General features: G+C 37.1%; 3 protein-coding genes, 1 long non-coding RNA gene and 1 pseudogene across 5 annotated transcripts; 1 reads left to right on the top strand and 4 right to left on the bottom strand.

The window, feature by feature from the left end:
- Nucleotides 1-47,601: 47,601 nt before the first annotated feature.
- Nucleotides 47,602-71,505, bottom strand: LOC122115060. Its single transcript, XR_006148687.1, has 3 exons — nucleotides 71,428-71,505; nucleotides 48,500-48,533; nucleotides 47,602-47,669 (listed from the first exon to the last, which is right to left on the bottom strand). It is a non-coding gene; the product is annotated as an uncharacterized LOC122115060 (long non-coding RNA).
- A 26,624-nt stretch (nucleotides 71,506-98,129) lies between these two features.
- Itga4 (integrin subunit alpha 4) lies at nucleotides 98,130-178,598 on the top strand. Of its 2 annotated transcripts, none has more exons than XM_042688225.1 (29): nucleotides 98,130-98,792; nucleotides 99,146-99,267; nucleotides 115,634-115,740; nucleotides 115,875-116,004; nucleotides 119,464-119,531; nucleotides 120,778-120,907; nucleotides 122,106-122,191; nucleotides 122,547-122,609; nucleotides 122,736-122,873; nucleotides 126,628-126,739; nucleotides 127,761-127,855; nucleotides 129,567-129,657; nucleotides 130,276-130,321; nucleotides 130,708-130,862; nucleotides 133,755-133,909; nucleotides 140,511-140,660; nucleotides 142,358-142,434; nucleotides 151,405-151,555; nucleotides 152,951-153,046; nucleotides 153,682-153,761; nucleotides 154,126-154,212; nucleotides 157,024-157,114; nucleotides 159,973-160,080; nucleotides 161,196-161,321; nucleotides 161,929-162,048; nucleotides 164,767-164,865; nucleotides 165,275-165,394; nucleotides 166,161-166,298; nucleotides 177,737-178,598. In XM_042688225.1, the coding sequence occupies exons 1-28, from the start codon at nucleotides 98,596-98,598 to the stop codon at nucleotides 166,257-166,259; spliced, it is 3,099 nt and encodes a 1,032-aa protein (XP_042544159.1). In that variant the 5' UTR covers nucleotides 98,130-98,595; the 3' UTR covers nucleotides 166,260-166,298; nucleotides 177,737-178,598. The 2 variants fall into 2 exon arrangements, with proteins under 2 accessions (XP_042544159.1, XP_042544160.1); XM_042688226.1 differs by lacking the exon at nucleotides 177,737-178,598 and adding an exon at nucleotides 174,060-174,096.
- Nucleotides 169,283-255,967, bottom strand: Cerkl (ceramide kinase like). The gene is given in 14 exon segments (XM_042688227.1): nucleotides 169,283-169,388; nucleotides 170,203-170,363; nucleotides 173,534-173,630; nucleotides 176,799-176,907; nucleotides 177,004-177,023; nucleotides 177,552-177,611; nucleotides 177,688-177,865; nucleotides 178,626-178,700; nucleotides 185,578-185,720; nucleotides 192,102-192,165; nucleotides 201,215-201,346; nucleotides 219,722-219,964; nucleotides 255,753-255,903; nucleotides 255,905-255,967. Coding segments are annotated over 14 exon segments (1,578 nt in total). The 3' UTR covers nucleotides 169,283-169,306.
- LOC122115064 lies at nucleotides 191,009-191,922 on the bottom strand (annotated as a pseudogene).
- A 16,853-nt stretch (nucleotides 255,968-272,820) lies between the features above and the next one.
- Nucleotides 272,821-276,845, bottom strand: Neurod1 (neuronal differentiation 1). The gene is made up of 2 exons (XM_042688382.1): nucleotides 276,761-276,845; nucleotides 272,821-275,209 (listed from the first exon to the last, which is right to left on the bottom strand). Exon 2 carries the CDS (start codon nucleotides 275,196-275,198, stop codon nucleotides 274,128-274,130), a length of 1,071 nt encoding a protein of 356 aa, XP_042544316.1. The 5' UTR covers nucleotides 275,199-275,209; nucleotides 276,761-276,845; the 3' UTR covers nucleotides 272,821-274,127.
- Nucleotides 276,846-288,358: the final 11,513 nt, after the last annotated feature.

The following is a 288,358-nucleotide window of genomic DNA, read 5'->3' as shown; positions in this document are numbered from 1 at the left end:
AATCATCCTAGACATATACTAATTAGCCATGGTTTCCCTCATTAGACAATTCTTAGGCTCTGTAGATTCCAAGAACCATGGAGTAAATGAGTGAAGGTCCAAAGCTGAATTTAGCTCCTACCAGCAGGTAAGAAGTATATTTATGTTGGAAGGCAATATGTTTCTGGAGGTCTCAAAAACGTTTCCATGTAGGCCAAAGTCTATTATTGTTCAACTAGCAGAAACTATTGATTCTTTTTGTGGAACTAGGATCATTGGGTCATGCAAAGCAGGCCTAAATATATTTTATTAGCATAAACTAACTTTCTAAAGAATTGTAATTATGGTATTTATATAATGATTATATAATGTACTTTGATCAATTAACTTCATATGTATTATTCTCTCTTAACCTCTTCTCACTTCCCCCTCCTTTTTTTGATAATTTCTTAGCAAGGTTTATAATGCTATTTTCATTCATAAAAGTATGATATGTGATTTTATAATATTCACCCTCTATTACATTCTTCTTTCTCTCCCCTCTCTATGGGTTTTTTAATGATGAGAATGCCAAGACTATGCATATAAATGAAAGCATGTCTTACTTGTCTTACTGAACATGATGAGCCCCATTTCCATCCATTTTCCTGAAAAGTCATAATTTCATTTTTCTTTATTCGTCCATTGTCTATTTATACTGCATTTTCTTCATCCATTAATTCAATGTTGGGTACCTAAGGTTGATCTATAGCTGGTTATTGTGAACACTGCTCATTTCAACAGCAGTGTTCAGCTGTCTATTGTATCCTGACATTCAGTTTTGAAGCAATATATTCAATCTGAATATACCAAAGCAAATCTGTATTTATACATATATATGTATACATACAAAGTTTATATGTACCTTTATGTGTGTGCATGTGTGTGTGCGTGTGTGTGTGTGTGTGTGTGTGTGTGTATGTGTATTTCTTGGGCTGACACTTGTTATATAGTTTGTTGGTAAAAAGATGGAATATCATTTTTAGTAGATTCCCCAAGTTAATCACTTTGCAGCACTTACCAGTTTTATCTAATCCCTCTACATTTTGTTACTCAGATGCCTGTCTTCATAAGGACAACCACCCACTACCACTGCTCCTTACTGACTTTTATTCTTAGGACAAATCAGCTGTTTCTCACAGTCAAGTTTATACTACTTATTTCTAATTTCATGATTGCAAAATTTAAATGTTAAAGAAATGAAATGTAATTGTTAAAAATAAACCATTGTTTTATGAAAACAAAATGCTAAAAGCTTGTTAGCAACCAAGATATCCTTTAGTGAGTAAACAGTGCTGCACATTGACAATGAAATACTGAGCACAAAAAAGAAATGAGCTATCATACCATGAAAAAAAACCAGAAAGAACCCAGCAAGATTATTGCTATATTTGAAAGGCCAGTCTGAAAATACTACATATCCACCATCAATGAGTGAGAAACATGAGTCAATCTATATGACATTACAGAAAAGACTTAACTGTGGAGACAATAAAAGACCAGGAATAGTGGGGAGAGAGGATAGCTTGGTGTATAAGATTTATAGGACCCAGATAGTGCTTGAAGTAATACCACAACAAGGGATCCATACTACTTTTCTCCTTAAACCTTTGTCTAATTCACAAAATGTACAGCATCATGAGGGAAGCTGATACAAAGATAGAGCATGGTGAGTCAAAGTAGCTTTAACGTAACTTGTTTTAGTCTGGTGGGGGTTGGCAATAGTGCAGAAAGCTATGCATGTGTTGTAGTGGAAGTGAGGGGACCATGCATTTTTCAATTTGCTATGAATCTGAAATTAATCCAAAAAAGAAACAAACTCAGTGTTTAAAAAAATCTGTTTTGTTTTCTATGAATAAAGTTCCTTCTGGAAATGGGACATTTACTATGCTCATTTATTTGGGAACAATTTATATGACAAAATCTACCTAAGAGCTGATGTACAAATAAACAATGGGAAGTAGCTGCTGCTGTTACCATTTCTGATAGCTCAAGGATCATCTTTATATAACTCTGTGAGTGCTTGCTTGATGTACTCAAAAAATCTTGTCAGTCTAAGGGTCTCTGTTCCTAACCACAACTATTTAAATAATCTATTCATCAGAGATTCTAGATGACCCACCACATGTGTTACAAAGATGTGTGCGTACATCTAATTTTTCTCAGTATTCCCCACTAGTAAACAAGTAGACATTCAGAGGACACCTGCAATGCTATATGTAAGGTTCCCAGGCACATTGTGTTTAGCATTACAAATTGGCTGTCTAACAGAATTAGGAAGGGAAAATACATATCAGATCCATGATGCATGGTGAATAATTGACCAGCCACACAGGTGCATAAGATTTCAGATGAAGTTTTTGTTTACTTTGTGGTTAGTATTTACTATTAAAACATTTGGGAAAAAACTACAGGAAGTTCTTGTCCTATTTCTAACTTTTTAAATATTATATATGGCATAGTATATCATGCAGAGAATAGTTTTCTAAACTCTTTGTAATTTTTGTGATATTATTGGTATCACATTTTCTTGAGAAATAGAACTTTACCATTTATTCTGATAGTCATTTTTATGCTTTAGGCAACACCGGCTTTATTATCTTTGTGGAGGAGCAGGATGCTGCTACAGTATAGTACTCTGGTCATCCTCCATTAAAGCATTCTGCACTTCTACTTATAACGTTTGTAATGATATAAGAAGTATCTCAATAGTGCTTAATTTCATAGTTATCACTACCTCTCATTTAAAAACTATGTATAGTCATGGCTCATGCAAATCCCACATCAAATTATGTCTCAACCACAGAGTAGAAAAATAGCACTTTTTGAATTAATGAATGGATGGATAAAAGCAGCTAGGGGTTTTCTATATTCCTTCATTCCTTGTTATTTTGCCTTCCTAAAGCAGTTGAGGATATGAGGGTCCCATAGAAATAACAGACAGGAGTAGATAGCAAACTCTTCTCCTTTATCCTCAGCCTCTACTAAATCCCACCCACTTTGTCTCTGCATGTCAGAGGTACTTCCTCTGTGGAGTTGTGAAGATGGGAACAGAACTGCTCAGAGACTAGCAAAGGTTTTCCCACACTGCCAAACAGAAAAGTCATTGCATTCACACATGGCCAAGGTCACCCTCACACCACTATTCATGTATCACACACTCAGACTCTGTTGCAAAAAAATACATTTTGGACAACTATCCTATTTTGAGAACATCGTTTGCCTTTTGAAGTTGACCTTCCAAAGGAGAGTTGAGACTTCTCACAATTCTTTTTAGTGCCACTGTCAGAGCAGACAAGTGATGACAGGCATGCAATTCCATATGACTTTTATTTTTTGTGGCAGTTTTATTCTGATTATATTCTTGTAGACTTCCCACGCACAATACATCTATAAAAAAACAAGCCATTAGGAACACAGATTATATTAAGAGGTCCTGAGGTGGGTGTGAAGCAGCAAATATATAGACTTTGGCACAGTAGGTGAAAGTAGACACAGATGAAAATTAACAACTGTTTAAGGAGATGCACATTAAAAATCTTAATCATCATCGTCATAAACAACACTAGAGATGACAGTGATCCAATCCAGTGAGGGACTGTAGCTTAAGACTCTCAGAAATTTGTTAAATGATTCTGTCTTTTGCTGTGAATTTGGGGGAGGCCATGGAAACTATTCATTATAGGTCCCATGGTTTCCCTTATTTGCAATAACTAATACAGGTGTAGGACAAGCCGAAAAGGCCAAAAGCTATGTACATATGACCATATAAGATGATGTTAAGCCAAATGAACCCCAAGACAGAGACAAAAATATCTTTTTTCTTTCTTGCTATTGTTTCTAACATATTTATAACGTACCATGATTTTTTTGTTCCTTTTTATGTTCCTCCCCCACAGCATAACCCCTATTTTAACTGTATTTGATGTTAGTGTCCTGCATCTTGTATATACACTTCTCTAATTCGGGGAGGGGAAGGAAAAAAACAAAATGCTTAAACAAGGATACAGGTTGACCCATTGCAACAATGAGAAGTACAAAATACTATGTTGAAAACAAATTTTACAACTTCAGCGGGGGTGAGGGGGAGTAGTTGTGGAGGTGGGAGGGAAGGGATGGTAGGGGGAAAACAAAGGAGGAGTCAACAATGCTTGATAAGAAATGTACTCATTACCTTGCTCATATAACCATAACCCCTCTGTACAGTATTTTTACAATAAAAAGTGTACAAAAAAGTATCTAAAGATTCAAACCTAGACAAGAAAATTCCTGCTAAGATGCAAGCACAATGTGGAATAATAAAGAAAATTCTGTGACAGTAGTAGGATTTGTTGATTTAAATATTGTAAAATATAACTTAGAGGAGATAATTAGAAGAATGAGAAAATAGATATGGCTAATTATAATTTTTAAAGTCAGTCAACAGCTATGTAGGTTCTAACCCGATAGCAACCCGTAGAAGACTTTCAGCTTCCCAGTCTCGTCCATTTTCTACCAGGCCCTGTTCCTCAATGCTCTTAAATCAACTTCTCATTTGCACATATTCATATCTTTTAAAGCTAGTTGAAGGACAACTGTTCCAGGCAGCTTTTTCTGACAAACAGCTGTAAGTATTGTCACCCTTGGCTAAACTGTCATAAAGTGTTATCAGTACTCTGTTAGCTTTATACATTGTATTTTAGAGATTAAAGCATGTCTTCCAACTTTCTTGCTAGTCCATAAAATTTCTATTGGGCTTCACATTCTTCAGATATTATTATTTTATCCAGCACACAGCAAATGGAAAATGCATAATTTTAAGAGCAGATTTTTGTCCAAACAGTCTCATCTTTCTTATTCCTTCCCAATTTCCTTTCTTTTTTCTTTTTTTTTTCTTCTGAATTTGACTCTGAGGCCCCCCCTCTAGACTTAACTCTTCAGTGAATCTTTCCATCAAGTTCAAAGTTGTCTCTTGTCTGACACATACTATTCTATTTAGCATCTGAAAGGTGTGGATCACTGTGTCAGGCATTCAATGTTACTGATTAAGGTAGGTTGTCATTCTGCCACACCTCCTCTATCAAAGACTATAAACTCTTTGAGAGCAGCAATTGTATTTTCTATATATCACTGCTTGTAGACATCGCATATTTCAGAGTGATTGTCAGAACCAGAAGACTGTTCCTACTTATTGCTTTTACTTTGCTCCTGAGTTACCATAAGCCTCTGGCACAGAGTTGATACCTAATATGTATTTGTTGAGTATAGTTCAACAGATGCTCTAATAATCTCCCATAAAAGGCTGAGTCATTTGCCAGAGACTTTCCACAAATGAATTTCTTGAGTATAAAAAGTAGAAATCAAGTGCACTCCTGGCACACCTACACCGTAACTGGCAAATTAACTTAACTATTGATATAGGCACATGCTCTATGATACTCATTTCATTTCATTTTAGGAATAATTCCTCTAGCACCCGTAGAAAAACCAGAATGACCTTGACTTGGAAATGCTCAGTCATTAATTACAGAGATTAGTTGTGCCATTTCTCTTGAGCCATGTGTTTCTCTGGTTATTTTGATTAAGTATGTACAATGTGCCACCTCCTTGAGAAATTTTATATAATAATTTTTAAAACATATTTTGAATTAAGGCACATAATTATGATTCTATTCATTATCGTTAATAAAAATGTGCTCATCATCCTAATCATGAAGGTACTTGTTAAGCAAGAATGTTTTGTGTTCATGTAGCTAAATGTATTAGGACTGAGTTACATAAAAGCTAATAGCACACTGATCTGTATGTCTCCTTTTGCTATTGGAGCTTCATTTGGCAAGATCCTTCCTATGTTCCTCTGTTCTTCGCTAGTATCTGCTGTCTGTCCTTGAATGCAAAGATTACTATGAATTGTTGAAGATACAATGAAGACAAAATTAGAAATACTCCTGCTTTAGTGGAAATTGCCTTAACATATTTTTAGACATAAAATTTCTGAGTTTTACGATTAAATTCTGATTGCTCCAAGTGTAGCAAAGAAGGATGGGGTGCTAGGTGCTTAAAAGAATATATCCTGGTTTGTGGAAAAGGAAGTTGCAGTCTGAAAAAAATCTAAGAAAACAGAATTAACTTTGAATTTGTGAAGAAATATTAGAAATAAGGAAGGAACGAGGAAGAACATAAGAAGAAGGGAAGATTCCAGGTGGAAGAACACAAGTCCTGATAGTCCCCCAGCAAACATAGGTGATCCTTAACATATGATGCCTAAATTTTGTGATTTTATTTTACTGTATCATGATGAAAATAATATACATTTCTCAGAATTTTAATTTTGTCTTTACCTAAGCTACCAATAGGTTGTATCATCTTTCTCCTGATAATGGATGTGGGCAGTGAGCCAAAGCTCCCAGTGGACCACAATATCACAGTCACAAGAGTACAACTATATCCTGAAATGTGGCTCTATACTGTCTTGATGAACTGTGATGATCAGTAAGTTAGATGTATTAAATGCATTTTCAGCTTACAATGGTTTTATTGGGAAATAACCCTATTGAAAGTAGTAAATGGCCTTAGTGGATATTTCTCTTCACCTTTTCCTTATATACACATCAATTAGGGAGAATGACATCTCATGTCTATCAAATTAGTAGTCTGGTTTACAGATATTTGACTCGTTAAATAAGTATCATACTATATATATAGTAATATAAAAATGTATACTGTATTAATTTTTATTAAAGCTTGGATAGTCTTCCTTGAATTCAAATGAAAATGCTGAACCCTAGTCATAGGATGAAATCAAAAGTCTCTTTCTATCATTGGATGGAGACAAAGGCAGATATGAAGTATTTAAACAAATCTTGTGAACTGTTATCCCTATGTTTTAGCATTTTCAAATAAAAATTCTAAAAAGCAGTGCCTTATGCTTTTTGATCAAGCTAACTGTAAAACTAGTCATTTGACTGGTTAGTGAGTCAAATATTTATTATCTTTTATCTTCAAAACATGCATTTTCAATCATTTTAATATTGGTGATATTAAATCAACTTTTAAATCGATATATCTTAGAAAAGTTTTGTTATATAAATTATTTTAAATATAATCTTTAAAAGTCAGATTCAAGGATATTAAAATGCAGAAACACAGAGGGGAAGCAGACGACACTATAATTAATGAAACAAATCATTTTATTTGAAAATAATAAAGTGATTGCAATTGAAGAATGTTATTTATTATGTTTCAATAGTTGATTTTGAATAAATAAAGCATGATATTTTCCTATCATAATTTGGTCCCTACTTAGAAGACTGAAATTGTATTTAAATTTAATCTGACATATATATTTATACATATATTCATAATACATAAACAGACGTACATATATGCATGCATGCTTGTTATTATAATTAATGCTAGTGAAATAAATCAGCCAATAGGGATGAAAAGTTGCAATGACTGTTATATTGCTCTCTTTTTGCACATAAAACTGTTACCCTAATATTTATTAATATTTATCTAGGTCATCACTCTCTGATTAGCAGAATTTTTTTTCTTGTACCCATATTGCAAATTGTTACCTCTTTCAACTCAGTGTTCATGATAATACTCTGTAAAAAAAGGTTGCATTATTTTTCATTACTGCTTTCAGTAGAATTTACTTTAAACTTCATTTCTTATAGCTAAAGGAGAGAAAGTATGACCCTTTGTAGGAGCAGAAAAGAAATGAGTAAGCTTAGGTCTTTGTTCTAAACCAAGAATTATCATACTTAGCCAATTCCATGATTCTTTTTTTGGGTATATAAATATGAATGATAAAATTTTATGAAATATCACATGAGTATATCATTTTTCCAGTGAAAAGCATTTCAGGATTTCTCATTGCCTACAACAGAGTTTTATTAATCATCAAAACTACCTGGAGAGTTCTTGAAGTCATGATTACTGAGTACTGCCCCATTTTCTGATTCAGTAGATCTGAGACTAATGGCCTGTAGAATAACTAGTAAAGTTCTTACTATGCTCTCTGAGATGTATTCCAATCTGAAAGTAGATGATCATTTGCCTTTGTGATTTCACAAAGAAAGCAAAGCATGTGGAGAGATCACATTCCATCACTGGAAAAATGAGCATAGAACAGAAATTTAAATTTTGTTTTGGGATCTTTTTTTATTTCACACAGAGAACAGAACTGTGTGACAATGGATTTGTATCACTTTTTGTGAAGTTCCAAATATTAAAGGCATAGTTCATTTCATGTACAGATTCCAATTTCATCTATATGTAGGTATGTCACTCTATTATTTTGAATTCTTGGCAAAGTTAAAAAGGATTTTAGGAAGAATATACAAATATAGTAGTGTTTTAAGCTCCTTAGTGTGGTTCATTTATATAGCTAACAGAGAACAATGATGAAAAGATAATGATTACAAATCTGAGATTCATAGTCTGAAAGTAGGATTGTGGTGAGAGGTCATTCTGGACAGAAAAGTTTATATGACCCCCTTCTCAACTCATTCCTGTGTGAAGTGGCAGGCAGCTGTTATCTCAAGCTTTGTGGAAGGCTGAGGTTAAGAAGATCAAATACCAAACCAGCCTAGGGGAAAGAAGTCCGTGAAACTTTCTCTCCAGGGAGCATGCCTGTAAATTCGGTAATGACAGGAAGCCTAAAGTAGGCAGGTCACATTGATACTCAACACACCCAGAGTGAAGTAAGGCTCAAGAAGTAGTGCATCTAGGGGCTGGGAAAGTAGCTCAGTGGTAGAGCGCTTGTCTTGCATGCCCGAGGCCCTGGGTTCGATTCTTCAGCACCACATAAGCAAAAAAAAAAAAAAAAAAAAAAAAGCCGAAAGCGGTGCTGTGGCTCAAGTGGTACAGCACTAACCTGGAGCTGAAGAGCTGAGGGACAGCGCCCAAGCCCAGAGTTCAGGCCCCACGACCAACCCCCCCCCCCCCAACAAAAAAAAAAAAAAAGAAGTAGTGCATCTGCCTGGCAAGCAAGACCTTGGCTGAAAAAAAAAAAAAAAACATTTCCACCACAAACAAAATCAAAGAAAAACACCGAGAATTGCTTATGAATATAGTCAAGACTCTTAGCTTTTTGAGTCCAAGTTCTTTCTCTTTGAAATGAGTTCAATAACAGTTATTAAGTAGAGATACTACAATTGTGATAAAGCTGTCCTTTTATTTCAAAATCACAAGCATACTTTTTTTTCTCATGGATGCAGTCAAAAACTAATAGCTTATATATCTCCATATCCACGTGATGTTTTTGAAAAGAGGAAGAGTACCTGCATTTAATGACACAGAAGTGAAAAAGATGGCCAGTCTGGAAAAAACAAGTCAGTGATGTAATCTATAAGGAATAACCATGAAACTGTCATCACTTGAGAGTCTCTGAAGATAAGGCAAATAGAACCATTTAAGAATATAACCATAGAAATACTACTCTGAGTTTGCATTTAGAAATTCTCATACAATACTGATACGACGTTTATCCATGAAAGAGTTTGCACAGAACAATCTTCCACCTTATATATTATCTTCCTGTGAGTATTCTTTCATATGACATCAGATACCCAGATGAGTTAGATGGCTTCATGTCTTAAACACAGAAAATATCAATGATGCTGGAATGCCGTGAACATACCCATTCTTCTCCAAGCTATTCCAGAGACATTTCTTTCCACATATGACAATCATTGAATATCCTACTTCAAATGATAATCACCAACTTGATTTATCTGTGTCCGTTACAGACTGTTTTCTTCGAGGAACTGTGTAATTTATCTGACTAGGTTCTGTGTTTGGCACAGCCCCTGACTCAGAATATGAACTGCAACTGAATTGAATATTCTCTCACTTTTTACGATTCATGAAGTACCAGATTTTAGGGAAATGTTCAAGTCAGTAGTAACAAGCAAACATTTTCATCAAAAGGTAAAAAGTTTTTTGAGGCCACCAATGAAGGAAAAGGTATAGAGTACCTTGGGTTATTGGTTTCAAAAGAGAAATGATTTGGCATGTTTTCCTCTAATCTCTTACCATTTTAGTTAGGAACCAAGTTGAAGTCAAACCACTTTAAAGAATCACAAAATATGAATCACCAGTCACTACGTAATTCACGGTGACAAGGTTTTCACAGAATACATATAGAATACACAATGTATACATCTAATGGAATAGATGCTCTTTCTGACTGGTTTAGTATGGTGACAATATTGACAAAGTGAGACGCAATAGTTACATGTCTAAAATGTCACGGAAGTAGAAGTGACTTTAAAAAAAATATTTGTCATGTGGCATTCATAGCAAGAAGCCCTACAAGTTCTTTCAATTCCAAGAATTAGACCTATCTTCAGAAAGAACCCTGAGATTGCCTGACATGGCTCTAACCACAGAGCTTTAGATCTATGTCACTGAAATTCAGTGCAGAATGTGGACCCCAAGAAATACCACAAGTTCAGTTTCTCCTTTATTTTGACTCTGGAGGAAAACAGGCCCTTTATTCATGTGGGGCTTCAATGAGGAACCAAATTGCAAAGAGAGTTTAGGTTTCTTGGTATATTGTCCTCAATGTGAACCCCCTCTTGTTCACATGAGGGTGATACACAGACCTTCCTGCTCTTCAAACTAAAGAGCTGTCTCTTTAAAATGAATTATTTTAAATCCTGCCACAGTATACCTGTTTGAGTGCCGTTCTCCTTCAGATACATTCCAAAAACAAGCTCAGATGGATTGATATTTTATTTTTAATTTAAAAAACTGGGAAAGTGTGATATGCCATGTTACAGTAGACTCACATTTACAATGTACTCCAATTTGAACTCTAAAAATGATACATTTCAAATTAAAATACAAATCTTAATCTATGAATCTTTTAGTCATATAACATTCAGAAAGTAGGAGAGATATTCACACAAATAAAATGAAATTCTGAGTTATTGTCAAAAATATTGAATGACTATTATTCTTTCTAGATATTTGTATAACCTGATATCTACTTGAAAAAAAATAAAGGTACAATTTTAATTTGTTTCTTCATATACTATTTCTAAGAGTATTTCTGAAGAAAACTATTTATCCCCAGTGATATTATAAACATGGCTCTAGAAGAAACGGAAACTTTCTTATCTTGAAGACTGAAATATATATTTACTTTCAGGTTTGGAGTAGAATGACTTAATAATAAAAGTATTATCAGATAAAGAACAATGGAGAATTAGATTTCAGATAAATAGATCAATAATCTTGGAAGAATAATATTTAGATATTTTGGCTTCAAGGATAGGTTGTGTTTGCAAAATACCATTGAAAATAGTTCTCTTGGGTAAATTCTTTCAATAAAGAGTAGGTAGTTTTTACATTGAATGGGTTCTAGTCTTCATATGGACAACAAATTAGTATTGAAAAGGCGCCAGAGTAAACGATAAGATCTTCTTTGATAGATCCTGAAAAGGCAAGTTTAGTTTCCTAAACCTAGTCCAGATCATAATCTACATAAACTGATATTGGCATTCCTTAAAAAGACAGGGTTTGGGCCGGGCACCTGTAATCCTAGCTACTCAGGAGGCTGAGATCTGAGGATCACTGTTCAAAGCCAACCCTGGCAGAAAAGTCCGTGAGACTTTTACCTCCAATTAACCACCAGAAAACCAGAAGTGGCACTGTGGCTCAGGTGGTAGAGCACTAGCCTTGAACTGAAGAGCTGAGGGACAGAGCCCAGGCCTATAGTTCAAGCCCTATGACAACAACAACAAAGGCATGGTTTTGAATATTAGGTCAATTTTAAAACTGGAAGTTTATATCCATTGATTAACCTGTCCCCATATCTTCTATTGCTGAGCCTTGGGAAGCCTTGCTTGTGTTCTACTATTGTGAGATTACCTTTGATACATTCTACATGTAAGTGAGACCCTATGGTATTTATCTTTCTGTGTATCACTTTTTCACTTAAGGGTATGTCATCTAGGTTCAATCATGTTGTTCCCTAACACACACACACACACACACACACACACACACACACACACACACACACACACACATGCACACACAAATGATAACTATGAGTGATGATTTATGGTTTAATTTGATTGTAGTTGCCGTACAATCTGTATGTGTAATATGTGCCAAACTACCTTGAATATACAGTTTTTATTTGTCAGTTAAATATTTTAAAATATAGAAGGAAACAGAAACCTCCTTAAAGGAAAAGCCATGATATTAATAAAGAAAATTTACATTCACCTTCATTTCATAAAATAACTACCTTACCCATGTTTCTGGAATTTGTATAATAAAATACCAAAATGAATAAACTTAAATTGAAAGCAGCCATTGAGATTATGTCAGGATTAGTAACCTTTCAGAGTTCCACAAAGGCTTTACATTGAATCAACAAAGATTGTGAGTTCACTCACCCTTGTTCTTTCTTCTTCATGTGCTTGTTTTCGCCCAAAGAATTCAAGGTCAGAAACTGCTTTGCGGAACATAGTTCTTAAGCAAATATAAACTATAAGTTAAAATCTTGGACTCAGAACTCTCCTTTTTCAATTCAGCTGAATCTTCTTAATTAAGTAATAGTTATAAATACAATAGGTTCTTATATCTGTATCAATTCACTTGGGCTTTTAGTCTGTAGTCATAACAGCACTAAAAATTTTATTCGTGAGATAATTTGACTATGTTTAGTGTTATATATTGTTATGTGCTTGTGAGCACATGAAGTAAAAATAGAGAGCATTCGAAACATTTAAACTAAAGAATGCGTCAACACAACATCAAAGCTTAGATTATGCGAACTACAATTTATTTGATTTTAAATGGGAAATACATTCTAATTCTTTGAGTCATATCTATGTCAGACTGAAATAGGAAATAGCCAAAAGTCAAATCCTTTCATCTGCATGAAACCCTTGATCTCTGAGACACATACACCAAGGATACAATGGAAAAAATACTGCCTGTTCAAAAAGAACTGCTATGCTTATCAGTTTAGAGAAAGAGTGCCACCAAATAGGTAGGTTATGGGGATTTAGAAAGACAGTTACATGAAGGATAAGAAGCAGAAGGAATAGCTGGCTCACACCTGTAATCCTAGCTACTCAGAAGGCTGAGACCTGAGGATCATAGTTCAAAGCCAGCCCGGGCAGGAAAGTCCATGAGACTCTTATCTCCAACAAACCACTAGAAAACTGGAAGTTGCGCTTTGGCTCAAGTGGTAGAGCACTCGCTTTGAGCTAAAGAGCGCAGGGACAGCGCCCAGACCCAGAGTTCAAGCCCCACAACTGACCAAAAAAAAAAAAAAGAAGCAGAAGAAAAATGAACTATCATTTTATTTAAGTATTACTCGATTGACATCAATTTGCATAGCTGCAATCATATTAAACAAAGGCCTTCCCCCACAAGTTTACATTCGATTGTCAAGAATTGACTAAATGGACTATCAGCCACAGACAGACAATTGGGTTGGTTTGGAGGCTAAAGAGGGGAAATGAATAGAGTGGGTATGGTTGTTAAACAACCAAATAAATAAAAATACTATCACAACAGAAAACTTTACCTAAAGGGATGTGTATTTTGCTACTCTGTTCCCACACTACAAGACAGGATTATTATTATTATTATTATTATTATTATTATATTTAATGACTTACAAAGGTTGATGAGCAACCTTAATTATTGAAACTTCTTTACCAAGCCCATTGTTCTCAAAGTCATTTTGGCTGAATTTTTTTCATGGATCATAGTGTTTTCTTGCTGGTTTCAGCTGATGAGGATCCCAGGACTGGGGGCACTGGATTGCTTTACATGACAACTCCCATAGAGTGAAGGGAAAAGTGTGAGAGTCTCAATGCTTTTTTTGTACTAAGAGAGAAATTTTACTAAGGTAGTCGGAAGAACACAGGGAAGATCCAAGCTGTGTGTGTTTAATCATTTTAACTGTCAGTAATCAAAGCCCTGATAAAATTAACTGTAAGAATACTATTTATACAGCAGTTACATGATTGGAGTTTTGAAAAACTGCAATATATCATGAACAAACCCATACTGAGTTCATAGTTAATGCATTAATCATCAACTGTATAAAATAAGCTGTATAATAAAATTAAATTAGATCTCGAATTTACCAAAACATTAACATGCTAACAACTATCAACTCTGTGAAGTCACAGAGTTGAAATGAGATGAATAAAACACTAGAATCATTATACCAAACAATGTAATTGAAGTTAAAATGCTACTTTCTGTGGTTCTTTTTAGAGAAAATAACAAGTTGTTTACTTTAATGCAGTGACATTTTATTTTGTGATTAATTTTAAAATAACATTGTAAAAACTACAAACTCATTTTAATTTGACAAGCATTTGGTAATTAATTTTCAAACAATGCTATGGGAACCCAGAAAGCACTCTTCTTTGACATGTATTTTATAATTTATTTTAAAACAATGCTGCCCAAATCTGCAAAGGCATAATTCATTTGGGAGTTCATTAATTATGCAAATGCATTGCAATTAACAAATCTGTTCTGAGAATGGTATTTGCATAATAATGAACTTCATGTTTGTGACATTATTTAATAAGATACCTTTGTGCATTTTTAAACAAAATACTCCTGTGAATACTACAAGATGAGTTGAGGTTGAAAATGAACATGTAGTCAATGAGATTCAAAACTGTGCACAGAAAAATGTTGTTAAAATAAACAGAATTATATATAATTTAAATAATAAATATGGATATTCGTTTTTAGACACAAGGGGTTAGATTAATCTCAGCTTCCCTAAGTAGCACAAGACTTTAATTTACATTTATAAACACCAGTATACAAATTAGTCTAAAACAAGATGAAATGAGCATAGTCATAAACTTGTACTTAATATTTCAAGTGAATGTAGGTCATACACTGTGCATATGAATCCTGAAATATAATATTTTATTAGAAAGGAAATAAAATACTTAGTCAAAATATTCTTTCTCAAGGTTGAAAGATGAGTGCAAGCTATTCAATTTCTTAAACATCAACACTAAACCAAGTTAGATTGATACAAAAATGCTAAGGTATATTTCTAAAGTGCTGGAACATCTAAAAAGAAACACAGCCGTATAAAGAACAGAATTCAATAAGTTATAAAACAATGAGAAACATATAGAATCACTGGAGTCCAAGAGAGCTAGGGATTCTAGCTAGTGTCAAAGAGAGGGGAAACCTGCTTGAAGGATGGGAAGAAGTTTACCAGTAGGCAGGAAGGTGAGTTTAGGGAAATAGGAAATCACACAAAGTCATGAAATAGTGAAAGATGAGAATGTGTATCATTGATACGCTGATAAGAAGTCATTGTGAGATGAGCCAGAGGATATGGGTTGGGAAATCAATGCTTTGGGAGAAAAGCTTCCAAGAGTGTTAGAAAAGCTAGTCTGAAGTTTTAGAAAGGAAATGACCACAGTGGTATAATAGATGGTTAGGACGGGACCAAATAACAGCAAGTTTCTCCACAGTTTATCAGTTGCACAAAGTGTCCTAATGAATGGTGACATATTTCTCCAGTGCAGGATGAGATTAGGTGAGTTGAGGAGGCCAATATTTGCCATCTAAATCTGTGTGACTCTTATGAGTATGAGGTCATATAACTCCATTACATCATCTCTTTGTGCTTCATATTTGTGCTTTTAGCTCTGGTCTTATCTTAGTTTGAAAATAAAGAGCCCCTTGAAAATATGCCATGATTTACAGGATCTGCTACTAGAGAGTTCTTCCACATACAATCTTGTGCAGTCTCTACTAAAGCCTTCAAAACTGTACCTCATAGCTTGGACATGATGGTAAATATTAACCAAGAATAATACCATAAAGACAGTAGCCCAGCAAACCAGTAGACCCTTGAGAAATCTCTCCCAGAATCACATGGTTAATAAGTGGTAGAAAGAAATATAAGAACATGTTCATGATACTAAGACTTAACAGCCATTCAACAATCCAAAGTCAGCTCTTGCTTTGGATTTTCTTTTGTTTTACTTATTATTGCATGAAGGTAACAATTTTCTTCAGCATCGATTTTACTTAATATTTCCATTTTCCTCCTTAGCACCCTCTGTTCTTCTTTGGGAAACTTTCAGTTCCCAATTGTGTGTAGTTCTGTTGAAGGCTATTCGAATAAAATGTGGACCTTTTCCTTATTTATTCTTTCTGCTAGTTTCCATCAGGCCTTGTTCCAAATTTAGGCAAATAAACTTTGTCTCCCTTGACTTTGAATATTGGACAGAGTGCTGCAAAGACAGAAGAGATTATAAAGATTCATTTTCTTTTGTGACAGCTAGAAAAGGAACTTTCTTGCTTCAAAAACTATGGAACCAACCCAGATGCCCCTTAGTAGATGAATGGATCAAGAAAATGTGGTATATATACACAATGGAATTCTATGCCTCCATCAGAAAGAATGACATTGCCCCATTTGTTAGGAAATGGAAAGGCTTGGAAAAAATTATATTAAGTGAAGTAAGCCAGGCCCAAAGAAACATAGATCCCATGGTTTCCCTTATTTGCAATATCTAGTATATGTCTGAGTCAAGCAGAAAAGTTCAGATAAGGTGATGTTAGGGAAATGAACCCTAAGATATGTATTCAATTTTTTTTTCTTTTATGCAATTATTTCTAACACATTTATAAGATTATTTCTTTGTTGCTTTGTATGTCCCTCCCCCACGGTATAACCCCTGCTTTCACTATATTTGATGTTGTTATAATTTGTGGAGGGGAAGGGGAAAAACAAATCGTTTAAATAAGGATACAGGTGGACCCATTGCAACAATGAGATGTACAAGTCGTTATGTTGAAAACGAACTTTACAACTTTGGTGGGGGGGGGGAAGCGGGGAGGATTGGGTGGGGGGTTGGGGGGAGGATGGGAAGGGATGGGAAGGGGAAACAAAGGAGGAGGCTACAACTGGTTCACTAGTTACTACTTAAATCTTATGGACTCCCTTATAATCTTCCTATAAAACTCCCTTTTGCTTTATTACAAGGGAACATAGAGGATATGTTAAAAATCACTAAATATTCTTGGCTAGCTTCCAAAGTCCAAGTTTCCTGTCAGGAGGAAATAACAAGAACTTCTAAAATGATATGAGAAAATCTAAGAAATTCTATTTTAATAAATGAAATATAAGGAAATATTCCAAGGCTGGATGCCAATGGCTCACACTTGTAATCCTGGCTACTAGGGAGCTGAGATTGGGAAGATAAAGGTTCAAAGCCAGCTCTAAGCAAAAAAGTCCACAAGACTCCATCTCTATGGAGGGAGGCTAGATATGATGGAGGACATCTGTAATTCCATCATGACAGGGAAGCTTAAAGGAAGTGGATCCAGGTTTAGCAGTACACCCAGTCAGGAAGCTATACCCTTTCTCAAAAACAGTGAAAAACCTGGCTGTAGGCGTATCTCACTAGGTAAAACACCATCCTAGCATGAGAGAGATCCTGACTTCAAACTTCAGTTAAAAATGGAGAGAGAGGGGGGAGGAGGGAGGGAGGGAGGGAGGGAGGGAGGCAGGCAGGCAGGCAGGCAGGCAGGCAGGCAGGCAATGATTTCTTTCTCCTATAACTGGAAGCAGAAGAAAGTCCTTTCAAAACTGGAAGAGACACTGAGCTTCTCATTCTTTGCTCTTGCTCATCATACCAAATTAGCCCTATACACACCTTCAAAAGGAGTAGCACAAAAGCTTACATATTTTGTCATTTGAAAGTAGGATTGGCCCACCACCGAGTGGTCCCACTATGAGTGGCTTATTGCAAATTATTACGTGTGATAATTACCAGAAAGAACAAATGAATTTAAGGGTTATATAACCTTAACCAATGAAAATGTGACAAACCTGCCTTGCATAGCTCCTCTGTGTAACTCTATGTAACCTATCCTATAAAAATCCATCCTACCCCAAACTCAAGGCCGTCCTCCTATTTTCCTGGTGATAGGAAACAGACCCTGCACAGCTGTAATAAAGTTCCTAGTTCCTTTAAAAAAAAAAAAGAAAGTAGGATTGAGTAACTTAGACAGAGAATAAGGAATCCTAATGTTGAAAATAGACACACCCATATTAGATCCAAGACCTTGAACATCATGGTCACCATATCCTCCGAGGGCAACTTGCTGGTTTAATAATAGCTTCCAGCTGTCTCTAATGTGCACCAGATTTTAAAGTGCAGAAAGAAACCAAAAATAATGTTTGAAATTGCAGCTGTGTAATTGCATTGGCTATGATGGTTGCAATTATATTTGTTCGTATTTGATCCTGCAGGAACTGTGACTCTCTATATATAATAGCTTATGGAATGAAAACTTTCACCAAACACCTGGATATTCTGAAGTATTTAGATACTAGTCAGTATTGTGAAATACCATACAAGTCATTGCTGAGAGAAGGAAGTTTATGTTTTTGAGCAAAAAAAAAAGCTATTCCCAAACAATAAATTTGATTAAATTGTATGTGTAGGAGGTAGCATGAAATACCAATGCAATACAATACAATGTTTCTCTAATGCTATCACTCAAGCTGTATTCCAGGCCTTGATGATCTTCATTCTGTACATATGTCTCCCAAATTCTCAAAAATTATCTGCCATCTTAGAAAAAGTTGGCTAAGAGACAATATCCAGTTACTTACATCAACAATTTCTTTCTTTTTTGGTCGGTCATGGGGCTTGAACTCTGGGCTTGGACGCTGTCCCGGGGCTCTTCAGCTCAAGACAAGCCCTCTACCGCTTGAACCACAGCACCACTTCTGGTTTTCTAGTGGTTTTTTATTGGAGATAAGAGTCTCACGGACTTTCCTGCCCAGGCTGGCTTTGAACCGTGATCCTCAGATCTCAGCCTCCTGAGTAGCTAGGATTACAGGCTTGAGCCACCGTCACCCAGCTTACATCAACAATTTTTATCTCTAACTGAACATATATACAACTGGGGAATGTTTTAAAAATACCAAAGTGCCATCTCCCCATCAGGATATAATTTGGTCATTAGTACTTTTATAAAAGTCTTTCAGGAGAGTCTAATGTGGAATTAGGGAACACAAACACAGACCGGGTTACAAAGATGTCAAAACACTGCTGAGAGCATAGAGTCCTCTATCTCATTTGACGTTTTTAGTTCTAGCTATCTTAACAAGTTAAGCATCTGCCTGTAATGATTCTACCATCTTTCTTCCCTTTCCCTTTGATCTCTCCTTGGCTGCACTGATCTTCAAAATGTGTTAATTATACAGAAATCTGTGTTTGTTATGATATTTACCAGCTCCACTGCAAGTATGTATATGTGCTTATGAACATATATATACACACACACATACACATCATATATTTTAAGTGATTTTGCACCTTAGTCAAAATAAATTAACACTTTCAGCTATTGAATCAAAAACAAACATATTAACAGAGAAGAGCTAGCAGAAAATGAGGAAGAGAGCAATTTAATAATTATAATGTATAAGGATATGAGACTAGGAACATTATTTTTATGTAAAATCACTGATTACTTGGATGAAACAATTCTCAAATATCCCAAGGTGGCCAATCACATCTCCAAATCTTAACATTGATTCTACCTTTTCCTCATATCATTGTGGTAGAGGACAGCTGACCCTGCAGGCAGCTCAAGTCTCAGCTGGTCTACTTTCCTGATAGCAAAGAGCTCTCAGCCTTTGCTTCTTCATATAACATCCTCACAACACAACAGCAGTTGACTTAACGAACTGCCAGGATAATGTTTGCTCATCAGCTGATTTCCATGTGCCAGGTTTTGTATAAGTAAACCAAATACACTGCTTGCCTACCAGAAGCTTAACTTTGAGAGAATATATTTTTTAACTTTAAGACTTTTTTGTAGAGTTGCAATCATGTGAAAACTGGAAATTATGGAAATATCCCCCAAAAAATCACAGAATGGGAGAGGTGAAGCAGGGTTTCCAAGAAGTTGTGCTATCTATCCTAAGGCAGGGAGTTATATGGAGTTATACTAGTTCTGTAAAGAGAAGGGTAGAAAGCTACCAGGAAGAGGAATTAGCATGAATTAGGCTCAAAAGTGAGAGAATGCTTGGTCAGTTGGAAAAACTAGAAATTCCACAGGACAGCTGTAGTAGCTACATATTTGCCGCTCTAAGACAGATTACTCTATTTGCTGTCAGCATATTCAAAGTCCCTCTTTTGTGATGCCTGAGTGGCGATATTTCCCCCTTCTGATATTTGCTTGGGCCATATGTCCTGCTCTGCCTAAAGAAAAGTAAGCAGAATTGGAAGTGTGTCAGTGACTACTATGATTTACTTCCTACTGCTATGAGAGCAGCCATGTGCCAGAAGAAGGATTTCTCTATCTGCCTTGGGCTTCAGTAAATATGATAGGACCCAAACCCTCTGCTGACCATAATGAACAGAAAATAAGAATACAAATATACAACATTTAATATTATATACCACTGAAAATTAGAACTTCTTTTCATATAATATTCTGACATACTTAGGATTCATCCAATAGTACATTATTACATATAGGTAAATATCTGTATTCATATACATAAATATATTTATATACATATGCATATATACACACATGCATATGGATACATGTGTATATACATAAATATACATATATACACAAACACACATGTATGTATATATTTTTGCTTCTATTTTTATTTTATTTATTTTTTTGCTGGTATCAGGGTTTGAATTCAGGGCTTTCATTCATTCTGTTTTCTTTGCTCATGGCTGGCTCTTTGGTCTACCACTTCAGCCGTGATTCATACCAAACTTTTTGCTGGTTAATGAGAGATAGAGTCTTGTAGACTTTTCTACTCTGGCTGGCTTCGTGTGCATTTTGATTACAGACTAAACTAACAGCAGTAAAAATTACGGAGGAGCAGCTCTCAGCCTTCATGGGATTATTAATTATTGAATATTAATCAGAATAGTAAGAGTATGCCCTCTGAAAAGATTTTATAGACTTCCAGGGTCACTCTTTGTCAACCTTCAGTCTTATCACCTCACACAAGCAGACTCTAAGTTAAAGTCTAAGAGACAATGCTACTTGGTTGGTGCCCCGTGGAAGCTGTGACACCAAGTTTGTTGCGAGGTATTGCCTATTTGGCCTGCATTCTTTTCTCACCTTGGACTCAATGAGCAGCCATCTTTCTACATGGCCAATAGTTAGGGCTCTGTGATTCAATCTGTTCAGACAGGACTAGGATTCACTACATACACATTCTAGTCTTCAAAGGTTCTATAAAAGATATTCATGGAAAAAGATGAACAGAAACTATTCTAATGGGATACAATTCTTAGGAGATGAATAGATCCTTTGCTCAGAAGTAGTTAGACCTAATGATTCAGTTCATAATCTTTGACTGTAGTTTCATTCCCAGTTCTCCCACTTCAAAGTAGCCTCCTGTTTGTTTTTATATTCATGGAACAGAGCTAATAAAAGTACATCTCTCTCTCTTTCTATAGATAATAAGGAATATAATTAAATAAAGAAAACCCTATTAAAGAACATTGTTCCTTGAATTAGTTTTCATTAAAAAGGCAATTTTGGGCTGGGAATGTGGCTTGGTGGTAGAGTGCTTGCCTAGCATGCATGAAACCCTGGGTTCAATTCCTTAGCACCACATAAACAGTGAAAGCGGGAAGTGACACTATGGCTCAAGTGGTAGAATGCTAGCCTTGAGCAAAGAAGCCCTGGGAAAGTGCCCAGGCCCTGAGTTCAAGCCCCAGGACTAGCAAAAAAAAAAAAAAAAAAAAAGGCAATTTGATCATTTTTGTTATTGTGCTATTCAAGCTGACCACGTTCCACCACTTGTACAAAGAAACGCATTAAAAGGCATATAGCTCTTCCCAATATTAGCAAAACTAATGCTTCCTACCACTTTGGATCACATGCCTGTAATAGAAAACCCAACATAGTAGATACTTTCTCAGAAATCTGGAAGTAGACATTCAGTGGGATTCCATATGCTCCTTTCCCTTTTCTGGCTCTCATTCCTTCTTTAAGTTTACTTCAGAATTCCAGATGGCAACAAGAGCTCCATTCATCACATGTGCTGTCCAAACACCAGGAATAAAAACTAACAAAAAAGTTAAATACCTCTGCTAAATCAGCTGACTTTAAGTAGACTATGCAGAGGTCAATTTCACTTTGCCATACCTAATTCGGAAAGACAGACAAATGTTGGCTTTAGATTGTTTGCATCTTTACCCCAAATAGAAATCTGTTCCTGAAGACGAAGAAGATGAATACTAAAGGGTTTCAGTTATCTCTGGCCCATCTTCAAACCTGGTGGGAATTATTAATCCTGGTTCCAAATCCCGGCCTCTCCTTAGTCTATCATGACAGCCATTTTACTGGGTTAATTAATCCAGACATAAAAAGGTTGTAGAGGAATGCTCATAAAATAAAGCATGAAGATTGCATGCTTTCTAAATCAATGACCCCTTTGTACCCCTTAGCCATTCTATAATGAGGATTTTTTTTCTTTTGCTGGGAGCATTTGGCTTTTTGACCCTTGACAAGTTATAAAGTAGCTCATTCATCTGTACAAAAAATGTGGTGTCCATTCTCATAGACTATATTCTATATATTTATTTTAAATATAATATTTTTCAAAAGAATGTGTTATTAATATAATTATAATGCCTATTAAAATTACAAATAAGATTGAACATAAACTGATATGTTTTAAGTACTTTCCTTGGCATTTTCCTCAATATTTATGAGTGCTTAAAATTGAGTTCAGTTCTTCTCAGCTAACTGGACTAATGTGAAATGTTTCATTTTTTGATTAAAAAATATAATCTGAAAACAGAGAATCCATCTCAATTGTTCTGAAAGGATGTGTAGAATTGGGAATAAATTATACATTTATATCCCTTCAATTGAGAATGACTTTTAATTTTTTATTATTTTTACTTGAATTATGTAAAACCTGAACAATATAGTTTAAGGAAGATTTGATTGGTTTTGTTTAAATTTGTTGTTTCTGTGTGTGTGTGTGTGTGTGTGTGTGTGTGTGTGTGTGTGTATGCCATTCCTGGGACTTGAAATCAAGGCCTGGGCACTGTCCCTGAGTTTTTCTTTTTTTTTTTGCTCAAGGCTACATCCATCATAGCTGCACTTCTGTTATTTTTTTTCTGGTAGTTTATTGGAGATAAATTTCCTGACAGGCTGGCTTCAAACTATGAGCTTCAAATCTCAGCTTTCTGTGATCTAGAATTATAGGCATGAGTCACTGGTGCCTAGCTAAATTTGTTATTCCTAATGATCTCTAATGAGAAATTTTAAGTATTATGAGTAAACCCAGGAGATACGTTGTAAAGCATGTATATATGATGAATAATACATTGTTATTTCTTTGTTATAGTAATGTTGTAAAGTACCATATTAATTTTATATCTACCCAATTAGATAAAAATTAAAAAATAACCACCTATGCAGCTATTTCCTCAATAAACATGGAAAAAAAAATTATGAGTATTTGCACCTCAATGATGGCTAAACATAAAACATTACCCCTATAACTGGAACTATACCTAACTCTCCCCCTTCTAAAAACTCCATAGAGCCAATAAAATTCAATTGAAACTGAAACAGTGGATCTTGATATTTTAAATAAATCTAACTCAGGGCCATTCAGAAGTTGGCTATGCTAAAAGGAAATCTTTTCTAATGAGGAAAACCACATCCTTCATGTAACAAAGGCTGTTTTTCAAAAGCCAGAACACTAACACTGTTAAATAGACCATCTAGGACAGCTGTTCAAGTTCAACAGTGAAGTAATTAGACATTCCACACTGCTGCCATTTGATATGAGGTGCCCAGACAAGGTCTCCAAGGCAGGGAAATAAAGGTCGGTAATAGAAGACACAAGGGCTGGAGTGGGGGAGGGTGGGAAGAAAAAAAATAGTATGAGTGGAATGACTAATACTAAATGCAATTAAGATTCTGCACTTGCGTTGCCCAAGATTTATATTCACGAAAATCCCAAATCTAAATAAAGTAAGGCATAGAAAGTTGGAAGGCCTTTGGAGATGGCAACATGTGTGGGGCTGCCAAATGGGTCATTGTTTCTAAAAGTGATGTGTCCCAAGATGACAGCAAACTTTTTTTCTCTCTCTCAGACAACTGGCAGTCATTTGTGGGTGCAGTGTGCCTACACCATCACTTCCTTCCTTCTTGTTTGGTCTTGACAAGGCTGGAAAGTGATATATGTGCTGAAGATGGGGATATTTTTGTGTCTTATGAATATCATTTTCTTCTGATGCAAGTCATAATATTTAGGAAAGGAAAAAGAAATTCAACAGACTGAGCATTTCATTCAGCAATCAGTTTAGAATTGCCAGAAGACATAAGAGCCCTTTTTAAGTTCACATGACTAATAAGTTATAACTATTTTCCCTTATCATTATTCCTTAAAAGGAAATCTTTCCCATTTCACTTGCCTTTGATGAGAATCAGTTAGATTTTGTTTTGTTCTGTTTAGTTTTTGGATATCAGAGATAGCTAACAGTTTGGTATAGAGCTGCTCATGATACCCCAAAGACTGACCTCTGGGAAACGTGATGTGTTGCTGACCCCTCAGTCCTTTGACTGCTGATCTTCCATGTCAGCTACCTTACAGCACCCCTGTAAAGCCATACGTCATCCCCTAGTTTATCTATTTTACCCTCACAGGCAATCAATCACCAATTCATGACAGTTCTGGCTTCAGGGATGTCTTTAAGTCAAGGGCTTCTTTTCCTTTCTCATTATCTTTGGATGAGGTTATTGAAATACCTGCCTTACTGGCTTCCCTATCAAGCTCTACCTTGCTGGGGAACTACTCCTTCACAAATGGCGAACCTCAACAATAGCTGCTTGAAGTCTTTCATGTGTTCCTAGTTTCCTGCAGAATGAAGTCAACCTCCACTGGTATGGCTCCAAAGGACTCATATGGTATCTGCACCCATTCTTCCACTCCTCTTCTGGCCCCTGGTTCTAGCCACTAATCACTCCACTGAATTTTATATCAGTGGAATATGGGGAAAAAAGCCTACACAGGGGCAATTATTTTTAAGTGTAATATGAAGCAAAACTAAAAATAGAGCTGTGCCCTGCTAACAACATTCATTCATCCATCCACACCTCTATTCATCCACAAATAGTTTTTTTGAATGTCCACTTAGTGTCAGGCACTATGCTACATATAAAAGCCCTAATAGTTGTGGGGAAAAGTAGGTATATGTGGAAATTCAGATAACCTTACTGGCAATATTTTTTGGGGAAAGTGTGTGTGTGCATGCATGTGTGTTATACATATTACAAGAATGATATTCATAATGCTTTAACCACCAGTGTTATCCAGGTTCTTACTAAGCTGGATAAATCATTTATTTGACTTTGAAGCCCTTATCCCTAGTACTAAGATGGAAAAGGCAGGAAAAGAGACAATATAGTAATTTGGCAGTAAGACTGTGGTTTAGTGTACAATTTTAAAGAGTGATTTTAAGTCTCTCTATCATTCTCTCTTCCCAATTCCATAAAAGAAAAACACCAGAAATGAATTTGAGACTGAAATATCTTATTTTGTATTGCTTGGATAGCCACATACCATTGGTACTCATTTTCAAATGACCACCAATTTCCATACCCCAAAATGTGTCATTCCTTCAAACAGTGCCTTTTGTGGAAAGAGAGTAGTGGTCAATCAAAGGAGATATAAACCCAACCCTTCCAGACAGGGCTGATAATGATCAGTCAGTTGCATGCTATTTCACAGCTGATACCTCATCCAACCAGCATCTATCCCCACCCCACAAAAAAAAGAAAAAAAAGATATTAATTGCAAAAGTTTCACAGATGTCTGCAGCAGTTGACCAGAGCTCCTGGGTTATTGCTTGTCAGACTATTAATGGGTTTGGCTAACCATGACAGTCATTACTTTTCCCCCTCCTGTGAGCTACTTTCTGTGTAATTTATGCATAGGTTTTGCCAAGATTTGACAACTTTCAGGATATTAACATAAAATTAGACTGCAAAGCTGAACAATGGGTGGCTTTAAATTAGCCATGGTGAAAACCAATCAAACAGAATTGGCTTTTCCTTTGCATTGCTTCTTCTAAGTTTGCTATTGTTGTTTTACTTTTCTGCATGGAAGTGCATGTCCATAATTCTACACACAGATTAGAGGGAGGAGAGAGGATATGATGACCTTGGAGAGGGGCTCTTCCACCCAGGCAAGCTCCCTCTACCCTGGTAAATGACCATAGATCGGGTAAAGAAACCTATGCACCAACTATTTTTGAAATTAACCAAAACACACCCACATTTTGGACCCCATCTGAGAGAAGTTTTCCTCTGCCATCTCTTAGTTCCACAGCTTGCTCAGTGAATGCCATTACAGAATGCGATGTGTGTGTTAATAAGCCAGGACATCTGGTAACCAGCTTTTTTCTGATTCATTAACTGACTATGCTTCTGTGGCCAGCGGGGAAGAGAGGAGAAATTGGAAGGTTTTGCTTGTAGCAAATGGGTGCTTGATGTATGTCTCATTTCTTTGGTCTCCCTTCCACTTTTAAACTTTACCCCAAGCAAGTGACCTTTGGAAAGCAGTGTCTTCTTGCACAGAAAACTAACAGTACTTAGATAATTTGGTATAATTTGAGAATGCAGGAAAAAAACAAAAGGGATCTTAGAAGGCTCATTGCCTAACTCCCACTTTAAAGCAGAAAAAAAGGAAGCTAAAGTCTGACTTCAGATCACACAGGTAAAGCTGGGACCACATTCCAGATTTCTTCACCTTCATTCTTGTCTCTACACAGCAGTTGGTTTCAACTAACTTTTTATGTTCCCCTCCTTTTGTTTTCATTTTTCTTTTTCTTATGGTTTTCCTTTAGGTCAGCAAGCTGTGGTTGCTTGATTTTCTCTTCTATCTTTTCTTCAATTGCGTTTAGAACATTTTAGCAGACTATGGTGCTGAGCAAATCCACTGCCTTCCCTAAGCCATTAAAAGCCCATTGGAACATTTATTAACAAGGAGTACTTAGAGGAAGTTAATTTAAACTTCTGAAGAATAGACAATTTCATTCCAGGTTGTGAAAAACCTTAGGGAATACAATTAACTTACTAGAGTATAATGAGAAATTTCAAATGGAATATAGGACAAAGTTATGAAATGTCTCACTGATCAAGAATTACTTTATTTTTTGGTGCAGGTACTGGGGCTTGAACTCAAGGCTTCAGTGCTGGGCGTTGCCCCTTAGCTCTTTAAGGTTTCTGCTCTACTACTTGAGCCACATATCCTCTTTTGGCTTTTTGCTGGTCTGAGTCTCAGGATCTATGAGTCTCAAGAACTATCCTGGCCTGAGTAGCATCCTCAGATCTCAGCCTCCCGGGTAGCTAGGCTTACAGGTATGCTCCATGGGCTCCCAGCAAGAAGTTCAAATTTTTTGAAAAGCAAAAAATATATATAATTATCCCATGACAAGGTGAAAACAAAACTCTCCTGAAGTAAATCAAGTTCAACTGCACCAGAGAGTGATTGAGTAAAAGAAGTCTGACTTGATGGTACATATTGAGGGATGAAATGGACAATGAAGTTTCCATATGTTGTTTTTATGCAGTAATTAGAAACTGTCACACACCGTTTCATTTTTTCATTTCCTTGGGCTTATTTACGTGTTGGAACTTCCTTTGGAGCAGAATGGAAAACATCGCACTGGCATCAGGTTGAAAGGAGAAGCTGTGGCTTAGGGGCTGCTCCAGCTCCCCCCCCCCCTCCCTCCGCTACCCCCCCCCCCCCCAAGGCAGGAAGGACGCCAGAGGCAGGGCCTGTCAAGGCGCAGTGTGCATCCAAGCGCGAGTGCTGCAGCTGCCCTGGCCTTGGTTCACGTGGCGCTGCATCCTGCCCGGGTGCAAATGCTGACCGTGTCCTCCAATTGGTCATTATGGAGCACTTTGGCTGCTGAAGCTAGTCTCCCTTTAAAACACGCTCATTCCATCCCAATTATCTTTCCTTTACCATTTGTGAACCAGACTTGAATTTAGAGCCTTATTATCCCCATGACCAGGCATAAAAAGTGGTTCCCAGTCCCCTGGGCCTTAGCAAACCTTTTATGTCTGAACCTAATATAAAATGTTCTGTCTTTTCCTAGAAACCTTCACTGCTATTTAAAAGGCAGAAGAAGAAGAAAAACAACGAGAAAGAGAAGCCAATTGCTATGGTACAGGGATTGTCTGTAGGTGAAAACTTTTTGTGCTGATGTTTTGGCCTTTAACTTTGGTCCTTTCTCTCTTGTTCAGTTTTTGTTGTTGTTATTTTGTTTTGTTTTCTCTCAAAGATCTACCACCTAATCTACACCTTCCCTAAGGGTGTTTGAACAGGTTAATTGGAAATAGGTGTCTCACAGACCTTTCTACCCTAGCTGGCTTTAAACCATGATCCTCAGTTCTCAGCCTCCTGAGTAACCAGGATTATAGGCATGAGCCTCCAGTGCCCAGCTAAGGTGAATAGTTTTAAATTCAATGTTCTAAAACCCGAGTTTTACTACCAAATTTTTTACTTCTTATTAATACTAGTTAACTGACAAATCCCAGTAAGCAGGAGGTAGAAAGAAACTCTACCCGAAATATCTACCTGGACAGATGTTCAATTGAGGACTTAAATGACCTAGAGCAAATGTAAGAACTGAATTCCAAGGCATGAATTAATTTGAATTACACCACAGTAAAAATTTCCCAGTAATTATTTCTGATTGAAAGAAATTCCTTGAGAAGTTTAAAATGACATCCTTATGGAATTGTTGAACTAACTTAAACATACAAATAAGCAAATGGGTAATCTATAAAATAAAATAATCACATGTTCAGAGGCAAGTATTATTAATCTTTTGTTATTTGCCCTTTGCCTTTTTATATTAATATGGGCATAAGATTTTATTTTAAATCATTTCACAAAATGACAATGAATCTGTCATCATTTTCTAGAACAAAACGCATCCAAAACAGGTTTTCATGACAAATTTTTCTACTCTATCATTTCAAATGTCCAGTATTCCAGAATATGGATATTCTAGATATTTTTTAGAAATGTTTTTCATTAGATAACTTGATTGCTATTTTTTTCTTATTAGAAAGAGGCTTATAGACATCATTAATTATCTACCTTGCATACAACAATATATTTTCAGAAGGGAAAATGCTTATAAAAGGTTATGCCCATTTTTCGTCTTTTGATAAATATTGCCAATTGTCTTCCAGAACAGTTGTATTAATTTAGAATCCCACCCATAGTGCGTGAGGCCTTGGGTTCCTCCATCCCTTGCCAACATTCAGTATTTTGGTTCTTTCTAATCTTTACTAATCTGAGGAGTAAAAATGGTGTCTCTTTGTTAATGAATTTATTCTCAAAACCATCTTGTCTGGCACCTACTTTCTCCTTTACATGATTGCATATGGAAGTAACTACCCCTAAAATTCATACCACTTGTATTTTATAGTTCTGTCATTATTTGACAATAGATAAAACTAATCTGTTTGACAATAGATAAAACTAATCTGTTTAAGACATAAGCCATTTGATCTGCTGAGGAAATACCGTTGTATATAAATGAAGTGTAAAACAATGAGATGATAAAAGCCTATTTTGACTGGAGCTGGGAGAGTAGGAGAGACAGCTCCATTGGTCAGCAAGTGGAAGGCACGCATTGGCAAGAACACCACTGCTGGAGGTAACTGTGTTGGTATCTGTAACATGTTGATGTGTGAAGTGAAAAAATGAATCCTATTCCTCAGGAGAGTCCTGCATATGTCAAATATATTGTCTCATTAAGCCAATCCATTTATCAAGCCACTGAATGCCAATTAAATTGCACAGGATGGTGCAGGTATATAGTGGGCTGTTGGTGCCAAACTTTATTACAGCTGAGCTTTTCTGGCGCAGTGTGTTCAACCCAGCAAAATGGCAGGCATATCAAAGCCAAATTAAATGTTCTTGAAATAATGCCTTTAAAGAGGATGAAATGCCACAGCCTGGCAGAAAAGAATGTAAAACGTAATGTCAGTTCTTAGTGTACTTTTAGTTCCAATGAAGATGTCAACACTCCGATCCAGCCAGTGCCAAATGTCTTCACAGCGTGCAAATTAGATCAGTGTAATTTCATCAGGAGAATGATCAGACTCTGCTGTAGTTATGGCTGAATTCACTGCTTCTGCCCAGGGCTGGGCTGAGAACCTGGGGCCCAGCTGAGCTCATGCTGCCTTCCTCAGAATGAGAAAAAACTAGATTTAAAGTATTGCACTCCTGATGCTACTGCCAAAAGCGAGCTCACCTCTCAGAGACATGGCTAAATGAGCATCTAACACACATTACAGTAAATTTGTTGGAATTTTAAAAGATCTGTTAATGAAAATTAAACCCCGAATAAGTGAAATACTAAGCCAGTTTACAAATGGCATTATAAACACAATATACACAAATAAATGTTGGTATGAAGTATTTAAATCAAATTGCAAGTATATTATGTAACATATATTAGGAAGTACAATATGTTAAATATGCGTATAATATTATACTCTAAAAAAGCTAATAAAGAGAAATAAATTGCAAATACAATATAAATTATACTGAAAATCTCTAAGTATAAAACAGAAACCCAACAAGAATTCTGTGACCAACTTTCAGCATTAAATGGAGGAGAAAAGGGATGGGCAGTAAAACTCTTGGGAAAAAAACTGTACATGATCTAACTTAGAGTTAGTATTTAGGGTGAATGAATAAGCCAAATTCAGAGTGAGAGAAGTCACTGTCATCATGAATTTGCTGCTAGTTTTTAAATAATTTCTTAATGTAATACTATTAAAAATTACCTTAAGCTGGTATCTGAGTTTCAATACAGACTTTCTAAGATAAATCATTTTTTAAAGCAGGACAATAGTATCAGAATTCCTCTTTGAGTTTTTTTTTAACGAAGTCTCAATATAAACAAAGCATAATCTTTAAGAGTTAGATGACATTTCTAAGAAAAGCTAGAGAATTTTTACTGTGTACTGTTTCAAAAACTTGCAGATGATTTCAACCTTTTCAGAACATTTAGATTCTGCTGATACTATGATAAAGTGCTTTGCTTTAATTCCCATATGCACAGCATTTATAATTTTTATTACAGGATCCTTAGAAAATATATTTAAAATGCTATGAAAGATAGAGAAAAATTAGAATTCTCCTAGATCCATCATCCAGATAACACATGTTAATGCATTTAATTTTTCTAGTCTTGAGGGGCTAGTTGACTTTTATTTTTTTGAAATTTTGATACTATTGTTTATACAATTTTGTCTGTGTACTTAAATAGTATTGCCCTTTCTACATCATTATATGATCTTGACTATATTTTAATGCTCCGTAATATTGTGTGTATCATCCCCTATTATTGGTGTACTCTATCAATATTTGACTACTAAATTACCTTCACAATAAACATTCATTATTATCAGCCTTGGTTGATAATGAGTTAATTTCTTTTGATAGATTCCTAAGAAGCAGCATATGGTGATAACAGTATGAATTTTCAAGGTAATAGTTACTAGTGAACTGTTTTTCATATTTATAGTAGCATAAATCTGCAACTTATAGCCCTAGGAAAAGCGCTATGTTGATAAATTCAGATCCCTAAGACATTTTATATTTATATTCCAACAATCCTAATATGAATTTCATATTTCAAGTCTTAATTTTATAGAAAATGGGTTAAGAATGATTCAGAGCACTCTGAATCAGTGAAATCCAAGAACAGTCTGACAGTTCCTTTCCTGCTGTGGTTAGTAACTACTAAAGGGCATGCTGTGTACTGCCTGATACCTGGAAATAACTCAGTTAATACTCTGCTAGGATGTGCTTAAAGTCAATGGAAAATTATTATCTCAAGCCTCACAACTACTTTGACATTAACTATATATTTAACCGATATAGGTAGCTAGTAATTCACTAAAAACTAGTGCTACTTCGAAGTTTTTTACTCCCATCCCTTCAGAATCATTTAGACCCTCTTCTGTGAACCTTTCTTGTATTTCCTATGTTAGCAATCAGCACAAGACCCAAGGCTATCTTCTGGGTTTGCCAAGACCCCAGATGCCAGACCTTGGAACATTCTAGTTGCAACATCTGGCCTTTTGGTGAGCTCCACAAGCAGTTGTGCACTGAGCTCAGAACTGCCTCTGGGGATGTCAAAGGTCTACTCAAAGGTGGGCTGCCATCTTGCTACTCATTTTGAATGCAAAAAGATGAAATTAGATCTATTGTGTGGAAAATAAAATTTTCCTACATAAATTAATTTCTCTTTAAAATATTACCTCTTTAACTGGTAGAGTTAAACCACAACACTCGAGATAATTTTATAAATATATATTTTAAACCTATCAAGAGCAGGATAAATATTGTAACCAAATTGATAAATGATACCAATTTGCTTTGAAAACTGGCTTAAAGTAATGGTAATAATCATGGGAGAAGGATTAATACTTCCCAGACCCTTCCTTATAAATAGCCATTCTTATTTATTTCGTCAAGAATATTCCAAAAGCCTGCACATTCTCTGAACCAATATTATACTTGATTTTATGAGTTACTAGTCTGTTAAATAGCTGTTTTATGTCTTTTCCAATAACAGATTAAAATTATATTCAAATAATGCCAGTGATTTCTTTGAAGTTGTTATCAATTTAGCATAAAATTGTATCCCAAATGTTTTCTTTTTTGAGCATGCAAGATTAATCAGACATACAATTCAATGAACATATTGCCTCTAACAATTTTCTATTTTTCAAGGAAAAAGGAAAAATCCATTATGAATATCTTGCATGTTGTATAGAAAATAAGATCTAATATTGAGTAAAAGCACATGGAGTTCTAAGTGGATTTTTTTTATTAAACTGTTTATCATGACATTATTGTGCAGCTCTTTTTCATTGGTTATTATGTATAAAAATTTTACAATTTCATAAAAGTATGTTTTTGTTAACCAAATTATAAACTTATTTTATTTATATTGGTTGTTTGGCTTTTGTATTATTTTTAAAGAAAATATTAATCTTATAATCTTCCACTGAATAACACACATACATTCAAATTGTATATCTATTACAATTTCCACAATGAAATCAGAGGAATTTCCTATGAGGTAACAACTAAATGTTTACTTATCTTTTTTAATAATTGGAAAACCACTCTACTACAAGAACCATTTAGTGAAATATGATTAGTTTGTACTATCTCAAGGAGTAAGATCTAAAACCAAGAAACAAGAGCTGGTTACTCACATCTCTATTCCCATAGGATTATAGTCAAGCAAGAGGGAGAGTTGACAGGATCTTCTTGGTCTGAGGCCAGCCCCAAAAAGTGGGCAAGACCCTATATGAAAAATATAACCAAAGCAAAAAAGAATGAGGGCATGGATCAAGTAGTAAAGTGCCTGCCTAGCAAATGAAGTGCTCTGAGTGCAAACCTGAGTACCACGGGGTGGGAGTGGGGTGGGGAAACACAAACAAACAAGAAAAAAGCCACATAACTTTGTGGGCCAGTCAGTTGAGTCCCAAGTAAATCTGATACAGCAGAAATAACAGGGGTTAAGTGCTAAAATTGTTGCAAAGAGTGGGTTGAAAACAATTAGGTTTGGGCATTTCTCCTTTTTTTTTTTTTTGTTGGTTGTGGGACTTGAACTCTAGGCCTAAGCATTGTCCTTCAGCTCTTCAGCTCAAGGCTAGTGCTCTACCACTTGAGCCACAGTGCTACTTCAGGTTTTCTGAGTGGTTTATTGGAGATAAGAGTCTCATGGATTTACCTGCCTGGGCTGGCTTTGAACTGTAATCCTCAGATCTCAGCCTTCTGAGTAGCTAGGGTTAGAGGTGTGAGCCACCAGCACCCAGCTGGGCATTTCTCCTTTATTAATAAAAAAGGAGAAAATTTCTTTTTTTAATTCAGTACTTTGGAATCAATGAGATTTTGTCAAAAGAAAAAAAAACATGGGTAATCATACTTTTTCTTGAATACTACCAGCCTGTATGAAACTTCCATTTAATCATTGCATGAATCAGACAATACAAGGGGCTGTTCTGATTTGGACTCGGCATGAGGATCAGATCCAACAAGTAAACAAAATCACTGAACCATCTTTAATTTTGCTCCATCTATAACTGTTGTAATGGCCACTCTGGTCTCTACATAGACTAAATGAACTGAGAACAGCATTTTTGTCTCTATAGGAAAAACAAAAACATGTATTTGTGTTAGAAATAAGAAACTCACGTGGAAGCAGAATAATCTATCTCTGCTTAGGCTCTGTCAGAGATGATCCCAGAGGCCAGTATTTCCTGGATACCCTAATTGAGTGTGTTGATAACACCAGTGCAGCAATCACATGCTTAATAAATAAGTTACAGCCCAGGAATGGACAGAGGATGCAGCAGGGTAGTAGAACCATAGTCAGGAGGCTGTCCTGCACCTCAAGAAACAGAGAACAAAATGTTGCATATGTAAGATTAGGCAATATAGTCCAGCCTTAGAATGCAATCAGTAGTACTGGAAGTAAGAAGCCAGTATAGCTTTGTGAATGGAGAAGTGAGACTCATGCAACCACAAATTGGTTAGAAGGTCTTGTCTTCCTTGTATTTTTCCTTCCCTTGTCATTCTTTCACCTCATCTATTTCTTTGTTTGTTTTTAAGTTTTCATCAAATGATATTAACAGAAATGGTGGAATAGGAGTCCCTGAATATTCTCTCCTCCAGAAAAGCAATGAGAAAACCAACAAAAATGAACAAAACTTTGGATATTAATAAAGGCTTCTCAGCAATCTATTAAGAGTTATTTAAAAAATATATATAGCTAAATCATGGCAGGGACAGTGAGATTTGTGGCATTTTAACTTTCTAAATTCCCATCCCTGCTCTTCAGCTCAACAGTAGCCTTGAGAAATAGCAGCCATTGGAGGGGTAGTTAATCAGCTTTATTTTATGTGACAAGATACCTGAGAAAATCAATATACATGAGAAAACATTTCTTTTAACTGATAGGACTAGAGGTTTCCAACCATGGCCAAATGGCCTACTGCTGTAGAACGGCGGTGAATCTAAATATCATAGTAGAGAACATGTGATAGAACAAAGCTATTCATCTCATGGTGTTCAGAAAGAACAAGAGGAAGAAGGGAAGGGAGGGAGGAGGAAGGGTCTCAATATCCCAAGAGGCCAGGCTCCTATTGACCGTATTTCTTTCCACTGGCCCCTTTTCTTAAAGGTTGTACTGCTTCCTAATAACGCCACATGCTGACAACCAAATCTTTAGTGCATTACCTTTAAGGCATATCAGATTCAAGCCATAACAATGTGACTGAATACAGTTGGAACTCCTTCGGAAGCCTTTTCCCAGAAAAATGTCTCTATTTTACCTGGCAGATGGATTTTGAGATGGTTCTCATAGGCTTTCGTAGTCTATAATCTTCCTCACAACTCTCTAGTAAGAAAAATATTTTCTCTTGCTTTTCACAGAAAGCAAAGAAATGGTAAATATTTTATCTGCCTTAATCATAGTTAACAGTTGGGGCAAATAATCGATTTTTTTTTTAAGCTGAGAGATTTAGATGAAATGTCTATAAAGGCTTTGACAATGCAACATATTCCTGATGATCTCAAAAGCTCTGCTCACACATTCTCAGCAAAGACTCCAAAAGTTACTAAGCTTTCAAAAGGTCAGCCTCAAGCTGACCTTACATACAGATCTCAAGGCTCTGTATGTAAGCATTGGTCCTCAGCTCCACCCAGACCTGCTGGCCCCACCCTCTCTCTCCACCCAGACCCACCTGAACTCCCGCACCACGTGCTCTCTCCCAGGCAAATTCGGCTCAACTAATAAACCTAATAATCCTTCTACTGTGCCTGTCTGCCTCCTCGTGGTCCCCTGGGATGGATGTGACGGATCCTTTCACTGCAAGCAGTGAAGGCTGAGTTACAGCTCTGTTTCCTGGCTGCGTGATGGAGGTCTTTTCCAGCATGCACAGAATGTCCCTTGGCATAGATTAGGAGACTCATGGATTCAAGTCCTTAAAAGAAATCTCTGTCCAATTATCAACTCACCAGGAGCCTAACTGAGCAGGTATTTTTAGTGAACACACATTGAAAAGAATACAGATTTACAGAACTGTAAGACATGACAGCAGAACCTAGGGAGGGAGGAGACTTTGAATTTCAGAGTTCTTACATTACATGTGTAAAATGTGACTTTTTAATATAAGTATGAGACATTTAAAGAAATGAGAAACTTAGCTCATACACATGAAAAGTACAGATAATGCCCCATAGAAAGCCTATGTATTTGAAATAACTACACAAAGACTCTCAAACAACTACTTTAAAAGTTTTCTCCATAAAGTCATAAAATGTCTAATCTGGTTTAAACATTAAACATTGTAAATTTATCTCAAAAAATCATATTAGTTAAGACTAATCTTTACCCATTCTTCCCCCCAATTAGAAGAAGATACATCCAAACACACTGTCAAGGCCAGTTATTACCTGCTAACAAGACCACACAAAGGCAACATGAAGAAAACAGCTACAAACTAATATTTTTTTTGAATATTAAAAAGAATCCAAAAGACTTTCAAACCAAATCTAGAAACATGGAACATCTATTTTACATCATGACCAAATAGGATTTATTATAGACTGTAGGATGTTTAACATCTGAAAATCAGCTAACATAACACACGATATCAATAGACACAGAGAAAATCCTAGTTTAAACCCAACATCCTTCTTGACAACACTCACTTAACACATCAAGAAAAGAAAATTTCCACCAGCCAATAAAGCCTATTTATTTTATGAAGTCACACTTATATCATACTTAATGGTGAGAAACAACAACAACAACAAAACGTTTCATCCTAAGATCTGAAACAAGATAAGCAAGATAAGGATATTTATTCATTCTTCTATTCAAAGTTGTACTTGAGGCTCATAATGAGAGCAATCAGGTAAGAATAAGAAATAAAAGCCATCTAAGTTGGAAAAAGAAAAGGAAAAAACATCTTTGTTGACATTATCTTGTACATATAAAAAACATAAACACTCCACTAAAAAAACATTCAGACTAATGAATAAGTTCAGAGGCAAGTTTGTACAATATAAGATCAATGGTTATTTCCCTTCCCTTCCCCAAATTAGAAAAATGTATATACAAGATGCAGGGCACCGAAATCAAATACAGTGAAAACGAGATATACATGACACTGTGTTGAAAATGAACTTTACAACTTTGGGGAGGGGGGAGAGGGAGGAGTTGGGAAAGTGAAGAGGGAAGGATTGTAGGGGGAAAACAATGGAGGTAACTAACAATGCTCAATAGGAAATGTACTCATTACCTTACTCAGGTAACTGTAACCCCTCTGTACAGTATTTTTACAGTAAAAATATATACAAAAAGATCAATGTTGATTATCAATTGTCTACAATAACAACAAACAATTTGAAATTGAAGTGCAAAAAATTATTTATAGTAATGTCAAAAGTTAAATGTTTGGTGATAAATTTAAACAAAACAAGCACAAGATGTGCACAGGGAACTACCAAAGGTCATTAAATGAAATTGAAGAAACCTCTTAAAGAAGATTCCCACATGCATGGATTAGAAGACTTACATTGTTAAAATGCTAATACTCCACAAATTGATGTACAGCTTTAGTACAAGCCTTGTGTAAGTCCTCTCTGCTATTTTTATTTTTTTTCAAGAATTGACAAGCAGATGCTAAAACTCAGATAAAAATCCAAGGCAACACTCTTCAAAAAGATCTTACATGTCCCAATTTCAAATTTTATTATGCAACAACAATCTTATGACATGGGACTGTTATACTAATAAACACACATTTCAAGAAAACAAAATGGTTTGCCTAGGATCCAAGCATACCTTTGTGTTCAAAGAAGTATTCAATAGTGTAATTCAGAAGACTTTCCAACAATCTTCTGGGACAGCTGGATATTCAGGGTGAAAGATAAAATGTTGGGACTTTTCCTTATATTATTAAAAACCAAACTTAAATCAAATGTGTAAATATAAATGCTAAAATTGTAAGACTTAGATTCAATGTGTGTATTTTCATATTCATAGATTAGGAAAAAATTCCTATACATTATAGCAGATTAGTAAGCAAAAAATAAGCTGGATTTTTAACAACACTGTATTTTGTGCTTCAAAGGAAACTCTCAGGAAAAATAAATTTCTTTATAGAATATTAATTGATAGTCCCAAAGTCTGGGATACATTAAAAAGTCTCTAATAGGTTTAGACTAATGAAATACTCCAGACTTATAGATGATATGTTCGTGGTCTTGTACACTTATGGATGACTGAATGAGACAATTTGAAATGACAAATTTTGGCACACATTAAGTCTATCTTAAATAAGGTATTATCTCACCAGCTCATTTCCTACCTTTTTGGTAATACTCGCAGTTATTACTAGGAAAGGTTGTTTACATTTTCAGAGAAGGGATGTTTTCATTTTCCTTTTCACCCACATAAAGCCCTTAAGTATCCCACACCTTGTCCTACCCTCTTCACCAACCTAGAGTCAGGTTATCAATACCATAAATAAACTGGAAGAGAATGTATTTTAATATCAAGAAAATTAAAATATGTTGTGTATAAATAGGACTAGGGATCTTCTAAGTGGCTAGTGATGCCATTTCTGTGTGTCGAGTCTCCATGTACTCTCCCTAACCTTCCAGGAAGATGCCATATTCTCCAAATGAACCATGAGACTTCTGCAATTCTAGGCTAATTTCCCGAAGTGCATGTAGCAAGCTTGCTTGTGTACTCCACTAGAAAGTGATTCTAGCATTTAACCTGTCATTGTTTTCTGCATAGACTAAGATTGTTTGCACAATTCGGAAACTCTATATTTACTTTTACCTCTAACTAGAACAGTATGTCTCCCCACAATTTACATAAGATCAGTTTTGTAGGTTTCTATAACACACACACAAAATCACATACACGCACACACAAATTGATGGTTCATGGATTGTTCTACTTAACCAATGAATTATCTATTTCCCTTGACAAACATGATTACAGACTTTGCCAGATGTACAATATCATCTTTCTATACATAAATTTGTGTTAAAACACTTAGAAAAGCATTCATATCTAAAGAAAAATGAGTTCAACTCAATATATTATTGTTTGGCTTATGGTCTTTTGTAGAATAACTACAGAATTATTCTTGAGCCTGTATTTAAGTTTAAATTCTCTGTCAGATGAATTATCTAGATGTTCAACTTTACATTGTATATCATATTTCTCTAAAACATAATATCCTACCTCCCCAAGTTTTTGAATATTAAAGTTTGCTCATTTAAATTTTTCACTAAGTATAAAAATATGAATTAAACAAATAGAATTTGAAATTCCTTGTGTAGATGCTACTTTTATAAAAATAAAAAGGAGTCAATGAACATTTCTAAGTTATTTTGTCTCCTTTAGATATTTTATTGAGAGATTGATCTTTGGTTTCTGCTTTAATTCACATAACAAGCAAAGGATTATATCTATGTATATAACATTTTTCAATATGGTTAATTACTACAATTGAAGCTTCTTGTGGTCCCCTAATGAATTCTTGGCCTATGGTGGAGAAATGACTCTCTCAAAGGACCATCATTTATTACACCTGAGCCTTCCTGGTCCCAACTGTACCACATGCTGCTTAATAATTTGCAATGATTTAGGAAGATTGCCACAACCACTCAATTACTTAAACAAGGGTTCTGTATGTAATCTATATAGAAGGGAACACATCCTCAGCCCACATTTAGAACTGTCTTGTTAATTAAATGGAGTTTAGAAACAACTGTGCTCTGAGCAACTTGTACACAGTAGACAGTACTGGGAGACAGAAAGTAGTCACCCATTTTCCCTAGCCCATCAGGCAGCTGTATCATTTACCATACATTGGAATGCAGCAGCTGTGAGAAGGACACATCACTTAGGAAATTAGATTTCCCATTCTGGTTCTCTTGCCTTTTAGTTTCTAATCTTTGGGCATTGCCTAGTTTTATGTTCTTCTTCCTAGGAAACTGCTATTGCTAATTTCTTAGGCATACTCCAATCAGTGGTAGACATTTATACAACCTACAGTAAAGGTAGAAAAAATATTTTGTGAAATGTTGCCAGAATAGTTATTCAAAAATGTCAATGACTAATTTCCATGCAGCCACCTGAAGCAATATAATGAAAAATCAGTCAAATAACCTAAAAGAGGAAAGCTCATTTAAAATTATAATTGTCAAAAAAATTTAATTGCTTCTGTGCTAGTGATACAGAAGTGGGAGGCAATGTGCTTTAACTAACCACACTTATAGCCAAATTCAACCTATCTGTGGGGAAAAGAGACACATGGCCATATGTCTAGGTAATAACATTTGAAGGACACTAGTAATGTGAGTTTTGAAGGGAGATTTTACTGAATTCACAACTATAGCTTGGACTAGTCTTATAACACTATGGAATGAAAAATGTTCTTTATGAATAATATTTAGACTATTGAAAGCAAGCAGAATATGTAGAACAATATAAAATACTTTATATAAGTATATATGGTTGACAAAATGTGAATAATTAGAACATGTAGATTTATATAAATACTAACTTATGGATTTTTACTGCATCTCTTCAGTAATAATCTACTTGTGAAATTCAATGTTTTAAATATTACCAATGACTTCTATTTAATTAAGTGAGCACTACACAGATTATGAGATCTAGAACAATGTAACCGTATTATGTTTTATTTTAAATACCTAATTTAGTACAACAGAAAATTTGCATGTCCAGTGTGAAGTTCACACATTTTGGAATTGACAAATTTAAATTTGCTCTCAAATTATTTCTTACTGATATGGCATAAAGTAGTCAGTGTTTCTAAGATGACTTTTGCCATGTGTGAGTATGTGTATAGCAATATGATCCAGGGCCTTTTCAATGTGTAACAAAGTGAATCACTTACTTGGTTAAGGTATCTATGCTAATTCATTTAAATGAATTAGTATTCCAATGTCTCTGCATTCCACACCAACTAGGAAGTCATTTGCCATTTGACCAGGAATAGGAAAAAAGAAGGAGAAAAGGGAGGACAAGAACGCCATTGTGCAGCTTTTCAAAATATGAAAAGCGTGTGTCCTCACTTTAAAAGCAAAAACACTACTTAAATAAAATAATGCTGGTACTTTGGGTTACTTCTTTATAATCTACAAAACAGAAAAGCTTCTTTTACTTGAGCATGACTGATATTCACTATTATAGATGGATGCATATTTTTCTAGGCTCTTCTGTGCCTAAAAAGAGAACATATTTCTCCCAAAGAATGGGACTCTGCTTGTAAAAAAATTTACCATCTGAATTTATTACCCAGTTAAATGAATTTAAGAACTTTCTGCCAACTAAAAGTGTATTTCATATGTTAATGTTTAAATAGTATCAAATTATACGGAGATATCATAGTATAATCAGTATCCAATTTTTATTACCTTCTTTATGAGAGTGAAATATTGAAAATTGTAATTGTGTTCCCTCTTCATACATACTGTGCATCTGTATGGTTGTTTCCTCAAGATAAATTAGACAAGACACTTCTTTGTATTGGGGCTTTTGATATGTGGTACCAAAAGCCATTGTTTTACTTACCTAAAAAAAAACTCCAAAGTTAGTGACTTGAAATAAGAGTAAATAACCATCTCTTGACATCTATAGTTTCTGTTGGTGAGAAATCTATACACAGAGTGATTACTGCTTTGCTCCATGCTATCTGAATCTCATCTAGATGATTAGAAGTCATGGTGCTGGGATCACCTTGGGATCTCAGGATGCTGTCAGTAGCCATCAGCTAGAGACTGCCTTCTGTGGGAGTTGATGGCAATGTCCAGCCCAGGCACCAGTGGCTCCCATTCATATTTCTAGCTTTTTAAGAGGTTGAAAATGGGAGTGCGTCATCCTAAATTACTACTATAGGAAGCTGAGATTGGGAGGATGAATCATAACATGAAGCCAGCTGGGTTAGAATAGTCTTTGAGACTAAATTTCAAAGGACAGGAGCATGGTGGTGCACACCTAGGATCCTAGGGATGAGGAGAAGTAAGGCAGATCATGACTGAAGGGTTCAGTCAGGCAAGAACCAAGACTTTAACCTAAAAATAAAGAGTGAAAAACCATCTTGGCAAGTATGCGGTACTGAATTCAAACACCAGTGCCAGTGTAAATAAATAAATGAATAACATAATAAACAAATATCATAAAATCTGTACCTTCTATCTAATGGGAAATGCTACTGTTACATATTTAACTGCACTTAATCTTGAAACCTTTTCTGAACTTTTTCTCAGTGAATAAGCTTGCCAATGAGCCAAGTGTCTTCTCTAACATTTCTATGTCTCTTGCAGAAGAGAGTATTTTTCTTGGAAATGTGTGGTGCATTTTCAAATAGTTCCATTGTTATATAATTATGGCTTGAAAAACTAGAAGATCAAAATAGTCTTGAAGAAGACAGTAAGCAAGACTAAATAAGAGACTTTCCTTCCTTCCTTCCTTCCTTCCTTCCTTCCTTCCTTCCTCCTTCCTTCCTTCCTTCCTTCCTTCCTTCCTTCCTTCCTTCCTTCCTTCCTTCTTTCCTTCTTTCTTTCCTTCCTTTCTTCCTCTCTCCCTTCCCTCCCTCCCTCTCCCCTTCTCTTTCTCCCTAACCCCTTTCTCTTTCCTTCTTTCTCTATTCTTTGTTTCCTTATTCATTCTGTGCTGGTCCTAGGTAGGGCTTGAACTAGGGCCTGGGAGCTCTCACTGACCATTTATGCTATAAACTAATGCTTTACCACTTGAGCCAGAGCTCCACTTTTCAGTGGCAAATTGGAGATAAGATTCTCACAGTTTCCTGGATTCAATCTGCTATCCTCAGATCTCAGCATCCTGAGTAGATAGGATGAAACCTGAGTAGATAGGATGAAAGGCAGGAGCCACCAGTTTGAAATTTACTGCCACAAATTTGACTTTTATAATTAGAAATTTTAAGTATTTTTTCAAAGCATATATATGTATGCATATATATATAAACAGTGAGAGAGAAAAAGAGAATCATAATGATGTCTTTAAATAATGTAACAACAAGCTCAGTGCCAATGATTCATGATTGTAATCTTAGCAACTAAGGAGGCTGAGATCTGAAGATAGCAGTTTGAAGCCTGCCCCTGAAAAGTCTGTAAGACTTTTATCTCCTCTTGATCATCAGAAAGCCAGAAGTAGATCTGTGGCTCAAGTGGTGGAGATCTAGTCTTGAGCAAAAATGCTAAAGGACCTCACATAAGCCCTGAGTTCAAGTCCAAAGATGAGTGCATACACACACACACACACACACACACACACACACACACACACACACACACACAGATAAGAAAAGAGAAAAAATGTAGCAACAAGGCTTGTGGAGTAATTCAAGTGGCAAAATATCTTCCAAATAAGCAAGCTGAGCAAGCTTGAGGCCTTTACTTTAATACCTAGCCCTGCAATAAAAGCTAAAAAAATTCAAATCAGTTGCTTAAAAGTGTAGCATCAGCACAAATAATGTATTCTGAAAGTTTAGCATTGGTTTTCTCCACATATTGTCACTTGGGATTTTAATTCCTTTTATTTTTGTGTTGCATTTATAATTTTATATGATGAATGTCAATGATCTTTAGAATTAAAAAAATAAGTATTTTGCTATATGAATTATGTATTGGATCACAGAGACTTATAGTTGTCTTCTGTATTCTAAATATCTTGCCTTTGTCTGCGAGTGACTTTCGTTTACATTGATTACAAGAAGCTTTAAAAGTGATACTCCTAAACTTCTTGCAATGCTTTCCACACTAAAACTTTAGTGAAATTAAAAACATTAACTCAATAGTACACTTGTGCTGATACCAGTGTCATAATTAATGACTTAGAACCTCAGCTCATCATGTAGCAATCATTAAAAAAAATTATGTTGATACTTCATTTCATGAATTAAATACTTTGAACAGTTCTTTAAATTCATAACATCAAAACATTATGGAAATAATTTTTCAATGAGTCACACTTAGAAAATTTTATGCTTACATAAAGGGAGTACAAATATTGAACCTTTATCATTCTGCCTTTTATTTTTTTAAAGCAAATGAAGCACATTTATCTGAAAGGGAAAAGAAAGCATCAAAGGAAAGTAGGAAGACTCTATGCATAGAGGGGCCCCAAAGAGGAACCCAAGGGAGTCCTCCTGGAGTGTGTTTTTTGTAGTACAGGAGTCCTCCATATTTCCTCCCTTGGGCATGGCACTGATTACTTGATGGTTTGTTCATGCACTGCTCTGACTTTTTTCATTGGTTGAGTGGATGTCAGAGCATTTTGGGAAGAAGCATTTGAGCAGGATCCTGAAACTAGAAGTGCCACCATGATGGGCCATGTGTTATATCTTCCACAAGTATGTCTACATCTTTCATCCCAGTTCTTTTTTCCTTCCTTCATGCCTCTCTCTCAGATGGAAAGCCTACCTGCCATTAGGTAATGAAGGCAGTGGTTGCTCTGAGTTAGCTCCTGCTGAGATAGTACAAATTCAAAATGACAATCTAGGATCCTCCAGGAATGGCCTTGTAGGTGGGCAGGACATGGTCTCTGCACTGTTTCAGTAGAACACAGTATCTTCATAGGATGATTTATATGAAGCTCCTTTTTGAATGGCCTTTTATAGCATGATGGACATCAATCTAGAAGAAACAAACGAAAACAAGTTGAGAATGCAGGGGTCAAACACCAGCAGAATTATTATACCAGACAAGGACACCAGAATCAATTCTGTTAAACTTACAAATTTGTATTCCCTCATGTTAAGGCCTGGAGAGACTTTTCAATCAATATTAAACAATGTAGTTGCAAAATACTACTTGAATACAGAGACCTAAATTAATGACTAAAACTGAAAAGATTGCATTCTTTTCTTTAAATTGCCAAGTACAACTGGAGTTTAACATATGAATATTTATGTCTTAAAATTTTATTTGTATTCTTTTACTATTTTTTCTGAGAAATAGCCTCTCTTTAAGGAACAAAAATCAGCTTTATATACATAGACCCTGTATTTATGGATCTCAAATTAATAACGAGCTTATACAACATCAGATGGCAAGGTCATTAAGAATAAAGACCTTATTATTATTATTATTTTTACTTTATGTCTGACCACAAAAAGAGATGTAAAGTTCAATTATAGCCAGAAGAATTCTCCAGCCCTAATTTACTGGCTAAGTTTGTTTTTCCAGCCATACCACATGCCACACAGCTGTGAACTACTTAGAGGTTTACTGGACACTTCGGTTTAGGAAGATTTTCTTTCTTTCATTTTGATTTTCTGCCTCAAATCACTTTAGGAACAATTTAATGTAACTCTATTAGGTATTTTCTGAGCCATTACTACTTCTTAATAGTTCTGATGTCTTTGAGGCAGGCATCCTTCAAAATTGTTTTTCCTGAGACTTTGGTTTGATTCACTTAAGATAATAAGCATTTAAATAAATACAAATGATGTGAATTATTATTTTGTCCAACAAAGGCCTAGCTGAATATTGGGGCTAAAGCAAGGATTGAGGCACACAGGTGGCTGTTTTCATGGGGAGTACATTCTAGTGGGAGACACCTAAAAATAATAAATAACCAAATAATTGAGAGGACATTCATGAAGGAAATGATGTCCAAGTAAGAATACCTTACTTTAAGAGTCATTTTCAGGTCTTTTTTCCCAAGGTTGCTAGAGGAGCACAACTCACATTGAGATGTAGAAAATGTTTATCTTTTAAAAGTGAAAAGAAAGGATAGAGGAAAAAAAAGAAAAGACAAAGCAGGACAAAGGAACAGGCCTGACATAATAAAGCAGCCAATCAGAAATTATCAGAGCAAAAAGTGTCTAGAACAATTGTGCTCACCCAGTGGGTATTGTATTCTAAGCTGACACCACTAGTAGGAAAGGCTGTGGGCATGAGAATGGGAGGTGAACTCAGCCATTCACAGCAACTATGCCCTTATAGATGGAATGATTGGCACTGAGGACTTGGGAGATGCTCCTAAGTCATGTAGAGAGACTTAGGCTGGAATTAAAGGTTAGTTCCTCATTTATTTCATGTATAGACCTGCTTTCAGCTAGGTTACTTGTGATGTGGGCACACACATGATTCCTAAGAATCAAGTGATTATGTGATTATCATTCACTAAATTTACAAGGTCACAAATGCATGTCCCCAACTCAAATTGGCCTAGCCTGCTTCATTTTGTAAAAGACTTCATTCTGTTTGGCAGGAAAGCAGTTTAATTTTGTTTTCCATGAACTGTTCTTCAGAACTCAATCAGAACCCTACCTGTATCACTGTTTTTGACAACATATTGCTAGAAAGGATTGTACAAGCTGACAGTCACCTTAACATAAACACCCAGACTGAACAGCAAGACATATTCAAGGGTTCAGAGCACCCTGGAAATTTCTAGAAAGACTGTTTCATGGAGCCTCTTTTAATGGGGTTGTATAGAAACACACACTTGGTTCTTATTTCCCAGGAACTAAAACATCCCCAAAATTTAAAAAAGTAATGAAGTTTCTGCCCAAACTAGAGACAAAGAAAATTGAGAGCTAGGATGATTAGCTCCTTAGTTATTTGGAAGCTATTCTAGAGAAGATTAAAAGCTACTGTGGTGTGGTCTGTACTTAAGTCCTAGAGTATATAATTTTAGCGATCATCTGGGAGCAGCTAGGGAAGGAATAATTATGGAATACTGACAGAGCAGAGGCCAAATTCTCAAAGTACATGTGTAAAATCTAATAAGAAACTTCCGCTGATGAAGAAAAGAGCTTGGAAATAAAAATAAAAAGGAGAGTAAGAGCATGTAAGTCAATATAGAAATTTAACTGAACTCTTCTCTCCCTTTTATTTTGCTTTCCCCACTAGATCTTTCCTTCCTAACCAAGAGACCATCAGCAATGAACCCTTCCCAACAAGGTTTCTGAGTGAAGTCAAGAAACTGTGCAGAAGTTATCAAGAAACATTTTCGTTGCTGTTGTTGGTTGTGGGGCTTGAACTCAGGGCCTGGGCGCTGTCAGTGAGCCTCTTTGTGCTCAAGGCTAGCACTCTACCATTTGAGCCTCAGTGCCACTTTCAGTTTGTGAGTAGTTTATTGGAGCCGAGAGTCTCACAGCATTTTTCTTCCTGGGCTGGCTTCAAACCACAGTCCTCAGATCACAGTCTCCTGAGTAGCTAGGATTATAGGTGTGAGCCACCAGAGCCTGGCTTCAAAAAACTCTTTGAAACTAATTGCTTCTGCTGACAGGGGTTGAAAGTTAATTAAGAAAATAGTTACAGAGCATGATTTTGCACACCTATAATCTCAGCTACTTGAGAGGCAGAGGAAAGAGGATTATGAGCCTAAGGACAACCTAAGGAAAAGAGGCAAGACACTATCTCAAAAACCACAATGCAAAAAGTGTACCTTTTGGGGTTATAAATCCAGGGGTAGACATTTTGTCTAGCATGCAGAAGGCCACTGGTTCAACTCCCAGTACTGCAGGAAGGAAGGAAGGAACAGAAAGAGGCAGGGAAGGGGAGAGGGAAAGGAGAGGGAAGTTCGTTTAGCAAAAATAGGCAAACTAAGAAACACTCAAAGGAAGCAACAGATCAGAAACTACAGAAAGGGAGAAAATATTTCAGACTACACATCTGACAAGGGCTTAATATTTCAGAACACATGAAATAAATAATTCAATAAGAAGGAGGTGATCATGGTTTTCACATAGACAAAAGAATTTAATAAGTGGACATTTCTTTTAACAAGACATACAAATGGCCAAATAGATATATAGAAAATGTTTAGCATCACTAATCATCAAGGGACTACAAATCATTACTACAATGATTGGCTCTTTCCAAAAAGACAAAAATTATGTGCTAGTGAGGATGTAAAAAAAAAAAAGGAAATTGTATCACTCTTGGTGAAAACTTAAATTAGTACAATCATTTTGGAAAATAGTATGGAACTCCTTAAAAATTAAAAGTAGAAATAGCACAAGATTAATTAAACCCTCTCCTGGGCATGTGCTAACGTATGCAATCAGTTAGATATCAGCACTCTCATCTCTGTTTCAACACTATTCTTAAGATCCAAGACATGGAAACACCCTAAATGCTCAACAACACATACATTGATAAAGAAAATACAGTAAATCTAAACAATGAAATATTATTCTACCATAAAAAAGAATGAAATGCTCTCATTTGATATAACATGTACATACCTTATGGCTATTATGTTAACTGAAATGAGCCAGACACAGAAACACACTGACTCTTAGATTTCACTCACTCATATGTTAAAAATAAAAATGATGAACTTACAGAAGTTTACAGCCAAACAGAGGTTTCCAGAGGCCTAAAAAGAGGGGAGGTAGAGAAAGAATGATTAAAGAATAAGCAGAAACGGTCAGATAAGTTGATGTTAGGCGAAATGAACCCCAAGATAAGGACTCAAATGTTTTTTTTTCTTTCTTGTGATTGTTTCTAACATATTTATAAGATGATTTCTTTGTTGCTTTGTATGTCCCTCCCCCACGGTATAACCCCTGTTTTACTGTATTTGATGTTGGTATAATTTGTGGAGGGGAAGGGAAAAAACAAATTGTTTAAATAGGGATATACGTGGATCCATTGCAACAATGAGATGTACAAGACATTATGTCGAAAAATGATCTTTACAATCTTGGCCATGGGAGTGATGGGGTGGGAAGGGGGGGGCAGATGGGAAGGGAGGAGAAGGAGAAATAAAGGAGGAGGCAACAATGCTTGATAAGAAATGTACTCATTACCTTGCTCATGTAATTGTATCCCCTCTGTATGGTATTTTCACAATAAATAAAAAGAATATGAAGTTACAGCTTTAGGAAAGGAGTAAGGTATAATGTTATATTGAACAGAAGAGTGTCTAAAGATAATGATAAGGTTTATATATTTCAATATAGAAGGAAGATTTTCAAATATTCTCACCATAGAGGAGTGGACACACAAGGTAATGGAGAAACTAACTTACCTGAATTTATTAACATATATATGCATTAAAACATTATATTATACCCCATAAATGTGTCCAGTTCAAAAGAGTCCAAAAAACCTCATCAGATATTTAAAGTAAGAAGAAAATATTTGCATTGTACTGAGGATGTTAAAAGAGAGATATGAAGCCAGGTGATGGCTTATACCCATAATCCTAAATACTCAGGAAGCTGAGATCTGAGGATCTCAGTTCAAAGCCAGCCTGTGCAGGATAGTCCATGAGTCTCTTGGCTCAATTAACCACAGAATTACTAGAAGTAGAGCTGGGGCTCAAGTGGTAGAGCACTAGCCTTGAACAAAAAGAGCTAGGGACAGTACCTAAGCCCTGAGTTCAAGCACTAGTACTAGTTACAAAGAGAAAGAAAGAAGGGGGCAAAGATATTAAGAGATAACAGTAGTAATTATCGTACAATTACTCTGAATTTACTATAGACCCTAAAACAGCTACCATCTCTCAAGTATGTCTTCACAATAAATGGTACATAAATGTATAACTGAGAGGTGGTAGCTATCTTTAGATCTTCTTAAAAGTTAGAACGAGAGAAAGAAAAAGTAATTTAACACTTGGAGCTCAGAACTTCATATTACATGTGTAGGAACAACCTTTCCTGGAGTATACTAGGTTTCTGGTTTCTCTTGGCCATTGTTTCCTTCCTTGCATGTTGATATTCTTTCATTGTCGGAAGGCCTAAACACTGCCGGACAAGAGGTTCTGGCTGCAGCCTCAGCAAAAGACATAAGCAAATGAACCACTTTCTGATAGCTGTCCCTTCATCCTTCTGTAAATCAAGTTTCAAAAACGAAGAGGAGAAAAATGAAAACCCTTTATGGGAAAAGGTAAGTAGGACTCTCTACCACAGCTTCCTACTTGTGCTATTATTACTAATGTAGTATTTGTTATTTATCATTGTGAAACAAGATTCCTCCACTTTACCAACATAAAGTATCAATAAGAAGTTTCTGTGCTCAGCAATTTGGGAATATTTAGCTGAGTGGTTCTGGCTCAGGCTGTCTTATAGGGATGAAGTCATAGCATCAGCACATTGATGTGGCTATAGGCAAGAGGACTCAATTCCTTGCTAGCTGTCAATAGGAGGTTCCATTTCTTGCTATATATAGGCCTCCCTAGTGACTTAGAAGCTAACTTCTTCGAGAATCAGGGATTAAAGGTAGCCCTACCTCAAGGGTCAGACTTATTTGTACTCTATCTTACAGGTTAGAGTTACATGTCAGCACAAGAGGGACTTTGTAGAAGCCAGGAAACTGCGTGTGGAGCACACTGGTGCTAGCTTACTCAGCACACAGAAAGAGAAATGGCTTTGGCTTTTCTTTCCCAAGTACCCCTTCAGCCATTACTTAATGAATTTCTTAATATGGACTTAAACATTCCTAAGCAATACTATCCATGACATTATATATTTTATGTGATCTTTATGTTTTGAGTATATTAATTTCCAAGGAGAAATTGAGCTATTAAAGCAAAACACAGGTTTTCTTCTCATAGCAACTTAGAGTATCAGCAGGGGTTGGTACCAGTAAGGCACCTCTCATTACAAGCCAGAGCTGGTCATGCTTGAAGGAGATAGGAAGCATTTGTTTTATGTGACACTTACAGTAAATTCCCTGGAAGTTGAAGGTAATAGTGTAGGGTCAGGAGGGGATACAAGCCTACAATAAAGCCCATTTGCTGTGGTGGTTCTGTCACTTGACAGCCATCATGGGTAATTACTTCAAACTGAAGCCATTTAAAGAATTGAACCATAAGGGGAAAGCAGATTGTTCTCAGGATATAAAACTAAACTCACCTGATTTTGTATTGTTGTACTGCTGTCCACTTTCATTACCTAAGGCCATAAAGCAATTTTAACCATTTCCTGGAATGTCCCCAGCAAGAATTGCTTTTGCTTTGCCATTCTGGTGAACTGGATGTAACCATAGTTCCGCGTTAGAATGTTTGCAACTGGGCCATCCAGGAATGCTTTCTGGTGTCTGAACTCATGCAAACATCCCATTGGGTAACCTTGGTATTACTTTAACTATGGTTGGGGAAATCATGTTATAATCATTGCATTTTATTAGCATCCAGCCCTTTTCCCTCATAAAATTCAATGTTCTGTAACCTATTGCCTGTTCTGTCCTATGTACTGGCTTTATCTCTTCTTTGGGTGGTACATCCATAAGCTCTCATTTTGCTTTCCTAAGATTGCTGTTTACTGCTGTCCTTCATGGCCAAAGGTGACAATATTGTCCGTAGAGGAGAATGGTTGGAGGTTAAGAATTGCCATATCAATACACAGTCTCATCCTTGCTCCAGCCTGCAGCCTGTGGCAGTTTGTAGGATCAGAAGCTGTGGTTTTACCGTAAGTCTGTCAACAATATAGTGTCAGTTCATTGGACAAGAGAACTGTGTCATTTAATTCTTACTCTAAATTCATACCTGAATTAAATTATTGTAACTATTGCACAGTTAAGTTCATTTTCCTCACTATTATGTATTCAAGGTGTTGATATAGGAGCTATAGTGCATGCAAAGCACACACTTACCACATAACTATGCCATAACTTTCCCAAAGCATTTTCTCTCCCCCTTTAATTAGGTTCCTTTTATTGGGAGCTTTAACTTCTAAGGGGAAAAGCTTTACAGTTTAACTCTACATAAATCCAACTTCTGTGTCATGAACACTATAAGAAGAAAGTGTAGCCTCTTCATCATTGTAATTATATCAGATTATAATCAAATAATCTTGGATTACTCTGGAGACAGATAACATCTGATCTGCTCTACTACAGTGGCTTAGACATATCTGAAGGATTTTATTCAGCAATTCTATTTCTCTTCTTTAACAACAAATGTACAAATACAGAGCATTTTCACAATTAAAACCTCATTAAAGCCAGGCACAATAGTACAAGCCTGTAATACAAACACTTCAGAGGTGGAAATAGGAAGATTTTGAGTCCAAAGCCATTCTGGGCTCCATAGTGAGAACTTGTCTTAAAACAAATAAAACAGCAACAAATATTGTACCTCATTAACTATAACAAAAAGATATATTTTGAAAGCCCATGAAAAACTACTCTCAAGTCTCCATGAAAATGAGTTCATGAAGAGACAGAGCTGGATTAGGAGCTCTTTCAATTTCCCCAACACTATGTGTTTTCTGTCATCTTTGTTTCTATCTTTGCCTCTCCACTGTACAGTTTCCTCTGAGTGAAAGCTTATACAACAGGACAATTGTGCTGTCATCTAACAAATGTCTCTGTGTCTCCAGTCAAAGTAAGAAGAAAAATTAAAATGTTATTCAGCTTTTGGCATACAGATTCTGAGGAAGATGATATTAATGGTAATTCCTTTAGTAATCTAGAAATCGATTATGTAAAGAAAGAGAGTTTAAAATATTCTGGAAAAGAGACAGAAAAGTTAAGAGCTGGACCATCTTGATAGGCAGATACTTAATTAGTCACTGGGAAGGACACAGATATTGAATGAAGACTAACTTTTATTTTTTGTCTTTTCAAAAATTGTCTTTAAAAGTATGAAGAAAAGAATAGAAAACAAAAGAGAAGGAAATTGTGAGGGGAAAAAAAACTGCTTTTCCTATCAAAGTGTGTTGCTTAAAATTCCCACTTTGGCTAGAACTTCTGGTTTGGTTTTTGTTAAGGAAAAGAGGAACTGCTTTAGGATAGGAAAGGATTTTTAGAATGTCTTAAACTGCTTTCTTCTTAAGATGGAATTACAACACACCCAGACTGTTCAAGAAATAGCCCAGGATGTGGGTATATCTTGAGATCACTTGTGTATTATTGTTGATCTTATTTCAAAATCACCTTATGTAAATATTTTACCGTGTATAAGTTAGCCAATCACAAGCAACTTGTGAACCAGAGCTCAACCAATCAGAGCAGAGGGGAGGGCCTGCCGCCTAAAGGATAAATATTGGAGCAGACTGCCTGCTGTGTTTGCTTGCTTGCCAGTCTTTCCCTTCTGCACAGAAGTAAATTCCATCTTGCTGGAAAAAAAATGCTTTTAGGTAGTTGTAGAAAGGAGTTTCAACTCAACATGTCAACTTATGAGTACAATGCATCTTGATTAACTCTCCTATCATCCTCCCCACCCCCATCTCTCCCAATTCCATCCATCCTCTCAAATTTTCTAGTTCCGTTTTTATACCTGTACGTTGAGTATTATAACTGTATTAGGTCATCATTCCTCTCACTATTCGTTTGTGCTCTTCCCCTTGGTTCTCCTACTTTCTTTTATTTTTCATCCTTTCTTCAGTTTCTGCTTGCTGGTACTCATTGTGTTAAACTGTCCAGTTAATGGTTCAAAGGAGGTTCAAAGGTGAATTCATTGGAATCCATCCTTACACATACCATATTTTAGTCCGTTTGATCATGTATATATACATATGGCACTGTATATTCCCATTTATATCTATGTTTTAGATCTATTTTCCACATATGAGAGAGTTCATTAACTTTTGTTGTATATATAATTCTCTTTTTGTCTCCCCATCCTATCTTGGTTAATGTTTGTATAGTCGAGACTACCGTCTGTTGACTGTGTTCATTCCAGGTAAGAACAGGCTGAGAAACCAGGGAGGCTCCACTGGATGAGGCATTCATGCCTGTGAGACAAGAGGCCCACCTTTGCTTCCCAGCTGAGTTTTTTCATAACACAGAACTTATCCATACACAGAACATAACATTTCCTAGTTTTATTTTCAGTAAGTCATATACCAAGTGCCTAGCTAGCATGAGCTGTTTTCTCTGTTCCTCTTGTTTTAGAAAATTCTCTATCTTCACTTATGTCATTCTATCTCTTCATCAAAGCCTCATTCCAAGAATTCTGAAAGCTACTGTAATGAGAAGAACTGCCAAAATTAATCTCCCCTCAACTCTGCATGTACTTGGTTTGGCATTCAAGTAGCTCTCTTACATTGTGCCTTGCACTAAATTTAGTAATAGTATACCAGCATCACCTACCTATCACTTGTCATTGATATTTTATTCCCCTCTCAACTCCACAAAGAAGCTAAGCTGTGGGAGACACAACTCAGTAAACATCGGTTGAATTAAATTAAGATATCAGCAAGTGAGTTTACTACATAATGTATACTGTCCAGATATTTCCAGGGCAGTACCATAAAATAATGTTTAAATAAATGCACTTAAATAAATATAATTTGATGATAAAAAAAATATTTGGGGCGGGCTGGGAAGGTGACTCAGTGGTAGAGCGCTTGCCTTGCATGCCTGAGGCCCTGGGTTCGATTCCCAGCACCACATAAGCAAAAAGAAAAAAACCGGAAGTGGCCCTGTGGCTCAAGTGGTAGAGCACTAGCCTTGAGCTGAAGAGCTGAGGGACAGCGCCCAGGCCAGAGTTCAGGCCCCATGACCGGACCCCAAAAAAAATATATATTTGGGGCTTCTTGTCTCTAAAACAATGGCACAGGGTCTGTTTTAAAGAGAAATGGGAACATGAACATGTGACTGCTTTAAGGACTTTACTACACAAATCAAAGTGCATGTTCATTGGTGTAGCTACTGTGTAGAATCCATCCCTGTAACTCGGTGTCATTCTGTACTCTGGGGAAATCATGAGTGTTTAGGTTAATCTGCACCCACCATTCCAATCAGGGCTGTTTCTAGTCTACAGTAACGTACATAGAAACTCAGGGAGTAAGCATTAAAGACTCATATAGTAATTGGACAGAGTAACTATTAAGTTAAATGAAAAAAAATGTAAGTGCTAACTATATGTCTCTATTCCTTTGGCTGGTTAATTTCACTTTGCCATTATCATGGACAAGATCCTCCTCCCTGTGCCCCTTGTGTAGAGCTGGGATCCCAGACTTGGTCTACCATACCCTGTTGACTGACTTCAAGTATGTTTAATTTTTTTTTATAAGAGAGGTGGAAAGTTTTTAAAGGCTGGTGAAACTCTAATAAAGAAAATCTGTCTCCTGCTAACACAATTCCTCTTAATATTCAATGTTTTTATTTTTATTTTTTATTTTTTTGTCGATTGCAGGGGCCTGAACTCTGGGCCTGGGCACTGTCCCTCAGCTCAAGGCTAGCGCTCTACCACTTGAGCCACAGTGCCACTTCTGGGTTTTTCTGCTTGTCTGGTGCTGAGCAATTGAACCCAGGGCCTCATGCATGTGAGGCAAGCACTCTAGCACTGAGCCACCTTCCCAGCCCATTAATATTCAAATATTTTAAGTGATGTGTATTTAAAATTGTTTTTTGTATAAGTGCCTCTGAGTATAAAGAAAGCTTCAGTCACACACACACACACACACACACACACACACTGGAAGTTCTAAAAACATTGTTGACTGCTAAATTCTTTCAATCAGCACAGATTTAAGTTTAAAATGCACATGCTTTGGAAAGGATGAGATGGCTTCTTGACTCTTTCCCCGCCTTTGTCTTGCTGTCTTAGTGTGAAGAGGACCTTCTTCTCAAGTAGGCCAACTGTCCAAGATACTGACCTAAAACTCCATGGTGTGCTCAGCAGGTTCAATTCACTACAAATTTCACTAAAGTTGCTCCAAAACATTCTCTTTCCCTCAGGCTTCTCCAGAGGACATTTCTGGGCTCCTCAGTCCATTTGGGCCATTGCTGTGCAACCTTCCATTTTCTTTTCCTGTCTTTTTCCTCAGTGCTAGATTCCTAGTTTGTGATCCTGGGATTTTCCTTCCACCTACTGCTTTAAATGGGATGTTTGGATGGCCCTGTCTTCCTCTCTGTTCTTGTGACTTTATCTCCTGAACACACAGTGGTGAGAGCATCTTCACCATCACACTTTCCCCTTATTCTCTACAGTTCTCCATTCATAAACTCAGTTATAGACCCAAGTGGATGGAGGAAAATCTAGGAAAATAGAATCTGATTTCCAGACCATAAAATGGAGCACAATATTTGATTATTTCACCAGTGGCCAAGACTTCTCTGGCTTCTTCCTATAATTTTCCCTATCCCTTATTAAATTGTGGTTCCTCCCTTACACAGGGAAACCAAAAAGAAAATGAATATCTCATAGAAGTAAACAGTAGAACTGTGCTTAGAAGGGCCTGGGAAGAGGAGAGGGGTAGGAAATGGGGAAAAGGATAGCTAATGGGTACAGGGGTACAACTGGAAGCAAGAAATGTTTGGTAGTACAGTATGATAAATATGGCTAACAATAGTTGATTATATATTTCAAAAAGCTAATAGAGGGCTGGGAAGGTAGCTCTGTGGTAGGGTGGTTGCCTTGCATGCATGAGGCCCTGGGTTCTAATTCCTCAGCACCAAATAAGCAGAAAAAACCGCAAGTGGACTGTGACTCAAGTGATAGAGCGCTAGCCTTGAGCTGAAGAGCACCCAGGCCCAGAGTTCAGGCCCCAGGACTGACAAAATAAAAGGCTAATAGAAATTTTAATGTTTCCAATACAAAGAAATGATAAATACTGAAAAAGATGATGAGTTATGGCAATTATGCCGTATACACATTATTATACCATGACACATTACACACACTTATTGAAATGTTACCCACAACTATGTACTATAGAAGCATCTGTTCATTAATATAAATTATATAAAATCTTCATGAAATATGTTCATATATAATGTTCAATTTGCCTTAATGCACCTATGTTTATGTCTTTTTCTAGAATATTTAGTAAAACTGAACTATTCGCAGTGCTCAAACCTCCATGAGAGCAGGAAGAGAAAGTAACTGGTGTGCCATGTTGCTTGTGAGGAAGTTCTTGCAAGCAGACACTCATCACCTAGGCTTCGTTACTCCTGACTCTTTGGAAAGCTTCTCTCTCCAAAACGCAAACACTGTTTTCCAATGGGGCTCACTATTGTTTCCCTTCTGGTGTGTTGTCTGTGCTCTGCACCGCATCATGCCTCCCGCCCCTTGGCACTGGGCTTACTTCACGTGGCACTGGCAGCAGATGCTTTCTACGGAAAAGCAGCTGTGAAAGCTGATCAGACAGGAATTTTCACTTGCATCTATTTAAACTTGAGTGAACAAAGATGTGGCAGACATAACTAGATGTGTTTCCTAGCTATTTCTTTCAAATTTACTTTCTTAGCCTTATGCTTGGGGCAGCACGTCTGGTCTATCTATGCCTTGGGTACTAGGAAGAAACCAGAAACCTGTCACATGGAAACATCCTCTCTTGAGTTAACCCTTTGCATCCAGTATACATTTCAACAATATGATCTTCTTCATAACCTCGCTCATTTCTCAGAGGGCCAATACCATAACAAATGTTATCTTTCTGAAGTGGGCAGTCTTTCGGCGTTAATACATCATTCCTCATTTCCTCCTATATTTACATCTGTAACCCACCTATTAGCAATTCTCAAAACAATTAGAATGTTTCTCCTGTTGTGTTGTCTTTGCTTGTTTATACCTCTCATCACTCTAATCTCTGCTTAACAATCTATTTATTTGATATAATCACTCCCTTTGTTTCTCATCCTCAGCGCTTAGAAGAATCTCATGCTCTTTCTCTTCTACTCACCTCACCAATTGTCTACCCTTTCTTACAGCTGTTTCCTGTTATTCTGACTTTCACCAGGCTATCCAAGCCTGTCTTACTTTGCTATTCTCTCCCATTTCTGTCCCTTCTGAGCTTCCAGGGGAACATAATCCTATTTGGTTCATCAGTTTATTGTAACGCCATTATGCCTTATTTCTGATTGAGGCCCATCTCTGAGATGTTGCACAGAGCATGTCTGTCAAAAACTGGAAATCAGGGTCTTTTATTGTTCCATATGATTTTTTGGATTGCTTCTTGTCTTTCATTGAAGAATGATGTTGGGTTATTGATGGGTATTGCATTTTGTCAGAATTGCCATTTTCACAATGTTAATCCTCCCTATCCAGGAGCATGGGAGGCTTTTCCACTTCCTTAGTTCTGCTTTAATTTCCTTTTTTAGGTTTTTAAAGTTTTCATCATAGAGGTCCTTCACTTCTTTAGTTAAGAAATTTAGGTCCCATGCTTTCCCTTATTCACAACTATTAGTATACATATAGGGTAATCTTATCAGATGAACTGAAAAGCTCAAGAGCTATGGACAAATGACCACATAAGATGATGCTAAGTGAAATGAACTCCAAGATATAGACACAAGAGGTCTGTCTGTATTGTTATTGTTTTAAATGTACCAGTGATTTTATTTGTTTTGTTGTTGTTTCCTTTGCTTTTTTTTTCCCCTGTGGCATATTTTTTGTTGTCACTGTACTTGATTTTGGTACCCTGCATATTGTATATACATATGTCTCATCTGGGGAGGGGAAGAGGAATAACAAAACACTGAAACAAGGATACAGGATGACCCATTGCACCAAGGATACACAGAGGGCAGCATATTGAAAACAACTTCTGGTTGGGGGTGGGGGGAGGGGATGAATAGGGAGGTGGGGGAAGGGAAGGGATAGTGGAACAACAACAAGGAAGAAAGGGAAGGGGTTGACAAGTAATATGCTCATTGCTTTACTGGTATAACTGTAACCACTCTGTACAACATCTTAACAATAAAAAAGCAGCTTAAGCAAGCAAACAAACAAACTGAAATCAGGTTACACCCCGCAGGTATATTTGGAGAAGCCTCTTGAACTACAGGATAATTCCACTAGCCATGTTTACAATGAGCTTGCACAGTGTAAGCCCCATGCTTGTGGCCTAGAATACTTGTGCATTTAATTCTCAATAGAGGCAAGGAGTTTGGGAGCAATAGTAATTTCATTCATGGGTAAGAAGCTGAGGCAAAGCGGGTTGGGGTTACACAGGGAGCCTGATTATCACACAAATCACAGTGACAAAGCCAGGTTTGGCCTAAGAAGTTTGGCTTCAGAGCCCATCTTATGTGGACCACCATGGACTATAACTGTGTTTTCTGTGTCGACTGCTTTTAGGCTCTCACACTTCTCCCTGTCTTATAAACTTCTACTGTCTTGCTCTTTGTTTGGCCATAATTTAAATCAAACAAAGAAAGTCCATTCTTTCTGGAGATTATGAAATTTCGTGATTTCCTCTTTATTTACCATACTTTTGTTTCTTTGGGCAAATTGAACACAATTCCTGATGACTTGCCTCCAGAGCCTTGCCTATCCTATGACTCATTTTGCTAAATATAGACAGACATTTATAATTCTCTTTCTGGCATTTCCTGTGTCAAGAGGAACACATCTAGAAAGAGTGTGGCCTCTCTGAGTGTGTATGCAGTCTCCATTTGAACCCATGATACGCAAGATTGTATAAGAAAAGCTTGTATTTCTCTCTTTATATCACTTGATGGCCATGATACACTTTAAGTCATTTTTTAAAGACAGAGAATTATTTGTAAAGCCTTGCATTCCTTTCTTTCTTTTCTTTTTCTTTTAATCAGTCATAGGCTTGAACTCTGGGTGCTGTCCCTGAGCTTTTCAGCTCAAGGGTATCACTCTATCACTTGAGCCACAGCAGCACTTCTAGTTTTCTGGTAGTTTGTTGGAGATAAGAGTCTCACAATAGGAAATGAACTTATGACCTTGTTCATGTAACTGTAACTCCGCTGTAAAGTATCTTTACAATAAAAAATAAATATTAAAAAAAAAAGAGTCTCACGGACTTTTCCTGCCCAGGCTGGCTTTGAACTGCGATCCTCAGATCTCAGCCTTTTGAGTAGCTATGATTATAGTTGTGAACCACCAGCACCCGGCTTCTTGCACTCCTTTCTAGAAACCAAGCATAAAATAAATCTAATGAACACATCTACATGGTGGTGAAGGAAGCAACCCAGGAAATAACCTGAACTTGAATATCTTGAACAACTGAATAACCTGCTCAGTTTTCAAAAAGATGGCATTTAAATTTGGTAATTAGTAGTTGTATTGTGTAAAAATGTCAGTAAGATGAGTTCCAAATTCTCTTCTACCCTAATATAAACTCCCTGACTTCTCCCCATGAAAGAGCAACACACCCCTCTCCAGGTTGTCCTTCGTTTTTATGACTAGCAAGGAGTCACTGCTTGAAGAGTGAGCCTTCATTCTTCTTTGTTACTGTGTTTTTCTAATCCATCAGCCTAAAAATATATTTCTCAGTTCCACAAAGCCCTCTAGACTTATTCACTGGCTTCATTTCTCCTCCTCACCTAAACACTGCCCCTGCCTGCCTGCTTTTGAGAACTTTCCCTGTTCACTTTTCCACTTAGAACCTCTTACTTGTTTTCCTCTTTTATTTTTATTGTTATGAATTAGTGTACATTTGTAATGTAAGAGGATGTCACTGTGACATTTCCTTATACGCACAAGTACACTTGGCACATATTCATTACTTCTATCATATTCTTCTTCCGCATTCCCTTTCTACCTTTGCAAACATTTGGTAGATTTTTCTGTTTTGTCATAGTGTGTTACGTGTGTGTGTGTGTGTGTGTGTGTGTGTGTGTGTGTGTGTGTAATATCCTTGGATCTTCTTTATCCTTCAACCTCCCATCCTTTCTCTAAGCCTGTTGCCCCCGCTCTCCCGCACTTGCCCAGCAGTAGTAGTCTTCTTAGACTAATGTCAGTATCTTCAAATGAGAAAGAGCATGCATATTTGGCTTTTTGAGCTTTGCTTATCATGCTTAGCATTATGATCTCCAGTTTTAGCCATTTTCTGGAAATCTCTTCATTCTTTAAAAGTATGTCATGGTAAATATGAACTGCAGTTTGTTTTAATTCCTTGGTTGTTGACTAGTTCATCTCATTTCAATTTGTCTATTGTGAACATGGCTTCAGTAAACAACTATTTTTCTTGTATATTGGCTTACTCTTCAGATAAATGTCCCATGAGTGTTATAATAGAGTTAAAAGGAAGATGATTTTTAGTTTTTTGAGGCAGTACTAGATTACACTCCTATCAGAAATGTATAAGGGTTCCTTTTGCTATATCCTTACCAGAACTTGTAATTTTAAAAATTTTTCTTAATGATTGCCATTCTGGCTGGGGTGAGATGGAATCTTAATGTAGTTTCCATTTGGATTTCCTATATGGCTAAAGATGTTGCACATCTTCACATAAATATTAGCCATTAGTATTTTTTCTGAAAACTTTCTATTTATTTGTCCATCTATTAATTATTAATTCATTATTTTGCTATTTGGCATTTTTAATTCTTCATATATTTAATTATAATATTTTATCCACTGTGTAGCCAGCAAAAAATTTCTCCCCTTCTGAGATTTTAGATATGCAGAAACTTTCAAGTTTGATAACATCCTTTTTGGCCATTCTTGCTCTTATTTTTTGGGTAATTGTAGTTCTATCAAAATATTGTTGTCTATTGGCCATATCTTCCAATTTTCCCTTTGTTTTCCATCATAATTTCCCTGTTTCAGGTTTTACATTAAGATGTTTAATCTATTTAAAGTTAATTTTTTTACAATATGAGTAGCTAGAGATAAGGGTTTAGTTTCCATTTTCTGCTTTCCTAACATCAGTGTTTGAACAGGCTACTTTTTCTTCATTATATGTCCTCATCTACTTTGCCAAAGATCAGATTGCTGTAGTTATGCATTTTGATTTCTAGGCTTTTTATTCTGTTTCTTTTGTGTGTGTGTGTGTGTGTGTGTGTGTGTGTGTGTGTGTTTACTGTTAGCACCAGGCTGTTTGTATTATTATGGCTGTGTAGTATAATTTGGAGTCCATTATTGAGTTATTTAAAAATATTGCTAATTTGGCTCAAGATTATTTTGCTATTAGGGTTTGTTATGTTTCCATATAAACTTTAGGGGTGATTTACCTTTTCTTTTTTTTTTTTGGCAAAGAATTACATTGGACTTCTGATGAGAATTGCATTGAATCTGTGGTTTGCTTTGGGGTCTACAGTCACTTTCAGTATATTAATTCTGCCAATCCAGGAACATGAAAGTCCATACTGTCTTCTGGTAACTTTTCTAACTTCTTTCTTCAAGGATTTGTAGTTCTCATTATAAAGGCCTTTCACTTCCTAGGTTGTTTATACATAGGCTCTTTTGAGTCTATTGCAAATTAATTTGCTTTCCTCATTTCCTTCCTAGTCTAATAATTATTGTTATAAAGAAAAGCTTACTGGTTTTTGCATGTTTGTTTAATATTCTCCTTTGTTGGCACAATGTTTATCAGATCTATGGTGGAATCCTTAGGATACTTTAAGTGTAGAATTGTATCATCTGTGAAAGGGATATTTTTCTTTCTTCTGTTCCTATTTGGATCCCTTTTGTTTCTTTCTTCTCCCTTTTTGCTCTGGCTAAGAATACAAGTATTGCAGTGAATAGAGATAGAGTATATGCCCTAATCTTTCCCTGACTTTAGAGAAATTTTCACCATTTATATGATATTGGCTATAAGTTTGTCATATATAAACTTTATTTTGTTGAAGCATATTGTTTTTATTTATAGTTTTTAAAGATATTTTATTATAAATGATGCTGATTTTTTCAGACTTTTTCTGCATCATTGAGAGGATTGTGTCATTTTTAGTTCTGTTTATGTTTAATTGATTATTTAAATTATTGTTTAAATTTATTGTTTTACATATGTTAAGCCATTTTTGCATCCATACAATGAAACCAACTTTTTTATGATATAATACTTTTAATGTGTTGTTAAATTCTGTTTTCAAGTATTTTATTTTATGGAGGATTTTTTGTATTTATGTTCATTCAAGATATTGGCCTCATTCACTTTTTTAGTTGTATCCTTTTATGGCTTGGCAATGAGTCATAGAATTAATTTAGTAGCATTGTTTCTCCTATTTCATGCAAAAGTCTGATGAATATTTGTGTTAGTAAAGTTAGAATTTAGCAGTGAAAATACATCATGCTTTAAGCTTTCTTTAATTTTGAGAGTATTATTGCTTCAATATCCTTACTTGTTACAGAGCTTTTAAAGTGGTTTGTATCTTCTGGATTTAATCTTGGTAAGTTAAATTAATTTGGAAAGTTATTTATTCTAGAACAGTGGTCTTCACTGGTGATAGTGGGGAGTTCATGCAGATTCAGTAGCACTGGATGTGGGGGCTTACATATGATAGACTGGGCTGTGTAACAGCTCTCAGGACTGAAACCACTTTGCCCATAGACTTTGCTGTTGTTGTTGTTATTATTGTTGTTGTTATTGTTGTGTGTGTGTGTGTGTTTATCCACTTCATCATTTTCTGTCAGTACAACACTTCAGGCTTGATCCAATAAAATGGATGATTTGTCTAGTTAGTGTAATCTCATTTATTTTGATTACTGTGCTGTTTTTAAACCTTGAGTAGGAAATCATTGCCTAAGTTTAAGTTCACAAAACAGGAAGTGAAAAATAATTTTTTAAAAGACCAGTGTAGACTTTTAAAAGAAATAGACAATCTGGTGCTCCAATTCTTAGTTAACCAAAAACTACAATATCTAAAGCAGTTGGAGGCTCCAAGAGAAGGATTGGAGATTAGAAATTATTTTTCCAGAAGAAATTGATGGTATGCAGTTAGCCCCTTCCTCCAGATACACACACTAGAGAGGAAAGGACAGATGGGGAATGCATCCTCCTCCTCTTTTCTGACCACTAGAGAGACGTTAGTTAGACTCAGTGATCTTGACTTAGTTTTCTTGAAATTATGGGGTACAGACTGCTACCTAGAAATGCATAAAGAGAAGGCAAAATGCTCTGTCTGATAGAGAAGCAGAAAGAATAGGCTGAGTTGAGAATGGTTTAGACTCCTAGAATTTATTAGAAGAAAGGACATATGAGTGTTGCTTAGAGTCCTTTCTTTTCTTTTCAAAGAGGCCCATTGTGGGAAGGGATGACATTAAGGAGAACTGAGCTTACAGATTCCCAGCAGCTGAGAGAGGAAATGGATGTGGTCACTTAGAAAAACACATCATGAGCACAGCGACAGAACTCATGCTTTTATAGTATAATATAGTAGTTACATCACTGCTTTTAGTTTTTCCTTACTTTATTTATTTACTTTTATATTACTGTCATCTATGATTGGAAAATAGCTCAACAGTATTAAGGTTATTTCCATCTTTTCATGATTGGCTAGAGCAGTATTAGGTATATGATTTGTATATTTTTGAATGAATAATTAATACACATTGATTGGTTGACCATGTTGTCACTATATTTTATTGTGGTAGCCTGGTATTGTATATACATTTATTTCAATTAGGGAAGGGAAGGATAACAAGAGAATGGTGAGACAAAGGATGGGGGGAACCAACGCAACAGAGATGTACACAAAACAATACGTTGGGGAGAGGCTTGTGGGGGAGGGAAACTAGGAGAAAAATGAGGGAAGGGATAACAAGTTTGACAAGAAATGTACTTATTACCTGACTTATGCAACTGTAACCCCTCTGTACATCACCTCGACAATAAAAAATAGTAATTAAAAAAAAGAAATTATAAACTTTTTTCCCTTCCTCCAGTACATGGAACCAATGCTCAATACCATAAAAGTGCCCACCTATCTGACATAATCATTAAAGAGTAGAAGACAGCTGGGCACTGATGACTCACACCTATACTCCTAACTACTCAGGAAACTAAGATCTGAGTATTGCAGTTCAAAGCCAGCCTGAGCAAGAGAGACCATTAGACATTTATGTTTAATTAACCTCCAGAAAAATGGAAATGACTTGGTGGTTCAAGTGACATAGTGCTAGCCTTGAGTGCAAAAGCTCAGGGACAGTGACCAGGCCCTGAGTTCAATAAGACCCAAAAGACCCAAAAACCAATAAGACCCAAAGAAACATAGGTGGCATGCTTTCTCTCATTTGTAATACCTAGAATATGTCTAGGATATTCTTAGGAGGGGATCACAATGGTTCATTATCTATGTGTGTGTGCCCATCTAAGATGATGCTTATCAAAATGAACTGCGAGAAATGGAAACAAGAGGGATTTTTTTTTACTATTATTGTACTGTTTGCAGTTATTTCTTTTCTCTTTCTTTCCTTTGGTTTATTTCCTGATGTCATTGATGTTTTTTAATTCTGTACCCTTTGTCTTGCATATAACTTTATCTGATTTGGGGAAGGGAAGGGGAATCACAGAAACAGTGGAACAAAGGATGAAACAATTCACAAGTGATACTCACTATACATTATGTTGAAAATGAAGTTTACAACTTGTGGGAAGGGAAGGATCGAAGTGAAAAGGTGAGAAAAAATGAGGGAGGGGGTTGGGACTGTTCAAAAAGAAATACACTTATTACCTGACTTATGTAACTGTAAACCTTCTGTACATCTCCTTTACAATAACATTTAAATTTTTTTTAAAAAGAGTGGAAAGCAAGGAATAGCATGCTTATGCATAATCCCAGCTACTTGGAAGGCCAAGATCAAAAAGACAGAAGTTAGAAGCTGGTTTCTGGCAAAAATGCATGGTCCTATCCAAAATATAATTTTTAAAAAAGTGTAGCAGGGATGGTGCCTGGGGGGAGTAGGAGGAGGTGGCACTGAGGATATGTCCCAACTTAGTACCTGACAAGCAAGCAAAAGATCCTAAATTCAAATCTTCATTAAACAAACACACCAACAACCAACCACTGTGTTTATAGTCTAACAAGTAACTACTTCACTACTTTCTCTAAATTATTTTTAGGACCTTCTCAGGACAGATAATATTAAACTATTTTCTTAGGATATTCTACTTACCTACGTGGTGTTCCTCCCTGGATGCTGTCACTGAGCTCTTTCTTTGCTCAAGACTAGCATTCTACCACATAAGCCCCACTCTACTTCAGGCATTTTAGTGGTTAATTGGAGACAAGTGTAGCAAGGACTTTCCTTCTCTGGCTGGCTGCACACTTCAGTCCTCAGATCTCAGCCTTCAGAATAGCTAGGATTACAAGCATGAGCTTGAGATCCAGAGGGTCTTAGTTCAAGGCCAGCCAAGGCCAAAAGTCATTGAGATCCATCTCCAAAGTAACCAACAAGAAGCAGGTATGGAGATTTGGCTCAAGTGGTAGAACATCAGCTGAGCAAGCAAGCCAAGAAAGTCCTTAAGTACAAACCTCAGTACTGTCAAAAATCCTATTGAAAATATAAATAAACAAATATAAGCAAATAACTTGAATAGGTATTTTTCCAAAGCAAACATGCCAGTAACTAGCAAGTAAGTGAAAAGATATTCAGCATCATTAGTCAAAGAAATTTGAATGAAAACTAAAATGAGATACCACTATATATTTATTTTGAATGCTCTAATTACAAAAAGTAAATATTGTTAAAGTTGTTAAGAAATTATAATAGTGCATATTGTTAGAAATCATCTAAAGTGATAGAATTACTACAGAAAACACTAGGGAGTTTTCTCAAGCTAACTGTAAAGTAGAAATAGTATAAGACACAGGAGCCTCTACATATGTATTTTAAAAAATTGAAATTAGATGAGATTGTGTGTTTTCCATGAAAGAAATGCAAATCAAAACAACATTGAGATTCTACCTCATCCCAGTTAGAAAGGCTGTAATCAAGAAATCTAATAACAGCAGATGCTGGAGGGGATGTGGCCAAAAGGGAACTCTACTACACAGTTGGTGGGAGTGTAAACTTGTTCAACCACTCTGGAAAGCAGTATGGAGCTTCCTCAAAAGACTACACATAGAACTCCCCTATGACCCAGAAATCCTACTTCTGGGCATTTACCCAAATGAACACAAACAAGGCCATACTAAAGCTACCAGCACAACTATGTTTATTGCAGCATTGTTCACCATAGCTAAGCTATGGAACCAATCCAGTTGCCCCTCAGTAGACGAATGGATCAAGAAAAGGTTTTATATCTATTTATATGTATATATATACATAATGGAATTCTATGCTTCCATCAGAAAGAATGGCACTGCCCCATTTGTAAGGAAATGGAAAGACTTGGAAAAAATCATATTAAGTGAAGTAAGCCACACCCAAAGAAACACAGGTCCTATGGTTTCTCTTATTTGTAATAATTAGTATATGTCTAGGATAATCCTTGCAGGTGAGCAGCAAAGCTCAATAGCTATGCACATATGACCATATAAAATGTTGATAAGCTAAATGAACTCCAAGACATGGATAGGAGAGGTTTTTCTTTGTTATTTTTGTCTTTAATGTACTATGTGATTTTTTTGTTTCTTTTGTATGTTCCCCCCCCCCCCCATGGTATATCCCCTGTTGTCACTGTATTTGATTATGGTACCCTGGTATAGTATATATGTTTGTTTGAATTAGGGAAGGGAAGGGAAACAACAGAATGGTGAGACAAAAGACAAGTGGGGAACCAATGTAGCAGCGATATTCACAATAAAATATGTTGGAAATGATCTGTACAACTTGGGGGGTGGAGGTGAGGGAGGGAAAGTAGGATAAAATGAGGGAAGGGCTAATACATTGACAAGAAATGGACTTATTACCTTACTTATATAACTATAAACCCTATGTACATCACCTTGACAATAAAAAAACTATCACAAATAATAACAAAGATGAACCTAGTCCATGTTATTATATATGCCAAGTGGAAATAGACATGAAAAGACAAATGCTATATTACACCACTTTATATTAGGTGTCTAAAATTGCAAAACTCATAGAAGCAGAGAGTAGAATGTGGCTGTCCTAGGACTGGCAGGACAAGATGAAATATGGTAGTAAGTACGGTTTCAGTTTTGCAAGATGAGTAAGTTCTCACAATGTGCTTAACAATACACTATTGTGTACTCCAAATTGTTTTAACAAAAATGTTATGTGTTCATACTCCTCAGACACATAAACACACACACACACACACACACACACACACACACACAGTCTTTTAGAGCTTCTAATTCACATTTAGGACAATCGTAGACCTACATATACTTTAACATGCTTTGGGGTTGTCTTTTCAGTGGGTAATGTTGGGAAGCATTTGAAAGAGAATGCTGCCATAGATGTGGCCTGGAAATCATCCTGAGGAGCTGTTGTATGAATTGCAACATGAATGAGTAGAAGAGGAGGGGCTTGAGGACGCCATGCAGGGGCAATAATACCAGTAAAGATCTTGAGTAGAACATGGGGTGAACAGGTATCAGAAACAGAAGCAAGCCAGGACGCCTTAGCTTAGATTTAGGCAAAAGTTCAGGGATCAGTATCTTGGCTAAGGACTTTTAACTCAGCAGACAGCCATGATTTTTGGAAAATAATGATGACCTGAAAAAAACATATAAAAAGATTGTGTAACTATCAAAATGAGATTTGAGGATGTGATTCATAATTGTTTGGTCAGATTTATTTATCATGCATTTTCTTAGTCTACATTCCAGATCTTCTGATCTAAGACAAGAAAACAGTACTTCTAGAAAATTATCTAGTGATTCCTTCCAGCTGTGAAGTCTCAAGTATACAACCTTGGATTTAAATCTCTGTGTGGGCTGATTCTGCTGTATTTAATCACTAAATATACTTCATAATTAGACCTAAAGTAGTATCATTGATAAGTATGTTATACGAATGAAAAAAATACTAGATCACTAGTATTTAAAAATCAGTGTGGTTATTTTTATAACCCAGCAAATATTTTATTTTATAATTGTATTTGCATAAGAAATAAGATTATTAAAACTAACCTACTTGATCCAGCTTTACATAATTCAGGTGTTCCTTAATAAATGAATGTTTAAGTTATAGCTTCAACCTATTTTATTACTATATGACAATTATACTCTGGCTCTTCTAATTTTACCTACATATGGCCATTATAGGAAACTTATCATTACAGAAGATTATTGACAAGCATATCATTGTTGTAAGATACAGAAAGAAAACCATCATGTTTAGACAGTTTTAGTTGGTTAATACTAAATCACTCAACAATTTCTGTGATCTGTGATAGTTGAAGAGAGAAATTAGTCAAGACAAAAATTCCATATTTAGAATCTCAGTATTTTCTTCCAATTCTAATATTTAGCTTATGGGCATAGTCACTTAAGGTTTTATATAGTAATTTATATAGTAATATTTATATAGTACATTATATAGTACATTTATATAGTAATATTTATTAGTGATCATAAGTATTCATTTTTGCCTACAATCAAAAGAAATGCTATGAAATGAAATAACAATCTGTACAATGTTGCAGACACTATAAATTACCATGTGTTCATTGAAATATCTTCTGGCTCATGAAAAGACCAACATATAAAAACATTTTTCATAAATAGGAATAATGGATAGTCATCAGTGTAAATTATAACTAAAACTTTTGAAACTTGAAACTTCCTGAGAATAGCAAAGGTGGGTATATAAAAATATTTCCAACATAGATATTCATCACCTCAGCAGGTAATATACTAGTGTATATTAAATGTGATTAGATTAGTTAGATGCCTTATCCATACCAGGCAAAATTCAAATCTTATGCATTTGATCTTCAGTGATTAACTCATAATGAACTTCCTTTTTCTTAAATAAATGGTTGCCACATATAGCTGTTTGAAATGCAGTTTTTTCATTGTGACATTTCAATATATACATATAATGTTCTTTGATTATGCTTACTCCCTTTGCTATTCTTTCTTATGTCCCACCAGCAACAACCGATTTCCTATTTTAAAAATTCCTTGTAATTTTTAAAAATAAATTTCATTATAAGTTTTGTGTGTGTGTTAGTGCTGGTGTTTGAATTCAAGGCCAAAGCTCAGTCATTTAACCTTTTTGCTCAAGGCTGGTGTTCTACTCATAGAATGTCCTGATTGGGCTGACTTTGAACCTACAGGCATGAGCCAAACCACAATAGACTTTCAATAAATGTTTCAACAATAATTAAAAGATTGGATGTGGATCACAACTATAAACTCAGTAACTCAGGAGAACCCAGAGTTGGAGTGAAGCCTTGAGAAAGTTAGCAGAGGCCTATCACAAAAATCAAATAAACTGAACGTTTGCTCTAGTTGATTTAAACCATGAAGTTAATGAGATTAAATACATCTTCATTCATTTGAATGTATTTATTACCTTATTACCAAATGCACAGCTGCTTTATTTCTAGCTCAAAACCCACTCTGCGCTATTTGCACCATCCAAGTTACACACTGGTCACAGGAGATACTGGGTCAAGAGAATGACTCAGTTTAATATGATCTACCACAATTTTCAACAAATGCTGGTGGTGTTACATTTATATACCAAGACCAGGGTAAGTATATAATCATATGTACCTACTTTTAGATAGCCAAACACTCACATATATATAACCTTATATGCATATTAATATCATATGTCTATAAAATTTAAAGATGTAAACTTATATTATCACGTATATAATAAATTGCTGATTGCCACGTGAGTTAGAACTTAATATCATAGGCCTGATACACATGATTGAATTTTAGTATGTGTTTTAAAGAGATCCTGCTAAGGAGCTAAATATATTTAAAAAATAAAGGTTCTGTAAAAATTAGGTCAAAACTCTTTCCACAATCATTTATTCTACTTTCATCAAGGCTTATGTGCTTCTAAGGGAATACAATAATTTGTGCATTTTCTATTTTTCAATGTACTTTTTTATCTTTAAGCCATTCATTTTTCTAGTTAAATATTATGAGTGAATGTCAATTCCTAAAGGAGCCATACAGAGATGGTAGGTGCAATTGTGTTGTACTCAAAATAAACTCACGGTTAAAGCAAATATTTAACAACTGTCAAATACTCGGTTGCACACAGTGAAAACTAATCCTGTAGAGCTGGGTAAGTTAAAATTTCAATCCAAACCTTCCTTCTGTGCTTTATAATTAGAAAACCAAATGAGGAACTTTTCTGGGCATGTTGTCTAGTTTAAGAAACCCACCTGTTTTCTATTTTTGAAAATATATTTTTCTAGTTCACATGTATAAATGAAGGGTTTAGATGACTTAAGATACTGGGATCCAATTGTAACTAAGCAAATCAAAACAGCACAATGAAATCCACCAAAACTGTTAAAAAGAAAAAGGAGAGGAATGTGATTAAGAAGAAATAATACAGAAGGAATAAATTTGATCAAAGTATACTATATGCATGCTGTAAACATCACAATAAAGCTCCTTTGTACAATTAATTTAGGCTAATACAACATTGAAAAGGTATAACCTCTCATATTTAAATATAACTTTGCATTTTCAATATGCCACAATTTGCTAAATAATAAATTTAGGAAGACTTACTTAAAGAAAAATACACTGGAAAGAAATGGGCTCAGGGTATACCAAGGCCTTACCTGGGGAATGACCAACGTCTCTGTGGTCACCCAGCAAGCCTTCAGTCCAACCATACTATATGCTTTCTTCCCTTCTCCCTCTCTGTGACTCTATCTTTAACCTTGTGAATATTCAGACCGAAACTGAAATATTAACCTCTAGCATTCAACTTTCCATCCCACTCCAGAAGCCCTACAGTATCTGTCTTGAGCCTTTTAGGGACATCAAGTTTCACCTTGAATTTCATCTCCTACCCTTACACTAACTGCACACACTGCTCTACACCTTGAGAGATATTTCATGCAAATCTTCAGATTGTTTGCCACTTAAGTGTATGATATTTAAGCTCAACAAGTCACAGAGTCTTAGAAATCCTAAAATTTTTAAAAAGTTTTTTATTGTTAAAATGTTAACCCCATCACTCATTCTCATTACCATCAAGGGTCCTCACTTCCAGCTTCACAAAGAGGAAGAAATCAAAGAAGAATAGCATCATTCTCCCATTCAAATTGCATACTGTCTTCCCATGAGTGGGGAGCAGGGGCTCTTTTGTCTAAGACTAGCTTCTCTCTTTGAGATTCTTTATCTCCTCTCTTCTTTGAGGACCATGTAACAATTGCTAGCTTCCTTTAGTACTGTATCCTCTGTTCCTTTCAGCTATTATCAAACAAACAACATAATGATCTAGTCTTTCCAGTATAAAAAGAAAAAGTACAAGAAACATCTGTAGATGTTTATTTGTAAAGGCTATCCCTTTGCTGTATACTGTAGATTTCTAAAAAAAAATGGGTCTAGTCACTACTTCCTTGTCTTTTCCAATTTATCAGTTGATAGCTATCATCTAGTTTGTACTTTTAGGGGAACATCCAGGTAAAACTAAGAAGGTAAGGTTTAGCTGTAGACAGGTGACTAGCGACATGACTTTAAAGGTCATACCAAGTCACTGGTTCTTCTCTCTCTCTCTATTTCTCTCTCTCTCATTTTTTCTCTCTCTCTCTCTCTGATTGTTTTCTGCCATGAGGTGAAAAATCTCTTAATCTTGTTACCTTGATGCTCTCACCAAGCACATGGAAGGAAACAACCTGAGACTGAACTCTAAAACTTTCAGCCAAAATGAATATCTCCTCCTTTAAAGTAAAATATAGCTAACAAATAAACAAACAAAAAGCAGGATCTGGATACTAATGGTATCATAAAAGGAGAAGTAAAGAAAATGACTACGATTTTGATCCTTAGTAACTAAGGAAAGCAGTCCTCTATCAGAATAGGGAAGTGAGAAGAGGAATTTATTTGAAGGAGAAATTATAAAGAAAAATTGGAGACTACAGTGTAGAAATGTTCCACAACTGAAATGTCTCCATTAATTTTCAAGGGAGAACAACTCTTTGTGGATCCTCAGTCTCCAAACATGTGTTCTAGCATCAAGAGAATTACTCTAAGATCTGAGTTATTCTTGCCAGCTGCTTCCTAAGTTCTAATTCCTAGAAAAAAAAACTATTATTAATAATGGGGAGAAGGTAGAAAAGTCTAAACTATTTCATGTGTGTACATGCATCCCCAATCTGATGAAAGGCATAGTTGAAGAGTAAGCAAAAGTAATGAAAGGTTTGCTTATTTTGCTGTAGTTCCCCACCTAGCTGAAACGTATTCCCAGGGATAGCAGTAGTTCTTGGCACACTGCCTTAGTTGATCCTTGTTAATGAGAGATTATAACACACAGAGAAACATAATTTAAGTGTTGGTGGTCTATATCCATGTACATAATACATGAGACATAGCATTTTGGTAAAGGATCCCTATAATGTCCCTCTGCATGATGAAAAATCAATTATTACCTGGCTAAGAACATCTAATTTATGTAAGAGTCTTTAGGATAGTTTAGAAACAAATAAAAACACATAAATAAGAACATTGATTTCTTACCTCCTCTTTACAGTCATTCACAAATTTTTGTTTTTAGTTATATTTTTATTATCTCAGGTAGTTGTACAAAGGGTTTGCCAATGAACAAATCAGTTTATAAATACATTACATCTTGATTGATATCGCTCTGTTTGTCATTTTCCCCACCTTTCACAACTCAATCCTTTCTCTCCATTTTTTGGAGTTTCCTATGTTATTACCACCACCTTTTTCTCTCCATTTTTCCATTCCCTTTCCCTTCACTCCTCTTACCCTGATTTAAGTGCCAGTTCCCCAGTATTTGTTGAATTGTGAATTCATTTTTCTAAGGAATTATACCATGCAAATTCTCTCCTGAAAATTTCATATTTTGGTCAATATTGTGTATACTTGCATCCAACCCTGTATTTGTTTACTTGCATGCCTATAACTTATATCTCACTTCTACATATGAGAAAAGTCGTGTATCCTTTTGTCTCTCTGTGCCAGACAATTCTATTAATATCATTTTTCCAGCTCCAACTATTTCTTTGCAAATGATGTAATACCATTCTTTCGAATACAATTTCTATACAACAAAAGACATAATTAACAAACTAAAAAGACAGCCTACAGAATGGGAGAAGATTTTTGCCAACTATACATCAGACAGAGGCCTAATATTTAAAATACTCAATGGCCTAATATACAGAATATACAACCGATGGTGATGCAGATGTGGGGGAAAGAAGCCCCAGTGAATTGTTGGTGGGAATATAAACTTGTTCAACCATTCTTGAAAGCATTTTGGAGAGTTTTCAAAAAAGTAAACATACAGCAATACTACTCTTGGTATTTGAAGGGACTCTTTCTCTTGTGAGTACATTATCAGGTTCTTCCAAGATCCTTCATCATTAGATAGTTTTCCTGGTGCTTGTCAACTTTTCCATCTGGTTACCTGCCAGTCTTTTTCAGCCCCACCATACTGAGCAAGTCATCTTCAGACATTCTACCTCCTTAATCCTCCGCCAACCTTCTTCAACAGTACTTAAGACCTTCAACAACACTCAAGGAAACCCTACCAGCTCTCATGTATCATCCCCAGTCTTGTTCAAGTCATGCAGTTGCTTTCAAGAAAAGCACTCTCCACTGTCACCCTGGTTCACTTCAGTTACCAAGAGCACGAGACTCTTGACCACAGCCCATGTCCCAAGATCAGGTGATACACAGCAAACTCAACATGGCTTCCGCAATTGCAGCCTCTCCTACTTGATTTGAGGTAAAAAAGTAAAATCCACATAAAATCACCAATGACTTGTTTCTTCTAGAGAATTTTCCTACAAATGCTTTGCCCTCTCTTGAATTTCTTTATAAGACAAATCCATGCATCTAACAGTAGCAAAAACTCCTGCCTGCATCAGTCCAGCTGAAGGCCTAGCACCCCATTTTGGAGGAAGTACTTGTCACCTCTAGCTTGACCTCAGCTGCAAATCAAACAGGAAGATCCTTATTTAACAACTTGTTACAGCAACATGGAGATATGCTTTAGGCAGCTACCAAACTCATAAAATTAACATTATGCTGTGAGACAAATTGGGATCAGTAATGGCTAGAAAAGGTTAGGGAAGGAAACTGGCCAATGAGATGATAGATAAACACAAGGCTAAATACATGGGACATGAGGGATGTAAGTACCTCTTCTAAGCAGATCCTCAGTTCATAGAGACTTTACTTTCATATCTGTATTGAAGGACAAAGGGGGATTGATACTGTTCGCCTATGAAACGTAAGGGGAATTGAAGGAGAATTAAATATAAGCTATGTGACTGCATTTCAGGATACTCATATGTGTGTTTGGTGTAACAAGTTAGAGAACAAATGAGAAATGTTTACTCCCACTAAAATAAATATTAAATATGTTCCACAAAGTATCCAAATATTGAAAAATAAAAATATTTCACTTTCACTCTTGGTTCCTTTTTGTGGGTAGGAATGTTTCTTTATATACAAGTCAGACATAATCCGAGAAGTGACCTGAGTTCTTAAAACCCCATTCTTTCTAAATCCATAACCTCAGAATAACTTATCACTCTTTGGAAAGTTTTTGGATTATACAGCACAGGCACACGCACAGAATCAATCATTACTGAAGGTCCCATTCTAGTGGGTTGAACTGTGTTTCTCCACAATCTATGTTGAAGTCCTGTCCCCTGCTCTCTGGGAATCTAAGCTTATTTCAAATGAAGGTTTTTTCACATGCGCTCAAGTTAAAACAAGGCCATAGACACACAACAAGGATGCCATCTGATGACAGAAGCAGCAACTGTGAAGTGGCACACCTGCTAGACAAGGACACCAAGGCAGGACAGCTGCTACCAGAAGTAGGGAAGAAGTAGAGACCAATTTTATCCAGGGCCAAAGTAGTGCATGGTCCTGCTTATACCTTGTTTACAGCTTTCTAGCCTCTACTGTGAATGAATACATTTCAGTTATTTTATGACATCCTATTTGAGTATGGCAATAATTTGGACTATTTTGTTAAGGCAGACTAAGAAGCTAATACACACAGAAAAAAAAATCAGTTGCAAATGCAGAAACCAGTAAGGTAAGAGATTGATTTGAGAGTTGCTTGGATTGATGATCTTTTTTTTTTTTTAATGGCTTTTGTTGCTTTATTTATTTTATTTCTATTTTTTTTGGTCCGGTCATGGGGCCTGAACTCTGGGCCTGGGCGTTGTCCCTCAGCTCTTCAGCTCAAGGCTAGTGCCCTACCACTTGAGCCACGGCGCCACTTCCGGCTTTTTTCTGTTTGCTTATGTGGTGCTGAGGAATCGAACCCAGGGCCTCAGGCTTGCTGCTGAGGAATCGAACCCAGGGCCTCAGGCTTTCAAGGCAAGCACTCTACCACTGATCCACCTTCCTAGCCCCGATGATCTTTTCTTGAATGGTGGCATTTCCAGTTTTGGTGCTCAAATGTAGACTAGCATTGAAACAGTTGTCTCAGTTCAGCAACTAATCTGGTCCTTTCAACTTGAATATCAAGCTAAACAAGACTTTAAACTGCTCTTCAGTGGTCATATAAAGAGACAACACAATTTCTCAGACTAAAGATTAATTTTAAAATTTCATTGTTTAAAATAATTTCTTCTGGTATAGGAAAACTCTTGTTCACCCTGATCAAATTTTGATGCAACATAAAAATAATTCAGTGAACTGTGGTGATAACTCACTGGACACTAGTTAGAAAGGAACTATACAATGTGGGGGTCTGGGAGGGAAAAAACTGTGAGAAAATGAGGGAGAAGGTGACACTGTTCAAAAAGAAATGCATACAATACTGACTTATGTTACTGTAACCACTCTGCATATTACCTTTACAATAAACATTTTAAAATTAAAAATAAAATAAAATAACTGTCTCCATTCTTTAAAACTAAATTCAGTATAACCACATTTTATCCAAAAGCTTTGGCAACGCAGCAACTACCAAAATGTGTCAGTATTATTTTGACTAGAAAAATCCTCAAATTAAATAACAATTTCACTTGTCAACATTTGCAATTATATCTTTATGTTAGATTTTAAATTGGAATTATTTGTTTATGAGTTAATTCCCAAATTCAAATATTAAGTCATTACAAAATAGTAGAAATGTTCTTTTTTATTATTATTATCTGTAAGTAGTGATACAATGGTGCTGCTGCTCAACCAAGCAGTTTTTCAGAACAATACATCTTGATCAGTGTCACCCCTTTCAACCTTCTCATATCCTGCCCCTACTCACCCCTTCCCCTCACTTTTGTTAATTTTATAGGATATACACTGGATTCTCAAATTCATTCTCTCCTTCTCCTCTTCATTCGTCTGAGATTACAGTGATGCCACATAAGTGTAAATTTATTTAATCTTATAGTACATTTAAAATGAGGGGTTTTGTGGCGCACAAACTATAACTTGATATAGCCATTTAAGAAAACAAAATTACTCCACTAAGAAGAAGATCATAGAAATGATTCAAGATTTAGCAAATGATCATTGGTGATAGTGCTTATATCATTCTGGCAATGATAGTCCAAGTAAAGGATGCTATGGTATATTGCAATTTTATCTTTCCAGAGATGACTTTGGATAAACCAGGGTCCTGTGGATGAAAGAAACTCCAGAGATAACAGCCCTCCAGTGGATAAGTGATTCTCCTCCTATCTATCTAGAGCTGGAGATTAATCGTTTGAAGGTCTTTAAAGACATTATCTTTACCAGAATTTGTACAGAGGAAACATCTCTAAAAAGATAGCAAATGTCAAATATATCAATCCAAATGATACTCAACTTCAAACAAGTTACAAATGCCACTGAAAAAGAAAAACTACAATAATATATAGCTGTTGAAAATAATTTTTTCTACTTAATATAAAACATAAAGTGACTATTAACCTGAATGTTGCAATTTCTATTATTTTGAGATAGAAAATATGCTGATCCTTTTCAATTGTTAAGGTGTACCAATCTTGTAAATGGCAAATGCCATTCATTTCAAAAACAGAAGAAAGCACCCCAAGGACATAGCAAAGAGGAGGGTTTTGGTATTAAATCCTCTGTAGACTATCTCTTCCTGCCCTCACAGTCACATCTGCCTGTTCTTTGAAAAATGAGACAAGAATATTATGAGGTTTTGTGGGGTCCATGTTTTGCATACCTTCAAAGGTACATTGTTCCATGGGAAGTAAGATAGCCAGAGTTTAGAATTGATCTCATACTATATTTAATTGATTTGCTAGTTATACACTGAGTTTTTATTTCTTTTTTAAAGAATTTTTTTCATTTTCTTTTTCTTTTTATTGTATTTGTATAGTTGATAGGCAGAAGGGTTACAGTTACATGAATCAGATTCAATCAGTGCAATTCTTTTTGAGACATGTCTCCCCTTCCATCTCTCTCTCCTAGTCTTTCCCTCCCTTCATCACCAATAAGATATCCAGTTCATTTTCCACATAGTGTCTAGTGATTATCATTGTTGTATTTGTCCATCCTTTTTCTACTTTTTATGTGCCCTCCTTAACTTCCCAAAAACAAACTAACAAACCAGACAAAAGGAAAACAAAAATAGCAACAATGGCAACTAAAGAATGTCTCTTGTTTTCTTTTCTTGGAGTTCATTTCATAGAATATTATTTTATATGAGCATCTGCACACAGCTATTGGGCCTTTGTCAACCACTCCTATGCATAGGCTTCTTTGGCCTCTGTATGATAATGACTAGGGTCCTATAAAATTTATCATGTTCCAACATTATTTATTTATTTTAATCATTCAGTGTGTTTACTTGTAGATTTATAGGCACATTCCAGTTGCCACAAACAAGGGAAACCATGTAGGCTTTGTTTCCTTGGTTCTGGTTTACTTCACTTAATTTGATTTTTTCCAAGTCTTTCTATTTCCTTAAAAATGATACAATATCATTTTTTCAGATGGATGAGTAGAATTCCATTGTGTGTGTATCTCTATATCTATCTATCCATCTCTCCCTACACATGCACGTGTGTGTGTGTGTGTGTGTATGTGTATACATACATATATATATATATATATGTATATATATATATACATACATACATATATCACATTCCCTTGACCTATTTCCTCAATGAGGGACATCTAGGTTAATTTCATATCTTGGCCATGGTAAACAATCCTGCAATAACCATGGTTGTGCTTGTGGCTTAGTGTGGCCTGTATTGTGGTCCATTGGATAAATGCCCAGGAGTGGGTCATAGGGAAGTTCTATGTTTAATCTTTAAGAAACTTTCATACTGCTTTCCAAAGTGTTTGAACAAGTTTACATTGCCACCAACAGTGTAATAAACAGGATTGTATCAAACTGAAGACCTTCTGCTAAACAAATCACACAGCTAGCAACATAAATACAAAGCCAACAGACTGGGAGAAAAATTTTCACTAGCTATACATCAGACAAGGACTTCATATCTAAAATATACTTAGAACTCAAAAAATTAACCTCCCCCCAAAAAATAAACCCTCAAAACCTCAACTTAGAGGAAGGAAAAAGAATGATCAATAGACACATGCAGAAGTGCTCAAAATCTCTGGCTATAAAAGAAATGGAAATCAAACATTGAAATACACTTCATTCCAGTAGAATGGGCATTATCAGGAAGACTAACAATAACAAGTGCTGGCAGGGATGTGGCCAAAGATGGGCTTTTTACTTTTCAACTAACACTGATATTGCAAGATACTATATTTCATAACAATTTCATACTTTTTAGAATAAAATAAGAATACTTCTAGAATAGACTGCTTATATGAAGCCATTCTTCATTAGTCTTGCTCTTCAAAACACATTCTTAATGCATCTCCAGTCTACTATGGGTGTCAAGAAGTGACTTCTAGGGCTGGGAAGGTGGCTCAGTGGTAGAGCGCTTGCTTTGCATGCTCGAGGCACTGGGTTCGATTCCTCAGCACCACATAAGCAAAAAGAAAAAAGCCAGAAGTGGTGCTGTGGCTCAAGTGGTAGAACGCTAGCCTTGAGCTGAAGAGCTGAGGGACAGCGCCCAGGCCCAGAGTTCAGGCCCCATGACCAGACCCTCCCCTCCCCCCCAAAAAGAAGTGACTTCTACAAACTGCCTCATCTACATCTTTGTCCAGGGGCTTCTGGTTAACATTAAGGAGCAGCAGGTGGAGGGATGAGAGACAATGCTGCAAGGGGTGACATTCATCAAAATGGAACATATTCATAAACTGCTTTGTTGGGTGGCAACCTTTTTGTACAACTACTTGAAAATAATAAAACTATATATTTAAAAAGAAGCAGCAGGTGATTGGAAAGTCACAAGAAAAGAAACTGGAGGTTTTGTTTCATGGTGTACCAGAGGCTGTTAGTGGCTTGGTTCCTCAGCAGGGATGGGTCGTGGGAGGTATCTCTATATTAGCTGCAGTTACAGACTTGCACAGGGACCAAATAACTGCTTTCTTTCTTTTTTTTTTTTTTTATTGTGAAAATACTGTACAGAGGGGTTACGATTACATGGGCAAGATAATGAGTACATTTCTTATCAAGCATTGTAGCCTCCTCCTTTGTTTCCCCTTCCCATCCCTTCCCATCCTCCCCGCCCCGCCCCCCCTCCTCACCCCCCCCCCCCCCCCCCCCCCGCACCAAAGTTGTAAAGTTCGTTTTCGACATAACGACTTGTACATCTCATTGTTGCAATGGGTCCACCTGTATTCCTATTTAAACGATTTGTTTTTCCCCTTCCCCTCCACAAATTATACCGACATCAAATACAGTGAAAGCAGGGGTTATACCATGGGGGAGGAACATACAAAGCAACCAAGAAATAATCTTATAAATGTGTTCGAAACAATCGCATGAAAGAAAATAAAACATTTGAATACATCTCTTAGGATTCATTTCCCTAACATCAACTTATCTGACCTTTTCTGCTTGACTCAGACATATACTAGATATTGCAACTAAGGGAAACCATCCTCAGTTTAGAAGTGATACTACTGCTTCTCCACCTCCTTTTAGCTCCTGCTAACTCTGAGCTTCAAAAGTCTCTTCATTCAATGATCTTCATTCACCCTCTGAGTGCGCCATCCTTTTCCCGACAAAGCCTTTATTGATACACACTTGGGCCAGTCTTTTTCCTAGAAAATTGCTGGATATCAAATTCTGTTTGGGACTGATCATTGGTGTTTTTTAGCTTATATGTTCTTGAGATTTAATCCAATGTCAAAATATGGTAGATCATATTAGCAAGAAGGAAAATTGGCTTTATGACTATTTAGGAGAATATAAGATAATTTTTACAAAATTATTTTGAGCACCTAAGCTTATTGCTCCTGAATATACCACTGCTCACATCTTTCAAATAATAAAAAAAGCATCTAAAAATAGCATTCCAAGTTCAAAGGCAACCTGAAGGAATTGTTTTTCTGGTTATTATTTATTTGTTTAGAAAGAAGAAAAAAATCCTCATTTCTGAGGTCCTCTCTATAAACCCACCCATCGTAATGATCTACCTTGTTTGAGGGCCAATGCACAGACACTCCTTGCTGCCTTGTAAAGAAAGCATAAAGCACTAAAAGCTTATGATCCAAATTTATTAGGAAGAAAGCCTCTAAAACAAGTAGAAGTGTTTACTTTCCCAGCAACCAAGGAGTTGTTGTCTGGAGATTCTACTTTATCAATGAAGTGGTATGTAGTTACCATATCAAAGGCAAGCTGAACTGAGCAGGGCTGACTTTGTTTGTGAGACAATTGCAGGGTTTGCACAGCTCTCAGTGCCTGAAAACATTCTAAACCAAACCATTCATTCACTTAAGCTGATTTCCCATTGCCTTTCCTTTCCCTCTCCACAAAAGGTAACATGAAAAGATAAACTACATCCTAGGCTCAATTTGAATAATCATAATAAATTTTCTATTACAGAAGCTTGAAATATATACTGTACTATTTTGCCCTTTCTATTTTTTGAATATTTTCAAATGGTTTCTCTGTTCATAATAATAATCTGTATTATAATACAGATTATTTTATAATGCTTTATTGCATATGTGAAACCTATAGATCATTTAAACACTATTTTCCAATGATATTATACAGGGAGTATGTAGTTTCATAAGCCTTTCATAATGACAATAATGAGCTCTCAATTCAAGTGGTAAGAGCAGTATCTTAGAATACATAAAATTATAAGCCTCAACTTTTAAAATCTGAGTTTTGAAATTCTGTTTATCCTTCTTTTTTAAAAAATTGGCACTTTTGAGTACTTTCATGTGTCGCACATTCTTTTGAAATGACTGATTTCTGAAAACAAGAATATTTTACAGTTGAAAAGCTAAAGCAATTTTCAAAACCATATAAATTTCCATCTGCTCATTGTTTGATCATGTCTCTGTTCACATTTTTGCTGCATTGTAGAATAAACAATAGTGCAGGTTATTAGTTCAACTACTGAATACAATCATTCACAAGATAAACTAGTGTGCCAGGATTTCTCACTAAAGCCATTAGTCAGAAGTGCCTCTATCCCTTGATTTATGTTTCTTAGTGTGTTGGTGAATGTTTTATGCAATTTAATACGTATAACAATTCAGTATGTGCATCTAGCTACAAATAATTTCATCTGGAATATAAACAAAACTATCGATGTTTTTCTAAAATCTAAATGCAGGATGCAAATTGTCTCATATGTTTGAGTCCTACCAAATAAAATTCCCTTTTCTCATTTAGAATAAAAAATTATACCCTAACCTTGTCTCTCTGCCCATCAAATGTGTGTGTGTATGTGTGTGTATAATCTATGGAAGTATATACAAACAGATTTGAGCATAAAGCTGAAAAAGGTAAATTGAACTGTTAAATTGATGCTTTTCTGTAGCGTACTCTGAGAAATAATGCCATTGGGTTGTCTGTGAATAAGAAAACAAAATTAGAGAGTTATTGGTTTAATCTGCATGTAAAATCCAGTCAATGACTGCAGACAAATTTGTATTACTTTTCATGACATGTTTTTTTAGTAAGTTTTTTTATTGTGAAAATATCATACAGAGGGGTTAAAATTGCATGAGCAAGGTAATGAGTACATTTCTTATGAAGCATTGTTGCCTCTCCATGACCACACTCCCCCCACCCTGCCAAAGTTGTAAAGTTCGTTTTTCAACATAGCATCTTGTACATCTCATTGTTGCAATGGGTCCACCTGTATCCCTATTTAAGCAGTTTGTTTTTTCACTTCCCCTCCCCAAATTATACCAACATCAAATACAGTGAAAGCAGGGGTTATACCGTGGGAGAGGGACATACAAAGCAACAAAAAAATCACCTTATAAGTACATTAGAAACAATAGTAAGAAAGAAAAATCCACTTGTGTCCTGTAATCTGTAGTAATGTTGAGATTGGAGGATTTATTTTATAGAATCAAAGTTGAATCAGTAATTTTGAAAGAGGAGGTCATAATGTTCATAGCTCTGACTCCCTGACTTTGAAAAAATGTCTAATGTGTTATTTCATGCCACTGTAACCTTTTAAAGATTAGGGTAAAGAACTTGATGATATGAAGAAGTAGGCAGAAGGAACTTTTGTTTTTTCGAAAAGCGATGGTTAAAGCAGACTTTCAAGCTTTAAGCAGAAAGATATTTAACATCATAACCAAGTACGTATTCTCTTTCTATCATATGTAGAGACTCACTTCTATGGACCTGTAACCAAAATTTTACAATACTTTTATAATGAGTTTAAAAAGAACTTATGTTTTCCTCATATATCAATCCCAACAAATTATTAGGTTGCCATGTTCTAAATGACAAGGAGTCATTCAGAGATCCAGATTCCTTCTGTCTTCTTTTCCATTATCATCAAGGGTGTTGGTGCTATCTCCACAGAGAATTATTTGAAAACATTTTCTATAAGTAGAATGCACTAAGGCATGCAGACCCAATGTCTTAAGTTACAGGACACCAAGAGGCACACATGACTTCTTGTCACTATCAGAGAAAGACCCAGAAACAAGACAATGTAAGGAACTGGAAGAGAGACTGGATTACAAAACAAAAGTACACTCGAGGAAGAGGTTGGGGTATTCTCATAAAAGTTTACCTCCAGGGTTTGGGGAAACACATTTCATGGACAAGCTTAAAGGAGAGGAGAAGCATTCATGTGCTAAGATGAAAATTCCCAGAATAAGATGTACTTCTCTCTTTGTCCTTGTAAGAGGTTTTACGATATGTTAAGGCATGAGATACACACAGGAGCAGCCAATTCTATAAGACTAATGATATGGAGATTACATTATAATAAAGCAAAGGATAGTTGATGTTTATTGATCAGTCATGTTGGTATCAGTCAGTTTAAGCAAAGTCTCATTCATTGTTCAAGCAGCTATATGACACCCTGCCTGGAATGGAGCTCCACTATGGCCTGGCTCCTTTCCCCTGCAGCTTCCTCTTTCCCTGTTCCATCAAGCCTGCTTCAAAAGGAATGGATATTATGAATCAAATAATCATCTTCAAAACCAGTGCATGTCAGTGATATGCCACAGCAGGCTGCAAACATCTAAAGACTGAAGTGATAATGATTTCAATAATGAAATAAAGTTCAGTAATATGGGAAAATCTACCAAGGTTGATGTTTGATGTTAAGATTTGAATTCTCAAAAATCTTACTCAATAGCTAGAATTAGAATACTTTTTAAAAATCAGTATTCCAGTAAAAGGATAGCTAGAAATCACTTCCTGAATTTCCCCCCTTTATTGTTAATTAAAATTTATAAACTTTAGTTCTATGGAAGCTTCTGCCCTCTTGCGCCTCCTTCATCTTCTCCAAAGGAGGAAAGGAAGATAGGACACAAATAAGGAAAGGGGTAAAAGTTGTCTTCACAAACGGTTCAGTTGCTGGTATTAAAAACACATTTAATTGAATTTAAAAATCTGAAACTACACTAAACATTTTGCCATGACAATATGCAAAGACAGGATTTCGAACTGCAATTCATTGATTCTGGTAGTAAAGGAGCATACCATGAAATTTTATCTAATCAGAAGAATGGATTGATATGTCTTAAAACTAAATATCAAAAAAGAAAGGCTTTCATTACATAGTCTAATTTTAATTTCTTACTAACCACAAGGTGCTGGCAGAGAAAAAGGAGTTATATTCAGATACTCACTTCAGTTTTTTTTTTTAGGGGGGAGTCGAGGGTGGCTGGCATTTCTAACAAAAGGCTTTATACTGTACTGGTTATTATGCACTGAAATTCAACTAATAGTATTATCTTAAAACTGTTCCAAGTGTGGTCCAGAGTTGCATCTCTTAACATCACTGTGGAAAATGTAGAATCTCAAGTCCTCATCTTAGATTTAATGAATCAAAATGTGCTAAGATTTCCAAACAATTACTACACAGTTCAAATTAGAGAAGCAGTTTCTCAGAACATACTCTCCAAGTGCTTTGCTATTATTAAGAATTGTTCAGGCACTACTTGAAGGAAATCAGTGTGTTTTTCTAAGAACTTCCAATTCCTTCAGCTCACACTTTCCTAGAATTTATGATCTAAAACTAAGTGAAAATGACTGCTTAGAGTGGACATATTTTGTATAGATCATACATAGAAATGTTGAATAAGTAATTCATTTCATGCTTTATCTATTTCGGTCACTGTCATTCCTAGCTGCTATCAAAGCTTCGTGGGCTCTACATTCACCAACAACCAAAAACTACAAACAGCCAATTGACCAGAGTCTACTAGAATTCATACACATCACTAGATTACCTGAGGAGCATGAGCTCACTTAAAATTTCAAGACCTGCTGATTTCTCAAGGACTAGCCTTCTCAATGCTCTTCTCTAAACTGTAACAACACCATTTCTTGCTGATTGCTCAGCCCAGCACCACCATATCCTAGGCGTCTCTCATCTTTCCCTATGGAACCTAAGGTTTAGTGCATGACCTAGCCCTTCTGTGACTCACAGACTAATCTGCTTCTTCATCTGTTCCCATACTCTTTACTAGAGTTACACTCTCCACTGAGTTCATGGAGAATCTCTCCATTAAGATTCATATGCTTATTATTTTTTTTCAAGCCTCAGATAAATTCTTTTCTCTAAGAAAAGAATTTTTTATTTTTTATTGTGAAAATACTGTACAGAGAGGTTACAATTACATAGGCAAGATAATGAGTACATTTCTTATCAAGCATTGTAGCCTCCTCCTTTGTTTCCTCTTCTCATCCCTTCCCATCCTCCCCCAACCCCCCACCCAACCCTCCCCCCACCAAAGTTATAAAGTTCATTTTTTCACATAACGACTTGTACATCTCATTGTTGCAATGGATCCACCTGTATCCCTATTTGAACGATTTGTTTTTTCCCTTCCCCTCCACAAATAACCCTTGCTTTCACTGTATTTGAGGCTTATTATCTTTAAAGAATCAGCTACTCCCAAATTCAAAAAGTGTAAAGTGGGACAGCCAGAGTCAGTTACCATCTAAGGATGAGGAGAGAAGGAACAAAGTTAGGACTGAAGCTAGCAGAAGGGAGATTTGAAAATTAGGTTTGACATCTGGTATTAATAGAGAGGAGATACATGACTTTTCCTGCTAGCAGAAGGAGGGTAAGTAAGGAAATGAGGTAACTAGTTATGTTGAAAAAACCAAGCTTCAAGGATAGGACAGTTCCTTTCCCAGGACTTCTTTTTGATCCTGATATTAAGCATGTGATGGCTTCATTGGGCCCTCACTCAGTTCTCCCTTTCAGATTAAACAGTCAGGCTCAACCTTCCCCCTATACTTAAAACCTTGCAAATCATCTGAGCCCTGCAAAAATCACATGTTACAAAATGTCCATTGTGCTATCTATGTCTTGCTGTCACATTTCACAAGTAGACCATTTTCTTCATACTCTTCAACTCCTGGTTTCCTGAGATATTTTTCCTGGTTCTTTTCCCTCTAGTGATTCTTTCTTACTCTAATTGTGGGCTTCTTCCATCTAGCTGATCAGAAACTTTGGTATATTCTAACATATTTTCCAACATACTTTTGTCTATTTTCATTCCATACTACATCATCCAACTCTGTTAGTGATGCTACCAAAATAATCTCTTTAGCACAAATCACTCTCCTGAGATCACTTTCATGTTCAAAAATTCACACTCAACATGAACAACCCTATTATAATTACCGTCTTATTAATATCTGTTCCTCTATATTTTAGCACACAAGGTCTGTGGACTCAATTATTCCTTAGTCCTCACCTTTCAGTTGAATTTTAACCTTTTAATACTCGTTTAACTTGCATACTTGGCATCCTCTTTATTTATACTACACAAGCCATTTAACTGCTTCCCATTTTTCATCTCTATTGTCTATTCAGAAATGTTATTCTATGATATAATGTCAAGTAAAAGCAACTCATCTTAGAAAAGCACACATGCTTTTCATGATCTAAATTCTGCTACCTCTCACATGGCCAATCCTATCACCATGTGATCTACATAACATGCATAGTTTCTTAAAAATAACATGTGATTCTATTTTCTATTACGGCTCCTCAGTATCTACCTGATAAACATCTATTTATATTGAAAGGTTCACGTTAAATTTCTTCCCTTGGGACAAGCAAAGCTTTTCCTGGCCCTCATACTTGGGCACTCTATTCCTTGTCTAGCATTTATTTATCTCCATAATTTTCTTGAGTGTGGGATCCTGCCTTAAGATTGAGTTGGTTGCATCAATGATATGGCTGGGATGAGGCAAATACCACTAAGTATTTACTGAGAAAGAATGCTTATATAGGCAAAAAATAAATTCAATGAAAATAAAACTTATCTGTAATTTACTTGCCAATGCCCCAAATTACTTATCAGGACAAAGCCAGTCTAGAGATGTGTTTTCTATATTAGACAGGAAAGCATTCACAGTCAGGATAAAAGGATGATCTTGGAGTCATTCTCGTTATGATAGGGGAGCTGAAGGAGGTAGATCAGAGTCTTGAGTATACAGTCACTAAGAAGTGGTCTGAGTTCCCAAAAAAAAAAAAAAAACCAGAGGGTGATTTTATCCTTAAAAGACATCTGAGTTACACATACAGAAGGACATAAAAGAACCAGGCTAACCTTCTAACAAATGCTTCTCTCTTCAGTTTAATTCCTATGCAGGAGACTTTTTGATGTTGTTTACACGTCTGACTATCATCTCACTTCAAATAATATCCCCAGCTTGTATGTGCCTCCTGTCTCTTAACTGATCTCTGTCTTGTAAAACATAAGGAATCCCTCTACTTTGGAGTCAAATCCCATTTGGAATTTCTGTCTGTGAAAGATTAACTGATGAGGTTATGAAATCTAGGAGAATTTTTGTTTTGCTTTTTATTTTATGCTACAGATGGTTCTCTTGGCTTAAAAATAGTCTGCTGTGATTGATACTTAGGTTCAGAAAGATAGTTTGTTACTAGGACAGTGGGAGAAGTTTGGTGTACCTCTGTCCATGTACAGCTTTGCGGTTTACCTTAGAAAAATAGGACTCAGACTTGCAAAAATGTCCACTGGCAAATCTACTATCAACACCAACCTGGACCTCAAAACAAGGATTCATTTCAGTCAAACCACTAAAATTTCATTTTATTAAATACATTTTTTTCAATGGAGTCTTGAAAGCAATTTTTGTTTATTCCCTAAGCTATTATTAGTTGAAAATTGAATTAACTTTTATAAAGATTTATGAATGCTTCAATCACTCACAGCTGAAAACCGCGTAGTAATATTTTTCCATATGAATAATATGTGAAGCTTGTAGAAGTGACCATTATAAAAGAGAGATGACATTAAGATTTAACTCATTCTCACCCAGACCTTGCTTTGTCTACCTTAAGGACTGTGGTTCTATGACTAACCATGGCTACTGGCCCTTAAAAATAAAAGGTTAGTTGGGTCTGATGGCTCCTAGCTACTGAAGAGGAAGAAATTAGCAGGATCCTAGTTCAAGGCCAGCCTGGGAAAACAGTTTATGAAACCCCAATTCAAACAATAAAAAGCTAGTCGTGGTGACATGCACTTGTCATCCCAGTTGCTTGGGAAATATAAATAGAAAGGTCTCTGCCCAGGCTAGTTTGGGCATAAGTTTATGACCTTATTTGTAGCATAACTAAAGCAAAAATAACAAAGATATGACTCAAGTAGTAGAGTACCTGCCTAATAAGCACAAAGTCCTGATTTCAAACCCTAGACTACTTAAGTTTAATAAATAAAGTTATCCGATGTCATTGAAGCCTTAAAATATACTCATTATAGGATTAACTTAGAAACATTCTATTAAAATTTAATATCACTTCCCCATAACTATGGTTACAAATTTAGAAAGTATAATTACATCTTAACTCTGAATAACTTGAAAATCCTTTCAAAACTAAGTGCTGAAAAACTTATTTTTGTATTTATACCTAAATATCTGTAGGTCAGATGTCCCAGGAATTATTTATAATAAACTCTGTCATTATTAAAGCTAGAATACCTTGGATATAGGAAACCATTCTACCTAACTTCATTCCTTAGCCCATTTTCCAATATGTTGTTCTTACTCAGTAAAAAGCACTAACAAAGGACAATTGGCTTCTGAAACTGCTCAAGGGAGAAAATGGTGAAGTTTAAATTTTTAAGGCTATCTTGATATATAAGGAGAACAAAGAAAAAGTTGCCAATCTGCAATCAGCTGAGCTAGAAACTAAGCAAGTTGATTTTGTTTATTTTATTTATTTATTTATTTTTAATTTGGGGGTTTGGGGGCTTGAACTCAGGAACTAGATGCTGAGCTTCTTTTGCCAAAGTCTTGTGCTCACCATTTCAGCCATATCACCACTTCTGACTTTTTCTGATTTGTTAATTGGAGATAAGAATCTCATGGACTTTTCTGCCTGGGATGGCTTTGAACCACAATCCTCAAATTTCAGCCTCCTGAATAGCTAGAATTATAGGCATGAGCCAACAGCACCTGGCTATTTTGTCAATATTTAAGGAAAGACTTCTTGGGCTTTTCCTGTTTTTGCCTCGTTCTGTTCCCAGAGACCTGAAGCCTAGCACCCTTGGTGAAAATGGAGCCTTTAGATGGGCCATTCTAGTACTGTTGTGAGACACTGAGGATCTGAAGTGCAGCCACTAGCATTGGCCAACTCCATTTTGGAAGATAAAGAAATATAAAATCCTATTTAACTCAATATATTATTCTAAGTATCAATAAAGTCTGTATACACATCTGTAATCTGAGTTTATATACACTAGAAAGAAGGCTTGGTAAAACAGCATCACCTACTATGTGACCAGTATGAATTCTGAGTGACAGAGTATGGACTATGATCCTCCAATTAGGTTTTTCCTTTGTTGCCAGAATGACAGATTTAGGCCATTATGCCTAACCACTGTACTTCCCCCATAGTCTGGGATACCTTCATGCCACCATGCCTAGTCATTGGTCAAGATGAAATCTCACAAACATTTCTGCCAGAGATAACTTAGGATCCTGAATCCCTGATTATCACCTCCCAAATAGCATGAAGTCCAGGCTTGAGCCACTGAGCGCAGCTTCAAGTTTTTAAAACCTCAGTGAAGTCTTCTCTACCAGAGTTCATATATGCCTCTTGAATCACAACTTAATTTATAATAATGTCATCTCAATTTGGGTGTAGCTTGGTGAAATGTTTTGTTTCAATGGTAGAGATTTGTGTAATGGAAATTTATTTTTTGAATTTGTCTGCCCAAGCAGGCTGAGAACAGGGATCATCTTATTTCAGCCTCCTGAGTAGCTGAGATTACAGGTGGATTTTACCTTTGTAAGTAACATTATCAATGGATTCTTATGACTTGTTCATCTGTTCATCTGCTTTTATGCAACTTCTTGATTCCTCTGTATGAATTAAAAATTGTAATATTTCAAAATGGATATTATTCTACTGACATGCTAGTTAAACCTTCTAATTTCACTAAAAGGAAGATATGAAAACATATGTACAGTTTCATTACAAGGAACATCAGGTCTTCCAAATTCCTGCTTAGTCTGTAAGCTGCAGGCTTGAATACTTTTATGTAGGCAGTGGAAAAACAAATGATTACTAACAATCTATAAGGCCCATCTTTATATTATTATTATATAGAATTAATATAACTAACCTTTTGTTCACTGTTAAGATAGTTACAAAATGAATTGTTCTCACTTGTATCTATAACTCTAACAAGTCCCTTATGAGTATCACATACTTTTAAAATCAACATAATTTTTCCCAGCATCTGTAAACAAAGGGAATTTACTTTCCAATGTCCATATATGCAAACTATGCAACTGTCATAAACAAACACTGATTTTCAGTCTATATGCTGTTCTTCCACTGCTGACATGAAACAAAGCTGATATTATTTTTGTCTTTGTAAAGACAAATATATAAAGAATATATTTTACTAATCCAAATCATAGTTATTTCCAAAATGCTTCTGCCAGATTCTAAATAGCTCACAGAATTATCATGTATTAAATTAATTTTCTTATTTCTCATTATTGTCCTTACAAAGTAGTATACCCTTCTTCTAATATTTATGCTCATCTGTGTTTCAAATAGTATTTTTGTTCTGTCTTGTTCTCTTATACTTATTTTATCTGATCTACAAAGAATAATATTTCTGTTTCTCCAGGTTATTCTGGAAAAAGTCAGGAAAATAGAGGAACATACAGAAACAAAGAAAGAGAAAGAAAGGAAGAAAGGAAGGAAGAAAGAAAGGAAGGAAGAAAGAAAGAAAGAAAGAAAGAAAGAAAGAAAGAAAGAAAGAAAGAAAGAAAGAAAGAAAGAAAGAAAGAAAGAAAGAAAGAAAGAAAGAAAGACAGAAAGAAAGGAGGGAGGAGGGAGGGAAGAAGGAAGCAAGGAAGAAAATGGAAAGAAATGGGGAAAGATGGAAAGATGGATTTAGGATTAAGCCATGTTTATTTCCTGAAAATACCATTATTATATTTTGTGATACATTCACAACATACATTCTTAGAAGCTTAACATTATTTCTTATATCAAATTTCTCTAGTTAGAATGCCAGCTTTTCCAGAATAAGAATATGTCTTCAATTTCTTTTTTGTCTTCAAGTTCTATGTAATTATTGTGTTACACTATTTTACCCACAATTAACTAACTCCATACCCTTTGCATCATATCCTTTTGAATAATGCCTAGGAACTACATTTGCTTCCGATGGGGTCATGTGTACAGGAGACTTGAGGTAAGACACTGTTACATTGTATGTTTACAAGGATTTTGACCGCTGATAATGTCAGAATGATGCTGGAAACTCTGTGTCCTCTGACTTTGAGATCCTGCATCAACCAGTTGTTGAATCATTCCAAAGCACAAATCCAATCTTCTAGGTCAGATTACTTGTGTGATAAAACCTTGTCACATAATAGCTATGAGCTCTGAGACAAGCCTGGCTTTAAACAAGGTCCTTTATACATTGTAACAAGACCAGCAATTGTTTCTGCTGCTGAACTGAAGCATGAAATAGAGATTGATTTTAAGAAGTTATAATGTATCAGTAGCTTTAGGATTTTTAAAAATACCAGTAAAAAATAAAATTTATGGAAATTGCTTCTACCGTAGGAAAAAAAATCACGCAGAAGTTGACAAGAAAAACTTTCCATCTGTTAAATTCCTTTTATTTACTATGTTACAGACATTTGACACTTTTTTTTTTAAAGGACAGGAGTCGTTTCTTGATCTGTTAATTGCCAAACTAAAAGGAACTTTAAGAGAAGCAAAGAAAAATGCATTACAGTTTGGCGTGTACAAAGAGTTACTTTGACAGCAGCCATGGAGGCATTAAGCCCCAGGCAAGAAACCTTGAGTTGTTTTGGAGACGAAGCCATTAGGAATCTGAGGAGGGAAACAATAGATGCATAGTGGTGCTGCAGGAAAAATCATCTACTGCATATTGTTGATGCTGAGGAAATATTTACTGTTCATGACTGGGTTACCTTTTGGAAATTCATAGCTAAAGAAGAGAAAGATCTCAACTCTATTTACCAGTTTATGTATAACATTTCTCAGTAACATGTAACAGTTGTGAATGAGTGAATATAAGCAAATAGAGATGGGAATAGTGTTCTAATAACATCTCCAGGATTAAGGAACTGAAGCCCCTTTTCCTGGAGAACTTTATTATTGTGGGTGGAACTTTCTGTTGTCTTAATTTGAATCTTCAAGAGCTCAACTTAAGACAAGATTCAGATTCAGGCAGTCGATGGTGAAAGAAATGCCTTAGAAGACTGGATAAGAGAAAGGCAGAAAGAGATTGAAAACATTTCCTTTAAGTGTCTCTAATTGTTTTACATAGTAATATTTATGTAAGAAACATCACTTTCCAGATACATCTACATGGATGTTGTAACAATATCTAGACTTAACCCCAGAACTCAGCTAGTTTGGTCCAAATACTCTTTAGACCCAGCCCACTCATTTTTCTGCTTCTTTTCTTTTCTTTTTACAATACCAATATTATCCTAGTCATCTGGTCTGGAAGTGATTTTATTTCTCCATGTCACCTATACTTAACCTGACATCATGGCAGACTTTCCCTTCAATGTATTATATCAGCTCTTCCATTTTCCCTGCTTGATGCTACCTAAATTTAGGTCTCAAGACTGTTTTTTATGGCTACACAATTTGTTAGCAATTCTCTCTCTGCTTTCATATTTGATTACATTATGTCATCACAGAAGACATATCTTTCTTTTAAATTGTGGAACTGTTTCAGATTTTGGTGTACTTTTTTACATAACTTTGGCTCTTCTAACACTTATAGTACATTATTTTGCATGTAGCAATGTACAAATAGAAACGGTAATTGTTTAGATCAACATTTGTTATGTTACTTTTTGAATAAAGATATATTTGTATTATAAAGGGGTTGGATTCTGTTTCCATGTATGCACATGGCATACTTTGAACAAATTTACTCCCTCTACTGTATTCCCATTTCTTAACTTCTGAATGCCTCCTTTTACACACAGGGGTTAGTGTGTTTCATTATGGTGTGCATGTATGTATGTGCACACACACACACAGGTGCACACACACACTCAGACACACACACACACACATACATTCAAGCTTCTTTTACATTCTTGTCGCATTATTGAGGGCATCACCAGCACCACCAGCAGCACACCATCAACATTATCATCTTCATCATCATGATCATCTTAGATATGTAATCCACAAATATGTGAGACCATATACTAGTTAGCTTTTTGAGTTGTTAGGCTTATCATGATGGTTCTCAACATAATGATCTGCTCCATTTGTGACAATTTTAGTGATGTCACATAGAGTGACATGAGCTTCTTCTTCTTGTCTGGCAGCATATTATAGTTGGTACCCAGGACATGGATTTTGCCCTCTTATTCTAGGGAGGAAAAACATTTTTTTAATGAACGTATTTTACAGGTGGATGTACATATGAATAAATATATGATTCCTGTGAAGAATGAAGAGGATTCCCAGAGAGTGAATAAAATTGTGATTTATTTATAAATTGTACAGTGTAGCTCTAGTTATGGAGTGCCTGCTAGCAATGTGGGGGAGGAGGGCTGAGTGTGCCCCTCAGAAATGCCAAAAAATGATCAAATAAAGAGATAAAATAAAATGGGCAGAAAATCCTCTGTTGGGGGGTACCTTAAAACTGAATTGGAATAAAGGAAAATAGAATCATGTGATACACCCAAGGCTATATGTCCAGGCAGAGAACAAAGATGGGCTGGCAAAGATCACTCAGGAGAAGCTTGAGGCACTTAAAGGAAATTTAAAGGGGCAGATACGGCAAAGCAAGGAGATCCAGAGGGAAATGCTAGTGGTAAGGCTCAGAAAGAAGTGAGGGATCCCGTGGTTTGTACTTTGTGTTATCAGAGCAAAAGGCAACTATTTGAAGGATTTGATGTATAAATGATTTAAAAGATTGAAAGTTCACCTTAGCTTTTATGTAGAAAATTGCTGGTGTGGGAAGGGTGAAGGAAGACAATGTATCAGATTATCAAGTATCCCAGGTGATATTAGGGAATATTGGGAAAGGTAAGAGCTGTACAGAACAAAAAAAGAAGATGGACGTTTTGTTATTTAGAAACGTAGTCTTCATATTCTGCCCCAGGAGCAGGAACTGCTGCAAAAAGAAAAACCAGGAAACATGAAGAAGATAGTTTTGAATATATTTTACTGGTCAAATTGACTGGCTTGGTTATTGATATGTTCCATGTTGGAGATAGAAAGCCCAATCTATGACTACTTTTCACTGTTCAGATACAATGAGACACTAAGATATTCGTTTCAGATGTGTTCCATATACCTTGACCCAGGAGAGCCAGGCACAAGTACAGACACAAAATGCACAGACCTGGGGCTGACAGGAAAGGTCAAGCTTGGAGAATTGAACTCTAGAGGTTTAAATATCACTTAACAACTTAAGATATAGGTTAAATCTCCTAAAAATGGAGAAATCAAAAGTGGAAGGGAGAGCCAGAGTTTAACCCTGGGGCTTTTTGGCATTTATCATGACTGAAACTCAGAGTGGGTTATTAGAAAGAGGGAGTGAGACTTTTAAAAAGTGGTGTTAACTGAGTACCTGTAATCTCTAGGATTACAGGCAGAGAGGCAGAGATCTGAGGATCCTGACTAGAAGACTCTTATCTACAATAAACAGCAAAAAGCTGGAAACAGAATATGGCTCAAGTGTTAGGGCACCAGCATTGAGTGGACTAGCCAAGCAAGAGTGAGAGAACTTGAGTTTAAGCATAAAAAAGACCTTGTTGAGAAAACCAAGTCTTTCAAGATGAAAAAACAACTGAAAATTTAAGCATCTCTATTAGATGCCTTTAAGAGGACTGCTTATATAAAAAAAATAGACAATTTTTTCTACTACTTTTGAATCCTTAATGTAGCTTCTGGCAGAGAGTAAGCACAAAATATATATGTATATATATATATCATATGTCATATATTAATTGGATAAATTAAATCCAGGAATGCCTCCTTTTCCACACATTAGATAAAGAGCCGTACCTTCAGGCTTCATAAAAGCAATATTACAACCTCTTATTAGTAGGGGAAATGAGCTATTTCTAAGCCCTAGCGGGGAGGAAACTTCACATGATAGCATGTGAAGTAATGCAGGCTGGCTGTTCCTGGATGGGCAATAAATGAACATCATAAGCACAGAAATAAGATACTACCCTGTCATCAGGCCATGTATAACTGCTCTGTCCAGTCAGCTTCTCCCAGGTTCTCCAGCTGGTCCCAAGCATGCCCTCCCTCCCTCACATCTTCTTACCTTAACTGGGCTTTGAACACAATTGTGTAGAAAGGTTTTTATCACAGAAGTTTCTGGTAGATAATGAAAAAGATAGAGGTAAAGGCTCATTGGTTTTGCTAGTGTATCTAAAAGACTGGGATGATTTTGATATTGCACTAATTTCAAGAATTACTTCAGAGCAACAACAATGTGACCTAAATGCAGAGTGGGTTAAAAATCAGAATGCAGACCTATTCAGGAAAAAACAAAATCAAAAACCGTGCAACTGCAGAAAGAAAGAGATCAGGGCCATTCACCCTGGGCATTGCCAGTATTGATCTATACTTAGTAGATGGCAAGAAAAAGTTCATGTTCCTTTCTTTTGTCTGTTGTCAGAGTTAAAATACTTGGGTTGGTTCTGGTTATAGCTCTCTAAAAACTCATTTCTCAATGTGCCCAGGACCTCGAAATTTGATATCTCATGCTTTACCCCATGACTTGTCCATGTTAGCTTTCTGTCCATACTCCTATTAACAAATTCTGTCCAGTTCTTCCCCCTTTTTCTATCTCTCCCTCCCACCCTCTCCTTTCTTTCTCTCCTCTCTTAAATCTATTTTCCCTCTGTGCCTACTACATCAGTGTGAACCATCAGTCTGTCTGTCTTATTAATGAAGAAGCCTCCAGAACTAAATTTTCCATCTTGTTTTCAGATCTTGATCAAGGCAAACTCTTCAATACTTTCACATCAACAGCAGAGTGGAGTTTAAAGTTCCCGACATGCCTATGAGGCTCAGGATGGGGTCTTGCTGTCTTAGGCAGCCCCATACCACACCTACCTGCGGTGTGGGCAGCTACAAAGCCATGCAGTCTCAGCTCCTCCACCTGGCCCTAATGGTGGCCACCCTCATTCCTCCTCTCCAATCGCCGAGCCTGCCCACTCCACCAACTATTCAAATGTCTTTTTAAGTGTCCCCAGTGCGCCCGAACTTCGTGTACTAGTAAGTGTTTGCCTGTGTACCATTTGGCAGACACTTTTTTCTGAGAGTTATTATCAGTCCTACCCCATTCGGGTGGCATGCCGAGGGCTTGGCTGTGCCTGTCTAGTGAAATATGCTGAGTTAGAGAGCAAGTGCTTTAATTGTGTGGCTACCATTTTCATTCAAAGATGTGCTATTTCAGGATGGGTTTACTTACACACCACACCCTTGGATGAAGTCTTCTCTTCCTTCGTGGCTTTTTTTTTCTTTTTCTTTCTTGTAACCAAAATTAATAGGGGGAACCTTTGCTTTTCCTGTAAATAGCCTAATAAGCATGCTGGGTTAGCTACGTCTGGTTGCTCAAGGAAGAAACCCAGTGTATATAGACTGAAACTCGCCAGTCAGTTCAAGTGTGTTACAGTTATGAGCCTCACTCGCATTTCCAGAAGCCTATGGTGCCTTGGCCCCTATGTTGTATGGCGGGTGGGTGTAGGCCCCGGCAATCGGACGAATGGAAAGGGGATCCACGTCCAGAACACGGCACAGCAACCTGCTAAGTGAGGAAAGCCAGTGTTTCCTTTAGGGCACCCCTCTGCTGGAGTCTGCAGTGTATTAACCACTGTCTTTTAGCCCCAGGCGGCTGCTTTGCCTGCTCACTCCTGCTGAAGGGGAAGTGTTGAGAGGAAGGAAGTGGGCATGAAAGAGTGCAGGCTGTGAGTTTGAAGAGAATAACCATAACGTCTTTGTCACTCAAAATGTTCCCCATGGGCCAAACTTCAGAGTTCTTTATTTTGGTGTGTCGTCGTTCTATGGCCAACTGCATGCTTTCTCCGGCGATTACTTACAAAAAGTCCCATATAGCACTTAACCAGTAAAGAAAGATGGGACAGTCCCCTGCGCTGCGGTCCCATCCAGAAGTTTGGGGCTGACCTGGTGGGGTGGGGGTGGGGGCTGAAGTTGGAGGCAAAGGCTAGGGCAGACTACGTGTCAGGCCCCAACCTGCCTTAAAAGAGGGAGACGTCCCTGGGTCCCTGCAGATCCCTTCTGGCTAAGCCCCGGGAACCCCGAGCCATCTCCCACCCTGTGGGCTGGCAGACCCGGGCCCGGACGAGCGTCCCACGCAGCCGAGGTCCCCCAGCGCCCCCTGCAGCTGCGCGCTAGGGGAGACGCAGACAGACCCCGCGCCTCTGCACCACGCCCAGGACCCCACCCAGCTGCGCCCCGGGATCGCGCGAGCACCCGCACTCCCAGGCCGCAGAAACAGGACGTGGATCCGGAGGGCGTGCGGCGGCATCCCCCGCTGCCCTAGATCACCCGCCTGCGGCTGACCGACTTCCCCTCCCCTTGGTCCCCCCCTCTTCCCGCCCCCCTCCGCCTTCGGTCGCCGGCGCCGGACACGCTGCGCTCCCGTTCTTGAGGCGCTTCTTCGCCTTGGCCAAACGTCGCATCCCGTGCTACTCTGGGGGGCAATGACCGTTCGGTGTTGAATGTTCCCCCCGCCCAGAGTGCATGGCTGCGGAAGCGAGGCGCGGCCCCGGCCCCCGAGGGGCCGCCGTCCGCGAAGCGCTGATGCTGCTGCTGTGCCTGGGGGTCCCAAGCGGGCACCCCTACAACGTGGACACCGAGAGCGCGCTGCTGTACCAGGGTCCGAACGACACGCTGTTCGGCTACTCCGTGGTGCTGCACAGCCACGGGGCGAACCGATGGTGAGTGGGGGTTCGCCGCCTCGCCGAGAAAGGCGTGAGGAAGGTGTCTCCGAGTTCCCTACCCTCCCCCTGCCCGCCCCCCCTCCTTCAAACTTTCCTCCATCTGGAGGAGGCCGGAGGAGCCCGCCGCCACAGCCAGCTCGCTGGAGATCTGCCCAGGAGGGAGCTAACTTCTCCAGGGGTAGCAGCGTAGGCGACGCGTGCGGGTGCTGCCAGCCCTGGGAGCCAGGAGTCCAGGGGCGGAGGGCAGGGGATGCCGCCCCGCTGCAGGCCGCGCACAGCCCCGGGGACCCCGAGTTCAGAAGGCAGCGCGGCTGGCGTCTGAGCGCACGTGCACGTTTCCCCCGCTTCAGGCTGGTGGTGGGGGCGCCCACTGCCAACTGGCTGGCCAACGCTTCAGTGGTCAAACCCGGGGCGATCTACAGATGCCGGATCGGAGAGAACCCAGACCGGACTTGCGAACAGCTCCAGTTAGGTGAGTTGGGGTGTTGGGACTAAGAATTAGTGACCTCCTTCCCGGTGTCCCCAATGCATGCTCTAAGTCAAATCTTGGGGAAAGCTGAGACAGACATGTGTTTTGTTTGTGTCCAATTTAAATCGCTTCGTTTTCCATTTAACTCTACACATCTTCCCTTCTTGATACTCTCCCCCTTCTCCCCCCCCCCCCCCCCAGTGGTTTCTCTCCCTTTAGCTTGTAACAAAAAGGTGTTGGGGAAACTTTCTTAGGATACCTTCCCTCCAACTCTCACCTTTCTTTCATCTGTAAAGTACAATTTAAAATTTCTTGACATCTTCTTTTAAAAATTTATTTTTATTACATTTAAGTAGTTGTACCAAGGAGTTGCCATTTAACAAAACAGTTTATGAGCACAATGCATGTTTATCAATGTCAAAATTTCTTAACATCTTAAGACAGGATGCAGCTAAGCTAAGAATTTTATTTCCATATTGGTCTATCAATTTTGTTTAACAGCAGATGAAGGGGAAGATCATGAGTATAGTAATATTTTATTTACTATAAGGGTAGACTTTCTCTTTTTTTTCTTTCCCTCTCACTGTTTCTCTCTTTTCTTTTGAAAATGGTATGGATTTTACATGCACCGTAAAAGAGCAGGGAAAAAAAATTGTCATCTCAATGGTTAATGTAGTTCATATAAGATTTTAGCAAAATTGTTAATTTTTCTTTCCCAAAACTTCCACGTTAAAAGGATCTGTCTTTCTACAGTCTTTTCTTAATGTCTTTTCTTAGATTTGGGACAAATTGAAAAATGTGCACTACTGGGGGAAGGGAGAAGTTTCATATTTCAAAGCCAAAAGCAAACTTGCTGCACACAGACACATGGGAGAGAAAGAGGAACTAATATTAACTGAGTCCTGTCTTGTTCCAAATACTCTTAGGCACTGTGAAATATATTGGCTCTTTCCCTTCAAAGATACCCTAGGTTATAGTCGTATTGTTTCTATTTTAATATGAGAATTCTGAAAACAGTTGCAAGTATTTTTACTGAAGTTACTAACCTAGTTAATAGTATGTGGGGATCTCCAAGCCAAAATTGGGTCTGTTTGAGTATAACATGTAGGCCATTTCATGCATGCATGCTCACTGCAGATGGAATTAAATTTGGGTTTATTATGTTGTGTTTCAGCTAAGGGATCCCTTGTCAATGGTGAGTACAAGGTCAAAAATGGGTACTTTTCTTACATTTATCTTTGCTGTAAATGGACTTCAGAAGAACATCTATTTCTTCAACTAGAAGTTAGCATCTTCCATTATTGTTTTGTTTTATGTTCATCTGCCTTTTCTCAAACTATGCAGCTACTTTCCTTCATTTGGATGATCTCAAATAGGCATGAACATAATGGCAGTTTCACTTCTAACTTTGATGGTACTCAGGAAAGTCCAGGAGTTTATATCAGGTAGAACAGGCCCAGCATCTAATTAGGAATCTTCCATCCAAAAGACAGATGAGGGAATGTGTAAGTATTTATTCATTTGGAACACTTCACAAAGCATGAGTACCTTTCATGAGACAGTTGAGAATGGACAGATAGAGAATTAGAGTGAAATGAACCTTTATCTGCCTAAGGATCTAGATTAAACCTCAGGAGGAAACACTTTGTTTTCCTTTATCCTGGTCATTGTTTCTGATCCATGACTTTGTAACTACTCGCATTTAGAATTTACATCCTGTCTAGAAGGCACTGAATCTATTTCTGGATGTCTGTGTTTAACTGGAAAGATCATGTAGTAATATTATTTTAAATAATACTGGCTGTCTTTTGAAGGAAACCCTAAATTCACTGGAAATGTGGAATGTAAGAGTTGACTACAGAGGTAATTCCTGAGAGATGTGAACATGGTAGATATGTATCAAACATGAAACAGAAGGTTTATTGGATCATAAATAAAATGAAGAGAAAAGCCACACCTGTATTCCTAGCTACTCAGGAGGCTAAGATCTGAGGAACTTGATTGAAAGCCAGCCCAATCAGGAAAGTCCATGAGATTCTTATAAACCACTAGAAAACTGGAAGTGGTGCTATGGCTCAAGTGGTAGAACACTCACCTTGAGCTTGAGCTGAAGAGCTGAGGGACAGCGCTGAGGCCCAGAGTTCAAGCCCCATGAGAAAAAAAATGAAGAGAATGTTTGCTTGTCATCAATCTGATTGATGAGTAGAAGAATTGATTAGAATGATAAGCTAAAGTGTTTTGTAAAGCAATTATTTAATGAGATGAAAGGCAAAAAGAAATGCACAATTCCTAGTCAGCTGAATGAAGCCATTAACAGCTATACTTACAACTTGAAAAAGAGTTGACTGAACTTATTTCCATGGAATATTCTCATTTCTGTAAAGAAACTCTGTATATTTAGGACCAACTCACAGAAATAACTTCAAGCTGTTATATAAAAAACTAAGGCTAGTGGGGAGCTGGTGGCTTATGCCTGTAATCCTAGCTACTCAGGAGGCTGAGATCTGAGGATCATGGTTCAAAGCCAGCTCAGGCAGAAAAGTCCATGAGACTCTTATTTCCAATAAACCATCAGAAAACCAGAAGTGGTGCTGTGATTTAAGTAGTAGAGCATTAGCCTTGAGCTGAAGAGCTGAGGGACAGCACCCAGGCCCAGAGTTCAAGCCCACAAATGCAAAAAATAAAAAAATAAAAAAAACCCTAAAGCTAAAGTCAAAAAAGAAAGCTGGAATTTATAAAACAAAATCATGATGTTTTTAGGATTATAAGATTGTAGAATATGTGCTATTTTTTGTAGAGAGAGAGAGAAACAGAAAGAGGAAAGGAAGAGGGAGGGAAGAGGAAAGTAAAGAGGGTAGGAGGTAAAAGAACACAATGAATGCATAGAAACTTCTATTTAAAAGACAGTTGTCTTAAATGAGAATGACTATAATGTTTGGCAAAGGCTCAGCTTAATACCTAACATATAATATACTTTATAATATGATTTTATTTCCTTTTATTCCATTTTCTGATTAAATGTCTGCCTGTATACTATACATTATAAAATGTTATCAAAGTAAATAGTCCAATTAATAAACTAAAACAATTAAAGTAACTATATAACAAAAACCTAACAACTAAAATGAAACATGTAAATATTTTTTCTTGACCAACCAAATTGTTATATTGAGTCAGGTAGATCTATGATTATGCTGTAAATAAGATGTTCTCTCTCATTTGGAATAATTTTACTTGGCTATCAACAATACAAAGGTGTGAAGTCTGTTAACACCTTGTCTGTCTTCTATGTAATCAGAATGTCCATACGACTAAAACCCAGGTCTCTGTATAATGTCAGATCCATAGCTGACACTCAAGTAGATGCATTTCCTCAAAAGAGGTTATGAGCTCACAAAGACTACGCTATCTCTGTGGAGAAGTTACTCATCATGCTACATTTACTATAGCCATAAGCAGACTCAATCAGCAATCAGTGTCCATTCATCTACAATACTCAGGGGAAGAGGTGTTGGCAGTTACCTCTTGGCAATGTGAATTGACTGAAGATAATTGCTCAGGGTGGTTTTCTTCCTATGTGTTCAGTCTTCTTCTACTGTTGCTCTCCTAGGAGTGTCTTTCCTCCCATTTCCTGAGTACTTTCCTCCATGAATCAAAGGAAAGTGGTCTCCACTTCAGGATGGGCTGTGTGCTGGCATGCTTCTGGAGATTCTATCCCTGAGGGGGCTGGGGTGATTTCCATGGCTCCACTTTCTTTTCTTCCATCAGCTCTATCTGCTGAGACTTGTTGAAAGCAAACTGATCATAGATGGCTCCTAAATCAGAAGATTCTGGATTATATTAATAATAATTAATCTAGAAAGCATAGTCTCCTGTAGACCACCAGTATTCAAAAAAATGAGAAACTAATACATGGATGATTATTAAATCATACCAAAAAGACCTGGATAACAACTTAGGAAAGTCCATGAGACTTTTGATCTCCGATTAACCACTTCAAAGTTGAATATGGAACTATGGCTCAAGTGGTAGAGCACTAGACTTGAGCACAAATGCTCAGCAACAGCACCCTGGCCCTGAGTTCAAGCCCCCAAACTGGAGCACACACACACACACACACACACACACACACACACACACACACACGCAAAAGCTACTAACCACATGTTATCACTGAGCACATGTAGTGTCCTCAGTGAAACGTGCTATAAGGCATTTACTAGATTTCAAAGAGTGCATAGAAGGGAAATTAAGTTTCATGATATGAATTACAAATTGAAATAAATGAACATTTATTGCACAATTAATATTTAGGATTTATAGGTTAAACAAATATTAATCAGGTTTATGCTATTTGGTTTAGTTTTGTCTTTTAAGGTGACTACTGTATAATTAAATGTCATAAAATACCAATCTAAATGCACTGTGCACATCAATAGATATGTTAAATTGAGTCCCTTTTGTATTTGAAGATAATAGTAGAAGAGCAAAAGTCTTCTGACCTTTCAAAAAAAAAACAACTGCTAAATAAAATTGCGCTATTCTGTTAGCCAACACTGCTTTAGAGAAGTAGAAGTTCCCTAGGTAAAATATTGCCTTTTCCAAATATCTGTAAATATGTGAATAGGACTTCCTTTTCTTTTAAGACTAAGTCATCCAGTCACTAAGTTTTTTTTTTTCTTTTTACATTTTAAACTTTATTTTTAAAGTTCTTATGACTTCAGGAAAAACCTCTGTGTAGTTACTTTCCTTTTTTAAAGAACATCATGTTAGTATAGATTTAATGCAGCTTATGATACATAGTTTGAGTCCATAAATACCTTGAGTAAAAAAATGACTTGTTTTTAAAGAATTAAAAAAAGTACTATCAGACAGGTGCCCATGGTTCATGCCTAATAGCCTAGATGCTCAGGATGTTGAGATCTGAGGATCACAGTTTGAAGCCAACCAGGAAAGTCCATGAGAGTCTTATCACCAGTTAACCAGCAAAAAGCTGGAAAGGGTGCTGTGGCTCCTGGTAGAGGGTCAGCCTTGAGAGCATTGGACTGCACTTCTCTTTTTCTTACAGGAAAGATCAATGGCCGATCACAAGTGAGTTGTCACTATGCTCTGAATTTGCCATTGCAAACTTCCTTTTCTATATTCCATACCCTGTTTGGAAACGTTAATAAGCATTGCATAATTAAGCCAAAGATTACTTCGCCCTCACTTCTGCCTGATTTGCAGGAATTATTTGCAGGAGTAAAAGGCAAACATCTCATCATTGATACTTCTCATGTGTTCCTCTTAATGACTTGTTTGTATTTGCAATGTGCTTTAAAATCTTAGCTTAGGATCACTCTATTTGAAAACTTACCCTGAGTGTAAGTTATTATGGTAGATAAGCAGAAAATTCTGACAGAGAGCTTCATAAATATGCTCTCAGATTAATTTACAGATAGTTCCCAATTTCCCAAACCTCTTTCCCAAAGAGTGAGATTTCTTTTTTTAACTTGTGAGACAAAACTTCCTATATGATTTTATTTTTTGCCATAAGTTTATTAGCTACTAACTCCTGCTGTAATAAGCAAGTAACCTCTCCCATTCTCAACAGTTCTGGGGCCAATTGCACATTTGGGTTATTTATTCACTACATCATTTATTGAAGGCTTGCCCAAGGGCTAAAAAACCTGGGCACACAGGAGATAACCACAATTTGTCCTAAGTGGTTTACAGTCTATTTGCTTGGTTATTATATTAAAGTGTGGTGAGACAATCTAACCAGAAGAATAAGGCAATGCCTACTTGGAGCATTTGGGATCAGTTGGTGGAAAAAGTAAGATTCAGGAGTTACAAAGAGGAAAAGACCAGAGAAAATTGTTTCACTCACTCAAAGTGTGTGTGTGTGTGTGTGTGTGTGTGTGTGTGTGTGTGTGTGTGTGTGTGTGTGTGTGTGTGAAGCCCACAAGATCTTTAAGAGTATGAGACCTTTAAAGAATGGGAAGAAAAATGTGTACAATTGAGTTACAGAGTATGAAATGAACAGTAATTTGTAAAAGTAATTATTTCTGGTACACATTTGAATGTATAAAAATGTATCCTTTGATGTTAACTTGGAGAGTGCTGTAATCAGATTGTGTGTATGACTGATTCTTCCACTTGTAAATTAGTAGTAGATGCTTTGGAATAAAGGCATCAATACCAAAGGTAGTGAGACATTGTAGAAAGACTGTGTTGTAATTTAAGCTATATATGAAAGGTACCTGCTTATACTAAGACAGGGGCACCAAGGAGGGAGAAAAGCAGACCTTCTATAATATTTAGAAGATGAATCCAAAAGTACTTGATAGCTATTGAATGAAAATGATGAAGGAGAAGGTGTTTTCAAATTTGTTAACAAAGGCTGTGACTTGGGTGATTGGATGGATAATGGTGTATTGAAAAAAAGAAGTAGATCATCACATTTTTGGGCAAAAATAATGTGTTTCTTTGGCTTGAAGGTCCTATGAAACAGAGAAGTAAAGGAGTTATATGTCTGGATCTGGGGGCAGAAGAGAAGTCCATACTGACAACTCAAAGATTGGTGGATATTGAAATGATGAGCAGAGCCATAGTGGTGAATTGGCTTAGATTGAATCTTTTCACTTAGGAGAGTAAAGAGATCTGAGGACCAAGATAGACCTGAGTATTGTTGCAATTTGAAAAATAGCTGTAACAAGGAATTTATGAATACAATGTATCGTTACCAATGCCATCCTTTGCAACATTCTCCTCCATGCCTCCACGCCACCTCACTCTTAACTAATTTTGTAGGATGAACATTGACTCTTGACTGCATTTTTCTTCCTCTTTATTTGTCTCCCCTGACCCATGTCTTCCAAGTACCCATTTTTCTGCTGTCTCATTTTGCTGAAATTTGATTTTGCCTTTCTAAAGAATTACTGTATTTGAGATTTCCCTTGAATCTATTTCAGTTAATACACTTGTGAACATTTGCATACCATCCAATGTATTTACTTATAAGTTTATAAACTAATTTTAGCTTCCACATATGAGAGGAAACATGCAGCCTTTGTCTCTTTGGGCCTGATTTACTTCACTTAACATAAATTTTTCCAAGTCTTTTCATTTCTTTACAAATGGTATAATATCAGTCTTTCTAATGGCAAAGTCATAGATATATATGTATATATATACATACATACATACATATATATATATATATATCACATTTTCTTGACCTTTCTTCCTTTGAGGGACAGCTGGGCTGATTCCCTATCTTAGCTAACTTTTAAGTACAGCTAGAAAAGTTAAATTAGAACATAGAAGTGGACATATTAGTGACAAGCCTGGGCTCAGCAATACTCAGTCCTGATGTTCTGCTGTCCTCAGTTTACTTCCACAAAAATTTTTAAGTTACAGTAAATCTTTTTCAAAAAAATTATATTATGTGTTATAATTTACTATGAATGTGTTCAGACACAGTAAGATTGTAAACTTATTTTTAAATCTTTTCTGGGGACTCGAGTATGGAATAAATTTGTTATATTTTAAAAATTATGCCCTGTGTAGAAGATCTGTCTATCTATCATCTATGTATCTGTCTGTCTCTTTATCTAGCCTATTTGTGAAAGCATTTTTGTGAAAGCATTTAGGTCTGCCTTATCCCATTGGTAGTCTTTTTTTCATATGGCTTTTCAAGTGGTCCATAAAGATGGTCACATTGACAGATGCTGGTGGCTCACGCCTAGAATCCAAACTACTTAGGAAGTTAAAATCAGAGGATCAAGGTTTGAAGCCAAATAGGGCAGGAAAGTCCATGAGAGTATCAGCTCAAATCAATCAGCAAAAAGCTAGAGTGGGGTTTGGTTCAAGTGGTAAAGTGCTAGGGCTAGGTGAAAAAAATGAGCTAAAGCTTGAAGCTCCCAGTATAGGCACACTCACATAAAAAGAAAACTGTCTGCCAAGCAATGTCTCAACAATGCCTTATTCTACACTTTGAACTCTCTGCAGCCACTCAATACATGTAACTCCTCATCTCAGTCTGACACTTCATTGGTTAGGATAATGTAATGAATCACCCACTGAATTTTATTCCTTTCATTTTTTTGTGGTACTGGGGTTTGAACTCAAAGACTCACACTTACTAGGCTGGTACTCTATCACTTGAGCCATTTCTGCACCACTTTTAGCCATACTAAATATTAGAATTCATAGTAAATTCATACTTGATTTAAAAAAATAAAGGACATGGCCATTCAGATTAACTTGCTGAAAGCTGCTATTGATATTGCCCAGCACTGTGAGCACTCTCTACCACCTGGGTCCAAATAAACAGAATGTAGGTACTGTGGGCAGCAGAAACACTGAGTTTATTGAGGACCGAGTAGTCTCTAAGCAGTACAGGTATCAGCTTCTCAAATATCTGTGATAGGAAGGGTTTTCATATTATATTTGAATTAATGTTTTCACCTAATTACATATATGTTGCTAATACTCAGAATTAATAGAGATAAAGGAATTGTAAAATTACTTTTAGTCAGTAATTGTTACTTCTTTTTAAAAGTTACCTTACACTAATGACAATAGAGCATAGAATCGAGCCAGATTCATTCATTTTTCAGGATTACTTTAAGGAAATAAAGACGATTGTTTTCCTGAAATGTGGAATTATGTCATGAGTTTTGAAAGATCAGATGAATCTGTACGCTCTGTTAGACGTCATAAGACCTCTTGTAGTAAGAGTCTCAGTTAAGCGTCAGATGGGGAAGTCACAGAGTAGTGACGCAGGCAGGGAAACCGGACATAACTGCACCAAAAAGCCCCAGGCTACTCTGTAACAAATACCTACTCCAGCTATGAGCAAGTTATAGAAAAAGCCCCAGGCTACTCTGTAACAAATACCTACTCCAGCTATGAGCAAGTTATAGAAAAAGTCCCAGGCTACTCTGTAACAAATACCTACTCCAGCTATGAGCAAGTTATAGAAAGAAGATGTTTTTTTGTCGGTTGTGGGGCTTGATCTCTGGGTCTTGATGCTATTCCTAAGCTCTTCTGCTTCAGGCAAATGTTCTACCACTTGAGCCACAGAGCTGCTTTTGGTTTTCTAGTAGTTAATTGGAGATAAGAATCTCATGGACTTTTTTGCTTGGGCTGGCTTTGCATCAGGAGTCTCAGATCTCAGCCTCCTGAGTAGCTAGGATTACAGGCATGAGCCACTGCTGCCCAGCTAGAAAGAATTTTGACTCTGACATTTTCCTTTTGTCTTTGTTTCTTCAGTGGAAACACCCAAATACTGAAAGGAGGAATGAGATGAGTCATGATAGCGATGTGACATTCTTCTTGACTAATACAAGTTTGACCTACAGTTTTGACTAATAGAAACTGACCTACAGTCAGTGGACAGATTGTTACAGTTCACATGCTTTCAAATAAAAATAAAGGACAGAAATTAGGCAATGAGAATGAGTTCAGTTAATTCATGCATCTGAAATATTTGTAGGGCTGTAGTTCATATGTTTTAGAATAGTGAGAAGTAACTTATAAATTGAAGACTTTTCTTCATTCCAGTCTTTTCTATTTACCATCTTCATAAATTTGTCCATGTTATTTAAACTTAAGACTTATTTTTTCTCATCTGTATAAAAAGATTATTAATCTAATCCTCTGGTCCTACTGTAAGAAAAAAATGAGTTAGTGTTTATAATAGGATTCTCCAATGGGAATATGCTTTGTACATTTTATGGGAGAGGATTATGCTGTGACTTATGTGCAGACTAAAAATGTATAGTTTCATCTAAAACTAATAATGACATGATATCAACACCAACTAACATTTGAATGTTTTATCTGCCCAAGTCTCATCCAAGCCCTCAAAGATAGTTGGTTTTCATGGGCACCAATTCTGTTTCCCTCAGACCATCTGTAACTATCTGAAAACTTAAGGAAAGAATACTTTAGAAGTAGGGAAGTCTAGACAAAGCTGGAAAATCCCTCCCTCAGCAAATCCATAATGTGTTGCTGACTTTTGCATGTAAGTCATCATTCTTTGTTGTGGGAATGTTGCTTTCAAAAAACTCATTCAGTCCTTGTGGAGGTGAGTGACCTACATGATTCATCATCCAATCTTTCGTGGCCCAGGGCACACCTTTTGGCAATTGGAGCCATGAAAATAAAAATAACTATGTAAATAAAACAAAGTTTGAGGAGGAGTGAAAACTGCATGTAGCTGGCTTTTTACTGGAATTTTGTTCACTTATTAAAATTGCTATTTCTATTACATATACATTTGTATATATTGGATTTACATCAGTAGTTAGTAAAAAAATCTGAAGTAATAAGAATTCTTTGTTTTTTTTTTTTTTAAATTTTCTTTCCCAAACATAAAAAGAAGGATGGGCTTAATTTTTGGAAGCTAGAAAATTGTTATGTAGCTTTGCTTTCTTAATGTGTGCATATGAGAATGCATTCAACTGTACCAAGAATTAGTCATTCTGTTGCATGAAAGTGTGGGAAATATCACAGGTTAATTTCTGCTGACCCCTTTTATGTTAAATCATGTAAGGTATTTTTTCTCAATTATGGTGCTGATTAAATTTACTGAGACTATAGATTAGCAATGTATGAGCTGAATTGAAAACCAGATTATAAATCATTGCAGCATGACATTTGGGTAAAATGTAATGATAATCTGAATTTATTTATGGATTTCTGTCAAGGAAATTCACAAGAATTAGCTCTTTCATGACAGATCTAATCATCATCATCTCTGACCAAATTAGAAATACTGTTTTTCTACAAGAAGAAAATGTGCTTGATATTTGATATTCTACTTCAATATCTAGCTGAAATCTAGGGGAGGGGGAAGATACTGCTATTACCTGAAATGCTATGTAGTATTTTTCCTAGGATGATACAATACAGGAAAAGCATAAACTTCTGTATTGTTGAGCAGTCTCTTCTAAGTCCAACTGGGAGCCAGTACAACCACATGGGAACTTGTAAGTTTTCTGCTGCATAGGTGTCTTTCCAGGTGTTGGCATTTGCTTACAAACTCCCCTACAGGGCTGGGAAGGTGGCTCAGTGGTAGGGAGCTTGCCTTGCATGCCTGAGACCCTGAGTTCGATTCCTCAGCACCACATAAGCAAAAAGAAAAAAGCCGGAAGTGGTGCTGTGGCTCAAGTGGTAGAGTGCTAGCCTTGAGCTGAAGAGCTGAGGGACAGTGCCCAAGCCCAGAGTTCAGGCCCCACGACCGGACCCAAAACAAACAAACAAACAAACTCCCCTACATGATGCTAAGTCCAGTCAAGGAAGAATGTACTCAGGAGCGTGAAAGGTTAAAGAACTACCAAAGGAAAGAGAGAAATGTACCCAGAAATTATGACCCCGAAGAGCAGTGGGGATTTATAGGATGTTCTTAGATTTGATGGTATTGTGACCAGGGCTGAGCGTTCCATAGTGTTAGGGTTGTTATGGAAGGGACATGCAAGTGGTAAAATCAGAGTTAAGTGAAAAGGATAAACAACTAAATTTGAGTTCATAGCTTTAGACCATTACATTTTTATTTCTTCTGAAAAAGTAATTGTTTCACAAAATATTTTTCATTAGTTGTGTATTTATCAGTACTTTTTATACTTCTTGTTGTTGTTATTTTTGTAGTGTTGGAGTTTGAATTCAGGCCCTTATGCTAACTAGCTACCTCTGAGCCATGCTTCCAGCTCTTTTTAATGCTCTTCTTATCTTTTTGATTCTTTGTTTATTTTCTTACTAGAGTTTGGATTTAGGGTCTTCATCCTTAGCTTACTTGCTCAGCTAAAACAAATGGAGTCTTGTAAACGTTTATGCCTGGGCTGGATTTGAACTGTGATTCTCTTGTCTATCACCTGAGTACCTAGGATTACAAGTATGAAACATGGGGAGGCTTTATGGTAGCTATTTTAAAACAGAGTCTCACTTGTTGCCCTTGAACTCTGATTCTCCTGTTTCCTTTTTAGAACATAGGTTGGGCTATTAGTGGGGAGTATACTGAATGATCAGCAAGATAGAATCCTGGCCAAGATGAATGAGGTCACTATTTACTCAGTGTTGGAAATGGACCAGAACAGTTGCAAACAAACATAACTAATCCTAGGGGGAGGGGGGAAGGGAGGAGGAAGGAAATCTTTCTTCTTACAAAGTATTATTGTCACAATAATTTCCTCTAAATAATCACATCCTGTGTGTCAAAGAGCCCTTGATAGCTGATGCTAGGAGTCATTTCTGCCATTGATGAGCAGGTAACCATATATAAATGAGTCAGAAATAATAATTATAATCAGAAATCATCCACAAATTAGAAAGCACCTGTTATTGGAAAACACTTGGTAACAAACACATCCAGGATGATGTCTACTGGCATTTAGCCCCATCCCCCATGACTCCCCATATCCCCTACATACACTTGCCCTCCATGCTCCCCATATGCTCCACATAGACACCCACCACATGTTCTGTTTGAAGTCTTTTCCACCTGAGGGTCAATTGGCCTCAGAGCTGGAATCCTGGGAAAGCGTTCACAATGCTTATTCTTAAGTATCTATCTCTGTCTCTTTCTGTCTCTTTCTGTCTCTCTCTGTCTTTGTCTCTCTGTCTCTGTCTGTCTCTCTCTCTTTCTCACTTCCAGAAGGCTATTTGTTCTTCTAAAGTGAGGGACTGAGCAGAGTTGATATGATGTCAACTTACACAGCTAAAACTGACTGGCCACTGAGATTAAACACAAAATGGGCTAATATGAGGGTGTCTCAATTTAAAATGAAATGAACTATTCAACCATTTTCATCAAGCATTTCACATGGTATTTTGTGGTTCCAAGCTACTGTCTATTGTTTTAACCTTTCATGTGATTCTTCCTAGATGAGTAAATCTATTTCTAAATGTTAGATATTATCTTAGTGACAGGACCCATAAAACATCATATTTTAACAAAGGTCAAGTGTTATTTGTGACCTCTACCTTATCCTAGCCTTAACTAAAATGGTGAACTAAAGGAAAATGAACCAAGTGTTGACTGTAAGTTTAGAAAGAGCTTAGTATTTTCACTGATAGGTTTATTGTGATAAATAACAAGTGTTTCAACCCCAGGTAGACTGAATCTATCATTGATTATTTTTTAAATTATTTTTTAAGAGGAAGAAAATGTCTATTAAGACTAGTTGGTCTATAGAGTTGTTTAGATCCAAGGTATCTCTGTTGAGTTTTACTATCCAGTAGGGATAGTGGTGTGTTAAAGTCCCCAACAATTAATGTCTTTGGATCTTTGTGAGATTTTAAGGAAAGCAAAGCTTCTTGGATAAAGTTGTGTGCTCCATTATTTAGTGAATAGAGATGACCCAGAAACACAACAAATCAAAGAAAGGTTGGACAAATGGGATTGCATGAAACTACAGAGCTTCTGCATAGCAAAAGGACATAGCTAGCAAGATATATAGAAAGCCCGCTGACTGGGAAATCTTCACTAGCCATAAAACAGACAAGGGCCTCATATCTAAAATGTACTTAGAACTCAAAAAATTAAATCCCCAACAACAAATACTCGAAGAAACAACCACCTGATTAATAAGTGGGCTAAAGACTTAAAGAGAGACTTCTCTGAAGAGGAAACAAGAATGGCCAATAGACACATGAAGAAATGCTCAACTTCTCTAGCCATAAAAGAAATGAAAATCAAAACAACATTGAGACACCACCTTATCCCAGTTAGAATGGCTATAATCAAGAAATCTAGTAACAACAGATGCTGGAGGGGATGTGGCCAATAGGGAACCCTACTGCATTGTTTGTGGGAGTGTAAACTTATTCAACCACTTTGGAAAGTAGTATGGAAGTTCCTCAAAAGACCCACATATAAATCCCCTATGAGCTAGCAATCCCACTTTTGTGCATTTACCCAAACAATCACAAACAAGGCCATACTAAAGCTACCAGCACAAATATGTTTATCATAGCATTAATTACCATAGCTAAGCTATGGAACCAACCCATATATGGATCAAGATGTGCATGTATATATATATATAAATGTATGTATATATCCATCAGAAAGAATGACATCGCCCCATTTGTTAGGAAATGGAAAGACTTGGAAAAAATTATATTAAGTGAAGTAAGCCAGACCCAAAGAAACATAGTTTCCCATGGTTTCCCTTATTTGCAATAACTAATATATATCTAGGATAAATAATCTTATCAGACAAGCAGAAAAGGTCAAAAGCTATGTACATATGACCATATAAGATGATGCTAAGTTAGGGACACAGAGGTTTTATCTTTGTTGCTGTTGTTTTTAATATAGCATGTGATTTTTTGTTTCTTTTGTATATTCTTCCCCATGCTATAATCCCTGTTTACATTATATTTGATTCCAGTGGTCTGCATGTTGTAACTACATTTTTCTAATTTGGGGAAGAGAAGGGAAATAAGGAAATGCTGAAACAAAGATACAGGTTGACCCATTGTAACAATGAGATGTACAAGACACTAAGTTGAAAACCAACTTCACAACTTGGGCAGGGAGAGGAGGGAGGAGTTGAGGAAGTGGAGAGGGAAGGAACGGTAGGGGAAACAAAGGAGGGGTTAACAATGCTCAATAGGAAATGTACTCATTACCTTACTCATGTAAGTGTAACCCCTCTGGACAGTAACTTTACAATGTGGGGGTGGGGTGGGGGGTGGGTATGTGTGGGTGTATAAAAGGAAGAAATCAACAATTTTGGTGAAAGGGCAAATTGAACACTATGAAAAGGAAAATGGAGGGAGTCCTTCGGTAACCATAGTAACTCTTCACTTTAGCTCTTATCCACCCAACACACATGAAACAATTGTCCTTTACATCTGCTTCCCTGTCTTGCTGTCTTCATTTTCTTTTGCCTTCCTATCTTTATTTTCTCATGGAAACCATCTATGTCCCTTGGACGATCACTTGTCAAGGTTTGGGGTACAGCAAGAGCTGACAGTGAAACTTGTGAAATTTGGTGACCAGCATTCAGAGTGTAAGAAATCCAAGTTCCACATCTTTATCTGATCAAATTGATGTTAATATACTTACCTGCCCTTAGAACTGAGGAGAGATAGAACTGTCAAATGCCAACTCAAAAGGAGGAAAATAAAGCCAGAAAAAAGTATCTTTAGATTCTGTATCTTATTTTACCCTGTCACTGGTTTGGAGTCACTTTAATAGGATTCTAGCTATAAAGCAAGGAATGGATACTAACAAAGGAAAAATTCAGCATGAAAATCACTGTATATTGTTCAGTTTAGAAGTCCATGCTGTACCCGAGTATTTCATTTCCGTTTGACTCTTTAGCTACTCACTCATTTGCCAAAGTACCAGCTGAAATTTGTTATTTGCTACTGAAATAATCTGGTGTTCCAAGTCTTCATAACTAAAATAATCTGGTCTTCCAAGTCTTCATAACATGAATCATTCCACTAAATCTAAAGTTTGTTATTTTCAATGCTAGGCATTATTAGTATGCTAATTGTATGTTCCACTTTCTGCATGTTCAGTTGTCACTTTCCAATAAACTGTACTTTAATTGCTGAGAACATGCAAGAAATGTTTTAAAAAATCCTCTGGTTCTGTTACTTACATTGCTAGATAAATGGTTAAAACAAAAGTGCAAAATCTTTTTTCCAAGCAGCAGACTCTGCAGATGTATTTGAACAACCAATTTTAATGAATCTTTGAGTCTGTCTTTCCTTTCTCCTCCCTCCCTCCCTCTCACCTTTCTCTCTCCCTCCTTTTCTTCCTTCCTTCTTCCTTTCCTTCCTTCCTTTTTTCATTCCTTTCTCCTTTCCTTGCTTCCTTCCTCCCTCCTTCTTTTCTGAGCCAGTACTGAGGCTTGAACTCAGAGTTTACACTCCCAGCTTTTTTTCTCAAAGCTGGTGCTCTACTACTTGAGCCACAGCTTCATTTCTGACTTTTTGATAGTTAAATGGAGATAAAAACCTCACAAACTTTCCTGCCTGGATTGGTTTTAGACTGAGATCTCAGCTTCTTTACTAGCTAGGATTATAGGTGTGAGCCACTAGCACCTGGTTCTAAGACTTGTCTTTCTTATTCATGTTGGTTAGCTCCTTGCTGTAATATTGAGGCCACCTCATCATGGTATTTTCATCAGTGGAGGTCATTTCAACTGAGAACAGTCACCTTATATGAGAGATAACAGCTATGGTTGCTCATAGCACACAGAATATTTGTGTTTACCCCAGATTGCCAGTGTAGCGAAGTTCACAGAGAAGTGGCTGAAGAAAAAAAACATCAAGAATAAAAGCCCAGACTTATTTTTCTGCTCTTGTGAAGCAACAGTGCTTTGAAGAAAATTGACAATACACTTATTCTCAAATGTTTTAGGTAGCCCTAATGGAGAACCTTGTGGAAGGACTTGTTTGGAAGAGAGAGACAATCAATGGTTGGGGGTCACCCTATCCAGACAGCCAGGAGAAAATGGATCTGTTGTGGTAAGTGCGAAAATTGATCAGCTGATCAATTGAACTACTGATCAATTCTGTAATTAGATATCCTAGTTGCAACTGCTCCATTATTTGGTTGATTTTTTTTGCTCATTTTTGTTTTTGTTTTTCACTTTATTCAGACTTGTGGACATAGATGGAAAAACATATTTTATATAAAGAATGAAAATAAACTTCCCAGTGGTGTTTGTTATGGAATGCCTTCCAACCTACGAACAGAATTGAGTAAAAGAATGTCTCCATGTTACCAAGGTGAGGCATGACTTTAACATGAACTAGATCAAGTGAATGCTTTTTCATTTTTTTTTTTTTACTAACTTTCAGTTTGGAATATTTATAGAGGAAGAAGGAAATCCTTGAAGTATTTATTTAACTACTCTAATTGCTTCTTTTCTTTCTTTTATCTAATTGTAATGTTATTTTTCTTTATTATTATTATTAAAAATATTTTTATTGTAAAGCTACTATACAGAGGGGTTACAGTTACATGCGTAAGGTAATAAGTACATTTCCTATTGAGCATTGTTACCATGTCCTTTCTTTTTCCCTTACCGTCCCTTCCCCTCCCCACCTCCCCAACTCCTCTTTCCCCCCGAGTTGTAAAGTTTGTTTTTAATATAATGTCTTTTACATCTCATTGCTACAGTTTTCATAAATGTCCTTTGTGCTTTTGAAATAGAAACTCTATAACTTCATTTGGATAGTATGAAAGCAAGTTGGTAATTATTCACTTCTGTATTAAATTTATGTTCAATTCAGTGTCTAGCAAATATAAGAAAATTAAAATCTCAAAATTATATTGAAACATCTAGTTAGAAAGAAAAAGACAAGGTTTCTTGCTTTACCTCTAGCTTCCAGAAAAGTGAAAAAGTTTCAAAGTAAAAATGTAAATAAATCTTTCCTAGTATCCCTCTTTTTTACATTGTTCATGTCTATTTCTTGGAACAGCAAGAAATTAGTGCCTTAAAAGTCTTTTCCTTGGAATAGAATGTATGATGCAGATAGCAAATACAGAGCTCATACTAAACATAATGAAAGTGAGCAGTTACAAGTGAATGTTAACCGGACATTTACAATCACATCTGTAACAAAATAATACTCTAAACACGTATCTTCAGAATGCTAAAAACTATGCAAACTCCAGGGATGGGAATGTGGCTTAGTGAAAGAGTGCTTGTCTGGCATGCATGAAGCCCTGTGTTCTAGTCCTCAGTATCACATACACAGAAAAAGCCAAAAGTGGCTCTATGGCTCAAGAAGTAGAGTGCTAGCCTTAAGCAAGACAAGCTCAGGGACAGTGCCCAGGCCCTGAGTACAAGCCCCAGGACTGGCAAATAACTGAACCCCAGATTTGTATTTGTGTTAAGACAAACAAGAACAATACACCCTACCATCCAAAGAAAACTTTTATTAATTGTTAACTTTTTAGTCAAGTACTTGAGTTTAATAATTAATTCTGATAATATTGAGATCTTTTTTCCTCTGAAATTTGATGTCATAGAAGCTTATATCATAAACTTTCTTTTTACACCTGTACATGCAAGAAGATAAAATGTGAATATTAAAATCTCAGTTGCAATAAAACTCAATCTGCTTCCAGGTGTTTATTCCCTTATTTTGCCTGAAATTTTTGGCTAACATTTTAAAATATTTTCACAGTAGGGTCTTGATTTTTGCTCAGATATAGGTAACCACCGATGGTATAACTATTTTTTTATTAACATCTAAGCCAAAAGGAAAAAGTGGTCCAGATTCTTAACATTCATAGAACTTTGTTTATGTCTGTCCTTCAGAAGTAGCAAAAGAGTATCCCATTAGGAAGCTCTGAAGTAAGCTCTGAAATACATCAGGAAGTCTTTGAAATAAGACACCCTTCCTCTCCATGTGGATTTTGACTATTTGTTATTTTCAGTTGGGAAAACAATGTAAGAAATGAGAAATTTTCATAAATGATGTTGCAAAAGTTGGATATCCACCTGCCAAATAATGAAGTTGGGTCTTACATCAGACACAAAAATCAGCTCAAAGTAGAGTAAAGATTTCAATATAAGTTCTGGCGCTGTAAAACTCCTTATGGAAACCATAGGGGAGGCTCCTTGATAGGCTGTGACTGCTTTAGGTGTGACACCCACAGCTCAGGTAACTAAAGCAGAATAGAGGAGTGCAGCTTCTGCCCAGCAAAGGAAAAGATCAAGAGTGAAGCAATACGAGAAAATATGTACAGACTATTTGCTCAAAAGAGATTAGTACCCCCAATTCGTAGTTACCAATTTGATAGCAAAAAGAAAAACCTGATTAAAAATAGATTTAAAAAACCAAATCCTGAATAGCTTTCTGTCCAAAGAAATCATGAATTACCAGTAAAAATATATGAAAGTGTGCTCAAGATCACCAACTCTCCGGGAAGGAACATCATTCCATAATAAGAGCCTCTTATATCTTTTAGAGTGGCTATTCATCAGAAAGATAAGAGATAATATGTATGGTGGAGAAATTAGAATCTTTACATACTGTTGGTGGCACTATAAACTCAGATAGCCATTACAGAAGACTGTATGAGATTCCTCAAAGTATTACAAGTAGAAAGACCATTTGACCCAGTAATTCCTTTGTCTTTTGGCGAATACCCAAAAGACATAAAATGAGTACCACATAGAAATAACTACTCTCCCATGATGATTATAGCACCTTCCACTATGGTCAAAATGTAGAAGCTACCTAAGTGTCCAGCAGCAAATGTATCAATAGGAATCATCAGGCACATGTATAGATATATGCATACACAAGACACACACACATACATATATATCTATATATAAACAATGAAATATTATTCAGCTTTTAAAAAGGAAATCCTGTCATATATGTTAGGGATATCCTGAAATCGATTACGACAAATGTAATAAGCTATAAAAAGAAAGATAAATGACACATGTGGTAGATAAAATGAAACATAGAAACAAAGTAGGAGGTAGTTGTCATGGTGAAGAAGTGAGTTCAGAGAGCATAGAGTTAAAGCTATGTAGTAGGAATCAGTCTAGAGAAATAATGCACAGCTTGAGGGCTACCTTTAACATTATTGTGTATTGCAGAAATTTGCCAAGCAAGTAGAATTTCGTTGCTTTGAACACATAGGAGAGGCCACTATGAGGAGAGTGATTTATTAATGTGAAGAGTAATCACTTTACCATGAGAGTGTACATCAGAATGTCATGCTGAACACCTTAATTATATATAAGAAAATAAGATGTGAAACCAGAGCCACAAATTCTGTGTCTATTTGAGATAACTGTTTTATGTGTTTTTTCAGTATATGATGCCTGTTGTTCCACAGAAAACAAATGTCTTGAGATAAGATTTTAAAGATTAAAAAGGAAGAGCTATCTGATCTTACATTATTATCAATTACTACTATGTTCAAATGAGATAGTACAAAATGCAAACTTTTAAAGACGTACTTTTAAGAATTTTTAAGAAAATGAAAGTTAAAACTTTATTCTAAACATTTTTGATGTCTTTATTTTTAAATATAATCCTGTGCACTGATGTGGCTGAAGCAGGAGAACCATGAATTTGAGGCCAGCTTGGACTGTACATATATGTGTATCTTGGGCTGCATGCATACGTACATACTACATACATACATACATACATATACATGAATTTTACAGTCCTGATTTGTATATATTAACATTGTACATTTCATTTTAGATTATGTAAGAAAATTTGGAGAAATTTTTTCATCATGTCAAGCTGGAATATCTAGTTTTTACACAGAGGTAATAATAGTTCAATGTTAACCATTATGAATGTGTTTACTTGTGGAACTTTAATTCCTCTGAAAGTTTAGAGGCTTTGAAGCAAAAATCGTATACTACCTGAATGTCTCTTAAGTTGGTATTACAGCTAGATTTTTACTATTCAGTACTCCACATAGACACATTTGAGGAAATTAATATATAAATGACCAATACCACCCCACCACTGCGAACTATACTAGAGATTGTGCTTTCATTAAGAATTTAGTAGAAGTTTGAAAGAACTACACTGAGATTTTTAATATTCAATTATTGAAAATATCCATCAAGTAGAATACTTTGCACATTAGTTGAGGAGGAAGAAAATATATGAGTCTACACTTTCATTAAAGTTATGATAATTGGGACACAAAAATTAGATAACGTCTCATTAAATCTGATATATTTCTAAACTTTCTTTTCTGGTACTCTATGTGTACTATAAAAGGTCACAATTATACTCAGGTCTCAATATCTTATGTTCATCTCTTCAAAGTCTGTTAAGGATATCATGAATTCTTTTAATTCAGTGGAGATAGGGCTGCATCAAATTTGTGGTTAATAATTTGTGTAAATATTAAGCATCATATTTTAAAATTAGAATCATTAAGTTAATATAAAAATATGTTAAAATACATTTGATTGCTGTAGCTTTTCATGCTGTATCAGGCGACCCTACTTATTTCAATCTTCCATCTGTTTCCTTTTTCAAAATTCCTATTTATGATAAATCATGCCCTAAATTTTAGTAGACATTTCTTTTAATTTTCTAGGCTCACATTGTTTTCTAAGCTCACTGAAACTTAGTCAGTGAGTTTTGCAAATTACAATAAATTAAGTCTACTTTTACTCACTGGTAACACATGATTATCTTTGTAATGAGCACTAATGAATTACTCACATATGATTTTCTTTAGCAGAGCCCACATTGCCTTTCTCCCAAAAGCTTATTCAAGTGTTTAATGATTCTGTCTTGGGTTTAAAAGCCCTCTGATAAATGTGAGAGTTTCGGAATTTCTTGTCTGAGACATTCCTTTTAGACATAAATCCAATATCCAGCTTCTCTGGCTTTATTCCTGATATGTTTTAAAATTTAATAGAATGCACACATTTTAGAAATTAATTGTGAAATTGTATTTACTTCACTATTACAAGATTGTATATTGGAGGAGTTTGTGGATGGTGAACCTTAACTTTCCAATAACTCTCTATTGTTTTCTTCCTACAGGATTTAATTGTGATGGGAGCCCCTGGATCATTTTACTGGACGGGTTCTCTTTTTGTCTACAATATAACTACAAATAAATACAAGGCTTTCGTAGACAGACAGAATGAAGTAAAATTTGGAAGTTATTTAGGTACTGTAAACATTGATAAACTCAAATTATCTATAACTTATAGCTACTGAGAAATTTTATATGTTTAATTGTATTATTTTGAAGACTCTATGGACAGTTGGAAACAAGTGAGCTACTACTTTATTAAAGAAAAAAAGAATTTGTAAAGAAAAATGTGGAAATTAGGAAGTCTTTAATGCTTACAACATTTTATATACTCTCAACTTCAACTGTAATCCTAAGAGCTGTTTCCTCATTGTGTACAGAGACTAAGAATCTAAAGAGAATACTTTCTAATTCTAGGGACAAACCACATGTACATGAAAATTGTTTAACATGTAGTAATTGATCATTTTCAGTGCACCTATGCTAAGTGATCTGCTAACCCCTGCTTAGGGAGGTACTCTTTTTTTTTTTTGGTTAGATATCTTGAGTTTAGTTTCCCCTTGGTTGCATCCATCAGTTCAGAAGAATCTTTTTTTTTTTTTTTAATGTTTGAGACAGGTCTTACTATGTAGCCCAGGCTGGCTTCTTAAGTGTTGAGATTCCAGATGTGCCCCACCACACCAGGTTCTGGAAGAATCTTTGGGATGGCATACTTTGCCTTCAAGAAAACTTCTGAGTAGAGACTGTTGCTCTGCTTCGCAGGCCCTGAAGGGTATTCTTAGGTGGAATTCAAATCCAGAGATGATGATGGTACCTCTTCTGCTCATTCAAAAAATATGTGCATCTCAAAAAAAAAAAAAATATGTGCATCTCAACACCCACTAGGATGATGCTCGGGTGGAGATAGCTCAACCTCTCAATAGTATCATTTCTATCAACCAGTCAATACTATAGAGAAAACCAGTGTAGAAGCAGGGCATAAAACATAAACAAAATAGTCTGACGTGTACTATGCACATAATGGATTCTTTTCTTTTTTCTTTTTGCTATGCCCGTCCTGGGGCTTGGACTCAGGGCCTGGCTGGGCACTGAGCTTTTTTTTTTTTTTTCCTTAAGGCTAGTGTTCTACCTCTTAAGATACAGTGCCCCTTCTGGATTTTTGGTAGTTTATTGGAGATAAGAGTCTCAAGGACTTTCCTGCCTGGGCTGGCTTTGAACCATGATCCAGGGAGGTACTCTTGACTCCAGTCTCACTTGACTATATGAGGAGAGTTTGCATTTATTGTGCCCATAGTGTGCTCCGATTCTCATTCTTTTCTCCGCTTTCTTGAAGGGTATTCAGTTGGAGCCGGTCATTTCTGGAGTCAGCAGTCTACTGAAGTAGTTGGAGGAGCCCCTCAACATGAACAGATTGGTAAAGTAAGAATTACCTTTCTGTCTTCATTGTTTACCTCAAGAGTTCATACAAATTGAATGAGAGAATGAAAGGCAGAACTGCAAATACTGTAAGTTAGGAATGGCTAGAAATGATGAACAGTGTATCCCAGTAAGAGAAATTGTGAAAGATTTATGGTTTTTAGGTGGAATTTAGCAGAAAAGCTTTAGAGAAAGTTATGTTAGCCACATGAAGCTTCTCTTTCCTAAAAATACATTGTTTATAAATTAAAATTGTATAACGATGTCCAGGGAATACATTTCATTTGTTGACATTTAGTGACAGAAAATCAAGGGAAATTTGAGAGGAATACTAACTGTTCTGATTCTGTGATTGCAGGCATATATATTCAGCATTGAAGCAAAAGAGCTAAATATCTTATATGAAATGAAAGGTAAAAAGGTAATATGTCTCTACCTTTAATATAGCTGAGAGCTTTTGTAAGTAGCCCTGTTTTTTGTTGGTTTGTTTGTTTGTTGTTGTTGTTGTTGTTTTCTCAATGGCTGGATGTGGTTTGCTTTGGGACAGCTTGGTTCATACTTTGGAGCTTCTGTCTGTGCTGTGGACCTCAATGCAGATGGCTTCTCAGACTTGCTCGTGGGAGCACCTATGCAGAGCACCATCCGGGAGGAAGGAAGAGTGTTCGTGTACATCAACACTGGCACGGTAGGTCTGATTGCCCACAAACTGGAAGCCATTTGTGAATTCTGATTGAACTGAAACTGTTGTTCATCCAGAGTTTGAGACTATTGATTCTCAGAATTATTGTATGGACAAAAGTAAACATTCAGATGTTATGCTGATGCTCTAGAAATGAAATGCAACATGGTGATAAATGGGCAACTATTTCATTTGGATCTTCCAGAGATAGGATAAACTATGACATTTGCATGTATTTGCTCTAGCAGTTCAAGTTTCTTTTAGTTTTAATTTGACACAAATCTAACTTGAAAGGAAACTCCAAAAGGTGGATCTTTAAATATTTCTACAGTTAAGATGTTCATATTAGGGCTGGGAAGGTGGCTCAGTGGTAGAGTGCTTGCCTTGCATGCACAAGGTCCTGAGCTCGATTCCTCAGCACTACATAAGCAGAAAAACCCGAAGTGGTGCTGCAGCTCAAGTGGTATAGTGCTAGACTTGAGCTGAAGAGTTCAGGGACAGTGCCCAGGCCCAGAGTTCAGGCCCCATGACTGACAAGATTAAAAAAAAAGTTCATATAATTTAATAAATTACAAAATATTACTGGCAGTGGAAGGGAATTTCAACTTCTTGATTGGAAAACAATTAAAAATAGGATTCTTTGATAGAATACAGTTCATATTGATTTTGTTCTTGCTAACATATGAAATAGATGTCTTTTAAATATATATATAATAATAGTTTAAATAGATATTCAACAAGTGTTTCAGCTTTGAAACATGGGCAATATTTTTTAGTTTAAATTGATGACTTGATGATTCAGTTTCAAGAGTTCTGTTGATCTTATCTCACCAGTCTTTCTTCTTGACATTAAAAACAAGGAGTTGATAGAGCCCTCTTGGGATCTTCTTGACTGTTGCTTTGATTTCAAAACAAAAGTGTGCTTGAGAGAACACAGCAGCATTTAGTCAGGATTAAATGAAGCAATCTCAATCTCAAGAAGATACTTTTAACCTTGTTTAGTCAGGGTTTTCAGATCATTATCTATTCTTAATATAGTCATCTTTAAACTGCTCGATTTAAGAGGAAAAACACTCTAGTCTTACAAAACTGGTCAGATTTAAGTTTTAAAGTTGTGAATATTGAATAGGCAAATTATTCATGCATTGAGATTTCCATTAACTTAAAACCAAATAGCAAAGGCATATTACCTATACAGTTATCATCGATAGTGGTAAATCCCACTTATTTTCTTCCATAGACATTTCATATTTCTCTTTTTATAAATTTTTTTATATATTTACTACAAATGCTGCAAATGTCTCCTATTTTTCTCTTTAGAATTACTTTTTAGAATAGTTTAAGCAGTAGCATATACATCATGAAATGCACATATTGAAACCTTAACTATCTCAGGATAAAAAATAAATAAAAGTACCAGTCCTTCATTAAAAAGAAAAGAATGAGTACTATTTACTAGGCTACCCTCTTCTCTCCCCACTCCCAGACTTACCCAGAGGCCCTTTTGTGAGGTTAATTTACTAATTAATTTTAGCTTTTAAAGCCGTTGGAATAGAGTGCTCTTCCTTTTCTTTCCTTCTAACATTTTAATCTGTAACTCTCTGAAGTGGCACTAACCACTAAGTGGCATAGCATCTATTTACTTGGTTTGCTGCTGTCTGTTCTGCAGGACTGTAGATACCACACAAGAATTACTGTTTACTGTTGTTTCCTTGGGGTTTGCAAGAGGTGCTCTGAAATTATTCTTGCTTGAACTCACAAAACAGTGATACCTGAATTACTGACTTTCACCTAAATCAACTAAAATAACTCTCAGAGATCTCTCATGAAATGTTGGTCTCTGCTCTTTGTGCCTGGAGAATTCTTGAGGATGAGTAATCACAGCTTTTTTTGAAACTCTTTCCTAGAAAGGCATTGTTTTAAGTCAAATCTCATCTGACCTCTCTGGAGCCTCTTCCCTCCTGATCCTTTAAACATATCTTCAGACATCAAGCTGTTCTAACCATCTACCCTGTGTTGATTTAATCACCAGCTGCCATGGGGTATTGGTTGTATATATAAAATCTAGTCTATGGTGTTAGTAGATTTAGAATAAAATTAGTGACATTTAGAAAATATCTGGATGGTAAAAAAGAAAAAGACTAACAAAAGAACTGAGAATAATCTTATTCCTGAGCCCCAAGATCTCAGGATTTGGTGAGGACACCAAACCTGAAAGTGAATAGGGGACTATGGCGTGGTAAATGGAACATGAACAGGGCCACAAAGGGCCAAGAAGGATTCACAGCAGAGGCAGTGGCTGAGCAATATTAGAATGGAAATTTCCCAGTTTGAAAATAAAAGCAGAAGAACACTTCACAGGGACAATGGCACCTTTGTACTTAAGAGATGCTGAATGGATTGGTTTGAGAAGATAGACTTCTAAGTGGACACATTTTTTCACACCAGAGAATGACCCAATCAGTCTATAAAGAGGGCTCACTGCTATTATTGTAACAGCTCCTTATTTCAGCAGCATTGAATATCTTAATAACTCATCTTCCAACTTCTGGGATATCAGTTCCATTGATGCCAAGATACTGTTCCAAAAAATAACTTCAGTCATGTCACTTTTCAACCCAGTGTTTACTTATTTTGTGCAACTTCAAGAGTGAGTTTCCCTCCAGAAAAATGCTATACTGAAAGACTGCAATTGACTTTGTTGTCTTATTTATTGCACAGACCATTCTTAGCAGACAGATCTCTCTCTGTATCTCTCTCTATCTCTCTGTCTCTGTTCCTCTGTCCCTGTCTCTGTCTCTCTCTGTGTATTTTAATGGTAGTTAAAATGTATGTCAAAATTATACCTTGCTTTCAATAGCCTAGATATCTCCCAATATTCTTTCTATGTTACTACTGATGCTTCTCCTCTTCTTCTTCTCATCCTCCTGTTCTTCCTTCTCCTCCTGCTCTTTCTTCTCCTCCTCTTCTTCCTTCTCCTCTTGCTTATTTGTTTACTGCTCAGGTCCTGGAGCTTGAACTCAGGGCCTGGTCTGTCCCTGAGTTTTGTGGTCAAATCTAGGGCACTACCATTTGATCCAAAGCTCCACTTCTGGCTGTGTGTGTGTGTGTGTGTGTGTGTGTGTGTGTGTGTGTTAGTTGAAAATAAGAGTCTCAGGGACTTCTCTGCCTATGCTGGTTTTGAACTGTGATCCTCAGACTTCAGCCTTTTGTGGAGCTCAAATTAGAGCTATAAGCCACTGGTGCCCAGCTCCATGTTTCTTCTTAATGACATTCTTTTCTGGTTTTCTTTAAATTTTTCCTCTACTCCTTATTATTTCCGCAAAGCCATTTGTATTTCTCATTCATTTTCATGCTTGATCTAAGTCCTCTTCAGTCCTGGATTTCTGGAGGCAAAGACCTGTGTTTTATACCCACACTGTTCTTTTGAACTATTTGCTACGAAGAATACCTTGTCTTTAGTGAGAACTCCATAAATACTTGTTAAATTGAATTATCAAAATGATTCAGTGAATTTTCAAAGCTATAGGGATCATGAGTTTGACAATTTCGTTTGTCCTCTGAGCTCTAATCATACTATATATGTGTTGACATATTCAATAAATATTTATTGAATTGAGATGTGTGTGCTAAAGCTTAGTTTGTAGTTTATCCAACTTGTTTGATGCATTAGAAAAATCCATATCCAATTACAGCAGTAAATCATGTGTGAAGTTGTCAGGAGTTTTATCATGACACCTTTCTCTCCCTTCCCATCCAGGGAGCAGTAATGAATGAAATGGAAACAGTGCTCATTGGAAGTGACAGATACGCTGCAAGATTTGGAGAATCTATAGTTAATCTTGGAGACATTGACAATGATGGCTTTCCAGGTAATTAAGAGTATCCAATTTGGTACTTGATTTCTACTTTAAAAATTGGTCATGGAAGAGAAAAACTATCAGAATTGTGTGTTGCTTGACTATCTGTTGTAAATGGAACCTGAGTTATTATGCTCTCTAGTTTTTTTTTTCTTTTTAGTGTTCTATCTGACTTCTCAACATTGTTAATAATGGGTGATATTGAAAATGCCTTCTTTTAATCTAAGACACTATTGATTATAAACTTCTATTACTTTAGATAGCCCTAAAATATGTTGCCTGTTAAACTGTAAAACACACCTACTTTAAGAAGAATCTTAATTTAAGAACTCAAATGGGACAAGGGAATGTAATCTTAACCACATTGGACAATGGTGTCTATCAGTACACAAGGTCCGAGCAACCCCCAAGGAACCTAGCTTCAGAGTTGGACCAGCTCTGGAAGACTCTGTGTTAGGGGCTCCCTATACAGCTGAGCCCTGCAGGAGGATGTAAGGAGTTCAGGAGAGTGGGAGCAGTGCTGAGGACCAAATGGAGCCTTGGAGACAGTGGCTTTCTGCCAACTGCTTCTGAGTCTTACATTTATAATATTCAGAGATTAGGACAATCTGTGTGCCAGTAGCTGTTCTAATAACTTTTTTTTCTGTTTAGAAATGGTTTTTTTACCATATCTGTGAATGGAGAGACCAAACACTCTGTGAATGAGGAGACCAAACACAGAGCTTAAGCAATAGGGGCACTGTAGCATAGCTGCAATTGTTCTCAGTGCCTGACTGGGGAGCTCATTCCATTAGCATTATTACCGAATGCCCCTCAAATCCAGCATTCGGCTTTGTTCTATGTACACAGTCTATTGTACACAATCCTGGGCATGAAGATGATGTTCTTATTCATTTTCTTAGAAGAATTTTAGTTTGTCATTGTAAGAGCAATTCCTTACTGTGTCTTATGAATTAGGGGTCATAACAGTTTTCAAAGTTCATTCTTTCTATCAAGAATTTCCTCCTTTGCCATTATTTGAATGCTCCAATAGATGTTGCTGTTGGAGCACCACAAGAAGATGACTTGCGAGGTGCAATTTACATTTACAATGGCCGAGAAGATGGGATCTCCTCCACCTTCTCACAGGTAAGGTTTTACTTTCTATTCAAGAAAACGGTTTTAGTGGTGGAAATGCCCATCTCTCCACTAGTGTTTTGTGGATTTCATTTTCTACTTTGCTGTTTCAGATAGTTCACATTTTTTCAGTATTTTCATACAGTGATACTAGTTTTATGTTAAAGCATAGTAAATTCTTAAACAAATATTTCATAAATACAAGTTATACTTCATTTCCATTTTAGCTTGTCTTTAGTCTACTAAAGTTTTCTCTGCTTTTTTTTTTTATAACATTTGTATTCTTGAGGTAATAGCCATATGATTTAAAGTATGCCCATTTGGATTTGATTAACTATGACTCATGTTGTAGATAAAGCCATGTTTCATAAAGCTTGCACAAGGAGATCAAACATGTATTCTATTCCATATTGGTCAATGTAGGTACAGTAGGTATTTATGTTCAAACTCTGAGTTCACTTTTATATCTTGAAAACTCAGGACATATCAGTGCACAGAAAAAAATCTACATTCACATGCAGGAAAGAGATCCAATGATATTTTAATTGAAACATTACCCAGTACCATTATTTTTCTTTCTATTTTTGTTTTCTTTAAGTAGTTATACAAAAGAGTGGCCATTCAGCAGAGCACTTTATGAATATAATGTCTCTTGATTAATGTTACCCTTTTTAAACATTTTCACTCACTCCTCCTACCCTACCTTTCCCCTCACTTTTCTTAATTGCTAGGTTATGTATTGATTTTTTGCCACTTAACAAAGCATTTCATGTATACAATGCATTTTGATCTGTATTATCCCTTTAACATCTTCACCTCCTACCCACTTTGATCAGCCCCTATCCTTATTTTTCTCAATTCTGTGGTATATACAATGTATTCTTGCCTGCCTTCTACTCCCTTCCCCCATTCATTCTTCTACCTCTCTCCCTTTGATCCATCTCTTGCAAGTACCAATTTCCTGGTGCAAGTCTTTGAAAAGAATTATGCTTCTTATGTTCACTATAGAGTCTATTATACCCCAGTACCATTATTTTTGATAAGGAAAAAATGTGGCCAAGTAGTTCTCAACATTTAATATGAAAGCCAGGTACTTACTTAGTAAGTGATACTGATTTTCTTATTATGGATAGCAATCTGATGTTTATAAGTCAGTATCTGGCTATGAAATTAGATTCATGGAATAGAGGGTAGATGTTAAGTTGGGTTTTCCTCTTAAATGCTAGTTATTGATCTGGCTAAACAAAAGGGCTTTTATCATAAGTAGGTCCCACTACGTGATTATATGCATCCTGTTTTCCAAGTAACTTCGTTCATTATTTATGTGGTCAAGGAAGTAAATACAGAGCCTGAAAAGAGACTTGAAGAAAATAGTAGGAACTGCCTTTTTAGGGAAAAAATCCTATGCTACATAATTTTCCCATTCACAGTGTAAAATTGTTTTAGTCACAAAATAGATGCCTATTTCAATCTGGAAATTTTTGTGCCTCTTAGAAGTGTCTCATAAACAGATTCATTAAATACAACAACTCCTTTGTACAACTAAAGACAATTTTAAATATAGTTAAGGAAAGCGTCTGACTTAACAAAAATGCATTTTGTTAGTAAATTTGCTGTGGCAGGGAAGGAATACTCAGTATTTAACCAATTCATTGGTTTTTCTATTAGCTATTTAAAAACTACTATTCAAAAACCACTTTCTCCTCCATTTTCCTATTTTCAGAGAATTGAAGGACTTCAAATCAGTAAATCACTAAGGATGTTTGGACAGTCTATATCAGGGCAAATTGATGCAGATAATAATGGATACATAGGTGAGTATAGAATTTTCTATATCTCATAAAATTGGAGTAAAACCTATTGTGAATGCTGCTTTATTGTGTACACAGACACATACACATGCACCCACACAAACACACATATGTGACTTGAATTTAATAATTCTATTTTCCTATATTTTAAAAACTTTCTTCCAAGAAGGGCTAGATGTGGTCAAACAATTCCTCAGCTTTTCATTGTTAGTAAAAATGTTTTATTTCTTTTTCATGAATATTTTACAACATCCATGGAAATAAAACATATGATGAAGCAAAGAAAGAAGGAACTATTTTTCATTTAAAGGGAACTTTCTGGGTGAATGTTTAAGTCCTAATAATTGAATTTTATTTTGGCATGGATTTCATATCATAGATTCTATCCTAAAATTTGTTTAATTGTATTATGAAGAGATGAATGTTATTATTATTACATAGATTCAGACCAATGTGAGGTGAATCTTAAAATGCTTTTCTGTCTTTTCTAATTAATTTTCTCTAAGTAGACTTTTGATATAGACAAAAGGTTGTATGCAGTTAAGTATTTATGGCTGAGAAGTAATTCTCTTTGACTAATGATGATCATTAATCTGGGTTGTTTTTTTTTTTATCATCCAGATGTAGCAGTTGGTGCTTTTCGGTCTGATTCGGCTGTGTTGCTAAGGTAAGGTTGATACATTTCACTGCTTAATGACAATAGGGCCTAATTGTAAATTATGAGAGGCAGCTTTTAACAGCCATAGTAGCCTAATGTAGTAGCCTGGTGACATTCCTTTTGATGTTCTGCATTATAATGACTGGACTTAAGGGTATTTTTCCTCACCTTGAATAATATAAAAAGAAGTCATCAGATAAAGCAGATATTATAAATATGTAAATGATAATTTCTCTTGGTTTGTGCACAGAAATATAATTGGGCATATGTGCCCATAACTACTATGAAGGCAGATTAATGGAAATCATTGGTCAGTGGAAACTGACAGAACAAAGGTGATTATTAGAGGAAACATCATTCTACACTTAATATTGCTAATTTGGTTTCCTTCTTAGGACAAGGCCTGTGGTGATTGTTGAAGCATCTTTAAGCCACCCAGAGTCAGTGAATAGAACAACATTTGATTGTATTGAAAATGGACTGCCCTCTGTGTGCATGGGCTTAACACTCTGTTTCTCCTATAAGGGCAAAGAAGTCCCAGGTTATATACGTAAGTGTGTCCTACAGAACCAATGTCAGGGCCTGATTTGAGCCTTTTTAATATTGTAGACATCCTTTGGGTCTTCTTTCTCTGTCCCAGTGGAGGTCTTCTCAGAACAGAATAGAGCAGCCTTTGAGTTTCATCTGTCTTCTCTCTTGGATTCTTGAGTTGTTCTAATCCAGGAACGGGGCACGTGGAAAGCTGAGTTATTTAGAGGTTGTATCAGGAGCAAGATAAGAATATCACTCGTTGGATTCTCTAAGGCAAACCAGCTGAGCATCATCTAAATCTCTTTAAACTAAAAGGAGCGTCAACACAATTTATCTACTTTCCTGAGTACTTTATTTTTAAATTTAGTTAATTGTGCAAGAAGTAAAACTTCACATAGGCATTGTGCTGTTCAACTGAGCTACATCCCCAGTCTTGTTGAGTTTTATAAAATCTAGCACTGCCTTATCACTATTATACTAATATATTAATGTTCTGGTTATATTATTTTTAAGGTAGTATTAAAATAGCTACTACTAAATTAGCCCATCATAAGAGAGAAACATACATAGGTTTGTCATTTGCTTATGAATAATTCTCAGAAGCCGTGATTCTCCCCAAGACCTGTGTTGACTGTGCTCCAAGCCTTGTAGGCTGCTACAGCATGGAAGGTGTTAAATACTGAACTTAACAAAGGGCATGGAATAGATGTTGCCATCTGAATTAGCTTGTAATGAGATTGAACGATGTGTCTGCTTTATGGGTCTCATTTTTAGTAGTACTCTGGAAAAGTCCTGGCAGAGATTTTGTAACAAAGTGTGGGCAAAACCTTCATTCATTTATTGATTGGAGAACTAACACTTTGGGAACATCATCCCAGAGTGAATTACACATTAGCATAGACAAGATGATGGATTATCTGAAGTACACACACTGAATGGATAGGGTTGTTTCCCTCATGCAAAACTAGGGTTTCTTGTACTGACAAAACATTATTTTAGATATTTTAAAAATACGGTTGGAAACAAATGCATAAAATTCATGAATAATCACAGCGTTGTTATAGAAACATGATTTATAATTGATGTAAAATGAATTCCTGGTTAAAAAAATCAATTCCATGGTAAGCATATCTCATGTAAGAGTTTTGCCTCTTGCTGGAATTGGTTTGTATTCATCCTCTTTACACTTACTGATCTGAACTCAGGGTGATGAATTTGGAGATAGCTATTTCAATTGCAAGTTCTCTTGCCCTAACAGTTATTGGATTCCAGTTATTGTAATTTTAAGCCAATTGATTTGGACTTTATTGTTTATTTTCTAACTAAAAAGATAGTTAAAGATTGCTTGAAATAAGTAAGAGTAATATAGATTTCATGCTTACATTTCTTTGAAAAAGTGGATAAAATATTTCCAGACATGCCAATTGCTTCTAAAATATAAATGAGCATTCCAGGAATGATGTAAGTTCTTTAAAATATCACTTATGAATTATTGCTCCCATATAATGAGTAGAACTCAGGAGACTATCAGACTTAGCTTCCTCTTCAAAGAACCCATTTAGATTCAGGAAATGGTTCTTATTTTCTTGGTAATATCTGACTTGTTTTTTATTTTATTATTTCATTTTTTTCTTATAGGAAGATCTTATTTTCCAGATGAATATATAGCATGAATGATTTGAAATAAATATCATCAGACCACTAGACTATTTGAGGAAATGGGGTGTGTGTGTGTGTGTGTGTGTGTGTGTGTGTGTGTGTATCCGGAACAAATTAACACCTGAGGTTCACCTACAAACTAATGGAAACATAAAAGACAAATAATCAGGGAATAGGATTGAAAGACAGTTAAGAACAAACTATTTCTACCAGGTTTGACTGATGAGCCATGTATATATATTATATATGAAAAATAGATCAAAGGAAAAGAGCAAAGCCCTCAAATCAGAAACACACAGAAACTAATGAACATAAATCTGTACAAAATTAGTCATGTAATTACACAGGATAGATTTATTCCAATTGACTTTTGATCACAGAGCTCTGTTCATGCTTCCTTAGCTAGATGTTACATGAATGAAAAGGACTTCTGATACTGTGGATTAAAAGCTTTTATATTAGGCTGGGAAAGTGGCTCAGTGGTAGAGCGCTTGCCTTTGCATGCATGAGGCCCTGGGTTCCTCAGCACCACATAAGCAAAAAGAAAAAAGCCAGAAGTGGTGCTGTGGCTCAAGTGGTAGAGCACTAGCCTTGAGCTGAAGAGCTAAGGGACAGCACCCAGGCCCAGAGTTCAGGCCACAACTGGACCCCCCCCCCCAAAAAAAAGCTTTTATATTAAGTAAATCACTAAAGGTATTCACAATAATGGAAACTTAGAAGTATGTGTAGCTTTTTGTTATAGTTTTAGTTAGATAGTGCTGAGGGTTGAACTCAGGACCTCAAGCTTGCTAATCAGGAACTCTAACACTTGAGCAATGCCTTCAGTTCTCTTTCTCATTGGGTATATTAGAGAGAGGATCTTGCCTTATGCTCAGGCCAGTCTAGGCTGTGATCTTTCTGCTTATGCTTTCCCATATCCCTGAGTATGGCAGACGTGTGCCATAACAAGAAGACATTAGTTGAGATTGTCTTCATACTTTTCTGCCTAGGCTTCTTCAAGTCTCAGTTCTCCTTTATCTCAGTTCTCTCTTTATCTTCCAGGCTTGTGGGAAGTAAATATCTTCTACTTAGAGAAATAACTTTGAAATTTGTGATTCAGGTTCTTTCATATTTGAAGTTAGTATTTTTTTGTTACCTAATGTAGAGAAGGTAATGTGTTCCCAGCATAACTCTACAACCATTATGTCAAAAAATTATAGATACATTGAGATAATTATTCATATTAACTGCAGATCTCTCCTTACATTTGCAGTTTTGTTTTATAACATGAGTTTGGATGTGAACAGAAAGGCAGAATCGCCATCAAGGTTTTACTTTTCTACCAATGGCACATCTGATGTGATGAATGGAATCATTCAGGTATCCAACAGAGGAGCTACCTGTAGGACACATCAAGCCTTTATGCGGGTAATGTGAACCACCTTTTTATACATGGTATCTTTTCATACAATGTTGCTTAAAGCAATTGTTAACCCTTCCTCAACTGTGACCTGTTACTCCAGCCAAAGTTTTACACAGTGCAAAGCTGGATGGCCCATAGGCTGCTCTCTGAGGCATCCTTACCTCACATTTTCCACATTTTAAAAATTTGTCTTTCTCCTTCCTGTGATTGCTATTTTCTGGCCCTGTGTGTCCACTTGTTGGGAAATGTGCCTACTGAGTAGCATTGCTGAGACTCAAATCTATTTCTTGGTTGGATAATTTTCTTTTTGGTCAGCGGAGGGAGTGATTTGAGGGAAGGCGGGCAGTTGGTTTATTTTTTATGGAACTCCAATGAAGCAGACTTCAATATGGCCGTCTTTGGATTCTTTGTCTCTGTGCCAGCCTCGTCTGTGTCAGTGGGAACTTTCACAGTTGTGAGATGGATAGGGATTATTTGTGGGCCAGGATGACAGCACTCACAATGCTTTGGGGCATGTCCTGCCAAAGCACAGCCAATTTCATGTTTCTTTTATTAAAACACTCATTCTCAAAACGATCATCACACTCCTCACGTTGGTCAAATTTTAGCATATGAAGCAGTGCCAGGTCTTTTTGATTAAAGGAGGATGTATTTAATCAGAGAATCTATTGTCAGAAAGAAAAAAAAGCCAATGTACCCTCAGGATTTCAGGGATTTCAAATAGTTTTAGAACTTAATTTTTCCTTAGATAACTTATACCAGGCAAATGCAGAAAAGCATCAAAACTCCAATATACTGTGAAATGCTAAGAACAGTCATCTCTATGCTATTTCCTCATTTCCCTTAATGGTTTTTTATTGTTATACTAAAATACAACTATTAGAGGGTTCACAGCCAAAAGTATTGATGTAATCATGTTGCATGGTAGGGGTGCTAGAAGTTCTTTATTTTTCATCCTTCACTGATGTGGATTTTCTCACATAAAGTCAGTTTTAGAGATAACTAATTTAGACTGTGTTAAATACCATCATTAGATGTTTGTGAAAGGCATGTTGTGTTGAAATTATAAGGCTGGCAGAAAATGGATCTGGTTTATTTACTCTTGTGTTTTAGAGGCATTGTTCCTATGAAAAAGCCATTATCTAAATTATAAGCCTTCTTCAGAATAAACTCATGGTAGAAATTAGAATGTGGTAAAGGTTTCTATGTTCTGTTGCACACATATACCTGTAGTGTTACCATGGTTCGGAAGTCAGCAGATGCAACATTGACTTTGGGCCATATTGTGAATGTTTATCAATAGTACATAATACCAGAATTGTTATTAAATGGGGAGTTCACTCATTTCCTTGAGTATCTTCTTTTCCATTTGGAGGTTATTTGCTTTTGTTGTGAGCTACCATTTAAACTCAAAGATAGGAAATTGAAAGCCCTCATTTGTAGTAAACTCACGGAGGGTGTGGGAAGCACGGAAGCAGCTGCCTAGCTGCTTCCTGCTTCCTAGCTGTTCCCTGGGAGGAGTCATGACTTGTACTCCCACCTGCACCCAGGCATTAGGAAACAGCCTTGCTATGCATCTATACTTGATAGCACAGAATGGCAACCCAAATTCTTCCATCTTTCTAACAATAGTCAAAAGAGAAATAGAAAGTGGTCAGGTTGCCTAGATGGATTGTGTCTGCCATAAAAACATTTCCAGTATCAGAAGTGTCAATATGCATGCGCATTTTATTTCAGTATCCCTTACAATGAAATGTCACACTTGTTATTCACATAATCAAACCTACAATCCCCAACTGTTAGAAGACTCCCTGACTTCTGGTTGGGTATGCTTTAGTTGTAAAATTGTCCCTGTTAGCCCTACCAAATAAGTTCAGCTTACCCCTTCATTCAGTTCTATAGCTGTTTAGTGAGTACCTATATTGTGTCAAATTCTGTTTCAGACATATATGTATTATCAGTGAATGAAACATAAAAACATTACCACCTTCCTAGAGTTTATAAGGTAGTGAGTGAGACAATAACATGGTGGAAAATTGAACGTTATAGTATTTTAGATTGTATGGCTGATGACAAATAGGAAAGAACAGAGTATGGTAAATGGCAGAGTGATGGAGAATAGAGGATTCAGTATAAAAATGGTGGTACATGGGCTACATGTAGAAAGTACCACATTTCTTCTTGTGTGGATTATAGTTTCTTTTAAAGTATGAAGATAGGAGATTATTTTGGAATAAGGAACACACCAGTAAAAGGGGACAGAGAGAATGTTGGGCATGGATATTATTCAAATACATTATATGCATGTATACAAATACGATGAAGCCCATTAAAACCTTGGCAAAAGTTGAATACAATAACCTAAAATTAAGACAAGTAAGGGAAAGAGTGGGTTAGGAGGGATGGGTGAGAATGTTGAAAGGGGTGACATTGATCACGATGCAATATATTCATAAACTGCTTTGGTGAATAGCAACTCCTGTGTATAACTACTTAATATTTTTAAAAGGAAAAAACAAGGCATATAAGAAGCTTTAATGTATAAATAAAACACAAATTCCTCAGATCTCATTATAAAACTTCTATGTGAGAAAATTGAAACATGTTCTATTGTTGAGGGCATTTGTCTTAGAAAGGATGTCCTTTTTCTCTCATGTAGATGTACACCCAGTTCTCTACCACCTGCACCACACTTATTAGATAAATGGGTTACAGTTTCACATGGTTATCCTGGTTCAATTCACGCCTATGCCTTGCTCTTACAATCTCCCTCCTTAATCTCATAACAGCATCAGAAAGGCATTGTAAAAGCAGAGACATTATATGTCTCCCAGCTCTTTAAATAAGACCCTCCTCTGCTTCTACTTGTGTGTGCTCCAATTATTGGTTATAGGTCATTACAAGAGTAGTGACTTCCCATTTTGTATCCCCAGATTCTCTACTGTAAACCCCTATAAATACCTTCAGATGTTTATGCCTTGACATAATTTTTAATTTAGTATGGTGTGAGTATTTTGTACTCCCCAATTCAAATAAATTTTCAGTACACACACATAATAGGAGGACATGACACTACAGTCTAATTGTAGTTAACTTGAAGTATAGATTTCCATGAAACTCAGGCAAAAAGCAGAACTACTGTAATTTTAGGCATGTGCTAATTTACATGCTTGTGCATACCCTGTTTTATGTTTTTATCCATAAAAATGTGGCATGAAACTTTTATTTTTAGTAATAGCACATAGCCATCCAAATGAAAATTTAAAACCAAATCATCATCTTCCCTCTCAAATACTTAATTTGTCACTTTAAGATTTTTTTGATGTTACAGCTTTTGTCTTTAGGTGGAGTTGTTAAAGTTAAGTAAGTGTGAATGTCTGTCAAATACAGTTCTTGCAAGAGTGCACGTTCATTTTATATATTGAGAAAAGAGCATAATTAATAGCTAATTAGGATAATGAAAGTAATATACACCAGATGTAGAGAAGACCTTGTGGAAATTTAGTATGAATTAAATAACATGTGATTTGGACAAAGCAAGCTTGTTGAGAAGAATTAAAACAGTGGACATGTGGAGGTACAATCAGTGTCTGTCTAGCTCCCTACACCTAGGGAATAATTTAATCAAGTTTGCTATTGTAATACTCAAGTCTTCAAGCTGTTCCATTTTCACAAGGCAATAACTTGGGATTTGGCCTTGATTTGTAGCATTCCTATGTAGTCAAGATTTCATGCTGAGAAGTTCACTTACCAACTAATTTAATAAAAGTATCTCTATGTAAAAGAAGAGGAAAAAGTAATCAGACCACTTCATTATTCAAACTCACTTTCCAAATCTTCCAGATACTATTTCATTAATGGAACTCAAATATTTGTTACATCACTCACTTTCTATTTAATGTTTTACAAATTGACAGTAGTCCAGTTTTTATATTCCTTCTGAATTTTCTTCTGTATTTATTTTAAGAAACAGACTCATTTTAATCCTTGTTTGCCTTACATACCTAAATTTGGGGCATTATATGTAACAATTATAATATCTAATCATCCACATACTTTCTGTCACTTTACCATCACAACGATATATTACCATCATCATAATGAATTATCTCAAATGCAGTACTGCCATTTTCATATAAGAGAACTGAACTGTAGATAAATTATAATAATTGCCTAAGTTACAAATAGATGATGATGGACTCATGATTTGAATACCAGCATTCCACTTCCAGACCACTTGATCTGACCACTAAATATTATCACAATGATGATGTTGTCAATGAGAATAAAACATTTTATCCCTTTTGCTTCTTATTAAATAAGGATATATGATAATTGCATCTTCCATATATTGTGTGTCATCTTTATTAATTTACTATTGACTTATTGAGTAAGTGTGAGCACTGGTTCAAATCCCAGTACCAAAAAATAAAAAATAAAATGAGGTACTAGAGATGCAAACAGTACCAGCAATAATCTATGCAAGAGGCATTTTCCTTATCTATTAAGAATAACTGATTGGTGAGTGTTGAAAATAATCTCCTTATTTACTTTTAAGCAACAATATTTAAACTGTATTCCAATTCTGAAATGACAATCATTAAATAGAAACATGACCTTTTGTCTTATTTCATAGAAAGTCTGCCTATCATAGTCACTGGTTTCTTATAAAAGCTATAAGACTCCAATGTGGTTTAAGAGACTATGTCTAGCCTAACATGGTTCAATACACTTAAATCTCTTTCTTTACTTGTCAAGAAGTTTGTTGAATGTATTCTTTAAGGTAAGAGCCTGTAGATTGAAGTAGATGTATGAAAAGTAAAGCCAAACTGAGCTTTAAATTTAAATTGTTAGTATAAAAGATATCAAAGTTTGTGCTCAGTACTTCAAACCATCTTCTGAGTGTAGTAATAATTCTAAGAACAAAGTACCACTCCATGGATTTTTTGCCCATTTCTCTGTTTGTAGACCGTATTTGCCATTGTGAATGGCTCTCTCAAGTCGTGAGATTCCTTTTGCCTTCAAGTTTTGTTATAATACTTAAGATATTTATTCTATAGATATCATTAGAATGTTTCTTATTTCATGTAACATTTCAACTGAAATTTATTACAAATGCTCATGAATTATTTTGTGTGTAGCATCTTAAGGCTTATGCTCTAGATACAGAGATTGTCTCTTTTGTTCAACACAATTTGGAAATGATATTTCTGCCCAGAAAGAGCTTGGGCAAAGTCCTTTTTAAGAGATATGTTTTATCTGACTTCCACATATTTGTTTTAGATCTTAGAACACTTTTGCTATCTGGTAAAGGGCTTTACTTAGTTGAATCATTAATGTTTTCAAGGCATTTCCTGGATGGTTATTTCCCTGTTTTTGCACATACATGTAATCTTGATATTAATGTTGTATATTTTCTTTTAATGCAGATGTTACTACATCTCTAAATGAAAAGACAGAACAGTCATTTTAATTCATGATAATTTTTTTAAAAGATGAAAATTCCCTGCCTTAAGAAATAAAGAGTAAAATGTATTAATTGACAAGTTGTAATAAACTTGAATGTTTCTTTGGGATAGGGCATAAAAATTTCTTTAATCTAATTAGTCAAAAATGTTTTTGAGGGCTGGGAAGGTGGCTTAGTGGTAGATTACTTGCCTCGCATGCATGAGGCCCTGGATTTGATTCCTCAGCACTACATAAGCAGGAAAAGATGGAAATGTGCTGTGGTTCACATGGTAGAGTGCTAGCCTTGAGCTGAAGAGCTGAAGGATAGTGCCCAGGCCCAGAGTTCAGGCTCTATTACTGACAAAAAAAGTTTTTGACCACAAATTAATATTCATAGGAATGAGAAATACTTTACTACTAGATTAAATTTGAAAGAGCTCCTTATAGAGTTCCTGTGCAACTCATAAATATAGTTAAGAAAGTTTTTGAACTGTAATAGTACAATAACCCTAAAAACCTTTAACAATAAGAAAATTTAATAAGCAGAGGATATAAACTTTAAATATGTGAAGCTAATAACTTTCCTTTGTACCAGCCAAAATTTGTTAGAAGATATAATAGGAAAATGAACCTAAAAAGAATGTTTTGTAGTAGATATAGCATCAAATCAGTCAAATTGAATCCCAGTATTGCTGAGAGGTATAAGAAAGAGGACTTAATTAAATTGAGAGTAACATCACTTTTCTGCACATTACTATAGCTTAAGATAAAATGGGATATAATATTTAGTAGAACAACTCAAATGATTGGCAATATTTATAAATGAACATTTGATCATATTTTTATAATACCAAGTTATAAAAAATGCATAAAATAGTATGGAAGGGAATGTGCCCAAATGTGGCTTTTGAATCTGTTATTGAATGGCTACACTTTTTATTTTTTAATGTTGAGTTTAGCATATGAAACAAATGCTTTCATAATGCAGTTTTATAATGCAATATGTATTTGCATAGATAGCTGTCCAAATACATTTTTACAATTTAAGATTTTCTTTGATTCCATATGTTGAATTTGGCATCATGGAAGAAAGAAGTTTTTTATACCTTTCTGGTGATTATTTTTGTTATTAATTCCAATGGCTTTTAATTTCCTTAGAAAGATGTACGGGACATCCTCACCCCAATTCAGATAGAAGCTGCTTACCATCTTGGGCATCATATCATTAGCAAGCGAAGTGCAGAAGAATTCCCTCCACTTCAGCCAATTCTGCAGCAGAAGAAAGAAAAAGACATAATTAAGAAAACGGTAGGCTTGTTTTCCTTTGTTCAAACATTATGTAATATGCTACAGAATTTTTAGAATATAATGTAAATTAAAGAAATGACGAGAAATACTGGAATTATTTGCAACAATTTTATGGTTTTTAAAAATTAATAATAGATCTATGCTATATTATATTCCAATGGTTATTTTTTATATTCCCTGTAAAATGCTGAGGTGAATATTTTAAAGTCTGTATTTAACTACAACTCTTATTCTTCATTTATGTAAAATGTTGATTTTATATCATTTTTATCCTGCTAGTAAAGAAAAATATGTTTATAGAAAGAAACCATGATGGAAAACATTGAACCATGAGTTAATAATTCCATATCATAAGGTGACTCAATTTATCTCTTTCTCATTTCTGTTTCACTTTCTCGTATCTCACTGTCCCTCCTGTGGATCCTCTCTGTCTTTCTCCAATTTCCTGTTCATGTTTCTTAATTTATAAACACAAATCCTTACATTGCAAAAGAAATTCTCCCTCTCTCCTGCCTCTTGCTCTTCATCTCTCCCTTCCTTTCTCTCTCCCTCTCCCTCTCCCCCTTCCTATCCCCCCATCTCTCTCTCCTTCTTTCCCCATCTCTTCTGTCTCCCCTCCCTCTCTTGGCCAGACCTGGGACTTGAACTCTGGCCCTGGGTGCTGTCCCTGAGCATCTTTTGCTCAAGACTATCACTCTTCCACTTGAGCTACAATGCCATTTCTGGCTTTTCTGTGATTAATTGGCAATAAGTGTCTCAAGGACTTTCCTGCCCAAGCAGGCTTGGAACCACAATCCTTAGATCTCAGCGATCCAAATAGCTAGGATTACAGTCATGAACCGCTGGTGTCTGGTTTGTATTTCTCTTTTAAATGTTTCATTATATGCTTTTTAGCCATATCCCAGGAACAATTGCATTGAAGGCAGAACCTACATGATAATTAATGGAGCTAATTTTCTAAATTTTATCCTAAAAATTTTCCTTTTCACTAACAATGCACTAGAATTACCTGGTTGTCATGTGTTAGAAGTCCTGTTGTTCAGATCTCTACTATCCAACAATACAGAGATGTAATTAACAAGATGTGTTTGGGTATGGTCAGAAGCACACATTCATGCAATGGACAAGAAAGCACACCCTCATGAAATGGACAAATTATAGCACCACAGGATGAAAAGAAAATTGATGAAGAGCATCTTGACAGCTAATATTCTCCAAATAGATGTACTCTTAACTTTGTTTTTTTGTTTTTGTTTTTGTTTTTTTGGTCAGTCATGGGGCTTGAACTCTGGACCTGGGCTTTATTCCTGAGCTCCTCAGCTCAAGGCCAGTACTCTACCACTTTGAGCCACAGCACCCCTTCTGGTGTTTTGAGATAATTTGAGATAAGAGTCTCATGGACTTTCTTGCCCCGGCTGGTACTCTTAACTTTCATTGAATCTTATTTCTCATAAATTTGGGCCTTAAAACTAACTTACTAGAAGGATCAGGTTTTTTTTTATTTTATTTTAGCTCTGCAACTATGTTGTTTGAACCTTCTGAATAAGTCTCAGAACTCAAGAAGTGATAATATGTTATTGATTTGATGTATTAATTTTATTTTCTTTTTGTATCACAGATAGCTTTTTCTTGAAAAACAAAGTAATGTATCTACTGAATGCACAAAAATATAAATATTATCTTACTTTTATTTCCAGATCAACTTTGCAAGGTTTTGTGCCCATGAAAACTGTTCAGCTAATTTACAGGTGTCTGCAAAAATTGGATTTATGAAGTAAGTGTAATCAAGTGTGTTTCCTCAACATGACATTATGACTGTATGCATGTGGGTATCAAAGAAAGATCAGCTAACTCCTTGGGAGTTAACATTATTTAAAGAAGTGTAAGACAATGCTCTTCTGAGAGAAATTAAATGATTTGTATGTCATTCATGATCATTCAAGGATGGCAATTTTCAAAGAATGATAATGTGTGAGCACTAATATTTTATGAAGCATGTTTTAACTTAGAAGATATTTCAGGACTTAATTGTGCCTTGGGATATCATTATCATAGTAATAGTTATGTTTTAGCATTTGGAAGTGGCTTTTAATAGACCTAGGGTGGCAAAACGAGTTTTCACTACACAATGGTTACTTTTTTTATCACTGTAAAAAATATTATAAGTAATATATAAAACAATGTATGATGACGAATTAGGAAATGAAGAAATTACTCCTCTAATGCATATAAAGGGAGCAGAGTAAAAAGAAAATATATGTAATGTGCTTAGAATATCATCTAACACACAGTAAGAGCTAGATAAATATTTGGCAGCTCTTTTATGATGGAAGATAATTTTGTAATTTTGTACTATGTCTACTCCCCTATATTGAAATTGTTTTGTTCATCAGAGAACCAGAGAGAAAACATGTTATATAAGTCAATGGTCCCTTGCACCAGGATTATGGGAGAGGAGAAAAGGAGTGAAAAGTGTTCAGACAGACAAATAGCAAGCTATTTTTAGGAGATTAGGCTATTTAAAAACTTCCAGTTCAATATTGAATGTTTATGTATCTTTCCATTTGACAATCTATATCAAGGTTATACTTGGAATTTCTCCTACATATTAATTACTTGTGAAATTGCCTAAGGAGTGCAAATGTGGGTTTTTTCAAAGGAAAGAACTACAGACCAAATCTTGGGGACTGAGGGGGAACAAGTTTATTTGAAAAGTTTAGAAGAAAAAAAAAGAAACTCTTGTAGAAGACAGAAAGAGGGTTTTCAAAGAACTACAAAGTTCTTGATGAAACAACCCAATGGAAAACAGCGCAAGGTAGAGTTAAAAATGAATCTTTTATAGAGCAATCAGATGGCATAATGAAGAAAATTGAGTTGTCAAAGTTGTCCTCTAAAATGTAAAATTAAAAAAAAAGCTGTACTGTGAAATTTTAAGATAAAATGCCCAGTGCGGTAGAAATCAGTGTTGATGTTGATGATTGAAGAAAGAAGATAATGCTGAGAACAAGTAGGTTCCATTGAAGAATTTTATGTACTTATAAAATGTTACTATTCATAGAGAGACGTAAACATGAGGAATAGAGCAAGAGGAGTATAAGTGAGAGAGAACAACCTAAACCAACAGGGCACTTTCAAGTCTGTGCTTGAAATTTCCTCTGGAGCATTGCACGTTTCTCTGCTTCCTCTTCTGAACTTGTCCTTCAATATCTCTTATGGCACTCTCTCTCTGTCTCCTCTGTTCCACACTATCCTTCTCAGCTCTTCTTGAAGTATCTTTCACATCTCTAAAGAGTGCCACTCACTTCTTTCCCTCAGTGCCAACTTTTCTCTGGATTATCTTGCCCACAAATGTGACCTCATGTAGCCTTCTCACACTGTTAATGCCTGTTAGACTTAACCTGTTGGGTACCACACAGATTCATTCAGTAGATCATTATCCAGGGATGCTGCCACCACTGTTAGATACCAAGACAGAAACTTAGAGTTCAATCTGTATCTGTATTATTTTCTTTTTTTATCTGCTATTGGCATCTAGTTGGTCAAACAGGTTTATAATCCTCTATTCCATAGCCTTCAGTAATTAAAAAGCAGCTTGGTACTGTCTCCAGCTTCTTATTCTTACATACTGCTTTCCCACACTCAGAAACGGATGGCCTGCCTCTGCACTGTCCTGCAAGCTGTGGCAGACACTTTTCACTTTTTTCATCATTGTTTCCTATGTCTAACAGAGCGCCTGAGGTGCTGTAGGTAACTAAAAGAGGTTTGCTGAGAATGGAAAATTCATCGCAAAGGAGACAGCGTGTGAGGAGGGCAGAATCACAAGTGGAAAAGTTTCCCTCGGGAAGAAGATAAGATTCTCCTTATGTTGAGCTAAAAAAGCTATGAAAAGATGCTTGAGATTACAAAATTACAGAATGGAAGGAAAGAAGAAAGGCAGGGAGGCAAGAAGTCAGGAAGGAAGGAAGGGAGGGAGGGAGGGAGGAAGGAAGGAAGGAAGGAAGGAAAGAAGGAAGGAAGGAAGATTTAGAGAATTCATGAATGACTGATATAAAAAGAGATTTGATCTGCATTAATTGAGGGCACAGGACAGTTTGAGGAAGTACGGAACATTGGAAGATTTAAAGAGCTTCATGATAAATGAGTCAGGGAACAAACTAGGCATGAGTAAAAAGGTTGACCCAGTGTTGACTAGCTTGCTAGGTAGAATCACAGACGCCAGAGAATAAATGAAGAACATTCATGAATTTTCTTCACGTTGGCAACATCAGTGGACTTGAGCATCCATGCTCAGGAGTCAAGAAGCCAAGCCATTAGTTATTTGATAGATAATTGTACTTTATACTTAAAATGTACAGATTTTTAACTATTTAACCCCAAAGCTGTAACAATGATATTATTCTGTGCCATCATGTAGCATTACATTTTCATTGATGTATTAGTTATTTATACATTTTCTGCTTACACATTTTTTTTCTAAAATGTATAGTTTCTTGGTGTATGTGCCACCATAGTCCTTTATATGAAGAGTTTTGTGAGGAAAGCTTTTCCAAGCTAAGAGCAGTGATTTCATTTGTCTACATCAGATATCCTTGTCTCCCTGGCCATCTTTCATCTTTCATCTCTCTTGGCCTGGGAGAAAAAAGACACCAAAAATTATGTGAAAATGTTATTAAGAATGCTTACATCTTAGTCAAAAAGAGATGGAATTCATTAATTTAATGAGGTCTGGGGTGATTTTTTTTCCACCATGTATTTTCTTCCAAAATGCTATCTATTTTGTCCTGTGAGTTTGCAGTGACAGTATTTCTCATGGTTTGTGGTAAATACAGGTTGAGTTGAAATGTTGACCAAGTATTTGGTTTTAAGCCTTTGGTTTTTAAGTTTTTGATTTTTATTAATTATTGTTAATTACTTCCTAAGTCTGATTTGCAAATTAAACTCTGTCATCGGTATGTATATACAGAGAGAAACATAATGTAGGGTTTGGTACTATCTGCACTAAAGTCTTGAAATGTATCCCCTGTGAGACATCAGGGGCAATAATGCACATTATGGTTGAGTCACTTAACAATCATGAAGTTTTGATTTTAGCCAAAATCAAAATTAATACTTTCTGAGCACCACCCATCCTTTGTGTGTGGTTTATGCCTTTAGATTGATGCCAGCATGACCCAGTAAGCAGTCAGTCATAGAATGTTTGAAGTAGCACTTGCACCAATCCTGTGCCCGAGGATTTTTTTACATCAATTAGGAAAGTTATACAAGCTCTTTCTCAGGTAAACGATAACTTGTGTTAGGAACTTTCAAATGAGACTCTTCCAATTAAGTTTTCAGACCTGCAGTAAAAGCTTTGGACAGACTCTTTGCATTTTGACATATTATCCTCTCCTACAGAAGTATGCCGCTTACATGTGAGCATTCTCTCTCTTTTTTCAGCAACAAGAGAGAACCTGACCCCTTATGGTGCCCAAATTCTCCCAGCTATTGCTTCACTGCCACTCAGGGTACATATGTGTTCTGGATCTATGAATATATTTACACATTATAGAACCAGAGTCTCGGGGCTGGGAAGGTGGCTCAGTGGTAGAGTGCTTGCCTTGCATGCATGAGGCCCTAGGTTCAATTCCTCAGCACCACATAAGCAGAAAAAGCCAGAAGTGGTGCTGTGGCTCAAGTGGTAGAGTGCTACTCTTGAGCTGAAGAGCTAAGGGACAGTGCCCAGGCCCAGAGTTCAGGCCCCATGACTGGCAAAAAAAAAAAAAAATAGAACCAGAGCCTTTGCCTCCTGCAATTGTAACACCAAGACCAAGCAGGGTTCTGCCTGACTCTGTCTAATCCTGCCATCAAGTTGAGGTTTCCGCCTGCATGTCTAAACACTTTGGATAGCGAAGCACATTCATGGATTTCCACCATTAAGTAAATATGGGCAAATATGTCTTTATGAAGATTGTGAATAGAATAACTAGTCTTGGCCATCACACAGGCAACTTAAAAGCAAATCTTTTGTTTTTGACATAAATGACACTTTACTTCTGTGCCTCTTTCCTACTTCTAGGATAAATGATGCCAGCTTTTCCTGAAAGACTGCTTTCCCAACAGTTCAGGGATGCTTCCAACTGCAACTAATAGTATTTGACTAATAAATGACAAAGTAATTGACTTTGAATAATAAGCAGTCTAGAGGGGTTGTAAATTAGTAAGAAGATACCAAAGAATGAACAGTGATCCTTGTCTTCCTTCTAGTTCTTTTGACATTTTCCTTATGAAGACAAAAATGGCTGCAACCCATAGTAAAAAATAAGAAGATAGTATTTTACTTTGTCACAGGCCACTTGCCACAGGCCATGCTTTTGTCAAATAAATACATCTCATAACTTAGCACAGGGAAAGACAATATCAGTTTATATTATATTTTTATTCCAGCATCTGAATTACAAAACAGTTAACTCTGAAGCCTGATTCCCCTTACAAGGCTGTTTATTTCACTGAGACTTAGCTAACATGTCTTGCAAAATAAAACTGTATTATTCGCTCAGGAAAACGTAGAGCCTGGTGCTGTAGTACATCCATTTTCAATTTTTTCTTTTTTATCCATTAAATGATGACTCCGTGTAGACACAAGACCTTAATGTGGATCCTAGGCTTCTCTGTAAATTTCAAATCTACATTATGCATGTTTTAATGAAGAATGAATGACATATCCCAGGGAAAGCTCTGGTTCACTTTGTCACATGTCCAGATGTGCACCTGGTCCTTCGTTCTATGTCACATAGAACACTGGTGCATCTTTCAGATGCATCTGTTAATGAATCAAGATCCAGTAAAATGTACATTTCAAAGGACAGGATTTCAGTGATGGCAGTGGAGCAAAAGAGCTTTAAAAATGAGAAACAAACCAGGAGTCTGGCTGTTGCAGCGTGAGCATTGGCTCTCTCTAATTTACTGCTGTCTTGGAACCTGGCTGTGTCTGCAGCGCTTCCTCCTTCTGTTGCTTGACTAAGTGCCAGCTTCTTTCCCAAAGGTGTTCAGTGACTAATGCTTTGGTTACCAGCCAGAATATTTTATACACGTCTATTTCTAGGCAGCTCTTCTACAAGTCTTAATTAAACTTTAATGTCAGGTTGAAGTTTATATTGAGGACCCCATAAGTCTTTTTCATTGTAAAGTGATTACATTCTGAGAAGGGGTGTGTGGGGGGGTCAGCTGTGTTCTTCATTTCCCTTTAACGTGATTACCAAGCAGACACCTATTGACCTAGCTCACTACAACATCACAGCAGTTCCTTCAATGTGAAGGTAGCACACAACCAACCACTCTCATTCACACACCTAAAGGACAGCCAGCATTTAGAATGACTGCTTGGTTTGTTATTACAATCTCTTCCAGCACTTTCCAACTTTTCAGACCCAACTATCAGAAAGCTAAAGATAATACACATCAAAGTATTATTTATTTATTTCTCTTTCATATCTGGAGTGCTACAGAGGTATTAAAAAAAGACTGGAGGAGACCAGGCACCAGTGACTCATACCGTAATCATAGCTGTTCAGGAGGATGAGATCTGAGGGTCCCCATTTGAAGCCAGCCTATGCAGGACAGTCCATGAGTCTATTTTTGTCAATTAATTGTATCCCCCCCAAAAAAGCCAGAAGTAGAGTTATGACTCAAGTGATAGAGCACCAACCTTGAACAGAAAAAGCAAAGGGATAGTGCCAAGGCCCTGAGTTCAAGCCCCAGTATTCACACACACACACACACACACACAGAGAGAGAGAGAGAGAGAGAGAGAGAGGGAGAGAGAGAGAGAGAGAGACAGGGAGAGACAGAGACAGACAGAGACAGAGACAGACAAAGAGAGACACACAACCAGAGGAGGCCAGATGTGGTGACTCTTGCTCTAATCCCAGTTATTCAGAGAATGAAGACTGCAGGATCATAATTTAAGGTCAGATTTGGCAGAAGGTAAGATTTCACTTAATCAACAATACATGGAGGCTGTGTATGTTGGTATTCCAAGCTACATGGCAGGCAATAGGTAGTATAATAATGATCCAGGCTGGCCCTGCAAATGTGTGAGAAGCTACTTGAAGAATTATTAAAAGGAAGTAGGGCCAAGGACATGGCTCAAGTGGTAATGCACCTGCCTAGCAAGTATAAGAGCCTAAATTCAAACTTAATACTGCCAAAAACAATATTGAAGTGGGAGGACACTTTCTATAATGCTGTATGGCTTCTGAGCTAAATGCTTCCAGCAAGTCACATCCAAAGTATTGAAGTTTTTGTTCTCAGAATAAAGTAGAAAGGAATTTGGAAAGGTGTTACCTAACCATAATCTCAGCTCTTGAGGCAGATGGATCATGAATTCGAGGTCAACCTTAACCACCAGCACATGTTATGTGTCTTAGCTAAACACTAGAAATCTTTGTACACTCACAGAAGAGATAAATATGACTGTCCAGCCATAATTCTATAGAATTCATGTTGATAATGCCACAAACGTTTAAGTCAATAACTATTCCAATAATTACCTACCTTTTATAAGGTAGGTATTGTCTTCAGTATTATCCAGCTCTTTTTTGATGCTTGATACACATGTGAGCCTGTACACACTTATGCATACGCTTTTTTGTACATTACCTGTGTTGTTAGACTCTGAGAAAACCATGATAATGGTGATCTAACGTCTGTCCTCCAACTAAACTTAATTTGACATTATGAAAACACTGCATTAAAGAGGCAGCAGTGTTGGAGAGAGAGAGAGAGACAGAGAGACAGAGACAGAGAGGCTTACTGTGGTGGGGAAGAAAGCAGTATATAGTGCAGGTGGTTAGAAATTAGTACAGGCTGAAGAACTATTAAGTGTTACTGGTATTGAAGCAAAATGTTCAAGAGCACAAATTAGGAAGGTGCATGAAGAAGAGAAGGTGTTAAAGGCAGAGGAAAAACCTAACACCATCTTTTTGGACACCAGTTTGGAGGTAAAATGGCTAAACAAAAGACATGGTTGTATGGTGGAGAGTGAGGCAAGGGCTAGCCCTTGAAGGCCTCAGGTTCTAAAAAGAAAGGACACTTATCTTCAAGGCCTGGAAGATCTGGTTCAAGTGTGTGACTTTCGTCTGTTTTGTTGAAGATGAGCCTCTAGCAGTGTGATGATTGGATTGTGGGAGATAACATATATTTAAAGCAAATAAATTGGGGTATAATACAGGTTGACTCAAGGTCTGTCAGGACATTTTCAGACTTAAAAAAATAACAAAAAGATTTTCTTTGGTGAAGCTAAGCTAAATAATCAGAGGAATAGAAACAGAACAATATGCCTTTATCACTTCCAGGCAAATGTGGTTCCCTTTCCCCGGCCCCCAGAGCTCTTTGTTCATAAATCCTTCCATGTATTTACAATGTTTGTTTACATTTATCTGTAATTCTGTCCTTGACTTCCTCTATGAGAGAGTGAAATGCATTTTAGCTATGTGGATGTGAGGGAGTGCATAGCACCTGATATATTGTACAGGAAATTTCAATTATAGCCATTCATTCCCACTTCTTCAAGTAGTGCTTCAAAGCAAATCTTCTGCAACATGTTCTTAAACTACCCTTAGATACCTTTGTGTTTAGTCATTCCCAAGAAATTATTACATGCCTCTTCTGTGTTTACTTGGTATTTCCCTGGGAAGTTGCTTTCAAGCTTTAGAGCAGTCTTGCTGTGGCTTTGAGAAAGTTCCTTCAATCTTAAAGTTTGTCGCATTTAAAACATTGTGAGGATTCCATATTGTTGTATATATGATACTCAAAGCTTAGCAATGCTGAGACCCCTCACCCCAAAGAACTGGTTGCAGTTCTAGGATCTGAACTCACTCATCTGAATTTGCAACAATCCTTTCTTTGCATTTCCTCAACAGAGACATTTTTACAATTCTGTTTGTATAATTTGGCCTAATTTTTGATAAAGTTGGTGAGCCACCCTGCTTCCTAAATTAATTGTGGTTGCATAGATTCTTCTGTCTCTTACTTGCTGGTATGTCCTATCCTCTCCATATTTTCTTCACTTTAAGCACAACATTCCCTATTTTTTCATCCAGTTTTCTCCAAGTTCCCTCCTTTTTAGTCATTTGGTTAGAAGAAAAAGAGAAAGTGTTTTGTCTCTAGAAAACATTGCAAAATAACAAAAGGTTAACATTACAGAGTTAACAGACAGAGAAATTCCTTAGAAAGGCTAACTCACAATCTAACAAAATAAATACTAGGAATCTGGTACTGGAAATGGGGTGAAGTTTCAAGGGAAGAGGAGTAGATGAATGAAGACAGGAATGGGAAGGAGAATCTTAAAATTCAGTGCATATCCTACAAAATTAAGAAAATTGAGGGAAGGGGTGAGGTTTGGAAGGATGGAGAGAATGATAAAATGGGGTGACATGGATCAAGATGTATTCATAAACAACATTGATGAACAGCCATTCCTTTGTAGACCTACTTGAAGATAAGTTAAAAGTTTACAGTTAAGCAGAAAAGTAGTAAAATAGAAAGACCATTTCATTTTTAACTAATTAAAAAAAGCTTTCTTTGGCAATACCTGACTGAATTTATCTTAAATATTGAATCCTTTTAAGATGAATGTGATCCTGTTTGCATGAGGTCATACCCGTGGGTATTGTTTGTCTAAATATTTTATGATCACTATAAATACCATATGGATATGAAATTATATTTTCTAAATATGAACTAAATAATATTACTTCTTTTATAGGCCATATGAAAATAAAACCTACCTTGCTCTTGGGAGCATGAAGACACTGATGTTGAACGTGTCTCTGTTTAATGGCGGAGACGATGCCTATGAGACTTCTCTTCGAGTCAAACTACCTGCAGGGCTTTACTTCATTAAGATTTTAGACCTGGTAGGTTCTGTACACAATAATATCATGAGCTTCTTAGATTTCTTTTAATTTTTTAAGAACTGTAAATACTATACTTCATTTGCCCTCTGTCTATACCTTTTGGGGGTTTTAAACCGTTGGAGTATACATCAATATTTAGACTTATTCATCAGCCCTCCGATTAGTTTGAGACTTCTACATGGTTCTGCTCAGAAAAAAATGAGTCCCTTAGGATCCAAGTGCAAAAGCATCCGTTCCCTGCTCCCCGGGGCTAGAAGGAGAGGACTGTTTGCCTGTCATCCTTCCTCACATGCCTGGTGGGAATCCTTACATTGAACAATATTAGTCCTCTATTCCAAGCATCTGGAGTTACTGCTCTTTGTTTTAAGCTCAGCCTTTCAGTCCTCTTTCCTGAAACATTCAGTACATCAGAACCAGTCATCATCCATCACTGCTGATGCCCCGCTCTCACGTCAGGTGCTAGTCAAGCTTTGCTTTGACCACAGAGCCTAGAGCATTTAGAAACTTTTTCTTTCCACCATATTTTTTTGCAGGCATTTAAATCCATCAATGAAATATTAGGAAGCTTGAGTTTCAATGAAAAAAGCATCCATTTGTTTCTCGTTTGAGATTTTCTACATCCCTTAGCCAATTTACCCAGGTTACAGAGACTATCTTTTTACACCAAGGGCACTTGAGAAAGGCCTTGACCTCTTACTAATACCTATTAACCCTTTTATCTGGACCATTGGGAATCTGTTCCCAAAAAGTGAAACTCCAGGTGTTCAAAGAATATACTTAAAGTACACCTGTTATAAATTTTTTTTGTTGTTATTGGGTTTTGTTTTGTTTTGTTTTTGTTGGTCATGTGTCGAACTCTGGACCTGGGCGCTATCCCTCAGCTCTTCAGCTCAAGGCTAGCACTCTACCACTTGAACCACCGTGCCACTTCTGGCTTTTTCTACTTATGCAGTGCTGAAGAATCGAACCCAAGGCCTCATGCATGCAAGGCAAGCACTCTACCACTGAGCCACCTTCCTAGCCCCAAATACAGTTATTTTTATTAAATTCCTTGCACCATACTTTCACATAATGAGCAGAAGAATGAAGTATGGCACTAACACATTCCTTATATCCTGATTTTTCAAAGGATTAGCTTTTAGCTTAAGAAATACACAAAGTGAGAATAAGCTATAAGGAATTTTTATGGAGGATTTGCATGAATGTTAGCATACACATGTGCACATATATTTAAATTCTTTTGCATTTCTACTTTTCAGATCCCCAGACCAAATAGAAAATGGTTTCCTAAGAAAGAAAATACTTCTAGAATGACTTTCTTCTTAAGAACCATATTCATGTTATAAATTTATTTCTCTCTTCTACCCAACCCAATTGTTTTATTTTTCCTTTTAGGAAGAAAAACAAATAAACTGTGAAGTAACAGACAACTCTGGAACAGTAAAACTTGACTGTCGTGTTGGTTATATATATGTAGATCATCTCTCAAGGGTATGTATTTAGTATTTATGATTTTCATTTACCTACCTTTATACTGAAAAAAAAAAGTGTACTTAGAATGTAGCAAAATGGTACAATGAAAGCAAACACAACTCATCCTGAAATCTTTGAGCTTTGCGTTTAGATTCTTGGCATTGCTCACTGCCTTCAGGGGATGGGGACGGGGGTGGTTCTGTTGAGAGGGGCAAGTGAATGTGTCAATCAGAATTCTGCTTGTCTGCTCAGTCTTCCCCAACACTTCCCCCACCCCACCCCAGGTGGCCCTGTCTGCCAGGCATGTTACCTCTGCTATACAAAAAGGTGTTTTTGGCAAGAGTCCTTAGTCAAGTTGTTAAAGCATCTCTAATTTTGTCCGTCTGGACCTGCCTGTCTTCACATTTCAGAGAAAGCTTTGTCTCTGAATGCGACTTGTGGAAATGCCTGAATGTTCAAATTGCCACAAACCCAAAAGCTTCCCTGTGTCTCATTGTCAAGTAAGAGGTAGTAGTTTACACCAATACGATAGCTTCAATTCTGTTCCTTAGTGGGGATGAGGAAGAACTATAGAGAAAAACTAAAAACTAAATTACAAAAGAAAATGCAATTTCGATTGTTATTAAAATGAACCTTTTGTTTGTGTTCTGCAGACAGATATTAGCTTTCTCCTGGACGTGAGCTCCCTCCACAAGGCAGAAGAGGACCTCAACATCACAGTGCATACTTCCTGGTACTGTTCATTGTGGGGGAAAAAAATAATGTATTTGAAGAAACATACCTCTGTATTTTGAGAGATTTGGGGAGGAACCATGAAGCTGTGTTTCATTGATTTTCTATAGAAAAATGCTTCCCTTCTATAATTGTTTTTTCTAAACCAACATTAGACACACATAACAACTTAAATAATGAGAATAAATCTCTACCAATCCTGTTCTTTAAAAACTTCTTACTGCCACATCTGTTTTTTATCACTGCTTCGCAGAGCATTAATCAAACCTCAATTAGGTATGCATGACATGTCTTTATTTCTTTCTGATGAGTTTGTGTGTGTGTTAAAACTATTCTAACAGACTCTTTTCTATCTGATTCTGCAGTGAAAATGAAGAATTGGATGACCTAAAGGATAATACAGTGACTTTAGCAATACCTTTAAGATATGAAGTTATGCTAAGTGTTCATGGGTAAGTAGAGGCAAGAGATTCCATAAAGTTTAGAGCTGATTGCATTGATTCTTACATTAATGTAAGAAACATACTTAAAAAATATTGTCTCACTCTGTAGTTTCTTGCATAGCTGCCCATTTGGGGTTTTTATTCATGTAGGTCCTGGGGCTTCATGTAGGTCTAGGTGCTGTCACAGAGTTTTTTGCTCAAGACTAACCCTCTACCACTTGAGCCAAAGCTCCGTTTCTGACTTTCATTGGTATTTTATTGGAGATAAGAGTCTTACAAATCTTCCTGTCTAGTTTGATTTTGAACTGATCCTCTGATCTCAGTTTCCTAAATTGCTAGGATTAGAACTATGAGCTACCAGCCTACAACTAGCTGCTCATTATTTTAATCCTCTCTGTAATCACCACTGATACCACATCAAATTCATGTCCAGGTAGTTAGAACAGCCCTAATAAATTCCTAGAAGGACACAGCCTTCCATTTGTACACTGAACAATCAAGAGGCACTAGAGTTATGCAATGTGCAGTAAAGTTCAAAGAAGTGTAAGCATAGCCAAATTCACACTCTTTAGAACACATACCTAACCTACATAGAAAATGGATTGAGACATGACAGAGCTGACTACAGGTATCCCTGTCTGCTTTTGAAACTCATGAGATTGTTGAATTCTGCCATAATTTCCTCAGGATTTTAGTAATCATTTAATGGATCCAGTTGTGATTCAAAGCAATGGATGCAAAGGTCATTTCCAACACAGTGTCTTGAACATCTCATTGTTACAATGAGTCAATCTGTATCCCTATTTAAGCATTTTATTTTTTCCCTTTCCCTTCCTCAAATTAGAAAATTTATATATAAGGTACAGGGCACTGAAATAAAATACAGTGAAAACAGGAGTTATACCATGGGGACTTCAGTGGGAGGAGGGTTGGGGAGGTAGGAGGAGGTGAGGGGAAGTAGTTGGGCAGGTGGGGAAGGAAGGGATGGTAGGGGAAAAACAAAGGAGTAGTCATCAATGCTTGATAGGAAATGTACTCATTACCTTGCTCATGTAGCTGTAACCCCTCTGTACAGTATTTTTATAATAAAAAATATTTTAAAAAAAGAGGGATGCAGAAAGAATAAAAAGAGGTTCAAGAAAATGCTCATTATTCAGGCTATGTTTCTTGGTTTATAGATACATTTTTAAGCCTTAGAAGATCAGAGATACAGAACAAAAGTGGAAAAGTATGTTTTTCTCATTGTTCTAAATATAAACACCCATCAGTTTAGCTGCCCATGAAGTTGGCTTACAATTACAGAAATTTAGGGCTTGAGGAATGTCCTAAGTGGTAGAGCACATGCCTCAAAAGTTCAAGGCCCTGATTTCAAACTCCAGTACCACAAAGCAAACAATTATATAAATTGTCAGAATCTGAAATTGATGGATTGCTCGTCAATGAGCTATAATGGGACAGAATATGTCCAGACCTCAATAATCAATATATATACAAATGAAAGGGCAGTTGCATGTTTCCTGGTTTTGAATATTTTTCTCTTCTCCCTTCCTTGATTTTCCCATGATGACAAATCTGTTTTTCCTCTACTCACATCTCATTATTTGGGGCACAAAATGTCTGTAACTATATACATGTATACATAAACATATATATAGCATATACATATTTCATAAATACACATGCCATTTGATTATTTCAAATTTCATTACTATTTATTATGGGTGCCTAGTTGGGTATTATCTAATTTTATCTGCCTAATATAAAACTGCAGAGAGTAGGATTTCCTCAGAAAAGCATTCCTCAATGTTCATTGCTAACCACCTATTTGTCTAAGGTTACAAACAATTACGATCTCATTTTCTTTTCTTGTTTTTTTGTTTTGTTTTGTTTTGTTTTTTGTCAGTCATGGGACTTGAACTCAGGGCTTGAACACTGCTCCTGAGCTTTTTCACTCAAGGCTAGGACTCTACTACTTGAGCCACAGTAGTACTTTCAATTTTCTAGTAATTAGTTAGAGATAAGAGTCTCATGGCCTTTCCTCCTCAGGACTGGCTTTGAACCGTGATCCTCAGATCTCAGCCTTGTGAGTAGCTAGGATTACAAGTGTGAGCCACCAGTGCCCAAGTAATTTTGTTGTTGTTGTTTAATTATCATCCCTATTGGTTTTTTAATTGTTTCCCAGACCTTGGGTTCCTTAAAAACAGCAAGAACTGAGAAAATAACCCCAAAACATGTTAGTTTAAAGCACAACATCATTTGGGGAAACCATAGGATTTTTCCCACAGTTGCCAACTCTGTGAGTCATTTAAGGGCTCAAAGGGAAAGAAATGTCAGAAAAAAAATGAACTGGGCAGATGAGGGGAAGGTATAAATAAAAGAAGAAAGTATTGGTGAGAAGGAACATTATCACTCAAGTCAGAGTATGTGACCTTGTAATTTTCTTACTTTTTCAGTAAAGTTCTAAGAAACTCAAGGTATTTTAAGAGTTTATTAAAAATGCTATAAATACCATGTACCATGTCTAAAAAGACACTTAAGGCCAGGTGCCTATGGCTCATGTCTGTAAATCCTAGCTACCCAGGAGGCTGGGATTGGAAGATCTTAGTTTGCAACCAACTGGAGCAGGAAAGTCTATGAGACTCATATCGAATTGATCACCAAAAAACCAGAAATGGAACTGTGGGTCAAGTGGTGGAGCACTAGCCTTGAGCACAAAAGCTCAAAGACGGCACCCAAGTCCTGAATTAAAGCCCCAGGACTGATACAAACAAATAGAGAAAAATGAGGGAAAAAATAATTAACTGATTTTGTTCCTTTCAGCTTTGTGAATCCAACTTCATTTGTGTACGGATCAAATGAAGACAATGAGCCAGAAACATGTATGGCAGAGAAAATGAACTTCACTTTCCATGTAAGAAAAGTTGTTTGTGTTGGTATTTGTAAAAACTGGCAAGTTTATTCTGATGCATTGCTAGCATCCCTGCCATGTAACTTGGCCTCTGCAGACCAGGATTTATTGTCAACCATGAGTTTTTGGGGCTGTTGTGTTGGGGATCAGGCCCTTTCCTCTCCACCTATTGCTTTCCCCTATTTCTCTTGTCCCTGGTCTGCAAGCCCACACCATATGACAGGACATGTGGATCCTGCAGAGCAGAGGTGGTGTCAGAAACAAGCAGAGTTATAGGATGAGCTAAATCTGATGACAGTCTTGCAGATATGCTGAGAGAAAACTCTGTTGGCAGAAATCTGAGAAATTTCTAGTTGTTTCCAGCTCTATAATAGCCCAGACATTACAAAGTAAAGGAAGATTTTTTTTTTCCTTCTCTCCATTTAGAGTTGACTTGTCCAGTCTTGCAAGCTATAGGTTTCTGAATTAGGACAACTTGATCAATTATTGAATAATGTTTTAACAAATAAAGAACACTATAATGACCTAGTAGTGTTATATACTGAGATAAAGTTTATTTTTATGTATTTTTATTGTAAAGATACTGTATAGAGGGGTTACTGTTACATGAGTAAGGTAATGGGTACCTTTCCTATGAGCATTGTTATCTCCTCCCTTTTCCCCCTACTATCCTTTCCCTCCCTATCTCCTTAGTTCCTCCCTCCACCCCCCACGCCCACCAAAGCTGTAAAGTTCATTTTCAACATAGTGTCTTGTACATCACCCTGTTACAATGAGCCAAAGAAACATAGGTCCCATGGTTTCCATTATTTGCAATAATTAATATACATCTAGGATAATCTTACCTGACAAGCAGAAAAGGTCAAAAGCTATGTATGTACGTATGACCATATAAGAAGATGCTAAGCGAAATGAACCCCAAGATAGGGATACAAGAGGTTTTCTTCTTTGTTGCTGTTGTGTTTAATGTACTATGTGATTTTTTTGTTTCTTTGGTATGTTCTTCCTCCATGTTATAGCCCTGGGTGTCACTGTATTTGATTCTGATACCCTGCATCTTGTATATACATTTTTTTTCTAATTTGAGGAGGGGAAGGGAAATAACAAAATGTTCAAACAAAGATACAGGTTGAGATAAAGTTTTCTTTAGAAAATCCTGTTAAGCTAGAATCTGGTTGTCTTTCAGGTGTTAAGAGATAATGTCTATAAAAAGATTTGTTTTTGAATCAAAAGCACCGTGCATTCTTAAAGTTGTTTAATTTTCTATATAGCATGTAAGTACTGGATTAGATGTGACATTTTGTAAAATAATGATTTTCAAAGGTATATTAGAATCACTGGGGTACCTATTCAAAGTTCAAATATTTGTACTCTGCCCTAGATCTATGAAAAAATAACCTTTAAATCTTATTGATTTCATATCCACTACAGCTTTTGTTAGACTAGTACATATGGAATGTTGAAAAATTTTAGTTTTCCACTTTGAAAACCCAAGAAGAACTTTTTTGAAAACAGTGGGGATTTGTGCTTTGATAAACTAAAATGAAAATCTAAGCTGTTGGAAGTTTAAGAGGCCTATTAATTACTTTATAATTAGTAGTCAGATATCTTCTAATTAATGTCAGATGGGGTGCTTTAAACTGGAGAAACTTGTAATTTCTGTTCTAGTTCTTAAATGTCCCTGGAAGTCTAGAGGTTACTGGGTGATCATTGATTAAGTATAAATGCAATTTAGACTCCATATTTACTGGTCTCAGGATATGTAGAGCTCTAATGGAGCCCTCCCCACCCCCACCCCATTGCTGACATTCCACTCTGTAACTGCTTGCTGCCTCCCTCGGTGGCCTACCAGTTACTTCCCATCCTAAATGGAGAGGCACTTTCAATCTGGCACACTCAGATTACCACAAGTCTGTGAATCATCTTTTTCTCATTTAGGTTTTGTGACAATTCTTTTCTGACTCTGCATTGGCTTTAGAGTTACAAAAAAAGCCAATGTCCGGGGGTAATATTTGTCCCAGATCTCTGCTTTTAGAGATCTGGAATGCTCCAAGTTTATTTCACTGACTTTGCAAAGTGTTATTAAGAGCCTGTCATTTTGCTTGAAGACCCAGTAATATGCTTCTTTCCCTTTTTTCTGAATGTGTAAGCCTTATAATGCAACTGAATGAAAGAGAAGTTATTCTTCTCATACTGTTCATGAGTATCCTCTCAATTTGGAGTGATTTTGTGAAAATATTATCATATTTATAATTAGAGCACCAAGAATTCAGGTCCTGCCATTCTCAACTTTCTTAGGAATAATATAGACACCTATTAGCGTTTGCTTTATTTGGTGAATGTTAAAATATTTACCCACTTCGTAGAATAGTGGTTGGGTTTTAAAATGTGTACTATGGAATATGAGTGTATGTTGTTAGTCTTAAAATGATTGCTTAAAACTAGAATATGTTCTGAGTATATATAATTTCTTAAAACTAGTTTTACAATAATTCATTGTAGAGTTTTTAATTTTTTATTGTTATTATGAAAGTGATGTACAAAATGGTTAAAGTTACATAGGCTAGATAAAAACTACGTTTCTTTTTGGACAAGGTCACCCCTTCTTTTGCTCTCTCCCAGTTTTTTTTCTCCCATCCCCACTTCTTTTTCACTGCAGACTTTTTAACTGAAAAAAACACATGAAAAAGGCTAAGAAGAATTACAAGAGTTTAAGATTATTAGCAAACCTTAAAAATTCTAACTATAGATGCTCTCTCCCTTTGCTCTAGTTTCCAGTAGCAAATCTCCACTTTTGAATGATCACCTCAAAGTTTATGAATTTCAGTACTTATTTTTGTGAATTTTTCTTTTTTTATTAGGTTATCAACACCGGCATTAGCATGGCTCCAAATGTTAGTGTGGAAATAATGGTACCAAATTCTTTTGTCCCTCAGATGGATAAATTGTTCAACATTCTAGATGTCCAGGTAAAACCAGGTTCCTTCTAGTTGATTTTCACTAGGAGTGTCTTAAATACTAAAACAAACACAAACTAATCCTTTTTCCAGGTAATAATGATTGCTGATTTAGATTTTGCTCACTATGAATTTGTTGAGTATATTTTTATACATTATTTTAGTCTGTAGAATAGCAGTAAAATTTCTTGGGGCTCAGTGGTAGAGTGCTTACCTTGCATGCATGAGTCCCTGGGTTCGATTCCTCAGCACCACATAAGCAGAAAAAGCAGGAAGTGGCACTGTAGCTCAAGTGGTAGAGCGCTAGCTTTGAGCTGAAGAGATGAGGGACAGCATCCAAGCCCAGAGTTCATGCCCCACAACTGACCAAAAACATAGCAGTGAAATTTCTTCATTTAATTTATACAATAATAAAACTTTATTTTTCACTGGTATTGAGCCATTATTTTAGGATCCATCTTCTTTGTGATATTTTGTATCATAGGACAGACACATTTTTGTCATTATTTTAGGATATATCTTCTTTCCATTATTGTGGAAGTAATTTTGTTGGTAGACTATCCCATAAATAGTGGAACCCACTATTTAAAGATTAGAAATAGAGCTTATCTTAAGGAAAGCAATATTTCAATCATTATCTATAAATCAGTTTTCTTGTGCTTGTCCAAAAGAATTCTTTTTGCCTCCTCCTTTGAAGAAAAATCAGTCACAAATTTACCTAAGTTTTTTTCATGTGATTTTTTAAAGCCTAAATTGAATTTCAGATTTAGATAATCATTTGTGTAGAAAACAGTTTATCATTTTGTTTTGCGTATAAGCCAAAAAAATGTTCATTTCAGGCTAAAGTCCAAATGTCTTTTCTCTTATTTCTCATAAATTTGTAAAATTAAGTCCATCCTATTAGCTTATGACCTATATCTTACTTTCTGAAAATTTAGTGGGGTTTTGTTCCTCTTTTGTCACAGAAACTCAGTCTCTTCCAGATGTCTGTCAGGAATATTTTTTTTTACAACGTTAGATACCTGACAAGTTTTAGGAGAACATAAGCAAATAGAACTTTTAAAACCATGTTGCTTTTGATCTTCCATGTGTTACATAGTAATACTTTTGTTGCTTTCTGTCTTTAGACAACTGCTGGACAATGCTACTTTAACAATTACCAAAGAGAGTGCACATCAAAGCAGGAAAAAGGAACAATAGAGGCTCTGAGAAACATTTTCAAATTTTTGTCAAAGACTGATAAGAGGCTATTGGTATGTTTCAATTCTTCAGGTTGTTTTAGCTTTCCAAACAGAGAAGTGAAACAATCAAAACCAATGGGTTCGAGCTGTCAGGTGAATGGTAAGAGAGAACACAAGATTAGGAACATTCCTATGTGTAAGGGACAAGCATAACTGGACAAGTGGAGAGACAATGTTGAATATATATGCTGATTTCACTCAATAATCCTCCGGACACCAACTCACCTGGAAAGCCTTTGTTACATAGTATAAATTTAACTTTCTTTCATCTTAGTGTGTTTATTATTTTATGGGAAGTAAGAATGTCAAATTATCAAATTTTCAAATTATTGTTAGGTGTAAAAAATACATGTAATTTACCAAGACTAGGCTTAGACTCTTCCTTATTAAGTTAGTAAGAAAGATGAGAATACATGTTCCAATTTGACCACCTTGTTTCAGTTAACATTTGTTAAAAAAAAATTGAGGATTTATTTAAACAAGATAGTTTTGAAATGCCTCTAAAGGAAAGCAGATATTTAATCCTATGTTTCCATAAATGGTATCTTTTAGGTGTGTAATTTTTTTTTAATTTTGTTTTGATGTTGAAATTTTAATGTATTTTTACATTGTTTTCCAGTATTGCATGAATACTGATCTGTACTGTTTGAATTTCTTGTGCAATTTGGGGAGAATGGAAAGTGGGAAAGAAACTAGTGTTCACATACAGTTGGAAGGTCGGTCCTCCATTTTGGAAATGGTGAGTCCAAAATATCTTAGCAATTTTTTAGTATGGGTGAGTTCATATCCAATCTATAAATTCAATTTTCTTATATAGTCAAGATTACAGGAAAACATTCCACAAATTGTAAAGGAAAAAATAAAAGTTTGGAATAGAACTCAAATTATATTTCCATATGTCACTTCATCTGAAAACTAAAATAAGGAATATGGAATAATTGTTATTTAGTTCAGAAAGTCAAATTGATTGCAAACATTAATGAAATCAAAGAAGTTGACTGGCTTATTAATAGAACCTTAAAATTCTTTGTTTTGTTTTCTTTTTATTTTATTTTTTAGATTTTTAAATTTTTATTGTAAAGGGGATGTACAGAGGTGTTACAGTCACATAAGTCAGGTAATTAGTACATTTCCTTTTGAATAGTATCACCCCCCTACCTCATTCTCCCCAAATTCCCCTCCAAACTCCCTTCCCCTCCCCCCACCAAGTTACATAGTTCATTTCCAGCATAGTGTCTAGTGGGTTTTACGCTGAATTGGATCATCCTTTATCCTTAAAATTGTTTCCACACAGCTTTAAATCCTAAAAGATCTAATATTTAAAAAATAAAGCTATGAAGTTAAAGGAAATCATTCACAAAATTGAACTAAAACATCAAAATTCATCAACAATAATAAAATGATTAAAAAACACTTCATGAACTTTGCAACATTAAATTAAACTTAATATAAAAGAAGCACATATTTTTATGAAGAGCACTTTGAGGTGAGACTAGTTTTATCACAAGTTGTTTTCCAGTTTTCCCATGCTTTCAGTATGGATAAGGTCTCTTTCTGTGTCTCTGTGATGTTGCATACTACATGGTTTACACTTAGTTCATGGTATATTGTAAAACAAAGGAAAACACAGCTGAAAAATCAAAGGGAAGATAGGCCCATCAGGCAAAAAGAAGAGATGTCCATGTTAATTAAAACTTGGAAAAGTCAGGAACCACCAAGAAGTCATGAGACCTTTAGAAGTTTGCCATGTCATACTCCCAGGTCCAGGTTGGCAACATGGGCAAACTATGGACATGTTCAGACCAGATCGCTCCTTGTTGCCAGTGGCTGCCATGTGCATTTGTAGGGCATTTAACAGCACACTCAGAAGCCACACTAGATGCTACTAGGACCACCCTCCAAATCACAACAAAGATGTCTCTAAACACTGTGGGCTCTTCCTTAGGAGAAACATCCTCCTCACTGAAAAAAAGTACTATTCTTGAAATCTATTTCCAGGTCTACAATGTCTAAAAACCTTTGCACGTTCATTTTCTAAACATTTTTATTATATTTAAGTAGTTACACAAGAGAGTTGTCATTTAAAGCAATCTATGAATATAGTGCATCTTTGTGTTACCCCTTTCAACATTCTTTGCAACCCCTCCCAATGTACACATTTCTTGTTTTCTTAATTTTAAGGTTATACATTGTATGTTTTTTCTTCTGCCATTTAACAAAGACGTTTATGTATATAATGCATCTTGATCTATATCATCTCTTCGATATCTTCAGCCTTCTTCAACCACCCCTTCCTTATTTTTCTCATTTCTCTGGTATATATAATGAATTCTTGCCTGCATCTTACCCACTCCATTCTTCTACCTACCTTCCTTTTCTTCACCACCCTGCAAGTACCCATTTCCATTTTTTTTTTCATTCATGGGGCCTGAATGCTGGGCCTGGGCACTGTCCTTCAGCTCTTCAGCTCAAGGCTAGCGCTCTACCACTTGAGCCACAGAACCACTTCCAGCTTTTTCTGCTTATGTGGAATCAAACCCAGGGACTCATGCCATGCAAGGCAAGCGTTCTACCACTGAGCCACCTTCCCAGCTCCCTAGTACGTATTTTAAAGAGTAGTTTTTAACTTTTGAGGATTGTAAAGTGCTCCTCCCCTGTGCTCTCTCTGTCTCGCTCACTTTTGGCAGTATTGGAATTCTTGGATTTGAACCCACTCAGCATGCTTTCTCAGTGAGCTCTCTAACACTTGTGCTATGCCTCCAGCCCTGCTTTTTGCAGACTTTTGTACCTGGTTGGATTCAAAACAAAATCTTTTGGATCTCAGCCTCCTAAGTAGCTATTCCAGGCATGAAGCATCAGTCCCCAGCTGACAGACTTCTTTAAGAGCCTAAGTATGGAATATGTTCTCACCATCCTAATAAATGCACTTGTGGAAATGTGTCTGAACCATTACTTGAACCTATGAAGTTCATCTACAGATTCCAAACTGCATGGGTTCTGAGTTCTAAACTACTCACTTTAGATAGAAAAACCCTGACATCTTACATTAGAATTTGATTACAAATTATTAAGTAAACTCTATGTATTCATTTAGAAAGAAACAAAAACTTGAAGAAGATGGATGTGACGGAATGTTTTTATCAGATCAAGTCTTGTTTGGGAATAAAATTTAATATCCCTGGAAAACATTACATTAGTAATGTTGTGGTCTGACAAGTACTTTAAATCAAGTTATGTACAACACAGCAATGCTTAACAAAAGGATTTTAGTGAAATTATGTATAGGTAATTTTGCAACCTAAGGAAACTTGGAAAAGCAGTTAATCACAAATGAATTAGCTTAAGGAAACATCTAGATAGTAGATAAAGATGATGATAAATTATTTCTATTCACATGTCTTCATGAAATAAAAACTATGATTTGGGGCTACAGTGATGTTCTTTTTTTGAAAAATAGGATGATACTTCAGCACTCAAGTTTGAAATAAGAGCAACAGCTTTTCCAGAGCCACATCCAAAAGTCATTGAACTAAACAAGGATGAGAACATTGCATATGTAAGTTTCTTTTAAGTGGCACACTCAATCTGCATGGGAAACATCCTGAGTGTTTATAATTACTTCCTTTTGTGTACCAGAGTCATTAAAGGTCACTAAACCATTGGGGCTTGGCAGTTTCAACAACAGGTGGGAGGGAACAATATCTAGATCTTTAGGGAGGTGAATCTGGTTGTAATAAGAATGCAGCAGATTGAATAAAAGGGCCATGGTTAAAGCCTGTCACACTCACCGTTTCTGCTAAATGAATTCTAATATTTCTTATGGCTCTGAACTGTTAAGGAAATGGCTCTGAACTGGTAAAGGAATGGCATTTTAATTAGGTATAATTATTATAGTGGGGGGGGGTTCAAAGAAATTATAATCAAGCTTTTAAATGGCATTTCCTTATTTCACTTCCTTCATGCAGGTGGTACTGGAAGGACTGCATCATCAGAGGCCCAACCGTTATTTCACTATTGCAATCATTTCAAGCAGTTTGCTTCTGGGACTCCTGGTACTTTTATTAATTTCATATGTTATGTGGAAGGTGAGCCTTTTATATTAATGAGTATTAAACTACTAAACATGTCATTTGTTAAGATTTTCAATATTGTAATGTTAACTTTGTGTGTATGTGTGTGTGAGTGTGTGTGTGTGTGAGTGAGTGCGCACGTGTGTGCCAGTACTAGGATTTGAACTCAGGGCGTCATGCTTGGCTTTGCTGCTCAAGGCTCGTGTTCTATCTCTTGAGCCATACCTCTCTTTATGGTTTTTGTTTATTAAATGGATATGAGTCTCCTGGACTTTTCTTCTTGGGCTGGCATTGAACCAGGATCCTCAAATATCAACTTCCTAAGTAGCTAGGAAATAGCTAGCAGCACCCAGCTCAACTTTCTAAATTTCAAAGTGAATATGTACTATTGGTGTATTTCTTCTAAATTTGGTACCAAAGTTTGACTAGAAAAAATAAAAATTATTTTGAATAAATATTTAAACTATACTACTAGCTTTGAAGGATATCATTGTTTAAAAAAAAAAGCACTGTGCAAACTTTACACATTCTATTGAATGCTCATTCAGAGGTGGAGAGAGTAAATGTGTTACTAGCAGGTCCCACATTAGCATCAAAAGTGCCTCTTTAACACCTTGTGTCCTAAACTAACTTTTGCTGCTTACTACACCTGTTAAGAGGCTTCATAATTAATGTTACTTGGGACTTCATTTGAGAACTTTTGCTGTTGATTGCTTCGATATTTGATGTGAAGATTGTATGTTCATAGCTGTACATCAGTTTTATATCATTTTATTTTCAGGCTGGCTTCTTTAAAAGACAATACAAATCTATCTTACAAGAAGAACATAGACGAGACAGCTGGAGTTATGTCAACAGTAAAAACAATGAGGATGATTAAAGACTTCTTTCAAATTGAGAGAACTGAAAATAGACTCAGGTTAGACGAAACACTGTTTACAGAAAAGATATTTTTCCATGTACTTCTTCTACTTATGGCCTTGTGACATTATGTTTTCATATGAGGAAAAAGCAAGGATTATGCTTCGAAATACAAAGGTATTCCTTAATATATCCCAAAATGGCCTTTCCACTGTTAGATGAGTTGACAAACACTAATGCAATTAAGAAAAACAAACTCTTGAAGATATTTGAAGATCTTTTATTTTCAAGAAGAATTATTTATATATGTATTCACCTTTTTAAGAATATTCACTTTTTAAGACTTTGTGTGTGTGTGTGTGTGTGTGTGTGTGTGTGTGTGTGTGCGCGCGTGCAAGCATGTCTTGGGGTATGAAACTCAGGTCCCAGATGCTGTCCCTGAGCTTTTATTTTGCTCAAGACTGGCACTCTACCATTCAAACCACAGCTTATACTTCTGGCTTTTATGTGACTAACTAAAGATAAGAGTTTCAGGGACTTTCCTGCCTGGGCTGATGTCAAACCCAAACCTCAGATCTCAGCCTCCTTAGTAGCTAAGATTACAAACATGAGCCAATGATGCCCAGATTCTAAGACATTTTGATGAAAGGGCTGTTCCCCTACATTTTCTAGTGGGTAAAATGGGCCTTTTGTCATTTCAAAGTATATTTTATTTTAAAAAATCTTTAGCATATTGCCTATGGACTTTAATCCAATAATTTCTTTTAGTTGCTGACTATGAATATTATAGGCCTGATGAACAAACTTTCATATTGAATTGTATACACTGGTTTGAGCTTAATGAGATAATGTCTGAATAAATAGAAACTTCTTAATTTTTTTCTTTATGTACATATATTTGCTACATTTTTTAAAATGCAGGTGTTAGTATAGATCTGAATCCACTATGACACACATTTCCTATAACACACATTTATCAAAAGAACATCAGGCTGTAGATGTTGCACTTTTGCTAATATACACTTACGTGTGCAAAAATATGAAAAATGTACCTCACTAGTGATTATAAAATCAAAGCATATAATGATAGAAGGACAGTGAGTGATTCCTACATAGTGGTTCTCTATAAAATATTCACTGTCTAAATTAAATAAATAAGATATTTGCTTGGATATTATACTTTTTGTTACTTTTCTAATATAAGCATTCAATGAAATTTTATGAAAATCTGTTCTCCATAGAAAAGGAGAAATCAGATTCACAGACTTAATTGAAAAATATAGATTTAGCTTGTATACAGTGAGTATCAATTTATATCCAGTCCCATAATTTCCCTATTTAATTGATAAAAAACATTCAGAAAGTTTGTTCTAAGTAAATAAGATTCTGTTTAAAAATAAATAGCCTCTTACTGAATTTTAAATAACTTATCTTTAAATACATTTACAACTACAATCATTTTTGTAATATTTATTTCATTCATGTAATCTAGATGTTGATAACTGTAGAATATACTTTCATCTGGACCTGTCTTTATTTGTATATGAAAGCCTAATTTTATTGGAAGTGATCAAGAAGATAAATAAGAGGGAAAACTTTAACAGCTGTGGAAATGATTGCTTTCCACAAAATCTCTGCTGCCTTTCTCAGATTTCCTGGTTTATAAAAGTTACTTGTTCAAGCCTGTGTTTATGACCGGTAGCTGGAGAAGGTACTGAGATTTGTGAAGGCATTTCAGCCATGCTACTTGAGACAAAGCCCAAGCTCAAAATATACAAGCAAAAATAAATTTACTTAAATGTATATGTTTTTAGCGTGCTTTGTACAAAAGATATATTTTAGTGCTTTCTCATTATGAAAAGCCAAATCATTCATTTGAGAAAAGGTTTAGGTTCATTTCTGAAAAATCAAGTACAATTTAGAAATGCCTTTTCAAGTGTGAGCTTAATAGAAATTTGATTCTTCATACTGAGAACCAACTGTTCTGGTGGTGACTCAGGCCTTCCAGGATCAGGAGCAACATGGCTAGGCTCTTCTCAGTTACAAAGATAGTTTGCACATTTCTAAATAGATTTCATCATAAATTTTGATAAGTTGAAGCAATTTATAATTCTTTTCGAATGAGTTATTCTTATTGTTGTTTTTGCTTTTGTCGGTAGTGGGGCTTGAACTTTGGGCCTTGGTGCTGTCCCTCAGCTCTTCGATAATGCTAGTGCTGTACCACTTGAGCCACAGCACCACTTCCAATTTTCTGGTGGTTTACTAGAGATAAGAGTCGTGATTGGGGGGGGGGGGGGGGAGAGGCTGGGAAGGGATGTGAAGGGTAAACAAAGGAGGAGGCTGCAATGCTTGATAAGAAATGTACTCATTATCTTGCCCATGTAATTATAACCTCTCTGTACAGTATGTTCACAATTAAAAAAAATAAAAAGAAAAGAAAAAAATAAAAAAGAGTCTCAAGGACTTTCCTGCCTGGGTTGGCTTTGAACTACAATCAGATCTCAGCTGCCTGAGTAGCTAGGATTAAAGGTGTGAGCCACTGGTGCCTGTCTTCGTTTTTTGTTTTTGTTTTGTTTTGTTTTTGGTGAATCAGAACTGTAGAGTTTGGAGGAGGAAATTTTGTTGTTTCTGGTAATATCACTAACTAGTTTGCATGATACTTAAATTTAACCCCTATGAATTGGTTATGCCGTTAGTAAAAACTAGGGCAATCTTGTCCGATCTCTGTGTTCTGTTTGGCTAGGGGGAATGGAACATCAGATGTGATAGACTCAAATCTTGAAAACCAAAAGAAACTACTTTGGAATTAATTTGGTCAAATTTTGATATATCATGCTGATGCCTAAATATATGAAACATTTTATTTCAATCTCAATAAACAACTTCTAAAACTAGAATTCAGATTGGTTTTGATGCGGCTATATTTTCATCTTGATTTATAAAGCCCTTGAACTACTTTTTTAGGAATGTCAAAATAGTGATTTCTTTTAAAAATACATTTTCTATTTGGATATGTCTTTAAAGTGTAGCCAAATTCCTGTATATTAAAATTCTAGTTAGTTTTTTTTATAAACAATTACATGTTACGTTGCAATCATTCATTTCTTCTAGGCTTCCTCCATAAAGACTGATAAGCCCTGGGTGTAATCTGCAAAGAATAATAAGAATAACTTACTTCATCAATATATCATTGTTATTTTTCACACACACACACACACACACACACACACACATGCTGAGTATGTCACATAGTACCACATAGAAATTGATACTAAATATACACTCAAGGCTGAGCAGTACTCTACCAAAGTGAGAAGCCTGGAGTATCAGTACTAGTTGATAGCTTTCTTAACCATCTTCCTGGACCCATGAGCGCCCTCCATCAGGACAGACACATTGTTCTTATAAAATAAGCAGATCTAGTGGGTACTCCTTCCCAACCACTTGATTAACAAGAATGTGTTGGCTTGCTCCTAAATCTATCAATGCCCTTTGCACTTGTTGCTTAACTAAATAATTTGTAAAATTGTTCTTGTGTAAAGCATGTTGAATACTTTGTAAAGATCTGAGAAAAAGCAAACTTCCCAACAAAAAGTGTTGTCATAGTTGAGCCTGAGCACAGTGGGAAGAAACTAAAAAGACTGGAACTATCTCCTCACCATGGTACAGAATCTCAGTCTATTTCTTAAAAGCCAAAATGAAACTGGGGACAGACATCTGTATAGTTTATACAGAATGATCATTTAGAATGCCAATGTAGAAAAACATAACCAAAGAATATGCCTTTGTTCTATATACAAATTGGTGAATAAATTAAATGTTGTACTTTTTTATTTACTGAAAGTTGTGCATGTGTCTTTTTATGTTTTCCTTGATTTACTGTTTTTGAGCTGACCCACAGTTAGAAGAAGACCAGTGACACATCTCTAGACCATGTAGAGTGGTGAAGGAATTATGCTCACCTCACATGAACTTCTGATGCAACTTCCATTAAATCACCATCTATATTCCAAGGGAGACTGGTTTCTGAAGCAGGTTCTGATTCATTGTATCCACTGGTATTAGTCCTTGGGCAAACCTTTACTTCTTCAACAGTATATGTCTCCACAAATGGAAAACTGAACTAAATAAAACAAATGCAAATAATCACAACACTTTCTTTATCTTAACCTGTTCATGAAAATCAGAGTTCACTGCTCCCCTTACAAATAAGTATCACCATATGTGCTGACAATTTCTAAATAGTTTTAAATATCATGGTCAGAGATATTAAGTTTTGTTTTGTTTTGATATTTGAAAATGAAATCCTTTCCTAAAGCTATCCTGGCTCAACTAGATCTTCTATATGATAATCAACATTGTTACATGACAATACCTATGAAAATTACACACAATATAAATTTTCCCATTAAAACAATCTATAAAGCCAGACTTGGTGGCTCATGTCTATAATCCTAGATATACAGGAGGCTGAGATTAAAGGATCTCTGTGCAAAACCAGCCCAGGCAAGAAAGACCGTAAAATTCTTGTATCCAATTAATCACAAAAAAAGCTGGAAGTTGAGCTGTGGCTCAAGCAGTAGGGTGCTAGCTTTGAGCAAAAAAAGCTCAAGGACATTGTCAAGGACCCGAATTTAAGCTCCAGGACCAACATGTTTGTGTATACGTGCATGCGCGTGCGCGCACACACACACACACACACACACACACACACTCTCTCTCTCTCTCTCTCTCTCTCTCTCTGTAATAGGGGTCTACTGATATTGAAGATTTTCATTATCCATTTATTCCATTAGAAATTTGTTAGTTTGATGCCATTTGCTGATACAATTTACTCTCAGTGTTAGTTTTTCGTTCAGAATTGAAATCTGGAACAATCTAGGTCTGAACTTAACGAAGATGAAATGGGAAATATATCTTCTCTAAAGGGAAAAAAAAGAAATAAAATTTTCACAAGTGTTTGCCTGCTTCCTCCGGACTTTACAAAAAGGATTATAAATTGCGAGATAATTGTGCTTCTTACTGACCCCTCCAGAATGTTTTGAAGGTAATATTGGAATTGCAAATTTTCATGTTACCTATCTAAGGAAACTATTAAAAAATACTATTGTATCATCTGAAATAATCAAGAAAATAATACCAAATCACTTTCATGTGAATGTACAATAGCGACTCAGTCAGTTTTCAGTCAAATGGCATGAGATTTACCCCCCAGATAAATACGTTATTTATCTTACTTTCTCATCTTTTCCAAATATAAATGTTAACAGTATTTAGAAGTTGATGGAAAAGTAGTATTTTGTAAACCCCTGGTATTTTATACACATAAAAATGAAGCTCCAGCTTACTTTACAGCTTAGAGTGTAAAATAATCTAAGTTACAGAAAAGATTACAATGTTACATCATCTGTTTTGATTGGAAGAGAGTTAGAGCATTCTCTGTGGAACCAACCTGGCTCTCTGTGAAATACTTTGATAATCACAAAGCCAGACTTCTTAACTTGGGTGTAAAGCTTTGAGGACAGGTTCTACATTCACAAATACTTCTGTGTAATTATTCATTCTAAAGGTTGCATGTTTTGAATAAGTTATTAATAACTGGCAATTACGGGTTAAATTATGACTGCTCCCCTCCAAAAAAATAAGTGTAACTCCTGGAACTTGTTTGGAAGTAGGATCTTCACAGAGAGAATCTTGTAACAGATGCTATCAGATGTGTCCTAACTCTAAAAAATCTATTCCAACTTAGTGATAATGATTAACCTTAGAAACATAGAATTTTAAGTACCTTTAATATTGCCTTCCTTTTCTGTTTTTGGACTAAAACATAACAAACACGTAGTACTTTTGGATTAAGAAAAAATAAAGTTGTTTTAGCATTTAAAAAACTGCAAAATCAGAAAGAGACCTACATTACTTTGGGAAAAAATAGTACATCTACATATTTTCTTTAACTTCACTTGTGTAAAATTATGTCTTAGACATCTCTTTATCAACTTCACCTTCTTAGAGACATATTTAAAGAAAGTATGCCACAATTTCATTTATTTTGCTATTTAATTTCCTAAACAGGTCAAGGTGATTACTCAGACTAAAAAAGTCTGAAAATGTGAGGTAAAAGAGGCAGCCTGGGAGTGACTAAGGCATGCAAAGATATTGAAGAGGCTCCTTGCTGGATTCTCTCTCCTGATCTTCCCACCTGTGTGGTACTAGCTATATCCAAGCATATACATTCTTGTATCAACATTGTATTAACATTCTTTATACCTTGAAGAAGATGTGCAACATAAGGTTTTATTGCCACACCTGAAAACTTCAAGACTAATTGCTGGATCAATACTAAATGATTCTGTCAATATCTGCCAAAAGAATTTGGTTTGTAGCCAGGTGCCAGTGGCTCACGCCTCTAGCTACTCAGGAGGTTAAGATCTGAGGATCGCGGTTCAAAGCCAGCTCAGGCAGGAAAGACCGTGAGACTCCTATCTCCAATAAACTACTAGAAAACCGGAAGTGGCTCTGTAGCTCAAGTGGTAGAGCACTGGCCTTGAGCTGAAGAGCTGAGGGACAGCGCCCAGGCCCAGAGTTCAAGCCCCATGACCGACCCAAAAAAAAAAAAAAAGACTGGTTTGCAATCACTTCTGTTTCACATTAAAGCTCATCACTTCAGTGTAAATTTGTATCTCTATATGATATAGTTTTGAATATTCCCTACTAAAAGGGTATCCTTTAAAATAGATATTGGTAATTCTATTGTAGTAAATGGGCATACACAGATCTGCAAATAAATGTTGGAAAACTCTAAACATCATTACTTTAAAAGGCCGGAAAGCAAAACTCTCAGATTTTTGCCACTTTTTACGTCAGGAACACCCAAATCTGTACAACTGTGCATGCATTTCCTATTTTGAATGAACATTTATTTTTAAAAAGATTAACATATTCAGAAGAAAAACTTTCTTATCAGCAAAACTTGATGCCAACTTTTAATTTTTGGTGCTGCTCTTGAGTCTTAAACTCAGGGTCTGTGCCCCCTCTCTTACTTTCTGCTTAAGTCTACACTCTACCAGTTGAGTCAGAGCTCTTCTTACAGCTTTTGAGTAATTAATTGGAGATAAGATTCTCATACACTTTCCTGCCCAGGCTGGCTTCAAACCATAATCCTCAGATTTCATTCTTCTGAGTATCTAGAATTACAGGCATGAGCCACTAGTGCCTGACTTGATGTCAACTCTTGAAATATCTTTCTCATCATGATTAATAGATTCACAAATAAATAAAGAAAATTTACTATACCTGATTTTTTACACTGGCATATCGTTTCAGGTGTTTTATAAATTCTGGCCGAGTAGTGTTTCGTGCAATTATAAGAGCCATGCTTCCATTATTTAATCTGAAATTAAATAGTATTTGACAATAAGAAGATTATGAAGACACTGGGCATGAGTAGCTCAGGTCTGTAATCCTAGCTACTCAGGAGAGTGAGATTCAGAGGATCTAAGTTGAAAGCCAAACTGGTCAGAAAAGTCCTTGAGGCTTCATCTACAAAATAACTGGTGAAATACAAAACTAGAGGCATGGCTGAAATGGTAGAGCAGTAGCTGATCAACTGAAGCAAACCTGAGCCCCTGAATTGAAACCTGGCTTCAGAAGTTTTTGAAGAGATGACATCAGAAATCACTGCAGGCTATTCCTTATAATAAGTACATTGCTTACCTAATATATGGAGCAAGTCATATAATCACTGGCAGATTAAATTTACCTAAGACTATTAATCCATATTTTCTAGGCTATTATTTTTTCTTATTCTTTTTCTTTCCAGAGCTGAAGACCGAACTATGGACCTTGCATTTGCCAGGCAAGTGCTTTTCCACTGAGCTAATTCCCCAATGCTTAGGTTAATATTTAAATGATCTATCTTTTCAAATTACTTTTACTGACCTATCATCTTTCTTTTCAGCAAGCTACTGAATCTTTGCTCTTTAAAATTAAGAAAATGAACTCTCATCAAGACATAATTTTTAAAGTCACTCTAACTATTTAACAATTTGAAATGTAAAACTACATTTTAAAGATACATTATAAAGTAGTTAATATACACAAATGCTGCAACACATTTTAACATTTTGTGAAATGTAAACTGTATCTGAAATATTTATTTATGGGAAGAAGTTCTCAGTGACATAGGAAAGGAAATAAATCAAAGTGCCCTTGGTGGATGACATGAACAACTTGGCCACACAGGTTCAGTTAGATGCCTGAGTATTGTTTATTTTTTGGGTGGTCATGGGGCTTGAATTCTGGGCCTGGGTGCTGTCCCTGAGCTCTTCAGCTCAAGGCCAGCGCTCTTCCACTTGAGCCACAGCACCACTTCCTGTTTTCTGATGGTTTATTGGAGATTAGAGTCTCAAGATTTTCTTGCCTGGCCTGGCTTTGAACCATGATCCTCAGATCTCAGCCTCCTCCTGCATAGTTAGGAATACAGGTGTGAGCCACCAGTGCCCGGCAATACCTGAGCATTTTTATCTCATATAACTATTCCACGTGTTGTAAGAGACTAGAGATTCAGAGTTGTGATTTAATGTCAAAGCAAGCCACTCACAATGCAGTACTTTAGAAGGCATTTTGCAGAAATACATGCAAATTTTTCCAGGCTTGATTTCAGTTCAAACATGAACTTATCCCAAGAATAACAACATTAGAAAGAGCTCTTTATATCTTTTGGAGAATCCTGTTGGAGCTGTGAGGGACCTTGAAGACCATTTTGTCATTTACTCATTTTTTGTAGAAGACTCATCTAAATGTAAGTGTGTAAGGTACACAGAACAAAGCAGAACAATAACCAGTCCTAGAGCTCTTTGCTAGAGTCCAAAACTCTTTCTATCATCCTGCCACCTCTTCTATACTGAAAATAAACAGCACAAAAATATCTGGTCAAGTGCTACTCTATATCATTTTTCTTAATTGTATAATTTCATAAATATGAAATATATTGCTTACATTTGTTTTTCAATATTTTCAGTAATTAGTAATATTTTTAAGCTTAGTGATTAATTGGAGATAACAGTCTCACAACCTTTCCTGCCTGGGCTGGCTTTGAACCACAATCCTTAGATCTTAGCCTCCTAAACTGAGAGTATAGGCATAAGCCACTGATATCTAGCTACCTTCTATTTTTATTTTTGTACGGAAATTAATTTGAAGTAAATTAAACTTTATCATGTAAAAAAGTTGATAATAGGATTCCCTCTTTAGTTGTCTTGATTCATACAGAAACCATATTTCTGATAATCTCTGGCAAAACTGAGGTCCAAGCTAAAGGCCCTTTGTACAGAAAATGGCTTGTTTTTACTATAAACCACAGGAGAAATCTCTAATCATCCTCCTCCGAAAAACTCATCAATACTGATTCAACCTGGGCAGTCAGAAGTAGAATCCAACCAACTGTACTTCTTTGAAGAAGGTGGGAGTCAATTGCTCCTTCCAAAGCTGAACTTCCTCCTGTAAAGGTCCTAGAGCAACAAGCAATGTCTAGATTCCTATAGAACACAGTCTGCCAGTCAGCAGCCAGCTTTTAGAGGGTAGTGAAGGAAACTGCCTAGAATTACTGAGGATGTGGATTGGAAATAACTAGGCTTAATTTCAGAATTATAAAAGCTTCAAAATACACCTTCCAACTAGACATAATTATGAAGATGATGTCATCTGAGTTTTAATCACCAAAGTTGGATTCCCTCTTTTTTCTAAAATTGTGGTATTTCCCTGTTTATAACCTTTTTATCCATTGCAAGGTAGTTATTGAAAATTAATTCCTATTTCTAGCTTTTAAGTCATTCTGGATAAATATCTTTAAAGGGAATTTGAAATTAATCATTAAAAACATTATAACTTGTCCAAATATTTAAATCATCCTGTCATCTAACTTCTGAGAACAATATACAATTGATTCTAATTTACATCATTTATGATAGTTTCTTCTGTGCTCTATGTGACTGGATTAAAGAAATAATTAGTTTTAGACAGATAAATGATCAGCTGCTTAAAAGAATAAGCAAGAAAAGGAAGATCTAAAGCCTTGTGTCCAAGACATAGAAAATATGGACAAGGGATTCCTATGTGCCACAGTGCATATTAAATAGGACCAAAGTGTTTTCTTTAACTAAAACTATCAACTATACACCCAGACACATGATCCTTTTCATGTTAAAGGATATTTATGTTTCTAAAATTGCAATGAAGATACTTTTACAAGAACAAGAATTTAATTTAAGCAAATAAATATAAATACAGCAACAAAATTTTATTTCAGTAACAATATTATTTCAGTATGACCCAAGGAATATTATTTTAGTCTCAGTAATATTGGATAATCACTGATTAGTTGACTGATTTTATAGTTCCACAATTGTTCTCAATCTAGCATGGTGAAAAATCCTTTGAAAATTCTAACATTACAAAGAGACTCTTGATAAGAGTCTAGCTAGCTGATTTATTGATCATGAAAATGAATGTTGAGTTTATATAAAAGAATATTAGTGACTCAGTAAACATGCCAACTCACCTAGTGTTAGGTGCCAAACCTCTAGGTGCCACAGAACAAAGACAAGGGATTGCCATGATGCTGACATTCAGGAACTGACCCTGTAGCATTTGCCAGTGGTCACTGCAGCCTAGAGGTAATGGAAGTCATTAGTGACTTCTCCTTCAGCAGAGTAAAACCTTAGTAGAGCTTGCCCCAGATCTCAAAGAGATACAATTAGACTCACCAGACTTGGGAGAGCCTTGTCTAAAAGAAAGAAAACAAAAGATACAAAATCAGGACACCCATTTTTAAACTCTGGAAAAGCAGAGGACCTAGTCAATATTTTCTTAGTAAACTTATGTGTATCATTTTGTTATTGACAGCATCATAATGTGCCCATTAGTTTAAAAGTATAAAAAGTGGTAAAAAAAATGAACAATGATTTTCTGTTTCCCTGATAACTGGAATCCTTTCTTTGTATGGCTTAATGTTTATATTCACTCTAAAATTCTCATGTGGGCAGAATTGTGTGTGTGGGGGGGGGGAGGGGGGTTTAACGTATGGTTACATGCAAAGTACCTGGTATACACGTACACACTCAAGCAATTCTTGAGTGAATAAATGACTGGATGAAGGGAAAATGACTAGGCCAAAAGGCAGAATGAGGTGGTTAGATCTGTAGGAGTCAATTAATTATTCTATACCCTTCTTTAGTATATAATCACAAAAGATTACAAATCTGATGCACAGTGTATGATCAAATGTACTATGCTTTAACAACAGATACAGTACCTCTGGAGTTCATCCTGAGAGTTGTTAAGTGGTAAAAATGATATTGTACAATCCTCTGGCCTAAAATATAACAAAAATCTTATTAATAGCCATTGACCATGGGATATAGAATTTTTCATAAAAGAAAAACACCTACTTAAGTGTTGTCAGTGCCTTAATCACAGCAAAATCTCTCCTTTGGTTAGGAGACATCCATCGATACTTTTCTGCTAGAGCCAGAGTTCTTCCACCAAAGCCAAACATGGCTGAGAAGCCAAAGCGAAGAAGTTTGCCAGAGGTGCTAAACGTGCAGACATCGACTGGCTGCAGGTGTCCTTGAACAAACCAGAGTGACAGCAGTCCATCAGTAAGTGCTGTAAGGCATCTTGTCAAAACAACAAACATGGGAGACCATACCTTGTAGAAGAATATCTGGAAATACTGTGCACCTTAATGAATATCCTTGATTTATCTCTGTTAACCTAGACCTACTGCAAATGTTCTTTATAACTTTCTCAGGAGCTAAATGAAGGATCACAAAGCAGTAAAATTTGGAACTTATTACTTTTTCATGTAAAACATGATTGAGGACATGAAGCTGTTGGGCAAATTAAACTTTGACAAAACAGTAATTTTCACTGAATTTATCTTAAATTAAATGCTGTCAATTAGGATGCAATGCTATCAATTTTGTCTGCAAATGTATACCATGTAAATTACTTTTCCTTCCATTTTCTTCTCTTAATAGCATAATCCTAGTCATGGTACAACAATTGTATACATTACATACACAGATAGTATGCTGGGTGTTCGTTGATCTGATTAAAAAATTGTGATTTTTGAACAACATTATAATATTTCTTTGTGTAGATTATAGCAAGATTTTATTTATGGTTCTTTACAAAGTATCTATTTTGAAAAGAGAGGTGATAAAATAATGCAAACCTTGCCTAATTAATTATGAGGTTGTAGTCAAATGTTTCTCTACTTTGAAAGACAACAAATTTGCCATTCCTTAAAAGACAGAAGTCACAGTGTTTTCTATGTAAATAAAAATCTTTTTCACGATATGAATTTATTTGGAAGAATTCTTACCCATGATAATGTGCAAAGTTGCTGTTACCACATGAGGGATCCCATAAAGAGAATGAGCCAGAACATTAGTTGATCCTGTCAAAGCAAAGTGAAATCATATACTATCAATATAACATACATTCTAAGTTCATAAGTTAACATTTACTCTTACTTTACCATTCACAATAGTCCAGGCCAGAGTAGAGAGTCAAGAGAAAGAAACTTTAAAAAGTGAAAAGAAGAAAGTCACTGCTGCAAATAACACATATATAGAAAACACTAAAGACTATACCAAAAGAACTGTTAGAAGTAATAGCTTCAGTAAGATTGCAAGAAAAAAAAACAGCATACAAAAGCCATTAATGTTTCTATAGACTTACAACAAACCTTCTGAAAATAATTTTAATCCCATTTACCATGGCTACAAAAGCAAAACCATTACAAACAAATTTTTAAAGGAGGCAAAAGAAAATTATAAAAGCACTGAAAATCATCAGATACTGATTAAAGAAATTGAACATAACACAAATAAATGAGAAATTATTCATGCTCATTAATTGGAAAAATATTGTTAAATCCCAAACCAATTTCCATCCAATGATTTGATGCAATCCCGTTTTTCTCATTAAAATCTTATATATGGAACCACAAAATACCCTCAGTGGCTAAAGCACTCTTGAGGAAAAAAAGAGCAAAGCAATGGCCATCACATTGATTTAAAAATATGCTACAAAGTTACAGTAATTTTGAAAAACACAATACTGGTATAAAAAAGAGCGGCCTAGTTGTGCTAGTAGCTTTAGTATCGTCTTGTTTGTGATTATTTGGGTAAATTCCCAAAAGTGGGATTGCTGGGTCACAGGGGAGCTCTATGTGGAGTCTTTTGAGGAACCTTCATACTGCTTTCCAAAGTGGTTGAACAAGTTTACACTCCCACCAACAATGCACTAAGGTTCCCTTCTGTCCACATCCCCTCCAGAATCTATTGTTATTAGAGCTCTTGATTATAGCCATTCTAACTGGGGTGAGGTGGTATCTCAATGTTGTTTTGATTTGCATTTCTTTTATGGCTAGAGAGGTTGAGCATTTCTTCATGTGTCTATTGGCCATCCTTCTTTCCTCTAAAGAGAAGTTCCCCTTTAAGTCTTTAGCCCACTTATTTATTGGGCAGTTGTTTCTTTGAGGATTTGTTGTTGGGGGGGTTAATTTTTTGAGTTCCAAGTATATTTTAGATATGAGACCCTTGTCCGTTGTATGGCTAGTGAAGATCTTCTCCCAATCCATGGGCTTTCTATTGATCTTGCTAGCTATGTCCTTTGCCATACAGAAGCTCTATAAATTCATGCAATCCCATTTGTTCAACCTTTCTTTGATTTGTTGTGTTTCTGGCATGGGGGAGGGGATAGGAAGGGATGGGAAGGGGAAACAAAGGAGTAGGCAACAATGCTTGATAAGAAATGTACTCATTACCTTACTCATGTAATTGTAACCATCTGTACGGTATTTTCACAATAAATTTTTTTTTAAAAGAAAGTATTGCAGGAAAGATTAAAAAAGAGAGAGAGAGAGGCCTAGGGAACAGGATATAATCCCAGAAATAAAAATCTGAACTGATTTTCCATAAAGGTGTCAAGATAACACAATAGGGAAAGGAAAAACAGTATGGAGGTTCAAAACAAAACAAACAAACAAATGAACAAAAACCCTGAAAACAGAACTACAATTACTGAGGGGCTTCCTTTTGTAAAGGAAGTTTTTCATAACAGCCAAGACATTGAATTAACCTAAATATTCATCAATGGATGAGTGGAAATATGGTATAGATTCACAATAGAATAGTATTCATATTTATTAAAACAGGAAATCCTGGCTGACAGCCAACCTCACCTTTGTAATCCTAGCTAACTGGGAGGCTGAGAATGAAGATTAATGGTTGCAAGACATTTTTTCAATGTATACGTGGGCACAGTCATGACTGCACTTGCCAAGCTACATGAGAGGCTAAGATTGGGAGGATAATGGAGATCCAGACTGGACCAGATAAAAAGCTCTAAAACCCTGAGGGCAGCTGGATACCCAAGCAAGCATGTGCTTGCCATCCCAATAATAATTTGAATCCTATGTAATCCATGATCCACTATGGATCATGGTTCAGGCCCACAAACAATATTCTATGAAAAGCAGGGCTAGAGATATGACTCAAGGCTGGAGTTCAAACCCAAGGAAATCCAATCATTTGAGACAATTATGAATGAAACCGGAGGGTATTATGCCACATGAAATAGGCAGGTACTATGCAATGAATACTATGCAATTTCACCTTTATACAGAATATTTTTGTAAATTAGCTGACAATGGTGGATCAAGCTTATTATTCCAACTACTTGGGAGGCTGAGATAAATTGAAGGATTGCTGTTTTAGGCCAGCCTTGGGTGTAAAATGTTCACAAGACTCCATCTAATCCAATGGCTGGATTCAGTAATGAATGCCTGTATTCAAAGCCATGGAGGAAAGACAAGGACTAGATGAAGTAGCATCCACCTGCCATCCCAGGGAAAGTGTGATTTACTAATAGGAGGATTCCAGTCCAAGCTGGATCGAGCTTTAAGCAAAACCCCATCTTAAAATAGCCAAACAAAATGGTGCTGGTAGAATAGTGCATATGGGAAAACATCCTGTAGGACATGTGAAGCCCTGAATTCAAATTGTAAAAGCAGAGAACATGTACTCACATTACTATGGGCCAACAGAGGACAAGTTTGGGATAGGTTTGCCTCTGACAATGAAAATTTTGAACTATGAAGAATCTGTTCAAGAAAGCTGTTATACTACACGATGATTATAATTAATGTGTTACATACTTGAAAATTGCTGAGAGTAGATTTTAAGTGTTCTCACACACACGAAAATAAGTATGTGAGCAATATATGGTAATTAGCATAATTAGCTTAATTTAGACCTTCCACAATGTGTACATATTTCAAAACATCATGTTGCATGTGTTAAATATGTATAGGTTTATGTCAATTTAAAAATAGGTGAGGAAAGAGTTTGAATCAGCAATTAATGGAGAATATACACTTTTAAAAGATTGACTTTCAGAGGTCACTCTAGATATACTGAACTAAGTCTGTACTTTTTAATACCCCCAATGACTTGTGTACCCATGGCTTGAGGTATATATGGAATTTCTGGTCTATAAATCAGCAGGATCCAAATTACCCAGAAGCTTGTGAAAAATGCAGATCCCTGGGTGTCACCTGCAGCTCACTCAATCAGAGTGTGTGTGTGCTGTGAGTGTGCATCTATGTAAGGATCACCCAGTTGTCTGTATTAACAAGACCTCCAGGGGATTCCATTATACTCTACTGTTTGAGAAGAAGTCACTTGCAAACCTGAGACTCTGAATCTGAACACAGGCCTTTCCAATAAGTCTTTGGCTTCCTACATCTTGCCCTTTGGCTACTAAATTGTTAATCTTTCTCAAAAAAGAAAGAGAATGAAAAGGGAAAACAAATCAATCCAGTTTCCTTCCCAGATTTATAGTAAAGGTTTCATGGGAGGCCACATAATTAGAGTGAGATATTTAGGATTATCAATGGATTACAGTACTCCATGAAATACACTTCCTCTATTACCATGGTTAATTAGGAGTAGACCATAAAACATATTCCTCTAGAAAGGCTATTAAAAAGCATAATGTATTGCCATGTGTGATAGAGAATGACACATATCATGACTCAAGGAAATGGATTGCTTGCTCCCTGTGAGTTTGAATGAACATACTCCCAGCAAGTGTGCTCAAGTACCAATCTCTTTGCAGGGCTAGAGATGGATTTTAGGTGTACACTCTCTCAGACATGGTAACTCGTCCTGATTGTGTAGAATTTAGCAGTGAGCATAAGCATGACCAGAACTCAGAATTCTATTTTAGGCATCTTCTATTCCCTAAGGTGCCTTAATTTCTGAACAGAGATTTTTATACTCTAAAGAAAATAGTAAGTTTATGAGAAAGTTCATAGTAATTGTCAAATTATAGGTAGTTCTACATTCTTGTCTGGCTCATCTGAAAATGGATCACATTTTGGTTCAAATAATTGCGCTCTATTTGACAAGGTATTGCCATGCCAAAAATATTGCTCATATAACTAACAATGGTATAATTTTAATGATTCTACATAAGCTATAAATGTTCTATCTCAAGGTAAACATTTTAATTAGGCCCAAAAGTTATACTGTATTTCTTCACACTACTATAATCTTTGTCCACCACCTCCCCTCCACTGGCTTGCTAATATGTGTCAAATACAAAGGATAGAACAGCAGTAGCAATTAAGGAAAGTGTGACTAATGAAATACTAGACAGAAAACTACAGAGAGACAGAGAGACAGACAAAGACAGAGACAGAGAGACAGAGAGACAGAGAGGAAAAAGAAAAAGTCCTTGGAAGTGCAAGCACTTCTGCAGAACAATTAACTTAATTAACCAGACACTATGAATATTCATAAGGCTGTTAATGTCTCCCACATCCAAACAGATAAATGTGATGTAATGACTTCCTAGTCAAGCATATCTAAAATTCTCATGAAAATGGCACCTACAGTTTGGTTCTTTGCCTGAAATATCATAGAAATTAAGAGTCCCTTGGCAATATTTTATTCTCCTCAAATTAATTGGAAAGCATGAATTTATTTATGCAAACTCTATAGAAATAAATGGTTCACAGCCATCAGTATGTGGACTGAGTCTTGTTTTACAACAACTGGATTGCCTTTTTATTTTTATGTCCTCTCAGGCTTTTTTCTTCCCCTTCCCCAGTTTTAATCGGAATCTTTCTGTGTAGCTCCTTAGCACCAGTTCCCATAGCAACAAGCATAATTTCTAATGACCAGCAGTTCAAATACAGGCTTCTCCACATCTGATCCATTTGAGTCTGATCATAATTTAGTGGCTTAGTCTGTTGGCTCAGTGGAGTAATTTACTAAACACTCTCCCTCTGGGTGTCTCTCTCTAGGAAGCAAATGGCTTCAAAGGCAGACTATGTCTTCATGTTCAGCTTGGACAGTTCCTGCTCTTGCTCTCTCTCATTCCTTATCAAGATCCCTGACTAAGCAGAGTATCCTCACATTAAACACAGCCCACACATGATTTTCTCTTCTTTTTAGAATTAGTAAGCTGAATTTTTCACCCAACAACAAGAATTGTGACAGTGTACAGTGTCTTCTAAACAAAGACATTCAATAGCATTTCAACAAATACCCAGAGAATGTATAGAATAGTCTTGGAATCAGAAATATATTTTTAAAGAATAAATTCAATATGATTCCTTTATAAAATCAGGTACATAATAAAAATGTAACTGGAAATGCTACTTGTTGTTTTGCTGTTTAATATCTTTCTCTTTCTCTCTCTCTCTCTCTCTCTCTCTCTCTCTCTCTCTCTCTCTTTCTCTCTCTCTCTGTCTCTCTCTCACACACAAACACATACACACACAAACACATACACATACACACACAATCTTGGAACCTCTCCTTTTAACCTTTGAAACAGGGAAGTTAGTGCCTAACCTAAGAACTCTAAATACTAATGAAAAGAACCCATGATGAAATGGTAACCTCTCTGTACAACACTTTAATAATATTTTAAAAAGTAATAAACATAAGCATAAGAAACTTAAAAAAAAAGAACCCATGAATTCAGCACATATACTCCCAGAGAGGGAAATATTAGAAAGGTTCCCCTAACTGCACTCAGAACCTTAGACACAAAAAGGTCAAAAATAAAAGATAAAATGACATAAAACAATGACCTCAAACACATCTTTTCTCTTTTTCCTTTGAAGGTTACTTTATAATTTTCTTTTTAGAAACCATTATTGATCATCTATAAATATATGATATTACATATAATATATATCTTGAAATTATAATGATATATCTTAGCATATTCAAGTGCTTGCTTTTATGAATGACTTTATTCTCTAAGAATGCATTGGGTATGTAAGTTTACTTTCTGGACCAGTCTTACTCTAACTGTTCTTCTGCACTCTTCTAATCATTGTACATCTTGCAGCAAAATGAATCTTCCTCAAACCAAATACCTCCAATGGCTCCCTCAATGTGAAACAACCCATAGTTCTCTACTGAATCTCAAATATACCTCAACACCGTCTTGTGCATGGGTACAGAACACCCAGGGTCTGGCACATATCACATCATAATCTTCCACCCCGTTTTGTTGTTGTTGTTGTTGTTTTGTTTTTCTCAGTCACTCTTGTCATTTTTTTATTATTTTTATAGCTAGGAAAATAATTCACAGTCATCTTTTCAGAATTATACCCATTTTAAACCAAAAGTGTTAATTACTCTCTAAAGTCTCCTTGAGACACATTGCTTTAATATGTGCTATAGTAATGCTTAATAAATGTCTAATGTCTGTGTCACATTCTTTTCCAGCTACTGGGTACTTAGCCAGGCCCTGAAGAAACTCATTCCAGGTCCTCTGGAGAGGCAGAAGTAATCATGTAGGTTCTTGAAGTTATTTATTACATGAGAGTTTCAATTATATGAGCTCCATATTTTATTTCCTTTGGAATTGTAATTGTGTAGTTTGGTTGGAGTGGCTGTTTTGAAACTCCTTCTTCAGTACTATGTAACCAGTAGAATATTTCATGGAATAAAAGGAATTACATATATTGATGGTCTATGCATTAACCCTTCCTAAACGTTATCTAATTTAGTACTGCAATAACCTTGTAATGAAGTGAATATTATGGATTAACTAAATAGCCGAATTTCAGGACAAAACTGGCTTGTCCCAAACCTCACGTCTGCTAGTGGAGACGCCAAGAGCCAAGTCTTTCAGACTCCTAGTCTATATATTTAACTGCGTTGGTACTGTGTGGGTTAGGAAATGGGACAAAGGATTGATAGAGCAGTGTCTATTTCAGAAGTCTGTGGCCACTCCCTTACCTGCTGGTATTAAGCCAAGGGGAAGCTGTGCTCTGACAGGACACAGGACATGGTCTGCCTCCATCCCAGCACTCTTCTGGGCTCTCAGAAGTAAAGCATGGGCCACTTCACTAGCAGATCCATCGCCTCCAACACAGACAACACTAGAGAAAAGAGAGACAGTAACATTTCAGAACCATCACTCATTATTCCTGACACCTTAAAACTACTAACTTTGTCAAGGTACATAACTATTTGGTGATCATGGCTGATAAGCTTAAAAGCACTGCATAGCCCAAGTTTACTTCATAAATGCAACACCCAATCATTGCTCCAAGGCAAAATATTTTTAAGTGAATTAAGAGGCATTAAAACATTTGACTGTATTAATTCACATTTAACTTGCAGTTGCTTGTTAATATCCCAAAACATATCATTCTCATTTTGTCTGTTAATGATACTGTCATTTGGAATTCATTTAACACCAACCAAAGTCATAAAATTCTGTTATTTTTTTCAACAAAGCTGTGAAAAGAGGAATAGCAATAAACAGGACTTAAAATAGAAAGCTTTCTTTTAAGGAACTGTCAACTACAATTAGTGCATGAAAGTAATTGTTGCAAATGTGACCTGTCTTTCATTTCCTTGCCATTGCGGCTATAGGGGTCTTCTAAATTTAGTGTGACTACCTTTGGAGTTTGTTGTTGTTGTTGTTGTTTGTTTTTGTCCATTGTAGGGCTTAAACTCAGGGCCTAGGTGCTGTTCCTGAGACTGTGCTCAAGGCTATCACTCTACCATTTGAGTGGTTAATTGGAGATAATAGTCTCACAGAAACTTTTCTGCCCAGGCTAGCTTCAAACTGTGATCCTCAGCTCTCAACCTCCTAAGTAGCTAGGATTACAGGTGTAAGCCACCAGTACCTTTTAGTAGAGATAAGATTGCTGATATATTTTTTGATTTCATGGTAAGTACACTTTAGGTGTAAGGACCCACAAACTTAATATATTCATGTTAATTACTTGTACTTAAACATTAAATATAATTTTATGAAAATGTCATCAACTACCCAAAAGAAGTGAATGATTTTGTGTTATTGAAAGTAGGTACCAGTAAGAATATGTTATGAGTCTGCTTGGAAGAGCATGGATGAAATTAGGAAAGCACCCTTTTGTAATAGCCCCACAAAAAATAAAATAACCTAGGAGTTAACTAAAGAAGTGAAGGACCTCTATGATGAAAACTTTAAAAACCTGAAAAGGAAAATTAAAGCAGAAATAAGGAAGTGGCAAAACCTCCCATGCTCCTGGATTAGAAAGATCAACATCGTGAAAATGGCAATACTTCCCAAGGCTATCTACAAATTCAATGTACCACGTGAATTTTGTTTCTTTCATACCTTCTTCCCCCCAGTATAATCTCTGCTTTCACTGTATTTGATTCTGATACCCTGCATCTTATATATACAGTTTTCTAATTTGGGAAGGAGAAAGTAAATAACAAAATGCTGAAATAAGGATACAGGTTGACTCATTGCAACAATGAGATGTGCAACATACTATGTTGAAAATGAACTTTACAACATCAGGGGCAGGGGGTGGGGGAGAGTTGGGGAGGTGGGAGGGAAGGGGTGGTAGGAAGAAGGAAAGGAGGGGATAACAATGCTGGATAGGAAATGTACTCATTACCGTACTCACGTAACTGTAACTCCTCTGTACAATATTTTTACAATAAAAAATATAGATGGAAAAAATAAGAGTCTACAGAGTAACAGTTCTCAACTATAGCCTATTCATATCATGTGAGAAGCAGCGAAAAACAGAGCTTCTGGAGAAACCAGAGATTTCATGGTGAACCTTCTAATTTATAGGCACTAGAACCCAACATCCATTGCATTTAGACAAACTATGTGCCCACCAAGGAAATGCTACAGGCTAGAATCAACAAAGGTTACTTGTTCCTTAAATTTAGGAAGCTGCAAAGATAGAGAGCAGAAACTGAAGCATATTTCTCATCTGTTTCCCCAGCATCCTTCCAGCCTCTACTCCCCTCATCCCTTCTGGTTAACACTTAGAGCTCTGCATAGCCTGGAAATCCAGGACCACTCTGTTTAAAAGAAAGCCAGCTCTGTTTAGGTTAGAGGCACTATTATGTTTACTATTATTACTACTGGTGTTGTTGCTATTACTAATGTCTAACCTGATTCCAGAGTTTCACAATCTGGTGACCAAATCATAGGAAGGAGATAACATTTACTGTGGACCAACAGTATGTCATATAAAATGTTTATTTTTTGGTATTCAAGCCACAGAATTCTGTGCAATAGATGTTGGCACCATCTTTATAAGGAAGGCAAGGTTGGTTGAATCTTATCTGTTTGATTTGTAAAGCATCCATAGAATTTCCAAACATACTGTGAATTTAGTAAAAGTTTTTAATCTATGCCCATGCACACACTGACTTTTTTTGGGGGGTGCCAATACTGGGACTTGAACTCAGAGCTTAGTGTTCAGGTTTTTTTTTAATTCTTTTGCTCACAGCTGGTGCTCTACCACTTGAGCTATGCCTCCATTCCAGCACTTTTGCTAGTTAGTTGGAGATAAGAGTCTCTTAGACTTTTCTGCCAGTGATGCTTTGAACCTTGACTCTCAGCTCTCAGTCTCCTGGGGAGCTAAGATTATCAGCATGAGTCACTAGAGTCTGGCTGCATATTGACATTTCTAAGTGATCTAATGAACTGTATAGTCACCAAAAAAATCTAAGTTCCGAAGGCTTTGATTCTTACATAGGTAGGGGGGCAAGCATGTGACTTTTGGAGTTTTGTATCCAGTTATAGCACCATATATATAAACCTATTGCTGGACTTTGAAGACAAAGCCTTTCTATGAGAATTCTCTTCTATAAAAACCTGTGCACATTTGACATAATGCATTCCATGTTAATGTTTTTTGGAGTTAGTGTGAATGATAATAGTTGCACTTAGTAAATAATTACTATTAGTATCACCTAGTAAGTATGAATATATATATATATATATATATATATATATCATTGTTATGGATACTCCTCATGTATAGGTATTTAACCTGAACAGTAGCTGATACCATAGATATGAATAACTCTAATTCACAAACTAAGAGGCTAGAAAGAAACATGCAGCTACTACAGTAAGATGTAGAACTTCCTAACAAGGGATTTAAAACAAGACATTTTGACTTTAGAGACCACAATGTTCAGTATAGCTTCCTTCTTTTCTAAACATGAAATCCAAACAAAGCAGCCTTAAGAGCAGTGAAAACCAGAAAAAAAGCAGTGAAACCAGGAAGAAATTGAGTTAGGAAGGAATGTACTTATTTATATCAACAACTACCAGATCATTAAGATCGTGTCAATGCACAGCTATGCAACCTAAGGGATGTCTTCACAACAAAAACGTCATAAGAGGTTGGACTGTAAGAGGGGGAAATAAATCAACTTTTATATTAATGAAATAATTTAACCACACTTAAGCATTACTCTACCCCTCTCCTCTTAGCCGCCCCCCACTTCACAAGTATACATTTCCTGCTATTCATTTTGTTGGGCTTTAATTTAGTCTTTCTAAAGAATTACACTATCTTCGTTCTCCATAGATTCTATTATACTTTAGTTAAGTCACTTACAACTGCTCAGGTGCAAGAGGAGAGGGGTAGAAGAATGGATGGGGCACATGAGTAGAATATAGGCAATAATGCATTTTATATGCCACAGAACTGAGAAGAAGAAGGGAAAGGGTTCATCAAAAGGGGGGGGGTGAAGATGTTGAAGGGATGACATGGATCAAGATGCATTGTATACACAAATTGCTTTGTTAAATAGCAAAAATTCAATACAGAACCTAAAACTTGAGAAAAGTGAAGTAAGGGGTGGGGTGGGATGCGTGGATGAAAATATTAAAAGAGATGACATTAACCCAGAAACACTTTATTAATAAACTGCCATAAACTGCTCTGCTGAATGGCAACTCTTTTGTATAACTACCTAACGAAAATAAAACATTAAAGAGTTATTCTAAGCCAGATGCTTCTGGCTCACTCTTATACCCTTAGCTACTCAGGAGTCTGAGATTTGAGGATCAAGGTTTGAAGCCAGCCCAGACACAAAAACCCTTGTGGAAGTTCTTGGGGAAGATAAAAGCCTGTGCCTTTGGTAAAAGTATAGACAAAATCTTTTCAACTCTTTTCTTGCATCCAGGCCAGTGCTATATGACAAAAATAATTCACACACATTTTTAATCTTGCACATATCCATTACCACAAAAAGTAACCTCCCCCCCAAAAAGTATCTTTTATTCTTAGACATCAGTACAGGACATTAGCAAATCATCTCACTTAACTATTTTAACAGCTATGAAATGTATGTCACCTGCTTTGTTTTTGAGGTTTACATGCCAGTGAATAATATCTGCATTTCCAACAATGTATCACAATCAACGGTTTCTAGTTCTACTATAAATAACACACCTAGGTAAGAGTCATTAAATTAAGGGGATTATTGAAATCAGCATCTTTTGCAGCTCATGCCTATAATCCTAGCTAGTCAGAAGACTGGGGTCTAAGAATTGTGGTTCAAAGTCAGCCCATTTAGAAAAGTCTGTGAGACTCTCATCTCTAATTAACCACCCAAAAAGCAAGAAGTGGGTCTGTGGCTGAAGTGGTAGAGTGCTATCCTTGAGCAAAAAAGCTCAGAGACAATGGCCAGGCCTTGAGTTTAAGCCCCAGACTGGCACTAAAGGAAAAAAAATAGTGTATTTTATTCCTTCTGAAAACAGCAGCTTTATTGTTACAAGACACTTACTGCAGCAATCCAGAGCAAAAATAGCTAATGGATAGCTTTAATGCTGCCAATTAACTTGCAGAAGAGGAACACAGCATAGTTACGCCATACAATCATCACAATGTGTCCTACTAATGTTCTTGATACATGGTAAAAACAAACACTCCAAATTATAAAAGCAAGTGTATATACGTTATGAAGAAGGCAGTCTAATATAGTTTCTGAACATTTACACCTTAGCTCTTCTTTTCCTTTCCTTTTCTTTTTCTCCTTTAACTTGAAAATACATTTATTTCTCAAAATGACCACAACATATCCCAGTGAATATTTTCTATAAGAAGTTAGCTTCTAGATTAAAGTCTAGGTCTCATCAGAGATAATGCGGGGGGAGAAGGGGGTAGAAGGTAAGGGAGAGATGTTACAGCAAAGACTATGATAAAACCTAAACCGTTATTTTGAGTATCCTGTGGAAACCCTATTTTGGCAGGATGTCAAATCAGAGATGAGCCATTGAGATTGTGAATACTTGGTAAAAATAAAATCATGGTTTATAGAAACTATCAGACACAGCTCCATTCTGGCTCTTGTTGCCTTCAGAACCCATCATCACAGGCCCCAATACTGTTCTATAGGTAGAGATCTAGGAAGCCTCAGTAGTTCTTTCCATGAATGAAGAGGCTGATACTCTGGGATCTCTCCTCATGGCTGTCATCCACAGCTTAAGTTCTGGAATGTGGGAAGCATACTCAGCTGCCGTGGTTCCAAACGTTCAAATGGGGGCCAGATGAGGAATCACAGAGATCAAAGGAATTGTCTATTTGCTAGCTAGGACCTCATCTAACTTGCTGAATTCTTTCTATAATTCTTTTAGGCCAATCTTCTTTATTTTGCCCTTTAATAAAGGTTAACGTCAAAGATGGCCAATTAGAGAATAACTCAAACATCATCTGTTGGCATACTTTCTCATTGGAGTCTTCTTCCCAGGGTATGTACTCACAAATGATGGCAGACTCAAGATAAAGTGACTCTGACTGGTTTCCAGAACTGGCACCAGACCAAGAGGACTCTTTGTAAAAAACCACTCAGGCATATTTATCAGGTTGATATTGATGACTTCATGCCTGATTCCCTTGGCCTGCAGGAATAGCAGGATCCTCAGAGAGTGAACCTCATGCTGTAAAGGGGGATCTTGCCTTTGGAGACAGGCCCCAAGGGCTTGCTACCACTTCCTTTGGGAGCAGGGCAGGACTGGTCTCTTCACATTCCTCTCTCCAGGGACGGATTGAAAATGCTCTGGTTGTAGTTAAAGGAGGGAAAGCACTTTGCAAAAGCAAGATTAATATAAACAATCTCAGTATCCACTCAACCATGACCTGCACTTCTAATCCTGCTTCTCTGCTCTACATTTCTTCCTTTTGTTGTTGTTGTTGTTGTTGTTGTTGTTGTTCCAGTCCTAGGACTTGAACTCTAGATCTGAGCTTTTTCACTCAAGTGCTCTAGTGGTTAAGCCACAGCTCTACTTCTGGTTTCTCTTTTTGCTTTTCTATGCCACATTCTGAAAAGTGAATGATCATGCCAGATCATATTTGTTGTTATTATATAGATGTGCACAAAGCCAAACCTGATTACATACATCACAAGTATTTAAAAATCATAATTCCCAAATACATGACAAAAGCTACAAAACATTTAATGGTATACACTATATGATACAGATGAATAATATAACCTACCCATCAAATCCCTGGAGTTCACATTCCTTAAGCAGTGAAACAGCATGCCCTTCATATTCTGTGACTATCAAAAAATAAAAACACAAAGACGAAATTTTTAAATACTGATCAATACTTGGCAACTTGGTTTGGCAAGATAATGTGATTACCAAATAGTTATGTCATAAAACAATATTTATTACTGAGTATTTATATTTTAATCATAGCAAAGAGGATTAAGCATTAGGTTTTATAGTTTTATGTAAAAGAGGGCATGCATTGGTTCCAACTCCATAAGTCATTTGGGGATATCCAACACATCGTGCTTAGAAAATTCATCTTGGTTCCTGTCTGTTTAGTGTTCCCTAAATAAGATTAATTCCCTTTAAATCAGAAGCATAGGAGCTGGAGTATTTTGAAAATACAGCATGTTCGCTGGCATCGAACAGTCAATGTTAAATCGCCTTGGCAACCTTACATGAATAAATTAGTGGAAAGGTTAGTGTAAGATTTACATACCAGAAGAATGTATATCTGGAACTGCTAGACTCAAAAAGAATGTGTTGGATGTGAAAACACAAAGTAAAGCCAACCCTAATGAGAAGAGACCCAAACCCATGGGGAGGGTAGACTACCAGCCCAACAGAGCCTGGATCCTCCGAGGAAATGAATCTGTCACACCGTATTGCTGGCTCCACCATCACCGATGCCCGATGCAGTGCTGAAAATGCCAGTGAAGACAGGATAAACGGGCACACTGCAGATGGCACCAACCATCACAAGCACATTTAGCATTTTCTGGGGCAGCTCTGCCAGAAGAGACAGCCCAGCTGTATCCACCCATCAAGGATTTCTGCTGACTGACATGACACTGCAGATGGATTTTTTGTGTAAGAATGTGCATCATTATATGCAAGATTACATTAATCTTTCATGCCTGTCTGTGCCTGGTGCCAGCATGGTCCAAGCTTTCCCTACCACATTTCTGGATAGTATTAAAAATTATTAGTCTTGGTATCTAAAATAGTCATGCTGCTCTAGCAGTGTTACACTGTAATTCTCCTATAGGTTATTCAAAATGTTGTTAGCATTCCCATGAAACCAGCCCTTCCATTTTAAATTCTAATCAGAAAGATCTAACAAAACTTAATGTAAAATATTAATGGTAATAAAGTTACAAAGATAAGTTCTCATAAAAGAAAACTGGATTGATCATTCATTTATCACCATAAGCAACTGCAACCTTAAAATAAAAAAAAAAAAGGCTTAAACACACACACACACAACACACACACATATAATTAAAGATAAGTATAGAAATATTTATGTTGATTGCAACAATGAGATGTACAAGTCGTCATGTCGAAAAATGAACTTTACAACTCTGGTGGGGGGGAGGAGGATTGGGTGGAGAAGCGGGGAGGGGAAGGATGGGAAGGGATAGGAAGGGGAAACAAAGGAGGAGGCTACAATGCTTGATAAGAAATGTACTCATTATCTTGCCCATGTAATTGTAATCCCCTATACAGTATTTTCACACTAAAAATCAGGAAAAAATATTTATGTTGAGAATCAGTTTATAAAGCCATGTTTATATACCAAAGTTTACTTGGTAAAGCTCTTTAAATGCAGTACACAATTAGCTCCAAATTTATATAATTGTCATTGATACTTTAAATAAAATTAAAATAATTTTTCTTTGGTCTGAAGTGGTATTTGACTATATACTAGTGCAACCCACCCAAAAGCAGCAATTTTAATGGATACTATGCATGTTGAATACACTTTACTGGTCTGGAACAAAAGGATAAAAGTGATTAGCCAAAGGTATCAGAACTTTAGACTTTCCAGTTCACTACAGGGTTGTAGTAACAAAAACAGCTTAGGACTGGCATGAAAAACAGAACTAAATACCAATGTAACAAGTTGGAAGGCCCAGAAATAAACCCATGTACTTATACCCATATGGTTTTTGAACAAAGGAGCCAAAAATATAGGTTCAAAAAAAAGACAACTCTTCACAAACAGAGGGAATAGTGGACATCTGTATGCAGAAGGCTGAAACTGGATCACATTGTACTAGTTAGTATCAATTGAAAAATGGATCGAAGACTTCAATGTAAGATCAGAAACCTTGAAAGACTATAGGAAGAAGTATGAGAAACATTAGAACGTGCTGGCATAGGCAGGAACTTTCTGCTTATAATTCCAGGGGCTCAGCAAATATGAAAGGTGGGATTGTATTGAACTAAAAAGCTTCTGTACAGCCAGGCGCCCCTGGCTCACACTTGTAATCCTAGCTACTCAGGAGGCTGAGATCTAAGGATCATGGTTCAAAGCCAGCCTGGGCAGAAAAGTCTCCATGAGACTCTTATCTCCAATTAACTACTCAAAAACCAAAAGTGGCACTGTAGCTCAAGTGGTAGAGAGCTAGCCTTGAGCACAAAGAGGCACAAGGACATTGCCCAGATCCTTAGTTCAAGTCCTACAACTAAAAACAATAACAACAACAACAACAAAAACTTCTGTGTAGAGAAAGATGTAGTTACTACACTAAAAGACAGTTTACAAAATGAGAAAAGATCCTTCAATTCCTGTTCCACTGTAGTCAGAATGACTTTTTCCAAACACATTTGATCACATAACTTTCATGCATACAACACACTGATGTTTTTTCTTGTTTCCAAGAATGTTTCCACCTCCCTAAATCACATGTGAATGTTGGAAACAGATTGCCCATAGGTACTTATCACCAGTTACAAGATAATGAAAACAACTCTTCTCCCAGAACCATTCTCTCTCTCTCTCTCTCTCTCTCTCTCTCTCTCTCTCTCTCTCTCTCTCTCTCTCTCTCTCTCTCTCTCTCTCTTCTTTTTCTCTCCCCTCCCTCCAGCCCTTACCATGAAGATCTTAATTACAAAGTTGGTAAAAGTGAAAAGAGTAATGCTTCAGGCTACAAGCACCTTTTGTAACACATTCTTTTTCTTTCATCTTAGCTTGTGACTGGATTTCATCAGATTGCCTAGACTTCTGCCAGGCAAGATCAGGAATGACGTTGACATGTCTGAGGAATGGAAAGGAAAAGCTTCAGCTAGAGCATCAAAAGCCAACACACACACACACACACACACACACACACACACACACACAGGATCTGGTAAAGGGACAAAATGGGAAGTGTGATCCTAAAAGAAAGAAAAGTGACCCAAATTCTCTGACTTTCTAACAATTCTGCCTTGCCTTAACACACCAGGTAAAACTATCTAGTCATTAGGAAATCCCACAGCTCTGACAGTAATAATGGGGTTGCATTCAGAGAAGCCTTTGACCATAATAGTGATAATGACTTGTGATAAGGTCTAGCTCCCTTGTTAATACAGAATGAAAGAAAATGAAAGTGCCTGTTATGAACAGGAGAGATTAAGAGCAGAGAGGATATCTGTCTTCAGATGATTTGAGAATTCTTCTACAATAGATACTAGGTAGGTATATTTTGTGTTGCTGTGAAGGTAACACTAGCTAGCAGATAACAATTGTAGGGAGATACATATCAGCTCTCAAGTATTCCCCTTGTGCATTTTATGCATAGCACAACCATGTTAAGCCAAGAGGATTTGCAGTGCAGCCAAGGCTCCTGATCTTGGTAGATATAGGTGACCCTGGGCTAAATCAACTTAAAGGCAATAACATCTTATTGTCAATATAGATGACAAAATCTTTCCTAATGTGCACACAGACAAACTAAACCTGATCTCAAGAATATTAAAGATCATCATCTTCCTGCTTCCAATATAGAGGGCAAAGCCAAGGTGAGGTTGTCACCACAGGAAGTGACATATACCTGTACTCTACGAATATACACCTGATTACCATACACACAAACTATACTTCATGTACAGCTGCATATCTCCAAATGCACCACATTTTATACATACCTGCCTCTGTATCCACCTGTAAACCAAACACACCTGCCCTCTGCATACACCATACCTATGCACATCTGCACTCTATGCACTCCTGTTCTCCTCCACACATACCTGCACTCCATACACCCTGCATTCTGGACACACTGGTCCTTCATGTATACTTACATACCTACATTTACACCAGTACTCCTCTCTGCACATCTGTACTCTATGAACACCTGCACTGCACTAGATGAGGAAGGTAAACTACATGGACTCTAAAATTCTTTGCCCTCTGAATTCCTTGCAGCCTTGGCGTCTTCATTTGTTGTTCTATTAATTATCCAGTAAATCCAGGACTTCTAAAAACATCTGTTACACTGTAATGATACAGTCTGTAAAATCTCCTTTATTAGGGAACAAGAGAAATAAACTATATTTCTTGCCATCACGGGCTTATCATCATCCATGTCTTTATTGATCCTTGTACCAAGAGGTTACTAGAAAAAAATAATTCATTTTCTTCCAGTTTTTTTCCAGAAGGTTTTCTGATACTAGTGTTGAACAAAATGCTACATTGAAATAAGTGTGCTAAAGACTTAAAGAGAAACTTCTCTGAAGAGGAAAGAAAGATGGCCAATAGACACATGGAGAAATGCTCAACCTCCCTAGCCATAAAAGAAATGCAAATCAAAACAACATTGAGATACCACCTCACCCCAGTTAGAATGGCAAAAATCAAGAACTCTAATAACAACAGATGCTGGAGGGGATGTGAACAGAAGGGAACCTTACTGCATTGTTGGTGGGAGTGTAAACTTTTTCAACCACTTTGGAAAGTAGTATGGAGGTTCCTCAAAAGACACCACATAGAGCTCCCCTATGACCCAGCAATCCCACTTTTGGGCATTTACCCAAATGATCACAAACAAGGCCACACTAAAGCTACCAGCATGACTATGTTTATTGCAGCATTATTTACCATAGCTAAGATATGGAACCAACCCTGATGCCCCTCAGTAGATGAATGGATCAAGAAAATGTGGTATATATACACAATGGAATTCTATGCCTCCATCAGAAAGAATGACATTGCCCCATTTGTTAGGAAATGGAAAGACTTGGAAAAAATTATATTAAGTGAAATATGCCAAGCCCAAAGAAACTTAGGTCCCACGGTTTCCCTTATTTGCAATAACTAATATATGTCTGAGTCAAGCAGAAAGGTCAGATAAGTTGATGTTAGGGAAATGAACCCTAAGATATGTATTCAAATGTTTTTTTCTTTCAGGTGATTGTTTCTAACACATTTATAAGATTATTTCTTTGTTGCTTTGTATGTCCCTTCCCCATGGTATAACCCCTGCTTTCACTGTATTTGATGTCAGTATAATTTGTGGAGGGGAAGGGAAAAAACAAATCGTTTAAATAAGGATACAGGTGGCTCCATTGCAACAATGAGATGTACAAGTCGATATGTGGAAAAACAAACTTTACAACTTTGGTGGGGGGGGAGGAGGATTGGGTGAGGGGCGGGGGGAGGCTGGGAAGGGATGGGAAGAGGGAACAAAGGAGGAGGCTACAATGCTTGATAAGAAATGTACTCATTATCTTGCCCATGTAATTGTAACCCTTCTGTACAGTATTTTCACAATAAAAAAAAATGCTACATTGGTGATGTTGGAAGGGATGCAAAAATAATTAGCTCAAATATTTCAAGAGAATGATCTATATTCAGAAGGAATCAGTACAAGCCAAAATGAAAGTTTTATTAATGTAATGAGATTTGGTCAAAAAGAAATTTATGAGTTGTTTATGGGAGCTTATGCCTGTAATCCCAGTTACTCAAGAAGCAGTGATCAGGATGATTAATTAAGGTCCGAGGCCAGTCCTGGCAAAAAATGCAAGCACGGCTACATTTCAACAAAAAAAAAAACAAATCACACATGGTAGTGAATATCCAAATTCAGCTACTTGCATGACATAGATTGGAGAACTGCAGTCCAAGGCAAAAACACAGAATTTTACCTGTAAAATAACTGAATGCAAAACAGATTGGGGACATCACTCAAGAAATAAAATGCCAATTAAATTGCCCAGCCAATTCTAGGTCCAAAGTTCAAACCCTAATGCTGCCAAAACAGCAACAACAAAAAGGCAATGGAAAAGACTATAATATACACATCCAGGTGTAAATTTTCAACTCTGCCTGTATGTATACAGAATTGTTTTCTAATGAGTTAGTTATTATATAGAATTTGTGTAACTTGCATTCCACTTGGACTCATCAATATAGATATTGCATGTTAAATCAAAGATGTGTATGAAACACATTTTGCATGATTTTGTATATTTTTCTTTCAAATAAAGTATGAATTGAACTTTTATTATTGGACAATTTCATTAATATGAAACCAATAAACTTATGGCTACATTTATATAACACTCTCGGACACACAAAGTAATGTCACAAAACATCGTGGTAAGGTGAGAAGGAAGACTAAAACTCCTCAAGAATTCACATGTTTATTCAGTCTCTGACACAAAATAGGGATCATTTAAAATAAATATTTAGCCAGTAGATATAGTGCAATCATTGTATAAGCAATGGGATGTAATTTAACCATGTTGCCTGTAGGAGGAGTGTTAGGCAGGTAATAATTAGTCGTTCTGTACAAATAGAGACGTGAGTTTTGTATTGCCTTATGTAATAGACTAATACTTTGTGTTAAAGAAAAGTTTTTATTTTATGTTCAAATACAATATTAAATCATACTTACAAATATGGAAATCACCCTAGTACATCAGATTAATACATACTTTGCTCTCCAATTTAATTGTTGCATGGAGCAGAGCACTTTCCTGTCATCATTCTTTTTGGTGACCTTGGCTTGAGACTCCTGCACTCATCTCCCTTCTTCCCATTTCTCTCTCTTCCTTTCTCATCTTAATTCTATTGGTGGAGTCATCTTTGCTAACCACACTGCAGCACTGTGATTTAAAAAAAAAAAAAAACTATCTACAAACTGTGACTCAGTACATGATAGATCCAGTGCTGAGTGTAGCACCAAGTTTCACCTTTAGTTTCCACACAGGCTTCCTATGGGATACATTTGGAAGACTCTTCCTAGAAGACACTTTGCCCTTTTCCTACCTCACAGAGTCCAGAGGGAGTTCAGGCATCTTCAGTCTTCAGAAGAGAGTCTACCCTCAGTTCCCTGAAAGTGTCCAGGTTGTTCAGATAATGATTGCCTCATATAGGGTGCAGGTGTTATACACACTTTATACACTAAATATCAAATCACATTAGTGCATCTTTTTATGCCTCTTTCAGATTCAAGAACATTGAATCTTTGTCTGTCTGTCTGTCTGTCTCTCTCTCTCTCTCTCTCTCTTCTCTCTCTCCTTTCTCTTTCTGTCACACACAACAAACATACCTGTAGTTATGAATAAAAAGTGCTCTGCTCACTGACATGTATTTTATGAGGATGGGAAGACCCTATTTAAGATAAAGTCAAAACTGGGAAGCAATAGCAAGCTATGAAACACACACTTCCCTTATATGCGCCTGCTATCCTACCTTTCCTTCCTCACCTCCTAAAATGTCTGCAGCTCACATACTTTTTTCCCATCAAAGTTAATACTACCCCAAGACACTAAAATTATCTGTACCACAATTTCAATATTTAGTATTTGAATCCTAATAACCCAAGGATGGGTGCAATAGATTAGTCACCTTGCATTTGACAGTGTTTAACCCAGCGTTTATCAAGATAATGTTTGTGTGTTTGATCTAGGGTTTTGCTATATTGCCCAGCCTGGCTTCAAACTCCTGGGCTCCAAAGGATCCTCCTGCCCCAGCCTCCAGAATAGCTAGGACTATAGATGTGTACCCCATGCCTGGATTGTTGAACTAAATGATATATTGTAATATAAACTGCTTTGTGGTATTCACATATGAAACAATTATGAGCTTGCAAATAAATTTTCTCAATACTTAAATACTTAGTTATCACATCCCAATATGGATCTCAAATCTTGCCTTCAGCCATTTGAAAGTTGTCAGTAACAGTACAATTTCTCTCTCCTTTATGAATCACACATAAGCAAGTCAACAAGAAAACAATTGGAGGCTTTTCCCTCACAACCATATTACAATTAAGAAACTGTTCTTGTGTTCTCTCTATAAAAGGCAGACTGGTCTCAAACTCTCCATCTTCCTTCCTCGATCTCCCAAATGCTGGTATTACAGGTGCAAACTATCATACTCAGCTCCTTTTGATTTTCATGGTAGTTTCTCTTTAACCTCTACTGTAGCAGGTATCTTTTGGAGTGGCTGTCTATCCCACAAAACTTCCCCTTTGTTAGGAATTTCCTTTTACCCCAGTCCTTCAAGGACTGTTCTGCAATGAATTCATTTACATTGTAGAAACTCCTCTTTGTAGGTTTTAGTTGAGCCAATCAGGTCATTCAAATCCTACCCAGAAGCTTAGAACTGGATTCAGGAAATTCCAGCTGTATTTAAACTTGTCTCCTGAGTAAACTTATTATACAATATTCTTCATCAATTAAGATGTATTGCACCTTCCCATTGTATCAGAGCACAATAGAAATAAAATTAATATCAACCTTTTCAGTGAGTCTCCAGACCTAAGAAAAATAAATCTCAAGTTAAACAGGAATCTGGTCACCAAATTTATAAGCCTAAAAAGATTAATGCTAATCTTCTTTCTATTAATTTAACATTAGAGAATTTCTATTTGCTTTAGCACAAAGTTAAAAATCAGCAGTTAAATGCTTAGCTTTGACCTAGCCAGCAGGGGTCAGAGTCAGAACAAAAAACCTGAAGAAGGATTCCATGGAAAGACATTAACTTTGGGGTGGGGGTGGGGGTGTTACTTGCTGGACCTATAGCAGAAATGTGTAAAATACACATATTTCCCTGAAGATATCCAATAGTACAGTGTCATTTTATTTCATACCTTGTAACTGTTAACATCTGGAAAAGATTTAAAGAGAAAATATTGACATTTCAATAAAAGCAGAACAATAAAAGAAAACAAAATAAATGGGAACACTGGAGCTGGCTGTAGTAGGTTAAGAAAACACAGAAAAAACTTTTAGTTATTGCAGGTAACTTGGCCAGTTGAAAGTAGGAACAAATTCAGGTTACCTTACTTCCTTTCTTATGTTTTTCAAATGGTAAATTCTCTACGGAAGCTAACTTACTGGTTACATCCGTGCTCACTCCTGCGAGCTTCAGCAGAGGCTCAACCTTCTCATGATAGATGTGGACAGCTTCTTTTTTGTGGCTCTGGGGGTTGAGGAATATTTTCAGTGACTTGGGCCTGTTTGGAAAACCTAAGAAGAAAATAAGTAAAATTAGAATGCCTTGTTGACTTGTCATTTTTTCACCTTAAAATGACACACAAATCTTTCAAAAAAATCCTATTTGCTATTTTTATTCAAAATTCATACAAGAACCTAGCAAAATATACTGTTCTGTCTAAGAAATAGATTTGTGTGTCTTGGAAAAAAAACAAGAGCTATAAAAACAAAATAAATAAGTAAAAACAAAGCATTTCACTCAGGATGAAAGATATACATGAAGCAACTTCATAATTATCAGGTGACACTTACGTAATATTGACTAACTCACAGATGATCTATCAAATGTTACTTTCTCCTGTGTTCCTGGAGAAAGTGATGAGCTGTAACAAATAGAAAGGCACATTGCTTCTCTGGAGATGAAAATGCTCATTACTGGAACTGGGTCCTTCGCTGACCCCAGGGCTCCAACGGCCTGACCTGCTGCTGTTCCCAGGGCAGCACCAGCAAGCGGGGTGGGTCTTAGCCAGCACCCAGAGCAATACATGCTGGTACTAAAAAGAGGGTTTAGGTCAGAGTTCAAGCCAGAAAAGGGGGCCAGGGGGGAGAAAGAACTCTCCTCTAGGGACCTGGGAAAGCAAGGCCTCTCTGCAGGGAGCCAATGACAGCGTTACCTCCCAGTTGGCGCTGAGATTTGATACTACAATTTTCTGGGCTTGCAGGATGCTTATCACTGAGAACGCAGTTGGAGCAGGTGCAAAGCAAATTTTCTGTTGTTAGGAAGGGCCAGAGCCAAAAGAAAGCTGACAACCGTTTCTTTTATGGTAAGCTGCTCCCAGAAGACCACATTTCAAGGTTACAAAAGCAGTTATTAACATCTGTTCTTAATAAAACCATTATGAAAGATAAATGAAGTGTCCATTACACTGAAGTCAGTATTTTCTTTCTCAAATAGAGACAATATTTCATTTTCATTATATTTGATATAATAAATTTCTTTAAAAAAAGATGGTGCCAGTACTGAGGCTTGAATTCAGGGCCAGCCTGGGTGCTGTCCCTTAGTTGTTGTTTTTTTCATTCAAGGCTAGTCTTCTCCCACTTGAGCCACAATTCTACTTCCGGCTTTTTGTTGGTCAACTGAAGATAGAGTCTCATAAACTTTCCTGTTTGGACTGGCTTTGAACTGCCGTCCTCAGATCTCGGTCTCCTGAGTAGCTAGGACTATAGGCAGCATGAGCCACCAGAGACAGACAATAAATATCTTTTATTAGTGCATTGCTTAGAATTCAGGGATAGGGAACAGATAGAGCCATGCTGAACTTGCATATCCCTAAAAACTGACCACTGTCTCTACTGTAATAAGAAATGTTTGTCAGTCACTCAGTCTAGAAACCTCAATCCATGCCCACTGCCTCCATCTTCCTAGTTCTTGTATTTGCATGAGCATCTAGATTCACATGATGGCAACTACTTGTTTCCCGGGCTCCCATCTTTCTGCTGTCATCCTCTGGTTCTGGGATCATTGCACTGATGCCTTGACTCTGCTCCTTTGGGCTGCCTGCTCCAGCACCACAGCTCCAATCAGAGCCTCACATTTCCAAAGCTTCCACAGCTCACTGCTGCTGCAGAGCCAGTGCGAACCCCTCCAAGGGCACTCAGTGCCCCGTTTGTCCCCATCTCAACTCATCTTCTCTCCTCTTCCACATGAGTGTTCAAGAAACACTGAGCATTCCTGCTGAATCCCATCAGAAGGGTCACACTGTTAAGATGTGTCTCACGGTTTCATAAAGGAAGATACAGCTACAACACAAGCATCAGCCCCCACCACAAACTTGTTAGCAGAGAGGCATGAAACGCAGTGGCAGGTATGAGAGGAGAGTGGCTAGTTTCATGAGAGATCTGAAAAAATACCCCCAAAAGTTAAGTGGAGCTTCTGACTCATGGTGTATTCACTTCCCAGAATTCCTCCCTTCCTCACACTTCATCCCCCAGGCTGGCTGTACTGCCTAGACTTTCTACTCCTGACATGAGGCAAAAGCATGACACTCAGTTAGTACAGAGAGTTTTAACTTTCCATTTCAACTAACAGCATGTCTAGACCCTGCACTATTGCCAAATATCAAGGCTGCCTGGCTTTATTCACATAGTTTTCTCTTCCCATTACACTCATCCCCTTTTTGTCAAAATTCTACTCCCCCCCCCCCAAAGCTCACTCCATACACCACGTCCTTCCAGGAGGCCTTCCTAATGAACTGAACTTCCCCCTCTCTCTTTTCTGTTCCTAGTTCCCTCCACATACCTCTGTTACTTATTCCTTATGGATTTCTACACATCACTGCGAGGGAGATCTAACATCCTAGGACCTCTATGACCAATCCTGGAGCGATACAGTGACATGATGACAGCAGCATATTGCACTATATAGTGCACTATATGTATATATGTGTATATACATATATAAATATATGCTGCACTACAATATATTCAGTACATTCTTTACTACATCAAATTCTTTTAAACACCCAACTCCATACGTAGTATTGACACTAAACAAAAGAAAGGACTGAAAATCTCTTAGAATAACAACTAATCAATATATAAAGTCATTATAGAGTAAGAAAAACCATTATTTTCAGTGATTTGCACAGTTACTGACTTGGGTAATAAGCAGGTAGTGGGCGACAAAACCTCCCAGTGAGAATTTAGGGCAAATATGTATATTCGGTTAGCTTCTGTCCCTTCTCATGAGTCATGATTTACTCTAAATAACATGAAACAGACAACAACTAAATGCAAGGTGTGATTCTGGATCAAAAAAAAAATTACTTTGTAGGTCATAGGTCTTGAACTCAGGGCCTGGGCACTATCCCTGAACTCTTTGCTCAAAGCAAGTCCTCTACCACTTTGAGCCACAGCACTACTTCCCCTTTTCTGGTGGTTACTTGGAGATAAGAGTCTCACAGGAACTTTTCTGCTGGAGCTGGCTTTGAACCACAATTCTCAGATCCGAGACTTCTGAATAGCTAGGATTACAGGAGTGAGCCACTAGTGCCTGACTCTGGATCACATTTTTAAGAAAAAGTTGGAAAAGATTATATGGCTATCCTATAACCAAAAAAGACTAAGTGGGTAAACTCTGGGATTACTCTTTTTAAACACATCAAGGACAAGACTACAATTTAGACAGGACTGAAACCCCTGTCTCAGTCATGCTACTTTGTTCTTGCCATGAATTTAAGTTTTACAAAAAGCACTTTAAGAACACTTTAACTGTTCTCTCTGTATTTACTTTCCTTTCTTTCCAAGATTTTGACTTACATTTTAATGCATCTACATCTTTCTGTATTCATACTAAGTCTAAGTCCCAGACACAAAGACTCAGATGAAATATCTATATTGTTTACTTTACACCTCACCTGGTATCTCTGTCAGAATCCCCTCTTTCTACCTCTAGTGAAAGCAGTCTCAAAAAGAAAAAGAAAGGGGAAAAAAAGAAAAGTAAAATCTACTTTCACTTCATTTCTCCTTCCTTGTACATTCCCATATTTAGTCATAAATAATTGCATGTCTGATATGTACCAGACAGGGTCCTAGAAAGAGGCTCCATCTGTAAACAAGAAAACCCTGAGAAGACAGAAACAAGTAGGAGAACATAGAGTATGTTTAACATGGGTCAATTTGAAAGACAAAAATGAAATTCCCAGGGGCTGGTAATCCAACTTAGTGGTAGAGTGCTTGCCTAGCATGCATGAAGCCCTGGGTTTGATTCCACAGTACCACATAAATAGAAACAGCCAGAAGTGGCAAGAAGAAGAAGAAGAAGAAGAAGAAGAAGAAGAAGAAGAAGAAGAAGAAGAGGAGGAGGAGGAGGAGGAGGAGGAGGAGGAGGAGGAGGAGGAGGAGGAGGAGGAGGAGGAGGAGGAGGAGGAGGAGGAGGAGGGGGAGGAGGAGGAGGAGGAGGAGGAGGAGGAGGAGGAGGGGGAGGAGGAGGGGAGGGAGGAGGAGGAGGAGGAGGAGGAGGAGGAGGAGGAGGCACCACTAGGTACCAGTGGTTCACACCTGTATTCCTAGCTACTCAGGAAGCTGAGATCTGAGAATTGAGGATCAAAGCCAGCCAGGGCAGGAAAGTCTGTGAGACTCTTATCTCCAATAAACCACTATAAAACCAGAAGTGGTGCTGTGGCTCAAGAGGTAGAGCGCTCACCTTGAGCTGAAGAGTGCAGGGACAGAGCCCAAGCCCAGAGTTCAAGCCCCACCACTGACAAATAAATAAAAAAAAAACAAATAAATAAATAAAATATGAAAAAGAAATTCCCAGCAGGTGAAAGGGAGGAAAGGCAAAAATGGTCACCCAGATTCTTGAGGCCATTTACAAGAACTTCATCTGCTGTTGGGGAGGAGGAAAAGCATGGTGAATTTTGAACAATGCATTAGTGCAACCTTGTGTGTTAAAAAGCTCACTTGCTGCTGTGTGAAAGTAGACATAGAGGACTAAGGGATGTTAGAGTAGGCCCAACTGTGACATTCTAGGTAGGAAATGATGATTGAGTTTTTAAGAAAAATTTGACCCTAGAGACATTTCAAAGGTGGAGCTGGCTAGATTCTTCAAATGCTCTGCATACATACTATCTGAAAGAGAAATAATGATGAACAGTCAGATGTTTTTTCGATAGGGGAAAATGAGGACCTAGGTAAACATAAAAATGAGGAATAAATTGGCAGACTCAAGTTATGGTCTCAAAGGGGTTGAAGGATTTTAGGAGGGAGAAGATCAGTTGGGCTCAGAAGATCAGCTGGGAGGGCTGGATGTTTATTGATAGTAAGAAGATTCCATGAACTGGAATATTCATCAGAATCCACTCCCACAAATACATGGATTTTGGGACCACCAGTCTGAGTTGGGAATTTGTTTGGAACAGGTTCAGGTAATGCTGATGATACTTGTCTGGGGCCTACTTGTAAAGAACTAGTGAAGTAAAATCATGACTATGGATTTATGTGAATGCAGTAAAATGCAAGTCAAGATCTTTGAAGGAAAGGAAACTAAATTCTTAAAGAACAGTCATTAAAAAAAAAAAAAAGAACACTTGAAATCATAACAAGAGCAGAATTAGAATGACATGAGACAGGAGTTTCCGTCTTCAAGTAGAAAAGAATGACACCGTAGTCAATACACAACCATATATTGTTTTAGCTGGAGGTGTCTGATGGACTGAGGGTTTTTAAGGGACAAAAGAGAAAACAGTGCAATGGAAGAAAGACTTCAAAACACCCTCAGCATCTCCGGGGCTGGGGGTAGGAATGCTTGGCAAGGGGGAAAAACATGTTTCCACTTGAGAGGACTGCAGAGGGCGCTGTAGGTTCTCAGGAGAACTGGGTCACTATTGGAGCAAGAATGCAGGAGAAGTGGTTGAAAATGCTTTGTTAATGGTGGATCATCATTTTAGACTGCAGAACAAAAAATGGTGGCAAGAGTTGAGGAGAACAGGGAATGGTGTCAGGTCAGAGGATGGTCAAAGCCCTAGAGGCAATGGAGAGCCTTAGGCAGTGGAATGCTGTGAAAGGGATGAAGATTGTTTGTAGTATTTATGGTTGGAGAATAGGGCTATGGAAGTAGTATCTTGCCCAAACATAGCGCTGCAAGAATATCACAGCTAATATCAAAAGCTGGGTCAAGAGCAATGGTACCCAGATCCAGAGGGTCTTTTTTTTAATATATGTTTTTTATTGCAAAAATACTGTACAGAGGTGTGACAGTTACATGAGTACATGAGCAAGGTAATGAGTACATTTCCTATCAAACCTTATTACCTCCTCCTTTGTTTTTCCCCTACCATCCCTTCCCTCCCATCTCCACAACTACACCCCTCACTTCCCTACCCCCCCCCCCCACCTAAATTGTAAAGTTCATTTTTCAACATAGTGTCTTGTACATCTTCTCCTCTCAGTCATCTGGGCTGTGTCTGAATCTGAAGTCAAATCTGTATGAGCTCCTTCACCAATTGACCTTAGAGGAAGCCCTGTTTTTTGTTTTTGTTGTTGTTGTTGGTGGTGGTTTGTTTTGTTTTGTTTTAAGAAAGAAACATAGGCTTTCATTGATTTTTATGCAGGTCAAAACAAATACATGGTTCAGTATTTAAAAATCTCCTTAACCCAAATATTCTTGGAAATTATCTTCTTGGAAGACATCCATTAGTAACACTTTGACAATCCTTCCATGGATATTCTGTATATATACTTACATGTATCTGTCTGTTTCTCTTCACATAGGAATAGTCCTATGCTATTCTATACCTGCCTTCTTTCACACCATACTTATTTGACAGAAAATTTCATGCCACTATAGGAATACTGTTTTGCTGTACTTTAAGAGGTAAGGACCAACCTCTTTTAATTTAATTAACCAGCCCTCTGGGAGGTGAATAGTTAGCTTGTTTCCAATCTCCCATCATTTATTGCTGTGATAGATGTTGTCCATTTGATGAAAAGCAGACAAAATGAACACAAATATATTCAATGGCTCAAAGAGTGTGAATTCTTGGGAGTTTTACTAGGCTATCAGAAAAGTTAAAAATCTTCAGATATTCAAGAGCTACTTCTACTTTTTCCTTAAACTGCCACTTCATATTTGTTATTTTTCCTGGTATGATCTTTGTTGTATTAATTATAAAAGTGCTTTGGGCCATGAACAACTCACTTTGCCGTATGAATGGTCTCCGTTTCTTAGTCCTTTTATTTCCTTTTTGTTTTATTAGATATTAAACTCAGGGACCTGTGGATGTTAAGCTGGCACTCTACCACCTAAGCAACATTTACGGTTCTTTTTGTATGTATGTATTTGTGTGTATGTATGAGAGAGAGAGAGAGAGAGAGAGAGAGAGGGAGGGAGGGACGGAGAGGGGAGAGGGAGAGGGAGGGAGGGAGGGGGAGGGGGAGGGGGAGAAAGAGAAAGAGTGTGAGAGGGAGGGAGGGAAGGAGGGAGGGAGAGTGGGAGGGAGAGAGGGAGGGAGAGAGCATCCTGGAGCTTGTACTTAGTGCCAGGTCATGGCCCCTGAGTTTTTTTGCTCAAGGTTAGCACTCTACCGCTTGAGCCAGAGATCCATTTCTGACATTTTAATAGATAAGCATCTCACAGACTTTCCTGTCTGGGCTGCCTTTCAAACCTTGATCCTGATTTCATCCTCCTGAGTAGCTAGGCATGAGCCACTGACACCTGGCTCCTGTTCCTTTTTGCATTGCCTGTTTTCAAAGTAGATTCTTGCTTAATGCCCTGGCTAACCTGGACTTTGATCCTCTTCCTGTTACTTCCTATGTTGTCGAGGATGAAAAGAGCCTATCACCTTGAGCCATTGTGCTGCTCCTGTGTTCGGGATAGCAGGCTCATGCCACTGGTTGAGATGGAGTCTTGAAAATGTTTATGCTGGGACCCTGAGCAGTGAGTGGTCCACTGATCTCTGCCTCCTCTCTAACAAGAATTACAGGCCCGAGCCTCTATATCTTCTTCAATTTACTCTTTTTTAAATCCTTCCTAAAATTTATTTCTCTTTGTGTTGCTGCTATCAATACTTCTTTTCCCATGACTCATCTCCTAACTGGCTACTGACTGCACATACCAAAACTATTGATTTCTACTACTAAGCCTTCCTTTGGTTCTCACATATTCAATCATAGATCTTCATTTTATTTTCTTGGATGTTCCAGGTTAACAATGATTTTATCTGCAACAATGATCATTTTACAGTCCTCTTTCCAACAGCTGCATAAATCTCTTCTCTAGTCTACTTTTATGAATTGGTCCCGCTAGAAGAAAATATGACTGACAAAGGACACTTCTGTTAGTTCTAGAATTTGACAGGAATACTTTGAATTAGGTATAGATTTTCATGTTGGCAACACATCTACCTATTCTTTTTTTCCCCCAGTCCTGGGGCTTGAGCTCAAGGCCTAAGCACTGTTCCTGAACTTTTGTGCTTAAAGCTAACACTTTGCTCCTTAAGCTATACCTTCTGGCTTTTTGCTGGTTAATTAATAAGAGTCTCACAATTTTCTTGCCCACTCTGGTTTCAAACCGTGCTCAGATCTCAGCCTCCTGAGTATTTAGGATTAGAGGCCTGAGCCAGTGGTACCCAGCTCATGTTCATCTATTCTTATTTCATTAAGCGCTGCCAAGTAGCACTCATGACTAAAACAATCTATTGTTTTCTCTTTTTTTGACTTGCTTTGTCAGATATTGCTGTCAATTTCATGCAAGGAAATAAAGCAGGTTGTATACTCAACAAGCAACTCCTGGAGTCGGACTGCTTCTCACCACTCATTCTGCTCCTCCTGCTGATACCATGATCAATGTCAGCACTGTTCCAGCATCTATATGTTGTCTCCTGCTCCAATCTTACTATCTACTCACCTTGTCTACTTCATGCTTACCAAGAGAATATCTTCTAGAATATGAAGGTAAACTAAGCCATTATTGTGTTTCAAACATCCAAATGGCTCCACATTTCTTCTCAGCATAATCATCAAACATAGCTGGCAGGACCCTTTACAACCCACACTCAGCCACCTCTGTAAGCTCTGTGACCTGCTCTACTCAAGGCTGACTCCACTTTCCACATGAACTTCTTTCTCCAACCTAGGTACTTTCTGTTTCCTTCTTCTGCCTGAAACATGTCCCTCCGATATCCATATAGGCTCCTTCTGTCATTACTTTCCACTTCTCAAACTTCAAAACCCATGAAGTCTGCCTTGGCCACTTTATCCATAGGAACAAATAGAATTATCTCATGGCCTAGTCACTGGTAGGTGACATTATAGAAATACAGTTATTGAATGTTTTTGATTTTTTCCTACCATTATGGCAGAAGCTCACTGAGCCGGGTTTGCAATTATGCTCTGCTATATTTACTAGTCCTTAGAATAGTATCTAGTGTGCAATAAAGACACATACTAAATTCATATTCTTTACTGAACAAAACTTCTAGAATAAAACATAAAACTAGAATCGTAATTGCATTCAAGAAACCAAGTATTAGTATTATCCCTACATTTGGCCCTCAGCTCCACCCAGACCTGAGCTCTCCCTGCACTGGAATTCCCGCCCTACAGCTGGCCACTCCCTCCCCTTCCCAGACCCACCCACACACTCATCTTCCCAACCAGAGGCCATGTGTTCCCTCTCCCTGAGAGATATGGCACCTCTAATAAGCCTTACAATAATGTTTCTCCTGTGCCTGCTTGCCTGCCTCTGTGTGGTCCCCTGGGATGGTCCTGAAGGATCCTTTCACCAAGAACTGAACATTGACAAACAGTAATGCAGAACATATTTTTCTTTAAATTGTGATATAATTAAGTATTTTGAAGCACTTATTAACCTTAAACCAAAAAGCTAAGGCAAGTGCAAAGTAGGCTTTGAGATATACATCTAAATTCTTTGGGAGAAACATGTAGCATAGAAAGGCTAAAAATCTTTTATTACTGCTAAGTTACATTTTCTTTAAATGATAGTGATCCAAACCCTATCTTGTACCTAGTTTCTAAATATACAAACTTAAAGCAAGAAAATCATATATAAGAGCTGAGAAGATCTTTTCTAAATTATATATAAAGCAGCACTAAAATAAATGATGACAGTTTTTGCTCAGAATTCAAACCAATGCACCTTCCAGATACAAATAGTCAAGTTACCAGACCTGAATCCTCAGCCCTTTTCTGAAGGACACTACTTTGTTTGAAAAAAGCAACCTCAATGCTCTTATTCTGTCTTCAGTGGTAAATGCCATCACTCAATGCCATCCAACATACACAAGAGGAAGCCAAAGGCAGAGAGCAAGTGACTTAGGGAATGGTACACAAGGAGAAAAATTCAAGACAAAACTGGAAGTGACAGATGATTTGTAAACCTATCTTCCATGAAAAGCAATACAATGGTTTTTTTTTTAAAGAAAAAGCATTTAACATCTAAAACCCAGGTTAGGAAGGGAGCTAAGAAGGCAGAGTTCTTAAAGAAAATGAATTTGAGAAAATGAATTAAGCCAGGTATGAGTGGCACATATCTGTAATCCTCCTGGCTCCTCAGGAGGCTAAGATTTGAGGATCACAGTTCAAAGCCAGCCCAGGAAGAAATATCTGTGAGACTCTTATCTCCAATTAACTACCAAAGAGCCAGAAATTGAGTTGTGACTCAAAGTGATAGAGTGCCAACTTTGAGCCAAAAGACCAAGTGAGAGCATTGGGCCCGAGTTCATGTCCCAGTACTGCACAAAAATAGAAAGAGGAGAGAGGGGACAGACACATAGACAGGCACACAGACAGACACACAGAGCCAGAGAAAGAAAATGAATTAGTCACTAGATAAATTTAAAAAGGGGATATTTTACTTTTTATGAGAAAATACAGATATGCCTTCTTGACGAAACCAAACCTTGTTGAGGCAATTTAGAAATATAATACACTAGAAGGATTTATGTAAAACCACTAGTTATGAAGAACTATGAAATCCATTCTCAGAATAGGAGAAGCCTGGCATCAGATGGCCATGACCTTGCCCTCCCTGGCCACATCCAATATGATACACACTTTAGTGTAAAAGCTGGTGGGGAGAAATATGTTTTGAAATGGAGATGATCAGTTTTTCATAACTTTACAATCGTGTAAACATCCCCCAAATAGATAATACAAGATTAAAATAAAGTCCTAGGGTAACCTCTCAATTCTTACTTTGAGGAAGAGACTTTCAGTAAGCCAGTGTGTAAAAAACCTGCCACATAAAGCAGAATGGCCAACTGTTCCTCTGTGAGTAACAAATGTGCTAATAGGTACTAGTTTAAACTTGATCCATCAGTGAGTCAATGAACCATGAAGGGTGGGGGTTAATCAGGGTGTTCTCCAAACAAAGGCTCCCAGAGCAACAGAGCCCGCCCACACTTACATCTGTGCCCTTGTAAGTGCAGAGATTGGATGTTACCCACTCCTGAAAGGACCTAGAATCTTGCCATAATCCCTCTAGATTTGCAAAAATCCCACACATAAAAACAGCCAAGGTGTTGCAAAGAAAAACCCAAACCCCAGAACCAACCCTCAGTTATTTAAACCCCATCTTTTAATTCTCAGATGCTCTTAATATCAAACTACCTTGTTAATGTATAAACACCATGGTTAAAAAAAAAAAAAAAAAAAAAAAAAAAAAACTTACACTGAGAAGGGCCCAAAGCTTCCAGCAGAGCCTTGAGTTGGCAATATTCTACCACAAGTCAATTGAGACTCAAATAAATGCATCCATTTCCCTTTATTGACAAAAAAGCTTATGGATACTTATCTTTGACAGTGACAAGGAAAATTATCTTAACATCACAATGAAGGCAAACCCTTGTAACTTCTAAATTTAGATGTAATTTGCAGATATAAACAACTCTGCATTCGCAATTAGTAGAAAGGATTACCTGATAGGAAATATTCACTCCAATACTTTTGTTTAAATAACAAAGGAGCAGAGACATGAGAAGAACACCCAAGGTGACCAGAGAGAGAGGAAAAAAAATCAGTCAAATCATTCATCCAATTAATTATTTTTACCTTGTCTAAATGGACACACACATTATTGCTCATTTTGGAAGTTGCTCTACAGCAGAGCTGCTTGAATATATCACTTTTCCCAGTTAAAAATATGGCTGAAAAGAAATGTGCCACTGGCTTCAGGAAGGTTTTTCTTTTGATTTTTTTGGTTTACTCAGGATCAGTTAAAATAATTACCACTTAAAATTCACCACAAAAATCCAATTTGACAACCTAACTGGATATTTTGTCACCCAAATTTTGGATATTATGAAAAAAAATTAGACAATAATTTTATGAATGTGTGTGTGTGTGTGTGTGTGTGTGTGTGTGTGTGTGTGTGTGTGCGTGTGGTGTCTGTCCTGGGGCTTCTGCTCTAAGCCTAGGTGCTGTTCCTGAGATTTTGGTTCAAGGGTATATGTATATCATTTGATCCACAGCTTCAGTTTAAGCTGTGGATCTTCAGTTTAAAGATAAAAGTCCAACAGTCTTACAGATTTTTGTGCCCAGGCTGGCTTTGAACCACAATCCTTAAATTTTAGTCTCATGAGTAGTTAGGATTACAAGTATGAGCCACCAGTGCCTGGTGTCATGAACATATTTTTTAATTCAGTGATGTTAATTAATCTCTACATAAGTAAAATTTAAGGACAAAATGAAATGAGTAGCTTTTTAGGATAACATAACCTATGCATGCTAAGTCAAGAGCTTAGGAAAAGATCAATTTTTATAAACCAAATAGAAATAGATAAATCTAATGTCTTTGAAAGTATGGGCCAAAGATGATTTGCAGGAGATAATGGCAAATCTAGAGAGCTGGTAGCTCAGTGCTGGGTCAGGAGTTTCAGACATAAAGGGGGAACTTCTAGACCCTGTGAATGAAGCAAGTAGAAGACTAAAGGCTAACCAAGGACATGTACACTAGACAAAACTCAACATCCCATCTAAGAGAAGGGTCTCCAAAGACAAAAGGTAGCTGAAATCATGGTTTGAGGTCAGCTCTAGGTAAAAAAGCATGAGGCCCTCCCTGAAAAGTAACTAATATAAAAAGGGCTAAGGTTTTGAGTCCAAGGTAGAGTACCTATCAAAGAAGAACAAGACCATGAGTTCAAATCCCAGTACTGACATGGAAGAAAAAAAGTAATAGAAAGTTTGAGTTAACAAAGATGTGTGGTCTCCAATTAGACATAGGGGTTTGTGCCAAGTTATTCCACACCAGCAGCTATTCAACTTTAGATTAACATTAAGTGTTTGAGTAGCTTTTTATTTTATTTCTCTTGTCTGTAAGCTAGAGATGATGATTAAAATAATTCAATTTCATTATTTGATGTCATGCATTACTTCAATTCCTCAAATCTCACAAACTCATAAAATAAGTAATTTGTTCCCATTTTGATATAAGAACATGTTTGTAGTTCTTGATGCTATTATGAGGATTTAATGAGATAATTCATAAATGCTGCTTACAAAAGTGTCTGGTATATAGTAAATGCTTAGTAAATGTCAGCCATTATCATTAGGTTTTCAATTCTTAAAATAATGACTCCTCTAATATTTGGTATATGAAGAAATGTTAACTAATTTACTTAACAGCATGAAAACTTATTTCAACATTTTACTGGAAACATTTAGAGACCATTTAGCACTTTCAATATAATGACATGACAAGATCTGACAAAGTTAACAAAGAAGTTTAGTTACATTAAAATAGAAAAACAGTCCAAAAAGTTTCTCTTAACAAAAAGATTTGAAAGTGATATACTTGAGAATGTAGTCCTGAATCTATTCTCAAGGTAGTCTGTCAATGACCAAATGATATGACTTTTATTATGCATCAATTGTGTTTACATAATTATAATTAACAAAAAATATATCCTTCTTAAAACAAAAATGCTAAAAATTTGGTGAATTCCCCTGGAAAGACTGTCACCCATCCCAAGTATTGACAGAAAGAATCATTTCTAAAGAATTCATTCTAGCTCATCACTGCTGAAAAGGGAGAGGAGGTTGTGAGTACCAGCTAATGCTGGTAGAAACTCAAAAATAAAAAGCTCTGGTTATACTCTATCTTCTACTCTGCCCTGGGAACCAGGCACCTGGGTTATAGGGTTAAAAAAATCGTGACCTTACATAATTCAAAAGTACTGCGTAACCTTTAAGAACACATAAAATAACAAGAATATAAAATGTTCTGAAATCTTTGATGCTAGGTGTGAATGGCTTGTACCTATAATTCTAGCTAGTTGGGAGGCAGAGAACAGGACCCTCAGCTCAGCACCTATATAAGTGTACCTATCTAAGTACAACCGTATGTACCTGTTAACCCAGCTGGACAAGAAACATAGAGAAGAAGACTGAGGTCCAGGCACACATTGAAAAAGCCCAAGACCCTATTAGAAAAATAATGAAATTTAAAGGGGCTTGGGTCATGGACAGGAATCCAAACCCTAGTACTGAAGGAAAAAGTTAATGGAGCAGGGAGGTTATTAAATCAAACTGTATTGGCTCAAATACTCAACATGGTTCTTGACCCTGGCAACATATTGCATACATTAAGCAGCCTCTTGTGGGGAAACCCATTCCTTGGCCCACACAGACATAGTTTACCAAACCCCGTCATCCTCAGACCCAGAGCACCTAGTCTAAGAAAGATAAAATATGCGTGCTGGTCCTAGGGCATGGTCTCTAGGCCTGGGCACTGTCCCTGAGCTTTTTTGTCCAAGGCTAGTGCTCTACCACTTGAGCCACAGCTCCACTACCAGCTTTTCTGGTGCTTCACTGGAGATAAGGGTCTAATGGATTTTCCTGCCCAGACTGGCTTTGAACCATGATCCTCAGATCTCAGCCTCCTGAGTGGCTACATTACAGATGTGAGGAACCAGCACCTGGTTAGAAGCATAAATTCTTTAAAAATGAAACGCATACAAACTACTGTCATAACAAAATGCCATATTTTTATAGTACCCTAGTTGTTATGTTTTCTACTTCTCTTTATATCTGATCCTATGAGAATTAGCTATTCCGTGCTCATTGTGTGTTCTGTTTTGTGAAGTTTATGTGGGGTTCAGTGTTTGATTTTTCTATGTCTGTGCACTCACTCTTGATACATTTTTCCATGATGTAAATTGTTAGAGAGGAAATGGCTCAAAATATCAAACTACCATTCCTCTGACTTTTTCTTCTAAATTTTACTATATTTTTATTTATTTATTTTTTTTTTGTCGGTCGTGGGGCTTGAACTCTGGGCCTGGGCGCTGTCCCTCAGCTCTTCAGCTCAAGGCGAGCGCTCTACCACTTGAGCTACAGCGCCACTTCCGGTTTTCTGGTGGTTTATTGGAGATAGGAGTCTCACGGTCTCTCCTGCCCGGGCTGGCTTTGAACCGCGATCCTCAGATCTCAGCCTCCTGAGTAGCTAGGATTACAGGCGTGAGCCACCAGCGCCCGGCTACTATATTTTTAAAGCCTATAGTTATCTGGCTATGTTGTCAGCTTCAAATTTCAAGTGTTTGAGAGTTGTTCTCTTCTTCCTTCCAGTGTTGCCAATTTGTTCTTTTCTTAAAATGTCATCATACCTTTTTCATATTTATGGCACACAGTATAAAATATAAAAGACAAATCAGTCAAGGTTTGACTATCTTCATGTTTTCACATGATAAGAAAATAAAGTGGGGGTGTAGAAAATGTAAAAACTAACAAGAAAATATATCTGTACATATGTATATATTTGGGATATAAATATCTATGCATCCATCATCCCCCCCTTGCCCTAAACTTAAATTTGCCTCAAATACTAAATTCTTTAATTAGAAACATTAAAGGCACTGTTAACAACTCTCATGTGCTATAGCTCCATCAGAAAATAGCAATGGTGGATATAAGGTAAGACAGTAGCATACACTGACCTAAATTCAAAGACAACAGAGCCTGGCAAGACTAGAAAAAGGAGGCAACGTTCTCAGCTCTAACACAAAAAGACTGGGAAGGACACAAAGCTTCCCCCACTCAAAGAATAATGTTTTATCCAACCGAATTTGCCTCTTAAATGTTAAACATTTTAAGGATTATTCGAATCTGAGAGTGAAAATAAAACACTAAGAAAACTTAAAAAGGAAGTGCCAATAGGATGTAATGATTGGCAGAGAGCTTTGAAGCTTGGGCCATTCACTTGTATGCAACGGAGATGACCCAGCACTTGTTGAGGGGTGTGGTGATAAGAAGGCACGTCTCTGTGTCTACGTGGGTACAGACCTTGAGCCATCACTTATTTACACAGTCTGGTCTTTCCTCCATTTTCTTTTTCCTCCATTTTGCTCACTGCCATTGGTTGATCTGAAGAGTGACTCTCAAGACTGTACCACTTTAACCACAGCTCTGTTTCTGGCTTTGTATTGGGTAACTGGAGATAAGGGTCATGGATTTGCAGTGCAGGCTGGTTTTGAACTGTCATTCTCAGCTCTCAGCCTCCTAAATAGCTTGGATTACTGGACTAAGCCACTAGTACCTAGCAATACATTCATTGGCTTTATAATAACAAAATCACTCTATGCAAGCCAGGCGCTGATGGCTCATGCCTGTAATCTAGCTACTCAGGAGACTAAGATCTGGGGATCAGAGTTCAAAGCCAGCCTGGGCAGGAAAGGCTATGAGACTCTTATCTATAATTAACCACCTAAAAACTGGCAGTGGAGCTGAGGCTGAAAGTGGTAGAGAGCTAGCCTTGAGCATAAAAGCTCAGGGACAGTGCCCAGGACCTGGTTCAAGCTCTCTGATTGAAAAATAGATAATTACCTCACTCCAGGACCAACCTGGAGAATATGACCCTATAGATTTTACTGCCTCCAACTCTTACCTAAATCAAAAGAATGAAAGTGACATTTGTCGATTAAATGGGAGTGCTGGTTGACCCATTGTGATGACGAGATGTACAGGACAGTATGTTGAAAATGAACTTTACAATGTCGGGGGAGAGGGGGAAGGAGTTGAGGATGTGGGGAGGGAAGTGATGGTAGGGGGAAAACAAAGGAAGGGTTAACAATGCTTACTATGAAATGTACTCATTATCCTACTCATGTAACTGTAACCCCTCTGTACAATATTTTTATAATAAAATATATAATAATAAAGAAAATGACACTCATAGAGAATGACAGTCCAAAAGAGAGGTAATTTATTTATCTCTGTAATTTCTCTACATGTAAACCCTAGATCAAACCTGCATATCACTCATTAGACTAAATATTTGGACAACAACTTCAGAGGGTTTTGCTCTATTTTGGTTTTAACAAGTCCCTCTACTCTAATAACATTGCTTTTACTGAATTGAGCTTGGTTGTAAAGTCCTCTGCTTATTGCTGTTGGTTTTATGGGCGAGATGTACTAAAGAAGTTGTATAAACCAGCATTTTATAAGCCCCCTGGGAGATTTTCTCCAATCTTCAGTGCAAAGAAGAGTTTGGCTCTCCTAAAGAAATGGCACAGTCTTATTTTATGGACCATGTGAGTCTTAGGAATATCTAGTTTAATTTGATTGAAAGCACTAATTTTAATTTTAACTTTTTATCTCTTTCCATATAAAATACAATAACAATAGTATAAAATATTCACAAGTAAAGTGAAATGCTTTTAGTTAATGACACATTTTCTCTGTTTGCAGAGAGATAAACTACAGTGTGGCCTCTGTTTTTTCCTCATTGAAAGATTCAAATCTCTAAAGATTTTTAAAGAGGCTAACAAGGAAACATGAGACTATTTAGTAATAGAGTTTCCAAGGACTAATGAAATGACTTCAATTTATCACTGGTTGATATAACTTTAGCAGCTGTCTGCCATTGGCCAGTGTGGATCCTCATGGTTTTCATGATCAATAGTACCAAAGCTGGAAATGTCTGACAGTACTGTAGACCTACCCTTTGGCATCCATTTTTGTCCTGAGTCATCCAATACCAAATTTTACCATCAACTACCCAGATTCCTCTACTATATTCAATCTGACAAAAAGAATGAAATAGGCTTAAAAAAACTTGACTTGTAAACCTATTGGGGGGAGGAGGAATCAGATTTATAATCTGAAATACCAGATTATATTTTGACCATATTACTTCTAGAAAGCCAAATTACATTTATCTATTATTTTATTTAGAATTAAATAATAATAGTAAGTCTTAGATATTAAACTTTAGAAAAAAATCTACCTTATTGGAGAACTCTCTCACTACTCCTATAACAATTATCTATGAAATTTCTTATTTTCAAATATCCACTAGATATATGCACTGGTTATGAATGTTTGGCTATAAGAAAAATAAGTTCTGTGAAGTTGAGATATAAATTAGAAAAATAAATGTCTCTAAAAAGCTTACAGTAAACTAAATTATTTTAAGACTCATATCAGATTTGTAAATGTAGTCATTAAAAAGCTAAATAATAATTCATTACTCTAATATCAAAATCAAAGTTACTGTATAAAACCCACAGATCAATATCCTTTTGAAATATTTATTCAAGAATCTCTAACAATAGCATACAAATTCAATAGCAAATTATAGTATAGAATAGTATATCCTGACCAAATGGGATTTGCTCCTGGAATGCAAGGATGGTTCACCATGAGAAAGTCAATCACTGTAACCACAAATTGAAGAGGAAACATGATCAATTGATGCAGGAAAAGAATTTGACAAATGCAATGTCCTCTCATGATCACAAGACAACAAACTAGAAGGAGGTACAAGACTCCTACACAATCAGATGTTCTTATACCCATAAATGTGATATGTTTACATTAAAAATTGACATCAAGGAATGTATGATCATTAAAAATTCTAAGGAATGTATGATCATTAAAAATTCTGTGAGTACTTACCTGCCAGAATTTTTTCCAGCTGTCTAAACCATATGTCACAGTGGTCTTCACTTAAATTGATAAGATCAAGTGTAGAATCCTTCAATTTATTTTGCTCCTTTTTCAAGCAGATGAAAAGTGTGATACCTAATAAAGTACCATTTCCCTGCTGCTTAACAAAACAACGCCGTTTCAGTTTTACAGAGAATATGTCCTTCAGCTCAATAAATTCTTCTTTGCACTTCAACTCACATTTGGAATCACCTGAAAAAGAAATTAGATTCTCCTCTCAAAACCTTTGTGTCCATATTTAAAATATATGGATAACAGAAAGGCAGAAATGCTTTTACATTTATAACCTTAAGGCTTGTCTTTACATCAGTTCCTTCAGGAAATGAGAATGGAAGAAAAGAAAAAATTAGGTCTACTTTCCCAAAAATGGTGGAAAAAATCAGTTCCCTCCCATATAAAACCCATAATATTCAAATTCAGAATACTCAATGTTTGAAGAATTCCAAGAATACAAAGCCATATTTTAGTAATAACAAATAAATACCATGCAAAGAGCTTCTAATACTAGCAAAGTGAAGTGATATCACTGACAACAGTGCATTTATGACAGAGTGGTGAAGTCAACAGTAAAGGAGAAGAAATGTACAGGTGAAGCCCGAGTGAGGAAGCATATACACAAAGAAGACATTGATTGCTCTTGGGAGAAAACAGTATGAATTACTACATGGGAAAATCCCTTTTAATATTTATAGGACTTAAAAAGCAAAGTGGCATGGAATTTTAGCAGTAACCTTTAACCATGGGCGAAAAATTGTTGTTTCAACTAGCATTAAAAATACGAGTGTTTTCTACTTAAAAACAAAGGGCTTCACCAACTTCTGTTTCTGATCAATAGGGAATGATGGGCCAATTTTTTCTTCCTCCTTTAAAGAACCACAATAGCACATGGACACATGAAGCAGCCATGCTGTGTGTGTGTGTGTGTGTGTGTGTGTGTGTGTGTGTGTGTGTGTGTGTGTGTGTGTGTATGTGTGTGTGTGTGCCAACACTGCAATTGGAACTCAGGGCCTCACACTTTTGTTGGCTTTTTGACCAAAGGCTGATGCTCTACCTCTTACATCACATCTGGCTTTTTGCCACTTAACTGGAGATGAGTGACTCTTGAACTTTGATTTTGTCTGCCTTTGCTGACTTCAAAACAAGACCTTCAGATCTCAGCCTGCTGAGTAGCTAGGATAATAGACATGAGCCCTCACATCTGGCTCTGATTAATCTTTTGAAAAGAAAAAAAGAGAGAAATACAATCTCATAATACAAATCAATATTCTTAGTTTAGAAGTTGACATAACCGTAAGTTAGAAAAGCTCTAAGTGAAAACAAAGCAGATATGAAGAGACTAAGATACTTACCTAAATAACTACTATGTCCTAAAGATCCATAAAGAGGCATCACTCACAAAGACCAAATGGATACTAATATTTACCACATGACACATATAATCTAGAAACACTTTTCAAGGAAAAGTACATTAAAAGACCCAAGCTGGCAGTTCACAAAAGAAGAAATGTAAATTGACCAGTGAGCATATGAAAAAGTTCACCCTAATTAGTAATCAAAGAAATGCAAATCAAAACAACAAGATACCACATTTTGCCTTTTAGGTTGGCAAGAGATCAAAAATAAGGTTCAGTGATGGTATAGCTACAGGGAAGCAGCCCCTCGCTGGTGGAAGTACAGAAATGGTAGCCACTGGAGGACAAATGGAAATGAGTATCAAAAGGTTTCAAAATGTTAATTGCAGTGATACTTAGGATAGAAATAATATTTGAAGCAACACTAGTTTTCTTCAGTGGGAAAATGGATGAATAAATGATAGGCCTCCTCTATGTCTCTTCAGTGAACAAGTGTGTGAACTATTATTCTGCTCTGTAAATATACTCATGCTAAGAATGAGTATTAACTGCAATAATACCATGTTGCAAAGATATCTGGGGGATTTGATCCCACGTTTATTAAAAGAATATTAAGAAGAGAAAAAATAAAAACAAAGCAAAAAAGTACACAAAAGCTTTAAGATACTAACCTATGAAAGGAGAGAGATGACTAGAGGGTATGGGATTTTTTTTCTTACAAGCCTTCATAACTTTTCCTTTCCAATAATCAGATAATCAGCACTATTACAAAATTATGTTTAATGTTGAAAAGAGAAAATGCATGGTTTTTATCCAACAATTTATATCAGTAATTTACCATAAGGGAATAAATAATACGTACAATTGAGCCAAAACAAAATTTACCCAAGCTTTTGCTCAAGGCTAGAGCTCTATCACTTGGGCTGCAGCTCTACTCTCAGCCTTTTTTTTTGATTGTTAATTGGAGGTAAGAATCTCAAGGACTTTACTGCCTGGGCTGGCTTTGAATCCTTATCCTCAGTTCTCAGTCTCCCAAGTAGCTCGGATTACAGGTATGAGCCCCCCGTACCCAGCTTACCTAAGCATTACTTGGGTGAAATTTAGAAATAATCTAGACATCCAAATATGATGATTAATAAATATATATGCATCATTCACATTCTGAGGACAAAAGAGAATATGCCTAGGAGTGGTAGACAAAGGCTCAATAGCTATGGACAGGTGATCACATAAAATGAACTCCAAGAAAAGGAAACAAGAAACACTTTTAATGATCATTATTCCTGTTTTTGTTTTCTTCTCATTTTGTCTTGTTTGTGTGTGTTTGGGAGGGGATGGGAAGGCCCATAAAAGGTGGAATAAGGATGAACAAATGCAGCAGTGGAGCCCAAGGGACACGACGTGAAAAACAAACTGTATATTGTGGATTGGGACAGGAGGGAAAAACCAGAGAGAGCAAGGGAAAAGAAGGCTCTTCACCTAATTCATATAACTGTAGCCCTTCTGAATATCGACTCTACAATAACAATAAAACATTTGAAATTTACAAAATGAAAAATGTGTATTCTACATAACACATTTATTTTTATGATATAATGTTAGCACAATTATAACATGGTACTGAACAGAAAAGTGTCTAAAGTAGCACAATGCAATTCTACTATTGTGTTGTATATGTTTATTGAATAAATACTGTTGGTGTAATAAATTTTATACATATATAAATATTCATGTGAGTACTAGGGATGATAAGAAGATTGTAATTTTTCCCCTATGAATTTCTAATTTTTTTCTACAGTGAAGATATTGTGATTAACTGATATTAGTGTCTGATCATTATTTCTGATCATTCTACTTGCTTTAATTTACAAGTTCCATCCATTAAATATTTCATGAACATCATATTTTACATGCCAGACATTGACCTAAGCATGTCTCATGTAGCAACTCATTTAATCCTTACAAGAATCCTATGGAGTAGATGTGTTTCCCTAAAATAGAAGTAACTTATGACAAAGAAGTTCAGTAACTCTCCACAGCTGTATCTGTGGTCGGGCAGTTGCTAGGTCTAAAGTACAGTACTCAAGCTTCTCTCTATCACAATTCCTCCACAAGATTGAGCTGATGCCAGGACTTGCTTCAAGGAAACGCAGTTGTCAACCCTCTCGTCATCATTGTGATTGTTATTTATTGAGGTTAAAACTGCATAGATTTTTAACTTAAATTATCAGTTGTCTCTTAGAATTCCATGCACCATTCCTTAATAAATCCGTCGTGATCACTGTTCAGATATTTGCTATTTTTGCCTTTCTAGGACTTTGGTAAAATATCCATTTTTAAATATCTGGTTTATTTCTTTCTATTTTAAGGCTTTCTGAGTTACCTATATGTAATTAGGAACTGGGGAGTGCAGTTCAATGATAGAGCTTGCCTAGCATATCTGAAGCCCTGAGTTAGAACCTCAAAATCACAAAAATACACAGACACACACACACAATATTTGCCTGCACTAACAAGAGTAAAAAAATTATCTGTATTACCATAAGACTAAAAATTAAGAAGTAGCTATTTTTGACAAATACGGGCTGCGCTTCTCCTTTAGAGCTTATGATTGCTCCACATTGACCATCCTCTACCCACTTGTGTTTTTCCCCAAAAACAGTTTTTATTACATCTATATGAGCAGTGGGCCAGCTGGCTCTGCTCTGCATGGCAGCAGAATACTATCTTCCAGACTTCAAGGAAGGCCAAAAGGGGAGACTCTCTGGTTTCTTGATGGAAAGCCCTCAGGCTAACCTCAGGAAAGGTCAAAGGTTCTGCATATTAGCTGAATGGATGAATTAGAAATTTAATGCCATTTTTTCTCCCTATCCCCAAATACAAAACACTCTTTGGACCCTCAGCATATACAAATACTAGGACAAACACTATTAAAGACCAGAGAAAAAATACACCCTATGTTATGATGCCTACTGTTTAGAGTCTACAAAAAAAAAATGACTACTTGTCTAAACCTTTTGTAAGATGACCTCAAGAATGACTCTGAATTATGTCACTTTCCAGATAAATCAGAAAAAAAGCTGCTTTTTATACAGTATTTATCAAGGCTGGAAAACTGTTAGGTGTTATAGCTCTGTTTCAACTCCCCCCTCCAGGACAGTTGCCATCTCGGCCAACTCTTGTTGATGGCACTTTCTGCCACAAGATAAACAAATGCTCTCATAATTAGATACAAAACCACATTTCTGTGAATAACCTAATAGCCACCTCCCCACATCCATACTTACTTCAATGGATGCATTTTACATATTACATTTAACTTCATGCTAAAACAAACCTTTGTTAAAAATAGAAAAAGAAAGAAAGAAATCCATCTTTGATATCATCAGTTTAAAATACAGAACTCATCTGTAGAGAGTTCTCTGCAAGTTACTCAAGTTAAATCCCTGCAAAGGACATATAACTTTGCTTAGTGGCATGTGGCTCCTTACTTGAAATCTATCAGTTCCTTAGTGTTCTATTGGTGATACTAGCTGGTGCAGATCATTAACTGTCCTCTCACATTACTTACAGAGATACTGGGACCATCTGTTCTTGCAAGGGATTTAAGTACACGTCTATTGGATATTGGGCTATTTTTTAAATTCAGCACCCACTTCCTATTGTTGTATTTTGAGGGAGAAAAGTCAATTTAATTACAGGGAATAAAAATAACCTATCCTGGCAGATTCCCCTATCACCATGAGAGCAAAGTAGGACCTGCTTAAAGTAGGTTGCAGTGGTTAATAAAGAGAGTAAAACAAGAACTCTTAAGAATATTTAGCAAAGGTTTAATAAAAATAGAACAGTGAATGACACTTTTAAAAATATTACTGTAAGCCTAGGGCTTGTCTAAATCAATCTTGGCACATCTGTCTGATGTAGACCGTAAACAGGATTAGAGCTGGGTTTATCTGCTTGGTGCTAATTGTGCTCACAGTTTCTGCACATGTCCACCTTGTAAAATACTGCCTGTAAAACAGCCCTTCCTGATAGACACCTCCCACAACAGAGTACGCGCGCGCACACACACACACACACACACACACACACACACACACACACACACTCACGGATATTAGATGGTGAAGCAATGTGAAGTCTAATAATTTTTTGGCTCTTCAGAATTACTTACCTAATCCCCTAATTAAAAATACAAAATTCTGTTTGAATACACCACATACTGAGATAAATCTTTGAAGCAAGGGACCAATAAATTTGAATACACTTTAATTGTAAGAATAAAACACAATTTAATTGTTAATAATCAGGTTAAAATAGGATTTAAACAAATGGGGCTGTTCCTATAGTTGGGGGAAAACACATCACAATGTTTTACTGTCCTCCAGGTCTATGACATAACAGCTGTTAGCAGGAAAGCTCAGTAACTAAATACATACACTTACCAAGAAAGACAGTGCAAAAATAGTACTCCTCCCCAGTATAGAAATTACACAGGAAATTTCTCTCATCATTCTCAGGGAAAATTGAGAAACTGCCAATACAATACCAAACCACTACTGAAATGGTAAAATAAATCTAAATTTTTTGCATTGGTTTGGGTTCTGAAATACAAATAATAAAAATGTTAATTCTTTATTCAGAACAACACTTGATGCTTATTATGTAAGATATTAGCAATTTTGAATTAGATAATTTGTTTAATCATAAATAATATGCAAAATTAACATTTAAAAAGAATAGTACAGGTGAACATTTTAAGATGTCTAACTTCCAATCATTATCTTTCTCTTAAAGATATAACTTATTGGTGCTCTAAGAATCAGGCAACTCTGAATAATCAACTATTGTTCCAAATATCTCCCAATAGTAAAAAGTATACAGATACCTAGAGCACTATTTTATGCAGATAAATACTTAGAAGAAATTCGAAACTTAAAACAAGTGGTTTTTTTTCTTGCTATTGTTTCTAATATATTTATAAGGAGATTTTTTTGTTGCTTTGTATGTACCTCCCCCATGGTATAACCCCTGTTTTCACTGTATTTGATGTTGGTATAATTTGGAGAGGAGAAGGGAAAAAACAAATTGTTTAAATAGGGATACAGGTGGACCCACTGCGACAATGAGATGTACAAGATGCTATGTCAAAAAACCAACTTTACAACTTTGCAGGGGTGGGGGTGGGGAGTGTAGTCTTGCAGATAGGAAGATAGGATGGTAGGGGGAAAACAAAGGAGGAGGCAACAATGCTTGATAAGAAATGTACTCATTACCTTGCTCATGTAATTGTAACCCCTGTGTACGGTATTTTCACAATAAAAACTTACTTAAAAATTTTTTTTTAAAAAGAGAACACTTTTAATGCTTATGATAAACTATTGTTCTTAGTGTGTAGTTACAATGGAGATAGGAAGTCAAGGCAATTTCTGTAATGCTATGGAATTTCCCAATTGTCCACCATGTTGACATTTGTACCCATGAAGAAAAAGGGAAAGTAGTGTTTTATATATATTAAGACACTGACTCTAAATTTTACCAACAGACACTGCATTCTCCACTTCTCCAAGCTGTTTCACTTAACGGTGGTGGATGGACAAGTAGCACTATTACTTTACAAAATCTCTTCCTTTGTATAAAGTTCTTTTTTTTGGGGGGGGGGGGGTGTCCAGTCGTGGGAACTGAACTCTGGGCCTGGACACTGTCCCTCAGCTTTTCAGCTCAAGACTAGCACTCTACCACTTGAGCCACAGCGCCACTTCCGGCTTTTTTTTTTTCTGCTTATGTGGTGCTGAGGAATCAAACCCAGGGCCTCAGGCATGTAAGGCAAGCGCTCTACCATTGAGTCACCTTCACAGCCCCTATGTATAAAGTTCTTTTTTTTATTTGTTGGTAGTGGCATAGGATACACACAAAGCATTTCTGTTAAAAACGAAAGTAAAGATTCTGTTCAGGAGAAGCTGTTGTGTACACCATTTGAGATGCTGACAGCCTGAATGTTTTTCATGGAACACCTTTACTTTTATTTAAAAGATACCAACAAAAGCCAGGCACCAGTGGCTCACACCTAAAATCCTAGCTACTCAGAAGGCTGAAATCTGAGGATCGAGGTTCAAAGCCAGCCTAGGCAGGAAAGTCCATGAGACTCTTATCTCCAATTAACGACCAGACACCTGGAAGTGGAGCTGTGGCTCAATTGGTAGAGTGCTTGCCTTGAGCTGAAGAGCTCAGGGATAGTGTCCAGGCCAAGAGTTCAAGCCCCATGACCAATGGGGGGGGGGGGACTATCAAGACAGATTATAGTATTCTGAAATTCGAATATTTGCCAAACGTTATCTGGAAGAATGAGTAAAATAAGCCAGTCAAAGAAAGCTGGAGATACAGACCAGGTCAGTGATATAGCAGTTATCTAGTTAGCATTTGCAAAAGGGAAGGCAGGGAGGAAGGGAGGGAGGGATGGAAGGAGGGAAGGAGGGAGAAAGGAAGGGAGAGGGAGAAATATGGAGTAAGGGAGGGTAGGAAGGATGGAAAGAGAAATAGAAGGGAGAGCAAAAGAGAGAGGGAAGCAAGAAAAATTGTTGCCAATAGTAAAATACAAAATTTCAAGTGAAATCAGAGTTATGTGTAACTTGTAATTCCCCAATGAGTTTCTCAATCCTGAAAAAATTTTCTGATGGGACTGAATTATATTATTATATCTTCCCTTAAAATATTATATAATAAAATGTGCCAATACTCTGAAGCTTTGTATAATTCAGCTAAATTTTCCAGATGGCCAATATAGGATGTTATAAAATCATGCATGAGAAAAATATCCATTCAGTGAGTGAAGCACAATAAATTTTCAAATAGACTCTAAAAGTATATTTGAAATGCTTTTAAATTTCATTATAACTAATTAGTACTGGATAAGTTTTGCGATAGTACCAGAGGAGACCAACAACCATTATGGGAAAATATTATTAAAAAACACTTCCTTTTCAAACTGTACTCTGTGTGAAACTGGATTGGTGTTAGTTACTTCAACCAAACTAATGTGTTCACAGCAAACCAAAGGCAGAAGCAATTGGAGGAGTCAAGTTAGCTGTCATCCCTTAAGCCAGAATTAGAGATTTGTAAAAATACAAAATAGTAAGGAGAGTGGAACGGCCTTTTTATTGTTTTAAGAGCAGTTATTTTAAATTTAAATGTCATTTATATTAACATGCAGATCATTTATTGATAACATTCTAGTGGGTTTTTTGCCATGTTAAATACCAAACAGAGGACCTTGAATGTGCTAGGCAAGCACTCCACTACTGACCCACACCACCAGCCCTTTAATTAATATCTTAGGGGTATTTATTTAATTTCTAGCAAAGTATCAAGGAGTGTGACTTACATAAATAAAACCTGATTTTCAATAGTTCAGATACTTTTTCTTACTATTTAATGAGTTAAAGATATCCTAAGATCAAAAGGTTTGAGATTACTTGGTACATTTCTTAATAGTATTAAGAAAACACAGCCTAAAGCTGACAATAATTTTATCTTTTGTCATTTCATATCAGCTAATTAACATCTTATTACATTATTGTATTTTAGACTATGCAAGAAGCTTATATTAAATCTGAAAAACAATGAAATAAGAGAACAATTCATAATATTTAATATTCTAAGGCATGACTTCAACACACAATGTGATGGAGTTTAATGTGGTATATTTAGTGCCCTTCAGATAGGGCACTGGAGTGCCACTTCTGCTGGGACCATTCATTGCCTGACTTTGCTATCTACTGATATGTATCTATTTGTGTTATTTTACATGTGCACATCTATCACTGTACTTAAAAAAATAATTATTCATGGGAGAGAGGGATAGCTTTGACAAGTGCACAAACTGAAAATATGGCCTTAATGGATTTTTACTCTAATAAAATCTACTTACTTCTTTGGCATCAGCAGACATATGTGTATCCATTTGTAACTATCATTCATATATGTTCATGGTTCAAATATAGTTCATAAAGTTCACGAACAATTCCTCATAAGCCTCAGCACTATGATCCTTGGCCTTCTCTTTCCAGTTCTCAGCAATTCACCTTAACAATACCTTCCTCATTATCCTCATCTCTAATCTCTGTATCCCAGCACCTAGCTCAATGTTTCAAACTAAGGCCAGTCCTACAATAAATGTTTGATAGCAAATACAGTCAGTAACAATCAGATGATATCTTAATTATATTATGTGCATTTCCACCTCTAGACCTTTGCTCCTTCATTTCCTGGCAAATGGAAAGCCTTCTTGTCTCCAGGTTTTTCAAACATTAACCAACTGTCAAAGAACATTAAGCTATTCTTCCAGGAAACATCCTTCATGTCTGAGTGCCTCTGAATCCTACCAGCCAGTCCTACTCAATGGATTCAATGGCCACATGTCAGAAGTTACTAACTTACACAAGTTTTTGAAAGTCATATATATGTACATTATATATGTGTATATGTATGTTACATATTATATATATATATATATCATCTAAGGTTATATATGTATTTGTTACACACTAATGAAATGGTGGTTTAATACTGTAGTTGTAGAGAGAGGTTAGAGAATGAGACTGTAGTAGTTTCTTCAGTTCAGCATTTTCAACACTTACTATCTTCCACTCGCTTCTAGGCATGTGTTAAAATGCTAATGTTATTGTAACTCAACTTCCACATGCAATTGCCTATATGAGAACAATACACAACATGTTCTTAATCTTTTTTATTAATAAGATTTTTATTGTGAATAAACCATACAGAAGGGTTACAGTTACATGAGCAAGATAATGAGTACATTTCCTATCAAGCCTCTTTGCCTCCTCCTTTGTTTCCCAAAGTTGTAAAGTTCATTTTGACATGTCTTGTACATCTCATTGTTGCAATGGGTCCACCTGTATCCCTATTTAAGCAATTGGATTTTTCCCATCCCTTCCCCAAATTATACCAACATCAAATACAGTGAAAACAGGGTTATACTGTGGGGGAGGGACATACAAAGCAACAAAGAAATCATCTTATAAATATGTTAGAAACAATAACAAGAAAGAAAAACCATTTGAGTTCTTATCTATTGGGGTTCATTTCGCCTAACATCAACTTATTTGACCGTTTCTACTTGACTCAGACATATACTAGTTATTGCAAATAAGGGAAACCGTGGGACCTAAGTTTCTTTGGGCCTGGCATATTTCACTTAATATAATTTTTTCCAAGTCTTTCCATTTCCTAACAAATGGGGCAATGTCATTCTTTCTGATAGAGGCATAGAATTCCATTGTGTATATATACCACATTTTCTTGATTCATTCATCTACAGAGGGGCATCTGGGTTGGTCCCATATCTTAGCTATGGTAAATAATGCTGCAATAAATATGGTATTAATCTTAATTTTTACCACTTGAGATACATCACTGACCATTTTGTTGGCATTTCATTGTTTAGATAGTTTTCTTGCTAACTTCCAAGGCTAGGTTTGAATTCTCAATCCTCCTGAGTCAATGAGTTATGGACATGAACCACTATGCTTGGTTGCGTTCTTACTTTGTTTTGTCCTGGAAGTTGCCAGACTATGATACAGGCCATAATGATAGCTTCTGTTGTTAGGTCTAAGGACAAAGTCTGATTATGAGCATCCATCATAGAAAAGGCCTTTTCATCTCTTAATCAACACAACTCACTCTTGCTGTCTTTGGAAGTTATCAAGGAAGGCTACATTGCTGTTACCTCAGCCATGGCTGTCAACCTATGCAGTGCTATACAAGCAACTCACAGCAGTCATAGTCAGGGATATTACATTACCCTTTAGATTACACCAGAAGTTTTGCCAGAGACAACAGAAGACATGCTATATCACTTCTGTTCAATTCCTCCCTTAAAACTCTCACTCATCCTAAAACAAGAAGTTTTTCAGAATAGCTATTCAAAGTCCAGCAGAACTGAAGTTGATAGAGACAGATGGGTGCTTATGGAAGGGCACAGAAACAAAACAGAAATTAAACAAGTGGCAATTTTCACCTGAGGAGAAGGATCTAAACAATAGAACATTTCCCCAAGGATTTGAAATAGCTAGAGAAAGAAGCCTAAATCTTGTCCATCCAAAGAAGCACTAGAAAATATACACCTGACTTAAAGCACCTACTTTCCTAACACCAGGGATAGAATAAGGTGTCAGGTCAGGGTGTCAGGAAAACAAGAAAATGAAGAAGTGCCAGAATCCACATAAGCACGCATCCAAAAGGCACTTATATGTAATTCAAGTTGTCCTAACGAGTAATCATGAACATTAGTTTAGTCATTTGATAAGTATTTCCAGGCTTAGACTTACTGGAGACAAAGGCAAAGTGATAAGCTATTTTGATATGTCTTATCAGAGGTTTATTTTGAAAGTTCAACTTAATAATGCTCAAGACAAAGTTCATGTTTATTTTAATATGCTAGGCACATGCGTGATAGGAAGACTTTTTCCTACCATTCCATGTATGTAATCAATGAGTATGTTCAGTTTTTTTGTTTATTTCCAGAATTGAAAAAAAAGCTCATCAATACAATAAAAAAAACACTGAGCAAACTAATGGCTCAAGCCTGTAATCCTAGCTATTCAAGAGGTTGAGATATGAGGATCTCAGTTCAAAGCCACTTGGGGTCAGAAAGTCTATGAGATTCTTATCTCCAATTTCCACCAAAGAAGCTGGAAATGGAGCTGTGGCTCATGTGGTAAAGTACAAGCATTGAGCAAAAAATTCAGAAGTGTCCAAGCCCTGAATTCAAGCCCAAGGACCAGAATGCACACACAAAAATCACAAAACGCTAATAAAAAAGCCAGAAAGAACTCATCTATAAAATGTAATCAAGTTTCCCAACTCTCAAAAATATTTAATTATTTTTAGTTATACTCAGACAAATGTCAGGGCAAAAGGCTTTGTTTTAATAAGGTAAAAAATTTATGTGTTAATAAAATCTTAATAAATATATACTTCATAAATTATGCTAGTCCATTGATAAAATTTGGAGTTCTAGCCATATAAAATGTGTTACTCTACCTACATATTTACAATCAAACACAGTTTTAAAAGCCATTTTGGAGTAGAAATGAGAGGAAGTCAATTATTTTTTTCTGAAAATGTCTTAAATTGATTCCAACTTTGGTATTAATATCAGTTAAATGGTTTTAATTTGGCATTCTACATATATGGAATTTATACATGTGTGTTCCCATTAAAAGCATGTTCCAATTAAAGTCTGCTTTTAAATAGTTTCTTCTCACAGTCTTTCAGCATAGTTTCTACCACATTATGATAAGAGGCCAAAATTCAAGAAGAATGTAGAAAATGTTAGTGTGAAATTTTAGACAAAACTTAAATGTTCTGGTTTAATATGTAGCATGTAAATCAACATAAAGTAGTTTATAAGATTACAACAAGCTATTTTCCCCTCTGGGCTGTAATACTACTGTCAGGTTCTTTTTTAGAAAGATAAATTTGATATCAATACGATGTGACACAACTGCATCAAACCTTAATTTCACTCACAGTAAGAAGTCACAGGATTAAATAACACGGTGCAGTCTTTTAGAAAAGTTTATTGCTTCCAGATGGATTCAAGTTTCCTTTCAGCCCTGATTACATCTAATATGCACAGGGTGCCAACATTATAAAGGACAGAGTCAAAAATATCATTTGTATAGGTAGCCAGGGGCTGGGGAGGGGAGATCTTTGGTTTCTAAATAGGACCTATGAATCAAGTTTTGACTATTTTTTAAGAAATTACAATAAACATTGAATAAAAAAGAAACATTGTATTATATGGATGTGGTGAATGATGGCTGTTCCACAGAAACACACAATTCTACAGTAACTAGCTATAAAATGACTCCTAGCTCAGGCTGCACACTCGGTGCCCCCCTATGGGGCTCTGCCATGTGTCCCACTGCATGGGGTGTGCTACCAAGATGCCCACCTGTGCATGTGCCTGAAGATGCTCCATTTCACCATAGAATATAAGCCCAGTAGCTTATTCAAAAACACTAACTACTGAAAGGCATATTTGCTAAGTTGAAAGCAAATAATCACTTGCATTTAAAATGTGGTTGCATTTACTGGTGCACTGAAGTATCATTGCCATAATAAATACAGTCGTTTTCATAAAATGCAAAACAACAAAGTTCTCCTTGTAATATGAATTAAAAAATAAAATTGCATCTGCTGTGCCTAATCTGTGGGAATTAAAAAAAAAAAAAAACATGATTGAAGGATTTCAATTAGTAGATAGGTACCAGCTCTTACAATACATTAATACTACCTAGCTCGATTTTTTTCTCATTGTCTTAAGATTTTAAAGGTGCTCTCTTGAAAAACATTATGCAAGTGATAAAGCTGACTATGATGTGTCCTTAAAACAGATTAGCAATTTAAATATAATTATGGCTCAAAACTATTAAGAAGAGAAGAATCAATTTCTAGAAGTACAGAAGATCAATCTTGGAGAATCATTTAAGAAAATGGTTCTAAGCTGGGTGTGGTGGCTCAAACCTGTAATCCTAGCCCCTTGAGAGGCTGAGATCAGGGGATCACTGCTCTAGGCCACTCTTAGAAAAAAAAAATTGCTGAGTACTAAGCTACTATCTCAGCCAGTGGCTAGACTTGATAGCCTATGACTGTTATGCAGCTATGAAGACAGCACAATTACGGGATGCAGGGTTGCAAACTTATCCCAGGCAACCCAGGGAAACACAAGTAGGAGGATCAAAGTCCAGGCTGACCAGGGCATAAAGTGAAACTCCACCTCAGAAACAGTCAATGAAAAATGAGGTTAAATTGTGGCTCTGAGGGTAGAGTGCCTGTCTAACAGGTACTTCAAACTCAATCCCCTAGTTCAAAGACAGAGAGACACAATCATGGGGAGGAGGGCAGAAGAAGAGAGATGTGAGAGAAAAGGGGAGGTGTATCATAACTCCTACTCTAGCCTAATTTTCTCCTATACATTCTCATTCAAAAGAAAACACATATAATCATTGCACTTTACTACCTATTTTTAGAGAAAAACGAATTCCTTAATGTAAGGCATATAAATGCATGTTAAAATTTCAAGTTATATTTACAAAATAGTCCACTATCCTATTTTCCATTAGTTCTACAAATGATACCTAAAATTCATATAGGCGTTAAACATTTTTCATAATTTTTAGTTAGCAGTTTAAATTGTTGTGATATCCTTTGATTAACCTGTTTGAAAATGCTTGAATATACATGGCAATTAGAAAAGAATTAAATTACACTACAATGGGACTTAAAGTTAAATGCCAAATCAATAACAGATCAATGAAACAGATTGAACTGGTTAGGCTACTAGGCACTAAAGCAGATAATGGATGAGTCATCTACTGACAGAGACACATTAAGTACTTCTGATATTCTTAATACTAATAAGTGTTTGAGTTAACAGTCCCTCATCAAACAGTATTATTTCCAACAATGGTGAGCAAGTCTTTAACAGGCCACATTATCTTCAAAATAGCACATACTTGTGTAAAAATGATTTCATCTTTTATTTCTTCTTTTAATAATGTCTAATTGTGAACTTTTCACAGTCCAGATTTGCCTTTTAGATAGAGAACTTCCCTAACTACTCAGCAAATAACCATTGATAAAAGATGATGAGGGAACTACGAAAACAGACCATGTGAGTAGAGTTCTAGGATCATTCATCTATAATTGCAAAATCAGTAAAATTGAAGATTTCTCATTTTGTTCTTAAAATTTTTAGCAATAAAATCCTACGCTAACCCTATTCTGCAGCAAAACTAGACCTTAACCAATAACATGAGTTTTATTTTTAGCAATATTTCATCCTGAAATATTATGAGGTTTTACCACAAAATTGTGTTATGTAATGAATCATCAAGTGCCCATGTTTGTTTCCTAAACTGGGAAACAGAAAATTTAAAGATATTATGCCAAGAGAATACTTGTGGAGTTTATGGAACAGAAAGATGTGACTCGTCAGCCGGGTGCTGGTTGCTCACGCCTGTAACCCTAGCTATTCGGGAGGCTGAATTCTGAGAATCACGGTTCAAAGCCAGCCCGGGCAGAAACTTCCGTGAGACTCTTAGCTCCAATTAACCACTAGAAAACCAGAAGTGGTGCTGTGGCTCAAGCAGTAGAGCACTTGCCTTGAGCTGAAGAGCACAAGGTTAGCGCCCAAGCCCAAAGTTCAAGCCCCATGATTGACAGATAGAAAGAAAGAAAGGAAGGAAGGAAGGAAAGAAGGAAGGAAGGAAGGAAGGAAGGATGGATGGAAGGAAGGTGTGACTGGTGTTTGTGAAAAAGGGTAAAGGGATAAGACACAAAAATGGAAGGTTTAGAGGCAAGTAGGCTAGCATTATACTAGATAGAATCACAAGTAGTATGGACTTTGAATACTTCCCTAAACAAGGAGCAGAAGAACATGATCTGAAGTACAGTTTACAAATAGCAGCCAGTTGGTATATAAGAATAAACTAATGGGGACATGGTTAGAGACAGATAGTAATGAAGATAGTGAATATCCAGGTGAGAAACGATGGTATCTTGATACCAAGGTGGCAATAGAGGGGTTACTCAATTTTGCATGTATTAAAAGAAAGAAATAACTGGATCTGTTGATGTCTGGATATAGAGCAAGTGGAGTTTGTTATATAAGTTTTTTAGAAATCAGTATCAAAGTTGATACTGATGAAGGCCTTAGAAGCATTCATGTGAAATTCAGAGGTGAGGCTGGGAAGGTGGCTCAGTGGTAGAGCACTTGCCTTGCATGCCTGAGGCCCTGGGTTCGATTCCTCAGCACCACATAAGCAAAAAGAAAAAAGCCGGAAGTGGCACTGTGGCTCAAGTGGTAGAGCGCTAGCCTTGAGCTGAAGAGCTGAGGGACAGCGCCTAGGCCCAGAGTTCAGGCCCCACGACCGGACCCCAAAAAAAAAAAAAAAAAGAAATTCAGAGGTGAGGCCCAGACTAGAGATATACATGTGCAAGTTAACAGATGTTAGAAGCCAGCAACTAGCATAGGTTCAGATTTAGAGAATGGAAACAGACACTTAGAGGGCAGAGGGCAGACACAGGGAAGAAGTCTAGTAAAAAGACTGGGCAGGAGACTTGTGGAATAGGAGGAAAACAAAAAGAATGACATCTTAGGAGGCAAGTAAAGAAAGTTAAATGAAGTGAATATGTAAAATATATCCTGCTAGGAAATTGGAAGAGGAGCAAAGAAATATAATCTTTGTGTTCTATAAAGATGATCTCAATTTGTGCTCATAATAGTTCTATATGGGAAAAAAGGTCTTACATTAGTGGAAAGTAAGATAAGTGGTATTCAAATGATTTTAATGAGAAGACTAGGATTGTTTTTTGTTTTGTTTTTGTTTTTTTTTTTGGTTGGCCATGGGGCCTGAACTCTGGGCCTGGGCGCTGTCCCTCAGCTCTTCAGCTCAAGGCTAGCGCTCTACCACCTGAGCCACAGCACCACTTCCAGTTTTTTCTGCTATGTGGTGCTGAGGAATCAAACCCAGGGCCTCATGCATGCAAGGAGATCATTCTACCACTGTGCCACCTTCCTAACCCAGGCTAGTATTTCTTGATTGTCAAAGTTTATCCACCTGTAAGCTCATACAACTTCCTATCAACATAATATATAAAATAAATAGCTTTTGAGATAATAGCATGTTGTTCCCATAAAGTGTGCTGGTGTGCAGTTGGGCCATAGATCACTAATCTTAAGACAAATGCCTTACCATATGAGCTTGTTATCTCATCCCTAAAATAAAAGTAGTATAATGGATTAATTCATGCATTTAACAAATGTAGAAGAATCCTTAATTTGCTGGGCACCTTGTCAGAAGTTAGAGAAATAGGGTGAACAAAACAAGAATGGAATTTATTCTCTAGTAAAATGAGAAAAATAAAATCATGTATTTATCCAATATTTAGCTTTAAAATTCTCTAATAAGTATCAAACATTAATAGACAAAAATTTTAGTTCTGTGTAGTACAAAGAGGCTTGGGTCCATCACATCACTGAATGTTTATCATAAAATGGGTGCTATTATTATATTCCATATTGTAGGCTGAAGACAAGAGACAGATAAACTTAAAACTCCATAGTTGGGTACTCAGTCACATAGGGAATAGCAAAGCTCAACTCTACCAATCACTATCAATAATACAAGGATATACAATTATAAGACTCCATTTTCCCAGTATTTATCTCTCATGCTAAGTATTACTTTATCATTCTTGATAGTCATCTGAATGTTCAAAATGAGAAATAATGAGAAGCAGAGAGGAAAACAGAGGTACAATGAAAAATCTGCAGTAGAAAAGAACTTCCATGTAAATAAACCATAAAAGCAAGAAAAACTAATGTAGAAAAGAAATCAAAGGGCATAGGAGGGAAAGAGAAGAGCAGCCATGGAGACTGTGACTGGGGCCCCTGATTCATCAAGTACCACTTGCTTGCCAGGCCTGGACATTCCCAGAATTCTCTAGCAGACTGGCTTCTTCCCTTCTCTTGCTAATTGTCCAACCACATTGTTCACTGAACAATCCTAGTGGGAAACTCAGGTCCTGATGAACCTAACAGTAAATACGCTTCCTAAAAATTTCAGAGAAAAGCTCTCCATACTCAATTCTGCTTTTTTACTATAACTATATTGGAAAATAAAAATTGTTTCTAAGGACAGGCCCTTGGAAAAAGAGGAGACTTTTTTATACATATTTGAAGAAAACAATGCAGCAGAATTAGGGTCTTCCTTTGACATCAGGTATCTCCTGCTAGCAGCAGAAATACATGGACCCTCTATGTCTGGGAGACTATTTATCTTCCCTTACTTTCAAGAGAAAATATATAAAAGTAATTTTGATTTTTACTCTGGAGGATTATGCATATAGTTAGTGTTTTTTCCTGATAAGCGTGACGATTTAGAAATTATTCTATCTATACATGTAGAGACAAAGAGGTATATCTTTCATAGATAATCTATTTTCAATGCATTAGTATCTACTATGCACCAGGTGTTTTCTGACAAAGATATCAAGGACTTAAGGATGATTATATATGGTTCTTTTCCTGTAGCCGTTCAGTACATTTGGGAATTGAGGCAAGGTAGGTAGATAGCAAACCATCCTGTGAAACTTTGGCAGCTTTTTGCTTCCAAGTTACCGCTTAACAGGAGTCATCTTGAGAATCTCCCCTAAAGTAGCCTAGAAAAGCCTCTTAGTAAAGAGAAATTAATGGAACCGATTAGAAGAAGAAAACTAAGAATTGAGAAATAATATGTAAAAAATACAAAGAAAAGCCGGGCGCTGGTGGCTCACGCCTGTAATCCTAGTTACTCAGGAGGCTGAGATCTGAGGATCGCAGTTCAAAGCCAGCCCGGGCAGGAGAGACCATGAGACTCCTATCTCCAATAAACCACCAGAAAACCGGAAGTGGCGCTGTAGCTCAAGTGGTAGAGCGCTCGCCTTGAGCTGAAGAGCTGAGGGACAGCGCCCAGGCCCAGAGTTCAAGCCCCACGACCGACAAAAAAAAAAAAAATACAAAGAAATATTTGAAATGTAAGATTAAAAAATAATAAGTGACCAGAAGTTGACTCCTGTTCAAAGGTTACTTTCATTGTTCCTGCCAAGGTACAAGTCAACTTATATTCATCCCAAAGAGATTTCTGTGCCCTACTCAGAATGGAAACTTTTGTACCAATTCTAGTCAATAAAGGGACAAAACTTTGCTCACCATCACTTGCCTTCAACATCTAAAATCTTCTCGGTGGATCTTGGATTTTGCTGGGCCAAAAGAAAGGCATCCTTACAGTGTGACAGTGACAGAACTCTATATCCTGGTCCTGAAGAGTGAAGCCCTCAGTGTTGCAGTAAATGTGCCAATGCTGAAATGGGCTATTCCTCTTCTTCAACGTCTCAGCTCTCAACAGATGTGAGAAGAAAGACATTGCAACCATTCCTAGAAGGGCCTGGTAGGCATCTGAAACTAGGTAATGGCCTATCTGCATAATCACCATCAACCATACAAAGACATGCTGATCTTCTAAGACAGTCAATACAAGATAGGAAGTGCTATTGTTTCAGAATATTATCATAGTCTAAATAATGCCTCCCCATAAAATTTTTCATTTATGTTTCAAATTTTTTGAAGGGGAAATAATGTACAAATTTAGGTTGAGATGACTTTGGTGGCAAGTGTAAAAACAGACCAGACCACTGAGAAACTCAATTATTTAAACTCAGACTCAAAAATCATCACAATCAACTTCTAAGGTTTTGGGGGCTTGGAGTGGGGATGGTAAGCCCTTACCAACCAGTAAGGGCTTTTGCAATTTTGTAAATGGTTTAGAAGATAGCTTTCCAGCGGATGACCAGATAATTCTTCTATAACACACACATACACAGTAGCTCTATCTGATCCAGCAGGAAACAAAGGAGGGTGCCTATCAGGGCATTGGTGGCTCATGCCTGTAATCCTAGAGACTCAGGAGACTGAGATCTGAGGACTGAAATTTGAAGCTAGCCCAGGCAGGGAAGTCAGTGAGACTCTTGTCTCCAATTAACCACCAAAAAAGGGGAAGTAGACCTGTGGCCCAAAACAGTAAAGCGCTAGCCTTGAGCACAAAATCTCAGGTACAATACCCAGGCCCTCCCTGATTTCAAATCCTATGACTGACAAAAAAAAAAGAGAATACTTTAAGATGCCATTAATCTCAGAAACTACAGAAGCTAAGGGGCAGGTACCAGTACCTATGACTGCATTGTCTACATTGTTCAAGTTCTGGGATAGTGGGAATTCACAAATTGATTATTTTGTTTAAAATAATTTCATTAAGAAATGAAAGCAGCCAGATGTGGGTGGTTCATGAATCCCAGCTACCCAGGAGGATGAGATACCTGAGGATTGAGAATCTGAATCTAGCCCAGGCAGAAAACTCTGTGACTCTGATCTCCAATAACCACCAAAAAGGCCACTTGAGCCACAGCACCACTTCCGGCTTTTTTCTTTTTGCTTATGTGGTGCTGAGGAATCGAACTCAGTGCCTCTGGCATGCAAGGCAAGCGCTCTACCACTGAGCCACCTTCCCAGCCCCCACCACCAAAAAGGCCAGAAGTAGAGCTATGTGTCAAGTGGTAAAGCACTGATCTTGAACAAAAATACTCCGGGGCAGTGCCCAAGCCATGAGTTCAAGCCCCAGGACCAGCACAAAATAAATAAAATAAAAAGTAAAGAGATGAAGGCAGTAATTTACAGAGGACATGGTTCAAAGTCTCAGTATCAATATAGGAATCCTGAAATCTCTTCCAAAAAGTTATTGTAAAAACTTTCAAACATGAAAATAAAGAGTTTAAGCTAAAACTTACTCATTTATTTTAGTGTATTTTAGAATTGTATTTTTTCCAATAGCTGCGTGCAGTTACTATTTAAGATTATTAGAATGTAGTCCAGGTAATTACTGCTGAGTTCAGCAAGTTAATGCCCTTTGTTTGCCAAATTTTTGTTTTCCCAAGAACTAGTCTCACTATAAAAGATGTGTTTCTAGGATACATATAATTATGCTAGGTATAACATCTGTTGCTCTGTATTTTTAGAGCCTTAGAAAACCAAGATAAGGATGTAGTTCAATGTCTACCATATGAGGAATGGCTGAATAAGAAAAGGCTTAAATCCTAAGATGATGTTTCAAAAAAATAAGTGTTCATCAAAAGTTGAAAACAATTTTAACTATTTCCAAACAGAACTAACTCATTTGAATTCTTGTTTACATCATATCTGAAATGGTTATTACATCATTTTACAACGTCAAGACTCCATAATTCTGAAAATTATATTGCTTAGGATTTCATATAAGATGCTTAGAGAATTTTCTACTTCAGTGATCTTTTGGAAGCAGATCATCTAACAATAAAAATAAATCACTTATGATCCAAAACAGCAGCAAATATAGGTGGCCTCTTTTCATATTACTCCCTTTGAAAGCACAATGGATTTAGATAACAGATAACAGGGTACAATTGTAAATGTAGGTCAGTAATTCTCATTACGCTGAAAAGTGAACTGCTCAGACTGGAATGAAGCTGAGTATTATCTGCCTAAGTCGCTTCTCTATGTGGTCTTTTAAGGTTGCTCCTAACAACCTTGGCTTGTAGCTCTCAGCACTTCCCAACATGCAACCTTATTATTTACTGGCAAGATAAGGAGATAAGTGACATTTATTTTAGTACCAAAATACAAAGTAAGTAATTAATAGTGAGGGAATCAGAGAATTATCTGTGCCCAAATATCAATAATTATGGAAAAAACTCACAATGATAAAAAATTACATTAACTATCTAATGTTAAAATTTTCATGATAAAAACTAACAACAAAAATACAGCAAGTCATATCAAGTGAAAGCTGCTAAAAAAAACACTTCTCTATATCACACTTTCTGTGGTATTCATTATATTCCACTAACTGTGAACATTATTGCTGCTATTTCTCCAGTCCATAACTAAAAGATTGGTGCTTGTGCTACATTTAGATTGATAAGAATGGCAAGTTCCACAGAGATTTAGAGCCTATTCAGAATGAGAAAAAAATAATCTATCTCCCAAGTCATTTTACTTCACTTCACTATCCTAGTGACTTTTGGTGTTTCATACATGTATAAGGCAAATAACTATATATTAAGCAGGTTATTTAACTGAAATCAAGAGTCTCACCTCCCTCTTAGCAGGAACTTGTAGGGGCAACAAAAGCTATTGTCAGGGTTGGAAAAATTTAAAGGACTCTAGTAATAAATTCACCTCTTAAGATTAGATTATATCCCCTAAAAATCATATGTTAAAGCTCTAACCCCAAGGTGACTATATTTGATGATAAAATCTTGAAGGGATGATGAATGTTAAATGATGTCTTAAGGGTGGGAGCCTATTCTATCTAATAGAACTTGTGTCTATGTAAGCACAGAGATAATTAGATCTATCTCTGAGCCTCTGTGTAGACACAGAGTTAAGATCATGTGAAGATACAGCAAGAAGTCAGCCACCTCAAGCCAAAGAGAGACGCCTCACCAGAAACCAACCTGAATCAGGATGCTGGTGGCTCACATCTGTCATCCTAGCTATTCAGAAAGCTGACATCTACAGGTTATAGTTTAAAGTCAGATGGGGTAGAGAAGTGTATAACACTTGTCTCTAATTAGCCTGCAAAAAGTTGGAAGTGGAGCTGTGGCTCAAAAGGTTAAAGCATTGACCTTGAGAAGAAAAACCAACTGAAAATGCCAGGCTCTGAGTTGAAGCCCAAACAGGGGTACAAAGTGGGGGAGAGGAGAGACAAAGAAAAAAGGAAGAAAGAGAATGATAGAAAGAGAAAAAAGAGAAAGAGAGAGAGAGAAAGAGTAAGAGAAAGAAGGAAAAAGAAAAAAGAGAGGGAGAGAAAGGAAAAAAGAAAAGGAAAGGGAAAAGAAAAAGGAAGGAAGGAAGAGAGAGGAACCAGTCCCCCTCATAGCAACTTGATCTTCCAACATGCTGAAGTGTGGGAAAAGTAAATGAATGTCAGTTCTTAAGCAGCTCAGGCTGTTATGCTATTATGAAAGGCTACTCACACAATCCTTTCTCATTTTGTCCTCTATGTTTCTTCTTCACTATTTCTAAGATGTCTTTACTAAGGGCTTCTTGCCCTGTCATAAAATAGGGAGCACATGATAAAGAGAAGCAGGTCATTTCCCATTTCACTTCCTTGTTCTAACATTTCCACATTTGCACACTAAAGGATATTGATGTCAAAAAAAGAGGAAAAATCTTTAAACAACTGGCTAGTTCATGTTAAGTGTAACATTAGACTTATATTGGTAGGCCATGAATTTATTTTAGGTAACAGTCCCACAAGATAGCAAGGCACAGATAAAGGTAATTGATAACTCTGTTGTACTATTTGTAGGTATCATTTGTAAGTTATGTCCCACATTGCTTTCCAGAAAGGCCAAATTAAAAATTTTGATATTTTGTCTCAGATTTGCACTGGTTCTCAAAAAGCCTTGTACTGGAGCTAAAACCAGAGTCTTTTTGAGAGTCTAAACACAAACAAACCCACCCTGAAAAGTCACCAGTCAAGATTCATCTGAGACTAAACAGATTTTAAAAGGCATATCAAAGCTCAGAAGTAATCAACTAGTAAAGTGGACCTTCAGGCACATTCCTTCCCCGACTCTTCCCTAGTAGTTCAAATTCTGATGTGAGGAAGATTTTGCTCCAGTAAAGTATCCCTTCCAGATTTCACACCCACCTGATGAGTTCATATATGATTTAAGAGATTTATAAAAGGGATCACACTTTGTATCAAATAAACAAAAGTTACAGAGTTTAACATAGCTCCTGTGCAAAGATGACACACAAATTTGTGAGCTATTTGATATTTTTAAGACAGCTATGTATTACCTCATGTGCAGAATCTAGACCATAAGAAAAATGCCCTGAACACAAAAGAGGAATTGTTGAACAGGGAAGGACCAACAGGAAAGAGAAGGCCAATATTATTGAAGTTTATATACATGTATGAATATAATAGTTTATTAAAATTTATTTTAAAAAGGAGAAACAGAAATAAAGAGTAAGGGGTGAATTTGATTAAAATACATTGTATATATGAATGGACATATAATGAAACCCCTTTATACAATTAATATATGTTAATTTAAGTTTCATAACAGGACACTGCGTTTATGGAAAGAAAAAGAAAGGCAGGGTCTGGAATTTATTCTTCAAGTGTTCCAGGGAACACTTACATTTTCCTTTTGCTAAAGCTTTTTATTCATAATCTTTTTCAAATTAAATAATCTTTAGACATTAAAATACCATTTCAAGAAAGTAGTTATCTAAAACCACAAATACAAAGTACAAAATTGTATATTTTAAGGAAAGTATTAAATAAAAATTATATGAATAATGACACTCATAGTTTGAATAATTTGTTAATTTTTGAAAAAATTAAATTAACATTTGAAAAGTGTTTTAACAGCTATTACTCTTAACTAATCTTTATCTTTGCTTTAACCAAATCTAACACAAATTCTGACCTTATTTTACCCCATTATCATTATACATAAATTTTGAGAGGCACTATTAAAATTCGGTAGATAAGAGAATTTTTTAATTTGGAAATATTTATTATCCTAAGTCACTAATAGATGTATTCTCATATATATAGGGATCAGAGAAACAAAGAAAAGAAATCCAATTATTTAAAACAGTAATCCCTTAACACTGGGATTTTGTTTTAATTATAAAGAGTGTGTCTTATTAAAAGCAAAACAAAGCCTTGTCCTTTAAGGGAGAAACCCAATGTTCCTCTAGTGCACACACACACAAGATTTCCTAAAGAATGCTTAAACAAATTAATTTTGCTATTCTTCAATTTCCCATGATATAAATGACTTTTAAAAAGAGCATCAAGTAAACAATTATGGGCCCACCTGTTCAGGGTAGCAGTCTAGGCAATATGCAAAATTCATGGAAATGTATTTCCTAATATTCCCACTCCCCCACCCCCTGCAACCACATAATCACATAGTAATACTGAAAAATTCACTGTGTTAAAAACTAAAAACAAAAATAGAGCAAGTAGTAAGCATCAAGTGAAAGCTACTAAATAATCTCTCATATTTCAAATACAACTCCAGATATACTCTGCCTCATGTGCAAGCCCCTTTATCATTTGGTCCTCAAGAGCCTTGGGTTGGGGAGGAGGGACTGAGGTTTGAAATAGGAGAGCCAGGGTCCAGGGCCACTATGAGAGCTATGACAAAATAAATGGTCTGCTCTTCAGGAGGCCAAAGAAAGTCACTGGAGACTTCCCTTATTTAGTCCTACTCAGGTTTTACAGCAAGGGAAACTAAACCACAATTTAGGGAAATTGCATTCCCTTTGGGTTCATCCCACCAGCCCGTTTAAAGGGTTGAGTGTTGGGCCCAGAAGGCTGAAGTAAATACTTCTTTCTCAAGGGACACAGTGGCCCCTGGCTCTCCTATTTCAGGCCTAAATAAAAAGCAAGCTGAGAACTCAGCAGAGCCTCATTTGGGTTTTATCATCAAAACTAACCGTTCTAGTGGTCCTTTCATCCCTGGTAGGACTGAGTTTTAGAAAAGAAGGCACAGATATCACAGCGTCCAAGGCTGAGCCACAAGAGGCAAGGCACTTAAGGTAACTGGCACAGAGCACATTTCAGTTTCAGCCAAGTGGTGACAAGCAAGGGGACAGAAGGTTGTTTTAATGACATAAGTCACCCAAGGGACATAAAGGAACTGAGAGCAGCCAGGCTACTGAATGAGCATAGATATGTAAATGATGACACAGATAGAAAGCCAATGGCTGGGGCAGAAGAGGTGAGTCAAAAATAAAACCTTGTTTTTCCAGTTATCTTAATATTGGAATACTCTGATACTAAGAATTATGCCTCTCATGCATATATGTTTTATTAAATTTAGGCTTGGTATTCTGTGTGTCGAGTATACAAAATGCAATTGATAAAATCCTCTAATCAAGTAAAAAGGAGAGTACCTATTCATTTTCCACTGAAAGACATGGAAAACTTCTACTATTCAAAGAGCCTTCATTTGAGTGATATTCTAGATTGGTTTTAAAAGTATAAATATGGGGGTCATCACTGTTCAGGTTGTCTCTAGATTCTTTAAAAAAATAAAAGTGCATGTGACCTGGGAAGTACTCCCAGCTCCATTTTTGAAAAAACGTTAAAGAAAATAAAGGAGAAACTGGGAAAGGAAACATTCAATAATTTAAATTCTTGGTTATTACTGGTTAGTTAGATTATCTCAGTCAAGATCTTGTTAAAGTGAATAAAGGTAGGAGTGCCAATGGCTAGGCAATCAATGGCTCCTTTTCCATATATTTCTCTAGCTCCTCTACAGCGAGATCTAATAGGTTTATAAAAACTGCCCTTCTACTTTCTTTGCTTGACCTTACACAACCATTAAAACCAGTATATGAACTGACCAATGATACAACACTACTTCACACAGTCATCAATGAATTCAAAGAAAAATTTCAGGTCTAATAGAAAGCTAAAAACTTTGTAGCTTAAGAGATTTGTTAAATTTGTAACTTTATATTTTGAAGTAGTAGCCAAGCACAAATATGAAGAGATTTTTTAAGACATCTACATAGCTTCAGTTTCTCTGTGAAGTATGTTATAAAACTACTTAATAAGCTTTATCTATATCAATTAAAAAAGACAGAAAAAGAACCTAACCTATTGAAGTATTGGACATGTATGTTTTAAAGAATCCCTGACAAGTCAAAATCTTAAAAAATCTGTGAAGTATGTTATAAAACTACTTAATAAGCTTTATCTATATCAATTAAAAAAGACAGAAAAAGAACCTAACCTATTGAAGTATTGGACATGTATGTTTTAAAGAATCCCTGACAAGTCAAAATCTTAAAAAGAAACAGTAGATACCACCACAAACACAGCAGATGTTTCTTCAGGTCAGTTGTACAAAAAACATAAGCATATGCTAAAGAAATTTGACACTATCATAGAATCAGCTGGGGTCTAAAATAATAGCAGCTCCTTATGGCAATATGGTAATATCCATATCAAATGTACAACACATTATGTTGCAATAGTGCATGCAGACAAAAGAGCATCACTAGCATCATAATGACCAGCACTTTCACTATGATGAAGAAACAAAATTAGAAGGTTATATCCAGGGCACAAGATTTTAATAGTAAATTGAACCTGATAGATGGTTTGAATTTTCAAAGTTGACTTCCCATTTAACTCTTCTTATTGAGAATATACAAAAGCAGAACACTAATCAAATTGAGATACTGAAGTTTTTATAGTAATCCACTAAATTTTTCCCAGTCTCCCCAAGAATAATGTGAAGACAGTTGTTATTCTCAAAGCCAATGATAATACTTGGTTAGTTTCGAATGGGAACAAGAACTCTTTGACTTCCACATTAATGACTTCAATATGGTATCCTTTGTCTACTAGTTAAGAAATAAGAAACTATCAAACTATTTTCATGTAAATAGCACGTAACTTTGTAAGTATATTATCACTTTTAATGTCAGAAGGCTAAAATCTTCCATTATATTTCTTGGAAGCTAGTCACATCACCCAAAAGAGAGCAATGTACATTAATTGTTATTGACTAAAGGCCTCTAAAAAGCCAAATTCAAAGGCATACCATAGCTTTTCATACTAACTATTGGGATTTAGGTGGCATACAGTACATATTATTCTCTGTGTAGAACTGTGTGCAAGATAAGTATAGTAGGTATCTATGGAGACATTCAAATGCTAAGAAGACTTTAGAAAAATAAGGTTCACTTTGAGATATGTCCTTGTTTCCAAGATGTTCTATATAATAGAGGTTTGTTCATAGCGTAATAACATTCCAGCCACCTTGAAAACGTTACTTATCATTAATGGTCAGAAGCTAACAATTTCTTCCAGAAATGAGGAATTTAGGAAATGAAAATGATTTTGAAAGAAAAGTTTATTTGTACCACATTAGAAACTCTTGTAAAAACTATATTAGAGTGAGATATATAAGAAATACAGAATGCATTTCATTATCCAAAACTTTAATTATAGGAAGTTTTCATCTGTACAAAAAATCAAATACCAACATATGCTGTCATACTTCTCTACTTTCTGGCATGAAAATACACTTAAAATCTAAGAAAATCACTAGGTGCTGGTGGCTCATATCTGTAACCCTATCTACTCAGGAGGCTGAGATCAGAGGATCACAGTTCAAAGCCAGCCAAGACAAGAAAGTGCATGGACACTAAAATGTGCTTTGAACTATGTGCTTAAAACATTCACTAAACTTAGAAACTGAGAAATATTATTTGTGTAAAACCAAAGAACTACCAATATGGAAATTTTAAGAAGTGACTGAACAACTTTTTCTATGTTTAAAGTGGGACAAATAAGCCAGGCATTCATGGCTCATGCCTATAATCCTAGTTACTCAGAAGGCTGAGATCTAAGGATCACAGTTTGAAGCCAGCCAGGGCAGACAAGTTCATGAGACTGTTATCCCCAATTAACCACCAAAAATCTGGTAGTAGAGGGATATATAATTCAAGTGGTAGATTACCAGCCTTAAGCAGAAAAGATAAGTGAGATCTTGAAGCCCTGAGTTCAAGCCCCAGTACTAGCACCAAATAATAATAACAATAACAACAACAATAATAATAAAAGGATAGTTATTTTCTACATATAAATGTTGACACATTTACAAATTTCTATTAACTGACCAATTATAGAGTATATCCATTTATTATAACTTGGTTTACCAGTATTGTAATAAATATTTTTCCTGTAAAAGAAAACTTTAAATACAATGATTTTTCAGCAGTAACTTCTATTAAGGAACAAGATACAGCAGGAGAGATGCCGAGGCTCAGTTAAAATACAATGTGCAGCCTTTCCAAAGTAATTTCTCCAGTTAGTGCATTTTCACAAGCAATTTTCCTGTAGTGGCCATGTTAATCATGGGCACACTAATGCTGAGGCTTTGCTAGACTATACTTTTCTTTTGATTTGAGAATCCATTTTAGCTGTTTCCCTGACCCATCTATGGTCCACACCAAAAAGCTCAGCAGCGTAATTATGTCTTCCCTTTTCCTCAAGCCAACTTCCTCCACTATGGTCTGTGATAACAGACCTTCCTCCTACCCTCACCTTCCCAGTCACACTGCTCCTAGTCTTCTGGCATACAGGCTGTCATACTTGGTTCTTCCTTGTGAACTCTATCCATCTATTCCTAACCCCAAACTTATCGAAGGAAATAAATGAAACAACCCTGGTGTCTGTTAACAACCTTTGTCACCTTCTTATTCAACACTGAAGTTGAGTTCACTTCCTACCCTCCCAACATCTCCTTCCAACCACTCAGTGAGATGATTGCTTTTCCTTCTGTAGAATGATTGCTTTTCTTCCATGGTACTTTACATGGTACTTAATCTCTCGTTGCTCATAAACTAGACCATGCAGTCATATTCTTGCCATATGTTTTCCATTAGGTTGTGGAAACCTTGAGTAGATATTATCAATATATAATATCCTAAATGTTAGGAGGTAGAAGCTGAAAGCACAAATGATTTAATAAGAAAAACATAAAAATCTGCCGGGCGCTGGTGGCTCACGCCTGTAATCCTAGCTACTCAGGAGGCTGAGATCTGAGGATCGCAGTTCAAAGCCAGCCCAGGCAGGAGAGACCATGAGACTCCTATCTCCAATAAACCACCAGAAAACTGGAAGTGGCGCTGTAGCTCAAGTGGTAGAGCGCTCGCCTTGAGCTGAAGAGCTGAGGGACAGAGCCCAGGCCCAGAGTTCAAGCCCCATGACTGACAAAAAAAAAAAAAAGAAAAGAAAAACATAAAAATTATACTGAGATGTTATTTCTCATTTATCAGATTGTATTTTAATTGTTTTTATTATCTTTAAGTATTTTGTACAAAGTGGTTATCATTCAACATGTCAGTTTATCAGTCTATTGAATCAGAGTGTTTTTTTCATAAAAGTTTTATCATATACGTTTTTGAAGAAACATTCAGAAAGCAAATGCTTTCACATAATTATGAAGAAAGGAAAAATAACAAAATGGTTTTGAATAAATAAGGTAAACTAAACACTGAGCAAAATTATATAGGTATCTTTCATTCAATGATTCCTTTTCAAGAGTGTATCTCAAAAGCACATTGGGGAAGAACTTTTAAAGACTGCATAAAATTTTTTATTATACTACATTTTGAAAGAACAAAAATAATAAGCTGGGTGCTAGTGGCCCACACCTGTAATCCTAGCTACTTAGGAGGCTGAGATCTGAGGATCACAGTTCGAAGCCAACCCAGGCAGGAAAGTCTATGAGACTCTTATCTCCTATTAACCACCAGAAAGCTGGAAGTGGCTCTCTGACTCAAAAGTGGTACAGTGCTAGTCTTGAGCAGAAAAGCTCAGGAACAGACCCTGAGCTCAAGCCCCATGACCCACCAAAAGGAAAGAAAGGAAAGAAAGAGAGAAAGAGAGAAAGAAAGAAAGGAGAAAGGAGAAAGGAAGGAAGGAAGGAAGGAAGGAAGGAAAGAAGGAAGGAAGGAAGGAGGGAGGGAGGGAAAGGAGGGAGGGAGGGAGGGAGGGAAGGAAGGGAAGGAAACAAAAGGAAGGAAGGAAAGGAAAGGAAGGAAGGGAAGGGAAGGAAGGAAGGAAGGAAGGAAGAAAAAAGAAAGAAAGGGAAAAGGGAGGAAAAATGAAGGAAAAAAGGGAGAAAAAAAGGAAGGAAAGAAGGAGCAAAAATGATGAGAAACAACCTAAATACTTAACAGAAAGCTGCTCAGTAACCTATCCTATCCTATTTGGCAGTTTAAAAATAAATTAAGACTACATAGTAGAGTCAGTACATTGGCTAAACTGCTAAATGAGAAAGAAATCAAGGTGGGGAAATGATGCACACTGCCATGAATATAAGAAGATAGTATGGATGGGGCAATATACACACGCTTGCCTATATTCAAGAAATAATAGACAAGAAAGCTTACTTGCAGTAAGGGCTCCGTTCAAATTCTTCATCCCACAATGTCCTGGGTACCCACTTGACCAATGAAAAAAGCCAGGGTAAGTGCATATACAAGCCACCAAGAAATCTAAGCAAAGCCTAGGGGAGGAGATACAGGAGAAGCCCACTGAAAGAGTACTACAATAGGCTCATCTTTAGGCCTTTCTGGATGGACAGATGGAGGAGGAGATTTTCCCTACTTCCACCAATTTCTTTTACTTTCAAATGAACTTACTCTGTTTTACACCCCACCCTACCCCATTCCCCACTAAAAAAGGAGGAGGAATGATAAGGGCAGAAAGAGACATAGATGAAAGTTTTACTCCCAAGAACACAGCTTGTTTAGACTTGATTTTGGAAATATCTATATATTTTACAAAATTTAAGAAAAATAGTGCCTAAAAATCAAAACCAAAAATGAAACAAGTCCATGTATCAAGTTGGGATATAATTTCAAATTGGAGTAGTTTCAGAAACACATGTAATATTACTGTATCTCCGCAGCAGTTTATACTCTTTGCACACACAAAAAATAAGATAAATAAGTTGCAGAACTATTTAACACTTAAGTACTTTAACACTTAACTAAATTAAGATTTTTCAGTAACTACATTGTTGGTGGAGCATCAGTGTTATTATTCTATTTTTCATGTTTGTATATAATACAGACAAAGCAAATAAGTAATGAGGTTATTCTTAGGAATCAGGACTTGAATGGTAGGGAAAATGAACTGTTATAAAAATGCCTTAATCCTAAATTTGAATCAAAGTATCAACATAATTACATGGTATAGTTTCTTTCCAAAAACAAAACACAACTACACCAAAAAGAGCTATTTTCTAGTTCTGTTATCTAGAAACATAACAAGAGACAGACAGGGGAAATTTAGCAGTGAGCATGCTTAGAACTATTTCTTTGTGGTTTCTAAGTACCACTGCCCCCCAAAAGAAGTAGTCTTCAATGACGGGGTAAAATGCATATCTGAAATGTGAAATGTTCAATAGGAGCCCAGAATAGCATAACATTCCAGTAAGGAAGCTGGATCATTCCCCAGAGAAATGTCAGAAAGCTGAAGGAATGTCAAAAAGACTCAGAAATAAAGGCAAAGAAGCTTCTATTGGCCTAAAAATGCAAAATGGAACAAATGTAGAATGGATAAGAATTGTCATTGTTGGGCACTAAAATATACTACAGTGACAAGGTCTAAGTCAAGTTGTTCTTTATTACTAAAATCATTATCAATGTCTTTGTCCTCACAAGTTTTTATGATCAGTGTGATTGCTGGAATATAACTCTGAGAAGGAACATTGTGCTACAAGGACTTGGTATTGGGCAACCACAGGTACCCTCAAAATTCATCTTGAATTTGCAACTGAAGTCACATACTTCTCCAGAAGTACCCAGACAATGAGTGAACAGCGTTTAAGTTTGTTCATTTCTGCCCAAGGCAGTACTCAAACCCAGTCTTCTCACAAGGAAGGAGAGAGGAGACACAACACTGGATGCATTTTTAAGAATGCTCATCTTCAGATGTTGCACTGTGGTAGGAGCATTTTTAGGAATAACATTTATCTGCAGACTTTCATGGTTCAAATATATCAGCTAGGAAAGTGATCATTTTGAATGCACTGTTTTTGTAAGAGACAGAGTACATGTTCATGAGACTAAGATCTAAAGAATATTAGTGTAGAGTCAGACAGGGCAGAAAAGTACATAAAACTCCATCTCCAAAATAACCAGTATAAAGCAAAGTGGGAAGCATGACCCAAGTCATAGAGCGCAAGCCAAGCAAGTACAGGCCCTACATACAAGTTCCAGTACCACCCAAACAAACAAAAAAGCTACAGTGACAATGAGGAGAATTAACATGATTTTACATACTAGACCTCAACTTTGCCACTACTCCATTTATTTAAAAACAGTTGAGTGCTGGTGGCTCATGCACATAATCCTAGCTACTCAAGAGGCTGAAATCTGACCATCATGGTTCAAAACCAGCCTGGGCAGGAAAGAATGTGAAATACTTACCTCCAATTAACTACCAAAAAAGCCAGAAGTGGAACTATGGCTCAAGTGTAACAGCACTAAGTCTTGAGCATAAAAACTCAAAGGACAGTGCCCAGGTTTTGAATTCAAGGCCCAGGATCAGCACTGATAATCATAATCATAATAGTAAAAACCAATACATTTTTTGTGTATCTCTTTTTTCGCACCTGTACTAGTGTTTAGACTCACTTGTTCAGTAAGTGCTCTACCACTTGAGCCACACCCTCAACTTCTTTGCTTTTAGATTTTATTTTTCAGTTAGGATTTTGTATTTTTACCTGGCTAGCCTAGGACCATGATCCTCTCACCGATGCTCCCTACATATATGGGATTACAGACATGGTCATCATGGCCAGCTGAGAGGGGGCCTTACCAACTTTTTGTCTGGGCTGGCCCTGAACTGTGATCCCCCTAATTTCTATCTCCAAAGAAGTTGAGATAACTGGTTTAAGCAACTACAGCTTAACTACACAAGACATTTTCAAAGTCTGAGTAAAAAAATAGTTTTTGACATAGATAAATGGATGATTAATAGATAGATATAGATATAAAGATATCATTAAGGTTAAGGATTGAAATCAGGCCTCACAAACGCTGGGCAAGGCTCTCCATGAGCCACACCCCCCCCCCCCTCCAGCTCAGAAACATTTTCAGCTCTCCATGTTACAGCTTCATTGTTGAATGTAGTTGTTTCTCAGCCCATATAGCTATTAGATTTAAATTAAATAGTATTTAAAATTTAGTTGTGGAGTCACTCTAGCCAAATTTCTGGTATTCGATGACCTCAGGTAGCTGGTGACAGCTGGACATGCCACTTTAATACAATCTCCTCCACCACCACTCCCCTCCCCCTCCCACAACATCACATAAAATGTACGTGGAATGGAAGTGGCAGTCCTCTGGAGAAGAATGTCAATCCACATTAGTTTTTCTGAGGACCAATTGTCCTTAACAGCAAACTAAAAAGTCTTGGAGAACATTTTTATGATAGATTAACAGATCTGTCAAACATAAGAGACTGTACATTCAGTTAGTAAGTAAGCCTGAAGCTTCATGATCATCTTTTTAAAACTCCTCAAAAATTCACAGCTCAGGAATACACAGGGGTTTTTGTTTGTTTGTTTCTTGCTTTTTTGTTTTTGGTTTTGGTTTTGGGGTTTTTGTTTTTTTTTTTAAGTAGAGTGCCTCCCCTTAATGTGAAAATGGAAGAATCAAAGCAAATGTCTTACTGAGTAATTAGTCCTTCAATAATTCACATGAGTAACAGGTCATTTGGGGGGTTAACCCGGCTTTTTGACCACACGGTCTGCTGACAGATGTCTGGGTTCGGATGTACACAACAGAACACGGGGTATCTGTTTCACGTGCATCTGTTCCTGAACAGCTTAGGCAGATTAATACTTTGCATATATCCTGCTCGGCTAAGTTCTACATAATCACCAAGTCTCATTGTTTTAAAATTGATTGGTATTTTTTCCTTGCTTTCACATTTTTCCACTTCATCTTTATCATTGTTAAGTTTCTGGTAAGTAAACATGTTTGTATAAACTGAAAGCTCAAGAAAATTATCTTATAAGAAATACTTTGAAGACTATTCTGAAGCTCAAATTATTAGGTTTTCCAGCCATTGCTGTAATTGAGCTGAGTTAAAAACTGTGGTGGGGATAATATTTTTTGGAAGAAAAAAAAGAACAAAAGTAACATGAGATTAGAAGGATGTGGAAAATTAGTTGTAAGCAATCATTAAGATTTGAACTCTTTCTTTTATTTGTAAAATGTTTCACACATAGTGTCCTAATACTGACTAAATCAATTATGAAAATCTAGACCAAGACATTTGAAGAGATTACTTGAAAATAAAATGAAGGTAAGACGAGAAAATGAATGAAAAAATATCTGCTTACAACCAGCCTTGATTAAACTCTCTTCTTCAGACATATGTCTACTTGCCTTCTAGAAGCAATACCTGTAAAGAAGCAATTGCCAGTCCCTCGGATTCATTAGGGCTGAAAAGTTCCTGCTGTAAAACACAATACGCACACCAGACGGTTGACCCCATTGACCATTCAAACCTTACTCAGATTTCTCTCAGTGGACAAAATACTCAGTGTTTTTCTTTGAAAGGCAGCTTCACGGGTGGTTAGAACTGGTAGCACTTTGAGACAGGCCACAAATCCTTTATTTTTCAGGTGAATAAACCGTAACTCAGAGGGGTGAACCCACTTGCCCAAGTCAGTTATACACCTTGCTCTTTGCAGAGGCAAGATCCTGGGCCTGGGACTGTCCTTCAAGGCATACAGGAGCAGCTACATACTACTGGGGGCAGGGAGGTCACCGAAGACCTGGCAATGTCTTTTCCTATTAAAGCTTCTGTCCTCTGAGAAATTATGGCATGGCACCTATGGCCTGTAATCCTAGCTATTCAAGAGGCTGAAATCTGAGGATCAAGCTTCCAGTCAGCTGAGGCAGGAAAGTCTGTGAGGCTCTCATTTACAGTTCACTAGCAAACACTGGAGAGCGTGGCTGTGGCTCAAGTGGCAGAGTGTCAGCCTAGAGTGGAAGAACTAAGGGCCAGGGCCCAGGACAGCGCCTGGGTTCAAACCCAGGATGCCCAAAGGCGAATCCCGGCGGAGCCCCTTCCCGCCTCTGTGGTCGCCTCTCCTGGCTCCCGCTTTCCTTTGAGGATGCCAGCAGAAGCAGAGTGTGACGTGGGTCCGGGCTAGGCACCGGGACGCGGACAGCCGGGGGGAGGCGGCTGGTAGCAGGAAGGGTTTTGCAGCTGGGCAGGAGGTGGCGGCTGGGGGTGTGGGGAGAGAACGCGGCCGGGCGCCGAGCAGAGCTGGAGCCCCCCTGGGCCGAGCGGAGAGGGGCGGGGCCGGGCCGGGGTGGCCGAGTGAAGGAGAGGGGCGGCCCCGGGGGCGCCTGGGCACCAGGCGGGCGGGGGCCCTCTCACCTGCGGGGCGCTCGGGCAGAATGGGGCGCCAGCTCAGGGCGCGCTCGCTCAGCACCACGTCGCAGCTGCCCCTTCCGATCTCGAAGATGCCCCGGAGCAGAATCCGCTCGGCCTGGGGCCGCGCCGTGGGCCCGGACGCCGCCTCCGCGGGGGGCCCCTTCCACCTCGCCGCGCTCTAGGGCGCTCACCCGGCTCCTGCCTCTCCCGAGGGGCATGGCGAGCCCGGGCCCGGGGTCTGCGGAGCCCTAGGCGGGAGGCTGCGGCAGCCACGCTCCAGCGGCGTCCGGTGCTGCCAGGGCAACGGCGCGTCCCGCGGAGGCCCGGGAGGAAGGCGGGCGGGGCGGACCGGCGGGATGGCGGGGGGGGGGGGGGGGGGGATGGGGGGGGGGAGGATGGGGGGGTGAGACTAGTCCTGCGCCTGGCCCTGACAGCCGAGGGCTGGCCACCCACCACAAAAGGTTGATGAGCAGGAGCTGGGGGGAGGGGAGGACTTTCCGTCGCTAGGTCCCCACTGTGCCATGGGAGCGTGGCAAACCCGGAGTCCGGTAAACCTGTGCTGCTCAGGCGCAGCGCGTCCGGGCGGCGACTACTTACGGTGCACAAGTTGTTGAACAGGACTGGAAGGGGCCCCAAATCACTCCATTTCTGAGAAGTTACTGTTATTGTGGCGAGACGCTGGTGTTGTGAGATGCCCTGGCAATGTAACTGGAGTTGCATGGGTTTTGTCAAGAGTGGTGTGAGGTGCTGTTCTCAGACCCAGTTTGCATGCTGAGGAGACCTGTTCTTCAGACAGTTGGGATACAGTGGGAGCTTACACCACACACACACCCCTCCTCAGATGCCTGGTGTGCATACACACATGTGCATCTGACAAATTGTTAAGATAAAATGCCTCTGTGATCGAAGACATTAAGGTCCTGCTTTCTCCAAGCTCCCACCTCCTTAGTGTGGAGCTAGCTGTCCAGCAGAAAGATGACCACGAGTAGCTTATTTGTTCTCCAAAATGCTAGGTTTGTAAAGTAGTTCTAAGGGAAAGAAGAACCTTGGGCCATTCACTATTTTTCCAGAGAGCTTGGACTCCTGAAATTAGCTGACAATTTGGAAAACGTAAGAAAGAGTCTGCAGGCTACTGTTCTCAATCTTGGCTCAATGCAAGTTACCTGGGGAGTTGTTGGTTAGTTTGTTTTTAAATCCAGTTGATGAAGCTACGGTCAAAGATAGTTGGAATCTCTAGAAGTGGGATCCAGATTTTTAAGATTTAAAAAAAATAAAATTCTCAAGGAGATCCAGCATTTAACAAAAACTGGGACTCGTTTCTGTAAGTAGAATAACCAACACCAGGAGTGGAGGCAAGCAGGAAGAAAGTGAGTTCCCATGAAATTGTTTGGAATACAACATCCACATGTATGGAGCTGTAACAATAACAACCCCTCCCCCCAATAACTGATATCAGCCAACTTTAAAAGAAAACTAAGTGAATCACCAAGGAAGAAGTAGATTGGGAGGTAATGCAAAAGGCTTTTTATGAAGTCATAATCCTATGGAGAAGTCAGATGATTAAAAAGAAATAAATTCATGCCATTATGGACGTGGGCCTGGTGTGCTTGTGGCTAAACAATTCCCTTAGACACATGGCCACTTTTCACTCATCTTCATGGCCTCACTGCAAAGTCAAGCAGAAAAGGTAACTGTAGAAGAGCTGCTCCAAGCTCTCTGCTCTGAGACTTCATAGGCCTTGCCAAATCCCCTTTGGACATAAAGCTCCAGTGTGCCAGTTAAGCTAGCGCTCTTCCTGTTCAGTGCTCTAAAAACAAATACCCAGGCTTCCACAGTAAGCACAGAAGAGCTTCCATTTGATCTGATCGCCATGAGCTGTTTCTTGGAGCAGGAGTGCAGCTGGTGCTAAACCCATGCAGGCTTCAGGTGTTGGCTCAGCACTCATTGGTGGGAAAGGGATGGTGTGCCCTTCACAGGATGAGTTGCATGTGTGGAGTCAGTGTTTTGTATTCACAGCTGTCAGCCTATCTACATGATTTGAGCTCACTGGCATTTCAAAATCTCAGAAGTGCCAGGACAAATAGACCAAGGCAATGGCTAGTTCTGAGAACCTTTGAAAAAAAGGCAGGTTGCCATTACTTATTTAAATCTGGCCAGGAGCAGACAACCTTGGTCTTGATTTGTCTTGAAGATGAAAGTAATTCCCCTGGACAGACCCTCCTCTTCTAGAGCTCTTAAAACAATTATCACTAAGGCCTTCAGTTCAACACGCCTGTTTGTGAGTACAATGCATCCTGACAAAAGCTTTTCTAGAGCTCTAAAAATTGTGCTCCAGACCTATATTCTCAGGATCTGTTTACCCACGGGGGGCGGGGGGGGGGAGAGAGAGAGAGAGAGAGAGAGAGAGAGCACTCAGTTCCATGTTTTATATACTGTCCAGGAATCCACAGGGAATTCCATCTGCCTCAGTCTCCTGAGTTTCAGATATGGTGTCCATCTCTTTACCTGTCACCTTCACTTGGCTGCCCATTAAGTATCTAGACACATCTAAAACCAAACTCATGATTTTCATCAAAAACATGTTCTTCACAGAATTTATCAAATTAACAATAGATGTCATCAAAATCTGATATCATCTTTGTCTTCACTTTCTCATATTTCACATCCACCCCACTAATAATTTCTGTCCATTCCACCTACAAAAACTATTCCTCCCAGCCTGTGCCCAGCCTTACCTGGCCTTTGCCCCTCTCTGGTGGGTGTATCTTCCATCTGGGCTTTTCTTTCACTCTGCATTGGCACTTCCAACTTAGGCTATTTTCTACTTAGGAGCTGCCTTGCCCTTTGAAAAGTGATGAGGGCTTCACGATCAAGGATCACTCCCTGCGTATAACCTTCCAGGGAATTACCATCCTCTTAGAATACAAACAAAATGCTTAGCAAGGCTTCAAGGCAAGATTCTTTATAACCTAGCCCCTAAATATTGCTCCAAAATATCTAGTAATGTTTTCTCCTTGCTCAGTCACCCAAGCTGTCTTGTTTGTCCTCATATTTACTGTGCATAGCCCCTTTTCAGGGCATTAGCTCTTGCTGCTTCCCCTGACTAGAATCCCTTCCTACGTTGTTACCAATACTGAACCAGATGTCTCATCATTTTGCTTACTTTTCTTGAGGGTCACTTCCTCAACAGACTATTCATGAGCATCTTATATCCTATAGTACTGTGGATTACTTTCCCATTGCTGTAAAAATGAGTTACTGCAGATTTAGTGACTTAAAAACCAAACATTCCTGAAGATGAAAAAACTCAAATCCATTTTACTACACGAAAGTCAAGTTCAATTTCTTGAAGAAATATGGTAGCAGAATTCCCGTTCCCTACTGCCATTCTGAAAGCCAACAGTTAGACTCTTCCCTCCTCTGCTTATATCGTCTCTCTCTCTGATATTAACCTTTCTCCCTTCCGCTTAAAAGGAAACCTGTAATTACACTGGGCCTGCCTAGATAGTCCTTAACTCAGTTGCATTTGTAAAGTCCCTACTGCTATATAAATAACATTGGCAAGTCTTTGATAAGTCATAAATACCGTTAGGTAACTATTCATCTCTACTAGACCCTGCTTTATTTTTCTTTATAGAAATAATTACCTGTTATATATGTTTAGTTTATGTGTTTACATCTTTGTATTTTGTCTAGCAGCCTCATTGAATGAGTTAATACACTTAGTAACAAAAGTAGAATATGAGAACCACTAAGCAAATTTAAGTAGTATTAATGATGGGTTTTTTAGAAATAAGCTCTGTTGGAGGGGAGAAATTCCCAGTTTGTAGCATAGACCCTAGTATGTAGTAAGTGCTCAGTAAATATCCAACCAAAAGAAGGATTTTTGAAATGTATCTGAAAAAAATGAGGCCAAGGTACCACAAAATTTCTCCTTACTTCCTGAAGATCACTTCTCCCATGAGTAATTTACATGGGTGCCAATCATAATCTCAAAAGACCCAATCCTGAATGCTGTAGTTCCAAATGTTGAAAGCAATAATGACAAGTCCAGAAAGCCTGAAATCCCCAAAAATTAAAATGCCTAAAAACACAGTGTTCAAAGATCAAAACCTGAATGATAAAATTCTGAAAGTCAAAATCCTCAAAATGGCAAATCCCATGGAAAATAAAAGGGTACAAATAAGCTTAGAATAACAAATCTTGAGAAAAGAGATTGGCCATGTATTATATCAATGACAAAAACTTTAGTTTTAACCTTCTAACTCATAAAATTCCAGCAACTTTTAATGAATAGAGTCTTATTTGCCTGAAGCAGATTGTGAAGTTACTGGTTCAAAATTAATGTCTACATCAGGGGACAAAAGTTATTATGCAATATCTTACTTGAAAAGTGTTTGAGGCAGAGTAAACAGCAATAACAGAGGCCTTCAATGGGAATGGAATTGGCTTAACTGAAGAGCATTTTTTAAAAGCTGGTATGTCAGGACACAACTATAGTAAGAATGAGCAGGTGGACAGGGTCCAGGTGACATAGAGTCCCACAGGTTATGGTATAAGTTTGGATTTTGTTGTACCTTCAGTGACAACCTCTTAAAAACATTTTGTAAACTTGAGTTTTAAAAAACAATAGTTGATGGTGAATTAGCATAAGAACTCATTTGTTACACAAACTCCAAACTTTGAAGCCAACAGACTTTGGAAGATGAAAGGAAGAGTTTAATATCTAGTGGCCAAAGTTCACATCCATTTAGGTTGGTCCCAAGCGGGATGAGATCTCTTTGTGTCTTGTCCCACTGCAGTGTCTTTGTTGGCTGTGGATTTCTCTGCTTCCATATGAGACACCAAGAAGTGATTTAGACTTCTGCAGACCATTTGCTGGCCTGTGTCTCTGACTTTGCCTTACCTCATCTGTAAGCTGGGATGCTTTGTTTCATGGCACACACGGGTCTACCTGGAAACATTGCTAGCAATAGAAGAGAAATTTTATGGTCCTCCACTCAAATACCCAAAAGCCAGGTATGTAGAGTAGGTGATTCCTAACCTATCCAAATCCATTCCAAACATAATAGACTATGTTACTATTATATTTGTGCTCTTGCTATTTGATGCTCTGAAATACCCAAGCTATAGCCACAACTGGAAATGCAATGCTCAGACAGCTTCCTGAAAATGTGTTGAAAGAAGTTTTGGTGTGCAAATGTTATCTAATCAAATATCAGAGTTGAGCCATAATTTTGAAGCACAAAACCTGAAAGACTGACATCCCAGCAACTGAGCATCATTAAAACAAGGCCAAATACTTTGCACTATAACCATAGGAAAGAGGCCTTAAGCACATCTTAGGAACTTACTTGTCCCCAACCATGCTAGACTCAAGGGTGTAAAGGTATAAACTAATTTGAAAAACTTTGCTTGGAGAAGATAGCCTTGTCACACTGCTTTCACAGGATTTTCACATTTCCACTGTTGTTTGCCCAAGGTTCATATCACCATACTTGGTTGTCCAAGACAGTTGTAGACTTTGGCAATGTCCACATGGAGCTGTTTTATAGGCATGCAGGTTGCAAGAGTTGTGGGTCAAAGGGGCTTTCATTCAGATTTCAAAAGGAATCTGAAAACAATGATTATTTGAATGGCAGGAGAGAAATCTATATGCTGCCCCTGAAAGGCTGATGTGAGAAGCTGTGAGGGCAAAACACAAGATTCAGTATAGACTCCAGGATGTCAGAAATGCTAGGGACATGAAAAAAATCTGCCAAGAAAATCTGAAAGCAATGAGTGGAGCCAGCACAGGATAAAGGCTATATAGACTGCAGCCAGAAAAGCTCTAGTGACAGATATGCCTCAGCCCTTTGGAACCTGCCCTGCCATCCCATACCCTAGATACCAGGATTAGAACAACAGGATTTAATGTTCACTCTGCTGGACTTCAGTATTTCTAATCTTTCTTCTGTGTTCTCCTAGTCTTCCCATTGGAATGATGATGTTTATTCTGTACTATTGTATCTTGGGGATATATAACTTGTTTTATTTTTGTAAGGACTCAGAGCTAAATATTTGTCTTGAGTCCCAGAGTACACTTTGGGTTTGAATTTTTGAGAAATGATGGAACTGTTGAGACTTTGGGGGACTCTTGGAGATACACAAAGCACATTTTGCATTAGGAGATGGGCATGAGCCTTTGGGAAGCCAGACAGGAATGCTAATGATTTAGATCTGGAATACCCCCCAAAGGCCGCATGATGAAGGCTTATTTGTGAACTAATGGCATTATTAGGAAGCATGTAGGTCTATTTGGAAGAAATAAGTCATTAGAGACATGCCTCAGGTTAGTGTATCTTGTTACCTAGACCCTTCTTCCCTCTCTTTGCTTCCTGCCCACCACTTATGCCACAAGCTCCCACCACCATGATGTTCTATCTTATCTCAGTCTTAACAACAGAGACATCCAACTTTTGACAGAAACATTTGAAACCCCAAGCCCAAATAAATATTTGCTTTTTTATCTCAGCTATTTTTTTCACAGTGATTAAAAACTTATTAACAGAGCAACAGCTCTGTTGTGTGCATCTAGTTTTATGACTAAAGTCTTCTGAAATAAACCAACTTAAGCCTCTTGGTAAATTTAATGAAAATACCATGAGTTACCACTATATATTGTAGCCACTCTAAGAGCTAAAATCTCAACAGATCTTATCTTTCCTAAATTTAGATTACAAAAAGGACAATTTAATGTAGAGTACATTGTAATGTAGATTACAAAAAAGGAAGTTGAGAATCTTCCCCTTTTTTAGATACCCAAATGTTTACTCACAAAGTCAATATTGTAATAACAGTTTTCTATAGTCAAATTTGCAACAAGTATATTTTAAAACAAATTAGAACTCTCTGAACTTCTTTACAAATATATTGCTATGTTACTGGAAGTTATGGTATACATAGCATAGCAAATTGTAAAAAAAAAATATTGCCAGCGAAATACTGGATGAAAAAAATCTTTTTTTTTTTTTTTTTTGGTGTCCGGTCGTGGGGCCTGAACTTTGGGCCTGGGCGCTGTCCCTCAGCTCTTCAGCTCAAGGCTAGCGCTCTACCACTTGAGCCACAGGGCCACTTCTGGCTTTTTTCTTTTTGCTTATGTGGTGCTGAGGAATCGAACCCAGGGCCTCAGGAATGCAAGGCAAACACTCTACCACTGAGCCACCTTCCCAGTCCTGGATGAAAAAATCTTTTAAGCAAAGAAAACACAAATGAAAATTAAATATATGGAATAGTGAGTTATGTAGCAGATCATAGGCAATTGAACAGAAGTATTTCATAAGTATTTCAGCCAATAATTTACTGTATTTTGAAGTCTTTATCAAGATGATTATTAGTGTCTTTTATTCTTTTAGGTCATGGTTCTTCTCAGAGAAAATTCACATTCATTTCCTGTGGCTCAATATAGACCAATATGAGCATAGACACCAGGTAGAACATTTGATGTAAACAGACGTGGAATGACTTTTTACAGTACTTCAGTTAACTTCTTGCCACTTTCTCAGGTCATTCCTTTCTGGCCAATCAAAAGTTGATACCTGCTAAGAACAGGAAGATCACAGTTCAGGGCCAGACTGGATAGAAAATTTATGAAATCTATTCTCAATCTATAGCTGGGTACCATGGAGCCTGCCTGTCATTCCAAGGTATATTGGAGGTTGAGGTTGGGAGAAACCCCATGGCCATAGAAGAAAAGCTGAACTCTGTGACATGATCCTGTGATCTCAGTGACAAGAAGAAACTTAAAAGTAGGTAAACAACTGCTCAGGTGCAAACCTGAATGGGAAGCTAGATTCTATCCTAAAAATAACCAGTGAAAAACATGGCTGGATTTTCAGCTTGATAACATGATACCAGTCTAACCAACACAAGGCCCTAAATGAAATCTCCAGCACCTCAAAAGAACAGAAAAGAAATGAAATGAAATGAAAAGAAAAAGAAAGTTGACTCCTGCTCATGGTGTATTCTTCTTCATACTTACCACTATGTAAGGGTAGGCAGTTGATTTATTTGTTCATCCCTTATCAGATTGGTGCTTTAATCAGAGCAGTGACTCAGCTTGCTTATTTCTGGCTCTATCTCTTATACATAAAACAATGTTTTTAATATAACAGTGCTATGTAATGGGCTTAATGTATTGTAAATAAATTAATGTTTGAAATTTAATTCCTATATTAAATTCTTATATTCTTAAACATACTGTGCTTTATGTGTAAGTATAAAAGAAGCCTTTTATTAATGTTCTATTCGCTAATGTTTTTGAATGAAGTCATTTAGGGTCATGTTCACCTCTCAGTTATTTCTGGTGCTCAATGGGCACATTGTCAAGGTATCAAGGGGCTTCTTCCTTCTCATGCTGAGTGGACATTTTGTCAGAATGCTCCTGCTACTCTGGATCCTGCTGCCTAAAAGGTAGAGGACCATATGTCCCTGCAATAATTATAGAAAAAAAATAGAACAAATCCTAGAATCCCACCAAGTCAGAATAGCAAATTTTCAGTGTGTGCCAGTTTTCTTTGTACTCAGATTCAGATTTTGCTTAAAATGAATTGCTCAGCTACATTGTAGAACACATCTCACCCAATGTGATCTCCAGCCTCTCAATGGGCAGTAAGAAGAAACAACAGGAGAGGGGGGCAGACTTCTCTTTCCTTTCCCTTAAGTATTTTAGCTCCCTGCCTTTTAGTTATATTCTTACATTCATCAATTTGAAGTAAAATTTGAAATGTTTCCACCAAATAAGTAGCTTAAAGCATGTCACCGTAACTTCTAGCAATGCTGTATTACAGAATCTTAAATTAGGTGTAACTAGGCACACAAATGAAGCAGGCAATTGAAATCAGAAAGCTATGCTTGATTTCTACACTAAAGGTATATATAGTGTGTGTTACAGTTGTGAAGAAAGGCATTATACAGAGGAGACAGGTTTTTTTTCTCACTATTGAAAATAACTTGCTGCTCACAGGCTTCCCTGCCAGAGGCAAAGAGAGTTTACACAGAACTGCCTTTCCCCTTATTTTATTATTTGAACCCATTAGAGTGTCTGTTTTAACATCTTCCCCAACTGGCAGTGGATTTTAAGTATGATTTTATATCTCACTGGAAAAATGACATTGCTCGAGTGGTTCAGAGGCAATATTCCTGAGTTAGCACATCCTATATGATGCCATTAAAAAATGAGATCCTGATGCCTCATGTCTGTAATTCCAGTTGCATAGGAGAAGGAAGTAAGAGTATTTCAGTCCAAGTCTGATTCTAGCAAAAATGCAAGGTCTGAAAAGTAAATGAAAACAAAAATAGATGGAAGTACTTCTTAAGTGGTAGAGTGCCTGCCTAGAAAGCACAACCCCATGTTCAAGGGCTTTACAACTTTCTTCTTCACTATCTCCACATGCCAAAGGATTCCCCTGTTGATTCCTGAATGGCTTGTGGGGTTTTAGGTATCAAATCCTCTCTACAAAAATGGCCAAGAGGGTTTAGAGGCATGGCTCAGGTAGTAGAGTGCCAGCCAATGAATGAAAGTGTCAGATAAGGAGTTTGAGTTCTACTCTTGGGGAAAGTGTTCGAGAAAAAGAATGGAAAGGCAGAAGAAAAACCTCCCTTTCCTACAGTTTCTTCTTGAGTATTTCTCAATAAATGATTTTCAAACTGAGAAGAACATGTGTTTCAAAATCTAGTCCAGCAGACTTGTTCTATATGTCTGCACTCTAGTATCACCTGGGGAGATTTGGAAAGATGACTGCTAGAAGTCTTTTTCTCTTTCTTCCAGGAAGAAAGCATGGATACTAGCATGGAGGAAGAGGTTGGCCAAAGCTGTTGGTAAAAAGACAATCAGTGCAATATCAACTTTTTCTCCCAAGATATATAATGTGTCTATGTTGGATATAAACCATCCCAAAACATTTTGACTTAAATCAATGATAATTTACTATTTGTATGATTCATTCAATTGGCTGAGCCCACCTGGGTAGTGCTGCTCCATAGAATATCTACTAAATATACTTGTTTTAGCTAGATGCTCAGCTGGAGCTGAAAGATTCAAGATGACCTCATATCTGGCACTTCTGATAGTGTTGCTGGCATGGCCTCGATCTCTGTCTCTTTGTCTCTCTGTCTCTGTCTCTGTCTTTCTCTATTTCTCTCTCTATCTCCATGTGGCTCCTAATCATTCAGTCATGTATTCTTGGCTTTAAAAAGTTCCAAGAAAGTAGAGTCTATAGGCTGCTTAAGACTTAGACCTGGAGCCAGCCAAGATCATGTCATTGGTCAAAGCAAGTCGGAAAGGAAATGAGAATTAAAGTCCACCATTTGGCAGGAGGTGTAACAGCCACATTACAGAGGGGAATGTACATTGAAGGAGGGGAGGCAGAGGAATTATTGGCAGTTATCTGTGTAGAAGATTGCAGCCATGGTTAACATATCTCTCACATATGCAAAATAACTCATTCCCTTTCAATATTCTGTAAATTTCAAACAACTGTGGTACCAAATATAGTTATCTCATTAGTGTGGCTCTTTGGATGTGCCTGCTTACTCTGTTGAACAAAAATACAAGTTATATGGATCAAGAAAATGTGGTATATGTACACAATGGAACTCTATGCCTCCATCAGAAAGAATGACATTGCCCCATTTGTTAGGAAATGGAAAGACTTGGAAAAAATTCTATTAAGTGAAGTAAGCCAGGCCAAAAGAAACATAAGTCCCATGGTTTTCTTTATTTGCAATAACTAGTATATGTCTGAGACAAGCAGAAAAGGTCAGATAAGTTGATTTTAGGTGAAATGATCTCCAAGATAAGTATTCAAATATTTTTTCTTTCTTACGATTGTTTCTAACACATTTATAAGATGATTTCTTTCTTGCTTTGTATGTCCCTTCCCCACTGTATAACTCCTGCTTTCACTGTATTTGATGTTGGTATAATTTGTGGCGGGGAAGGGAAAAAACAAATCATTTAAATAGGGATACAGGTGGACCCATTGCAACAATGAGATGTACAAGTCATTATGTTGAAAAACAAACTTTACAACTTTGGCAGGATGGGGGAGGGGTGGGGGGAGGAGTGGGAGATGGGAAGGGATGGGAAGGGGAAACAAAGGAGGAGGCAACAATTCTTGATAAGAAATGTACTCATTACCTTGCCCGTATAATTGTAACCCCTCTGTACGGTATTTTCACAATAAAAAAATACAAGTTATTTCCATGTACAGCCTGTAGACAATGAGAGATAGAGATAGGATATTCAGTTTGCTTTTCCCACTAAAAAAGACAAGAAGAATGGAACACATATCACAGAACTGGCCCATGGCAGTTTTGAAATTCAAAAGGCATACTATACAAAAGCCATGCCACAAATTTCTTCAAGATTGTCCTTGTCTATCTTGAGTCCAGATCAGTTTACTCTGGTATATGTTCCTAAGATTCTAACAAGCACTCTTGTCCAGCTAAATCTTGTATCCACATCATTGACTGGGACTTGACCTGAGGGCATGTTTAGATAGAAGCACCTTAATTTTAATATTTGCTTTGAGGTCATTTATTCCTTTTAGAATATTTTCCCAGCCAGAGTTCATCTTGATTAAGCATGACTTCACCTTAATTTTCATCTTATATCTTAATTATATCTAGAAAGGCAAAATTTTCAATAAGTCATATTCTTAGATTGTGGACAGTGATGAAATTTATGGGGACAAAAGATGGCAATATAGGAAATGTTTCTATATGACAATATAGGAAATATACCTTTATTTCCCTGACAATATATTTTATGAAAGATAAATATACTAGTAGTCAATAAGGCAAGTGATCTCTTTGCTTAGCAGTTTTATAAGGCTTAGCAGTTTAGAGATAAACCAACATTAAAATAAAGTTATTTTCTTTATCTGGAAATCTCTTACTACCTTAAAATATCCCCAAAACCCTCCACAAATTTTCCTATATTAACTAAAAACTCTTTTAGTGAAGAAATATAAAATATATAGAAATATAAAATAAATATCACTCCTGAGATTTAGTTATAATGTATATGCTATTGTTGTTTATTGTATATTATGTCATTGTCTGTCAGCAATAACTGATGTTATCCTCAATACGATACTTTATCACCATCTCTGTTTTTGGATGTGGATAGTTATTAGCTATGTATTCAGTCAGCCACATATTATAACTTTATAACTCCCTGCTATGAGCAGACACACATTATAGTTGTTAGTGGCAGCAGTATTAAGGTATTAACAGTTCTTTTAAGCAATGAAAAACCCGTTCATTGACATCAGTGTAACTCTAACTGACATCACTGAGAGGGTGATAAGTTTATACATTGAATGCTTTAAAGTAGAAATTCTAGGTTAACGATATTTTCATATAGTCTTAAATAAAGAATAAGAACAAATGCTGACAGAGCAATGATTAGAAAGGAAAAAGCAGCATGCATTCAAGAGAATCTTATCACACAAAGAAAAAGAGATATGGTCTGTAAAATATGCCTGTGATATTTTATTAAATTTCAAGATTATATTGAACCAACTGATACCATGAAAAAAATGGCTGATAAATCACAATTACTGATCCTCAAAAGAGAGGAAGAAACAAGGTAGATACTGTTTCTTAAGCCTTAATCTCTTGACATTTATAAGAGATCAGAAGGATCTCTTTTACAGCTACAGCAAAAACAAATGACTCTTTTCAAAAAATAAAAGCAAAAAGGGCTGAAGGTATGATTCGAGTGGTAGAGCACCTGCCTAGTGAGTGCAACTCCATGAGTTTAAACCCCAGTGTCACCAAGAAAATGATTTTTTGAAAAAGAAGGAAGGACTGTGGTACCATGCAGTATGGTTTTTAAAAGTTTCAACTTTGCTTTCCTTTAGAATTGATGTCTGACATATTTAACGTCAGAAACATTTGTGGTATGCTCCATTCTCAATCCACTTGGTTGAGAACATAATAGCTACAAGAGCAACCTTTGGCATCAGATTTGTGTCCTCTGATTCCTTTGCAAAGTAAATATCTATTCAGCTCTCTTTGGCCTTTTATGCATGAGAATAACAACATAACAACTGAAAACAGAAGAAACAACCTTCCTGTTCTGATGTAGCCTGCATTTGGTTGGTGGAAATAGATTAATAATGAACTAAGCAAATAAATACACAGCATAGCACTGGATACACAGTGCACTGGAGATAGAGGGGAGATAATATAAATTTGGTGATTTGTGTGGAATTCAATGTGATTGTTACATTAGAAGGCTTTAGAAGAGACTTCTATGGAGAAAAAGCTTTGGAATAAGAACCTAAGTGCTTAAATGAAGCCAGGAACATAAATATCAAGGTGTTTCAGTTTCTGTAGTTTCCTCATAGTTTCCTGTAAAAGAAACATGATGCCCTGTGTCCCTGGATGAACAGTAGTCAGCACTGACCCTGTGTGTGAGGCCATCTTTCTGATGAACTAAAACACTAGACATGAAAGTCTAAAGCAAGTTTAGCTTTTAATATTGCAAACAATAAAGTAAATTGCCAATTTTTGTTATATGCACTAGGTTGTACATATTCCTCATCACTCAATGGCATTTCACAGTCAGATCTATCTCTTTGGATTGCGCTGAACTTGGAGACCTATAGAGATGGTGTTATCGCTATTTTTTTAACCTCTAAATTAGCTGTGAGAAGTATCTTAGGTGGCCAAAACCACATTTAATGTATCTGAAGATTTTGTCTAGTATTAACATAGTCTTAACATGTATACTTTAAGGCATTTTTAACAGTGTAACAACAAGTCCCCAGAGACAATGCCCTTTGTCATTGCCACTAGTTTGGCTACAGTTAATTCCATCAGAGCCACTGAACCAAATGTTAGTGTATATGAAGAGAATCCATGAGTCAATTGCCAATGCAGAATTCTTCTTGACACAGAGAGGCAGACAATCTTAACTTCTTAGTGCATACAGTACAGGTTTCTAGTTGAATGGTTCTTGACAATAGTGTCCACTAAAACATAATGTCTGACTAGGAGCCAATGATTATGCCACCATACAAATCAGAGAGCAACTGATGCCAGAATGCCTCTTTGCCATGATAACAATGAGAGTTCCCAGTCCTAGTGTTCCACAAGATGTTCCATTGGCTCTTTTATATATTTATTTTTATCAGACCCTGGGATTAAATATTTTATTTAGATGGTTTTCAAGAAATAAATGTCACTGGGAAGAAAGAAAAGAAAGGAGATTTTGGTATAGTTTAAGAACAGCTCTGCTATTTTTACATTTTCTACAAGAATAAAATATCTGTTTTGAAACGTGGTTTTATTAATTGTTTAATAGATGTTTCCACTTTAAATTTCTTGTATAATTATAATACAAGACAGCTTGGTTCAAACTGTTAGCTAATGAGCCATATATCACTTTAGTAATTGCTAGCTTCTTTTAGAAAATGCATTAGTTTTGTAGGAATGTATGCCAACTTTTAAACATTCAGACAGGAATTTTAAAAGAGCAATAAATTATACTAAAAATTTACTTTAAATGTTATTTTAGCATAACTTATTATAATCTTAAAAAGTACGGGATATTCTGAAGGCATTATAATCCTCCATTTAAATTTGCATTTGGTTATCTTTCTAAAGATTGAAAGTATATAGATCATGCTGTATAATTGGGATTGATTATGTAAATGAAATCTGTTATGACAGTATTCCCATTCAACGGAAATTATACACCAGTTAAAATATTTAGTCAAATTTCCCTTCCAATTATGAAATTATCTGCTGACTTTTAAAAAGAGTTCCCAGAAATAATTCTTTAGAAGATTTTTACATTAAGTAAGTGGAACTAAGTATCCTATATGATAGAAATAGGCATTGCTCAAGATACACAAATCCCAAATATTATAGCAAGCACTGTATTGCAAAACTTTAAAAAAAATTTTCCCAATAAAGCCAAAGTTGCACTCTAGTTTTGGTTTCACACTCTGTGAAACATTTTCTTATTAGCTAGATAAAAGTACTAGCCAGTTGTCAAAACTGAGAAACAATTCCTAAAAGAAAGGAGGAAGATCATTTGATGGTTTCTTGTGGTTTGAAAATGCCTTCCAAATATTCATTAAACATTTAAGTGAGTAAATTTGTAGAATATGTTTCTGACATTGGCACTGGTTCTGTGGCATTTCTCTGATCAGATGGAAGTGCTCTGTGTTATGCAGAGTGCATGCAGTTCATTCATGCATAAACAATATCATTTTCATAAATTAAAACCTCCCCTGCAGAAGGAACATCTGTGCCTGCCTTTGAATAAAAGATGGTGGCATGTGAGTTACTCCCTGACTGACTGAAAGAATCCCTATGCCTTAGAATAAAACTGTAAAGCAAAATGAAAAAAAAATCCAATCTAACTTCACCATTCAGTTCTACCTCTCCAAAACACACAAATAGTCCATGGTTTAGATTTTTTTCTGCTTGCTGTTTTAAAAGCTGTGATTCTTGAGTTACCATTCTTTCCTTATTTCTTCTGCTCACGATATCAACAGTTTTTATTTTTCATGAAGTCGTCTAATTTTAATTACAGGTGAAATTGAGCTGCTTAATAGATCAGATTAGATCTGAATGTTCACTTCGTGGTCCCCTATGCTAGAAGACTGGCAGTGTTTAAATATCAGTATTATGCCTCTTATATCAGAAGAGTGAGAACAATAATGGAAGCAACAGCTTGATTCCAAAATATCAACTCTGATTCATTTGGAAGAACATTGCTGCATTTTGGGTAAAGTTGAGACTAACTTAAATGTATTTTTGCCATGTGATGAAGGATGATTGAAAACATGTTAAAATGATATAGTTTAAATTGCACTCAAACAGTTTTTAATGTTGAAATATCCCTTACTGTTACTGTCACAGCTTGATGCTGCCTCATTGGCAACGTTATTAGTATGGCTAATTGTTCCTGTCCATTAGATTACTCACATTTTTCTGGAGCAGCTTGCTAAATGAGGTCAGCTTTCTGGAACCCTTAAATCACCAATGAGGAAAAGATTAAAGGAACAAGCTTGGGAAGGGAGGTTGCTATCCAATGTGGCATCTGAATCAGAGGAGGAACAATGGAGTTACTAATGACAGTAATCAGAGCCTCACAGTAGAGCCAGGGTACAAATGCCAAAATGTTATTCCCTAGGAATCATGACCGCCAGTCATTGACAAGAAGGGAAATGACAAACTTTTTTGAAGTGGACTTAGCAATCAACTAAATTTTGCAACTCCCTCCCTGCCCCATGTTATTTTTATACAAGAGGAGAATTGGAAACAACTATAGTTTCTTAAAACAGAGTATAAATACTATTGATAAATACAAATATTTCTTTTACTTTTTCTGGAAAAAAATACTGAAATCATCCCAATGTCTTTATAAGACAACTTGAAAATGCTATTTTTTGAAGTCTTTCAGTTAAATCATTTCCTTCTGGTATTTTCCAAAGGTGTGTAACTTCCTCTTTGGGAACAGAGGTGTTTTGAAAAAGAGACCTATTTAAGCTCAGGAAAAATGTACAGGTAATGGAAACTATAGTAAAAATAGTAATAGTATAGAAAAATAGTAAGATTTTATATGCTTTAAAGGTGTCGATAATCCAAACTGGAGTACTTATTTATGTCTTGCTTGTTAATAATAAAGTAATTCTACCTTGTCAAAATACAATGAAAGAAAACCTGTTATGTAATCATCCAAAATAACAGTAATAAAAAACAAAGAAAACTGAAGGTGAAGTCATATAACACCAAAAAACAACCCCCTCCAAAATGTATTTAGTCTACTTACTCTGAAATCTGTACTCTAATAATTGAACATTAGTTAGTTCTTTTATTTAGAAAGAATTAGTATAGTACTACCTATACAAAATAAATTGACTAGATCATATGCCAAAGTATGTTTGTTACTTTATTCTAGGAATACTGTTCCATACTTTTTAAACTCAGTAATAAAGCAGCAACTTCCTCTAGGAATAAACGTGTTCTTTAAAAATCACTGAGGGAAAAAATTCAACAATTGTTATGATTTTCAAAACTATTTTATTGCAACAGAATGAGTGTTTTCTAAATTGTGCATTACACCATAATATACAGGATTACAAACAAGATTACAGTACAGAATCAATTCCAGTGGTACCAGCATCACATCTCAAACAGCACATATTCTGGACTGCATTTTTACATGCAAGAGCTATTGTTCTAATTATGAATCAAATGGTTTGCATTTTATTTAAGCTACTGTACTAATTGACTACAATAGGTATAAATCCCAACATTAACAACCTGAATAGATTTAGGCTCAGATTTATTACATGTCTATATGACAAACCACCATTTGTGTGACTATATATAAAATCATGCATTTATATTTTCTGGAAACATCAATAGCTTCTGATGCTTGGTAAAATCATGGGATGCAAAGGAGTAAAACACTAAAAAGAAACAGTGCAAATTGTATGTGATAGTCAAGCAGCTTTTGATTTAAAGAAGTGTATGTTGGCATTTATTTATAATATGTATATACAGCTTGTGCAAGGAGTGAATTGAATTGATATGTGTTGACAAGGAATGCATCTCTTTTTTTCCATCTTCTTGATGTCATGAATCTGGTTTATATTTTCAGGAGAGAGAAAGACTTTAAAGTGAAATGAATTGCTCAAATTGTGCAATTATTTTTACAATTAGAGAAGAAAGAAGTGCTAAGGCAACACAATAACTTTCTAAGCACTTTTCTGCTGGTTTAAATTAGTTAAATTATTTTGTATAAATTAGATATAATTCTACTTTTCTGATATGTATAAAAATTGATGAAGCTGCATGGTTTTAAAATAGGAAATCCACATTATAAAAAGTCATTAAAAATTCTGTACAAAATCACAACAAAATAATTCAGCATGGGAAAGGTAACAAGTAGTAAAATGCTGGTTGAAAAATATATATTTATATATATTTTAATTGGCCCATTACTAGTTTAAAAATTGCATAGATCCTAATTATTGCTTGCGATTTTTGTTATCCCGATCAGATAATGAATATGATCTGAATAGAGCTACACCAAATTCGTGGTGCACATTTTTTTTTAACTTTACTGTAGTATTCATTTTTTTTTCTAAAATAGAAGAGCTATAGAAAATAATACATAAGGTGAACAGGAACTTTGATCCCCTGTTTCTCCCAAAGGCAGTAACGACAATAAATACATATGTCACTTGAAGCTTGGAGTATTTGCACTTCGCAGCAGTAGTACCAAAAGGGCTGCCTTTTGTAAACACGACAGTCACTGTAAGCACAGTGGGTTCGTTTCCCGGGCATGGTGAAACTGACGTGCCTCTAATCATGGAAAATGGCATTGAGCTGGGCACTCATGACTCGCTCATGATGTGAATGGCTATCGAAAGACATAATGTTGTCTATGGGGATCTCACAGCGAGGGGCAGCAGCGCCGGAGAAGATTGATCCGTGGCTTTGGGCCCCTGCCAGAGTCGCTGCAGGATAGTGCATGGTAAAGGCATAATTTTTTTCAAATTCGGCGGATGGTTCGTGTTTGAAAGAGAAGTTGCCGTTGATGCTGAGCGGGGGGCTGAGGGGTCCGTCAAAGGAAGGGCTGGTGCAATCAGTCAGGGGGCTTTCGAAGAAGGGCTCCAGCGCGGCGCTGTAGGCGTGCGGCGGCGGCTTGACGTGGAAGACGTGGGAGCTGTCCATGGTACCGTAGGGCGGGCTGGGCAGCCCTGGAGATTGATAGGAGTAGGGGTGGACGGGGAAGGAAGCGCTGGCCGTGGGCAGGTGCGGGGGCATATCTTGGTTCTGCTCAGGCAGAAAAGTCCGAGGGTTGAGCTGCAGGCAGCCCGCCACCAGGTTGGTGGTGGGCTGAGACAGGCCCTTGCAGAGCGTCTGCACGAAGGAGACGAGGTCAGGGCTTTTTCCTGAGCGCAGGATCTCTGACAGAGCCCAGATATAGTTCTTGGCTAAGCGCAGCGTCTCGATTTTAGACAGCTTCTGCGTCTTAGAGTAGCAGGGCACCACCTTGCGCAGGTTGTCCAGAGCCGCGTTCAGCCCGTGCATGCGGTTCCGCTCCCGGGCATTGGCCTTCATGCGCCTCAGTTTAAAACGCTCCAGACGTGCCTTGGTCATCTTCTTCTTCTTAGGGCCTCGCCTCTTGGGTTTTTGATCATCCTCCTCCTCTTCCTCTTCCTCCTCCTCTTCGAGGTCCTCATCTTCCTCGTCCTCCTCTCCTCCGTTTCTCAGGGAGTCCTCCTCAGCATTCATGGCTTCGAGCTCATCCTCTTTCTTGTCTGCCTCGTGCTCCTCGTCCTGAGAACTGAGACACTCATCTGTCCAGCTTGGAGGACCTTGGGGCTGAGGCTCACCCATCAGTCCGCTCTCGCTGTACGATTTGGTCATATTTCCGTTTCCTATATGCAACAGGGAGAGAGAAAAGCAGAAGAGAGGGAAAGCACTATGTTCAAAAGCTAGATAAGCTATCAGCTACCCGTCCCTAATCCTGTGAAATGCATGCAAAGAGAAACACTGGTTCATTGCAAAATGGTTGTCTCCGAGGAAAAGTTCAATGTCGTGTTTTATGGATGATCAGGTCCTCGCTGGTACAGAAGCTAGGGCTACGGGTGTCCGGGGCTGGCAGTGTTTATGCACATAAGTGTGTAGCACTCTCTCATATGTGCTTGTTTCCTGGAGATTTCCCGGCAGGAAAATGTGTGGACACAAGTGCACATTCCAGCGACTTCATGTTTAGCTGCCTGTTTACAAAGTAACTCATCATTGCACCAAAAAATAAATAAATAAATAACAACCCAATGACTTTGAAAACTGCATGTCTGTTTCCATTTCTATTCTAGCTTTTGGATATTTAGCGTTTTAAAATTAGAGAGCCTTTACGTAATTTAGTAACCCTGGAAGTGGTTTTTAAGAGGATTAGATGGAAAGAGATTGGAGAGCAAATGCACAGAGGGGGAAAGTACTTTCTATCAAATGATTTCACCCTTCACGAAGCATTTGGCAACAAAAGTGGGCAAAAGTCTTCCATCCCTCTCCCCCGCCCTGCTTTTCTCTTCTCGCTTCTCATCCCTCGCCCTCCACTAAATTTCCACCTTGTACAAAAGCTCTGGCTCCGAGGCGAGAGCTGGGGGCGCGGCACAGAGCGCGCTCCCACGCGCCGGGGATCAGGTGCGGAAGGCTTGTCTCTAATAAACAGCCCATTGAAAGGGCCGACCGCTCTTTATTGGGCTTTTCAAAGTTCGCCTCCAACCTCCCTTTAAAAGATTGAGTAATTATAATGGTCAGCGATTGGCAATGGCGAAATTGCCGCTTCTAAGAAAGAATATAAAAAGCCTTTAATAAAATAACTGAATCTCTGGCTCCAGTAGAGGTTGCTGAAGACTCGGCCGCCCCTTGGGTAGTAACAGGTAGCAATAACGGGCTAGGGCTCCTTTCTTTGCTCTCACTCCCTTTCAGCTAGACTGCCTCTGAAGCAGATTCGTTTTCCAGGTTGTGTGAACTCAGGATACGCACATAGTTTTCATTCACTGAAGAGATGGCCTGAGAGTCTCATTGTTCATTAGCTATACTTACTTAAACTACATTTTGGTAGCAAATGCTTCCACGAACCTGCCACATGGGAAGAAGTAAGATAGTGAAATAGTCATTTGCTTTCAAGACTTTAACCACAAGCAAATGATCACTGCTCTTCTTCTTTTATTTTGTTAATCCAAAAAGTTCATATACTATTAAAAAATTAAAATGTAATCAGAGAGCCTGCAGGAGGAACTTGAATACCCAGACTCATTATGTGTGAATATTTGTGACCAATTATGAGGAGGGTCACTGGTCTCAACACACATACAACACTCTCCCAAACGTTCACATGCAGAATCTGTAGGTATAGCAAATCTTCAATTATTATTGTTTTTATTCTGAGCAGAAAAAAAAAGGAAAGGTATTATAATTACCTGTTGTTAGACGATCCCAAACAGTGATGGTCTCATAACCCTGGGGCCTCCAGATGCTTGCCTTCTGCGTGGGCGAATTCCTCGTGTCTGGGCTGCGCGGGCGCTCAGGTTATATAGCCGAGTTCGTGATGCTGAGCGCGGGCGGGGCCACGAGCAGAGCTGCCAGCAAGTCTCTGTGCCCAACCCGTGCGCACGCGTCGGGGCTGCGCGCTTCCTGCCCCCGCCCCCACCTACCCCCTCGCCCCTGCTCTTCTCCCGCCCTTCTTCGACAACCGCTCCCCTTGCCCCCCCTACCCACCCCTTCCCCTTCTTCCCCGGCATGCGCCATATGGTATTCCCGGTCCAGCCAAGAGCCGGGAACCACGTGACCTGCCTATTTGTATGCCGCGGAGCGCTCCATTCCGGCCCCTTTGTGGCCAGAAGAAAGTGGCCCATCTGTCGCCAGTTAGAGACTCTGCGGACCTGTTTTTACCCGCAGGAGAGATTAACCCTTTCTGACGGCAGAAGGGAGAGGGCGCACAGAGGGGAGGGGTTGGAGGGAGGGGAGCGGGAAAGCTAAAGAGGAGGGTCCGGGTTGTCTCGAGGAGCCAGCGTTCTAGGGTGTGTGTGTGTGCGGGAGGAGGGGGGTGTCAGAAGTGAAGGACGCAAAAGTGGGGAAACTGAGGCGTGCAGTGTAGAGACTTTGCCTTGGCAGTGGTCTCCAGCTCAGCGTGACCCTGCTCGCTTCGCGAGGCGCAATTTCTTGGCTTCTGCCCCTTGGCAGAGGCCATGCTCATGGGGCCAAAAGATGTTGTTGTTTTTATTCTAATCTCTCAGCCCCCCTAGGCAAACATATACATCATTTTAAAATGGCTTCATCAGTTAGCACAGTTTTGAGGCTAGTTTAAAGTGGATCACTCTCTCCCAGGCTCTCCAGTACGAAACTTTTGTACCTGTCACTCTATTCCCACCATGACTGAGACCTTGTTTGGTGTGCCCAGACGCTCGGCTATTCCTATCTCTGTAGACATTACCTGGTCCACACCTCCACCCCTAGGACTTGCCCCCAAGCGACTTCTCAAGTCTTAGCTCCAAAGGCTTTCAGGCTTTTCTGATGCTTAGTTTCCATATTTTAATGGAAGCCACTAGATTACTGTGAAGGATGTCCCCACCCAGCCATCCCAAGGAAAATTCTGGTTCCTGGACTAACTCCCCACCCCCACCAATCTTGGCTTTCCAGCCCAGACTCTAATTTCAAGCATGGCAGTGGACCTTAGGTCACATCCTGACCTACAACCTTGGTCCCCAGTCTTGTGTCTGTGAGCTATGAAAGATCTTTCCACCCAGCCCATGAGCACACGTTTTTGGAGTAATCCTTTTTCGGGGCCTCCAAGTCTCTGAACTGAAGCGACTTCTGTCTTTTGGGTAAAACACCTTACTACTGAGCTTTCTCATTCAGAAACTGCCATGTTTTGTCCTAAATAGAGATTCATATTTGCTCTTTTCCAACAAGTCATACTCCAGAAAGATACTTTTTACTTAAGAAAGACTTCTTGAGAGATGGGGGTGGGGGGAGGCAGGACGTTGAGTTGGCCTCTTCCCTGTCTACTCTTTCTCCCTCAGCTTCTTTTCTAATTTTCTCTTAATTTCTTACCCCCACCCACCACCCGTACTTCAAGCTTTCACAAAATTAAGACAGCCTACTTGAGTTGCTTGTTTAAAGTCAATTGCCCTAACTGTCCCTAGAGTTTGCAAACAGTGTCAGGGTTGAGCGGCTGGCGTGGGGGTACATCTGGGAGCAGGTAAGGATGGTGGATGAGGGTCCTAATGAGATTTGAGGCGTCTGGAGAGTACCGAGTGCAGTCCCCCAGGTCCAGCACACTTTCGAAAGGTAAATAAAAGCCATGTGAGATCTGCTCCCCGGTGAGAAGCATGGATGGAGTGTGAATCCTTAAAGCTGGGGGCGGGGGCAGAACTGAGTGGAGTTCTTGCTTCTCAGTGGTCTATCAGCTGACAAAGAACACAGAGGGGGAAAGAAGAATTCACCAAGGAGCAGGATCCCAGTATTTATTCCGGTACAGCCTGGCTTGTTGCGGTGCTGAGTTTAAACTCTTGAGAGGTTGAGCGTACAGGAGCAGGCCACAAAGCAGGTGTGGGGGCATCTGAAGCAGGTCCCAAGGAAGTGATGCCATGTTGCTCATAGTTAGCTGTCCCGATGTGTTGAGTAACTGTTATCTTGACTCTCATTTCTCCATTTTGAGGGAGCACTTAGAAGCCATGCTGGAGGCGGGGTAAGAGATTAGCCCCCCCACCCCCACCCCCGCACGCCAGTGGTCCAGGGATTTGTACAAAGGCAAAGCCATGCCTAGATGTTGCAGAGCCATGGCTGAGGTTTGGTCCCAGGGAGACGCTGACAGAGTTTCCCTGTCCCCTAAGGCTTGGACCAGGACCTGCTGGGCACGGAGAACCGAGACAGACACACCAAGGCCCTGAGCAAGTGCCCGTGGAGATTGTGTGTTGTTGGTTTTGTGTTATGTTGTTTTTCTCTTTTGTGTTTAGAAGGGAGCAAGCAAGTGGGAGAAGAACAGAGAGCTGGGAACTTGGAACTTGGAGAGAACCCCCGCTGGAGCCTGCTGCGGAGCTCGGCGCTGAGGACGAGTCTGCAAGCCCAGCTCTGTCTCGGTCTCCTTTTCTTCTCTTCGGACTTTGGACGGTTGCACCCTCCCCCCTCTCTCCCTCCTCCCCTCCCCACCCCCTGATAGCCCAACTTCTCTCCCCTCTCCCCACGCTGCCCGTTAGCACTCCCCCTACCTCCCAGTCCCCACTGGGCGCCCAGGGCTGCCGAGCGGCACGCGAACCGCACGCGCAGGCAACAAAAGCCGCTTTCATGACTCACTGCCCTCGAGCAATGCCCTAAATCTGCCCGCCCCCCCACCCCCGGTCCCCGCTCCAAGCCAACGCGGGGCGCGGGACGGGCGTCCCCGGCCGTTACAGCAGCCGCCGGAGCGCTTGCTGGACGCAGGGGGTTGGGGGGGGGGGGGCTGTGGACGCTGGGGGCGTGTGGCCCGGGGTGGGCAGTGGCGAGCGCGGCCCGGGAGGGAGAGAGGGGCGGGTGTGGAGCCTGTGGCTGGGACGGGGGAGGTGGGAAGCGTGTGGCTGGCGACTAGGGATGGGGGAGGGAGTGCTCGTCTTTACGGAGCTAAGAGAAAGAGCCTGGACCCGGCCGGCGTCCGGGGCGGTGACCTGTTTCTCCGAGTAACAGATGCTTGCTCTTGCGAATGGAGGTCTGCTTTCAGTGAAAGGACCTAATGTGTCCAGGGCGTCCCCAGAGACCTCAGGCAGCGCGCGCGTCCTCGCGGGGCCCCGCCAGGACGGGGGTGCCCTGGCCTGGGTGCGATCTGAGATGCCGCGCAGAAGGCCCGCCACGCGGGGCTTGGGGGCACTTAGGCCTGGGGGAGGGGAGGGATCAGGGCCCGGGGTGTGAAAGGGCACAGATTGGGGGAGCTGAGAGTTAATGGGGTTTCCTTTGACCCATAGCTTCGTGGCCTTTGCCTGAGGCGGGGGTGGCGGGGGAGGAGGGGAGGGAGGGAGGAAGACCAAGCAGGTTGGGACTGGACCTCCCGCACCCCTGGCGCGGGCTTTGCGCCAGTCTCCAGGGAGGCCCCAGGGCCTCCGGGTCTCGGACAGAAGCTGGAGCTGCCTTAGCTCGACAGGCAGGCGGCGGGGGAGAGCCAGGAGCAAGAGAGACGCTATTAAAATGCCTCGCTATCGCCCCAAGCGCAAAACCCGTCCTCTCCAAATCTCCTGGGCTTGCGGCATAATCTTAATTAAGATAATTGATTCATATTGCACCTGCGAGAATGAAAAAAAATTGATTCCAACCCCCCCAACTCCACAAATTGCTTAGAGCTATTGGATGGAGCAAGACGCGGCTGTGGCTGTGATTTGGGAGTGATTTAGTGCCCAGCTTCCAAAGCTCGGCCTGCCTGGGCCCTTGTATTTATTATTTACGCCTTCGAGCCCCTCGGGGACCTCAGTGTTGGGGCCCATTTCGCGCCCAGATTCCTCCTTCAGGATCAAGGGTGTTTCCTTAAACTACTCAGCACGCAGAATTAACAACATAAAATAAACGCAGAAGGGAGTCTCTTGGCAGACTCAGGTGCAATTGTCCAAGGCCTCCTATGTTAGAAAGCCTGTGTGTGCAAATGTGTATTGGTGTGTAGTTGTAATTGAGTGTTCCAGTCTGTGAATATGAGTGTGAGTGCAAGATCGTGTGCAGGATTTTGTGTGAATGTGCTTAATCGTGTGTGTGTGTGTGTGTGAACATATGTGACAATGTATGCAAACACTTGAGTGTATGCATCTGTGTGTCAATGACTGTGCATGTATGTGTAAGTATGGTTGTGGTAGTGTGCATGAGTGTGTTCAAGGGCTACTTTGATGAACAGAGAGAATGTACCTGCTTCTAAGGAAGTACAAAGTGCAACCCACAAATACTGGAATTTGCCAGCATTCGCCAGAACACAAATAAAATAAGAAACAAAAATAAATAAAATAAAGCCAAGCAAACAAATATTCTCATGGCTGACATAGCTTTGGCAGTGGAGAGCTGAGGTGCATCAGTGGAGCCCTGGCATGCGGGAACAATGGCTGCCACTGTGGGTTGGGGGAAGAGACCTGGACAATTTCCTAAAAGCTAAGAAGAGTGTGGTCCAACCACTATGAGTTTTCTCCATCCACAGCTTGTAGAAGAAATGGCTTTCTGAAAGTATCAGCACCCTGGACAATTCCCACTTCCTTGATTCTGAAATTCATCCTGCTAAGATTTAGCCAAAATACTCCTTGAGCAGTCTTTAGCTTTTTCTTGTGGTCTTTGTTTTGCTAAATTGAATTACCATGCTTGTGCCTTTAGTCAGAGATTCCTGTAAGACTAAGTATCCCCCTTCTCACAATAAGTTTCCTGGAAAACTAAGTATGTATGGAAGAACTAGCCTTATCCCTACCATAATTTGAGCTGAGGAGTCTGAAAGACAGAAAATAGAAATTAAATAATTTTCAAGAAGGTAGTCATTGTTTTAACATTTTCACTTTTATACACAGACCTTGAAAACCAAAATAAATCTCTCATCTTGTTAGAAATAAAAACACATCTCTAAAAATGTTTTTGATTTTTGTTTTTACTTTATGAGTTGTACATTTTATTAAGATATAAATACTTCCTTAACACCATTATCCCACCACTCTCCCCCTATCTTGTACTATAAATAATTTCTATTAAATTAATGGAGAAAATGTACTTACATAAGCTAAATGGCATTGTCTTCATGAATTTGGTTAGCCACACAATTACCTAACCATACACAATTTGTCCAGAATATACTGTAAAAGGGCTAGTACAGACATGACTCTGAGAAGAGCAATCACCTTCCACAATGTATTTTAGAAATATACATCATAAGCCTCACACACATACCCAATTATTGATGTGCTTTTCAAAATGTCATTATTTATAGGAAACAAAATCTTCACTGTTTATAATACACTTCTCTGTAATGGGAAATAGTGTTTTTGATAAAATAATTCATCCCTAGAATCTAAAGTTCTTTAAACAAAGTGCTTTATTTCCTTTCTATAAAATGCATTTCCACTCAAATTAAATATTGATACTTTGACCTTTTGTGTCTTTAACTAATCAAAGTGGGGAAATTCCAAATGTAGATCTTAGAGTTTGGCCCTGGTGAGTCTTTCCACTTGAGTAGGCACTGAGATTAAAGGAGTTGAACTTCCTCTTTCTCTGCTCTCTCCTTGCACTAATTGCTTATGCAAAAAATGCAGATTTGTATTAATTAGTAACTCCACTGATTAGTTCTGTGGTATTTTCACATAATAAATCATGCTGCTGACATGAATTTTGGCACATCACCCAGTGGTGGCTCAGGCTGCAATACAGATTTCATATTAAAATAAAATCTCTGACTAAATCTACCTTTCGGGAGCAGGTACCATGAGCAGCCACCTGCTGGGAGCACCTGCCATGGGAAATTATTTTTACTCAGTGACAAGCCACATTGGGCCTAAACAGAACAATCTGATTATGAGTTGAGGTTCTAAGAATAAATAAACAAATAAATAACTGAACCCACACAATTGTGCCTTTGATTTAGTCATTTTGCACAAATGTGCCTCTACTTTTAGTCATTTTGCAATGCTATAACATAGAATCTATTTGTGATGGAACTATATGCTTAAAACCACTTTCCTAGTTATTGATAAATACTATTCCTTATTTTCTTTCTGTATGTTTTTGCTCCTTTGTGAGATGGTCTGATATTCTGAATCGCTCTCACAATTCATACTCTTTGGCTTATCCTCTCTTCAAACACACAAGATAGCTCTGAATGAAAGCAGGACTATTAGGGGAAGAAATGTAAATGCCAAAAGCCATCTCACAGGGAACTGGCCACACCAGCCATCATTTCATAGGACAAGAAGCTGTGAGGGCAGGCACCCACAGTTGCCTGATAAGAGGCAAATTATCCTTTCCCCGGGAATATTATGAGCTTCTCCACACCTCCTTACTTTCCCTTGAAAGCTGTTTAATTTGATGGGGCAGATAACAACTAACATTGTTAAGATTATTAAGCCTACTTGTTTTCCATGCCTCCTCAATTCTTTACATGTCCCTCTTTTCTTGCCGCTGTTAAGAATTTTTCTAAGGCCTCTCAAGTGTTCTTAACACATTCTTTGTACCTCCTACCCATCTATACCTATCCTGCAAGAACTCCATACTTCCATGCATTTTAAGAAGTGGAGAGAGGAAGAGGATGACATTTAATCTAACATCCCTATCTAGGGAGCTTGTGGAGTCACAGAATATGAAGGAAAAGGAATATACATTTAATATCACCATTCCTACATTAACAAAGGCTAAAGGAGATAAAGTTAGATGGAGGCTGAGACAAAACTCTCCATTTCAGTAGCGACGTGAAGGCTTCAGTTTCTGTCTACCTTCAAGATTTGTTTTCAGCCAGCTGAATATGTAGGGTGAATCTTCTATGAAGATTCTCTCTTCAGGCATCATTTATTGTGCCTTTCAGATACTTTGTTGGTTACAGGGAAAATTCATGCATTTTGTGGCTTTTCAGGTACTTTAGAAATAGAGACCTTAATTGAACAAATTAAATTACCTGAAGTTGAAAGAGGAGACAATAATTTAAATAAACCAAATCAAATATGCTTTTACATTCTCTTTAAATTCACACTTCAGTCTCACTTTTTGAGACTTCCCATGGACAAAATTGATAACATCAGACTCAAGGGGCTTCAATTAGGGATTTTCTATTCTTCTTCTTCCTCCTCTTCTACCTCCTTATCATCATCATTACCATCATCTTCCTTCTACTCCTCTTCCTCTTTCTCCTCTTCAGAATTTCTTCTCAGTCATCTCTTTCAGAAACTGCTGCTTCCCTGAGTAATAAGCACATTCTGAAAATCTGTACTAATGTCACTCAGTGCCAGCCTCTTTGTTGCTAGGTAGTAGAGTTGCTAGGCAGTAGAACTGTAGGAATGCACAGAACCAGAAATTGGACTTTTTCCCTCCTAATGCTTTCTATCATGTAAGTAAGAGTTAATATGATTGATTACTTACAAATGACTGAATTATCACCCAATTTGATGCTGATACGAGAAAGAAAACAAAACTCATCAGTTCAAAAAAGCAAAGAAGCAAGGTACTGGCTCACACTGGTGCAGGAGGGCTTTCCAAGAAGCAAAGCTTTAAGAAGAATGTTATCCAAGTGCAGACTCTGTATGCGGTGGAGGTGGGACATATCCTTCAGCCAATTAGAAAATTATACATAAAGGCTCTGAGCCAGAAAGGGACTGGGGAGTTTAAGTCCCGGAATTCCTTAACTTGTAGCACTAAGCAATGCAAACATAAGAAGTGGGGGAGCCGGGCGCTGGTGGCTCACGCCTGTAATCCTAGCTACTCAGGAGGCTGAGATCTGAGGATCGCGGTTCAAAGCCAGCCTGGGCAGGAGAGACCGCGAGACTCTTATCTCCAATAAACCACCAGAAAACCGGAAGTGGCGCTGTAGCTCAAGTGGTAGAGCGCTCGCCTTGAGCTGAAGAGCTGAGGGACAGCGCCCAGGCCCAGAGTTCAAGCCCCACGACCGACAAAAAAAAAAAAAAAAAGAAGTGGGGGAGACAAAAAAAGAAGACAGGGCCCAGAGCCTGCTTCCTAATGAAGAACTTTGAGCTGTTGAGCAGTGTGACTGAGACTGGAGAGAGATTTATGGTTTCAGTAAGGTGCTCTTAACCACAGTATAAAAAAACTTCCACCCTGGGGTGGGAGTTCTATCAGTTTTTCTTAAAGGAAGCAATGATACAGACTTAGCTGGCTTGAGAGGAGATCAAGTTAGAGAACATAGCTCAGGCTTACTAAAAAAGATGACCCTGAAACTATACCTTAGTTTTGTACATATTTCCTACGTAGTACTTGTTAAAACATGCCTATTTATTTTCTTGAGTGAATGTTAATTGGTTTCCTCAGAGAGTATATATCACACTTCAAGTCAATACTAACTTAGTTGTAACATAACTACTCTACAAATGAGAAAATATAACAATTATTATGTGCACATAGGTAACAGCTACATTCATTCTCATTTGACAGTTGAGAATGAGGTTTGTGACAGTTAAGTAACATGCCCAAAGCTACTTACTGCCTAAGTGAGCCTCAAGCCCAATTGGGCTAAATTCCATGGCCTGTGCCTTTTAGCAACTGTTATACAAGGGAAAAGATCTAAGCAAGATTTATTTATAAATTGTATTTTATAAAACAAATTACATATCTTTAAGCACTAACTTTAAGCTTGAAGATTTATGGTCAATCTTAAAATAACATACAAATAAAACATCAATGGCTGAGTCAGCCTAGAGATTAAAATGGAGAAATGTTTACCAACAAGTTAGCCAAATGACATTTGCTCAAGTGTTGTAATGAATTAATTTAATTGATGAGAATTGGTCAAGTTGGAAGATAGAATGAAAGAAGTATCAGTCTATATTACCGGATTAACTTTTCCTATTGTTGAAGGTTCCACTAAAAATTGTTCCTGAGGAGTTTAAATTGTTTGTCCCCAATCATATCTGGATGAAAGTAAATAATCTTTAATTAGCGTATTTTACCTTTATGTTTTTGAATACAGAATAGAAGTTTTGCTTTTTTTAGAAAAATAAATCTTATTAATTACAGCCTAGCACTTGTTCCTAAGGGTATTAATTTCCTAAACACAGGGTGTACCTTCACATGGAATGAGGGAGGGAAAGGGAAAGCTTATAGCTGGCATTGCTTAACAAACAATGTCATTAATTTGTAGCTCACTTTCATAGATCCTAAACATGGAAAGTTTTTCATAGTCAATAATATGTTTCAATATGGATAGTTAGCATATATGTCAAATAGGTAACTTTATAAGCAGAAAAGTAAAACTCTTACTAGTCTTCTTTGGGTTTGTTTGAAGCTGTAGATTGTTTTATATCCATTCTCTTTCTTCTCTTTGCCTCCTACCTATGGCTCATATCAGATCCCACCAGAGTTCAGTAAGACAAGAAAAATTTCACACCTAAGAGAAAGCCAGAAAGTATTTGCGAGGTTTTTTTTTTTTTTTTCCTGTTCATTGCCCTAAATATGGGGAAAAATCTGTGAGAATCACTTAAGAAAATGCTAGCCCAAGGAGGATTAGGCTGAAGTTATTAGTATAGTTGTAATTATCAGCAGTTCTGAATCCAAAGTACTACTGAAACCTCTGGGTATAGTTCTCAATGTTTGCTCAGAAGGTTGATTAAAATGTACATTGGGAGGTGACCTACATTGCATGAAATGGAAGTACCAAAGTTTTCTGGATGTGATGTAGAGAAAACAATGCAAAATTTCAAACAGAAAAGGTCAGAGTGATTTTATTATATGAACCCATACACTAGGGTCTCATTGACCCCTTATGTCTAGCATATGTGCATTGCTTTGAGAGTGACAGCAACTTAAGAAAAAAACATCTATGAGAGTCAGAGGCAAGGTAGAATTTTTACCATAACACTTAACAGGAATGGACTGGTGATTAGAACCCTTTAAAGAAGGAAAACTCTATATGAGACCCATGAAATTAAAATTGATTAAATAGTATTATAAATACATGAATGATAAAGCAAAGCATAATGGAGGTATGCCATAAATGACCATGATGTCATGAAGCCCACTCACCCTATTTCCCTAACTATGGGAGGAATATGGAGGAAGCTAGGTAACATAGAAGGGCCTTGTAATATAATCACAAATACATTGCATAATTATTTCTCCCAATCCTTTCCATTTTCTAAGGTAACTATTGTAGCTGAAAAAGAGAAATAGTCAGACTTTTGGGATATATTTGCTCTTGACTATGACATGCAGTTTTGCCAAAAAGGCACCTAAAAACACATCAGTGATTGCCTCCACATTTCTTGAATAAAGAGATGATTGAATATACATGTTTGATCCAAGTGAGGGTTATGATACATTCAACAAAGGGCCAAATCTTGAGTTTTCTGGCAGAAATATAGAATCAAACATTTGAAAGATATTAGGTGATACGGAACCACAACTAGTAGCCACCCAATAGTTGTGCTCCCTGTTTTCTAAACTATAGCTAGGACCATAGCCATGCATTTAAAAAAACGAACTTTACAACTGGAGGGGGGGGAAGAGGAGGTAGTTGTGGAGGTGGGAGGGAAGGGATGGTAGGTGGAAAACAAGAGGAGGCAATTTACTCATTGCCTTGTTCATGTAACTGTAACCCCTCTGTACAGCATTTTTAGAATAAAAAGGTACAAAAAAGATCACATTTTTCTGCCACATTGCCATTATATATGGCCATGTGACTTACGTTTTAGCCAATGAATATTTTTTTGCAGTCTTATCAATAGAATGGCTTGGTAGGTCTCCCACCCTCATTTTTTCTTCTTATGCTGGTTGAAATGCACACTAAGGTATTACTGTAGAGACATGTGACAACAAATAAAAAGAATTGGTTATTTACTGGTTATAAATGCTCATTTAAGCATTTAAGCTGTATCTACTTATACAAGGAGTTAGAAATAGGTCTTCATCTCGTGTTTGTAACATTTTGGATCCTCTTCAGTAGCTGAATTTTTATGCTATGGGTATGGATCAAAATCCCTTGTCACAACACATTAAAAAATATGCACCTGCTTTCCTTGCCTTGTTCAGATGACAGATTATACCTGAAAAATCTCAGAGCATAGATATAAATCTAATCAATTGATGATTTTTAAATGTAAGAGCTAAGGGCATGGTTCAAATGCTATAACCACCAGCCATAAACAAAAAGTGGCAGCAGAAAAACAAGAAGCAACAACATCAAAAAAGTAAGTGGTATTCCACATGATCTCTTTTAGTTGAATGAAGCAGCACATTTCTGAATTTGTAACTACTTATTGTTCTGGCAATTTTTTCAACAAACAATAAACTTAAGTGGCTTGCTTGGAAGCATTCTATTTCACCTACACCAACTCTTCAACTCCCTGAAATAATTTAATCTTGAAACATTAGCCATCACATCA

The sequence above is a fragment of the Dipodomys spectabilis genome, unplaced genomic scaffold (assembly GCF_019054845.1).
Source record: "Dipodomys spectabilis isolate Male_0828 unplaced genomic scaffold, ASM1905484v1 ptg000115l, whole genome shotgun sequence".
Lineage (NCBI taxonomy): Eukaryota > Metazoa > Chordata > Mammalia > Rodentia > Heteromyidae > Dipodomys > Dipodomys spectabilis.
This window is presented reverse-complemented; position numbering and strand designations above follow the sequence as displayed.

Coding starts and splice junctions, on each gene's coding strand:
- Itga4 (XM_042688225.1), top strand. CDS start 98,596: ATGGCTGCGGAAGCGAGGCGCGGCCCCGGCCCCCGAGGGGCCGCCGTC. Junction 120,908..122,105: donor AAAATTTGGAAGTTATTTAG/GTACTGTAAACA, acceptor GCTTTCTTGAAG/GGTATTCAGTTGGAGCCGGT. Junction 153,047..153,681: donor ATGTAGATCATCTCTCAAGG/GTATGTATTTAG, acceptor TGTGTTCTGCAG/ACAGATATTAGCTTTCTCCT.
- Neurod1 (XM_042688382.1), bottom strand. CDS start 275,198: ATGACCAAATCGTACAGCGAGAGCGGACTGATGGGTGAGCCTCAGCCC.